The following is a 288,358-nucleotide window of genomic DNA, read 5'->3' as shown; positions in this document are numbered from 1 at the left end:
TGTCTTGTCCGTTGCTCCAGACACAACATCCGATTCGAATTTCATTTGAGCAACCCCTTGGTTTCCCGCCGCTCCGTTCACTGGATGACAGTTTGGCTGCCATTTATGACGGGTACTTGAGGGACGAACGCATTTAATATGATATGCATGGTTGGTGCGGTGGAAACCAAGCGTAGCCTGACTTTGTGGAGAGAAACCTCTACGAAGGCTATACAAAGACTGGGCCTCCTACAAAATAGACAAGGACACTTACGGGTTTTGCTTGTTCTTTTTTTCCGTAATGCCCTCCCGGTACAAAGGTAAAGCCCCGTAATCAAATACAAATCCAAAATCCGTCTAACCGACATTGAGGCGTTATCTATGCCGTTATGCACAGCATTGAACAAATGGGTGCCCCGGCCGCCTTGACGGTCACCAGACGTATGCAACATACCGCCGGCATGGTAGAGCCCCGTCTGTCTCGCAGCGCTCGCTCGGTAATCGCGCTGTGCTGCTTCACGAGCGTCGACCGCCTCCTGGCGCTCTTCTCGGCTATGTCGATGTGATCTGAATTGCTCGCCACGACGCTGCTTCCGTCTGTGAGGACCGAGTACTTCGAGTCAGCCGCGTCATGGACGTTTTTGTGAGATGCTGGCGCCGCACGGGAGGCTTCGGGTGCTGAATTTACGGGAATAACAAGCACTGCGACCGGTCCTTGTCCCATGATCTCTCCCGACAAACCGCCGGAGAGCTCCGCGTCGCTGAGAATCTGAGGCAGAGCTGCGGCACTTGACTTGCGACGATCTGCAGCAAACTGGCGGAAAGTGCGTGGAGCATTCGGGTCGGCGTTGTCACTGCTCACGGGAGACTGCGCTGTTTGTCCTTCGGGTGCAACGTGAACCTCCTGAGAACCACCGACGTCCGGTGACAGGCCCGGGCTTCCTACGGCTGATGGCGACAACGGCTGTTCTTGTGGACTAGAAATGCCTTGCCCCTTGCGCTTGTCGCCGCCATCTTTGCGTCTGGCACGCGCCGCCTTGGCAGGCCTCTGGGCGGCGGTGGCCGCCGTTCCAGTGTGTTCGACTGCGTGCGTCTCTGTCAGTGGTCTTCCAGTGGCGGAAGAGGGTTCTTTGGCCGAAAGGGCTACCGAATGCTTCTTCTGGGTGGCCTTTTTTGTTTTAGGTGCGTCCTTTCCCGTCGTCGCAGTGGGCGCTTCACAGTCGCGTTCCTTGGGCAGCTCCTTCGCCGCCTTCTCTTTTTTTCGTGAACTCTTCTGGTGCGCTGTTGCATCGGCATCCTTCTTGATGGCGTCCATCGTAAGTGTTTCTTCAATTCTAGCTGGCCTGGAGCAGCGATGTCCTGACCGAACGTAATCGCGTAACGGCGCGTGTTCTTCTTCGGCTTCTTCGTTGCTTGCGCATCCGTTCTTTCTTCCTCTTCTTCCGAAATGGATGCGGGATGCCTCTCCTGCAGAACTGACACACACCCAGAATGCGCAAGCATTTTATTATGCACCTTTCTCAACTCTGCTGAGGCGTGATTGTGTTTGATTATGGGCGGGTCGTCGGCGGCTTTGAAGCGTACATCCATTGAGATTAAAAAGTCGGCTTGGTTATTTCAAGCCAGCTTCACCAAGTCAAGTTTAAGAGGGATTCAAATGATTAAGCTTTGCCTTGTGAGGATGTGCCGCGGTATCGTTAATGGCTCCCATCTTCGTCTCATCTTAGGTATGTTCGCTCATAACTACTTTGCTACTCACTTAATCTCTAATCCTTTAATTTGTGCCCTTATTATTTCACACAAACTCATTACCACATAGTCCTAAGCTACCACACCCATCCGTCCGTCCGTCCGTGTCTTGAGAAAAAAGTGTCAATGCAGAAGTTCTAGAACTTTAGCGTTTACGTAAAGCGATATCTTTAATAGCCGAAAACGGCTCCTGGAGCAGTAAAATAAACTTTCTCATGACATGCGGCGTCACGATAGAGCCTCGAGACGCGTCCGAGATGACAAAATCCGCTTTTCTGGGCCTGCTCTCTCGATGAAGCATGGTTGTACGCACTTGGCGAATGATTTAAAACAACAGCTGGTCACGTGACATTAATCTTGAAGGGACGTCGTAAGTCGTAGCATGATAGAAACAACGTAGCTACCGCTTTCCGAGATCTACAGCCTTTATATTGACACTTTTTCTCTCAGTGCAATAATTTAGAATAGCTAATTAGTCCTTACTAATTAATTAACTTTGGAGAACAAAAAAAAAAAAAAACTAGACACATTTCGGTCACAACGCCGATGTCAACTTCGCGACGCCATATTCTGGAGCCCTCTAAAGCTATTTCCTTAATATTCCGACAAAAATGCTACCCGCCGCTGTGGCTTAGTGGCCATATATGGCGTTAGGCTACTGAGCGCAAGGAAGCGGCATCTATTTCTGGCCGCATTTCAATCGATGCTGAAAAAAAAAAAAAAAAAAGGAGGAGGAGGAAGATGAGGAGGAAAGGCAGGGAGGTTAACCGGTAAAGGAACTGGCTTGCTACCCTGCACTGGGGGAGAGGGGCAGAGCTGCATGCTGAAGGCAGTAATGCCTCTATGGGTGTACGCGCTTGCCTGACCACGGAAGGTTGATTCCTACCTCGTCCTCCGACCTCAAATGAGCGACCCGAATAGGCGGCTCCTTCCAACTTTGGAATAGCGTGTGATCCCGTTACCTCACTAATACACATCGAAGAATCAGTGCGATAGGCCACATTGCATATCAATTCTACCACCGGTCGGAGCCATTCCCGTGACTTTTCGCTCAGGAATCAAGCACTTGAATTGGAAAACAAGGCACTGCAGGAAAAGTGCCCATGTCTGGGAAACAAAAATAGGGACCTTGAAGGCCGCATCACACAAGCGGAACAGTATTCCAGGAATAAAAACCTTGAGATTCGTGGAGTCATTGTAGAAGGAAACGAAAACGTCGTTGACATTGTCAAACAGATCGGCAGTGCCTTGAAAGAACCGATCGTCGAGCATGACATTGAGGTGTGTCACAGGGTGCCTACACGCGACGATAGTGTAAAACACATTGTTGTGCAGTTCAAGTCTAGAGTAAAGCGAGACGCTGTTTTGATGAAGGGAAGGAAAGCAAGACTTCTTAACAGTGACATAAATGTAGACAAATCTGATCCCATTTATGTTAATGAACATCTTCGCCCGTTCCTGAAAAAACTTCTGGGCGCAGCTATTGGTAGGGAGCACAGGCAAGGCTGGAAGTCTGTTTGGACGTTGAATGGCAAAATTTTCGCAAGAAAGTCAGATGATGCGCCAGTCATCAGGATTGAGCATGAAACGGATTTAGATAAGATTCTGTAGCTTGCAGCGTCGATCATCTTGGTGCTCTGAGAATGGAATACTTTGAAATTTTGTCGCCGGCTGATCTTAAATTGGCCTCCAGATCCGACACGTCTGTTTTACACTTCAACGCTCGTTCCGTGCGCAACAAGCGTGACGAGATCGATGAACTATTGCGTGGATTCTCCTTCAAATTTAGAGTCCTAATTATATCTGAAACTTGGCGTAATCACGCATCAGACCCCTCCAATTGAAGGTTACCAACACTTATTTCTGAATCGCCCCTGCAGACGAGGTGATGGCTTGGTAATTTGCATTGCGAACAAATGGCAGAATTTTCCACAATAACGGCTAATTTTGAAGTGCTCACGATAAAAACCAGTAAGGAAATCATTAGTGCTGTGTACCGACCTCCAAATGGCAATGTCGAAGACTTTTTCACGTTTTTTGAGAGCCTATTGGATTATGTTTCTCAAAACAGTTTTGTTTTCACCTGTGGTGGTGATGTTAATATTGACATCATGGACGAAAATAACAATTTTGATTTTGATGCTAGGCTGCTTTTAGCTGGTTACAAAAATCTTATTACCACTTCAACACGTGTTACTCCTTTCACCTCATTAACGCTCGATCTTCTTATCACTAATCTAAATGCAGATATCCTCAGTGCGGGTACTATTTCATCCGACATAAGCGATGACTTTTCCAGGCCCTAGCAAAAAGCAACTTGTCCCAGGAGTTTACTTACCAGCCTATTTCCGAAAGTGCGTTAGAATCTTTCAAACATGAAATTACTGCGCATGACTGGAAATCTATATTGGAACTCAGTGATGCTAACTCAGCCTACCATTTCTTGAAGATTTTCTTCTTATCTACAATAAACATTTCCCTTTTAAGAAAGCAAGACGATCGCGGAAAACTAGGAAACCTTGGGTGACCTCAGAACATGTCAAGCGTATCAAAGAAAAGAACAGCCTTTATCACGCTTTTCTTCGTTCGCGATGCGAGGAAAAACTCAAGGAATTTAAGACTGTGCGGAATAAACTAAATGCAACACTAAAACAGGCAAAACGTTTGTACGACAAAAATCTCTTCGCTGAAACTATAGCTAATAACCCACCTGCCGTATGGAATATTGTCAATGAAATTCTTGGCCGAAGAAGGAAGACCGCATCGCCACAAACAGTAATTAATGATGGCGTAGAGCTGTCTGGTGTGCAACTTGCGGATCACTTCAACCGGCACTTTGCTAACATTGTCTCAGCAAGTAATTTAGGCCCCCCAAGCATGAACACCCTGAGCTACAGTATCTCACAAAGTTTGTTTCTTGAACCGACTGACACCGAGGAGGTCTACCACACTTTCTTTAACATGAAAAATTCTAAAGCGCTAGATCATAATAATATACAACTAAGACCAGTCAAATTTGTAATAGAATGCATTGCGCCTGTTTTAGCCCACATTTTTAACTTGGCTCTTTAAATGGGAATTTTTTCAAATGCGATGAAAAAGGCTAGAATTACTGTGGTGCACAAAGGGGGTGATGTAAATGTCGTGAATAATTATCGGCCAATATCTATCCTCTCGATTTTTTCAAAAGGACTGGAAAAGGTTATTTTTCATAGATTTAATAGATTCTTTGAGAAAAATAATGTAATAACTGACTGCCAGTATGGGTTTAGGAAGTGACGATCGACGGAAATATCCCTGCTTTCGCTAAAAGAACAGATAGTTCAAAATATAGATGCTGGTCTTTTTACTCTAGGTCTGTTCATCGATTTCAGCAAAGCATTTGACTCCGTTAATCATAGTATTTTTACAGGTAAGCTATCACAATACGGAATAAGGGGACAGCCCCTCAATTTATTTGCGTCATATCTGAAAGACAGAGTCCAATGCGTCCGTATAAATAATATTGAGTCATCTTTATTGCCTCTACATTGCGGAGTACCGCAGGGTAGTATCCTCGGCCCGCTATTATTCAACTTATACATAAATGATATAGTACACATTACCAAGTAAGCTAACTGGTTTATATATGCTGATGATAGTAGCCTCCTCTTTGCCGGTAAAGATCCAAATGACTTGGTTATTCAGTGCAACGAAACTCTTAATAAACTTGCATGGTGGTCCCAGTCAAACCGCATTGTAATTAATCCTACAAAGACGAAATGTTTACTGTTTAGACCCCGCAATAAAACATTCACACTTCAAAATTCAATCAGTTTTATGAATGATCGCATCACAATAATAGATGAGCACAAGGTTTTGGGCATTACACTAAACTGTCATCTACGCTGGGATCACCACATTAACAATATGTGCAAAAAGCTCTCAGTGGTAGCAGGCACTCTGTCCTGCTGCAGAAATATACTTCCAGAACAAGTTAAACTGCAGTTATATCATGCTCTATTTGCAACTCACTTAAACTATTGTACTCTTGTTTGGAGCACAACAACAAAACGGAATATTAATAAAATCAACGTGCTTCAGAAAAAAGTATTGCGCTATGTTGCGAACGTTGGCATAGACACAACTACAAAAGACCTATTTCCGAAGTATGACATTATCCGAATCACACACAGTTATGAATTTAAATTGTTAAACCAACTGTACTTCTCTTATAATGTATACTGTTTCTCTTTATAGGAGTGAGGCAAGGCTGCATACTGTCGCCCTGCCTATTTAACCTATATGCAGAGTGCATCATGAGGAAGGCCGGTCTAGACGAGTGTTCAGCTGGAGTGAAGATTGCTAGAAAACGTATCAACAACCTTAGATATGCGGATGATACCACTTTAATGGCAGAAAGTGAAGTGGAACTCAAGAGACTTCTGATGCGCATACAAGAAGAGAGTGAGAAGTTTGGGCTTAAACTGAACATTAAAAAGACAAAGAGCATGGCGTCTTGCCCTATTAAGTCCTGGAGCATCAATGGACAAGAAGTGGAAGCTGTGACAGATTTTCTCTTCTTGGGCTCCAAGATTACCTCAGAAGGAGACTGCAGCCATGAAATTAGGAGACGCCTGCTTCTGGGAAAGAGAGCAATGGTTAGCCTTGACCGCCCAGTAAAGAGCAGAGACATTAGTCTGCCAACCAAGATCCGTATTACTCGTGCTATGGTCTTTCCAGTTGTGATGTATGGATGCGAGAGTTGGACTGTGAAAAAGGCTGACAGCCAAAGAATTGACGCGTTTGAATTGTGGTGTTGGCGAAGACTCTTGAGAGTTCCTTGAACTGCCAGAAGATCAAATCAGTCAATATTGTCGACCGTAAACCCTGACTGCTCATTGGAGGGTCAAATTCTAAAGTTAAAGCTCAGCTACTTTGGTCATCTGATGAGGAGAGAGGAGTCGCTGGAGAAAGATTTGATGTTGGGAAAGGTTGAGGGTCGCCGAAGAAGGGGTAGGCAGCGAACGCGATGGTTAGATGGCATCCTCGAGGCACTGCAGATGAAGTTATGTGATGTTAGGAAGATAGTGAGAGACCGGAAAGCGTGGCGTGACATGGTTCATAGGGTCACGAAGAGTCGGACACGACTGAACGACTGAACTGAACTGAACTTCTCTTATGCAGAATCTGTCAATTTTATTAAGCATTGTTGCATCATTACAACCCCGAATAACGGAATGTATGCATGAGAAACCTTCCTCGCTGGTTAGTTCCCAATTTCCGCACTCAATACGAACTTCAGTCATAAAAACATAATTTACCATCCCTTCTCAACAAATACCCTAAACAGGCGTTTTCATCTAAGAAAGAACTAAAAATATTCTTTTGAAATCTATGCTAAAATAATACGCGTCACTTTCACCTTCTCCAACTGTCTGTTTCTGTTTATGTGCCTTGTCTAGGTAAGACGATGTAGTTGTTAGTTTTGGTTTGTGATGTGCTTCTGCATTACAACAGTTTCTATTTCATATGCATCTGCGTTTGGCACTAACTAGGCTTGTACATATTTTTGCGGTTTTGAGAGTGGATTGCTTTTATTATTGTTTATGTAAACTGAAAACTGTGTCGACTTCTGTCTTGTACTTTGGCCCCTGGGCCGTCGTCAAGTTGCTGAGTGCAACTTTTAGCCCAGGGGCCATTCAGAGTTGCTTTGTAACTGCTCTAAAATAAATGAATTGAATTGAATTGAAAATGCCGACAACGCCGGATTTTACGCCGAACGGAGCAGTTAACATTATCGTGTTAAACGAAGTCGCTTTCTTTCACGAAGAAGTAAGAGCCATTGACGACGAAATAAACAGCGCATGATTTCCGCAGTGCAGCTTCGTCAACCTGTTTGTTCGGTCGTTTCAGTGTCCTCGTTTTAACGTTAATGCGGCTGCATTGCTGGAACCACCCGGAATCACCCATGTTCCTCTCTGGCGTTAGAACTTCAAGCAATTTGAAATGCTATCGCTTCTCTTTCGTTCATTCCCACATTCGATGTATACGAGAGTAAATAAAGCGTTACCGAAACTTTTCGTAATACATTTGTTTACCCAAATGTACACGTGTACAACAGGTACATCACGTGCTTTCCCAAGTATAGCCTCTTCCTTTTTCAATACATTTTCACTGGTTGGGTTTCGGCTGGTCTTGAAGTCAATTTTTTCCCGCCAGCACCCATACAAACGGCTGAATACTGCCATCTACGCAGCTGGTATGCGCGTGTTCGAGCGCATCTAATTTGATATCGATCACGACATTTTTCAGCTAGCTGTTACCGAGTAAACATGTCCGCTGCGCTCGCAGTTTGCACTAAGGAGGAACAGCGAGCAGTGATCTGATTTCCGCGTTCGGGTGGCGGGGCTGAATCTATTATATATTTTTATGATGGGGGAACACCCCATAAAGTCTACATTTTGTTTACTCCGACTTACATAATTTTAACCACTCAAGAATGTTTTGTAAAGTCCTCGTTTTTCTACAAACCTAGACCGAAGGACAGCGATGTTGAGTATCTTCACAACCAGCTACGGTCGGACTCAAGCGGCGGCGGCGCGAACCAGCCGAAAACGTTCTGGAAGGAACGCTGCCAAGAGCAATGACTTCGAGATGGCGTATCATACCGGGATCTTCATATTTCATGCGCTTGCAAAGCAGAATTACTCTTGCATGTACATTATCTTCCATAATGACAACGTTTCAGTGAATTCCTGCTAAACAGTTGGTCTTTTTCTGAACCAAACTTCTTAGTTTTGTTTAGGATATAATGATTCTTAACAAGCGAGATACGTGACCGGAGCTTTCCTCAAGAAATAATGGGAAGCTGTTGGCGAAGCAATTTCATGTGTGTATTACAAGCGCATTGATTATGCACGTAGATGCGTAGTATAGCCATGCGGCTCTATTGGTGCATATATATTGCGTGTGTGTGTAAAGTGCTTACGAAGTTTGTGTAGAAATCCGTACTACCCGTGCGACTCAAACGTGACGCGGCATATGGGAACCATTCCTCTGGGACGAAAAAATGTGACGTCATTAAGGCGCGCAATATTTGGCGCGAATTTTAATGAGTATAGCTTTTTTGTGCACATGTGTTTAGAACTCGAAATGACTAACTCTCCACCGCTCCCTAGATCCCTCGGAGCGCTGACTTTCAGCCACAGTGCTTTCCCGCAGATGACAGCTTTTGCCATCTCACTTGAGCTGCCTTGTCCCTATAACCAGTGTGAACACGGCTGGTAACATAAGCGAATACAGCCAGCCCAGTTCAGCTATGACCGGTACTAGCTGCAGTAATGAGACCAGACACCGGCGCATGCATAATAAATAAAGTAGGTATAAGAGTGCGGGCTAGTTGATGTTCCATTATGTATTTATAGATCGTTTACAGAGAGTAGTTCCACTCCTCCCTAACAGGTGGCACCACTAGGACGGCAGTCATTGCTGGCCTTCGGAACCGACGCGCAGTGCGGACTGCTGCGCTGTGCATCTTGTGTAAATGCCGGCAGACTTTTAAACACCGCGCTGCTTTGATGCAGGTGTCATCTGTATTGTAGAAGTATTCTGCGAGTAAGTAGAGCTAATGGCCCGGTTATTTATTGGCGGAAGAACAGACTATGTTTTCTACATAAGGTGCACATAATGGCATAGGCCACCGTTTTTCTCGGAAGTGTATCACGATGTTTCTTTCTGGGACAAGAAAGCGCCTGTGAGTTGGAGAAAAAGGCTATACCTCACATACCAGCTAATTTTAGCACCGGCAGTAGCCATGGGAATGCGAGAATGACCCTGACTTTTTCTGAGGAGTTGTATATTGCGTATTTGCACTGCTGCCGCGTTATCTTCGCAGGGTTTTAAGAAGTAGCTTGACATGGCTATTAATGTCTACGCATTTATAAGAATTGATTGTGCAGAGAGGGAAAATCAGTATTGGCATGTCAGTGAATTTGATTACTGTTCCCAAGAATGCGGGATCGAATTCTAACTGGCCTCGGCGGCTGCTTTTCGGTGGAGGCGAAAAGTCAGGCGCCCGCGTGTTGTGCGATGTCAGTGCATGATAAAGAACCCCACGGGGTGGGAAAACTGTCAGTGAATCTGCTTACGTTAATTAGGTACTGTTTCCAAGGATGCGGGATCGAACCCCGGCCTCGGCCGCTGCTTTTCGATGGAGGCGAAAAGCCAGGCGCCCGTTTGCTGTGCGATGTCAGCGCACGTTAAAAGACCCTAGGGGGTGGGATTTTCCGGAGTCCTCGACTCATAACCCGAGTCGCTTTGGGACGTTAAATCCTGTAGGAAGAAGGAAAAGAAAATGCACGGGCCTGCTACAGGCTCTGAGCTGAGCCACCTCCGCTGCCTCGTGCGGACAGAAGAGAGAAAGTAGAGAAGAAATAAAAAGAAGAGGGAGAGAAAGACGCGCGCCGCAACAGCCGTCGTCCACCACCTAAGCGGTGGCGGGTGCAATGACGGCCTACACCAGATAAACAATTTCGGTGTCAGGCTAGCCCCCGCGGCAAGGGGCGTTGACCTACCAGTCCCAGTGTCGTAGGGCCAGGAACAGTCACCCTTCACCACCTCTCCCCTCCCCAGAAAAATATGAAAACATAGCCTTGACCTGGTTATGCGTAGGTGTCTACCATTCCATGGTATCCACACAAAATAATAGGGCGCCTTCCTCTCCCTTGAAACCTAACTTAAATGGTGTTGTACGATATGCAGTGCACGTCTTTAAGATCCCAGAGAAATATCGAGCGATATTTGTCGGGTATATTGTACATCAAACTGATAGTAATATTTGTTAGTTTGCTATTGGAAAGTTTTATATGTTCCTTTTTCCTACTGTCGCCGACCACGCATCTTGTAGAAGCCTCTTCATTTGCATTCACGTTTCGAACAAAATGTTTGCTGCATATTCTTGAGTGGATTGAAGGCTGCTATTCTGTTCCGTCATCACTGAAGCGAAAGAATAAAACACGAATAAGGGGCGCCGCCCCATATTCGTGTTTTATGAGCCCCGGGAAACTTGAAACGAGGATATTACGGATTATTGTTCGTAGTCAGAAATCTCTACAACATGTAAGAAGCAAGCAGCCTTTTATAATTATTATACGAACAACAAACGTATACCCTGAAATTAATTGCGGAAAAATAAAGCTTACTTCTGACGGCGAACGAGTTGTTTCCAACGTAGCTAGGCGTCGTTCCTGCTCCCATTGTCGAGTTGGGAAGCTATAAAACTTGGTCCTTGGTGAAAACCAACGACACAACAATTTCTCGAACTCTTCACAGGGTCCACTTCTGTCCGAAACAATCTCGCCGGCGTACCGCAGCAGCGTAGTCATCACACAGCCGCTGTGACGAGTTCACGGCGCCTTCTCACTCTGGACGCTCGCGCTGCCGCTCGTGGCGCGCGCGTCGCTCCGGAGTTACATGCGCAACTGCCAGCCGTCTTGCGCACCGCAGGTAATTTTTTTGCAATTACTTGATTAGCTAATTGTTTTAATTTATATAAGTTACTAAATATTGACTTTATACAATAAATGTGAATTGGAAAGTTGGAGAGCGCTTTCAGAAACCCCCATTCTATTAATTGCGATAAATAAAGCGTCACGTGTATCTTTTTTCCTAGGCTCAAAAGAAAGCCCACGAAATGCAAATGTAATCACGTGACTAGTGCGTTCGAGCGCCACGGTTGTAGTGCTCTCAGTCGTAGTTCGAATTAACGAAATCAACGGCGGCTCTTCGGCGCTGTTAGAGCGGCAGGCCAATATGCCTGCTATGGTTTCTTCGCCCGCGTCAGCCAGCCGGTGCACGTGACGGTGCAAGCAGCAGCGAGCGCGGCGAGCTCGCTGCAGCCATCGCCAACATGTCAGCCTTTGCACTACAACGACGGCGGGTCCATTGCCATCACGTGCCAAGGTGGTCATTCGCCTCGCTGGGTCGGAAAGGTGCTCGCTTGGGTGACCACCAGGAAATTTTACCTATTGATGGCGACAGCCGAACCGGAGTGCTCGCGACATTACAAGCATTAAGTCCCGTGGGAAACTGCCCTTGCCAGGGCGGACTTCTCGGAATCCCGGACTGTCTCAACTTGCTGCTGTATTTTCACCGCCAGCTCAAGATCGCCATCGCCACCAAGGAAGTTCAGCAGTTTTTCTATAACCTCTTTGGTTCAGCCTCGTCACATGAAGGTGTGCGAGAAGGCTCAGTACCACCGTCGGCAATGCATGGGCGGCACCTCGGATGCTCGCGTCTCCCTGATTGGACTGCCGACATGAACTATATTTCTCCAGCTCCCTAACTAATAATTAATTATTTATTTTAATAAATAATTAATGTGTAATCACAATGGATTATTAATACTAATAATAATAATAAATAATAATAATAATAATAATAATAATAATAATAATAATAATAATAATAATAATAATAATAATTATTATTATTATTATTATTATTATTATTATTATTATTATTATTATTATTATTATTATTATTATTATTATTATTATTATTATTATTATTATTATTATTATTATTATTATTATTATTATTATTATTATTATTATTATATATCATCGAGGCTGCCGCTCGCCGGACCCGCTTGGTTTCTGTGTTTCGGCCGCGTGAACCTCGGTTGGGATACCAGTCATAATGCCATCGCAGGCATATCGGCCTGCCGCTATAATGGGGCCGAAGAGACAACACTAGCTGATTTCGTTAACTCAGACGACGACTGAGAGCATCACAATTGTGAGGCGCGAATGCGCTTGTCAGGTGATTTTATTTGTATTTCGCGGACTTTCTTTTGACCCTGGAAAAATAGATACACGTGACGCTTTCTTTATCGCAAATGAAATGGGGGTTTCTGAAGGTGCTATCCAAATTTCCATTTCACAATTATAGTCTATTTCAATATTTAGCAGAATAGAAAAATTAACAACAAATCAATTATTTCCGGAACAAACAATTGTCTGTGGTGCACAAGACGGTTAGCAGCTGTATGCAACTGGTTTCCCTGCCTATCTGAAGTATTGAATTTTTTAAGCCTTGGCACAGGTTAGCTGGAACAATATAATTGATTTACATGGAAGGAAATGCGCAGTATCTGTCACATTTGTTCTGTGCACACCTGAACCACGCCGTAAGGGAAGGGAGGCGTGAACGAGGAAACAAAGAAGTGCCGTAGTGGAAGGCAACGGAGTAATTTCAACCCCCTGGGGATCTTTACCGTAAACTGACATCGCACAGCACATGGACGCCCTTCCGTTTCGTCTCCATCGAAACTCAGCCATCGGAGGTCGGGTTCGAACCAGGGTTCTCCAGAACAATATTTCGAAATATTGGAAACCATAATTTCTGTAACTCGTTTGAACAACACCTAGCGTTTGTATGCTGGCACTGTACGAGGGCTTATCATAGCGGGGAACTCGCCTTGTTAGATCTCGTTACTGCCCTGGTGATCTCGTTTCGGCACCCGGATGACAGCAAATTGCGTGGTGCCTGTATGATGGCTGTCGATTTTGGCCCGAGGTCACCTCAAGGTGGCCAAAAACGACAGCTAAATCTATTTTTTCTCGTGACTAAAATAAAACAAATTAGCTGTGGTTTAGCTTGTGGTTAAACCTGGAGTTACGCGAGAGCAATCTGCATGACTACGCTTAGGTTCGCCTTGAAAGCAATACGCTGCTTGAAAGTAACGGCATGACTTTTGCACATACTAGTTTACTCTATGATTTCAGCTTTATTTATGCCATAGGTAGCACTTTGGACCACTATAGTTGGGTGCGATGAGGAGAAAACGTCTGTTGCGCGGTAGTCTTAGGCCCTCCACTACGGCTCCTCTTTCTTTCTATTTTCACTTCCACCTTTCACAATTTCCTCACGACTCAGTTAAGGTATCCGCGGATACGGCGCCTTTTCTTTCTTGCAAACCAATTTGAAACGCCGCTGATGCCTGCTGCACTGAGTCTGCTTCTATATGCTGTGTGGTGCGGCTTTCGAGGAAGCGCCAAATGAATGGCGGCGCACGAACGCCTGGATCGAACGCCCGGCGGGGTCAACTTCGTATATGCGTGAAGCGCCTAGTGACGCAATGAACGGTTGTGACGTCATTTCCGGTTTTATTGCGAAAGCTATACTCTGGGTTTCGAGCCTTCAGCGTAGCGCGGCCGATGGCCACGTCTTACCCACGTGACACTAGAGTGAAGCTGGGCTACCAACTCAAGCGGTCGGCATGACCTGCCAACTTTGGTCTCTCGTTTCACATGGGACGGTTATGTCAGAATCAGCCTGCTAGGACCCTGGGATTCACGTTACCCCTATAGGCCACTAAGGCACGTTCATGCGGCTTTCTCTGCCCGTTCTTTTTCCTTTCTTCTCTATTTTCTCTTCTGTCCGCACGAGGCAGCGGAGGTGGCTCAGCTACAGAGCCAGTAGCAGGCCCGTGCATTTTAACGCGGTAGCGTTAAGGACCTCGTGTCGCAGAAAAGCCGGTGTCGTCGGCGGCGTTGGCCGTGAGCGATAAATCCCGGCATGCACTTTTCTCGTTCTCTCTCCCCTTCCAACATGCAGCGTGCGTCACTCGAACAGTGGTGTGCCCCGCCGGGGTGGTGCAGTGGTAAGACGCCCGACTACTGTGCCGGAGCACCCGGGTTCGAACCCGACCTCGGCGGCTGCGTTTCGATGGAGGCGAAACGAAGAGGCGTCCGTGTGCTGTGCGATGTCAGCGCACGTTAAAGATCCCCAGGTGGTCGAAATTACTCCGTAGCCCTTCACTGCGGCTCCTCTTTCTTTCCACTTTCATTCCCACCTTCCTCCCTTCCCTTACGGCTCGGTTGCGGTGTCCACAGAAAAAAGTGAGACAGTTACTGCGCCTTTCCCTTCCTATAAATAAATAAATCAGAACAGTGGTGTTTAGGCGACGCGGCTCCTCTTTCCGCTCACAGCGCGATTGCTAGGTGCAGCGTCTGATGCCGGACGCCTCTGACGTGATCGCTGCGCCGTAGCGCTTCTGCTGGGAAAGCGTCCCCTGCGATGTGTGCCGAGCTGCTTCAAGAGCATACCGAGCGAATGAGTGGGCTGTGCAAACGAGGTGCAATAACGCTATCGCGTTCCACTCTTGAAGGCGAAGCTTAAGCATCCTCCAAATTTTTCTTTTCCCTCTTCCTACAGCCACAGCAACAACAACAACCTAGTCCGCCCTGCCGGGGTGGTGCAGTGGTAAGACGCCCGACTACTGTGCCGGAGTACCCGGGTTCGAACCCGACCTCGGTGTCTGCGTTTCGATGGAGGCGAAACGAAGAGGCGTCGTGTGCTGTGCGATGTCAGCGCACGTTAAAGATCCCCAGGTGGTCGAAATTACTCCGTAGCCCTCCACTACGGCTCCTCTTTCTCTCTTTCCACTTTCACTCCCATCTTCCTCCCTTCCCTTACGGCGCGGTTGCGGTGTCTACATAAAAACAAGTGAGACAGTTACCGCGCCTTTCCCTTCTTATAAAAAAAATAAATCAACAACCTAGTCCGCAGTTCTCCATGGAGAGCGATGGTAATGAAAGTCAGGCCGCTGCTAAGCGGTGTAAGGGCTGAGAAAATCTGAACTCGTCGGACGCCGAGGTTGTCGCTTAGCAGTCGGTCGTCGGACGTAAAAAAAAAAAAAAAAAAAAAAAAAAAAAAAAAAAAAAAAAAACAAGCTGAAGAAGGTTAAGCCTGCGGCGAAGACACCGGAGCAGAGGAACGCCTAGACAGGAGACGGGAAGCGGAGCCGCGTGCCCTCGCCTCGCAACAGAACAACGCCGTGCAAGCGGCGACGATGAGATGCAGAGCAAAATACTAATAATAATATTAATGATAAATTTGTTCACAGCAAAGGGAAGGCGCAGTATCTGTCACGCTCTATGGACACCTGACCCGCGTTGTAATGGAAGGAAGGAAGGTGGAAGAGAAAGTGGAAAGAGAGAAAAAAAAGAGCCATAGTGGAGGGCTTCGGAGTAATTTAAACTGCCTGGGGATCTTTAACTGATTGGTTGATTTATAGGAAGGGAAAGGCGCTGTAACTGTCTCACTTGTTTTCTGTGGACACTTCAACTGCGCCGTAAGGGAAGGGAGGAAGGTGCGAGTGAAAGTGGAAAGAGAGAAAGAGGAGCCGTAGTGGAGGGCTACAGAGTAATTTCGACCACCTGGGATCTTTAACGTGGGCTGACATCGCACAGCACACGGACGCCTCTTTGTTTCGCCTCCATCGAAACGCAGCCGCCGAGGTTGGGTTCGAACCAGGGTACTCCGGCACAGTAGTCGGGCGTCTTACCACTTAACCAAACCGGCGGGGCAGGGGATCTTTAACGTGCACTGTCATCGCATAGGATTCGGATAGGAGAAGGGTGGTTGCTCCTGGCCCTGCGGGGCTGGGACCTACAGGTCATCGCCACTTAATTGCGGCGGGTGGCTAGCCTGCCAACGGATTTTTTATCTGTTGTAGGCTGTCATTACACACGCCACCGCTTTGGTGGTGACGACGGCTGTTGCAGCGCGCGTCTTAATCTCCCTCTTCTTTTTCTTTCTTCTCTATTTTCCATTCTGTATGTCTGTTGTTGTGGCTGGCGAAACGCAGGGGCGTCGGTATGCTGTGCGATGTCAGCGCACGTTAAGGATCCCCAGGTAGTCGAAATTAAAAAATTCTTTTGAAACGTCTGTGAAAGATTGGTAATGGTTTCTTGTCTAATATGTAAATACGTAGCCTAATATTGTGTGTAATTTGTCACTCATGATGCTAAATGCCCTAAAAATGTAGCTTTATTATACTCGGCATATCGATCATTTTAATGAAATAAAGGAAAGCAATCTATATGTATTTCCGTCTCTGATATTTAACTAACACAGATCCCCGTGTAGGAGGTGCGTACTCGGTTTTTAACCTTTATTTGTATGTTTAGTGCTGCCTGATGTCTTCCTTTTATTCGGTTTCCAATGATAATCTATATTATAAACTGTGTTTGTAGATTGTTTTTCAGCTGTTAAATCATATTCCTGTCTCTGCGTTCTACTGGTGTCTGATTTTTATGTTTGATTGTAGTCTGTATATATTTACAGTCCTTACGCCCTTACGCTGCTCCGAACTGGAGCCTCTAGAGTATTTTGAATAAATTAATCAACAAATAAATAAATAAAAAAGGAATAAAACCGTGGTACTCATTTTGCCACACCCTATACTAGCCGGGGGCAAACAAAACTCACTACAAACTCACTTGCCATTGAGTAAACAGAATTCGTCTGTATTTCTTGTGGTGATTTGTTTCAGGCATATTTAAAACAAAAATAATAATCGGAGAACGACACCCTGTAGGGGTCGTATGCCAAGTAGAGTAGATGCTTATCAAATCGCAACGACTGTTTACATTTAGTCATACGTAATTTATGTTCGCTCTGCGCCATAATTACATGTACAGTGAATTTTTTTTTTTAAGGCTATCTTACTGATTATCGTCACGCAGGTGTATTCATGGAACCCGCTTGCGTGAATTACCTAGGATAAGAAAAAAACATCAACGTTTTCAGTGTTACCAACCTGTTACACCCCTGAAGTTGCTAATTTAGATGTCAGTGAAACGTCTTCAAGAGGTTTAGCACATCTTTTACTTTGATATTTTATTTCCCTTTTCAAATATCTGGTAAGAAAAACTTGATAATAAGTCCTCCTGATTAACAATCAATAGAGCATGCGTACACATATTACTTTCATTGCTCCCTGCCGGGCTGGTGCAGTTGTTAGGGCGCTTGACTACTGAGGCTAAAGATGCGGGACCCCGGCCGAGGTGGGCGCTTTTCCATGGAGGCGAAAAGGAAGGCGCCCGTGTGCTGTGCGATGACGGTGCATGTTAAAGAACAACAGGCGGTTGAAATTTCCGGAACCCTCCACTACGGTGTATCTTATAGACTGAGTCGCTTTGGGACATTAAACCTGTATAATTTGTTTTGTTTGCTGTTATTATTCTATTGCGTGAATTCTGCATTGTAAACATCATTTGCCTTCACAACCTACAATGTCATGTACCCATGTTCTTTCCTCCCCTCCTTTTTTCTTTCTTTTTGCCAAGTCCCACTCCCCTCTATAATGCCCACCGGGCAAGAGGGTAACTAAAATAAATAAATAAAATAAATAAATAAACCGATCAATCATCCTTTCATTGCCTGGGATATAAAAAAAATGCAGCACACAAAAATGAACATTTTCTTCAAAAAATAAATTAGAGGTGAAATTTTTACTGTTCATTTTCACACCTTAATTGCGTTTTATTTTTATTTTTTTCCTTTTTGATAGGCATTCGTGAACTGTTAAAAACCTTACGCAGCAACTTCGCTCACTTCTCAATTCTTTCCAAATGCACTCTTCTACAGATGCTGACCACTAAGTAAACGTTATGCGAGCGCGAAAAGAACATGAAGAAAAAATGCAAGTGCGAGGTATTTAAAAAGAAATTTGAAAGTACATAGCAAACGTAGTAAATCGTGAAAAAAGATAATATCAAGCGTTTTCATCTGAAACAAAAAGCCAGCATTTTTTCTTTTCCCTCTTCCTACAGCCACAACAACAACAATAACAGCACTGACGTTTCGCCTCCATCGTAACGCAGCCGCCAGCGGTTAGGATGACGAATGACGTCAAGGATGTGACGTCACGCAGCCGGAAGTAGAGCCGAAAAAAAAAGGGCATAGGAAGGGATTGGCGCGCAATTTGAAAGTACCAAAGACTAAAAGGGGCAAACAAGAAGTGAATTAAGCTACTAGAAGCAACCAGAAGCAACCAACAGCAGCATCCGTGCTTTCGCATTACTTCAATGTAGATTCTGCAGTGCTCTTTAATTTTTTCATGAGGAGACAGGCACAGCGGAGCTGCCAGCTGTGGCGGTTGCCAGGCAACGACCAAGGCGACCACTACGAAAGTGCGATCACGGCGAAGAGGCGAAGAGGCTGGCGTAGTGTAGCTCTCGCTACAAAACGTGACGCTCAAAAGCCGCATTCAAAGCGCGACTGGCCGATGAATGCTGCTGATCGCAGCCGCAGTATAGCGTGAAGTCAACCGAACCGAAACTATGCCACTGAGCTGCACTTAAGAAGTGGGGTAGTAAAATCGCCATGTCTGCCATAACACGCACGAGTGGCTATGCACCACTATTCCAATAAATTCAGATTCGGGAGGGATCGGTGATCCCTGGCTGCGCCGCTCGTACCTCCATCCAAGAAGAGGGCTTTGTCAGGCTGGTTGGTTCATGTTGAATGGAAGGAAAGAACAGCTCAACCGGACGGGACGTGTAGGAAGGCGAGACAGACACATGAGCTGGTGTCTGTCTCGCCTTCCTACACGTCCCGTCCGTTTGAGCTGTTCCTTGCTTCCACTCATCGTACCTCCATGCGGCCCTCTTCCACCTGACCCCGTCCGAATTAACCGGAGCGAGCCTGCTCAAGTCCGGAATAACGGGCGTCCGACGCCAGATGAACCGCGCTCCTAGTCCTAATTAATAATGGTCGAATAAAGGTTTCGCAAAACTTATGTATACGATTAAATAGTCGTCGCGATGGTTGCGAAGCGACCGCGGGATCGCATGCGTTCGTGCTTTGTTCGTTCCGTAATGCCCCCAAGACGTGTTCAGCAGGTTCGCCTCTCTCAGTCGCGGTACAGTGATCGAAAGTGATGGCACCACTGACACCCGTTCACATTCTTCACCGTTCATCGCCACTCACTGATTTCCCCGAGGTCCGACGTTATGCCGTACCGCTCTTCACCACGTCTCACCCTCTAGTGCGCCGCACTGGCTTTCGATGCCACTGAAGGTACTGTTTTCTTGCCTAATTAGCATTATACATCCCGATTCCATGAAATATGAACCAGTTAACTGACGCGACATTTATAAAATGCTACGACTAGTGTACGTTGTTTGGAATCTGCGATGATTGATCGCGGGTTAAGACACACAAAATATACCGTAATTTCCGAATATCAACATTGAACGAACATATACAATAAAGTAAGGTATACGAATGGAATAGCAATCTCTATCGCAAACCATTTCGAATGTTCTGACACCCCTGGAAACCGCGAAATGCCAGAGGGAAAAAAAAATGTGTAGGGCTTGCCGGGCCCTTTCGGAACAATCTGGCGTTATTTCGTTCAATTTAATGCTTTTTTACAGCATGGTACAGAAAATTGTAGTTGTGTAAAAATGGCGCAATTGGCCCAGCTGTCCTACCCTTTGCGAGTGGCCTGTATGCTACTCTCAACATTTGATGTCACTGAATCACCCTGATCTCACTTTTATTACCTCGCTATATGGCTTCACATTTAGTGGTAACGAGCTCCCCTTGCTTAAGTGCCTCAACTGATTCTCAGATTTTTATCACGATGAATTAGTCGCGGGGGCATTACAACGGAGTGGCAGTAACCGGGAGCAGCTTCAAGTAGACGCACTGCTTGCTCCCACCGCGCAAATGCGTACATTTGTCACAGGGACTAGCGTGGCGGCGTGTTGCGAGGTAATTCTTTCCAGAGATACGTTTATTATTCTTTCTTTCTGTGACTCGCGCCCCTGTAAATTGCCGTAACCACCTGGAGTCACGGTGCACGCAGCCCGCCTGTTGAGTCATGCATTGCAGTCGGCGGCACAGCGCGCGCGAACAACTGGCGCACTTTCACGGCCTCGAGAACCTTGCTCTCTTCGTGACCTCCTCCTCCTCCTTTCATCGCGCAACACGATCCACGGATGCGTCAGCCTAGAGCACCGTGGCCTAGAGAGAAGCGATGCTGCACCTCACCGCGGTGACGCCATCGCGCGCTGGAATGCGCCATCCAACTACACCACGTGTCTGTCCCGATTAACGCGCAGTAATTACTAAAGTAGGAGTGGTCATCAGGTGGTCTCGAAGGGTCTGAGACCTCACCAGTATTGAGGAGGGATTTGAGTCCCCTCGGGCTAGAATGTAGGGGCTGCGTGCATTCGAAGCAGACAACCATTTTATTGTCTTCGTGTAAGCGGTGGCCGGAATATTTCACCACTACGATTTTCCAGCAAAAATCTTTAACGTTCTTTTCTCAAAACACGAAGTAGTGAAAAATAAAAATTCGGCAGCAAAGAATGAAAGAAAAACAGGAAACCTGTTACTATACGTTATCTCAGTCCAGCGAGGCTACACAGCAACAATGGGAAACAATGCAAAGTCTTCATCCGGCTACTTCAGAGCGAAGAAAGCGCTCTTCCAAACCCAAAACAGCTTAAAGCTGTTCATAATTGTTTTATTTACTGCTTCCCGAAGAAAAATATCGCTGTTTCTAATTCCACAAAACAGCCCTTTCGTGAATACTATTACACATACGTTAGAAGTGTCCACGCTTTGTTTCAATGTGAGATTTTTTTTCATCAGATACCTGCAAGCAAACAGACAGAATGTCTGTTTCAGGTGCGTGTGTGCGTCAGAAAGTGAGCAAAAAATAAATAAACACCTTTAAAAGTTATGTCTCTCATTCGTATAAAACCGTGTAAAACAGGCCAGCTGCTCTTTCTCTATCTCTTTACTGGCTTCTCCACTTGTACTTTTTTTTTACTAGAGATCCCCCTTAGATGGAACCAGTCTAATAAGCGTGGCGCATTCAGTAACGCGCTAAAGGCTTCCCGCTTGTAAAAACGTGAACGTAGAGCTGTAAGCAGAGACATATAGGTAAAGCTGCCAGGCGACTGCCACGGAGGATTGCAAATGCTGGTGTAGCTGAACTATAATTGCAGCGAGAGCTCTTTAACTTAGGTTTTACCGGATGTCGAGGAGGTTAGGCTGGAGCAATATGAATCGAGGGCTCAGTATATGCACAAATGCTTTGGCTTACCAGCTAAGCTTTAAGCCCGGTTATGTAAGCGAAAGTGTTGTTATGATCGGTTGTGCTGTGTTGGTTAGCCAGGTTAGACTCACATAAATAACCTATAGTTAAAAAGTCGATTAAGCATGGTAAAACACGGTTTTCTACCTGCGAACCACATGGACACCCCAGCCGGTTCTCCACGACATGAAGTTGTCGAAGGCAACGGAGTAATTTCGACCACCTGAGGATCTGTTCTGTTCTTCCTCTTTACTACCTTATAACAGCTCTGTTTTCAGTAAGAGTGGCTTTTTTGTAATCAGGAACTGGCACTCTAGCGGTGCAAATCCACTTCATTTTTCTCTTTAGTGCCCCTTTAAACCACACCATGCATATATGCTGACGACTTATAAAGTTATAATTATGGATAAAAGGGGATGGAAAAATTGAAGGCTCTCTGTAGAACGCAATTGGCATTATCGAAGAGTGTCTGAAACCCAAATGATTTCAATGTTTGGCCGAAACTTCCGAAGTCATGTTCCTCATGTCCCCTGGAAAATGACGGATTCACCAACAGCACTTGGCAGACATCCACGTGTACGTCAACGGCAGAGATCCCAGCAGTCGACAGTATCCGCGTCCTCGAGCTAAGAATTCAGGCGAAACGGAAGAACCATGAAACGTTTTGTTAGGTTGAAAACAAACGCTAATCAGACGTAACTTATCATACGAATAGCAAACAGGCATGCTAGGATGAAGAAGGCAAACCTCTTGAAACTTGTGCAAGCATTCTTAACCAGTAAGGTAGTGATGGGGTACCTTACTTCAATCTCACCGGAGTGGAACAGAACAAACTTGAAATTATTATCAGGAAAAGTGTCAAGGCCACGCTCGGAAGACTCTCGCGGAATTGACTGAGGCTGCCGTTACCGCTCAGCATCAGTCTACTCGGATCTAGGACAGGGGAAAATTTTTAGAGGTTGAGCAACGAGCCCAAGCAGGAGCAGGTGCGCTCAAAAGATATACCGCGTCAAATCAGGGACAAAATTAAAACCCCTCCGCTGCCCCGAAACATACATCCTGCTTTTCACGAAGAGAGACATAAAGACACGGCAGAGGCATTATATGCGAAGTATACAGGTCGACAGGACGTCCCATATATGGACGCTGCAGTACATGAGAGCAAAACGGCACACACAGCCGTGGCGGTTAGGGAAGACGAAATACCGGTGACATTCTCCATGGCGTCGAGATGGTAGAAGCTAAGGAAGTGGCCATAGCTTTGGCTTTCAGCCAAGGTGAGGTCAGGGTGAGATCAACGACTCAAAAAACGCTGTAAGAAATTACGAATCGGGGAGGGTGACGGAGATTGTGATCCGTATATTAAAAGGGAAAGAAGTCAAGTAATGCAGAAAGTTGGACGAGTTGGTGATTCATGATTAAACTTTGCATCAGCGTATACGTAGAAAACGAAAGCACAGAAGAGATACACGGGAGAATCGCTGATGCCGCCAGCGATCGTTCCGTGTATTTCTTGTGTGTTTTCGTTCTTACGCTGATGCCAAGTTTAATCAAAGGAAGAAGGGGCCAGAGAACTGGTTCTGCTCGTTTGGGCACCAGCTTAATTACCAGGGACTTGGAGGAAATGAGGAGGCTCATTTGGTCGCCCGAGGTCTCACTTCCCGGTCGACCCCCAATTAAGATACCGAAACTATAAACAGCAGAAAGGACATACGCGCATACAAGGAAATCACACTACGTATACTACAAACTAAATCGACAAATTTATCCGCCACCGGACAGAACGCTAAAAAAAAAAAAAAAAAAAGGAGATAGGCCTAATGTGGAGAAAATTGCAGACGGGTGGTGGTGGTGAAAACATTTACGGGGTTTTCTTCAGGTCAATGTGTAAATTTTGCGACGAGTCAGCAACATTGGTCCAAGCGATGTGGACATGTCAGTACAACAGCTCGCGCACTCTAGAATTCTGAAAGGTTTTGCTCTGCAGCCCAGACCCTAACGTCCAGGTGGACGTCATCGGTCGAGCCTTTGCTGCTGCCCCAAAGGATTCCGGCCGACAGCTAGGGGCAACGGGGGAGATGGACTTCTCACCTCTCTCTAGCAGAATGAGAGGCAGTGTTGAAGGCTTTATGGCGTTTACCCTTACTTATTTCTATACTCAAGGTCCGAAGGCATTATGACAGGAGGGGCATAAAAAACATACGCACATTTCTTGAAGGCGTCAGCAATGGCTATGGTGTCAATGGAGGCATCGAGGTGGTTCTACTCATTGTAGGTGCGAGTAATGAAGGACTTTAGACGAGCATATATCGATGCGGCATGACGGAACCCCTACCGTTAACTGAAGGTGAATCGCCATAAGCCAGTGGCGATGCAGCAGGAAGTATTGCGCGGCAATTCCACTTCCTGACGACAACTTCAAACGCACACATTCCCGAACCTCTACCACAAACGCCTTTTCTTTCCCCCGCGGTACCCTTCGATCTGCCAATCATGCGCCAGCACCAAACCATATACCACTCCATATGGGCGTGTCCAAAGCCGCAAGGCTTCCCGCCCATTCCCCACCCCACCGTCTCCTATTGGGAAGCTGCTCTGTCTAGCTCACACCTGCAAGATCAGCAACGGCTGATCGAGCGGGCGCGCGGGATAGCAGCGGCTGCCGGCATCCTGGACTGAGCAGGCCGCCTGAAGAGGACACGACCACCTAATCACCAGATGCCTAGTCATTAGGTTTAAATGTTTTTTCCTCCTCCTCCCCGGGGACGTTGTGCTTGAGGCACTGAGCGCGTGCAGTGCGAGACAATTATTCAAAACAACTTCCAAGATTTGTTGGCTACAGTTGATCTCCGGCAAGCGCTTGAGTCCAAGGTGATCCCATCGCCTGTCATAACAGTATGGCCAGAAAGATACCCAGGAAGAGGGCATCCCCCGAGAGTTTTCAAGAAAACATTCCTAGGCTGGCTATCGTGCGCCGCAGTTTCAGAAAAGCTTTTCACGTTCTAAATAAAGGCTCACTGAAATTCGTGAAATAAGAAAGGGAAAATGTGCGTGGCTATATTCTGATAACGTCACGCAGATTCTTCGGTACCAGCGTTTCTACATATCGCCGCCGCCACCACCGCCACTTTCCGTACCTAATGGGGCATATAAGGCTTTTTTTTACTGAGGTGCAGTGCTAGCATATTCGAGGCCATCCTTGCGCCTTAAGCGAACAGACGCAGTCAAGCCCGCCAGTGTCATTCGGTCACGGTTTAAACAGATTAGGTGCCGCGCAGGTTCAACAAATGGCTCACGCTGCACCAACTATAACCAGGCGAAACCAGCACGGCTTGTAAAATAATCCCACCCCGTCTTTTCAGAGCTTTAGGGCTTTAGCATACCAAAGACATACTATATATATATGGTAGTATATTCTAGGCACTATGGACGACGCCTGCCGCGCACGTGCAGTAGCAGGGGAGGACAATGTGTGGTCTCTGGTAGGCTAAACATCTCTAATGTGAAGGAATGGTTGCACGAAAGATATGCGAGGGAGCTTAGCAGGCTCGACTAAAACGACTAATGTTTGACTGAAAGGTTGTGAAATCACATTGCATGAACGTGACGCAGAAAGCTAAACCAGTTTGTGATAAGACTTCACTGACGACCATGTCTGCTTAGATTGATTTCAGTTCAGAAAGTCTATGTGAAGAGAAGACTTTAGTACACTCAAAGTGAAGTCCAGTATCTGCTGCATAATTTAACCTCGTTTGCTCTGCAGGACCGCCCCAGCGCTTCGAGACTCGCGTGCTCACGTCTGAACGTTGCGGAGTGGCCGTGGCCGGGGCATGCTGTCGAGGTTGACGGTGCGAGTATTAGTAGACACAAATTCCTGTTCTTGCTTTCACTTGCTGCCGGTAATGTGATGAAACGAGTGAAGTGTGATCTTACCCATCGGATCTATGCAAACCTAGCCCTTGCCGACGACTTAATTCAAGCACGTGCAAAGCCCGCGATCCGGACCGGAGAAACTTTTATTCGCCGCAGGGATGAAATATTCCGCTTATCTAGGTGGGAAGCTTCATTGGTCAGGTAACTTTGGACCCGAGCCATCTCCGTAATCTGGTTTAAAAGACTACGCTGATCATCCATCCAGGCTAGAGCTTGAAAGCTGTACCTACCACTGCTGTTCGGTTAGGTATCCGATGGTTATGGTATACCATGTGGTCCCTTGCATCCCCATGGAATATGTCGTAGGGTGTTTGGCTCGTTACAGAATGTACATTCATATCTGCAGGTGGTGCGAGATACTGTGTAGCAAGGTGCCGTGGACGTAACTGTTAGTTAGTACCTTTCAGGGGGTGACGGCCCCTTCTCTTGTTTTATTTTGGCTGGTCTGGGGAATATTTTTTTCTGTCAGGTCCTTAATGCAGGAGGATGTCGGTATACTTCTTGGGTACATCCTGCATTCTCCAAAATCCCTCTAACATTGATGTCCGGTTAACAGATCCATGGGCAGAAGCGTTGGCGGCCTCATTACCTTCCAGGTGGGTGTGTCCTGGAGTCCATATGATGTAGGCATCTGGGATTTGGCTTGCTGTGGTTGCGATGAAAGATACTGGAACTTCTTCCATTTTGGTAATTTTAGCACGCTGACTGTGAATCAGTGAGGATGATGGCATGTTCTTTACATGTTGAGAAGGCTAAGGCGACTGCAGCCTTTTCTGCAGCGTCAGTGTCACTTGTTGGAAGAGTTGCAAGGTATTTTCTGTAAATGTGGAATTCATGATGCTAATAGAGTGGCCTTGTCTTGCTGGGTATCTTGCCGCATCGGGGTATCCGGTTTCTGGATTTGTTCTGTGTGCTTTGCTAAGGGCCTGAGCTGATGCCCGACGCTGGTTTTTGAGGTATGTAGGATGCATATTTTGCTGGATGGGGCATACATCCGGAGTGCATTGCTCGGTGTATTTTGGTTCTACGCCTTCTCTGTATCCAGGTTTCTTGAGGGTTGCATGTCCTGCATGCTTCTGTAAGTTTTAAAAGTTCCATTTGGTTGACTTTGTGGGCCCCAGTAAGCTCCTCCCACGTGCTGTGAAGGCCGAGGTGGACGAGGCATTGCGTAGAGGCGCATTCAGGTATACCAATGGCGATTTTGATAGCTTTGCAGGCGAGAGTGATGACCTCTCAATTTCTACTTTCTTCATATCCAAATATTTTCTTCCGTACGTTAGAAGACTTATGATGAGAGTCTGGTTGATGCGGACAGTATGTTTTCCTTTATACCGTGTCTTCCAACCACGCGGCGTACCAGGTGCAACAGTAGCCTGAAGTTTCGGGAGTGTTGCAGACCCTGAGCCATCTTTCGGGATGTTTAGAGCAAGAATGCGGACGGAGCCCACTTGAAACATAGGCACAGTATTGAGGGATAGGATAGGGATCGGGCTTTTCTGCCAGGCCTGAACTGCAGCGAAGCGGCCGATGTATATAAAAAATGCAAAGTTCAATTTATGTGCCTAGCTTGTTAATCACTCAGCATGCAATTTAAACCTACAAATCTCTCGGTCAGATAATCTAATTGTTTTCTCCTGTCTTCGAAGGCAACACTACACCTATTGGACAATTATCCCATCACAGAAGCCAAAGTTCTAGAATAGCAACCTCAGTATTTATTGGCACAAAGGCCACCAGAACTTTATTTGGACCTTTAAAAGCCACAGACTTAACCCAGCACCCACAGACACACCGTGGTCATCCATTCTTTTTATTTGCAGAATGGACTGGTGACAGTCATGACCTAAAGGCACAACAGGCTAATTTTTTTTCTCTTGCTCTGTTCTTCTTCACTCTCTCCTTAAGTGCACGGAAGCTAACTGACTTTAGCCCAGTCCTTCCATTTTTATGTCTCGCTCTCTCTTTACCTGCTAGAAAATCAAGATAATTTTTAATATAACTCTGTTAGCATGGACATTCTTTTTTATCCACTGCCCAGATAAAACCTGCAAATAAACTACTTTTTTGAAACAGTAACATAAGCTTTTAATTCCGCTAGTCAGCCCCGTACAGTTCACGGCACACCTGTGAAATGTGGATGTCCTTGATTGGTGGTATGGCACCGTTGATGGGAGGCTTCTTGTATTCATATATGGCATGCTTGTCGCAGATGGTAGCTGGTGAGTCCAACGAAGCTGTGGAAAAGGCAATGATGGCAGGATAAAGGCAGAAGCCGAACATGAGAATGGCAATGACACCCACAAAAGGAACAGCGATGGCCCACACCTTGTCGGGAAAGTAAGTGATGCCCATTGCCCTCAGCCAAGAGCTTGGGATGTACGCCCACAGCACGTAAAGAGCAAGTCCCAAGTGGCATGACACATACAGAACGTAGCCATAGATTGCTCGGCTGGCAAGGGGCGCCGGTGTCTTGATGGCCATGGTAGTGATGCTTGGGCAGAACTAAACAAAGCCGTTGCACAGGCCTCACGAAGCGGGCCCAAAGCGCTGGACCGTGTTGATGGCAAGTATCAGGAGGTCAAAAAAGGAGTTCACTCCAACTCTCAAATGCTTTGCCTCCTTAGCAGTGAAGCTCCTGCAAAACAAATGAAATAGCCAAGTAAGTTTTCAGCTACTAGAAAGTATTCAAATGAAACAAAGGCCTTTGTAACAGGCAGCCAGCTGAGGAATTTCTCATGCCAGCAGCAGTGTCAAAACACTTAGCTTAGTAAGTAGATAAGGCAGCTTTGAGAAACACAGGCAGTGTTTTGTGACTGTCAGCAAACATACAGCTCAAGGTGCAGACACACATCCTCAGCCAAAGCCACACATGGCTGACATCTGCACGACTGGGCCACACCGAGCTCACCATGGTAAAGAACACTATGAACAAGGCATGCAACCCTTGCCGTGTAAAATTCTATTTAATGTTCACACGGCCAAAGCAACAGTGGATGGCAACTTTGAGGGAAACAGTCAAATAAGTGGAGGTAGCAAGTAACACAGGTGTCGTGGACTGCCTCATTTGTCTGTGTGGTATCACAGGCAGTATTCAGGGCCTCTATACTCAATGACCTTGATTAGCTACTTGAGATGTCCAGTACTTTACACCACACAGTATTCACCAAAGGAGTAAGACATACAAGCTGCAATGGCAAAGTTGCATACTGCAGCTCGACGACTAAAATGACATAGGTCAGCCTTCAAATTTACACTATTTCATTCACATGTCATAACTAAAAATATGCTTGGCATTAACCCTGCCATTAAAGAGAAGTGCCAAGAGGATCTATAATGAAGAATATAAATGGCAGAGCATTATTTAAGGGCTGCTGCTTTTTTTACTCCTTTCTTCGACATAGTAAGCCTTAAACGGCCGGTTCAAATCAGCTGCCAGTAATGTGCTTTAAATAATCAGAGTGAATTCCCTTGTTCATTGGACAGTTGACAGCTTCAGAAGTTTTTCAGTTACCAGAATCAATCAAATAGATGCAAACACATCTTAAAAGAGGCCCAGCATGTGGCTTTCTATTTTTTGCGTGCACGATATCTTCAACGAGATTGTCGACACCAAAATATTAGTATTACAACCTTCTACAGATAAACTCGTTTTGAGCTTATGGTATCAAAGCGCAGTAGCAATTCTGGCGGCAGAAATGAGGTGGCAGCCAGATTAGGTGGTGTCTTTCTGATTCGTTTGGTGTCCAATTTGATTTAGTTCCTTTATGGCTGGGAAATGGATTCGAAATGTGTCCCTTCTAAGTACTGTAATAATTTCGAATTGAACAAAAGCTGATAAGTAACAGTGACAGTAATCAAATACTAATAAGAATAACATTACAGTCTAAGTCTCCATCTTACTTCAAATTATCGTTGAAGTTGCCAAAATGCGAGCAGAAAAGACAACAGTAGGTAACATTGCCGCAGGGGAGGTCATAATGCTTGGCATTGCTGACAAGCAGTTTGCTGTTCAAAATGAATTGCTGGGTTAGCATTTGATGTTTTTTGTTTGTATGATGCTTTCCTAACCTGTAAAACCGGTTTCAGGAACAATTTCCACTTGATTCGAAGTTGTTTCAGTTGAAACCAACCAGTAATTATACCTTAAAGTACATTGGCCAACTGGCAGATTGTGTCACTTTATCAAGCTGCTAAGAAGCTTGATAAAGCTAAGAAAAGAAAAATGTTTTAAAGGAGAAGTGTTTCACATAAATCGACAGCCGCAAAATTATACATGGCCCTTACAAGTAGCGCTTCTGGCTTCTCCTGAGGCTGTATTTTATCAATACAAAAATCGCTTGATAATGCTGAAACCTTTCACACTTGCATTTTACAATAAATATGAGGTAATAAAAGCAGATTAAAAATCCTACACATGACATGCTTCAAATGCCTCGTTTGATTGTCTCCAGACGCTTTGCACTTACACTGTGAGCACTCTTCCCTCCAAAGCAAGTTTTTTAGAGCAGCCGGATCTCTTTGGGTCAGCGTCAATGCGCAGCGAGTTGTACACTACTTCTGCGTCTCTTTCAGATGGAAACGGCACCGAAACACGCCTGATAAATTTATGATAAGGAATACAGGCACTTGCAAAGTACTGATGTGCTTAAAGAATACATAGAACTCTTCGCGTCGCGCACAACATTACTAGAACAAAATTAATGCAAATAGCGGCAGGAGAGCTGCACGTTGGATTGAGTGAAATATGCGGACAAAGGATACGCAGAGAGCTCAGAGTCGGAAGCGCTTTCAGGATGCATCGAAGAGGTCATCTTCGCATCATAATTTCATGTGAGAGAGCTGTCTCATCTACAAGAGAAATCTGTCGGCAAACATTCAGCTCGCGCCCGCACTCAACAGAGAAAGAAGAGCGCCATGTTTCTACCAACCAGGATGAATAATACCATAACACCTTCAAGGGTTCTGTAGGGCATGTAGAAGAAGATGATGATGATAGCCTGGTAGTCAGCGCTACCTTGCTACGCGCAACGTTACTAGATGCTTGCTACGCGAGTGCGGCTCTGAAGCAACGGCTTTGAGTTGTTTTTGTTTACCTCATCTAGCCAGTCAGCTCTCTAGCTGCGAACCAGCCCGCTCTGCTCCTTTGCAACATCCAGCCATCCAGCAGATTTCTTTGATTGCTTCGTGTGCGAGTTTCCGTTCTGTTGAATGGAAGCACACGGTGTCTGAGAAGCTTCGTTGTCATCTGGTCACTGTGTTTCGTGTTTTTCGGACGCGTTGAAATGGGGATACTCTTTGCCAAGTTATGGAGCTTGTTCACAAACGAAGGTGAGTGGTCTTGGCTGGCGACAATGACTCAAAACTTGGCCCCGTGGTATCGCTCATGTTTTTCCCCCTTGGGGGGAGCTCCTGCGTAGAGTCGAACAAAGTTGGTTGCTCTGCTTAGCGCCTCGTATGCTGTGCTGGTAGACCTCAATTCCGGACCATTGCTCAAGTCAACGACTCGCTTTGCTATTGCTGCTCTTCTTGACTATCTCCGGATACGTCTTCGCTCATTGCTGCCGCGTTTTATTAATCGCGTAGCTTCTTGCCCTCTCAAGGCTAACCCTTGCATAGCCCCGAAGAAAACCAGCAAAGCGTGACAGGGGTGCACATTCGTGAGTAGCTGTGATGCCGTCCCAGCTGTCTCGCGACAAAGAAAGTGGAGCCTGTGAAAGCGCCAGCCTCTTGGACCGGTGAGACGATTTCCGCCTGACCCAGTTTCCCCCGAGGGCAAGACTAGCTCGCTAGCCGCTGAAGTTGCTGACCAGTCGTGTATACAACTGCTGCGGCGATGGAGCATCTTTTCGGAAGTCGTTATCTCGTGTGCGCGCCTGTGCGCATCGTGACGCAAACGGCGATCTGCCCTCGGGCGTGTTCTGCCTCTGACGTCTACGGAACTCGTGGTGATCGCTCATACCCCCGCTAAGGGCAGGAAAACGCGTCAGGAGCGGATCTCCTGCCGAAGATCCGTTCACCAGCGCGATCAGGGTGACTTGAGGAACGGGCGAGCCCTTCGGCTGCTCTGGTTATGATTCCCACTAATCTCACCGTCAGCGCGATAACCTTCGGTTTTCTGGCGTCAGCGCTGGACGCCGTGCGCGACACAAAGGCCTGTCGACGTCATGCCGCTGGAACGGTGCACCTGTTGCAGAGACAATTGGTGTAGTGTTCGGTCGTTCCCTCGAACTATCCGAAAGGTCAACGAAACGGCCGTGACCAGTGTATTGTACGGGTCGATGAAATTGAGGCGCGTCAATGGAGTGATACGTTATCGGGCCTATTTTTTTTTTCGGTATAGCTTAATTGTTTCGTCTGCTAGAACCGTTCAGTGTAGTCCATATTTTTTCTCTGTATGTTTGCGTAGACCTCGTTGTTTAAAAAAAAAAAAAAAGAAATCGTATCACTGCAGTCTACTAAAGTATACGTTATGCAACTGCGCTGGTACTCGCCTTCGGCCGTTTTTCTCTGCTCTGGAATGCGCATCGGTTCCTTCGCACGATTGACCATTACTAGAGCAGTGGTGCTACATCGCCACAGCTGCTTGGAGAGGATTTCAGTGCTGATCTCCTTAGAACTGGTTTTGGTATAGCGAGACCTTGAAGGTCCAGGGCGTCTGTAGTCAGCTGGCTTGCTGGCCGATCGCGCGAAACACAGGTTACGCTTTTGTCATTGCTTTTCTCCGGTCTAGCTTCTCAGTGACCTTGTGTGGGTTCCTGTTGCATACCAGTCCTTTGGTCAGCTCTTTGATATTCCACTGCGTCGTTGAAATTGCGCATGCTTCAGAGCTTTGCTTTATTGCAGCACAGAAAATCGCAGGACAAAAAGAAAGGTTGGGTGTGGTAGGGCTGTGGGAAAGTGTATAGGGAAATATAAGCGAATCATCTCTGGAATTAAGTTTAGGAAAAGAACGTAATAATTTTTTTAGTGTGCAAAATCTGCTAGTTAGCACTTGCTAAAACATTTTGTCGTTACTTTCAATCTTTTTGAAAATCATCGGCTAGCTGCAGTTACTCAAGTTGGTTTAAAGGTCAGTGAATCGTGCAAGATTATTACGTTTTATTTTGGAATAAATATAATAGTCTGAAAGAATAATTTGAAAGTTTTCTTATATAATCCTAAATGATAGTGTGTGTTGGTCACGGGTTCACATGAGACCACGGTCTGGAAGAATTGCTTGACCTGAATATCAGACTTTGCTCCTAGCAAAGTAACTGCAGTGAGTACATTTGTACACACATCAGTGCCCATTTAATGTTTTGTTACATTCATTAATAGCTAATTTGCAAACTAGCTATCAACGGATTTGCAAAAGGAAGCCTCAAAACACGGTTGCAAATCATTATTCGAACACTAGTTTTTGCCTCAGACCTGAAGCTTGAGTACTGATACGTGTGCACACAAATTAGAACTGTTCAGTGCTAGCCAGCAGTCGGAAATAGTTACCTAACACCCAGCAGTTTCTTGGCTCCATTATTTGTGCTACACCAGTCGTGTCTATGCTGAATTGCACGACTGTGCCTGAAACAAGAAAAGAAGGACATTATAGCCCTTTTCTTTCAAATGCTCCTTTAAGCAAATTCCTAATGGTCAGAACTGAACATGTGAAGCAATACCAACAGTGATATTAATCTTACAAAATTAATATAAGTGATAATATTAATGATAATATTAATGATATTAATTCTTTCTCATTGGTTGCATAAATGCTGAGGAAACAGTGACTCATACAATAGTCATAGCTTGTCACTGTCAAAAAGAGAGCATACATAAGCATATGTAGTTATGTGTGATTTGCTCCATGTAAAATCTTTTTCAACAAGTTGTACTATACTTGGCTTGTCTTCGTTGTCTTACTACACCCATCACTTTTTGTTGGCAAGTTCAACATTTGTCAAAGTGCATTGTTTGATATTTCTGCTTTGCTTAGCAAATTGCAGTTTGTTTTTTTTTGCTGAGTTCTACATTATCGAGAGCTGCTGTTTTAAAATGGGATTCCCTGCTGTGTTAAAAAAAAAGAATTTTAGAAAGCAAAAGAGCTCACTTCTCCAAAGAAAAAAATGTATGGCTTTCTTGCACTCATTGAGCAAGTATGGGTTTCATCTCTATATCACAGTTTCTATCAGTCGAGTAGAAGTTGTGGCTGCCACAGGGCAGTCAGGGTGCGGATCATGTCCATCTGTGATAAGTCTCTCTGGAGCATTCCCTCTGTTTTTTGTTTCAGTGCCTCAGCAGTGGCAGGCATGAAGGGCAAGAGAGATAATTGGGGGTGATTTTTCTCATACATGGTGTCTGAGCGTATCTTAAAGCTTGTGCTCAGATGCCAGTAGACTGTCGGACAATAGTGTGGGAATGTCCCAATCTTTAATTCTACAAGTGCGTGGTAGCCCTGCAAAATGAAGTGCAGGTCTTACTCTTCTCTCTTTATGCAAGCTTCTGCAGTTAGGCTGTGTGTGTGCACAGCATTTTAAGTTTATGGAGTCGTGTTACATGTGCCCAGATAGCAATGTAACCTGAGAAGAGCTCTGCTGGCCTGCTTGAGATTTTATTTTTAATATTTTGGGTGGTTATCTGCTGGATGGCTCATGCGGCTTGATTTGTGCGGAAGGCTAGCTGTGATTTGGGCAGTCTGTTACAGTGACCTCTCTGCTGACGTTTGAGGAATGTCTGTGTCTAGGTTTTCTTTTGATAGGCAGCATCGTTAGCTTTTTAAGTAAGTGGAGAAGGCAAATTTTTTTAGATTTTTTCTTGTTTCTTTGGAATGGTGTGCAGTGCATTAGTATACACATATCATGTATAATTTGCCTACTACAGCTTAAGAGTCAGAAAAATTTAACTTTTTTTTTCTTCATCATTTTGATTTTCACAGCCTAAAAGTTTGAAAGACGAGGCCACATGTGGCATCAAAAAACTATGGCATTATTTCTGCTTGTTAATGTGTTGTCGTTCCTGCTGTCGAGAAGGCTTGTGTAGGAGCCACCATTCAGCTATGAAAAGCAAAACAATGTGAAAGAAAAAAAATTTTCAGCTAGAGATTATTTTGATCTGTTGGTTCAGTCAATAAGTCTGTTTAAATTTCCTATAATCCTGCTGATCATTCCAACCACTCACAGATAATGTTTGGCTTCTCTACACCTCTTTTTAACTGCTTTTGTGCATCTGGGTACACCAAGGGTACAGCTAACGTTCTCTTCTACTCACTGCTGTTGTGCGGGACCACCAGAATCAGCACGGGCCCTTCTATTGTGTGTGTGTGGGTTGTTTGTATATTCACTGCTGAATCTTAACGCACTTGACTCATTGCGCTTCAGAATTTTATTTCCATAGCAGTTATGTTACATAGTGCAGAAATGACAGGAAAATTGACGAGGACCACGGAAGAGAATTGTATCGCAAGCACTGGCTTTCAGCAAATTTGCTCAAGTAATGGCATGGCTCTCATGTCTTACCCTGCAGCAACCAGTAACTATGTCGCATGCTTGTATCTGTACCTATGGGTTCACAAATATCATGTCACCTCGTCACAGGGATGAAGGGACCTAAAAATTAGACCCGGTTTTAGTAAGAGCGAAGAGTGGAAAAAGAACTAAGGTTGTTGTTTGACCATAGGCACGTAACTTCCCTACTCATGCAAGCAAGTTGGTCACTGCATAGAAGTGCATGTGGCATTTTCTTCCACATACAAGGTACTCAAACTTCACAAGAGTTAAAAGCTTCACAAGTTTCGAGAAATGCGAGGACACAGACAGGAGTAAATTTACGGGGAGGGCAGCGGGGGCAGTCTTCCCCTCACTGAGCAAAAAGTTTTCATCTGAGAGCAACGCCCACTTTTGTATTTTCTATGTGTGCTCTAACTAAATATACACGTCGTCAGCCACATAGATTTCCTTGACCTTATCTTGTTCTGTGTTATAGTAGTCAGAGAAACAAGTAGTTCAAGTGGGAACATTTTCTCTAAGATTGACTTATAAATCTGCCTTAATGCACAGGGAAGCATTGGAAACATTGCAGTCGAGTTTTGCATTATTTCTGCACTAAGAGTGGACAACAGTTTCCTGTTGCCGTTTCGGTTTCACGTTGCAACCTATCGCTTTGAGTGCACTTGCCAGTACTTATTGTAAAGTCTTGCAATGGCTGATTTGAATTCTCATGTTTTCTGTCTTGTCTTTCAGAGCACAAGGTTGTCATCGTGGGTCTGAACAATGCTGGCAAAACAACAATACTTTACCAATTGTAAGTGAATACTTCCTGGCAGTGCTGGCTTTCATTGTCTGTCTGCTGACAGGGATGCACTAAAAGTAGGGAGAACTAAATCTTTCAAGTATATTTCCAGGACTGGGGAACCATCGCATAGATTTTTCATTCTTCTCGCATTCGCATTCTTTTTTAGCTACTGCAGCATAGACTTATGTGACCTTTTTCTTTTTTTTTATGTCAATGTGATCCTACCTACGCTTTTGCTACATAGTTTGTAGTTTTCTTGTTACATTATGGGTCTCTGGCACGCATTGTCACTGGTGCTGCTCTTAGCCTAGTGCAGCAACTGCTTCGAGCTTTGGAGAAAAAGGCTTGGGTCGCATTACTGTGGAGTGGAGTCTGAGGATGCAGTTTTAAGCACCGTTTACTTGCCCTCAACATCTTTCTTTTTCTTTTTTTTAGTTTGTCCATTAGTATTCTTCCTGTTTATCGAGTGTAGTTTAAGCATTTGTCCTTTTGCTTCATGCCCAAAGAGCAAACTAGCGTTAGCATTCATTATGATCTGACTGATACAGTGGGGATTTGTTGAAATGGCATTCCGCTACTGATTCCATAGCCACCGGAATGCTGCTGAGCTGGCATCATTTATGTCCGAGTAAAACTCAGGATGGTTGAGGTTGGTCCCCCTCTTTGGCATTCTCTTTGTTTTTATCAGTGTAATGCATTGCATTTCCTTCCTTCCTCATTCCCCATCTCAGGTTTCATTTCTCCCCTTTGTAATTCTATCCCCTCATGCCATCTTTGTGACTTCTCTTGAGCAGAATGAATTGGAAGCACCAGGATGCCTAGAATCTTTTATTTGCATGCTATATATATAATGTAGTCTTGTGTGAAATATCTATTCACAATTTTTAGTGGCACCCTTCATGAAATCAAGGCTTTGTTAAGTGCATCGACAGAAATTTCAGGTGCATATCTAACTCTGAAATGGCACATTGAAACTTGCAAGGAGCTTAAATCTTTTGTGAGTCTATGCTTGGTCCCATGTGCACTGTACCTTATGGCACATGGGAAATTATGTTGAAGCTATATGGAAATTATCACTTCACATTTAGTGTGTGTTTAGGCAATGCAACCATAAGGATTTTCGCTTTCTTTTTTGCCAGTCTGTGCACCCAGTAAAAAGGTTTATTTGTGTAACTTCGTCTTTAAATGTTTTCCTTTCCTTCTGTGTTTGCGCCGCATTGAAGTATTAAAGGTGCCCTGAAATGATAGTCGTGTTAATATTCTAATCCAAGAAATGCACTGAGGTGGTTTTTGTAAGTATTTGAGTCAAATTTAAAAGCTCTGCGAGGAGCCTATAAAGACAAATAATTTTTAAAAAGTGCTCCTGGAAACCATGGAAACCACTTGCAACCGATACCCTCCTTCTCTGCTTTCCTTCTTAAGCTCCCTTCATGCTCTCCTCCTTTGTGTGTATTACTCACTTTGCCCCTTAGATTGAAGCTGATGCTCAAGCTAGGAATGGGCACTTAAAAGCTGCACTATATAATGTGCTCTACTTTGAGTATGGCAAGATCCAAAACTTAGCTGTGCTTGGGATAACTGTGTGTTGGGATACAGGGCTTTGACTTTGACAGCTGTAACTCTTCTCATGACCTTTATCTAGTGCATTAGAACTGTTCTAGTCTACTCACCATGCATTTTGCTCGTGGCAAATGTATTGCTAGCCACATTTAGTATGGTGCACAATTGTTGATGGTACAACTCGAGTCAACAGCTGCTTAGTATACACAAAGGCTGAGATAAACTCAAGAGGGGGCCAGTCTAGAGCAGAACAGCATTTGTTTTTGTGTGTTTTTTTCATTGGTAGGCTGCAAGGGCTTTGATTGATTGTCCTCTCCTCTCCTCTCGTGTGCGCAGCCTGATGAACGAGGTCGTACACACATCGCCTACTATAGGCAGCAATGTGGAGGAAGTGGTGTGGAAAAATGTCCACTTTATCATGTGGGACCTGGGCGGCCAAGAGTCTCTACGTGCCACCTGGAACACATACTACAGTAACGCTGAGGTATGCCGCCTATTGGCTTGGGGACAATGCCTTCACACCTCCTTTTTCTGCACCTGCGTGATGTCTAATGCATCAAGAATGCTGCAGCAGTTGTGAACTGAAATGCTCAGAAAGTAAATGGAACCTTAGAAGCTTGGATATGTCATAAAATTACACGTGCTTGGTCAAATGAATTCTTCACCAACCACGACTGACTGATCGCCTTCACGAGCAACACTATTTCAATTGGAAATGCTATCAAAATCTCTAAGAAACGCAGTAAGTGTTCACAAGACACAAAAATGTGAAGCATTGTTCGCTTATCAATTTAAAACTGCAAGCCAATCCCGAACTCGTGAGTCATTGAGGCTCTTTCCAAATGATGAGGCCACTGTATCTTGATAAAACACTGTCATGAATGAAAGGATTTTAGGCGCACAACCTGGGTAAATGCAGATTTGGCCAAGTGGCTTTAGTTTCACTCTTCTTCTCTGATGTTACAAGGAGCTCGGAGGGACATATGCCATAAAGATTACTCAATATCACCTGTGTTTCGTTAGGGTGAAAAAACTAGAAAATTTTAGGGACTTCATTTTGCCCTTTTCAAAGCTGCATGCAGTGTAAAATGCCTTTAAAAGCTTCTTGTTTAGAGCATGGAAATTGTGAGACTTATACCATTTATGGTATTTGGTCTCCTTTCATTGTCTAAATACACTCCATATGCGAAGCGGCGTGCGGTCAATTTGTTACTGGCACTGTGGTGTGATGAGTAGCATATGACAGATTCCTCGTGCCCCGTGCCCTGAATTTTGACCGTATTACGTGCACACACCCGTATGGTGCCTCATGTGAACCTTGGAGAACAAATGTGCTGCTTTTAAATAGTGAGACAGTGGGTGTCCTGCCATGTGTGGCGTGTGTCATTCATATTGTTGTAATATTGCCTTTGGTAGGCCCCATGCAAATCAGATTTTTCATGTACAGGTGCGACCATAATATTACGGAGCACGCTCCTGGTGCTTAAAATTTTTTCACTCTCTTCGTAGAGCAGATATCATGGTTACTTTGGTCCATACGTGAGTGCATCAGCAGCATGTACTAACATATAAGGTAGTCCTTGATGTTTGCTAGGCTATGCATGACAATTGTTTTTATGCCCGAGGCGTGCTCCGTATTATTATAGCCGGGACTGTACAGGCATTTCCTTGTAGTAGTAGTCATAATTTCAATTTCATTTAATGATGATGAAGGATATTGCATACAAAATGGTCTTTATAAACAAGCAGCTTGACTCAAATCTACTGCCTTCTTTACAGGACTAGCTGCAAGAGGGTAATAATTACAACACAACACAAAACAAATAATTACAGTTGGTGCTGCTAAAAAACTTCTTTCTTTTACTCGTTTTTAACTAGCAAAGTGAAGCGCATGAAGCGCAAGAAGGATTTGTTTCTTTTCTTGAGACCTATGGATTTATTTTTCTTTTTTTTCTGTTTCTTAAATGGAAATATTTTGGTCAGTTTCTCCTAAATTTATTGTCGTATTTGATATCTTCCTTTTCCTATATATTTCCTTATAACTTGAGATTGAACTTATAAGTTGCAGTCATATTTGACTGTATTGGATAGAGCTTCAGCACATGTTATCTCACCCATTTGATCTAGGCCTTGCACCTTTGACTTTTATTTTAACCTCTGAGGAAGATGTCTTGATGCAATGAACCACTTAATGCAAAATAGGCAACAGTCAATAGAGTTGCTGAGCATGTTTAATTGGTCTTTGAGGTCAATGGTCCCGCCATCTTCCATGAAGAAGACAAAGTGCAGAGACATATATACGTTGGGTCACATCATGGCACTGAAGTGGGGCCAGCCTGCGGCATAATAATATTATGTTAAGGTCACAGCTGGCATGTTTCCAAGTGGCACGTTTATCATTGCCTGTAGGGTGGTAGAGTTCTACAATAGCTTTACCAAATTTCTCACATGTGGCACCATGTTGTATAATTGATGCTGTACCAGTTGCAGTCGATTCCTGTGATTCGTATGGGCTTGAGTTTTTCAGTGATGTAACTTGTGACTTTGTCCTGGTTTGGTACATGTAGAGACAAATTCTCACTAGTGTGCACTTGACTGCACAAGTTTTTTTATATTGTCCCCACCAATGGTGATGCACCTCCGCTGCTGACGCAGTAGTTTTTGCATCCTGTTGGTGACCAAGGGCAACTATTCTGCTTCTCACCCTTTTCGATGTAGACCACTCACCATTAAACTCCTCCTTCATCGAATGATGGGGAAACATCTGAACAGTACATATCTGGCTGATGAATTGCAAGTGCACTGAGTAGGCTTTCTCAACAGCCGTCCTAAATTTCTATCGGTGCACATGCATTGTTCCTGACGGGCACTATATTGAAAAGCGATGCGCTGCTGTGAAAGAGGGCTGGCTGCCCAGCCTTTCTTATGAATGTAACATCTTTCAGTTCTATCGTTTTTTAATGATATTGTCATGAAACTTTTTGAGAGCCCCTCCTGGGGTTTTGAGTTGCATAGGAATCTGATGGAAACATGGCATGATGCTAGCTACGCGTGTTTGTGATATGCGTAAACATGGAACTGGTTCGCCGGAGTAACATGCTGACATTTGGTTTTATTGCAGCAGTGTTTCCTCAGTGGGTGTGTCCCAACGGCTGTTGCTTAGTATGTCTAACAAGTAATGCATGGTGTCATATTGCACACACTCTGCGTAATTGTTGCCTTCATCTGCCCATTAGGCACTGCAGGCTTGGCTCTTTTTTTTTACCTTCGGAATAAGAGTTTAGGGCCTCACCAGGCATGTCTGTACCACATTAATAGACGGCTGTGGGATATTATAGACATTCATCTCTATGTATTTCGACTTTCGACTCTCTGTATCGCACCCTCCGTTGTCATTAGGAACCTGAACTCATGGCTCACGAAGAGGCTGCTAAAAGCTGAGCACACTTATGGTGACAGAAATGTGACTTGCACTAACTCTTGTGCCATTCTAGGCATTGTCTGGTTATTATTAACATTTCATTCCCTTCTCTGGCCCTACAACCATGCTTTGAGTCTGGAAGTAATGGGGCAGGGAAATGTAGAGTACTTAATCTGGCTCTTTATCCAGTACTTAGGGGAGTCCCGAAAAGGGGAATAGGTTTGTAATAAGGGAATAAAGCTGTACAGCTTTGCTTTGTACATGTACGGCTGCTGTTGAGTGGTGGATGCTATGAGTAACTGCTCCCTAATTAAGCTGGCTGTGAGCCTCATGAGAAGGAAGTAGTACATTAACATGCTGAGGCTGGTCTGCTGTCCTAACTTCCCCTTGTAACTAAGCCATGAGCAGAAGGATGCCTGGTTGGCCTCGCAGCAAATTGCAGACGCCCTCGCGAACCCATCTTGTTCCACCTAGGCCCGTTAGCTCTTGGCAGCTGGGCTCATAGCATGCATGCAGTCTGATTTACAGCAGGCTGGTGTGCGTGCCCCTCCTCCTCCTCGCTCGCTCGCTCTCTTTCCCTCTGCAAGGCCTCTCTGCAGCTGCCTGTGACATGCTTGGCCTCCCTTTCCTTTTCGTTAATGAGCTTCGCTTGAAAGCATGTGTGCTGAGGATAACTTAGCCTGGAGTGTCGCAACAAATGGTTGCAAAAAAAAAAAAAAGTGAAGTGAAGAGGGAAATGGTCTTGTTTGTTTTACTGGTGCATAACAATAGGTCTGCAGTTCCCTGAAGTCTGGGACCCTTAGCTGCTGTGTTCCCCATAGCTCGATGGAGCTGCTTTTTGGCATGGAATTCTCTCTCTCTTGTTGCATATGTTTGACACTATCTGTCATCAGAAATACTTTGCCTTGTTGCTCCTTTTGGACATAATGTGTGATGTACACAGAATGGGCTTACCAACTGGCAGCCATCCCTTGTATAAAGCACCCTTCAAGGTCGCACTAATCTATAAATCTTGCTGGGCAGAAAGCGTACTGTTTGTGTCCTGTGCTTTCAAAAAAGAAAGAATGGTTACAAGTGGTCATCCGTCGCAAATTCATTGGTCTGTATTGCTGATGGCATAGTACTATAATGGCTGCGTTTGGGCAAGTTGGTTAGACATGTTGGTCCTGAAAAGCACATAAAAACACGGATAACAGCAGTGTCCATCTTTTACTGCTTTCCGTGTGTTTTTATGCGCTTTTCAGGACCAACAGGCATAGTACTGCTGAAACATAACTAATGACGATATGTTTCGCCACTTGCTAACATTGTGAAGATGCAGTAATCTTGTCTGTTGGCTGTAGAAGATGGTGTGGAACACATTGCTCTTTATTTGCATCAAATTTAATCTGTAACTTTAGCCTCTGGCCATTGTTCCCCTCTTCAGTCATTGTTGGCACCTCTGCAGGCTAAAGTGTTGCTTTGTATTCTGTACCATGTTTGATTATTAAGAAAACTCCTTATAAATGTGTCGAATATTTATGACTGCATTGTTTAGGGTAACAAACTTAGGGTAACAAACTGGATTCCAAGGGAAGGAAAGCGTAGCAGGGGGCGGCAGAAAGTTAGGTGGGCGGATGAGGTTAAGAAGTTCTCAGGGGTCAAGTGGATGCAGCTAGCACAGAACCGGGTTAAGTGGAGAAATATGGGAGAGGCCTTCGCCCTGCAGTGGCTATAGTCAGGCTGATGATGATGATGTTTGTGCAACTTAGAGCATTGTACTATAGATATGCTGTCTGTTTTCCTTTCCTTGTGAAGAGGCCTGCTAAAAGCAGAACTGTGAATATCAATCATTTCTTGTGACTTTAAAAGCACCGTTATGGTATTTGCTATGAGGGGTAACCAATTGTAGAGATTTTGAATTTTATATGGACTATGAAGGCACAGTTAGTATCATGCAGTGTACCTGCAATACAGATTTAAATTCTAAACAAAAAACTGCAACACTGACCTGTGGATTCTTGAGAGAACATTCTTTTCTCTCTAGTTTGCTTCCCAACCATCCTGATCTTCTTGAAATGTTTTCATATGCAAATTGAGTTGGCTGTTCTTGTGGATGTGACCCTTGAATTAGGCAGCAGTTGGAACTGATGCTCTTGCAACTTTTCCATCTCTCCTGCAGTTTCTCATAGTGGTGGTGGACAGCATGGACCGGGAGCGGCTACCACTGACAAAGGAAGAGCTTTGGAAGATGCTCTCACACGAGGTAACCATCATATGCATTGGTGATGCATTCCTTGTAATAGAGATATGCAGCCTGTCTATAGGTCTCCTCACATAGAGCGAATTACGGATACATCTTATCAGCCATCAACTTTCTTTGCCTGTGTGGAGCATTTCTCTGTTGGCTTTTTCTGTTAATGAGGTTTCATTGACCCGATATCATAGGTTTCATTGGGTCAAGGAATTATGTTGATTATTAAGTGCATAGAGCACTTACTGAGGTTTGTTTTCTTAATGGAGAAAAAGCTGATACCGGTTGAAATACAAAATGGTTTTACACTGGAGGTGTGTGAATATCCAATTTTTGGTTGCGAAGCCAAGATGAACGATAAAAATTGGTTGCAAATCAAACAAGGCAGTTTCGGTTTAAAATATTTCCAATCATTTTACATATCAGTACTGCTAATCCAAACTAGAGATAAATTCTTTTCCGTAAAACACAGCTTCGAAAAGAAACCAACGTTTTGAATTTTGCTTGGAACCATGATTAGCATAATATGCTAATTATGGTTCCAATTAATGCTTGGTAGGCCTGCCAAGCATTAATTGTTTTTAACGATAACTTTTATTTTGTTGGCTAATACATTTTTTACAGTTGTTTCAATAACAACTGCATTCAGTGAAAAAATGTCTAGTAATCATGGTTTGACTTAATGTGCTTGCAGAAAGCTTCCTGAATGCTGTTGTGAAGCATTGTGATGTTGCCATGAGGTATCAGTGAATACTGGTCTCCTGGAAAGTGACTTCAGCATTGTCTCTCATATCTGATGGACAAGACAGAAAGCATTGCTGGCGAAATGCATCAAGATGGCTCAGGGACAGATACAAGAGCAGCAACTTAAGCTGCTCTTGTAACAAAACTATGTCATTATATTCCCCAGCATGAGGGCTATATTGTATGCGGCGTAATTGTGCTGGCTGTCCCCGAGGCTGATGCAGTTTTTTCCGATTCTTTGGCATGAGATAGTTTCTGCATTCCAATTGGCAAAAATGGAAAACGATCGGAGTGGGCACTGCAAAGCAATTGCGACAGCTGATTTGGTCCACAACTCTGCCATCAAGTTGGCTGCTTCCTTGCGCGTCTCTCACTGTACTGAGGTTGGGAATGTGTTGTGAATTGCATCACTCCTTGCCACAGTGATCAAGGGTGCAGAAAAAAAATGTCCATTTAACCAAAAGCTTGACTTATCGAATGCTTCCAAGAAGCATTTGCATCGCAATAATATTTACCTGATGAACACTTTACGCTCCGCAGCTCTCGCTGTACTGACCTAAGAAGAGAGATTCATTGCTAGTCGGGTTGGGAATGTGTTGTCAACTGCATCGTAGCTTGCCGCAGTGACATGCCGCACATTGGCTGCACTTAGTTTTCAGACCCACCACCGCACTGGTCGTGCCATGACGGCTGTGGATGGCCGTCAGCACACTGATTTTGTGCTCGGCTTAAGATTAAAGTTCACGGTCTTTTGCTGCCTGCTGGCAGTCAATAATACTACGATGCAAAGGCAAGTTGGCTCATGTTGCAAATGCAAGTGCAAGATACTGCCATTCGGAAAGCTTGTGGTGTTTTGCCACAAGTTTAAATAAAAAGAATGTCCATTATTTCAATATGCTAAGGAGTTTCAGATATTTTGAACAGCGAAAGGGCAATGCAAATCGAATCGAACAACAAGTGCTACTTGCAAACTATTTATGTTTGCACTTCCCTGTTTCATGTACCAACTTTGGCATGGAAGCCTTGTTCTTTTGTTTCGGTGTTCTTAAAGTGTAATATGTTCTGTATCTCATTACACATGTAACTCGTAATGTGTCAGTATGACCTTTTAAATTTGTTCAGACTTTTGCACCTTCTGCTGTATTCATGACTTAAAGGAAAAGTTTTGCTAATGTTGATATGTGGGCTGGCTAGCGTGCTCAAGTTGTTGCGTTTATATTACTAGGAAGAGAAAAAAAGGTGCGTTTATATTACTAGGAAGAGAAAAAAAGGTTGTACAAATGCCAGCAGCGAATTCATAACCGCATCAATCAGTAAGCGAGACAAAGAAAGACTCTAGTGGGGAAAGCTGGAAAATAGCAATGCATACCAGAATGAAAAGGTCGAAAAAGAAGAAAAATGACAACCTGCTGCAGCTGAATCTATGTGCTGGATCGCAGAAATGCTTTATTTGAACTGTTTGATGTGAGAGCTAAATGTCAAGTAAAGGGCAGCTTAGAGAGCAAAGGGGTGTGTTTACAAGTGAGGTTCAAGGTGTTGTTTGAAGCAGTTCATGAAAAATGTGCAGCTGTCACTGCCTATTTCATCATTAGAGATTTCTGAAACTTTTCAGATAGGAAATGTCTATCTCTTGACCTCCTGCGGGATTTTTTGTAGGGGGGGCAGTTGCTGCCTGGCAGATACATTCATCCTGTCATGTTGATTTACAAAATCCCACATTGCTTCACTCTTGTAGACAGCGTGTCTGCCATATCAATTAGGGGCGTGTAAATATTGAAATTATCAAATATGAGTCAAAAAATAATATGGGAAAAATATAGAATATCTGATCATAGAAAAGAAAACACAGCATAATTGTTCTCATTTATTTTGGAACCTGCATGGTATTTGCTGATAAAATGAAACTAATATTGCACAAAAATATCCTACTGAATCCAGTATAAATTTTACACAGGATTTCGTATACTGGCTTTACATACTCCTGTATGTAAAGCCAGTATAAAGTATGTAAAGTACGTAAAGCCAGGTCCTGCAAGAAACCAGGTGGAGCTGTCGTATTGCTGTCAGTGGATCTGTCGTATCGCTGCTCAATACTGTATATTGTCATTAATTCATCCTTCAAGGGATAAGAAAAAAAATGTCCATTTTAACCGAAGGTTTGACTTGCCGAAAGGGCCTGAAAAAACTGCCAAGAACCGTTTGCATCGCAGTATTTTTTATCTGGTGAACACCTGCACGACAGTTGTCTGCATTTGAGATGAACCCAAAGCGAGAACAACCAACTTTTTTTTTCCTGATTTCATCAAGTGCTTCACTTTGCATGCACTGTCGGGAAGCCCCTCTTCACAAAATGGAAGGTCCCTCTGCACAAAACAGCCCCATCACGTTTCGAGGATGCTTCACTGCATAGTCACGTGGTGAAGCATTGCGGTGAATCGCGCAGTGCGGTGAAGCTGCAGTGAATTCGAAAATTTTCGGTGTATTCGGTAATTGTCGGATATTCAAGGAATATCAAATAGTATCAGTTTTTCTAATCTGAATCGAATAACAAACATATTCGACTCATATTCAACATTTCAAGTATTTGCACAGTCCTAATCTGCATTTATCATGTCTGCCTTGTTCTTTTCTTGCCATGCACGCTGCACAGTTCACCGTGTTTTTGTTTGATGTACTGGAGGGTTTGCTTTAATTTCAAGCTATAACACTGCACAAATTTTTTTGCACCTTCGCAAATAATAGTCATTATAATCTTTATTTGCACTTAGAAAAAAAAAAAAAAAGATGAAAGAGAAGAGTGTAAACCAAAGTGCGAGGCTCAACCGCAAGCTGAAAACCCATGTGCAGTGTGCCGGTCAGCCAGTTGCTTATGCGGAAAGGGAAGGATGTGTTGTTGCTGGCTACCACTGCTGGGATTTAGGCCAACAAACTTGAGTTATGCTTTCTTACAAATTGGAAGCACTTGCTTGCCCTCTCTGCTCTCTCCTCATTCTGTTATGTGCTGCTGAAATTTGAAATTAGTAAGTCTTTGAGAGTTTGTTTGGTCCATCGCTTTTGCAAGCATGAGCTCTTTTAACTTTTAAATGTGGGATACAAGCTTCAGGTCTTGCCATTCCTGTGTGTGCAGGATCTCACCAAGGCGGCAGTGCTCATTTTTGCCAACAAGCAGGACATCAAGGGTTGCATGACACCACGGGAGATCTCTGAGCAGTTGAACCTCACCTCCATCAAGAAGAACCGATGGCAGATCCAGGCCTGCTGTGCGCTCACAGGCGAAGGGTCAGTTGAGCTGCATTGGAATAATGTGTTTTGGCATACTGTATGTGTGCAGCAAGTAGAAATCGCATCACAAGTGACTCGTGTACAGCTGCATAAAATGTGCAGCAGCACATGCGCACAGTGAGGTTATTAAATACTAGCTCACTGTGACCTATGTTGACAGGACAACCCTTTCTTAAGGCACGCTACTAAAGGATTTCTGGCATAGTTCACCCTGTTGTGTAATCTAAAGAATTACGCAGTGTGTGTTGGCTATGTTGCTTTTTATATTCTTCTTTCATGCGAGTGGTACTCAGTTGAAAAAGACAGGGTGCTGTAGTTCCCTACTTAAAGGGTGTTTTGTTGTAGAAAGAGATTGAAATCACTTTATATGGGGTCATAGCTGCTGGTGGAATATCTTGGCTTAGTGCTCAGTGCATCGGTAACCTTCGAGTGGCACTCTCTACTAAGGAGCTGTTTTATCTCCGTAGCACATGGCAAGCATCGGTGGGGATTTTGCTTGTGTGTTTGTGTGTATGATACAGGTTGCCCTGGCAAAAAAAAGGTTTGCTGTAAATTATTCTTGCGCTTTGAAGAAACAGTGACAAGATGCCTTTATTTTTTTTTATGTTTTACCATCAAATTAATACTGGAAAACTGGATTGCCAGGCTCCTTCTGCACTGTACTGGCTTGTGCTCTTCTCTAGTGAACACTTTGATCTTGGTTTCCCTGAAATGGGGAGAGGAGGTGCTAGAGGTAGCAGCACAGAATTTTTCTGACTGGCTAGAAGCAGAAAGAAATAAGAGAAAATCGTGGGCCTGGTTACACTTTTGGACACCCCAAATGGCTGAGATGGAGTTGCACGGCCACTCATTTCCTGCACATGCAAAGCTGAGTGGCTGGTTGCATTTTCGTTGCTTTCTGTTCCAGATCCATACTCAATTGATACGATTTTCGAAAAAATTTCATTTCTGTGAACCATTGCTTCAACATTTCGTACGCGTTATGTCTACAGAAAAGGTACGAAATAAGAGATAGGTGATCTCTAGAGGTGTTTGGTTAGAGTCGCACTTTACGTTCACTCTTTGAACTATTCGACCCTCCTATACATTGAGAAAATTTCTTCAATTTCTTGTTACTGAAGCCAAAAGCATTGCGGCATTTCCAAAAAGCAGTGTGTTGCACTTGTCGCAAAGGTCAATTTGTTCTTTCCATAGAATTGATTTCCGGCACATACTTTCCATACATTTGATTTCCGCTAGTCGCAATCGCCTGTCGCGCTGTGTGCATTGTGAGTGGCGAGCTGTGACCGCGCGGCCGTATTAAACCTTCTCAGACAAAAAGATTTGCGCAACTACCTTTGCCATTCTTCTGCGTACTTTTATTTTGATGATACGAGTTTTCGGATTAGTATATGAATTATCGGAACCCCGTGAGATTTGTATCACCGAGGTTCTACTGTAGTTGTTAGGTGACACACGGCTTCATGCTGATTTTTCAGTGGGTTTTTCGATGTCACGAAATCCCATGACATGACAGGAGCTTCCAGCTCAGTCTTCTACTTTTGTTGAAAAGCTGCTATGGAAATCGAGCTTTTAAGGTTCCTTGGCTGATGAAAAATACATGCTACTGTTAGGCCATGCAGGCATGTCTGTATGGCTTGGTCAAAGCAGAGCCTTATAGACATCTACATTCGGTGGTCTTTCAAATATTTGGGTAGTTTAAAGCTGTATGCTAATGAATGTGTGCGAGATAAGGACATAAATTAAAGGATTAGGGACTAAAAGAGTAGCAAAGCAGATAATGCATATGTGAACGAAGGTCCACAAGAGGAGCCGCAGACAGGAGACATTAATGATACTGCATCATACCCTTAAAGGCGGAGTTGGGGGGAGGGTTAATCCTTCATTTCTGGTAACCATTTCTTCAATGAAAGGCAACTTATTAGAAAGTAGAAGAAAAAAGAATGACAAGCCGCCTGTGGAATTTGAGCCCATAACCGCCACATATCACATGCGATCATCTACTTTCTAGGATACTTATGATGCCCTTAACCTAGCCTTGAGAGAGTTGACCAGTGGCCCCCCCTCTGGTTTGTTAATTCAGACTTCAATATTAGGCTTTGTTTTTTTTTTTTGTGTGTGTGCAAAGCAAATGCAAATTATAAAAATTTGTTACAAGTAGAATATATCTGAATAATTTTGAAAATTGGTGCAGATAGCTGAAAATAAAAGTAAGCACTTTTCCACAAAATGCAGCTATGAAAAGAAATAAATATTGCTAAATTTTTGGCCATCATCGGCATAATTTGTTGTACCTGTAAAGTCTTCCAGGCATTAAATAAGAAGATACGAAATTATGTAGTAATAACTTGTTTACAATTATTAGATTACAACTGGCGTCGAAGATGAAAGGTTTAACATCACAGTTTGTGGCTTATGGCTCACATAGAAAACGGAGTTTACTGAATGCTATTGTGTACACATTATAAGGTGGATACATTCCTACTGGAGGAGTGATGTCAGCATTCTATTGGCAGTGTGGCAAGGCACTGATAAAACGCAGTAAGACGGCACATGGCGGTCAGCAACTTCTGCAGCAATGCTAGCTGGACCATTCCTTCCTTGTTCCCTTGCAACACCCGAAGACAAAGTGTCTGTTGTGAAATGCCGCCCGAGACGCAGCGTTCACAATGTGTAGCCCATTTATCCCTCGCATATAGATTTCTCTGAACTGCAAGCTTGAAATGAGCTTCAGCCACACAGAAGGCACTAAAATGAAACTGTGTCTCAGCATGTGCGCGCATCACTGTATGTAGTGTGGTTTCACGGGTTGGATTTGAGCCCGATGCTTCTGACCCTTTTATTTTTTTCTTGGCCACTGTTGTTTGAGGTGCATAGTCTTTAGGTTCTGGCCAAAATTGATGACAGTCTAGACAGCCTTTCCTTTTTTATTGTGAAAGAGCATTTATTATTAATTTGAACTAGCTGTACCAGTATCTACTTATTAAAAACAGTTGTATTTTGCTTCACAGCAAAAAATTTGATATTTTTGCACCCCTAGTCATTTCACCAACTGCACATGGGACTAGGCCAGGAACTAAGAATTAGTTAGCAGTGCGTTTTGTTGGGAAGCAGGTCTAGAAAATCCTCTCTCGATATGGGACCGTTCTGTAATATGTGACCGTTGAGCTGTTCTTGCAATTTGTGAGCATGATGTCAGTTTTTTCATTGCCATTTCTGCTGCTGTATTTTCATTGCTGCAGGTTGTACCAGGGTTTGGAGTGGGTGTACTCACAGCTGAAAAACAAGAAGTGATAGCAGCTGTTCCCATAGAAATCCAAGGACAGACCATGCGCTGTGATACGACCGAACACGAGGGCAGCTGCGCGCAACGTCTGCTGCTTCATCCGTTGCCAGCTGTCTGAGAGAGACGGCCAGTCACGAGGTGGCAGCACAGTCTCCGATTGCAACGGGCCACCTCTTCTAGAGAGGTTACTACTGCCAGCGTGTATTGCCGTCGCCGCAACGGCAAGCATTCTCAGAGACAGCCCGAGGACAGTTGAGGGCCAACGACAAGTGAACTGGCTTGGTGACGCAAGCTGCAACCTTGTCTTGGCTCTCATGAACTCCGCGCGACGTTGCGGTGGTGCTTTGGTGCGTGTCTGCACGAAAAGTGCGGGTTTCGTGCGGGTGTCTTGGCAGTAGATGATGTTGCGTGCACACACAACTTATTGCCACATTTTAAGCGACACATGTACATATCGAGAGACACTTCTCGCTTGTTTTTACCGCGTAAACTGTTAATGCTGCAAGCAAGACTCTTGCGCCGTGTTCCAGATTTCTCAGTGTTTTATTTTGATGTGGCACACATGGTGGCGTGCTGTTTTGTAGACGTGCATGCCAGTTTACGCCATCTTTTTTCTGCTGTCTTCTCCCCATCTTGTTGCTTTTTTTTTTTTTCTTCTTCTTCTTTATCGCCGTAGTCTGCTCTCGACTATTGTTCAGATGCTTCTTTCTTTGCTACATTTTAAATTGGTAGCACCAGCATTCTCTACTGACATTAGTGCTGTCTAGATTGGCGCATCAAGCATCATTCTTAACCATTGCTGTGTGCGGTCTTCATGTACATAGTCGTTTTTAATAATCACACTTCATCAAGCTTTACTTCCTTTTCCTTGTTTATTCTGTGCCACATTGCCCATTATTGTTTTCATTATTGTTTTTCAAGGAAGCATCTATGGTATTTAGGATTTCAAGAGTAATTACTGCTAATCATAATAAAACTTAATGCTGACAGCCAAATCTCCTTGATCTCACAAGTTTTATTTCACTGTCATCATTGATGTGCACTTAGTGAGGAGGCAAAAAATTTGATCCTATTCTTCTCAATTCTCCGACGACAATTTGAAAATTGAGGATGTGAGAATATTAGAAAATTTCTAATATCAAATTGAATGCTTACCTATTCGATGCACTAAAGAAATCAAATGGGTTATATTCAGATTGCTCGAAATGGATTGAACATAACTAAGTTTTTAATAACTCTGATGGATTTTGATTTGGGCACACCAAACCTTTCTTTAATGGCTGTTGCAGAAACAGTTCACTCCGACATAGCACAGCATGCTGCTGAAACTGGTCAGTGCATTCAGCGTTGTACTACCACCCACCCAGACTATTCATATGATAGTGTTCATGATGCTCAAAATTATGGCCTCAGAGTCTGGATGACCTGATAGCTTTCAGCCAGGTTCATTGAACACTGCCTTCATTCCCAATGCCGTAAGGCCATGGCTCGCAACCCTCCTCCCTCTCAATCTGAGTTGTGATTCAATTTGCTAGCTATGATTGTCAACGCAGCAAAAAGTAATTTCCCAACACACGGGATATGAATATCTCATTTGCGCATCTTACTGGAGCGTGTTTCCTTCAACTTACGCCACCAATGACTACCTTCTTTATTTAACTGTTTTCTGTGAAAAAACATACTGTTCCATACAAAATTTCTTGCTGAGAGGGGTGTATCCACTGCCCCTTGAATCCAGCCACAGTCCATTGAAGCAAAGCTACCAGAAGTGTATTGAATGTATAGTTGAGCTTCACTGACATATCTTTTTCTAAATTAGGCTGAAAGGCAGATTACCTGGAAAAACGTATATAAAGTTGCCTAGCCGTGGTGGTGCAGTGGTTAGGGCACTTGACTGGTGTGCCCAAGAATGCGGGATTGAAAAGCGGCCTCCGTAAGATTGAATCTGCTACGGTGGCCGCTTTTCAATGGGGGCGAAATGCAAGGCACCCGTGTGCTGTGTGGTGTCAGCGCACATTAAAGAACCCCAAGTTGTCACATTAAAGAACCCCAAGCTGTCTAAATTTTTAGAACCCTCACTAAGGCATTTCTCGTAGCCAGAGTTGCTATGGGACGTTAAACCTGATAAACCTAAACCATGTATAAAACCACAATGGCTACAAAATTAAATGGAAAAAAAGAATGGGAGTTCACAGGCAATTACTGACACTCACTTCCAAAAAGGGCAACTCTGTCTTGGCGCAAGAGCTTGCACCTCGTCTTGATCACTGAAGATATGTTGCAGTAATGATTTGGTGAAATTATGAATGTAATCGCTAGGAAATCGTAATCTCCAGTAACATATTAACCAGAAAGGGGAAAAAATTGTAACTGTGGTACAATTTCATTGCTTGTTGTCTTGAGGAAATGAGCCAGATGTTTTCATTAAAGTTACCGTGAGACAATATTCAGCAAGACTGGAAGAAAGTGCACAGAAGCTCAGCATTCTATCAGCCATCACCGCACCGAAAAATTGTTGAGCTAACTTCACTGACGGAAAATATTGGCAAAATAAAATGATGCTGCCCCTCTCACCTCAAAACACCTCGGCAAACAAGAAAAAAGGATGTAGGTCACGATTGTGTCCTGACCCGCCAAATTACATCCCTTTGAGCTCACCCATGAGAAGGCTCATAGATTACCCGCTCTATATCAGTGGAGTAAAGGCAGGCTGAAAGTGCATGGTGATATGTTGTCCTGAATGCTTACAAGGATCAATTTAATACTCGCAAAAGCTATCTGTATGTTATACATGTTCTATTAGAATATGACCATCAGTCTACCTTTTCAGGACTTGAACAGGAAACACATTGTGCGTGGTTCGACTGTCACATACATCATTGCTGTAGTACCTTGATAATTCGACTTCATTTACCTCAAAATTCCGAATAATTTGTTTCTATGGTCTCGTAAATTGATTTTTAAAATTTACTGAATAGTAAGAGCCCGCAGCTTCCACCAGTGCAGTGAATTTAATGTCTATGCAGTGACAGGCTAGTTTGCCAGAAACTCCGAAGACCCGAGTTTGACTGGTACCACGGCGTAGTGCAGTGCATTAATCCAATTTGTCAATGCTTTACGCACCATTGCGCAGACAGCAGCCAGTGGCAGCACTCTGAATTTCTGCATGTCACGATGATGGGACTTAGCCAGCAAATGCAACTCTCTCAGAATGTGCCACCACCAACACAGATCATTGCTTTGATGATGACGGAATAGTGGTCATGCCTTTTGGCGGGTAGGCACCTGTGCAATGTGTGATGGTGTCCAACCAGATTTTGTCACAACATGTACTGCACTGAAATCGCGGACACAACATATATACCCAGTGTCACACACAGACGAACTGTGCACGGACTTTTTTCATCGGTCCTTTTTGGCTGACAGCTGCCCTGTGCATATATGTGCTGCCTTGACTGCTACCCTCGCGTTCGAGAACGTGGCAACCACGAGCTTAAACACGCTTCCTCTGCCGGGAAAGTCAAGTGCTAAACTTCAGCCATAGCAGTTTTACTGAACGCAGCATGTATGGTAGTAAATGTGCACTGCTGTAGTCAGTTGAACGTTTCGGGCTTTAGTTTTCATACTGAATCGATTTTGGATAAGCCAAAAAACTGCATAATTCAAATATTTTTTGGATCTGCAAATTTACTTAATTCTGTTCTGTAATGATCACCGTTGACAAAGGAAAGCAATGCTCTACTGTTGGCAACAGAAATCATTGAAAAGCTCTGCAAGTCAACAATTGTGAAGCCAGAAAAAGAAACAGCACAAAGGAACACAATAACTGTTACGAGTAACATGGACTGTCCTTGGACTGTCCATCTAGCACAATTAGTTTCGTTTTCAAGATTATCTTAGGTGCAGATATGGCTTCTGCAAAGATATTGCAAAATATTTAAGCCACTGGAGTATATGCGAGGCTCACAGCAAAACAGCATATATCACTATACTTTGTTGGCCAGCAACTATTCATTGCTGCCAATATGGGTGCACCTGGAGAAAAAAGAAAGGAAAGACTATTTATTCCCTCTGTCTTGTTTATAATTCTGGGGATGGGCCAAGTCCATGTTTGAGTTGGGTCGTCGTTTTGAACGTGGGTCAGTTCAATTTTTGAACTGTGCAGAGTCAATTTTGGGGGTTAGCCAAGTACATCAGTCAAATTGTTTCTCACCTCTAATGCACATTTAGAAGGCAATGTGTGTTTGGATCCACTTTGCACATATGGGAGTTGAAGACAACATGCAATGCATAGCGTGAGAAGTGGCAGTAAAACACTGGTGACTGGTCGCAACGATGTCTACAATAACAGAGAAAAAAAAAAAGCGATAGCTACAAGGTTGTATACACACTTCCCGTGAGAAATTCCTGGGTTCAAATCCGTTCTGCTCCAAAGGTTTTCCTTCCGAGCTCCGCAGGTCGATACACAGGGGATGGTGCTTCAGCTAGACCTCAAAGCAGTGCTTTTGCACTAAAAAAAAGCTGCCCTCTTCCATTTGTCATATTAAAATGTCTCCTTGTATCAAATGATAATGCAGCCTGTGTAGTTCTGCCTCTAAGCACAGTGTTGTAGACTCTATGATAATCAGTTGTCTATGGAAGCTTTGGCTCAAGTTCAAGCTGACCAAAAAAAAAAAAAAATTGCACCGTAGCATGGCTGCTAAGTGAAAGCACACTAGATCCATTGACGCGACTGTACACTTGCAATCTAATTCATTTAATAAGCACACAATTACACTATGATGCAGGATGTTTGTGGAAGTGTTTATTCGTTTCTAAAGATATTTCACCACAATGGGTCATAAGGCAACATGACTAACAAGGATGTATTGTGCAAAAAGATTCTTAGTGAATGCTATTGGTAGGTTTGCATAGGCTTAATGTGTAACTGTCATAAAGTTTCACAATTAAAAAGCACTGCACTTTTCCTCTAATCCAGATACTTAAATGCCATTCAACATCAACTCAAGCATCAATGAAAAACAGATCTAAAACTATATTCAACATTCACCAAGTTTTCATGTCACATGCAGTGCAGTTCAAGACTGGGGAAACGACACATTCACACTATGCTAATGCACAAATGTGTGAGCTAGTGTGACCAGCTAGCGTAAGTAACATTTCAGTTATGTTTCCTTCTTTTATACAGGAGGCGAGTGACTGTGATCGTGGAATTTTACATGGGAGCCTTGCGAGGTTTTTTTTTCTTGGTAACTGCACATGCATAGCACTGGTTGAAGGAAGTCTGTCCTTGGTTGGATAAGGCTTGACTAGACTAGCTTCACTAGCAGACACCCCGCCAGGTCCGACACCAATCTGGCAAGACAATGGGAACTCTGGTGTGAAGTCGCAGAACAATGTCGGCGAGAGCTGTGCTCAACACAGCAGCATGGCTGTGACAAAGGTGATAAGCAGCACCACTAAGGCATGCGCAGATTCATAGACTAGCTTTGGGCTAAATACAGTTAAGACAAAGAGATGATACCGTTGAATCATCATCAGCATGAGGTACCAAGCTGTCACAGCAAACTTTGCCAACAAGAATATACAGCACGCAAGCAGCCTGGTCCTGCTGAGGCCCTCTCTAAGGTCAAGAGCCTGAGGCTCTGTGATCCGCTTCCAGAACATAAGTAGCCAGAAGACAAAACTGCTGTAAGTATGAGTGGCCATCAGGAGGCCAACGAGCAATGGGTTATAGCTGCTCACTCCTACGTAGCCAGCTGAGACACTGATTGTGGACAGCTTGTTGGAGTTACCTTGATGGAAATAGCAGCACATGCCAAACCAGAAATATAGCAGTGCCCTGTATGTTACAGTGAGTGGAAGCTCACCAAGCAATGAATGTACGGTCTTCTCCAGAAGAATGACTAACGTAAACATAGGGACATTCTCTGGCACGTGCAAGAGTAGGCATAACAGAACCCAAGATTGAATAACGGCCGTCAGAAGGTCACAAACACTGCTCGATCGGTACTGCTGGAAGACTCCCAGAGCTACCAAGAGTGGCAGGTACCAGTAGAAGTTCTCAACGCCTTCAGCGTCGCCATAGTATACGAGCTTCATTTTGTACAGGCACAGGTCCAGCAGCGCGAGGTAGAGGAGAAACGAAGAGAACTGCTTCTTTTGTTGTGAAGATGTTACGATCACTGCCACAATGCCTGTGAGAATGAGAAATGCCAGGACGTGGCGATGGCTGTCCTCTCCCAGCCAGTCTGCAATGTCCGGAAGGTGTGCCCACTTGTCACCAGTGCTGTTCCATGAGCGAAGAACCCTGAGAAGAGCCATGATGCAAAATCCCTTCTTGAAAGTGAGCAAAGGGCTGTGCACACTGAGACGAGAATAGTAGAAGCACAGGATCAAGACAACACTTGTGGTCATGAAGTACCATGTAAGGTGCTCTTCCTCAATAAGGCTGGAAGACACAAAGCTGATGCCATGAAAAATTGTGCAGCCAAGAATGAATAGCTGTGGAAACTCCGGAATCTCTAGGCGGCTGAAAGGCCGAAAGAAGAAGGAACTTGCCAGGGCTGCGACCGAGGCAGACAGTACCGACAGGATGCCTGACCAGGTACCATTTCCACAACTCTGGCTAGACGGGAAGAAGGCACACAATGTGGAGTACTCAAAGAAGGCTAGCATTGCACTTATGGCAAAGGCGGTCTGGTGGAACCGGGGAATACGATGGCTATAACCTTGGACAATGGACAACATCAACAGGAACAGTGTCAGTGCTCCTTTGAGTGCAACTGATACCCCAGTGCCCACAAGAGTCATATCAACAGTGGTACTGGTACTCAAAAGAGCGCTTTGAATGTCAGACATGATGTTCAAAAACAGTGATTGTCTCGCAGCAGCTTCGTGCTCTAAGTTTCTCTCCTTATTTGTAACCAGATCTAAAAATGTGCACAAGGCTTCGTTAGCCTGCACAGAAACCTTGTTCTCACTTCCAAACTCTGCCTGGTAGACTGAAAGTAGTTGCTGCAGGTTGTATTGTAGAAGAAACAGCCGTTCCAGAATGGTGTAATTAGCTGCAGCAAGGACATCTGGCAGTGCAATTCCAAAACTGCCTTTCGGAATAGGAAGACCCATTAGAAGGCTCAGTGTAGGAGCAATGTCCACCTGAGACACTGTTCCTGGTGCCGGCATATGTGCACTGCCGAAGGACCACCCACGTGTAGGAATCAAGATTAGCGGAGTCATCACCTCTAGCTCTGAGCTTCCACCATGGTTACCCAAACTAGTCATGCCATGGTCTCCCGTGACCACAATTAGATGGTTCTCATCCTCCCTCTTACTCAGAGATCCATGTATCACAGACAAAACGTCATCCATCTCAGCCAGTTTGCGGTCGACGAGTGACGACGATGGGCCGTGCGAGTGGCCGATGTGATCTAGCCCCAAATAATGCAGAATAAGCACATCCCAGTCACGAGCGTCCATCTCGACGGGTACGTGTCGTGTCACGTTTAGGTCCACTTCGGTGTAATCCGACACGAAGAACGATGTGGTGCCGTCATGGCGCTCGAAGTGGCCCGGCAGGATCCGCAGCCAAGTATCGTCGCCGTAGAAGACGACACGGCGGCCTGCAGCGCGTGCCTGGTAGACCCAGTTGTCTTCACTGATGGCGGCTGCGTTCAGGTTGAGCATGACGTCGCCGAAGCCTGGCACTGTGCCCGTCAACAGCGTCTTGATGCGCGGCAGTGTCACCGTGGGCGAGAAGCCCCGACAGCGGTACAGTGCTGCCGCATTCCTCTGCAGCAATGAATACACGAATGGCAGCGATTCGGGACGCGATGAGACGAAGTCAAGCCGCAGGGCGTCGATAAGAACAAACACCAGCTTGCGCTTCGACTTAGGAACGAATGATGTTGCTGCCTCAGGCGGCGACTTGTCAACGTCTGGTTTCCCGCATAAGTCATATGGATACTTCACTTGCTCGCTGGAGGAGTGTCCCGTGGGCATCTTGATAACTGCGAAGAAGCCGTACCAGAATAAGGATAGCCCGATCACGTAGGCGATTGCGACGAACCAGAGGACGCACCACTGTTTTGCGTACATTGCACCTTCTTTCTGACACCACCACCTTCGATGAACTGTTCTCGAAGCGCTTGAAAATGCGGCTCCGCCCAATCCCTTTCAAGCAAGACCATATAGTAGTTGCGATCTTTCACCCCGCCACCTCCGTTCTGCTGCACAGGCTCGTACGGGCACTCTCAACGTGGGCGTGCTTGTATGCGCCTTGTCGACTGGCACTCTAGCAGTCACTTTTTACCAAAATCCTCGTTCATACCGAAAGCAAACAAACGTAATGGGCACTTCGCTTTGCGCACACGAGTTCGTGCAGTCACGTCGTTGGCCATACGCCACCAGTGAATTCACCTGAATGTCATAATCCGTGTGTTCCGTGCAATCGCATTGCTTTCCCGACACGAATCAATCGCTATGGTATCTACATAGCGCGTACAACTTGCGGCAACTCACTTTGGTCCCGTGCCCCTAGGTTTCAGCGATTTCAACCACAACAGTTCAGCGACGACTTGTTCAAACACGGCAGAACCTGACGACATTTAATAAGGCCGCCCCTCGTTCTCTTCAATGAAAATTTCGATGATGGCGTTATACGGCACTTGGAGCTAAAAGACATTTTTGCTAAAATCCTTCGAGCTTCGCGAGCCCTATGCCTACACGAAACGAAACAGCGAGACACCGGGCGCGGTGGTGAATGGAAACGGCCATAGAGCAGTAGTTTCACCGTTTCACATAGCAAGCGCCACTCTCCATCACGAAATTTTGGTTGCAAGCCTTGTTTTTTTTTATGTTAATGACGCTAAAGATATTACTGTACATTGATCATCCTGTGGTATTTGCAAGCGACCGTTGAATAAATTATAGGCATCTTTTCTTTTTCCACTTGTTTCGGTTTCGGCTTTCACAGCCGAGCGATAGTTGTGTCGTCAATGGGGTTAGTGTTGCAGATAGCCCACATGAGGGATAAAAAAACAGCGGTATAATATCTCATTTGTCGTTATTATTCACTACAACGTTAAAGTAAGCCTTCTGCAAGAGTTGTACTAGCCTCGCATGAAGAACCAGCGATTATAAAGCAGTTTATATGCCTCTGCTGCCATAGCTGTCGCATTAGCCAAAGCGTTGAAACCAATACAGTTGAGAGACGAAATTCAATATAAAATAATTGTTTAACAGTCATAAGCGGACACCTTGAGGCGACACATCGTGCATTCTTCATAAAAATCATTTGGAGGATATCATCCTAGCGCGTGGACTAATTGACGTCGGCAGTGTGCCTGCCAACGTTCTTTTCTTATCTAAGAACGTTGGGTTGGTGCCTGCGGACATTCGACCGACATATATATTGTTACATTAGGTGGTGCATGCACTGATATGTGCATAAGGAAGGAAGAAGAAGAATCTCGTGAGTTTCGGAGAAGACGACGTTCGAGCTGGGTCTTAATTTGAGCAGCCAGATTTTATTATCGCTCGGTACCACCATGCTTGGGTACAGCTACAACTAGGTCTGTTTTTAACGCCATTCAAAGCTTCTTAATAGAATCAAAACGTATGCCTTGCTAATATGCTTTGAATTTTAAAATCTGTACATACAAATCTCAGTATTTTACTACTGCGTGCGTTAGTAATTGCACTTTTTATTTTGGTTTTTCATATTTAAATTTCCTTCTCTATTCCCTAGCAATCATTTTTTTTTTTTGCGATGTAATTATACATCTCAGAATCTAATATCTCTGCACCCCAATTCTTGGCCGATCTCCCTGTGTGGGTATGTGCACATTAGAGAACAACAACAACGCCTGTTTCTTGAAAGCCTTGTCTTCCGTGCCCGCTCTCTGGAACCCCAAGCTGAACTACCCCGTAACACCTTGGTGGAGGCGCTTTCGATCCCACAGCTCCTCGTATTTCCGCGCCAGAAACCTGTACTTGCGCAGTGGATGCCATCTCCCCGAGCTCACCCCACCGACTGCAACAGCAAGGGCATCCCAACGCATCGACCGCTACGGAAACTCCAGCTGCCCCCATGGTCTTAACCAAAATCAGCCATCCGCCTATTTTTAATGGCGAAGACAAGAAGGATGTTGAAGATTGGCTCGATGAATACGAAAGGTGCAGCAAGAATAACCGCGGTGGGATGCTAGCATATATAATCCTTGCAAACATCATCTTCTATCTAGCGGGAACGGTGAAGACCTAGTTTACCAATTACGTGAACAGGAGATGCATACTTGGTTCATCTGCAAACAAAAACTTCAGGACTTGTTCGGCAAGCCGATTTGGCGAGCTCTAGCAGCCAAAAAAGACCATTGCTACTCGATCGCGCTCAATCGTCAACTGAATCTTACCTCGCCTACATACAGGTCGTCCTCGCCCTGTGTCGAAATGTGGACACCTCCATGACCGAAGCTGATAAGATGGGCCATATACTAAAGAGCCTTGACTCCTGTCACACTTACATCACCTTCTGCAGAGGCAACGTACAATAGCTATCATACAGGCTGTTGTCCGCCAAGAATTCGCGAATGTGGGCCTCGTTTCCAATCCTACCACGCTACCCCCTGCACCATGCCAATACCAGTGGCTGCTGCTGGTACCACTAAGCCGCCCTATACACCTCGCTACTCTGCCCGCAATCCTGCGGAGGGGCGCATATCTGACGACAGGCCTATTTGCTTCGTCTTCTGTCGGGCTGGCCATACGTCCCGCTATTGCCGCAGCCGCCCGCTCCCCCCTCTCGCCCCTATTACAGCCCTGTCCGCCATGACTATTATGGCGCGTTTCTGTCACCCCAGCACAGCCTCGAGAACGTTGTGCAAGCCTGTTGTCCTAGCCGTTCGCCATCGCCACAAGCCCACCGTTCCCGATTACCTACTCCTCGCCGCAGCTTGTCCCCAATTACGTACCAAGGCCCCTGCTCGGGAAACTATAGGCAACGCGCAGCTCCCAGACGTGACGCTGCGTTAGCAACCCGGACAGCCAACTGTGTTTAGACCATCGCACCACGCCGCAATCTGATCAATGTCAGTCCCTGTGCCCGCTCTCATTGACACTGTAGCCCATATTTCAATCCTTAATTCGTCGTTCCGCCAGCGCCTCATAAAAGTTCTTACGCCCGCTAACACCTCTACAGTTCGTGTTGCTGATGGAAACACTGCTACCATCATCGGAATGTGCACTGTGCGCGTTAGCATTGCCGGCGTCCCTGTGCTCTTCGCCGTCCTCACTACTTGTCCTCAAGAAGTCATTTTAGGCCTAGACTTTTGAACAGTCCATTCCGCCCTTATTGACTGTTCCTCCGCACTTCTGCGTCTAGCCCTGCCCCGTTGTGTTCACGACACTATAGTGCTGACCATTCCCAGCCTCGCCTCCGCTCCAGTACATTTACTCGCCTACCTCCCGAGGCTTGCCCATATGTCACCTTTTCCCTCCCTTCCTGACGGCGACTACGTTGTCAACCCCATCACCGACGTCACTGTACAGCGCAACATCGTCCTACCTCATAACATATTGTACACGTCGAGAATAACCTCACCTACATTCCCGTACTCAACTTCAGTGTGTCTTAAGTTCGCCCGGAGGGCATTTTTCTTGTTGAGCTGACACCTTTGTCCGATTTACTATTTCTGCAGTACTGTCCGACCGTCACGCTGAAGTACCTGCACAACCTGTCTCGTCACATAGTCCGGAGGACCGCATCTCAGCCATGTTTGCCTCTTACCTCCGTCCCGAATATGCCAGTGCCCTTGCCGGCCTCTTGCGGTCATACAGCGACTTTTTCTTTTTTTTCGGTCGTGGATCCTTGGGCCAAACGTCCGCCGTCACACATTGCATCGATACTGGAGATGCCCGCCCTGTTCACCGACGGCCTTTACAGAATTGCTCTTTCCGCATGCCAGATCATTCAGGAAGAAGTGGAGAAAATGTTGGTCAGCAACATTATTGAGCCGTCGAGCAGCCCCTATCTCCGGTGGTACTCGTCAAAAAGAAAGACAACAGCTGGAGGTTTTGTGTGGATTATCGACACCTACACAAGATAGCAAAGAAAGACGTACGTGTACCCTCTTCCTAGGATCGATGGCGCCCTCGACTGACTGCATGGTGCCAACTACTTCTCGATCGATCTCCGTTCTAGATATTGGCAGATCTGTCTTGACGAAAGAGATCGTGAAAAGACGGCTTTTGTCACCCCGGATGGCCTTTACCAATTCAAGGTGATGCCTTTCGGCTTATGTAATGTCCCTGCGACCTTCGCGCGCGTGATGGATTCCTTACTCAGTTCAGTTCAGTCGTTCAGTCGTGTTCGACTCTTCGTGACCCTATGGACCATATCACGCCACGCTTTCCGGTCTCTCACTATCTTCCTAACATCACATAACTTCATCTGCAGCGCCTCGAGGATGCCATCTAACCATCGCGTTCGCTGCCTTCCCCTCCTCCAGTAACCCTCAACCTTTCCCAACATCAAATCTTTCTCCAACAACTCTTTTCTTTTCATCAGATGACCAAAGTAGCTGAGCTTTAACTTTAGAATTTGACCCTCCAATGAGCGGTCAGGGTTTATGGGTTTATGGACTCCTTGCTACGCGGGTTCAAATGGGCATGTCTGTGCTACCTCGATGACGTCATCGTATTTTGATCTACCTTTGAGGGCCACCTCCATCCTGTTTCGGCTATTCTTGGCGTCTTCCGATGAGCTGGCCTTCAGTTGAACTCCAAGAAGTATAGCTTTGGCCGCCGGGAACTAAAGGTCCTAGGGCATTTGGTCAACATCCATGGCATCCAGCCGGACTTCTACAAAATTCGCGCTGTAAGTGGTTTTCCTATACCGAAATCTAGCAGCGACGTGCGCTTCCTCGGACTTTGCTCATATTTCCGGCGATTTGTACCAAACTCCGCGGAAATCGCCCGTCCACTCACGCAGCTTCTGAAAAAAGAGGTCTCCTTTTCCTGGGGCCACGAACAATCGGCCGCCTTCGTCGCTCTTATTACCCACCTCGCCGGTCAGTCCGCCAGTGTTGGCTCACTTCAATCCGTCAGCGCACAGAAGTACGCACCGACGCAAGTGGTCATGGAATTAGTGCCGTTCTCGCACAACGTAAGCTCTGTTCCCCTCTCGTCATCGCCTATGCCAGCCGTCTCCTCTCTGCGGCCGAACAGAATTATTCCCTCACTGAACGTGAGTGCTTATAGCCCTAGTCTGAGCCATTACGAAGTTCCGCCCTTACTTGTATGGGCGGGCATTCACAGTAGTCACTGACCACCACGCATTGTGTTGGCTTTCTACACTCAAAAACCCTACTGGCCACCTTGGACGTTGGGCCTTGCGCCTTCAGCAGTACAATTTTACAGTAGTTTATAAGATAGCCAGTTGCATCTAGACGTCGATTGTCTGTCCCGTCATCCAGTCGACCCGCCACGCCAACCTGAATGTGACAATGACGCCAGGACTCTCAGCTTCGCGAAATTATCAATCGCCTCAGCGCCGATCGCCATGACTGCCTTCCCTTCGTTTGTTTGTGCTCCGCTATGGCACATTATACCGGCACAATATGCGACCTGATGGCCCCGACCTTCTACTAGTAGTCCCTCAGTACCTTGCACAGCCGTCCTTGAACAGCTTCACTACGTTTCCACAGCGGGTCATTTAGGCGCCTCTCGCACATACGACAGTGTGCGCCGTCGGTTCTTTTGGCCAGGCCTCTACCGCGAAGTCCGCCGCTACGTGGCTGCTTGTGACCGCTGTCAACGCCGGAAAAAGTCATCAGTTTTACCAGCTGGACTTTTGCAGCCGATCGACATCCCCATAGACCCATTTTCTCGAAAGGGTCTGGATCCTCTAGGGCCTTTCCCACTGTCCGCATCGGGGAGCAAATGGATTGCGGTGGCCACTGATTACACCACACGCTACGCGGTCACACGAGCAATACCAAACAGCGGTCCAACTGATGTCGCTTTTTTCCTCCTCAACGACGTTACACTCGTCCATAGAGCTCCCCGCCAACTGCTCACCGACCGTGGCCGTTGCTTTCTTGCGCGTATAGTCGACGAGATCCTACGGTTGTGCAACGTTCGTCATTCTTTCACGACTGCCTCCCATCCACAGACGAACGGGCTTACCGAACGCCTTAACGGACACTGACTGACATGCTGTCTATGTACGTTTCTGATGACCACCGCGACTGGGACATAACGCTGCCATTTGTGAAATCTGCATACAATTCGTCGTGTCACAACACCACCGGCTACTCCCCCTTCTATCTTCTATACGGCTGTGAACCTCTGCTTCCTTTTGACAGCCTGCTCCCTTCTGTCGCCACTGCCAACTCATATGCTCGTGACGCCATAGCCCGAGCCGACGCTGCCCGCGTTGTTGCTCGCAACCGACTCGCAGCCTCCCAACACTCCCTGAAACGTCGCTATGATTCCTGTCATCGCAACACCAAGTATTCTTGCAGCTCTCTCGTGCTGATTTGAACCCCCAGCTCGCCGCGTTGGCCTCCCGGAAAACCTTTTGCCCCGTTATACAGGACCCTTCCGTATTTTACAAGTGACTCCAGTGACATACGAAATTGCGCCCTTGCATATCCCGCACGTCATACCTCTACACAACGCACCGAGACGGTTCATGTTGCACGCCTCAAGCCGTACTACGCGGACCCTGGTTTGTACGCTAGCACGCACCGGGACGGTGCTTTTCAGCCGGCGGGGTAGTGGTACTGATATGAGCATAAGGAAGCAAGAAGAATCTCGTGAGTTTTGGAGAAGACGGCGTTCGAGCAGTGTCGACTTGCCTGCAGAAAACGCCCGTTTCTTGAAAGCCTTGTCTTCCGTGTCCGCTCTCTGGAATCCCAAGCTGGACTACCCCGTAAGAATATATAGGGACAACTTTTTTTTTTTTTTTATCAGTTCAGGGCGCTTGAGGACAGCGAAGCCGAGCTTCATATCGTCACAATTAAAGGTGCACAAACTCACCTTCTACCGTGTCGACTGATAAATAGAACCATATAAATTTGACAGACGTGTCGACGATACTGGCGCGGAGGACCTGCTGCCTGGAATATACTGGAAGTATATCATAATCATCATCAGCCGGACCACTGCAGGGCGAAGGCTACCCGTATCCCTCCAATTAACCCGGTCCTGTGCTAGCTGCACCCAACGTTGCTGCCAACGTTACTACTTCATCCACTTCCTGATCAGCCCACATAAAGGGCCCCTGAAATGTTACTTGCGGTAATATTCTAATGCAAGAAAACTATAGGTAGGTGGTCTGTCGTGCGCGCTGTGTGCTGCTCCAGCACCGGCAGAACGAACGGTCAGTTTTGTGTGTGTGTGTGTGTGTGTGTGTGTGTGTGTGTGTGTGTATGTGTGTGTGTGCGTGTGTGTGTGTGTGCGCGCGCGTGTGTGTGTGTGTGTGTGTGTGTGTGTGTGTGTGTGTGTGTGTGTGTGTGCGTGCGTGCGTGCGTGCGTGCGCGTGCGCCGTGCATCCTGCCAACCGTTGACGAACTAAACACATTCCCGAGACCAGAGCAGCGAAACGGCGGTGGGGACCGGAGAACCGGCGCCGGGAGGACGGCAAGGAGGAGAAATTTATGGGCTCCCGCAAGCTTCCTCCATGCCCGCAAGGCGCACTGCCCGTGTCATCAGAGCTGGCCGCTGCCCGCGGCTGGGAGCGGGTGCCTGCACGGTCACCGGCTTCTGGGAAGTGTTCGAATCTCCAAGGAGTTGGGAGCTTGGGACACGAAGACAGCCGTGGACCTGGCGAGGAGGAGTCTCTGAGGGAGAGAGGGGTCGGAGCGAGCACGGTGGACGCAGGGACGAGAGAAGACGACAGAGGAGAGACTGAACTGGAGTGTCGTGCGGAGAGGCCGCGCTCCGAGTGATACGCACCAAATGCGCGTAGTTTGTAAATAAATTCATAATAATCAGGAAATGCCAAGTTGGTCGCGCTTCGTCGGAGAATGCCAGAGGGGCGGAGCAATGGGACCTGCCTGACTTGTCCTTGTAGGTAACCCTATAGGTAACCCTAGTTGAATTGCGAAAGCAATGACTGAGGCAATTCTTTTGCCTACTACATTATTTGAACGACACTCAACAACCAACCCGTATAGGCAATAGCGTTAGTGAAGACACGAGCCCTGACCTCACGTTTACGAGGACCGTTTGGAGGGCTGAATGGCTCAATGCAGGTATACCATTGGGCATCGACCATTATGTGGTCTCATTTACCTTTCACACGGCGCAGCACAAACCCAAAACACCTCCGGCAAGAATAACCGACTGCGATAGATTCCGTAAAATGAGGGAAGCGCGGACAGGCGGTACAATTTCCGATTTGGATGCCCGGATAAGCTAGACGCACAGTGGGCCACCGGAGAGGTGGACACCACCGAAGAACACCCCGCGGTAGACAAACTGCTCATGCACGTGTGGGAGGCGCACGCGTCCCTTTAGGGCAGATGGAACTCGGCCAAGCACAATAGGAAGCTCAGACTCCGCATTTCCAAATTGGAAAGGGAGATTGAAGATCACGCCAATGAACTCATCAGGCAACAGTGGGGGCAGATATGCGACGGACTAAATGGGCAACTGGAAAATAAGAAATCGTGGCTTCTGTTGCGGCACCTTCTAGACCCGACAAAGACAAAGTCCGCGGATCGGACGCGCTTGAACCAAATAGTACATCAGTACGATGAGACTGGCGAAGAAATGCTGGGGGACTTGAAGGGTAAATACCTCAACACGACACTAGATGGGAAGGCATCTTCTCGTTGGGGGTGGAGAATGAAACACTAGACGCGGATATCGCCACGGAGGTGATAGTTGCGATGGAGAAGCTCCGGACGACCTCGGCGGTGGGGTCGGACGGAATAACTAAAACATCGATCCTTAGAAATATCTGGATGACGATTCGGTACAGGCTTTAACAGACTATGAACAAGGGCTGGAAGTGGGGGGGGGGGGGGGGGACATTTCCGCCTGCATGGAAACATGCAAGGGTCACTTTTATACCGAAACTCGGCAAAAAGCTAAACATCGAAAACCTTCGACCTATTTCCTTTACGTCGTGCCGGGGTAAGCTCATGGAGCACGTGTTTCTTTGCAGAACTACGTAGAAACCCATCGCCTCATGCCCCACACAATGATCGGATTTAGGCCGCATCTGTCCACGTAGGACGTGATGCTTCAACTCTCTAGAGGTGGCGCCACCGTCACTCCGATAGCGTGGATTGTGGATCAGCAGCCGGCGGCGCTCGCAGAAACACACGCGGCGTATGCTTGCTTCCTGGTTTACGGTGGGTTTGTTGGCGATGAAAGTGTGCCTTATGCAATGCATTAGCGATTTACTGTTTAGAGTGTTCCAATATTGCAGAAACAAAAATCCGTGGATTTCGCCAATGCAGCAAAAAAAAAAAAAAAAGAAAAAAAAATGCGTGGGCTTGAGGAAAACAAGGCACGGAACAACTCGTGTTTTATATTTACTGGAATCGCTTTGCACGCTTTGCACGCTTTGCATGCTTTTTGCGTTGTACGGTGCTCACAGGCCTGACACTGGGGCCTGAACATGACATATCGCCTTTTCAACAGCGTGCGCGTGTCTTATACGAATAAGACAGGCAAATTTAGGGCCAGTTAAGCCCACGAAGATACAAAGTTCGTGCTCTGACCTACAGTACTTTAGAATGAATTGAGACAGCCTGGTTCATTATATCGTACTTGACACGAAGATTAAGCAGTTTAACTGTAGAACTGGCAGCGTACTGCCCGGCGGGTTGCCATAGACTGAGTGGACATCAACTCTGGCTAGGTAACCAGGCACAAGTATTCCCCAAATATGAGATCACGCCGACACTGTATAGGAAACCTCGCCGCAGAGGAAAGCTGACTGCTCCCGTGTAGAGCGATGAGTGGGTTGAGTTTGCCTATAGCTCACAACAAGGCGGATGCTTCTTGCGGCAAAAAATTTGCTAGTGTTGGACTGTGAAATGACTCTAAATGATTTCCAGAAATTGAGGGAAGTACAAGGGATTTCTGATGTGTGTGATGTTGATAATTGGCAAATTAGTAGTGTAATTATTTTATTTCAATGAATATGAATTTCACGATGTGAGAGAACTTTTACAACTAGATAAAATTTATGACTATTAGCAATTAATTTTTATTAACGTTAAAGTGCAAGCTACAAGTCAGTAGCTGCGAAGACATCGTAAAAACTGCGCTTGGTCGCTTTCATGTTCTGGAAAGGAATTTTGAAGGCTGAAGATTTCTTTATCATTGTACTATTGTTGAGCAGTGACTCAACCTTATGCGAAGCAAAATATTAGGGCTACTTCCAAAACAGGTGCCAGATATAAAACTATCCTGAAAGAAATGGAATTCATCGTATTATGCTACTATAAATATGTATTTATTCCCCAACTAAAAACCGATGGTTAAATCCGTATGTAGGTGTTTGACTCCCCTTGTCAGAAACAATGAGTTTGCTTGAAAGACAGCACAGACGAAAAGGGATTTTAATGATATACCAGTGTACAGTCATGAAAAATATGAGATGTAACAAACATTATTCACGAAATCTCTAATATTCTCAATATTTATTTATTAAATATGATACCAATGGATAATATGCGCTAGCGAAAAATTTGTTAAAAACCGGCAATAAAATTGGGCTCGTCACACATGATTATGGAGTAATCAATAAATGAATGCTCAAATTTTTTTTCATTATATATTGCTCATGACTATACATAGATCAATGTCAATATTTAGTGTAACAGGTACTGGGAAGGATTTGGCTCAAACGTTCGAGCGTTTCTCTGAAGTGAAATGTGCTCACTACCACTGTTACAGATGCGCAGAAGCCCTCAACAGAAAAGAAAAGAAAATAAATGCATATATGGGTTTAACGCGCCTTGCGACATCGGCTATACGACGGATGAAGTAGGGGCGGGCTTCTGTTTCGTTGACCACATGGGATTGTTAACGTGCCGTCAAATCTCGCAGCCGAGGAGCACCTTTCAAAGCGGCCGGGATCGAACTTCCCGTTCTCGAAATCAGCGGTGGAGCGCCCTACAACTAAGAAATCACGACAAAAGTTTAACAGAAAAAAAAAAAGAAAAAAAGAAAGAAAGAAGGTACTCGGATAACTCTATCGTGGATACAGAAGGCACAGAGTGGCTTGTTCAAACTGGGTTTTGCTATGAAGCAGTCTGCGGTCGCATGTTTCAGTAGCTACGGCCGGTATTCCAAACAGAAACGGGAATATACGATCTTAGAGCTTTTGACACGGCGCCTAACGACGGCACCTCTTCGTTTGAGACACTGCTTGTCAAAGAATCTCAAGCGCCGAAGACCGCGACTGATGATGTCCTTTCCAGCATGATGACATACTCGATATGGATGTCTATTTTTTTAAGGGAGCGTGGGATGATAGCCTATTCATATTTCTTTTTTTGCAAGAGGCAGATACGTAAGCAAAAGCGCACAGGAGCGGCTAAACAAGCAAAAATCACTCTTGTACACGCCGCACGCACGCGCGTAAATCACTGCGGGTTGGCACGCGACGCGAACACGCATCCACACTGAGCAGGGTTCGCCTCTATGTCGCTAGGTGGCGACAACGGTCACGGTACGCGGGCCATCCTGGGGTTGGATTTGAAGAAAGCGTTCAATAACGAACCTCTCGGAACTAAACGTAGGGCGACACATCTACGAGTATATAATAGATTTTTGAAGCTAAACGCTTCGCTACGAGGGTCAGAGTCGAGCTTCGCATATGTCGTATGCCGTATCACGGCCGGTCTTGAGAGCGCACTCTTCCTCGAAATCGGCCGTGGCCGTATGCTGCGGCCGAGTGACGTCACAGCCAAGGCCAGCTGCGCAGCCCCCTCGCCATGCTCCGCTGGCGTTGCAGATGCCCATACGAATTTGGAGGTCATCGTAACTATCATAACCATGACTTACTAGTGAAGGGGTGCTTAACTAACACTAATCAGATATTAACTAGTACTCAGAAAGTGCAAGTCATAGTTAACTATTACTAACCAATAGTAAAATCGACGCCGGCATCGCAGATGCCCATAGGAACCCAGGAACTGCGGAGGGTGACGCTGCGGATGGTGCACGACCTACTCATAGGTTGCGCACCCTGCTAGGATGCCGCTATCCTACCCTCTTCTCTGTAGCGAGCGCAGCGGCGGAACTACGTAGGGTGCCTCGACGGCGGCGCTGGTATCGAGGCGCCCCTAGGGTTCCTGTATATATAGAGCATATACAGGAACGCAAGGCACCCCTCGATACCAGCGCCGCCGTGCTACATCGAGGCAACTTGGCACACTGCCCATGGCCGGTCCTGCCATAGAGTTTCTTACTCTTACCTAGAGGGAAAGCTGTGCTGCCGTCTATGGGAGTTTACATGGAGTTTCCAGACGGCCAGTTCAGCTAGGGTCCCTAGAAATATTGCTAGTCTGTCGTCCGCCGGCCGCGGCGGGGGCTGCCGCTGAATGATCGCCGCGGTGGCGCTGCGGTGAACCGGAGTGCGCCACTGCTGACGGAGCAGACGACGCGTGCGCCCGTGCGCTTCGAAATGCATTCGCTGCATGCTCATTGTCAGGTGCCTTGTACATGCGATGCCGCTCTTTAGTCTTTGATTTCAGTTTAGTCGTAATATTGAATTCGCAGCCGAGTTGTTGGCATAACTACGGATGCGACTTTTTTTTTTTTTTTCGTGAGCGAAGTTTTGCGCGCATGCCCCTGAGCCGACGTAGAAACGAAGCTGCTTTTTATACCCTATTATCCTGCTGAAGCTACCGCCGTGCCGTATTGTAATGAAGACTTCTGAGGATTTTGTGCAAACAATTGCGCTTGCATGGAGAACTATACTAGACGCACATTCTAGGCTCCAAGGACCATGCATGTGTGCGAGCAACAGAGCGCTGTCGCCGGCGTTTTCATTCACGCTATAGTTTCATCTTAACTTCTTCGGACCTTTAGCTAAGTTATAACACGACTGTAGAACTAGAAACTTTCGGATGCATGCACAATTAAAGCACGCAAGATGGGAACCCGAGCCCTTCAAATCGCACCGCGCTTCAGGCAAACTGCTAATAGGCATTCTTTGGTACTTAGGAAGCCTAGTAGCCACTCATCAGAGTATGCCATCACTTTTGTTGACTTCCGTTTTGCAACCTCTAAAACATATTTTAACAGCCAGCTGTTAGTTGAGAGGAAGGGCACTAACACTTATTTCAAACTCTGTCCTTGAAGGTGTTCATTTTCATTTCACCGAGAGCTTTTACCAGCTTTGCCACCTTGTCCTTCGTACGACAAACTGCTCGAGACATAGAAGTCTGTTTCTTAATTTTTTTCTTCTTCTTGACAGGGTGTTCTGAGTTAACTTTCGCAAGTATTTGCAGGCTATATGCATGTTGCATCAGAAACATAGGTACAATTCGTCGCAAATTAAGCAACGCCCATTGTAGGTGGGAAAGGTCTTGAGGCTTCAATCCGCTGCCAGGACACAAGCTGAGTTTCGCAATGTCCCGAATAAGATTAATTACCTCTTCTGTCGACTATCTCCTTGACTTTGTTTCCTCGAATGCACACAGCAGCATTAATATGGCAGCTTCACCACTGCGATGGAACAGAACTCGCCGATGGCAATTGCCTCCGGAGATTCGTCCTCGCTTGAGTGGCACTATGCGAATGTTCATTGTTCAACATCAGAAAGATCGACATTTGTCCCCAGTGGCGGTGGCATGCAGCTTTCTGCATTCCTGGAGCAGGCTCACGTCACACGATCCACCACCGCTGTATTCTTCAACTGGCTCCACTGATGTTTCAGGATCAGTGCACTTTTTTCTTTCTCTGCAGGTCTCCCTGCTGACTGTTTTTGCTCGTACAAGTTGCGCTCCTTTCTCTTGAGAGGCAGGGGTTTCAACAAGTATTTTGGAGTGTCAGGAAACAGCGTTGAGATGGCATCCTTCGTGAGTTGCGTAACATATCCCGTGGAATCTCAATTACCTTTACCTGTCTTAAAACTTCGCTCAATAAAGCAGGGTTTGAAGTGCCGCTCACAAACGTCGACACTAGCTTATTCGTGTTACAGTAATGTGAGGGCAACCCCGATCCGGATCATCCGATATTTATATATACCGATATTTATATCAACGTCCAGGATTTCCTGTCTGCAACTGACAAAATAATGAGGAAGATATTCACCACTTGTGGGTTTGCCCGCCACTAAAGCCGACAATATCGGCACCTGACGGCAGTGGGCTTTTCACCGAGCAACCCATCTTCGTACATTGCTCGCACGCAAGGGCCTTATCATCGTTCTCTCTTGAATTTTATTAGAACACAGCCAGTCTATTTTCTTTCATTTATTACGCCTTTTAATTTTCGTTTTGCATATCAGCTGAGACAATATACAATGTTATTGCCTTTGCAGCCGCGCTTGATGTTGCGCTCCCACTCTTGCCTCTTCCCTGCGTCTTTCGGTGTCCTGAAGAGAGAACATTTCACCTTGCACGATCGCTAACCTGTCTTGCACCCGGGCAAGAAACACGTGCTATCACGCTTACCCCGTTTTCTGGACATGACGCGATCACATATCCATAAAAAAGGCACACTTGCACACATGCTAGCTAATTTGCGCGCATTCCGGCTCACGAGCGAAAAAAAGTGCACGTGGTGCACGAGCCTTGTCACGGCACCAACGGATCAGCGCGGCGCAGATTCGCAGTACGGCACAACCGCCACAGCACCACGTACACAACGCGACCACGCTCCGAATGCGTACAGCGCCCCCTGCGCTTTCATCCGGGAAGCGGCCAACCGGTTCCATAGGGAACCCCGCTCGGACGGCAGACTAGCAAATACTTCTAGGGACTCTAGTTCAGCCACCATGGGCGCTCAAAGCATCATGGGCTGGAGAGCTACCGAGTGCAGAACTACAACTTTTGGCCAAAACTAATGCAAAGATAAACGTTGTTCTACCGTAAATAATGTCCTAAGATTGAATAGTGTGACTATAAATTGCAAAAAGAGAGAGAAACAGCATGTCAGTGTGAGATTTATCCAATATAAGCGATGGCTCTTGCTCCTATTGGCTTAGTTTTGAGCAGCACAAATACCAATATTTCGCACTTAATAGGCAAACTTTGAAATAAAAAAATGTTATGAAAATATTTATCGTTGTGCAATCACTTAAGAAAGTTTTTAGTGGCATTTCGGGAAACAAAAACCATTTATTGGCGACGTCTGCTTTTGCGCCTTCGCTACTATGGCTTTCGCGGTCTATGTACGCACCTTCAGATGATGATGATGACGAAAAAGAAACATTGCAGTAACGCCACTCCACGTACTCAAGAAAAACTGACTGTCCCGCAACAAGTAGCACACCGGCCCATGATTCTTAGCGCGCCCATGGTGGCTGAAGTGCAGCGCCCTCAGCTTTCCCTCTAGGTAGTGTAAGGAACTCTATGGGTCCTGCATACTAGCAGATGATCGCGCCGGTGCGGAAAGAAGGGCAGTTCCCGCACTGCGAATGCGCGTGCCGCTGCGGAAAGCTGACCGAGGCTAGCAGGAAAGTCACCTAGAAGTCAAAAAAACACACTAACATGTAGAGCCTGTAATAAAATTTTTGCAATCCGAAAAAAAAAAAAAAACTATCTCGCGGCATCGCATGTGCAAGGCATGAAAGTGGAGTGTACTTAGAACTCTGATGCGTTTATAACGGCATGCTGGTTGTGTTCGATGCAACGCTCGATGCAACGCTGACAAACCGTATCCCGTAGGAGCACTCGAGCAGACGACGCTCTGACGCGCAGGCACGTGACACGACGTCACTTTCTTTAAATTGTTTTTTGCTTGTTTCTATTATTTTTTTATACCAAAAAAGGATGGCGGTGCGCACGCGCGCGCTGTTCGCTTCGCCGACGCTGGCGTTGGGACGGTGGTTAGCCAGACAAACGCGTATCCTTCTACCATGGCTTAGTGGTAGTGCCTGTGGCTTAAAGGGTGCTGCGGCCGCAGTTTTGAGGCTTTATAAACGCAGTGGCCCAAGCCGTGCCATTTGGATGCTGGATACTTTGATGCTTGCAGTTCGAAACAAGTGTTTTGGCCGTCATCTCGAAGTCTGGTGTTTGACTCTGACAGCAAGCGATTCTGTGAAGCCACGAATGCTGAAATTTTGCTGCCTAAGCATGCTGGATGCCGACTGTGCTGGATGTGCAAGTGCGTCGATTCCAAGAAATCTGCGCAGCGCCGTTGGATGCTCGCCTTGGAGCCACTAGTCGGTGAAAGTGCCGCCTTGGTTAGTAGCACTGCAATGTTTGGATAAGCACCGCTGGAATATGGGGGGTAAAAAGGGGGGAAAAAAGAGAGAAAAAAAAAACGTGGTTACGTGGTGTATTTGTGAAACATTTGCTGTGATGCATCGCTGCTCGAGGGGGTCTTCGCTAAGGATGCTAAAGCTACTGGCCTACCCAAGGGCGTATGTAGACTACTACCGATGCTAACCCAGACAACCATATCAGATCCAGGAGATGTCCATAAAATGCACCCCTCAAAATATTTAATATTCAGAGGATCTCCACAAATACCCACAATTGGTCCAGTGGATATTCCAGAGATGTCCCTATTGCCTCACAGTGGACGTCCACATGGACATTCATTATGATGTCTAGAGGACATTGCCAAATCAGTCTCTGGACATTGCATGGACATTGCCAAGATGTACAAGCATGCACTTTCAACGGAGCTAGGGATAGCTGTTGAGCAAAACACATAGCGTGAATTATAGTTTTATTCCCAAAAGGACTGCAAGCTTTAAAACACCTTCCCCTCTTCATGGGTTTCAGTTTGCGTCCGTGCTTGTGCCGCCTGGAAAATATGAAAGATGAAGTGAACAATAAAGTGGGGCATTAAGAAATTTTCAGGTAACAGAAAATAGTCACAAAAAAAGGTCGCATGCACAAAACAAACTTGTCTGAAGGCTGGCAACAGAACTTACAGCTATATAACAGTGAAAAAAAAATGGATGTAAAGCCTTTACGTGCGAAGAAAATGAGCCTATTAACATGCCCATAGTTAAATGAATGTAAAAATTTCACAACCTGTTGTCTCTGTAACAAGGATAGTTAACAATTTGTGTTCACTTCTTTTTCAGTTAAGGTTGGAAGTTGTTTTAGAGTGTAAGCTGCACTATTTAGGCTGCAACTTCAGATTTCACCTCGCTGGGACTGAATAACTTCAACCTAATTAAGCATAGGTGTTCACTAAAAACTGAGACCATACTGTGCCTTCCTTTCCCCAAAAACCAACTAAAAAAAACTTTAAAAATTGCGGAATGAAAAGGTGGTGTTAAGGCACTCTCGCACCTACTGTTAATGAGAAGCTTGAGCACCCCCCTAATTCAAACCGTGTACAGCCTTGGTAAACCATGCAAAATCATGCTTGAGCTTTCGCTCGTTTAAATTTGTTCAAGCCATGCTTAAACAGGCACCTAACTGGTATGTAAACACACAGTTTTGTACAAAATAGCGGCTAAATTTTCATACCTTGTTTTGCAAGCCTTTCCTCTTGCTGTTTAACGGCATGGAGCATGTTGGAGCCATTTCTTTATAACTGCTTGCACATCAGCCACTGTTGCAACATACCACATGTTTGACCTTGCGGCCACTGAAACAAATACAGCAGTACAGTAGCTGTGGTTCATTATTAAAATACCAAAAAGAAGGGAAAATTGTTGCCAGCTGCTGCAATTGCTATTTAATAACTTAAGCACCTGAGTACTGAGCTGCAGCCAGTGGAAATAAAGGAACAGGGACAGGAAAACAAGGACAATTAGTAGAGCGTAATGACAGCAAGAAAGGAAAAGAGAGTTTCATACACTTCATAATATCCAGAAAAATATACAGCGTGAACAAGCTAGCACCGCACGCATGGCAAGACAACAATCTTATTCTCGTCAGTGAGCTAATAAAAGCCAGTCTAGCTTTTCTAAAAAAAATACTAACAAAAAAAATGGCAAAGCAGTAACCCATTTTGCGATGAAGGCATGCAAAAAGTGATGTTCGCAGCAAGTGCTGTTGACCTGGGCGTATTTAGGAGGCTTCTGCAGTCGCGCGGCAAATCTGCAAAGCAGCTATGCTTTGACAGCTTTTTAAGCAGGGAGGTCGCGGCCTTCTGCGTAATGTTCTCTTCTAGTATCCACTCCCGCAAAATGCACTTTATGTCAATATCAGCAATGTCACTCGCACATTTGCTAGGCGTTGGACGCGCGCTAAATGGCTCGCCGCTTAAAGAAAAAGCTAGAGGTTCCGATGACGCAGGTGATCCTTGCGCGGCGGGAATAAACTCCGGGTCAAATATGGTAGAGGGGCTCCGGGCTGTCATTGCGGGCTAGCTCTCCAACTACCATTTCTGGTTTATGCACTTCTGCACACTCGTCGGGTTCACCAAGAGCAGAAAACGTGGCACGAGTATTTCTCGCAGCTGCGCGTGCTGCCCATGTCTTCGCGCTTGCTTTAGGCATAGCAGAAAAAGTCGTGCTCTTAGGTGATGCTGAAACGTACGTACCTTTGAAGAAACGTACTTCACGAACAAGGCAATGCACAGGGCGATTAACAACTTGAAATGACTGCTGCTGTCAACTTCGTCAGCGAAGATGTGGCCATGTGACGCGCGTGCGACGATATGCGGCTGCCAGCAACTCGGAGAGCGGTTGAGGCGATGTGAGCTTGTGTCAGCCATGCAACATATGCATGCCAGGCACAATGACACTTCCGGCTTCCGGGGATCGCTTCCGGTTGTACAGGAATGTACTGGCAGAGTGCATAACTATTACACCAAGCGCGAGCTGCAATACTCGGAAGCGCCAAGATTAGCAGACGTTCCCAAAATACGACGACGCCACTCGCGACCGCTGAGTGTATTGCAATAGGCATGTAATATGGCATGAGTCATCTGAGGACAAACGTCCGCGTTGCACTTAAATTGACCGCGTCTTCTTACTCGCAGGGACAACACGTGCATTATGTTATTGTGGCTGCGCAGCGGAGGCAGGGAAGGGAACGAGACGAACGCCGCGGACGCCATGAAAGAAAAAAAAAAGGCGTGCTACTCCGCGCTAATTTTGTGGTAGAGTTGCCGAAGATATCATGAAAGTGACAGTGCGTCGCCCAATAAACGCATTATTCATGTTCATAACAAATGTATCATACAACAAGTCTGTAGGCAAGGCATTTAATATTTTTCGCTCGCCACAAAGAATGCACTATTTCTTGATCGCGAATGTAGGCAGGCAGCGAGTCTCTAAAACGTCCTCCTCAACCTCTCCGGCACGAGCAACGAGCTGCCCACGTTTTTGTCATGCATTACGGCATGAGTCATCTGCGGACCGCGCTTTCCCGGTCGCAGGGGGGGGGGGGGGGGGGGGGGGCTGTGCAATGGAGGCGGCAGGGAAGGGACAACAGGGTCTTGAAGATGAAATTGAGGGGCTTTACTTCAAGACTCTGCCTGCCTTTCCACTTACCTCTATCCGGTCGCACAATTAGCTACCCCCACGTTTTCTCTGGTAGCGCCCGGAGACAATGAACCACATCAAATCGGTCAAATTTCCAGGAAGCTCGACTCACGGGCACGTGCTCACGCACAGTACGCTACGCAAACACGATCCAACACCACGGCGCGAAAAATAAACTGCATTAAAATGCAATTAAATTACTGGATATTTCGATTATTTAATTTCTTACGGCAATTTAAATTTCGCACCTTGTGACATCTTTGCAATAGCATATATTCATGTAGTCGACAATTTGAATATGTTAGTCAAATCTACATGGTATTTACCAACGGAATTCGGTAGCTAAAGAAAAAAAAAAGTTTAGTAGGCTGGCGCGGTAACATTCACGTTTGGCTAGTGCGCGCTGCCTGAAATTGCGGCGAACAGCTAGAAACACAATCTAGATGTGTCAGCAAAACAGATGTTTCATTAGTCCGATTCAAAATTTAAAGTAAAAATCTGCTGAACTATGCATGTCCACTGAAAGTCACATTATAACATCGAAGTTGTGTACACTGTGTGATATCTTCACGACCACGCAAAGGTAAGGTCATGAGGATATCCACTAAAAGATGATCTTTTAATAATGGACGCATGGACATCTCATGGGTGTACAAAAATGACGTTTGATATTGAGACCTTTTGTGAAGATCCTATGGATATTGCTGGTTGTGTGGGAAATTACATCTCAAAATCCGTCTCTCATTTTATGCTACCTTGTGAGCAGCTGTTTGCACTCAGGATTTTTTTTTTTTTTCAGTTTTTTTTTCTGGCATTTAAATACGGAAATGTTTCTATATAGCAACATGCTGGGACAGCGAAGCCAGTTTTCTGAAAATAGCAGTAATGATCCTTGAAATGAAAACATGCTCTCGTTTTGTGAACGCACGCATGATTACGGCGCCCTGTTCATAGCGGCAACCGCCCTTTTCTGAAGCTCATAATCTGGCGACGGCAAACTATTGATTCTGAAAGTAGTGGGATATTAGGTGAACTCTATTACCAAGTACTCATGCTTCTGTGGCTAAAAACAGCGCTGACACAAGACGAAGCAGAGGGAACACGATGCTATTTCGTCTACTTCGTCTCGTGTTAGCGCTGTTTTTAGCCACAGATCATACACCAACCAGCCAGAATTTCCACCCTCTTAAAGTACTCACGCTTGTTTGAGAGCACTGCGTTGAATAGGCATTTGTTGAGCACAGTGTAGCTAACTTAACTGCACCTGTTAAGCAGAGGCAGTGGCATAGCATGCTGTGTAATTTGTTTTTTGGAACTCTTTATGTATGTAATTGCTATTCTGCTCAAGTGTCATATGGCAAGAAGAAACAAGAGTGTTTATTTTTGAAGTCGTGGGCACCTCATAACATGCTTACGCAGGATGGTGCAGTTCAATATTGAGTCAAATAAATAGGTGCTGGCTTTCACAACTGTTTATTCCTTGTATACATCTCAAAGTGACCTTGGCTAACTTGAATTCCAAACTATCTTACAGCCGCTTCAAAACCTTCTGAATTAGGTGACATGTTGTACTTGCACCATTATGCCTACCAATCTTTTTGAAGAAGGAAGCATTGCTACAAAATTAAAGGATTAAGCTCACAAATTACAGCAACACTTGAAGAGGGGAGAACCAGAGTATTTTGACATCACTCCCTTAAGGTTTGCACACTGGTCAGCTAGCAATCCAACATTTCAAGAAACGCTTGTTAATGTCAACATCATATGCCACAAGTGTGTTCATAGTAAATTAGGTACTACATGGCTACCCCGATGAAAGTCGTCTAGGAAATAATATGAAACAACCAGTTTTAGGCATTTAAATTTGAGAAACCTGAGTTCGAATCCAGCCATAGTGACCATGTTTTGATAGAGAAAAATGTAAGGCACCCATTTACTGTGTGATGTCAGTGCATGTTAAAAGGAAAGATCATTGGTCAAAAATGAGCCCGACACCTACACTACAGAATCCTGCAGAGCCTAAGTCAATTTGGGACACTTTACTAAACAAAACTGAAATGCACTGCTTCTAAATTTAGGCGAAACAATGCCTTTGCTGTTTAGTAAATGTACGGCAAGCAATACATTGTAAACCACTTATGCAGAAGCAGTTTGTTTTACTGGCAAATGCCTTCAACTTTTTGGCAGGAAAAAGTGGCAGATATGACTTCAGTTCTACAAATGACACTGGGCAGCCATGCAGCCATCAAAGAACCTACTTTGAATTGCAAATAGCCACATTTGTGTTTGTAAGGAGGCCAAAAGCACAGTGAATAAGCAAGATAGCGATGAAAATAATTCAATGAAAAGAAAGGTGGAGAGTTCGGCCAGCAGCAATATGACCCTAGCGTGCTGCTCCACACTAGAGAAGGGGGAAAGGGGAAATAAAAGGAGAATGAGGATACAAATGGTTGATGACAATGTTGTAGTGCAGTGAATTGGTTCTAGTTATAGAGAAGACCACGCATACAGTGGATTGCACTCGTATCGCATAGTCGACGTATAACACATGAAGTGCATGTTCTCCACATGAACCAGTTGTCATTGCACAAATACACCGCGCAGCTACACACTTTCACTCTCATAATCTGGTCCAAATGCATACACAGGCTTGCCACATACTGATTCTGAAAAAGCATGAACTACACTGAAACATGATTGATTGCACTGTAAGCAGCTGTATAGGCATGCGAAGCACAGCACTAACAATTTGTGGTGTGTCACATATGGAATGGTGTGACTGTTAAATTGACAGGGTACCATGCCATAAACTAATGCCTAAAAGCTGAGATGATGGCTTTGGTTGGAAATAATCCAAGCCCTTGGCGATGCAAGTACACAAACGTAATCCAAATGCATTGTTCTTGAATGGCTGCTTTCCAAATTGTTGATATTTAAATTAAAGTAGTGTGGTGTTGCTAGCATGTTTTTCTGAAAAAATCTTTCTGTGCAGCTAACTTCATTGCAACATCTGATTGAAGCTGTACACCTGCAGCAGTACCAGACAGCAAGAGAAAAGTGTCCACGCAGATTGCAGAACTTTTGTAGACATGGAAAATAGTAAAGTATGATTCATACTTATGACACCTTTGCCCTTGTCTTCGTTTTGATAGTGCGGCCCTAGGCAGCTGCTGCACCAAGATTTTCATAGATCAACAGGCCCACCAGAACCAATGCACCCAACCGACCTTCTGCAGGGAGACCCAGCCGCTACCGATTCCAGAGGCTAGGGGGAATGTGTTAATAAACCAGTACTACTGGAACTAGTAGGATCCCAGCAAGAAACCAGTAGGACATTTTTATCTTCGATAAACAATTATCTTCTTTGGCATTTTTCAGCAATTGCTCTGATTGCTCTTATTATAAAGTGACGTACTCTTACTACACAGCTCACAACCCCTAAAAAGATGTTGGCTACATAACTACACAATATCATTTAATATATCAAGAGATGTGTGGGCATATGTGGGTATTCGGTACATGTCCACTTTCTACTCTCTTCAACGGCATTATTATGTATACTATAATGATATATTATTAACATTTGCGGCAGATATTCACTGGATGTTCACTGAGTATAAGTTCTTTGGCTAAGTTGTTTTTTTGTAAACTGATTTTACGAACGTTTACAATTGAAAGTTATCAGATTGACGGCATGTGACTAGCACTTTGTGCCATCATTTCTGCAATTATTCATTTAGCTTCGAGGTGATGACTTCCTTCAAAAGTCTCTTCTCTCGCGCTTCTCAGCTAACTGCATAGGTCTGCATGGAAACTATCGCCTAATATATTGCGCTCGTGTACTTTCGACTCTAGTATAAGCGAAAAGTGTAGCTCCGCTTTTTATTAAATTGACATAAATTCAACCCACATATAGCCCTAGCCGAGTATAAATTATTTGACAATGATTGAAATATACTGTTAAGAGCAACACGGGCTGATCGGCAATGTACGTACCTTTCTCCATCCTTTTGAACCTTTTGCACGATCCAAGACGTGTTGGTATCGACTCTGTAGGTTTCCAGCCATTCGTTGACGGCTGCCTCGTTTGCCAAGTTCGCGCGATACACTGATTCGTGCCCTTTTGACGCGAGCTCATCTTTTACGAGCTCGAGCGGCAATGGAAGCTCGTCCATCATCTCTAGTTATCCGTAATTGACACACAAGTTCGCCAAGCACAAAAGCACCCTGGTTAGCGCACCGTGCCACGGATGAGCCAAGTGCACGTGCGTACAACCCAGAAGCACCGGACGAACTGCGCGGAGCTATGCGGATGGGGAGAAGTGGAAACTTCTGGGTGTAGCCGAGCCGAGCGACGATTCCAGAACATATCAGAACAAGAACAGCCGCGCAAGTGACCACTGGACTGAAATTTACGTGACACGTGACCTGTAATCGACCGACGTTTACAGAACACTAGAGCAAAAAGCCCGCGCAGTGGTCACTGGACCGAAATTAAGGTAATCGCGTGACCGAACTTTTAGCCGACGGCAATTTGCGTGACTTTTACGTGAACTTCAGCTGACAGCCGTGCGGACGAGCCCTGCGCGAAAACGACATCGAAACATGCGTACCTTTGACAAACACCAGTGGGAAAAAACGTAAATGCGAGCCCTGCGCGAACGAAACTGAAACCATGAGGAGTCTCGTCATAAGGCGCGCCCGAACTTTTAGCCGACGGAAATTCGCTTTATTTTTACGTGAACTTCAGCTACAGCCGTGCAAAAATACAGGCGCTGCGCGAAAACGACACCGAAACATGAGTACCTTTGACAAACACCAGCGGAAAAAAAAAAAATGTAAATGCGAGCCCTACGTGAAACGAAACGGAAACCATTAGTAGTCTCGTCACAAGGCGCTAGGGGAAAACAGCGTCTGCTACTCGCGGAAGTGACGTTGTGTCACGTGCTTCCGAGTCAGAGCATCGTCTGCTCGAGTGCTCCTACGGGATATGGATTGTCAATACGCACCCCCGGTCGCAGCCAAAGTTTTCGCTCCCCATTCGGTTTAGCGGCATAGAACCCTTCTATTTTTCCAAACTTGTGATTCATATTGGATCTTACCCCTCATATTGTGGTAGGCTGCATGTAATGTTGCATATTGTGTGGCCTTTTATGCACGGTGTCCAAGCTAACTTTAGCCAAGGATTAAAAATAAAACGTTTGAGGTAGGCCAGGGAAACCATGCAGCTGCATGGGTTTGTCAGCCGTCTTGAGCACCACAGGCAATTTGTTGTTTCGCAATTCATTAATTAGTAACTAAGATATTTTAAATACTCAATATTAACTTTAAAAAATAAATATGTTTTGCAGAGTTGGAGAGCACATTCAGAAAACCCCATTTCATTTATTTCCGATAAAGAAACCCTCACGAGTATCTTTTTACAGAGCGGCAATAAAAGCCCGCAAAATACAAATACAATCACGTGACTAGCGCATTCGCGGGCCCCGATTGTGCTGCTCCCAGTATTGGTATTGGTTTGGCCTTGACTCAACGTCTCAGTTCCTGCGGTGGGCTAATATGTTGAAGATGGTTGCATCGATCGCAGCGACCTCGCTGCAACTTGCACCATCTCTTGCACCTATATGACTGACGCGGGGGAAAAAACCATTACATACATCGGCCTGCCGCTGCAACAGGGCCGTGGAGTCACGCCGCAGCTGATTTCGTTCACCCAAACTATATGGATGAGAGCAGCACAATCGTGGCGCACGAATGCGCCAGTCACGCGATATTTTTTTTTTGCATTTGGCGGGCTTTCTTTGGAGCTCGGAAAAAAGATAAGCGTGTGGCTTTCATAGGAAATAAACGAAATGGGAGTTTCTGAATGTGCTGTGCAACTTTGCAAACCATACATTTAATTTCTAAAGTCAATATTTAGTAATTTAGAAAAACTATCTTAATTACTATTTAGTTAATTGCGAAACTAATAAAATAGCGTGTGGTACGCAAGATGGCTGGCAGATCTATGCAACTGGTTCCTTGGCCTGCCTCAAATGTTTTATTTTTTACCCCTTGGCCAAAGTTTGCTCGACAACTACAAATTAGCCAATTTGCATATTTCAGCTAATGAAATTATGAGCTTACATTTGCTGTTTATATGCTCTGAAAACTACAACGAACAATCATTTGAATAACCTAACACATGTTGGGGAAGCGCAACTGAAATTTTAGAGAATATTTGTGTATCGTAGCGCATTAAGCATGGTCCTAAAGAGGAAGAAAACGGAACATCCCACGAAGATCCTTTTTTGGAGGTTAGAACATATCCCAGAATGGAGCTTGCAGAGACATCCTGTGGATCGTCCTGTAGGATGTGGGAGGTGGACTTAAAGGAGACGCGGAGACGTCCCTGAGAGTTGCGTTAGGTGCAAAGCTATATTCCACTGCCATAACTGCCTTCTGAAAAATGGCTTTTCTTTTTTGTTTTACCCATTAATAACTCCAGAGCCTTTTAACCAAGAACGTTCGCTCCAGCATCTTTTTTCAACTGACCGCGGACGCCGCACGCCGCCACTTAAGCGATCATGGGCGCCGCCACTATCCGTAAACACCCGAATTTTGAAGTCAGAATTGCCTTTTTTTATACATGGGCGCTATAAGCCTCGCAACTAATTTAAATACTAAAGCCCGCGACCTACTATTGCTGCTGCTACTACTGCCCACGCAATGGCCCACACTGCTTAAGCAACTAGAGTGACTAAAGTGACCAAAACGCCAAAACTGCTCAACATGCCTCTTTCCCTCTCCATACTCCTCCAAGATATCCACACATAGAGCTTCAAGGAGTACCTCCACGACACGCTAAGCCACAAATCCCATCCACGGACAGGCTAAATAATTGATCTGATATTAAAAAAGTTTTTCTGTGCTAGGCGGCCGTTGCAGCCATGTAGGCTGGGTTGGGCCTTGCCGCTCTGTCAACAGCTTGCAAAGAGTGTCGCGACGCGGCGCCACCGCCGCACAATGTGGAGGTGCTGCTTGTCCTGTGTCTTGCCCTCCTCTCTGAGCTTCTAGCGCAGCGAAGTGCGGAAGGAAAGAGGCGAATCAAAAAGAAAGTGCGGTACTTTGTTTCTTTTTTCCTTTAACTGGCCGGCTTTTCTTTCACTCCTTCGACTACTCTCGCCTCCAGTGGTGCTAGGGTAAACATGGCGGATCCGAGCGATCGGGTTACTGCAGTTTGTAGATTTGTTGACCTTTAGGTTTGGTGGCCCACGGGAACCGCGGATCCTCGCCGTACTCGCTATGAAGGACCAACTTGGGATTACGCACATCAGCCATGCAACCCTTCGAGCACCTTGTACCAAAGGTAAGCCTCGCCATCGACGAACGAAACGGGAACAGCGCTCCTCCGTTGGGCTGGCTGACACATCGTGCGGAGGACAGGCGCGATCAATAGGAGACCGTCAATTTCGGTTTGTGCCTCGGCGATGATACGTGACAACATGCTTACTACCCGAGGTTTCTCCGGCAACAGCCGCCAGCCTGTCTCATTCTGCTAAAAAAAAAATAAAAATAAAATAAAGAACGCAGGGAGGTGAGGCGATCCGGGTCGTGCCCGTACGCGACGCGGTGCGTCGCAGCAGCCGCCGTCCAAGCGGGTCAACGTGATCGAATGAAACGGCCGCGGGCAAGCAGGTCCGTCGTGCAATTGCGTGGTGTTCAACGAGTGGTGTTTCAGTTTCGTTCGTCTACACCCGAGCTGCTCGATTATAATTGGGTCGGGGTGATCTGGCGTGTCCGAGGTGCCGGCGGCAGTGCAGAAGACCGTTCACGATCGGACGAAATGTCTCGCTCACGGAACACTCCCTGAACGCGGCGCGAATATGGGTACGCGACACGGCGGTCGCGTCGCCGTGCCTAAAAATTGTGCGCGCGCCGTTTAGTTATTTATTATTCACTCGAATCTCTCGGGGCTGGGCGTCGTTCCCCGCTCGACCGAGCGCTTTTGTCGGGACTTCATCCGCGGAGGGGAACCACGGGAACCCAAGGCATTTTCTCGCGTCGCCGTACCCGCGTGGGTACAACAGCGCACCGCGGACTGGTCCGAGACGACGTTTGAAGAGCAGAAACACGAAGAAAAAAAAAAAGATTTCGAAAGTAGATCAATACGCTCGTGCGAGCGCGCTGCTGTGCTGTCCCCCGCCGCCCCCCACCTAACAGCGAGAGCTTTACCGTAGGGCTCATTTCTTCGCTCGCGTTCTGCCTTGCTGGACGTCTTGTCATGATGGGGACACCGGCTTGCTGCAATGCTGGCAGGGGCACACAGGTTAACGGTGTTTTCGTTTTTGTTTTTTGTTTTTCTTTCGACGGCTCGCTTTTGTGCCTTCGCGTTGGGCCGGCTGCTTGGAAAGAATGCGTCGGTATCGTTTCGGACTGAAACGACCGGCCGCCGAACGACGGCGCATTTGTGAAAGGCAGGCGAAGCGAGGCCGCGTGGTCTGGTCTCGCGATGCGGCGCAAGTCTAAAATAAGTGGGGACGGAGGCAGACGACTTAGAAAGAAAGAAAAAAAAAAAAATGTGCGACGCGTTTTGTTTTTACACTTACCTGCCCCTGTTGGCGCGCTTGCTTTGCGTGTTCTTAGCGTGTTCCTTTCCTGCGGTTTTTTTTTTTTCTTTTTTTTTTTTTTTTTTTCAGCGAGCGTAACCTGATAACCGCGTGGTTTGCGCGCCAGAGAATTCTTGCCACGGCCCGTTCGTCTCTTCTTGCTGTTCCTATTCGACGCGCGCGCGTCCCGCTCGCAGGTCGTATTGTTGCTGTTACTGGCACCCCGAATAAGTCGACAGGAACGAAAACAGCGACAGCGGTTGTAAAATATAGCAGCAGCAGTCAGGGACCTTTTCCGTCCGCCTGCTCGACAGAATGCGTCGCGCCGCGCTCGAAGCGCAGCGGCTGGTTTAGGAATGCGCTCAGGAAGTCGAGCGAAGTGTCGGTTGTTGTACGCCTTCGTCCCGTTGTAGCTTTGGCCGGGCCCGCCCGAATGTAATCGCGCGATTTTGATTCTGCTGTACATACTCTCCAGTTGTCGGGTTCCCTGCTCTGTGGGTCTTCGGAAACACGACGACTGCTGGGGCTGTCAGTTTCGAAAGGCGGCGCGATGGTCCTTTGGAAGACGTCCGCCTGGAAGCGTAATCCATTACAGGCGACATTCCGCAGGCGGTAGTGTGCCATCGTCCCTGCTTCGCTGAACTGCCTTTGGCGACCGTCCACTTTTGTTGCATTCGTCTTAGCGCCGCTTTCTTTCGGCCTTTAGTATTTGCGCATCACTAAACTGAGTCCCTAAAGTGAACACGGACGGAAATTTTCTGGCGCGTTGTTACAGTTGCGATCTTTGTTGTCTTTATAGTGCACTAACGTTGATTGCAAGTGGGAAAAACTATTCATTCGTCGTTTCTTACTCAATACGCGGATGACTAGCATGCTGTTTTCGTGCGAAGTATACCGGCGAAAGGTCGGCTTCCGATTATAGCGCCTTGAACCAAGCCTATAGAGTAATTCTTGTGGTCTACCAGCGCGTGATCGCAAAGGTCCGTTAACTCATGTCCTTTGACAGGTTATCAGAGCTCAGGAAAGGCTATTTACTTATCTGTCAAACCGACAGAATAAGGCAATGGCTGAACAGAGCTTCTGTGTTCTAGAAAGTTGGCAAGAACATAGCCATCTTCTGTAAAGTGACTGATTAGTGTGTGACTACCCTTCACTTGGTACATTGTTCTTATACTGTCCCTTGTCAAGATGGCGCTTGAAAGGCTCGTGTTGGTTGAACCTTATACTACTGCGGGATCAACAGAATGGGTTTGAAGCATGCCGAAGCCTTCCCTCGAGATAACAATTCTCATACGTACGGCACACTTGATTGCTCCGAGCAAAAGTCGCAACTGAAGGCGAATCCAGCAACGTTTCTGATGCCGTCAAAGACTGGAACCACATACTACGCTCTCGTCGCAACGCAATGACAACACTGCACAACCTTGCACCCCCCCCCCCCCCCCCCCCCCCCCCCCCCTGTTTATTTTTTTATTATTTTTTTTTTCCTATAACGTTGCGAAAGCGAGTCGTCAGCGTTAAATAATACTTATCTTTACGAGCGGGAAATGTTAGTAAAGAGCTGGAGAGCGCACTTTAAACGCATTTCGGCAAGCCTGAGGGGTTTGCTTTGGGCTCCAGAGACTGCTCTCACGGCCAGCGAGCCCATAATGGGGCGCAAACTCGAGAGCAGCACCATTACGTGGCCGTAAAGGGCGACCTTTCTCGCACCTCCCGTTTTCGACGCGCGGTCGTAATGACCGTTCGCATTTTCTGCGCAGTTGCTTGCAAAAGCCAGAAAATGGCAGTGCGCTGGGGCTTGAAATCTAGCCCGCAGACGCAGTGTTCTACTTAGATTGTCCGATAGTTGCCATAACGCTGTGGGGACTACGTTCGAAGTTTTATTTTCGTGTCATAGTGGTAGAGTCAAGGGAACAGTGGATGTTTTGCGAAATTATTTCTGAAATGCACTTTTCTTTCTTAAGTTTCTTTCTTTCTTTTTACGAAGGTCTATGGGGTGTTAAAGCAGCATCTTGCGGTTTCAGGTTAGAATAAACTGGTGCGCGGAGAATTTAATTGGTTTGTGGGGTTTAACGTCCCAAAGCGACTCAGGCTATGAGAGGCGCCGTAGTGGAGGACTCCGGAAATTTCGACCATCTGGGGTTCTTTAACGTGCACTGACATCGCACGGCACACAGGCGCCTTGCTTTTCGCCTCCATCGAAACGCAGCCGCCGAGTCCGGGATTCGATCCCGCTTCCTTGGGCATAGTAATCGAGCGCCCTAACCACTGCGCCACCCCGGCGGGGCGGAGAATTTAATTCTTATTTATTTAAAGTGTACTGCTGTAATTGACCAGGCAGGTGGGCAATGTGAAACAAAATCACTCACAAGCAAGCAGCTGTTGATATTTTGTTGGGGAACATCACTCTGGCAGATAATCACTTTTCGGCTTCCTGAAATCGAAATGTTGTGGCCATGATTGGTGAAGATCAATCTAGAACTAAATATAGAATGGACAGACTGGTTTTCCCTCAGTCGTTCTCAATTAATCAATTACCTCTTTCGAGGTAAGGATAAAAATGTAGGTGATTCGCTTCACTCGTCACTTCGCAGGTCTGAATTACCTACAGAGGTTAACTATGCGTCGCAGAGTCCTGGCGAGAGTTTCGGTAATGTGTACACTTATCGCGATCAAATTCGTGCCGCGCGGCCGTCGAAATCGTGCACGGGCGCGAGCGAGTCCTCTTTCTAAGAACGTTCTTGTCCTTGGCGGTAGTATCGGAAAAAGAAAAAAAAAAAAAAAAGTCATCTGTAAACATGGGATACTATCGTATGCCGATGTGGAAGCCAAATATGATATTTCACGAGTTCCCGCGGTTTCGAAAACGCACGACTATTATGGTCATAGTATTGTGAGTTTCTTGCGTGAGTTTCTTGCTTCGAGTTTCGTTTGCCTTCTTCTTCGAGTGTAACGGTTTCATGCTGCGACAGAAACGAAACAGCTCGTACGCAATACCATCACACACTGGCCAAATATTGTTTGATTTATTTTCTCCGGGATACCTAAACGACGCGTCCTAGACGTCGAAAAAAAATTACAGAAAATTTTCTGATGTTACGACAGAATTTCTGTGCGGTTTTTGACGAGAAACCTGTTGTGACAATAGAACATTCTGTATTAACAACAAAAAATTTCTGTAGTTACAACAGAAAAGTACTACAGAACTACAGACAAAAGAAATATACTACAGAAAAACTACAGAACTACAGAAAAGTACTACAGTACTAAAGAAAAATCTGATGGTTACGACAGAACTACAGGATATTTTGTCGTATTTTTGACACAGTTCTGTAGTTTTTTTCGACAAATTTATATATAGGCGCTCCCAAGCCGTTCTTCGCTCATTTACTTCCTCCGCTCTGAGCCCCGAAGCTGTAATTTCCGCCAAAAGGAAATCCTATCAGAAAACTGAGGCACCTAGCAGCAGTGCGAATTCGGAATCGGGCAGCTAGACGCGTGCTTTTCTGGGCAGAAGTTCCAGAGCGGAATGGTCGACTTCCTGTCTAGATCAACTTTATTGGTTCAAGTTTCCGTTCGAATACGATTTTCTTAGTACCATTTTACGTGTTCCGAATACTTCGTCGCGGTGGCTTTCTCTCTCTCTCTCTCTCTCTCTTTTATTTATTTTTAACTCGAATACTTGCCATGTGACATAGAATGAGGCTATCTTTTAACTTAATGTAAGTCATGCAGTCTATTGTCTTCAAGAAACCGGAGCAAGCTCCTGCTCTTAAGTCCATTAGCCACAAGTGTAGGTCTTCCTACTTTGTAGCTGACAGTTCAACTTCTTGTAGTCATCTTATTCTTGACGGCTACATTCCTGGGCATGTCCATAAAAGGTGGCGAAGATCCACCTCGGCGGCTGGCCTTTGGCACTTGGGGCATGGGCTCGACACTGCATCTTCAGAGTAAGGGCCGCCTCACTAATCCTTTTAAGCGACACCTCCTCCATTCTCGTTAGGTTATGATGGAGGGGTTAAGTGCACGAGAGAATAAGAGCACGTGCACTTTTCCTCACAACAGATGCCAAGATTGGGAAAGCGGAGCGAGGATCAAATGGGAGGCTTGCGGGTGAGGCACTCGTGTTAGGGGCTTGGTGTGTGTCTGTTTTTTTTTTTTTTTTTTTTTTTTTTTTATGATCAGTGTTGTTAGCGTCTTCTTGTATCCAATGTATCTGAACGCGTTTTGTTATTTTCTTATTTAGAGCATCTATCTCATGGGTAACGCTTAGGCTTTTTGTAACTCCCTTGAGCTGTTTAATAGCCGCTAGAGAGTCGGTGTAAATGTGAGCTTCGCTTATAGATGGTATGACATTTATAGCCTCCATCGCATCGCGGATAGCATACATATCAATTACAAGCAAGTCCGGGTGGTTCGCTATGAATAACTGCGTGTGTGGGGCTGGTATTTGCCGTTCTTCCACCGCTTTGAATCACTGATGCGTCTGTATATATAAGCTATACATATTCCGGGACTTATGTCAACTATACTGGTCGTGTTGTCGGCTGTGCTGTACGATGGATCTTAGTAGTCTTGTTAGTCGTCATTCTTGTGTGGGCCCAGGGAGGGGGGTCTATTATTTATGTTGTCTTTTGGGTTGAACACTGACGGAAATTATTCAGCAAAAAGAAGAAACAAGAAATTTAAAAAGAAAGTATGTTGAGCCTGTTACATCTGTATACAGTGAGGTGACAGCACAGACAAAAATAATAGGCTCAGTGGTTATGGCGCTCAACGGCATGGTCCCAAACGCGGGTTCCACCCGAGCCGCGGTTGCCGTCTTTCGATACAGAGGCGCGAAAAGACAGGCGCCCGTGTTTTGTTCGATACCATTGCACGTTAAAGAATTTCAGGGAGTATAAATTTCTGGAGCCCTTCACTACGGCGATCCTCTTGGCTTGAATCACGTGCTAGCCTACGTACTAGCCTAGATATATACCGGACCACGTGGGTGCGCGCTGGGATGCTGTTACATTAGGGATCTTCGATGCCAATGTCATCGTCGAGGCATCCTTCTGTGTGATTGTAGTTCTCCATTCCCTCTTCGAGTCTACGTGACGAACCTCTATCTAGCTGCCCTTCAGACTGTGTGCCGGCAATGGATGTGAGTTCCGGCAGAACACTGTACTTCTGTGACGGACCGTGCTTGGCTGAGGTTGAGTGGTGTATCTTGGAGCGGCCGCCACGAATATGCATGGAGCATGCCACCCGGGGTCGCGGGAAGAAGATAGTCGTGAGAGCGGGACAGAAAGAGGCGATTTCTTTCCCTTTGAGGGTGTTTAGAATTCAAGCCCCACATTATCACTCTCTTCACTTGCTGTAGCTGTTTACGATATGGCCACACCACTGCTGCGACCCATAAAAGTTGTGACGTTTTGTATGCTTGCGAATGGAATGTCTAGAATTTCCGTGACGTTGTTTGCTTGGCCTATTCTGAAATAATTTTTTATAAGTTAAAACATTCCACCTATATCTAGCGGATGAAAGTTGGTACATGGGTTTTTATGGCGCATAGCGACTGTGCCTATTACGGCGCGCGCGCACACACACACACACACACACACACACACACACACACACACACACACACACACACACACACACACACACACACACACACACACACACACACACACACACACACACACACACACACACACACACACACACACACTCACTCACTCTCTCACACACACACACACACACACACACACACACACACACACACACACACACACACACACACACACACACACACACACACACACACACACACACACACACACACACACACACACACACACACGCACACACACACACACACACAAACTGTCGCACTCGTCTACTTTGCACTTATTTATTCTCTTCGTTTGTGCGAGGGGGCTCATGTGTTTTTTTGTATTATTTTTTTAATTGTTTATCCGACCGCCGAGTTGCGGTATGTTGGCAGAGCGCCGCGGAGCAATTATTCGTATTTTTCCTCTCCTCTTTATTTTTGCTCACGGCGCCTCGAGTCACGTGGCACGCACGTTGACTAGACGTGAGCGGTCGCATTTAGTTACGCAAGTGAGGTCTGTTGTGTGGCACAATACAATAGAGTAAGAAAACAACAAGCGAGGCGGGAGCATAACGTATGCTTGCGCCATTCCTCGTTCTCCCTGCGAGCCAAAAAATGTCAAGCAGTTCGCAGTTGCGTTGTCTTGGATCTGTCCCGCGGGTTAGCGCTGTGCGTCTCTGTAGAAAAAAAAAAAAAAAGAAAAGTCCCGCCCAAATTTAGAGGTTATGGGCTGTTTGACCGATCAAAAAGTCTGGTGAGCGGAATGGCGTGATGGCTTTTCGTAGCTAACTGTTTTTAGGGGATGTTGGCCTCAGCAGCGTCAGAAAAAAAAAAAAAAAAAAGAAAAGAGAGAGAGAGAATGCGCGCGCGAAACGAGTGTCGTTGTACGAAGGGCAAGCCACTCAACTATAAACAGCGAGCGTACAAAAGCAGCGCTTAAGACACGTGCGAGCGCAGCAGTGGCTGCGTGCGTTTGCTCGTTAACGAGGGCATCGAACTAAAGCGAAACCACCTCTTTGTTGTCACCGAGCCCAAAGGTAACGAGCATTATTATCACCCGCCCAGCGCGTTTCGTCCCTTTGCTCTTTACCTTCGTTTGCAAAGCGCGCGTGTAGCTTCAATTACCGGCTGCTCAGTGTTTACACGTTTCAAAAAGGACATATCATTTCGGTCGGATTTCTTTTGTTTTCTTTCCTTTCTTTTTTGCGTACTTTTTACAGCGAGGTTCCGTACAGATCTTGCTTCTTTTCTTTTCATATTTCATTTCTTGTGGAATTGAGCTAATTCTGAAATTGCCCGAGTCGTGTCATTAGTCGTGACTGACGTTTTGGCTTCTGCAACTCTCAGAAGAAACGGTGCAAGCGATGACTGTCCCGGTCCGGTTTATTTTAACCGGTTCTGTCCCTTTTAAACCAGCCAGTTACAATCGAAACCGGTTGGAGCAAGGTTGTCGCGCGGCACTGCGATATACATGCTCGCCCCCCAAGGGAAACATGGTAGTACGTGAGGACACGGTTCTGCGCCTGTAGAAGGTTCCTCTTCGCACGTGAGGTGATGATTTCGTAGGTACCTCACGCGCTTATTGATAAAGCACCACCCGTAGAAGGATGCATACGCTTCGCGCGAACGCTCCGCAGTGCATTTCTTTATACTGAGTCGGGTCTTGGTCCGTGTACGTATATAAACGATCACTGCTCAATCTCCCCCCGCGCGCATACAAAAATAAACGTGCACTGCCATAATCGGCGTGTAACTAGTTTGTAGCAGCGATGTCGTTCTCAAGTTGATGTGCTACTGCACAGTACCGACCGAGACGCGGTGCTAATTGATTTCCTTATCGCGCTTTGCTTCTGCGCGAAGCCCGCGAGTGATAAAAGGAAAGCGGGTCGCACGCATGCGCACGAACGGCGTTTTGCCCGACGCTTCGGGCGCAGAGTGGTCGCGCGTGCGGAAGTCGGTCGGAAAGTAGTCGCTGCTTGAATGGTTTGTGGGGATATGTTGGTCGCTTTGGTACTGCTAGTTGCGACTAAAATCACTTGAAACTTTAGTTGCGACCCGTCATGAAAGCTTGCGCGCTCTTCTGGCGAGGTGAGAGAACGTCGTTTTCTTTTGTTCCTTGTCTTGTTTTTCATTTAAATTTGAACTGCGCATTTAAAAAAAAAAAGTAATTTAAGTATACCCCGCCCACGGAAGTTGCCGGAATGCGGTACAAACCGCGAAGAAGCTCAGTTTCGTAGCATTCTATAAAAGCACGCGCCATGCGCGCCTTAGTATACTCCCAGATAACGAGGAAAATTGGCTTTTTTTCATCGCTCAGTGTACCGAAAACGTTGGCCGGTGCCTTTGTCGAAGCGACTTCTTTGTAATCGCTCTATAATTTCCCTTTTACCAGTGGGGATCATATAATGCAATTGGGCGATCCTATACGCAAGAAATGCACAAGGACCTGCGCTTTTAGTGTCAGCTAATATTTAGCCAGTCTGAGGAAATAAGCTCGCTGCCGTCTCGACTCCCGAAGGAAAACGGAATCTCTTGTTCCGCGGCTTGCGAGATGAGACAAGACACGGGGCTGTGACAAGACACGGGGACAAGACACGGCGGAACACCCATGGGCCTCGAATGATTGCCCCACTCCAGATAGTGTTCGTGCGTCCCGAAATCTTAGTCGTATCTTGTCAAGCGTCCCCTACACGAGCGCCATCGCTTTATCTGGGGCCCAAAGCTGCTTCTCGTGATCAGTAACGTATGGCGTACCCCCGTCGGCTTTCCTCGCTTCCTTCTCGGCGAATCGATGACAACTTAGTGCCAGGAGCCAGCTGTGTATTGACTGAATGTGTTTGACCACCTGGTGGACAGTCGTCAGAAGAGCCATGTACAGGCGCCCAAATCTTTAACTGGCGTGCGCGAGCGGCGACTTTTCTGTGCGTCAGCGCCATATGACGGAGCGAAGTTGGAAACAGGATGAGGCTAAGCGCATGCTCACAAAGCACGCTCAGCTGGACGCGTCGTCTGCCAGGCTGTTTCGTCCAGCTGAGCGTGCTTTGTGAGCATGCGCTTAGCCTCATCCTGTTTCCAACTTCGCTCCGTCATAGGCGCTGACGCACAGAAAAGTCGCCGCTCGCGCACGCCAGTTGAAGATTTGGGCGCCTGTACATATATATATATATATATATATATATATATATATATATATATATATATATATATATATATATATATATATATATATATATATATATATATATATATATATATATATATATATATAGTTACTTTTTACGTGTTGAAGCTTTGAGGCGCCTCGTAAAGGTGGGTGCCGGGTTGATTTCGGAAGCCCGGGATTCTTTAGCGGACAGCTTAGAAGAAAAGATGCGAAAGTTTGTGGCATTTTTAAAGTTAAGAAGTGCTTGGGACTGGGCTAGTTGGAACGTCTTCTCATTTTTGTCATTTATGGCATTTTTGTCGGAAACTGAAAAGGCACCGACTTGCACAAGGGGTGTATTACGCAGAAGAGGTGACCGACAGAAGTTTAATGTCACAGAGTGCACCCGAAAGACAGCGCGATTCAACCGATTGCGGTAAATGCCATGGTTACACGGACCGGACAAAGTTTGCCAGGAGCAGGTGGTTGCTGCTATGGTGGTTCAGCGTCACTGGTATATTCAGAAAGGCTTATACTGCTAGTGCGGACTAATCGGGCTGGCGAAATATCAGCGCGGAGGCTTTTAATCGCCGTTTTTGCTCCGTCGGAATGCTACTCGGCGGCAAAACCCGAAGGAACCAAAAGCATAACGTGACCCGTAGCCCTCTCGGCACCCGGCTGGTGTTGTGTAAGATAGACTACACTTAGCGGGAACACTGGAACGCGTGCTTCTGTTTGCCGAGCAGTTGGCGCGCTGATGCTGTATGTCCGAGGTGCCCGCAGCTTGTGCCGGGAGAGCCGCGGAACTACGCGCTCCAGTGTTCCCGTCAAGTACGTACGATCCCCACTGTACAGGTAGGAATTCCTTGGTACCTCATACCGGTCCTACTAAGTACGAATCCTCTGTACATGAAGAAACACTTCAGCACCACATATCGGCGCTTACCTTATCTTTCTGATTGGCTGGACATGTGAGTGGCGGCAATGAAAGGAATAAAATGCCTCCGACGACCTGCGGACGTCGCGGCGACGTCTGTTCGTGGCGTTCGGCTGCATCAACGCGCGCTCTTCCTGTCGACATTGTGCGTTAGCTGGCTTCCTCTCTGACCCTCGGCCTCATGCAGTCCGGAAAGTGCGCGACGCAGACCACCTTGCCGCGCTGGCAACTCCACCGTCTCCTTTTCCTCGTGCCTGCGTGCTGTTATATATACATGCACAAGTGCCAAGACACGTACTAGCGGTCCGCTCGCCGCGGTTTACGAAGTGCACGGCTCGCGGAACAAGCAGGGGGGTTCCCCTCGTCAACTTTGCGGCCTGCATGCCCGGCGCCTCGCGTGGTTGTCCGCGGAACGGCCGAGCTTGGCTGCAACCGCTCCAGACATAATAATAGCGTGTCGCCGCCGGGACCTGCTTTTGTGCGATGATGCTTTCTTCTCGCCGCTCGAATGTTGTGCTGTTGTGCGCCGCGCACGCGTTTTTTGCTGCTCTGGTGGGCCACTCGCCGACGGACCCCATTGTTTTCGCTTTTCTGTCGCGTGTGCCGTCCCCTGGGTATGGTTGCCACCACCCTTTTCTCCCTTTTTATTTATTTATTTATTTTTTATTATTTTTTTTTTTTTGCGCCGTAAGTTGCGCGCATTCGGTACGTTACCGTATCCACCACTTCCTCGCTGGCTCATTATCCCGTCTCCCCCTCATTCTCGCTCCTTTCCGCCGCGTCTCCTCCTCCTCCTCCCTAGGTTTCTTTTCAACCTCTTTCCTCCTCTCACAGCCACCCCTTTATTTCCTCCCCCCATTTCTTTCTTCGCAAAGACGCCGATGTGCCCCATTGTGGCGGTGACTAAGCGTTCTCGTTCCGCTCGTGACCGTGCGCGCGTGTGTACTCAGCTTCTTGCGCTAAATCGACGCGCCGTGTCGTCGTCCTGGGGTCGTAGCTCCGCCCCCTCGTTTGCCGACTTTCCTTGGTGCGTGTATTGGTAGCAGTGGTTAACGTTTAACGGTCCCCGCACAACATTCGAGCGCTGTCGGAAACAGTTGCGTTTTACGTTAAGGTCCCCATTCTGCAGGAACTCCAGCGTGGTCGGCGTTGTGAGCGAGTAATCACGGTCGTTCCTCTGGCTGTGGGCGGATGACCTGGCCGGCCGCTGATTGGTCGGCCGGTTGTGTGACGTAACGAGATCACGTGACATGGCCGCATCGAACCCGGGACTTGCATTCCGAGTCGGGCATTCTACTATAAGTCACCAAGCACGTCCGTACGCCTAGGGTAAAGATGAGCATTGGGTGGCTAACGACTGCATCCACCTAATGAGTACATGTAAAGTAATACAAGCACAAATTAAAGGATTATTGATTAAGCCAGTAATAAAGTTGGTGTATGCCAACGAGGACCCGCAAGGAAAGCTGGCAAGCGGGTGTCATTGTCGCGTCATATCCTAGAGAGAATGTAAGCTCCTCCTTTTTTTTTTCCTTTTTTTTTTTCTTTTTTTTGCAACCCATACTTAGCGGGAGGGCCCCGGGTTAATTTCGACCGCCTCAAGTTCATTGGTACTTATCGAAGTCTCGGTACAAGTACATTTTTTTTTTTTTGTCTTTGCATTTTGTCCGCATTTAGGAAATACGGCTGCGGCCGCTGCCTAGTATCGAACCACTCAGCTAGATCACGTGAGCACATCGCTTTGCAGCTGCAATTGTAGGTAGAATTCATAGCCATTTAGGTCGTCATTACAGTTCAGGCGCAGCCTTTTAGTTTCCCTCCAGTGTTATGGTTTCATGAGTGTATTCTTATTACCGGTCCCCGAGCCGCTGTTTTAGGCATTCTGGTGATTATACCGAACTGTCGAAAATGATTTTGCTGTAGGCTAAGGAAGAAGCCGATGAGAACCAATTGCAAAGAAGGGAACTATCCTAAAGTTGACTTAGAAGTACTGCCCTTTAATAATAGTAATTGCCTCACAAGAAAGGAATGGCGCAGTATCTGTCACACTTGTTCTATGGACACCTGAACCGTGCCGTATGGGAAGGAAGGGAGGCGGGAGTAAAAGTGGAAAGATAAAAAGAGGTGCCGTAGTAGAATAATTTATCCCCCCCCTCCCCCTTCTTTTAAAAATGCTCCTATTTTCTGAGACGAGAATGTGTCTCATCTTTACCTCTGATCATCTTGGTTGTGTCATGGCCCATGGGCACCGAAGCTACCACACTGCACTTCTTAAGAGACCCTGCCTGCCGTCCCGCCGTGTGCTATCTCCGCGATAAAAAAAGTTATTGACGGCAGTTGCAGCAAAAAAAAAAAAAAAAAAACACAAACCTGGCGCGGTTCAATCCAGCTTCATCTAGTTAATGAGTGCAACTGCTCCTGGTAAGCGTTACGAGCTGGGGCCAGTCGTGTTTCTCGCTGTTCGGGAGTCTCAGTAGCAAACTTGGCACGACTAGCGAGGTAGGCCTCGTACATGGATTACATCATCAGGGTTATCCTATCAGCCTGACGCCTGTCAGAGTGTAGACATCGACGACCCAGGCACCGTATCATCCATGACTAGATTGAGGAAATGATTCACACAAAATCATCCAGCGCATGTACGTCCCTCGCGTTTGTCTCCAGCGTCTCTCGTGGGCCAGAACATTGAGACTTGGCAAGTGAATGGTTCTATCTATACCACCGATCCAAATGGAGGAAATTAGCGCTCTGTGGCCCCTGCATAATGGGCGTGCGCACCGGAATTGGGACGTTTTCCCAACTCAACTTACCAGCCTTGCGTTCAGTAATTGCAGCGCCGTTACGAGAAAGTCTAAAGAAAAGTGCAACAAACATAAAATGTTTGGAGTACCTATAGTTACCGTTCTCCAGTACGAACGTAGTGGAGCAAGATTGTTGTTGTGGCTGTAGGAAGAAGGAACAGAAAATGCACGGGCCTACTACTGGCTCTGTAGCTGAGCCACCTCTGCTGCCTCGTGCAGACAGAAGAAAATATAGATAAGAAAGAAAAGCAAGAGGGAAAGAAAGACGCGCGCCGCAACAACAGCCGTCGTCCACCACCGAAGCAGTGGCGGGTGCAATGACGGCCTACAAGAGATAAAAATTCGGTGGCAGGCCAGCCCCCGCCGCAAGCGGCGGTGACCTACCTTTCCCAGCACCATCGGGAGAGTACACTGGAGCAAGAATGACTTCGACTTTCTTTTTATGCACTGCTCATAGAGTGGACCGAGGGCATCAGGTGCTTTGACACTTGTAGCGCCACTGGCTGGAAACTGAAACGCCCTATGGTAACTCTCGCAAGTGTAATTTATCTTGCGCCTACATATTAAGGAACGTCTTAACAAAACGTGAATACTTTGCGACGCCTTTTCTCAGTGCGATCTCGGTTCTCAGTGCAATCACTGTGGTATTTTTTTATTTATTTTTTTAAATTTTTTTTTTCATGGCATCTGAGGCCTCAATTGTGGGGGCCCCTCAGTACTGCTAATGACTGTGATGACAACAATGATGTTTCATGATTCTGTCATGTTATCAGTTATCGCTTGGCAGAGTCCCTGCAGCTTTACCCATTAATTCTCTAACCACCCTCCTCGATCGTTCATTCATATTATGCGGTCCTCTCATTCACTAGGTGCAAAACAACTGGTGTCCCGTGCGCGCTCGCTACGAGAGAGAGAGAGAATGATGCCGTCGTAGGCAGCAGCGGAAGCGGATTAAGCGGGCCATACATCATCACACGTGCTTGTACTCGCCTGCCGCCCTTTGTCTGCAGCAGGCTCACTCGTGTCGCAATGTTTTCCACCAGTGCTGTGCGCAGAATGTTGAGCAAACGTGCGCGCGTCGCGTTCGCCCACATCTGTGAGCTGCGCCATGCGGTGTTTTTATACACGCACTGGGCGCAGGCGTGTGCTAGCCAGCGAGCTTGCGAGTAATCTGTGCCGTGTGTGTTCATATATATATATATATATATATATATATATATATATATATATATATATATATATATATATATATATATATATATATATATGGGTGTGTTCAGATAAGAGCGGTAATCAGGGTGTCATGACCATATTTTGTTTCCAATGAAAATTTTATGTGGTGTGCAAATATCGCGACACAAAGGAGTGAACCTTAGTTTCGCAAGATAAGGCTTTTTCTCGTGGAAAAAAAAAACAATCCGATTGTTGTTGTGTCTGTAGGAAGAAGGAAAAGAAAATGCATGGGCCTGCTACTGGCTCTGTAGCCGAGCCACCTCCGCTGCTTCGTGCAGACAGAAGAGAAAATAGAGAAGAAAAGGAAGAGGGAAAGAAAGATGCGCGCCGCAACAACAGCCGTCGTCCACCACCGAAGCGGTGGCGGGTGCAATGACGGCCTAGAACAGATAAAAATTCAGTGGCAGGCTAGCCCCCGCCGCAACCGGCGGTGACATACCTGCCCCAGCCTCATCGGGGGAGTACCAGGACAACTATATTTCACTAGAGGTGGAAAACGCCGTTTTTGCCTTTTTTTTTCTCTTCCACTTCCAATAATAATAATTGGTTCACAGGAAGGGAAAGGCGCAGTATCTGTCACACTTGTAGCCGTGGACACCTGAACCGCACCGTAAGGGAAGGGAGGAAGGTGGGAGTGAAAGTGAAAGGAGATGAAGGGGAGCCATAGTGGAGGGCTACGGCGTAATTTCGACCACCTGGGGGAGAGGAAGGAGGTGGTGAAGGGTGGCAGTTCCTGGCCCTACGGGGCTGGGACGGTAGGTCAACGCCGCTTGCGGCGGGGGCTAGCCAGCCACTGATTTTTATCTGTTGTAGGCCGTTATTGCACCCGCCACCTCTTCGGTGGTGGTGGACGACGGCTGTTGTTGCGGCGCGTGTCTTTCTCTCCCTCTTCTTTTCTTTCTTGTCTATTTTCTCTTCTGTCCGCACGAGGCAGTGGAGGTGGCTCAGCTACGGAGCCAGTAGCAGGCCCGTGCATTTTCTTTTCTTCCTTCCTACAGCCACAACAACAACAACAACAACGACCACCTGGGGATCTTTAACGTGCGCTGACATCGCACAGCACACGGACGCCTCTTTGTTTCGCCTCCATCGAAACGCAGCCGCCGTGGTCGATGGAGGCGAAACGAAGTGGCGTCCGTGTGCTGTGCGTCATCATTAACTCTTTTTCGGTTTATTATTCAGATCATTTTCTTAATTTCAGGCAAAATGGGGAGCTCTAGACCGCTGGGCGTGTTCTCCGCAACGCATCAAATTTGCCTCAAATTCGAAAACAGCCAAAAAAGGTTAACTTCGATTCCAATTAAAAAAAAAGCAAAAAACATCATCATAGATACGAAAATCCCTCTCAAGAAGCCTCCGTACCTGAGAAATATTACGGACTGAAAACGTGTTGTATTATATTGTTTAGAATTATAAAAATAAGTATAAAACTAAGTGCTAGTTTTGAAATTTGTCAATATTCAGCCCTATATTTTGGCATGACCGTGTTGCCACTGAAACTTTTTCTCTGTAGTTCTCTATTGCTGAAAAATAATTGGAATTTCTAGACGTTTGTTCGTTCTCCATATTATTTTGTAACCGGTCGAAATTCAACAGTATAAAGAAAAAAACGGACTGATTTGACTCGGATGTGAAAAACTACAGCATTATCGAAGTCTCCAAAAAACAATTCTACGTAATTTATAAACATAAGTAATAAGATGCATTGCATTATGTAAATTAAAAATATAAAAATAAATATAGAACTGAACACACGTTTTCATTCTATAGAAGTGCTTACGGCTTTCCCTAAGGAGTAGACATCAAAAGTTCGATTGAGTATTTCCTGAATTTTGTTGCATTTTAACTTATGCAAATATTAAAAGCCTTCTCAATGCTTATAAAGTCGTTTTCTGCTTGTTGGTAGCGTTGATGATTGCTTAAAGTGGAATAAATTTGCTATTTCTGGCAATTTCATGGGAGGAGGCAAGTGGCTTTTAAACTTTTCCTCTATCCTGTATTTTTCTTTCTTTTTTTGTGAGGTTCTGTGCTGTTCAGTCCAGTTCTTAACTGTATTATTTCAGTTCTCCTAATAATAATAAATTGGTTCACAGGAAGGGAAAGGCGCAGTAACTGTCACACTTGCTATGTGGACACCCGAACCGCGCCGTAAGGGAAGGGAGGAAGGTGGGAATGAAAGTGGAAAGAGAGAAAGAGGAGCCGTAGTGGAGGGCTACGGAGTAATTTCGACCACCTGGGGATCTTTAACGTGCGCTGACATCGCACAGCACACGGACGCCACTTCGTTTCGCCTCCATCGAAACGCAGCCGCCGCGGTCGGGTTCGAACCCGGGAACTCCGGCACAGTAGTCGGGCGTCTTACCACTGCACCACCCCGGCGGGGCTTTCAGTTCTCCTTTGTAACAAAAATTGACAGTACTATATTCTTGAAGACCATTTTATTGCGAAAGCAATACTACTTTCACTTTTCAGTCCTCCGCGTAGCGAGGCGGTAGCTACCCTTAGCGTGACTTCCCGCTCTCTCCGTGAGGGAGCGCTACAGCCGGAGTGACGTCATCCCATCTGCCGCAAAAACAGGGGGCCCCAACTCGCGCCGTCGGCTCGCGAGGCGGTAGCTACCAGCCGCGGCCTAACTCCCGCTCCCTCCGTGAGGGAGCGCTACAGCCGGAGTGACGTCATCCCTGAGACTGTTGTGAGACCGTTTAGAACGACGTTTGGGGCGCCGGTTCGGGTACGCCCTTACACACCGAGAGTTAAGCCCAACGTTGATCTACGGCCGGGCGGAGCTGCATTTGTGCCACATGCTACTAAAGCTAAGAAGAATTATGGGGCTGCAGCCGCAGCTACCGCGGGGGGTGCAACGTTGGATACTATAGGAGGTGGCCTAGCGGCAGGTGGAACCAACGCAGTCTCCAGGGATGCTTTCATTTCTGCTGGCGTAAAGAATGCCGTTGCAGCCGGTGTCGGAGCGGCAGTTGTACATTCTGCCTTAATCTCACCCACAACCAAGTATATCGTTGCAGCCACACTCTAAGAAAAAAAGGTGTGATCTTACCCCTTTAGGGGGGTAAGTCCACTGACGCACTGGGGAGCCCCTTTGGGTGCAAAGTTACACCCTCGACGGGGGCTTAAGTGTGTCTGGTGTAAAGTTTACGCTACAACGAGGCTAACGTTATGCCATATGGTGAAGTGCAAGTATATGCTACTGGGGAGTAACGTTACCCTTTCTCAGAAGGACTAAAGGTTAGGCCATGAAAGTGCAAAAATATCCTCTAAAATCGGGTGCATGTTTGCTCCCAGCTGGAATAAGCTTATGCTTAATCATAAGGCGTAAACTTACCCTCACAGGGTCTGCATTTATGCCAGCGTAATGAGCTTACTACAGCACCCCGTAAGTGCATATTTGCACCCTATGAATGGGCGTAACTTTGCACTTTTACGTTCATATTTATGCTTTGTTTGCAAGGGTAATATTACCACCCAGAGGAATAAAATAAATTCATATTATAGTGTTTTTTACACCCATTTAAGATAATGTTCTTTTCCTTCGAAGGGTATGTTTGCGCCCTTCTAAATATAGTCTAGGCGCACACTGGTACGCTAGTAATTTGAAAACAACCACACTTCGACTGATTGTGCACTCAGTCACAAGACATCGCCGCTATCGAAGCGATACGAGACATACTTTTTCTTTATTTGCAACGCAAGCGACTCCGTTTGGCATATGTGTGGTAATGCTGCCTCCGCTGCAACATTAGACAGCCTTAACATACGCCCTATACAGAAGAAAAACGTTTGGTGAAAATATGTATGATGTCTTCGTCAGCCGATCACGGACGCCCTCGCTTCCGCAATGTTGGTTTCTTCGTGCTAGAGCGACATATTTGTGACGGGCCATGTAGCCATTCAGGGTGCAGTTTGCACACCGATATTAGTACATGAGAACGGAAGGCAGGGTTTACTTTTTATTGCGTTTGAAAATGGCAGGATAACCGAGCAGTCTTTTGTCATCGTCGTGGTTGAATCCATACTCCGAAGGAACCTGTGTGAGAGAAAAACGAGAGAAAAATGAGATGTGGAGGGAATAGACACATTCCCAATGTATACACATGCAAGCGATGGAAACACCTCGGCGACTAAACTGCGGCGGCGCGGCAAAAAAAAAAAAAAAAAAATGGAAGCGTGTTGGAACTAGTTGGAACCGCATCGCGGCTGCAGGTACAGCAAGCGCTTTCTCTTGCATGGAGAACATTTTTCCAGCACCGCACCCTTCTTGTGGCCGCCAAGCGAGGAACATCTGACGGGACGGGTTACCGAGGATCGCTCCTATTTTTTCTGCACAAATTCTTTCGCAGTAGTGGTGCCGGCCTGTTTTCCAAGCAGTATATATAAGTGCTGGGCTACTTTCAGCTAGCATGTGTAGTGGTATGCTTTAGGCATCTGTGGACACGCCCTGATATACCTTCCCCCTGCACTTGACCTGCTTCCTACATGACAGCCCTGCATTCAACTACTGCTCAGAAAATAAGCCCACCCAACTATTGTGAAAAAATGTTTGCTGGAAATATGCGAGGGAACCTCAGTAAGCTAGCCGTCCCGTCAAGGGTACTTCACCTGGCGGTCACAAGAGGGGTGCGCAGCTGAGAAAAGGTCCATTATTGTGCAGCAGGCCAGGGCGTCGATAACTGAGGGGACGTTCGTGAAAAATCACGCTCAGAAAACTCCTCCATTTTCGCAGGCATGGTCATCAAAAATGGTAGATGAGGGGGCTTTGTGCAATTGCATGAAGCTACTGCAAAAATGTCCATTATGAGACATGAAATTAAGCTGCGCGAACTGGCCTGAAGTTCAAAGCTGTGTGCATGATTCTGTTAAGCGGTTTTACTGTAGGAGAAATGATATGACACAGTAATCAACAACGCAAGCTCTCAACGCCAGATAACTCTAAGGACATGTCCCAAAACTAGACCAAACTTAGGTAAGCCAAGAGTGCAAGGAACAACAAGGAAACACACAGAAGAATGGACGGACACAGGCGCTCAATAACAACTGAAATTTTATTTCGGAGCACAACACATATAAACATGCACAAAGGTGTGAAGCCAAGGTGATGCTGTGCGATCACCGAAAACAGTCTATAGTAATCGCCCTGGCTACACCTCTTTATGCATGTTTATATATGTTTTGCTCGGTAAAAAAATTTCAGTTGTTGTTCGTCTCACAAGTCACCTGCAGCACTGCAAAAGGCAGAGGAGTCCTTGCAATTGTGCTCCGAAGTGCCTCTCGCCCCTGCACACTATAATAGAGAATTGTGCTTTTATACTGTTGCCCCCGCCAATTTGGTGGCAAGAGCCGCGTAGGAGCACAATTGCCTATTGAAGTGCGCGTGATCCTGATTACACTGGGGTGCCTCTGCCTTTCGCAGTGCTGCAAGCATCTTGTGAGACGAAGTATAGTCAGCGGCAGTGCCCATCCATTCTGTGTGTTTCCGTGTTGTTCCTTGCGCTGTTCCTTAAGAATGCAGTACCCACTAGCCCGGCATCTCGCACTTGCAAACTTGGGTAACCACGAATATTGATTACGTAAGTGCCATAAGAAGTCACTTGTTACGAGTTTAGTTAACCACCAAATTAGCTTGATTAAACTGTATCCTGATGTAAACAACTGCAATTTGAAACCACCTCAATATCACAAAAAGCAGTTTTAAAACTTCTGGTTCACCTTTGCTGAAACACATGCTATACGTATGGGTGGTCACTCAAATGCAGTCACGCCTGCTGATCATAGAGATTGGGACCACTCGAACCTCGGACTTAACACCGTGCTCACTATTACGACGCATGCTGATTAAACGAGTACCGGCTTAAACCCACAATAAGGGCAGCAAAAAGTTTGAAAAATGGAACTTACAAGCACCATGCGCCGGTTTACGTTGACCGCTGCCGCCGCACCTGCTGCTGTCGGCCATTATTGACATGAGTAATGGAGTCCGAAGCTGGTACATGGCGCCACCGCAGCAGCAGCAACCTTTCAAGTCCATAGTTGTTCTCAACGCTGGCCCAGCGAATCTGCTAACGTGATCTCTCCTCCGCTGCTGCTTTTGGGCAGCCCAAGACTGTTGCAGCACTAGAAGATGCGTACCTCTTGCTTTATCCAAGCTCCACGTCGTCGCTGATTGCAGAGTCGTCGTGAGATGTGCCCTTAACAGAATTCTGCCGCGTCAGTTAATTTAAGAGTACGTCTTTACAGGGGGTAGTTCTCTGCAGTGACAACGAAGGACTTTGCTCGCACATATCTATTTGTATGTTGAGTATGATACAAATATTTACAACTCAAGGGCAGTGCAGCCCATAGGCATAAGACTGAGACCGCTCGATGCTTCCGCGTCCGAACAGGACATCGCTTCTGCTGGAATGACTCGTGACCCCACGGAGCCTTGAGAAGAGTATGTGTTCAGAGTCACCATGTGCTCGCCGTCGAAAAGAGGCACGCATTTTGGGCTCCCTGGGACCTGTCATATTGTTCACAATGAAGTATTGTGTACCCCACCTAGGCACTGTGGAAGCTACAGCCAAACTGATTTCCGAAAGTCCGGCGAAAAATGACTTCATGCTGTGAAGAAAAGAGTTCCGGGGAGCAGCAGGTTCTTCTGATTGTTCCTTACCCCACCGCCATCATTGGCGCTTGAGATTCAGTGTCCAAAATTCTGAAGGGGCAAGCTTATCAGGACAAAAGAGCGTGCGTCACCTTTGCGCTGTGTCATACGGCGAGCGAAGGAATCAATGCCCAGTTTCCTGAATTCTCGGAACTAGAAAGGATAAGTGGCCACGTGCAAGTATCACAGGTTGTACGTGGCTCCGCAGCCAGCTAGCTGGTCTTTTGTAAGTTTTCCACTCAACTTATGCTCGAAGGCATCGTGTCGCACAATGCTGCTGCAAACACGTGTGTGCTGCATTGAAAAACGCGAAGTGCATGGTGTACGGCGTGGCGGAAAACATGCATGCGTCGTGTTTCATCACAAAAGCGCCGGAGAAGTGGCGATTGGAACCACCCGACAGCCTGGTGCAGCAAGTACGAAACACGCCGAAGCACTGCGAAAAAAAAGGAGCCCTGGTAAACTAAGAACAATAGAGCTAGCTTTTGGGGCAGTTTGTACACCTTAAAATTAAAAGAACCTGCTGAAATCGGAACGAATGAAAAAATTATGAATGATGACATGCAAAAATAACGTCTCCTGCAATATTAATACAGAGCAATACGACACGGTGTACGCATTATGTTTTCTTCACTTTCCAAACTGATTAGCCTATATTTAAAAATTAAAAAAAAAGGAATGAAGAAGAGAGCATGTGTGCAGAACAGTAACATCAAGCAAATGAAAACCTTGGTCGAGGCCCGTGGAAAAGTGCATTTATAGGACAGACAGGCAGGTAGGTCGTTTGCAGAAACATAAAAACTCTCTAAAAGAGGGGACCCAGGAATATACAGGGCGTTGCACAATTACCAGCGCGCTGTAGAATGCTCCTCCAAACTAAACCGCAAAATCCTCGCAGCTAAAATTTCGCACAGAAATGGAATTTTGCCGTTGGTATTTTTAATAATAAAGTTGTTTGGCGTACTTGCCTGATTTGATCAGAAGTCGAATGTTCCCATAATATGCGGCGGCTGCGACGCAAGACAAGCCACTGCCTCAGCGATAGCACCGGCATTGCCGCCGCATACAATGGGAACATCCGACTTCTGATCTAATCAGGCAAGAACCATACCATCGACAAAATGCCATTTCTGCCCGAAATTTTGAGCTATATATATATATATATATATATATATATATATATATATATATATATATATATAATGGACCATATTACGCCACGCTTTCCGGTCTCCCACTATCTTCCTAACATCACATAACTTCATCTGCAGCGTCTCGAGGATGCCATCCAACCATCGCGTTCGCTGCCTACCCCTTCTCCGGTGACCCTCAAACTTTCCCAACATCAAATCTTTCTCCAGCGACTCCTCTCTTCTCATCAGATGACCAAAGTAGCTGAGCTTTAACTTTAGGATTTGACCCTCCAATGAGCAGTCAGGGTTTATGGTCGACAATATCGACTGATTTGATCTTCTGGCCGTCCAAGGAACTCTCAAGAGTCTCCGCCAGCACCACAATTCAAACGCGTCAGTTCTTCGGCGGTCAGCCTTCTCCACAGTCCAACTCTCGCATCCATACATCACAACTGGAAAGACCATAGCACGAGTTATACGGATCTTGGTTGGCAGTGTAATGTCTCTGCTCTTTACTAGGCGGTCAAGCCTAGCCATGACGCTCTTGCCCAGAAGCAGGCATCTCCCAATTTCATGGCTGCAGTCTCTTTCCGGGGTAATCTTGGAGCCCAAGAAGAGCAAATCTGTCACAGCTTCCTCTTCTTGTCCCTTGATGCTCCAGGACTTGATAGGGGCAGACGCCATGATCTTTGTCTTTTTAATGTTCAGTTTAAGAATATATATATATATATATATATATATATATATATATATATATATATATATATATATTATAGATACGTGTGTGTGTGTCCATTTGTAAACTAAGAATGTCCGACTGACATACTTTCCGCGGTACAGTAAATGAGGGTGAAGAAATCCTTATTTTCAGTGTAGCTGGTCGCATTCAACAAAAAACTAGTAGAAAGAATCTTTTGATGAAATTTGTCCTCGAGTGTCACAGCTTTCAGCTGTCCACCAGCCTGCCTCTAGTTAACGCTATAAAATTAAATAATTGCAAGCCAGCATGACACCAAAGCTGTAGACGCGATAGCGCATTTAACACGGCGTTTTCATTCCGCGAATTCTTGCCGTTAAGAGACGCAGAGTTTGGCAATGTGATTAACGCCTTTAGTTTGCTTTGTTTGGAGGAACGGAAGGTGCTCTATCTGCCTCACTTCTCGGTGAACGGCGAACTTTAAAATGAAAGGCATAAAAACGGAGGTAGAGCCGCCCAAATCTTTTAACTGGCATGCGCATGACGACCTCCTTTTCTATGCTCCTGCGCCTTAATAAGGACAATACTTGCCAGATGATCAAGATTACGCAAAAGCTTGTAGAGCCATTTCTTATACTTGACTTTTCGCAGGTTAGCTGCTCTGTAACACTCAGAATTACAGAAAATACTGCCGTCACGAACGTCAGTTAAGATTTCGGTAGCTGTACATAGGTCGTTGGTTCCAATCTCTGTCGCAAACTAACCTTCAATATGACTAGCAGATGGATGCTAAATGTGACGCGAAAAGGGTATGACACCACCCTGAAAGCTGTATAAGGAATCGATTTTATCAAGATTTTAATATAAAACAGAGCATATATTTTTCCACGAGTTGCGAGTTTCGGCGACGACCATGGCAATTGCGATGCCTTTTCGGCCGAACGAGCTGTATGCGCTTCAGGTAAAATCAAATATGTGCATAATTTTGTTGCTGAACACAACCAGCACCTCTTTCTCTCTTTTCTTTTAATCCACCTTCCTTCGAAGCTTCTCAAGCTTCCCCTTACGGTGTGGTTCAGGATTCTACCAAGAAGTGTGACAGATACTGTGCCTTTTCTTTCCTTCAAGCAGCTTAGGAAATACGTTTGCAGAACGGCCCGTGACAGTTCGCTATGCATTCAGAGTGGCTCCACTATAAGCCTGAAACAGGCTGTGCACTGTCAGAGCATTACTCCCACAAGCAAAACAAAAGTATCTGCTGTTTCATTACAATTTAGAAGCAGTTTTGCAGTCATTACGTCACCCCATAGAAACCAGGACACACCTGCAGCTTGCAGTTCCAGTAAACATGGAGAGGGACCCAAACGCTGGGAGAGAAAAACGGTGGCGAAGGTGGCACAAAAGGCGTCCCCTCTGTGAAAGCGACGGTGCAGGAACGAGACATGATGGGACAGAATGCTGCACGAGCGCCCCATCGTGACATGTGCCCAAGCTATGCACACCGCTGTCTAAGGGGCACGAACACACACACAAACACACAAACGCTGGTAGAGAGGGTAAGTAGGGTTGCAGTAGGGTGCAAGTTTTCTAAGAGGGGGTAAGTGAATAGGGACCTGCTTCCAGCAGGTGCAAAGTTACCCCCAAGGCCTTCTAAAGGGGGTAAAGGACCATGCTATGCCCTTTTTACCCCTTTCGCACACCCTTTTTTCTTAGAGTGCACGGCACTCCTTGCCTCGCTACTAGTTATACATAGAATAACCAGGTAGCACCCCGCAATAAACAATAGTTGAACCATATGCCGTGGCCAGAGTGAATCACTGCATAACCATTTCGCAATTACCAGGCTTAACCAAGCTAAGCCACTGCCAATTTTTTTTTATGTGCACATAATTACAATCATAAGTAAAATACTTTGCATCATGATAGTTAAGGTGCATATTTATATTTTATTATAGTAGCAACACGAATGAGCCGAGTTCACGAGCATTCTTGTCGACAGCGCCATCTAGCCTTGGAAGAAGGCGAGCCAACACAGAGCGCTGAAAATGGTTGAAAATTGACTTTTTTGTAGCGCGTTGCTTCTGGAGCAATGTTTGCTATTTTTTACTAAATTAACTGCAACAACAAAACAAGTTTTTAATAATTCCCATAAACATAAATGTTGCATATATTTAATGGGTAAAAAAGAATGGATGAACATATTTTAGTACGCTAGGCAGCAGGTCTCCAAACTTGGTAACTTTTTGAAATGGCAAAAACGAAGTTTTTCACCTGTAGTGATGTACGAATTTTTTTTTTCCTAGAAAACTACGCCGCATCTTGCAAAACTAAAGCCCATTACTTTGTGTCGAGACATTTGCGCCCACCACGTAATACATTAATTGAAAAAAAAAAAATGGTCATGGTACCTCGATTACCGTTCTTATCTGAACCCCCCCACACACATACACACACACAACGTGTTGCAAAAGCTTGTCCGGAAATCGGGCCACTGGCCATCTCCTGTAGTCAGATCTTTCATGAATAGAATAGACTCCTGTAAACTGTGCTGTCTCTGGAGCCGTAATTCGGCGTGTGCTGGTCGTATCGTTGTTCGCCATATCGAGTCCTTTTGCTGTCTTTGCGTTATTACTGATGGATTCAGGACATACCCGCCGGAACTTCAAAGTGCTGTGCAGAATACGGACAAGGACATGCAACTATGGGCCGTCCAGCAGGCCCGGGGTGCGCTCGAAAAGCACAAGCCTCACAACCCACCACGAACGGGCCAAATGAGGTAGTGCAGAGTAGGGCTTAACCCCGGGTAGACGCTTGGCCAGCGTCACGACGCTTTAACCCGTCGTTTGCCGGCTCCCTAATAAAGTTATACATACATAAATACATAAATACGTACGTACGTACGTACGTACATACATACATACATACATACATACATACATACATACATACATACATACATACATACATACATACATACATACATACATGCATGCATGCATGCATGCATACATACATACATACATACATACATACATACATACATACATACATACATACATACATACATACATACATACATACATACATACATACATACATACATACATACATACATACATACATACAAACAAACAAAAGCTGTCTTGTGTCATGTCTCGTGGGTGTTTACTTTATGGTTTGCCATTATTCTGTAGGACGGGAAACACGCCAACAGAACTGCGTTGGCTTGACATTTTCCTGTCGGCCCGGGTCTTACGCGTTCTGTACCTATGTCGAGTTTATTCCTTTGCTGTAGCAGGCACGCCTCTAGCGGAAGCCGTTGACCAGTTGGGAGTTATAACAGGATATGAAAAGAGTTCCCACCTTTTCTCCACAAGTACGCTTTTCAAAACAACTTGCGCCTTCCCTGACATCGAATAGCGAAAAAACGCGCTGAAGTGGGTTCGATGCCGCGACGCGCTTTTTCTGGGAGGTCAATAAATCAATTGAGGTGAATCACGTTTGTTTGGTGCACGTGGCAACCGCAGGGCCGCCTTGTTTGGTGCCCGTTTCCACCTCATATTGTCAACTGAAGATCACAGCACATTCGCCAGTAAAACAAAGTTGTCTATATATATATATATATATATATATATATATATATATATATATATATATATATATATATATATATATATATATATAGCACGTGCGCCGCGGCAACTGCGCGCCGCGCCCGCCGTACTAGCCTGACGTGCTAGAACTTTCAGTGGGCATGAAGGAAGATGACCACACTGGGCGTAATGATATATATATATATATATATATATATATATATATATATATATATATATATATATATATATATATATATATATATATATATATATATATATATATATATATATATATATATATATATATATATATATATATATATTTGCAGTAACACTGCTTTAGAACATTTATATCTCTCCCCTTACGCCCAGTGTGGTCATCTTCCTTCATACACACTGATTAAGCCAATCAGCGTGCGCGCTCGCGCATGTCACTGGCGTGGGTCAGATAAACGTTACTAGATCACCTGGTTACAGCGAGACTTCTCTCTTATAATTTCTCTTATAACCCGTTCGTTCACTTTCTGCTCACGTTTGCGACCAACGGCCACGGGCGTGCACGAACAGTTCCGCAATGCGAAACAAGCGTTGTCCAATCGTACAATCCACACTCCGACTCCTCGCAGATTCTCGTATAATGGCGGCTGTATATGCTGCACCGCGCCTTGCTGCGGAACCAATACGCATTTGTACCGGCTTGCTATATACATGATATGTTCGGGAAGAGGCGTGTACGGCATGCGGCCCGCGCGTACAAACAGCGCCCTCTGTGTCGTAAATTGGGCGAGGTTTCGAATCCCAATGATGGGCATTCGTGCGCAGCGACCGTTAGGCCTGTGCGCACTCTCCTATATATACGCTTTCACCTCCATATCCATATCCGCGTCAAGTTTTCATCGAACTCCTTTCTTTTTTTTTTTTTTTTTTTTATACATGATTTAGTTTACTCCGAGGGCCGCTAGAGTATAACGGTTCCTCGTTTGGCGACGAAGAAGGGCGCGCAGTGTATCGGCGTGGGTAAGGCAGAGGCGCGCTTTCTTGGAAGGCGTCGTCCTTGAATCGGTTCACACTTGGCCTCTATTCCACAGCGAACTGCATGGTGTCGTCGCCTCCTTCGTCGGTCTCGTAAAAGGGATAAGGAAATCGGACGGGGCTTGCCGGAAGGAAAATAAAAAGTAAAGCGAACTCGATAAACCTTGCCCCGCCGTTCCTTCCCCTCGTATATCTATATGGGGCTGCGAGGCCGATAGCCGCATTTCCTGCTTCTTCTCTAGCACGTGCGCCGCGGCAACTGCGCGCCGCGCCCGACGTACTACGTGACGAACTTTATCTCTATGCGCGTGAACAGGCGCAGGTGTTGGGACTAAATAATGCATTAGAACCTCGTTAATTCGAACTCGCTTAATTCGCACTTCCGGATTGTACGAGCTGACACATTGATGCAGTCATCGTCGGGCAGTTGTTAAGCGGAGCACTGTGGTATACTTCAGTTTGTACTTTGCGTAATAACAGGATCAGATTTTACGCTGCCGTGTTATACTGATAGTTAATTGAGTTTCGACTGTCAGTTCCTGTTATTCGTTGCTCTCCGTTTTTGTTCACTGCTGTGCAAGGAGTATTCAAATGCAACGTTGAGGTAGAAAGGGTAGGGCGGGAGGATAGCTGGGACTATATAGCGCCAGGTCAACTCACCGGGCTATAGTTACAGCAAGCGATTCAGGATCTGGACGCACTGCACCTGTAAACTGATGTGAATGAAAGCCAAGAGGAAGCATTTTGTGCAAGAGAAGGACGATTTAAATTTGCGACACACTGGAAACGGTTAAGGCGTACGCATATATGAATGGGCCATATATATGATCATGGCAAGTCCAGAGCACGGGTGACTCAGCAGGCGGTTATGAACAGATTGGAATGCATTTGGCTCCTCTTCCTCAAATATTATCTCTCACATATATCTTCGAATAAAGAGGGAGGGGGTATCCTTCTGCGACCTGGACTACAAATTGTGCATATCACAGATTTATTCCAGGATATATATAAAATATGATGGTTCAGTCGTGCTCTACAACGTGACCGAAATATCTGTTGCTGCTCTTAGAACTCATTGCAGTGTGCTTCAAGTATGTGCGCATATGTCAGTTTCTTGCACAGCTACGACATTGCGAGTGACGAAGCGCTTGTCTCTGTTCTTGCCTTTCGCGTTATTTTGCGCCTCACGAATATCCGGGCTGTAGCGCAAAGTTCGCGCAGAGTTCGCGGCGTCGTACGCGCGGATTTCGCTGTATACGCGCTCCTAAGCTCCTCCGTTTCTCCCTATACCGTGTGTAAGCGCACAGACGCAGTTCCGTTCTCACGTGATTAATCCCATACCTTGCGAATCGTTTAATTTTCCGCTCGCGTGCAAGAACAATCGTTCGCCCGTATATACCGCGCTCGCGGCGGTGACTATCGTATGGGAGCGCATAAGGACGGACCTCTCGCACGACCGGAGTTGCGCTGGGCCGTGCAAGCGGCGGCGGCGGAGCGGGCAAGTACGCGCTCTCGCGATTTGGCTCGGCCGTGCTTGTGCATATTACTGCGGGATATAATGGCGGCTCGATTGCTCGGCCCCTGTTTCCGCTGGCAAATTGCCATTCGTGCACGTCGCTATACACATGCGCTGGCAGCACGTTAGCGGAATGAGGGGGAAGTGCGAAGAAGAAAATGATGGCGAGGCGCGTTCTTAGGCAAACAGCTGAGGCTGACTACCGGCGAACTGGAGGCACACGAGTGTAGGTACACATAGTACTTGTACATAAGGTGCGGCTCGCCTGGCTTCCGGCGCCAGTGTGTGAGGTGGTAGAAAACGCGAAGTTTGTCTAGCTGTAGCTGTCCCTCGCGGTTGCCGTTGATTGCGGAAGCGTCGTTTTGCGTGCGCGACTGTATATATGTGGTGCGTGTAGCACGTAGGGGATGTTTTCACAGCTTCGCGTAGGTGTTGTGTCGACTGGTTCCGCAGCTGCCACGTTTATACAGCTGTGGTGACATGCGAGTTGCTTCACGCAACGCGATGTGTGAGTGCCCCCGAGATCGGTTAACTTTGACACCGTATACCCCCGCAGTGTCGGAGCTTGGTCAAACGACGCTATATGTGGTCCCGTCGAGTTTAACATCCGCTTCCGCTGCTTCGGGCAGTCGGTGAATACTTCGAGTAATCGGTTCCTCTATCGAGAGATAAAGTGCGGGATTGGGATTAGGCTTTACGAGATGCATATATACATCTCGTTTGGTCGAAAAGGCGTCGCCGTAAGCTAGAAGTGAGAGAAACGTGTCATCAAAATGACCACGTGATTTTTTATCAAAGTTCTGATATAAACATCACGTCTGCAAACACAACATCACGTCTGCAAATGGGCAGACAAAAATCTTGGCGGCACAGATTTCTAGTTGCAACAGTCCTCGTAAATGGATTCGTACATTGAAACGTAACTGGACCCCGATGTTGCATATGATTCGCCGGATTTCAAACAAATACGGTGGAGCCCGGCAAAAATCGTGCCAAACACTGTCTAGAGCGGTTGCTGTAGGCAGGATTCTGTACGGGGCACCTGTCTATGAGTTTTCTAATCGCGACGTTAAAGACATCGAAAAGCTACACAGGGCCACTCTTCGCACCATTACTGGGCTTCCTAAGCACACGAGAAATGAAGAGCTGCTTAAAATGGTCAGCATACCACCCATACAAGACATTATAAGAGAAGAAAAGATAAGAATGCGATCCCGACTGGAAAACACGACCCAAGGGCAGCAGCTCATGGCATGGGACAACCGAATCAACATTGCTCCGAGGCCCCTGGGGACAGACACTTCACCCCCGTGGGAGGCGTCGGTAATCGCAGTAAGACCACAATGATCTATTAGTAGGCGGAATGGGGTAGCTAGGCAACTTTTAGCACAGAGAACTGCCCTCACAAGACCACTCAATGCAATAGACACCGACGCTGCAATTAGAAATGAAAGGGTGAGTGTGGCATGGGTGTGTGTGCCAGCGCCCGAGCACAAAGGACAACACACGTGCCACCTACCTGGAGGAACAATTTTACACTCCGAGTTGCTTGCCATATGGGGAGCCATAAATACCATTACGACCGCTGCAGCCAGAAAAGATAATTTCAATGGTTATCGAATTTTATCCGACGCATATGCAGCGATTGCAGTGCTGACGGCACCAACTACATACGACGCAGTGGCCAACGACATCAGAAAGAGGCTGAAGGGAATGCGGGAAGTTGGAATAGAAATTCAAATTATATGGACACCGGGACATACTGGCACGGACGGGGGAAACGCAGCCGCGCAAGCGGCCGCCGCGCAAGCGGGTGGGCTTGCTGAAACGTACAATGCCCCACACCCCAACTCCATGCCTACACCGACAGACTTAAATCCTTACCAAACAATGCTCACTAAAGGCTCTTCTGGCAGATCGATGATGCACTATGTACGCACAAAAATAAAACACGACAGTAAGCTTAGATTACATGAAGCGACACCAACGCCGGTGTTTGAGGACACGAAAGGGCTCACTCGACCACAAGAAATATTTCTCAACAAAGTAATAACAAACGCTGCTTACACACCGCACATACTTGACAAGTGGTTTCTCCGAAGACACGAAACACTCAAACACAACTGCACGCACTGTCAGGAACAGTGTACAGCAGACCTAGAACATCTTATATGGCAATGTCCATCGCTTTCACGAGGAAGAAACAAAATTACGCATATTCCACACGACGACATGCCCACATTAGCAGGTCAGGTTACATCAAGCACCGAAATACAACACTCCATTGCTACACATGGCAGTGAGAGCGGCCTGCTTCGAGTAGTGTGAGAGAGGTCGACTTAGAGCTCGAAGATCGGCCGCATGGCAAGCAACAAGCAACAGCTTGAAGAACCGTTAAGACGAAGAAGTTACACTCCCATCCCTCCTAACTCCCCAAGAACCCAAACAGCGGCCGAGAGCCATCCCTTCCTTTCAATAAAGGCTTCATTCATTCATTCATTTGTGCAGCGTTGAGGGTGGTGTCATACTAGCATATGCTTCCCTTTTAGCGTCCATCTGCTAGTCTAGTTTGCTACAGGGTTTTGAACCGACTACAAATGTATACCTCCAATTGTATGCAGTTTAAATTGTAATTGCAGGGGTCCACCGAGAAGTAAAACGGATACTGTTTTTTTTTTTTTTTTCCCACTACACGGCTAAGCATTTTAAAGACGTTTAACACTTTTCCGAGCAGTGCTTTCCCTTATCTTAATCGGGTTAAAGGGAGTTAAACCCCGGCTGTAATTTTACGCGACAGCACACAGTTCGTACCGCCGAAATAATAATAATAATAATAATAATAATAATAATAATAATAATAATAATAATAATAATAATAATAATAATAATAATAATAATAATAATAATTGATTCACGGGAAGGGAAATGCGCCGTATCTGTCACACTTGTTTCTGTGGACACCTTAACCGCGCCGTACGGGAAGGGAGGAGGTGGGAGTGAAAGTGGAAAGGGAGGAAGAGGAGCCGTAGTGGAGGGCTGCGGAGTAATTACGACCACCTGGGGATCTTTAACGTGCGCTGACATCGCACAGCACACGGACGCCTCTTCGTTTCGCCTCCATCGAAACGCAGCCGCCGCGGTCGGGATCGAACCCGGGTACTGCTACACAGTAGGCGGGCGTCTTACCACTGCACCACCGCGGCGGGCCCGCCGAAAGGGCGGCGTTGCAGTGATGCGGCATCGCGGCATCTAGGGTTGGGTTGTTGGGTTGTGGGGTTTAACGTCCCAAAGCGACTCAGGCTATGAGAAACGCCGTAGTGGAGGACTCCGGAAATTTCGACCACCTGGGGTTCTTTAACGTGCACTGACATCGCACAGCACACGGGCGCCTTGCTTTTCGCCTCCATCGAAAAGCGGCCGCGCAGGCCGGGATTCGATCCCGCGTCTTGCCAAAAGGTGTGGGAGAAACACTCGTGCCTAAACGTCATCCCAATGATTTGAGAGCGATAGATCTGCGCACATTCGGCTGGTGTCACGCAATCGCGAGACGGAGAATTTATAAGCTAACTTTTGTGCGGGGCGCATCAAACGCTCATTATCTCCAAAACGACGTGGCAAGAACAGGTTACACACACACACACACACACACACACACACACACACACACACACACACACACACACACACACACACACACACACACACACACACACACACACACACACACACACACACACACACACACACACACACACGCACGCGCGCGCGCGCGCACGCACGCACGCACGCACGCGCACGCACGCACGCACGCACGCACGCACGCACGCACGCACGCACGCACGCACGCACGCACACACACACACACACACACACACACACACACACACACACACACACACACACACACACACACACACACACACACACACACACACACACACACACACACACACACACACACACACACACACACACACACACACACACACACACACACACACACACACACACAGTACATTGCTAATGTCCTACACGGCACTTCTGCCTCTGTGCAAGAGCTTCCTGCCCCGTATGCATGTACATTGCAAAAACATTAAATCGAAACATCGCACACCCCAAATACCTTGGAACAAGGACGTCGTTAGCGTGGGTAGCGCTTCATACAGTGATGCTAACAAAATATGGGGTCAGCGCTCGCGTTTTGGCGCCTGCCTTCTAAACGTGCTTATCGACCTTATGTGCGGATTAACAAGTGTTAAGATACATTTAAGATCACCAGTTGTCCGAAAACAGTCCTGCGGAATAAGCACTAGATACCGTTTCATTGGTTTCTTAGGGTACCCCCCCCCCTCCTTATTTTTTTTTTTTTTTTATGAAAACCTAACCTCCCTAAAGCGTGGTTCCGAGCCGAATTGTAAACATCGAGTGAAATCCCCCCCTTCTGCTTCCCTGAGCGCTTCGAGCGCCCGTAAACCGAAGAATTAACCGCTAATCCATTCTTTCCTTACGCGTGCTCGCACAATTCCAGAAAGAAGGAAATGGAGACACAGGAGTGTAAACAAACAGTTGATGAGAAGTGAGGCGTGTATATATATCCTCTTCGCACTTTATTTGTTGTCGCTATCTTTACCACATCGATCCGCGCCCCCATGAGCCGAAGTCTTTCTCGCCTCGAGTATCTATATACACATACCTTTCTCCAAAGTTGGCTTCGCAACGCCCCACTTTTTTTTTTCTCGCACCGGTTTGTTTGAACTAGAGACGGCACGAAAGTTGTACCTCCGCACGCGTGCTCTATTATAGCAGCCTCCAGCACCACCGCCGTCGTGTTCGGAGTGGTCTCTGGAGATGCACAGACGGAGTTGGGCAAGAAGACGAAGTCATACAGCGTGCTAGTTTGTTGCACACTGGAAAGCCGCTGCAGCTTCTCGGCGTGTGTGTGTGTGTGTAGTACTTATATTGCAGTGCGTAGCTTTGTGTTTTCCCATGGCCCCGCGGGAAGGTGCCGGAAAACAAACATTCGCCCCGTTCTTCATTTTTGGCACCTCTCCTCTCTCTCTTCCTTCTCCTTTCCTCGGGTGGGCCTCCTCGAATCGGCTCGGGATCGCCCGGTTTCCGCGCGTTGCGGTGTATTATAGGAAGTCGATGGTTGCGTGTCAAGGTCGCCGTGGCGCCTTTTGCGGTTTCGGGCGTGTCTAAAGAAGGCGCTGGCCGCCCGGTAAAATAAGAAGGCCGGTTTGCGGAAGGCAGGCAGTGCTTTCACTAGCTCTGGCTCTTTCTTTGTTTCACGCAGTTCCCCCCCTCTTCGGACGGAAAATTTTGGAGTGTTCGGCCTCAGGTTCGCCCATGTTTCCGGGCGATGTTGACCTGAACGAGCCAATGGGAGCTGAAAGCACTTCACGTTAAAGAAGAAAACTCGCATAGATTTCGGTCCGAGCCAAAAGCGGTGTTGGCAAAGTCATGTCCTTGGGTCATGACGTTGTTACGAATATGCCTCTCTAGACGATCAGCTATCTGTTCGCCCCCCCCCCCCCTCCTTCCTTTCTTTTCTTTTCTTTTTTTTTTGTGTGGCCAGTGTAGGAGAAACCGACTGATTTGCATGCCTTTTGCGCCGAGCTCGGCTTCCCTATGTCGTTTCACGTAACAGACGCTGATCTGTAGTCGCCGGCGTCACGGTGCGTGCTCGTGAACTTGTGCTTGCCACCACGAGCTTGGACGACACTTGTGCGCCCCAAACACGGAAAGGTTCCGCTTCGCGAGAGTGCACAGATAAGAGACGGCCGCCTCTGATCTCGGTGGGCGGTCGGGGCGCGGGACATCTCGAGACCTAGCCTCTAGCTGTGTAGCGGGTTCGGCTATTTTCTCTTCATCGTAGATGGCTGGACGGCGGCTGGCCGAAAAGAGCGGCGGACGGCCTTTGTTGCTCGCCGGCCTCGCCCGCTTGTTGACGGCGGAGATTCCCACCGAAAGGGGATACTGTCTGCACAGTGCGAGATTTTCCGAATGCCTGCCTCGACGGGAACGCGCGCCGATCGCAGTGTTTCCCTGCTGGAGGACGCCCTGACGTGGCTCGAATCTGGCTCGTATATCATCCCCTCGCGCGTGCTGCATTCCTCGCAGATAAACGATCCGCCGCCGAGTCCGCCCGTGGAAGGGCCTGCGACGTTCGTGTCGCCAAGCGGCAGACATGTCGCGAGAAACTGAGTGCGAACAAGAGGTGTCGCTCTTTGATATATATCCGGGAGTATCTGGTTTATATAACTGGCTCGCGTTGTTCTCGAGGAGGCTGGGACCATGCGAGGCACTCTTCTGGCCGGTTCTCTCCTAATTGCTGGTCATCCATTAAGGTTTTCCATTACACCGTAGGTGTTCAGCTGGCAGCGTATAACTTACAGGGTGAGGACAAGTCACAGATGATCAGTGCGATGATTCATGATAATGCGCCCACACTCCCGCCTCCCATTGCTGCTGATGGATTCAGACTGTGCGAGCGGGTTGCGTCATCCGTCAAAATCACCGCGTGACAAGTGCGCAGTGCCGTTTGGCAGTCCCCTTCCGGATTCAAGTCCAGACTCCCATTGACGACCGCGGCTGTGGCCCTCTCACCCGCCGCATCCCACATTCTTTCATTTTCCTCCTCTCTCACTGGCTTCTGCTAACTGCCCAACTGAAAAATCGAACCCGGTCCTACGTTTGCCAAACGTCGGCATACAGCATGGCCGGCCTCGGCCCAAGCTCTCAACAAAGTCGAGTCGAGCTCGTGTTTGTTATTGGCCGCATACCGGTGGGTGTAGTAGGCATTATGTTGGCTCTATATATGCACCCGACTCCGAAAAGCAGCTTGGCCGACCTATTGGCCCCAGTATTGTTACCAAAGTTGGACCAAGCTCGGAGGCCAGCCTTGCAGACAATGTCCACCGTAGAAATGCAAAACGTTGCCTCAGTAGTAAATGTCAGTCCCTGACGTTGCCAACCAAAAACGCAGGTTCTTCGTGAAAAAAAAAAAATAATAATAATGGTGACCTTCAGTATGTTGTTCAAAGCTGAAGCAAATACAGTGACTTTTTAATACAACTTATATTGCAAGGAGCAGATGTCTGGCAGCGAGCCTAATTATCACAATCATTTCCATGGCGACAAAGGCCAACATCAATCGTGCCAAAGAAACACCGCGCAACAAGACACCACCGCGCTTCGCACGTGCACACCTAACAGCAACTTTCAGCGGGCTTATATATCCCCCAAATCAGGCGATCATTGCAGAGCCAATGACCCTCGCGTGTCAAGAGTTGTTTCATTTTAAGTTCGCGCCGGCAAGAATGGAAAATAAAAGAGGGCATGGTCACGTTGCTGGTAATTTTTGTGTGAAAACTTCGCTCTGTCGTCGTTGTGCAAGCGCATTCGCAAAGAACATGCATTCTACCTTGGCCGTTATCGTGGGAAACCAACCACGGCCCTACTTTGGGCCATGTTTGACTGCCGAGCATTGGGTGCTAATTGTGTACCATTTGTCGATATGTGGCTGAAAGTCGGGGCCAACTAATAACCAGTATATTTGGCAGCCAATCAGGTCCCACTTTGGGCCCGCATTGGCTGGCCGGGAATGCCGGCTGCCCACGAACAACGCCCATTCGTTTAGACGGTCAACCACCGGCCAATTTTAGTTTGGTGAGGCTTCACACGCCGATGCCGGGTACATTTCTGCGATAGCGGGCGTTCTAACGCTAACACATTAAGAAGACCGGCTCAGCTAAGCTCAGCGAGAGCAGACGCCCAAACGGGCCTGTGAGATTCACAGCCGAGATAGTCGCCATTTAGAAGTCCAACCGAGCAGTCTCCTGTGAAGCGCGGCCCTGCAACAAGTAGGGTGAGGCGGTGATGCGGCAGGCGCGTAGTGCTCCGATTATTCATCTGCGGCGCTAAGATCGGTTTCACGCACTCCACAAAAACACGATTTTGCAGAGGGCTGAAGAGCGCTGCCATCTGGAGCAAAGAGTTGATGACTGCCTACCTTAACAGCCCAGTCAAACCGGTTTCTCGAGGGCCTCGTGAAAAGTCCATTGCTCGATGCATCTTACTCCGCGTTCCGATAGTCCCATGGAGTGTCTTGTACTGCCTAGATGGAAAGATAGCAGCGCTGCACTTCATCCACCAAGGAGAGGCGCTGGAGCGCGGGGAAGATTACAGGGCCATTTTTTTTTAAACCTACACCAGCTACACCAGTGTAGGAAATCTCCTATACGTGCAATGGTTTTTAGCTACACTGGTGTAGCTGGTGTAGGTTAAAAAAAGAATTGCCCCTACGTTTCGCATTTGGATTTACCATCGTTGGACATAAAACGTGGACTCAGCCGTAACGATGCCACTCTTACGAGGCAAACGTCCAAGAAATGCGGTGCGAGTTTCTATACCCATACTGCGTTAAATTTACATAGGCGGTGAAAAACGCACTACTCAAATAATTTAATGTGCGTCAAACGACAACGCCGTGGTGCAGCTGCCGATTGTGAAGCACAGCCCCGCCGGGGTGGCGCAGTGGTTACGGCGCTCGACTACTGTTCCCAAGGGCGCGGGATCGAATCCCGGTCTCGGCGGCCGCTTTTCGATGGAGGCGAAAAGCAAGGCGCCTGTGTGCTGTGCGATGTCAGTGCACGTTAAAGAACCCCAGGTGGTCGAAATTTCCGGAGTCCTCCACTACGGCGTCTCTCATAGCCGGAGTCGCTTTGGGACGTTAAACCCCACAAACCAACCAACCGATTCATGTTTTTGGCTCAACACTATAGAGGTAGCCAAGCACAATGTGGAAGCCCTCATCCCGGCATTCCCGCGGCGGATAATCGCGTTATATAGATAGGTAGATATATAGATAATTATTAGCATCTCCTTTTTAGCGGGGTGGTGAGAAGTGTCACCTAGCCCGTAATACGTTAAGTTCTCAGTATAATTCAGGTTAATTGATTATATCCTCTGCACAGTTCAACACTACTCCTTTGACCTTTTCCACCAATCCTCAAGTCTCCTCTTACTTGATTCCACTGTTTCGGATGTCCCGAAATCCCAGTGCTTCTCGAATTCCTGCGTCGGCGCGTGCTCTGCTGGTTGAAATGCTTTACATTCTCTATCAATATGTACAATCGTTTCCCCGCTTTTCATGCATGCAACAGCAATGCCATTTATGCTGTCAAATCTTTGCAGCAACATTTCGTTCTCAAGCACTCATCCCTAGCCTCGAAAATTAAACCACTGCCCTTGGAATTGCAAATATATATATATATATATATATATATATATATATATATATATATATATATATATATATATATATATATATATATATATATATATATGTATTTTTGAATTTTAGTCTTAACCGCTCTATAAAGCACGCCGTCGGTTTGTTCAGCATTCTCTTTTGCCATTGGGAATTTCTGAGGATTTTGCTTTTTGTTTCAGGGTGATTTCTGTATCGTTTTCTTCCCCATGACATTTGTATTTATTTGCAAGCCATCTATTTCTTCTCCATGTCGTGTCAATACTGCACCGATGCAGGTACTTGAAAATATTTGCCGCCCAGCTCTTCTCATTCATTTGCCTCAACCGTTCTTCATAGCGCAGCTTACTTTTCGCCTCCCGCGCGTCGAACGTCGGCCATCCCGTATCACCTTGAACTGACTCATTAGTAGTGGCTCCATATACCCCCAAAGCAAGTCTGCGCACAGTCCTCTGCTTGTTTCAAGCGCCGAAGTTGTGGCAGATCCCAAGCACAGCTGGTGCCACTGCGTCTCCAGATTCCTCGAATAACTTCGTGTACGCCCCTGCACTCTCTCTCTCTCTCTCTCTCTCTCTCTAGAATGCTGAGGAACTTTATGGGTCGGCCCTTGGCGGCGCGGTGTTTCATGGGGTGCGCGAAGGTTTGTCCCAGGGGATCCTTCATATTGCGATAGTTGTATAAGTTGCCGCGTCCGTTATCGGCGCCGTCGCATGCTCGGCTGTGAGCCAGTCCACGAGTGTTGGTCGAACCCGGCCGAGGCGGCCGCGTTTCGATGGTGGCGCAACGCAAAAAGGCGCCTGCCTGTGTGCCATGTGATGTTATTGCACGTTGAAGGCCCACAGGTTATCGAAGTTATAGCGGTGCCCTGTAGCGCGGCACCTTTTTCTTTGCCATTTGTACCTTTATTCTTTCCTTCACTGCGTGTGTAGGGACGTGCGAGACAGTTATTGTTACGTTCATCATCCCCGGTAGTAACTTTCACTTTGTCACGAGGCAGTGCTTGAAACGCCCTCGAAGGAGCGTAGCGGGATGTGCGTCATCTGTCAGCTGGTATATCAACGGCCGGCCGGGGCCGGAGAAGCATTCCCGAGGCGGTAGAATTGTTGCGTTCACTACAGGTGGTTTAGCCATTCTTAACACTGCCTGGGTGGACCCTTCGTTCGTCTTGGGAAAATACTATTTTCTGCTAAAGGTTCGATTATTTCCCGTGTGCGCACGAACAAAGTCGTCGTAAATTCTGTTTCCATTCTAGCAAACTCGAAGAACAGCAGTATCAAAATGGAGTTATTTGCAGCCGCGCCAAGGATGCGGGATCGAATCCCGGCCTCGGCGGCCGCTTTTCGATGAAGGCGAAAAGCAAGACCCCCGTGTGCTGTGCGATGTCAGTGCATGTTAAAGAACCCCAGGTGGTCGAAATTTCCGGAGCACGGCGTCTCTCGTAGCCTGAGTCGTTTTGGGATGTTAAAAATCCCACAAACCAAACCTTTACCGTCGCTTGCAACGGGCTAGTGGGCGGTTATCTGGGCCGATCCGGTTTGGAACTGCCGTTGGGCGCAGCCACCACGGATAAAAGTGACCAATTTGCGCCCGTGTCTTGATTTCGTGTCCACGCTGTTCTTCGGCATACGGAAGAGATGGGCTGCTGGTTGGTATTTTTGTTTCCCGCTTCTTTCCCCTGCGTTATGCGGCACCTATTTTCACGGGTGCTCAGTCGAATAGCCTCGAGCGAGAAATATGCCGAGAGATTCGAAAGCGTTCCCTGCTGTGTGACTCCCCTGCCGCTGTCTCGCGTGCTTCCGGCAGGCGCGCGTCATGGAGTTGGCACACGTTCGTCGACGGTCGGAATATAGAGGCCGCCATCGCCCACGTCTTTCGGGTGTTTCTGCGACGTCACGTTGCTGCAGGGAGAATTAGTCGTTTATTCTGCTTGCATGGTGAACTCAGCTTTCGCGCGCCGCGTGATGATGAATGCGGGTGTCTTTATAGATGTTCGTACGAACACCCGAATGCGTGGCTATGTCTGGCAAGCTTCACACCAGCATGCCTTCTGCCGTTTTCAAGGCAGCTATTTATTTATTTCGCACAATGAACAAACATGTTCCCTCGCCGTTCACGACCGGTCACAGCTGACGTACGTTATAACCAATTCTTCACATGAGACATGTCGTTAGAGGCTGGGTGTATATTGATTACTATGTCTGGAGCGTACAGGGTGTGTCTTCTAGAGCGAAAGCATGATGTTTAGTGCGCGGGAATACGCGGTGCATTAAACGCCCCACGGCTGCTTAAACGCCATGCATGCCTCGACTGCTTTTATCGTTCTACGGTCTGACGTCCGGTGCCGCCGAGACTGATCACTTTTGAGCCGGCGGCTATTCAACGCAGGAAGCGTGCGCTGAGAACAGAACGAACGACGGGCTATAATAACCAAAAAAAAAAAAAAAAAAAAAAAAAAAAGGGGGAAAGTAAACGCAGCCAATAAGAGCAGAAAAGGGGGCGTCGGCGTGGCACAGCCCAGTAGTAGTAGAGAGGTTAGCCGGCCCGCTCGCTTCGCAGACACGCGCCTCCATCGTCGTGCCGCCTCACCCTCGGGACAAAGGTCAAGGACGCCGGGGACTCCTTGTGGCTGCGGCAGCCTTCCGATCTAATTGACCCCGAGGGCCGCGCGAGCGCGCCTTCGAATAATCCGTTGCGCACTCAGTTATTCGTTTATCTTCACGTTTTTTTGTTTCTCGCAGGCCGATGAAATCGCCGAGCGCGGGTGCGCGCCTCCTCCATCGCTTTATTACTCCACTGCAGTCATCGGCACGAGGAATAGGCAACATGGCGGCCAATTGTCCGCGACGCAGACGACGGAATATGTGGCGCTCGTAGGCGTTGTTAAATAAAAAAAAAAAAAAAAAAAAAAAAAAAAAAAAAAAAGAGGAGACGTGCGATGCGTCGGTCTTGAATGATGTTTATACCGACTGGCTCATTGCGGATATGACAGGCGGATTTTTGAAGTTATTTTTTCGTATTGGCGCCTGGCGTTGACCGTAAAGGATTGACCGTAATAGCGCGTGGCGTTGGTTGCTATTCAGAGCAGGATATTACGAGAGAGGAAGACAGAACGGTTTTACGTATTGAGAGTGCGGTACAGTTTCTTTCATTGCCTGTCGCCAGAATCAGTGCGCTGCTCGCTTCGTCGAGTTACTAATTCCCTGAATATGAGCGGGCACGGCTGCGAGTCGTGGACGGTCGAGGGTCGATCGCACAGCTGTCATGGGCGCGCGCCTCACAGGGGAGGTAAACAACAGAGATCGTCAGTCGAAGGCCCCGGAAAGTATGGCCCGTTTCGATTCATTTTCGTGTGCACTCATGTGAATACATATTACAAGCGGTTTTACAGCGTTTCGACGAGGCGTGAAGCGATCATCATGGGCGCTGCACGCCCCCTCCCCCTCCGCTCAAAGTTTGTGCGGCAAAATTTGTGAAGGTCAACGTTTGCTGAGACCCACAAAACGATGTGGCGTTAGAACGTTTGCACTATGGAACGTTTACATTGAAGGCGTATACTGGGGCTGCTTGGGGTTTTGCACATCTCATCAGCAGAATCGTACGGCACAGACGCCCCCCCCCTCCCCTAATAGCCAAGTAGCACTGAAACGTTATAATAACGTTATTTATATGTTTGAGTCACGTTAATTTAATGTTCGTAATGTCATTTTCATCTAACATTACTGAAACGTTGTGTACGCACGTAATTATAATGTTATTTATCATTATACATACGTTTACATAACAATTTAACAACTGAAAAAATATTAAAGCCACTATTATATATATGCATCCATGCATGTCATGAGAGAGGAGGGGAGTGGGAAGTCCACGTGGAAATTCGTTTCTAGTGAGGGTGAAATTTATGCTGTTCACGCCTGGTGTTCTCGCGAACCTAATCTTAATGAACTCTACTACTGCTGTCTGGGCTCCTCCTCCCTCTGTAAGCCTTTTAGGTTTTTGAGGGCTCTGTTCCTTCTAGAACACTGTAGCTCTGTGTTCGCCGAATACGCAGAAAAACGAGTTGATGTCCGATAGATGGCCGGGATGCGAGCTGTAAGAAATGCTGGAACAGCATTCGCACGCGTACACTCGACCAGGGACGCGTGGGCCGACGCATAAATTTGACTGGGTAACGAAGTAGACGTAGCTGTGTACACTGCTTCACTGGCTGCTTCGGACGCGCGTTCGGAGTTGCAGAGAACGAGTTTGTTCAGGCCTCGATGGCGATAAGCCATCAGGGCCTCGTGATCTGGCCGGCACGAATCAACACCCCCTGGACATCACAAATGCGGTTTGCGGAGGTAATGACGAGACAGGAGCCTGGAGATGGAAGGGGGGGGGGGGGGGGGGGGGGGGCTGAGAAGGAGAATAATAAAAAAAGCTTTCTATGGCAGCAGCCTCAGAGGACAGCTGAGGCGACCCCTCACGGCGTTTTCTGCAGCTTTCCAGCACCGATAGATGCTTGAAAGTCCATTCGCCAACTTTGTCTTTTTAGTATACTGTGGTTCGAGGACATAGAAGTCGACGTTTTATAAAATGGCAATGCATATCCTAACTGGGTCCGAGCAACGTCCAATCTGGGACGGAATATCTTACGACCCATATGGTCCGCTTTCCGCTCCACCGAGTAAGTAAAGAAACGATGAGAGTATAGTGGTATTTCACTGACGGCCACGAGGACCCCGCCGAAACGAGGCCGTATCCCGCGACCTCCCACTTATCCTACCATACATTGCGTTTATTATTTATTTTGTACGCGCGAAATTTAAAGTTCTCGCCCAGAACGTTTAGCCCGGAGGTGCACCGGACGTTTCTTGTGCTGAGAAATAAAGTGGCCAAAAGAAAAAAAATGCAGCATTTATATGTTATACTGCCACTCCATGCCATGCATCGTGGAGAGCGACGGTTTGTTTCGAATATGCAAACGTCACCGTCACCACCTCTTAAGACCATCCCTGGAAGGTAGGGCGAAGGGTTGCCAAGGGTTTGAGGGTGTATATGTATTGGCATTGCTGTTATACCGATTACTTCCGCCAGAGAGCATATATTGTCTTCGTTTAGAAATGCAGCGTCCCGGGACCCAAAACGGCGATGACTTCGATATCTGGAAGCAGTACTGAACGGTCTTATATGTTTTAAGACGTAAAACTTTCCGCATGGGTATTTTGTGGTGACTAAATGATTGCTCCCCAAAATTGGGGGGGGGGGGGGGGGGGGGGGGGGGTGTCCTCGTGTGGTGGAGGAAGAAGAAACATTTATCACTAGGCACTCGTGTGCAACCTCCTGCAGGTATGTGCCATCAGCCTAGAGGACAACTTGCGGAAACTCGTCGTCAGAAGCTTCCTGACCATCCTCAGCGTGTGAACGCGACGCGAAAATTCTGGTGAGAAACGAAACGACGGTCGGGCGGGCAGTAGTCGCGAGTCTGCCAGACCGAGGTGAGGGACGGCGGCAAGAGAATGACCCCGATTCGCGACAGGAGTGTGTCGCGATGTCGCATGCGTAACCGGAGAAGCCAGGCGCGCGAGCCACTCACTCCGAGGAAAGAGACTGTAGGGCCGCGCCGCAAGCAGCGAGGCATGCTTGCCCGGCCAAAAATGCTGCTACTTGTGCTGCTGCTGCCGCCGCCGCCGCTGCGATGGGTCGTCTTGAGAGAGACGAACAAGATCGCGGAGACGTAAAAAGGGGGCGAGACTGGAACACGAGCGGAGCGCCATCGGCAGCACGTATCTGCCGCCGGTGTTGGAAGGTGGTGGTGGCGGTGGTTTATTTTTAAGCCTGACCCAGTCGCCGCGGGAGATCGGCAGCGTGTGCGCGCATGGATGATGACGGCCGGCCGGCGACGGTGCCGCAGAGGGAGAGAGGGCCAGGTACATGCGGTGTGGTGCTGCAACCAGCGCAACTGCGGCCGGGAGTCCAGACTGCGCGTAGTTCCATTTTATTGCAAAGCATACTGCCGGCAGCTAATGGGCCAGTAGTTAGCGGGCTATACTGATGGTGGTTTTTCGTTTACATTCCCTTAGTTACAATAGTCGCCATATATAGATAGTTACAAGTCGAACGAAGTGGTACGTAACTGGACAAGCTGACAATTGTATGGAACAACGGACCTTCTTCCGGTAGCGCACCCCTCTTGCGGCCGCCAGGCGAAGTACGATGGGACGGGACGGGTTACCCAGAATTTGTGCAGTAATTCGTTCCTAGTACCGGGGTGGGCTCTTTTTTCATACAGAACTTGAGTGCAGGGCTGGTGTTGCACCTAGTATGTGCAGAGATGCTTGAGTCATCTGTGAACATACCTTGATGCACTAACCCCCCTTCCCCCACCCCCTGTTAAACCATGACAATGACAGTAGGAAGCTGGCGAACCTAACCCTTTCTTCCCTGGTGAGGCAAGCTGGGGAAGGTGGCGACAATATAAAGTGTTCTTCCGAAGGCCTAGAAGATGCTAGCACTGCACGCAATTATTGTGCAGCAGTTCGTCGCGTCGTTGAAGCGAGAGGTATCGTCGTGCAATAAGTTCTCCCTATTTCCACGTGGCATCCCAGTGAAAATGGCTGCCGAGGAGGCTTTGCACATGCGCAGTAGCGCAACTGGAAAAAGTTCCATTTCCGGTTGGCTCCAGATGGAACCAATAGGAAAGTGTTCAGTGTACGTAACAGCTTGACTAATTGAGATTTCCACCTGGTAACCACCTAATTGTATCTGTTACTGGGAAATGTACTGCAAGTTCCTAGCATGTTTAATGGGACTGACCACATGTCATGACAATTTATTGACAACATTGATTTGATGGCTCTCCTGTGACAGCATTGGTTTGATGGCCTTGCAGGAGAGTATTTGTTATTTTTTTGTGTATTCATAGGCAGGCATATAAAGCGGCCCTTGGGTTGCCTCACAATGCGTCTACCGAAAGGCTGCTGGGATTAGGGGTGCACAACACCCTAGAAGAACTACGGGAGGCGCACTTGGTGATGCAGCTTGGTAGGCTTTCAAAAACAAAAGCAGGAAGGGACATATTGGAAAGGATCGGCATTGGAGTTGATGCTCCAGCTGGTGACACTAAAATTCAGATTAGGCGGGAAATGCACAAGGGCTTGTACATAAAACCTTTGCCCAAGAACATGCATCCAATACATCACGAGGACCGCAGGAAGGCAAGAGCCAAAGCTTTACATGTTAAGTACGGGAAGTACAACGGGGCAGTCTATGTAGATGTCGCCGAGTATAGGGACAAGGACGCATTTGCAATTGCGGTGGTGGACGGGCGGGGACGCTTGATCGCCTCCGGATCAGTCAAAACCCGCTCCCCAGAAACTGCAGAGGAAGCGGCGATAGCACTAGCTATTACTAGTAGTAATGCTGACTTGATCTTCAGCGATTCCAAAACAGCCATCCGAAATTTGGCGAGGGGCAGAATATCTGTCACAGCGGCGCGATTGCTGAATCGGGCCACGGGGCGAGGGACTACGGAGGCGGAAATTGTCTGGGTACCAGCACACTCTGGGAATCCTGGGAACGAGACGGCTCACATGAATGCTCGAGGTTTCGTCAGCCGAGTAGGTGAGCCGGACGTTCCGGGAAGGTCCACGAGAGATTCCTTTCATGACATTACTAACCATTTCAAACTTGAGCGGAGGATTTACCCACCCCCGGACAAGCAATTGGTGAAGGCGCAGGAATGCGTCTGGCGACGATTGCAGACTAGATGTTTCTTCAACCCATACGTGTTGAGCAAAATCTACCCGGACATTCAGCCGGAGTGCAAATGGTGTCAGGAATTGGCAACCTATGACCACATATTATGGAGCTGCAGCCCAGCACCGCCACCGGCGGATATTATGCGTGATCCTTCCCTCGAGCAGTGGGAGGCCGTGTTGGCCAGCTCAGACCCGGTCGTCCAGACCAGGGCCGTGGAGTGGGCCACCCAGGTCGCCGTCAGCCATGGGTTGATGGCCATCTAACGCGGAATCGTCCACACATGCTCTCTGACGAAAATAAAGTTTTTCCATCCATCCATCCATTGTGTATTCATATACGGCTGTAGTAGTTGGGGAATGTGCAAGCATTATAAAATCTTCAGAATAAAAGAATACTGAATGAGGAAAGAAACTCCTTTCAGTCACTGATAATGACACAGTGCATACATTTCCCAGCTGAAAACATCCATTTTCATTACTAGGCAGTTTTCACAAGAGCTACTCATTAGGGTATAAGCACAGCTTGTACTCAAGTTCTGTCATCCAGTGATCATTTCACTTTGAAAGCAGTCAAACACTACTGTTACCCTTTCGGAAGTCATCCGTCCAAGCAAAAAGCTGCCACCCTTCACCACCAGCCACCTTGTGAAACCTACTACTGTCAACCTGTCCTCCACCCCACCTGGCCCCAATCACGGTCCCAACTCCACTCTCCAGAAAGGATATGCACAATCTACCCACCATTCCATCTTCCTTTAGTGCCTTTAGCCCATGCTACAGCGGAATGAAAAAGTATTGGCAAAATGGAATTTAGAGACACAGTGGAAAAGCTAGGGTTCCTTTCAGAATTGCATTGCACTCCAGCCACCTTTGATTCACCTCCGCTCGCCTATGCTCTCCAGAAAAATTCCATTGCATATGTGATGCCTTGGCTTAGAATAAACAAATTTACCATGAAATCATCTATGTAATCTACAAGTGGAAAGCCAGTTGCTTATGGCGAATTGTGGCACCAGATGTCTGACCATTCTTCAACATATTTGTTTTTTTTTTTTTTTTTGGTGCGCTACAGGAAAATAGGCAGACACTGCTTGAACCCATAGCCAGCGGCTAGTAAAGGGTCCAATGGAAAAAGTTCATAGGTTGCAGGCACCCAATCGTCAAAGTTAGAGACATCAGAAGTAGTAACTTTACAATAAACATAACAAAGTTAGTTATCGCTTATACATTCGTAAAACTACCAATGAAGAGAAGAAAATATAAACTAAAACCTCACAAATGAAACAAAAGCGCGTAGAACTTATACAAGAAATAAAGCAAAGAAAGATGAATGCATAATGTCACCACACTATAACAATACATAATGTCACATGTCGCGGAGAAATAACGCATCAGATACAATACAGGTATACGTAGAGGTTACATGGGTAATACCAGGCGAACAATGTAAGGTTACAGTAGGCAAACTACAAGCTTGGAAGTACTATTAGGTTGAAGTAATATCTGTTGCAGACCACACTTTATGCCTTTCCTTTTATGTAGTTATTTGACTGGTAGTTTGACATTATGTTAATTTGTGTAAGAACCTTTTCAGTATTTAATGTAATATTTTTGCCCCTATATATGCCTTGTGTTTTCTTTTTTCTTTTCTTTTTTTGTATGTAGGTAGGTTGTATAGGTATTCTCATTGTTCTGTATTGTGGGCCGAGTTTACACTCGCCATATTTAGCCCTATGCCGTGGTGATGGCCTCCTTGACAGCCCTGATTTAAAAAGAGCTTTTTAAGTGGAAGAAAAATAGTGATCCCTACAATTGACCATACATCTTGCATGGCTGCAGGAGTACGTACATGGAGCGCCTACTGCCATGAACAATAGGTTGCCCATGTCACTTGCATTACGACTCTAAGGTCGTGCCTGTCCAACACTCTTGGCTCGCACTCAAAGGTCTGACACACAAACTGCTTGTCGGTAGCACTGACAGGTAATATGAATGGCTGTGGGATGCTCCAAGGAGGAGGGTCTCGGGCTGTTGGAAAGAAGCCTGACTCCATGCTGAGCACGCAGTCAGTAGGAGATCTCCTTAGGGAGCCCTCTGCTGTTGTGCTTCACAGCCTGGCCTTGTTTGCTACAGCTACACAACTTGCATTGGCCTTGGCAGCATGAGTAATCCCATGGGCTTTGTCACGTGTGATTTGAATCTACGACTCTCGTGTCTGCTTTGTGTTGAGATGGTGAGCACTGGTGTTTTTAAATAGGCAACTGTGCATTATCCACCTTGACTGGCGTGTGATAATATTGGAGCTACTCTTAGATTATGCTTCTGGCATATAATGTCACGCTACTGGGCATTTTTTACAGAACCATTCATTTAGATTGTTGTGCTCAGAGAGAAGTCTGCAAGGGCTTGTTGGTTCTATTTTCTTTTTTATTGGTGAGATGTTGCTTATTTTGGCTAGGTGGCACAGTATTTATGACATGGATCAATACGAGGTTGAGGTTGTATAATCAGGTCAACTATCTCGATGTTAGCTGATTATTAATAGCAGGTGAAAAATGTATAAAATGCATCTAATTAAACATCAGATGATGCTTCTATCATATGCTGGTCCTAGGACTCATTGAGCTCTTTGTATAAACTGTCGTATGTATTCTTTGCATGTGTGGCAGAACCTGTTACGTGATAACACCAATAATTTTTGCTTGTCATGACAATAATGAAAATGCACATTTAAAATAAAAGCCTTCTAGCCTTCTTACTTGATTTGGCAGTGTGTGCCAAATAAAGTAAGGAAGGAAATTTTTCTGTTAATTGGAGGGAAGCTTTTCAAAAATATATACATGAACCTTATGATAAGATGAGTAGTTTTTCGTCTGTCTTTGTTTCTTGCTTTTTAGTTGCAGGGTGACATTATTAGACAATTAGTCAAGTGTCATCTTTGGGTTACAATCTGGCTGTAATGACAATATTGCCTGGCTAGGCAACTGGCTGTCGGTGGCAGTGATAAATGAAGAGTGGTAATATGAAAGTGCTAGTAAAGAAATTGTACAAGCAGACACGTTTTTTACACCATCATTTAGGTCTGAAATAACATTTGGGAAAGATATAAATAGGATAATTTCTTTGTTAACACTGACTTCAAAAGTAAATCGCTAACCTTCAGTATTTGTATTTTTGTCTCGGTAGCTGATAGCAGAGAAGCTTGTAGAATGAAACCTTGCTTCTTCCCAAGAAGGACTCTCACCATTCTGTTTCGTGCCAGACCTTGGAGCTTGAGTAAAACTAGTATGGCTCTCATATCAGTAATGTTTATTCGGCCTCCAGCACCCTTATCTTACAGCTATCTCTTTCATATCTTCCACCATAAGCATGGGTTGTGATGACTCTTGTCTTGGGCTGCTCTGCAAACCATAACGTGTTTTTGTAGTGTCCTCTGTTTACCATTCCTATGGCTGCCTAGCTCGTAAGTGCCTCTGCATCACTCTGTGGTTTATCTTGGAGTTGTTAAACGCACAACGCTTGTTTCTTTGTTGTATTGCTGGTTCAGGCTTGGATTTACATCCTTACAGCAGTTTCCCAAGCAGTTTGCAGCACTGTGGAAGGGGAGGGCAGCCTAAGTCAGTCAGGATGGCGTGTACTATGAGACTATGTTTCCATGTGCCTGTCAGCCATGGTGCAAGAATGTAGTGGGACCCACCACCACCAGAGCCCTTACCTGGTGGCCTAGGTCTCCCTCACCTTTCATAGTAAAGGTAAATTTATGTGCAGCCTCATACGTTATAGGCATAAATATTAGCATCTATTCCTTATGTTCTATCTCTACACGGAAGACAGAAGAAAAAACTTGTTTTTACAATTGACCATTCACAAATGGCAGAACTCTGCATCTCTGTTAAAATTGTTGAGAGCGAAACGGTAGGAGCTCGCATAGCTCACGCAAAGAATTTCTGACAGTTTTGAAATCGTTAAAGCACTTCTTAGGGCGCTGCCTCTTAATTTTTGGGCAATTTCCTAGGCTATATTCTGAGCCCTGCCTTACATTGGAGCGTGTGCCTCTTCTGTGTCAGTAGCTGCGAGAGCATTCTGGTGGCCTGCTTCTTGTAAGACCATTTGCTTGGAGCATGCTCTCTTGTCTCCTTCCCCTTGGTTTGCCCTCCCACTTCATGGCCTGGCGCACCACCCATTTATTTATTTTTGTCCAGTGTTGTGCAGGGTCATTACAACTCCATTGCTCTCAACAATGGCTCTCTTTGCACAGCTCAGCTGGGGGAAAGGGGGAGAAGGAAATGATCCTTGTCGCTCATGCGTGTGCGTGTGTCCATTGTCATTTGCCTCAAGAGTGAGAAGAAGAGGGGAGAGAGAGGACGTGCACCTTTCCCTGCCTGTCATTCAGGGTGTTTGCAGTTGCCAAATGCAGTTTGGAAAATTCCTGAGTGAGTCAGGGTTGCAAAAGCGGCAGCAGGGGGTGACCGGCATGCTTGTCCTGTCCCTTGCTGTGGGCCGTATAGTTCACTTGGTGATTTGCTTGTTTTACACTTATTCCAAAGCCCTCATTCCGAGAGCCTGTAGGCATAGCTCTTTCTTCAACCTCTACACAGATGTTATGTTTTTGAAAAGTTCTCTTTTTGTATGGCTGTTGACATCCGGTGCAACCACATTTACGCTTGACAGATCTGTATGAAAGTAAGATTTTCAGCAGGTCTGATAGGCATAAATGTTACTAGTAGGTACCTTGCTAATATTTGCCTTATTACTTTAAAATAGTTTGAAATACTTTTTTAAGGTAAAAAATATGACATTAGTCAAGCACTCTGTAATAGCTTGTTAAGCTTACAGCATGCAGAACGTCGGTGTAAAAACAAAGGAAAATTTGTCACTGCTTTCATGTTCAGCAACCTTGGTCAATTTATTGTACTTTGATCATGCAAATAGCATGCATGTGTCCTTTTAATTTTGTCACCATTTAGTTAGTTTTTTCTGTTATGTCCGCTTTATTATGTCTTGTTTTATTTTTTTTTATTTCTGGAGAAATTTCTGGCGGTAGAGGCCACTGCATCTGTCTGCCTGTTATGGAAAGCATTCCTTATTTATTAGGTGTAAGTAGCAGAGGTTTCACAAGGAACAGCCTGTACTTCTTAGTGATAGTACAGGAAAAATTGGACTTCATTTTAGTCCACTCATCTTTTTTTTAGCTAATCTGATGTGGAGTTTTTTTTTTTTTCTCTACAAAAAAGAAATTCGGTGTGATCTAACTCAGAAAAAGAAAGTAGCTTTTAATGAAATTTGAGTTGTCATTAGCTAATTCAGTGCGCGATCAGAAGTTGACTTTTGGCACACACAAAAAAAAAAAGCACAAAGGAGTGGATAGCATTTATATTTTGTATGCTGTTTGTGCATCTGTTACTGGGCATGTTCAGCGAACTAGCGAAGCAGTATCTCTGCAGCCACTGAATTTTGACAAGTGCCAGCCAGTTGTTTTAAATACTGCAGGCAGACTTCAGGATAACTTGTTGTTTGGCTGTTGTGTTGATATCCATGGTCTCATTAACATAGCTTCTCTTTCTTGTCTCTGCTTCACGTCTTGTTCAGTGAGGTATCAGGAAGAACAGTTTTATCCTTCTAAAAAGGCATACTTGTCTCAGGAATTCCTAGTTTTATCAGGTGTGGTACCGAGAGTATTGGTGTAGTTTCCTGGTTGTTTAGTGTAAGAGAATGTCCAACCTGCATATTGTGGCACAAAATTTGTGTTCTAAATGTTTCTGAAACATATTTCCAGCTTCTTGTGCAAAAGGTGCAGTAAGCTTTTTCTAGATGATACACTGCAAAGGATAACCAAGGTGACAGAACACAGTTGAGTTAATCCGGTGTTTGGGGTATTTATGCACTGCATGTATGAGGCAGTTTCGCATACTGGTGTTTCAACACATAGAAAAGGCACTTAAAAGTTTGTATAACTGAAAGGTCGCTTACTTTGGTAGTTTTTAATTCAGCAATTTTTTGTCCTTCTTATGCTGTCGTTTTCTTTTGCATATCCAGGAACCACAAATGGATGAATTTTCAATGCTGAGAGCATTTACTAGCATTTTTCATGGTGTGTAAACATTGCAGGGCTTCATTTAAATTGTGATTGTGATCGTCATGCTACATTTTTATCTGAGAATTTGCAAATAAGTTCGGTCAGCAAAGTTTTGTATCTGATTTGGTTTTAATTTGCTAGAAACAAATGCGTGGCCTTGTCAGGAAGAGGCCGATTCATGTCTATTTTGTTTTCCTTTTGTGCAGGATGGGGAGGTCTGCATAGCATCTTCTAGTCTTAAGGCCATTGGTGGACAGCATGGTGTCCAAGGGTGGAGAAGGTGACATCTCTTCCTGGACAAACCAAGTGAGCCCCTGTCTGAAATAGTTACTTATGGCAGTTGTTTTCAAGAAAGGGGCATGTGGCATCAACTGCTGTGTTCAGCAGTTGTTGAAAGTGTTCGTGTTATATTGCATTTGGCATCGTGATGCAAGAATGTGAAAAATGTTTGCCTGGTGTGCTAACATAATTTGTAAAGAAAACTGCTCAATTCAGAGCAGATTTGCTATTATTATGAGGGCATACAGGTAGTGTCATATAGTGATGATGTTCTGGTCCAGATATCTTTTTTGTGTGTGTTACCACGAAAAAGAAAAATCACTATTTGATCTTGGTTTTGTTTAATGGTAAAAGACAAGGCAGAAACGGCTGTGGCTGAAACATGCCTGGGTTGCGAAGAGTAATGGTCAGAGTTTCGTTTAATAATGCGATGTTAAAAATTGTTAACTCCATAGCCTTTTATGAAAATGCAGTATCTACAAACCAGCTAATGATTGGTAGAAAAATTTAGTTTCATCACTATATGTGAAAGTCTGGAAACAGTTTTGACCTTCGCTTAGAGGTTTATTGCATTTATCACTTATTTATGTCAAATCGTTACCTTGGCACATAGGACTGCCCTGGCATGCTTTTAGTATATATGGCTGCTTTCTCTGTGGACCTGTGGTTGGAGAGAGGCTGTTGTTGAAGTGGGTGTGAGTGGTGGTCATCTCTGTTCCTCCCACGTGTGTTGTACACGCGTGTTCAGGATCAAGCTGCAGGCAAGAAGGAACCTAAAGACGACAAAGCATGGCATGGGCTGAGGACGGTGGTGCTGCAGCGGTCAAGCCTCAACGAGGACCTGGGCTTCACGTTGCGGCACTTTGTGGTGTACCCTCCCGACACCATCAAGGCGAGTCCCATCTCTGTGCCCACTTTAAGCAGCCCTTAAAGCCTGTGTCCTCAGTAGTGCGGCTTTCATCTTTGCTGATTCGTGGTGCTTGTTCATAGCAGTATGTTGTTGCAAGGATGCTGGCAGAGTGGTGACTTTTGTAACGGCCGTACATGCAGGAGACCCACACATTACCACAACCTTGAAATGTAGCTGGTATGCCTCGGTTATGAAGAATTTGTTTCAGCTTGAGATATGATAAAAAAGATCGATCAATCGATCGACCAATCAATCAATCGATCAATCAATCAATCAAGCAGTGTTTTATTATCATTATGCATATAAGCAATTTACAAAACAGTGCTTGGACCCATAGCCAGGGGTTACTTTTGGGTCCAAAACATAAGAGCGCATAGATACAGGTAATCTTCTCAAAGAAACGGGCCTGCATATTACAATGTATACAGATAAAAAATAAACAACAAAAATATTATCAGCAGGTTCAGGTAGTGGTACATAATTTGTAAAAGTCTTATGTTATACAGAAGGCAGTAAGCAGTCTCACGTGATAATGGCAGTGCAAAAAGGTACAGGCATGAGCTGCATATCTTGGATTCAAAATAAAATGCATTTACATAAGAGAGGAAGTTTCAGCATTTAAGACAGGATAGTGAGTCTTCAACTTTTTAAGAAAGTTTTGTTCAAGTCTTAAATCAACTGAAATATTGTTCCAAACTTTGGCACCAACACACTTTATAAGCCTTTCACTATAAACATTTTTTGTAAGGTGTATATTGAAGTTGCCAAATGCGAAATTTCTCGTGGGCTGTAAAGAGCTGTAGAATAAGGACATGGGAAATGGCAGCTCCATTATGGCTATATGGCATTTTTTTTTTGTAAATTGTTTTTATTTTTTTATTCTGGGAATGCCAGCCTTATTATACTACTGCAGTGGTCAAGTAAGGATTTGGAGATTTTACTTTTCTGTTTATATAGATAGCAAGGTGCTTGCGTGACTGAAGGACTGTGGGAAATTCAGCTCATATTGTGCTGATTTTGGGGGTCGAATGTAGTGGTTGCAGAGCAGTCTCTTGTTTAGTAACAGCTTCTGTGACACTTGACTTCCCTATCTTACAGGCTGCCCGGTTAGCAGGAAAACACCCAACAGTTGTAGGTGAGTTCTTTCGATCTCCACTTCATAGCATACCTTTGTAGCACCTTACTTGCAATAACACCTGGCAGGCATCTAACAGGTAGTGGGGATGGGTCTGCACTGCATCTATGAAAGGTTGACAAGAGCTCTGTTGTGGTGCTCTGAGCTAGGACTGGCTAAGTTGCCATCATGCACTTTGTGCCGGTCCCACAGAGATATGGCACATTATTTGTTGGAATGCCATAGTCTGGCTTTAAGGCGCAAGATTTAAAGTTTTGGTGGATTACTCTGTACCGAAGCAGAGTGTCCAACAACGTGGAAAACCTTGATTGTCAGGGAAGTTTTGTGTAACTTGAACAATTGGAGCATTATCAGGGATACTATCGAAAAGTTGACGAAGTAAAGGAAACGAATTGACAGAAATAAATCAGCAGTCTGATGTGAATTATTGATGTCATTATGAGGGCCCAATGCACAGTTTATCCACATTGGCATGGCTTCTTTTCGCATCTAACATGTATAAGGCATGGGGTCCAGGCTGTTAGTTTCTTCTTGTCATCCATGAAGTGAGCACTGCATACGCTAGTTGATTTTTACCGATTGCCAAACTTGCCAGTAAGTTAAGCTGGTGCAGACCAAAAACATTATTACATTCAGAAGTATTTTTCATGATACTATAAGCCATAACCAGTAATGCGCGGAATTTGCGCATCTTCAGTGTTTGTTGCACATGCCGCCCTGGTGGGGCATTAAAATCTATCTGAGAAACCTTGCTTTCAGGCCGCGTCGTTCTCCTGGACCGTACAGAAATAGGTAGAGGCTAGTAGACCCGCGGTTGAAGCTGTGATGATGGGTCACAAAAAGCTACTACTTTTTGTGGAGAGAACCTTGTACGCGGCATTGCTGCTCTTGAAAGGGGTGCCAGAGTGAACGAGTTGAAATTTGTTTCAGTATCCTTAATTTCTTTAATATGCACTGTTATCTCTGTTTAAATGCGCGCATTCTGAGACTGTACTAGTGTGTTGCTGTGCCCCCAAGCTGCCTACCTAATGGGCTTGGTGTAGTCTGCAAGGAATACCTTTCGTCTTGCCCTTTCCTTAGAGGTGTGCACATGGTACTTTTTCAAACTTTCAAACTGAATCAAATACGAATATTGTAGCTTTCTGTTGCATTGAATGCAAATAGTGATGCTATGAACCAAATCGAATATGAATAAAATATTTGTGCTAATATATTCCTTAGATGTGTAACTATTCGTACAAAATGAGCACTTCTGCGAGACGTTGAAATGCTAGCAGTGGCGCTGCTTTGCCACCCAGTTGCTTATGGAGTTGAAGCTACAGTTTGAAGCTATAATTAGACGTAACACTAATCTGGCGCAAGGGGTCACACCTTGAAGTCAGTATATCAGCTCTGTGACCATGACCTTTTGTTACTGGCGATGAAAGGAATTAAACTGGAGCCACAGTTCAAGACATAAGACCGACGACAACTACGTAAGGGCCATGGACTCTGAGATTTGCCACCAAAGCAAAGTTTGCAGAACTTACCGTAGCCCTTCTCCATCATACAGTCTCAGAGGCTGTGAATGAATACTGTGCTGTACTTGGGTGCCACTATATGAATGGACCGCTGCGTGGCACTAAACTGTTCATCACGCATGTTGCTTGGGGCACGCTGGTACTACATGACCAATGGGTTCCCTGCTTTTGGAACAACCGCTGAAGAAGAATGTGCCAGACATTATTTGAATGTAATTCCAAATACTTTAAAAATAGCCCAGATCTTGAGAACACTTTCGATTGCTTCCGAATAATTTTAAGCATGGACTTTTTGATTCGTTTGAATAATCTAAAGGGAGATATTAAATTGGTAATTCTAAATTTTCGAATGTTTTCACAGCGCTATTTTTTCTGCATGGTTCTGAGCTGTTCAAATTTTCTGAGGTTTTTATTTATGTTACTGATTGCTTGCTACTTGTGGTATTTAGTCATGTTGAGTTGCTGGGATGTTTTTTTCCTTGCGGAAAATGAGTGACGAACGTAATTACCTGTAGTGCCAGTGTTAACGGTTGAGAGAGGAAGGCGTGTGCATGATAGATCGGAAGTGCAGATTTGTCCTTCGGGGCCCTTACAGACCCGAGCTGGGACCAGCACAAGCAGGAGGCCATGGACACCATCTTTGTGCGTGAGGTTCAAGCCGGAAGTGCGGCTGACCGGGCAGGCCTTGTTACGGGCGACCGCATCGTCTCCATCAATGGGCAGCCTGTCACGGGCCGCTCATATGCACAAGTCATCGATCTCATCAAGAGGGGGTTAGTGTGCTTGACGACGCTGTATGCACGATTCTTTGACATGTGGCTCTCTGTGAGCTCACTTCTCCGTTGGTTTGTTCGAACTCAGGGAAATGCCTCTCGCATGTTGGTACCTCAATATAAGGAGCTACTTTTTCTTTCGTTGCAGCTTTCATTTGGATATGCCGTGTTTGAACACGAGCTTATAGCTAAGCCTGCCTGCCTTTTCACACCTGCCTCATGCTAGGCAACAAGCGTATGAGCATAGTCTGGTCCAGGTGCTTGAAGCATTACTTACTGTATGGTATCAAGCTCAACTGTGAAATTTTCCATGCACTCCACATATAATTCAATACGCCCAAAACTCAGTGGCTTGTGCCTCTAGTGGCTCTCGGGTGAACTGCTCAGGACTGTGCAAGCATGGATAAGAGAAATATTGCTGGAAACTGCTAGTAGTTGATTAATAGGTTGCTCCACCATATTCCAAAAGCTAGCCGTAGGTCATGCACGCATTTCGATACATGTTATTTATTGTAACTGGTATGATTACAGAGCAGCAAGTATTCCTACAGTTTGTTTCGTAAATAGAGTGCAGCGCCTCCAAAACTTCCATTCCTCTTCACATGGTCTACATCCGTAATAGTAAGAGTAGTTTGTCTTATGTCCTAAGTACAGGCGAGCAGGGAACTGTGGCTGGCAACGTCTTGCATTTGATTTTACCTCTTATTACGCTTTGATATCCTGGCCCTCACGGAGACATCGGGAATGAAGTAGGGATATGTAGTATAGTGGTATGCTAGCATGCCTATTTTCTCTGACTCCATCGCGCGCAAAAGGTTCACCTTGAGTGATAATTGTAGCTGGAGCACTCATTAACTGAATGTTTGAATTCCTTGTTACAATTGCATTGCAAGCATATCCTCCCGTTTTCGACAAAACCTCATGGAGTCTTTTAGAAGTGCGAGTGATACACAGCGGAGTGACATGCTTCTGTGTTTGCACCGCTTGTGTACCATTGCATGCAAAGTGTGGAACGAATTGTAGCCTGTCAGTAATCCTGTAGTTTTAAATTTTTGTTCTTTCACTTGTAGCTTTGGGTTTTACTCCGCACTGAATTGTTAAGTCAATATAACAACATGCATTTTCGTTACATTCATTTACACCTTTTTGTTGCTTTACTTTGGTAAGTGTGAGGTCTTGCTGAGGTCTACAACACTGTGTTTAGATCAATTTGTTGTGTGCTTCGTCATTATTGTTATGGTGGCCTGCAAGACTTAGCAGTGTGGTTCTGTGCACAATACTTATGCACCCTTTGAATTTTCTTTTTCTTTTGTTTGTTTGTTTTTTTGCAGGGGTCTGTCTGTACAGCTTTTGGTTGTGCCCAAAGAGGAGGATATCCTGCAGCTCGTAAGTGCTTGGAGAGAACCATGCTTGTATCACTATAGTTGCATTGTTTTTAGAAGGATATGATAAGTGGCAGAAGGAAGGTCGCCCAGGGGGCAGAAAGTTATGCATGTTTGTTGGCACTCTTGGTAGATGGCATCACTAAAACAAACGGCTGGGGAGGGGGGCTTGTTGTGTTGGCGTTATTGTTCTCTTGCCCCTGCAACTAAACCACGTCAGAACAAGTCTGAGCACAGTACGACAGAAGAGTACTAGTCACTGCACCCTCGCCTCTTCAGATACTTCCGGTGCGAATATCTCCGAGTGATGCAGATCTGTTTTATAGTTTGTGGGATCAAGCGAAGTGCCCAGTGAGGGATACGTCAATCGCGATTTCGAGAATTAGCAGTAAAGCAGCAGTTTCACAGTTGTTGCATATGCATGAAGGAAAGGATTTTATGGCATAAAATGAATTTCACATGTTGTGGCTTTCGAAATGCAGCATAATTCTATAACTGAACTTCGGACAAAACTTGCGAGTACTCGTTTCAACAGTTGCAAAATTAAGCAAGAGAGGTCTGTGTTATTCTTAAAAAACTGCAGCACGAAACTGTGGGGAAGTACCACAAGTCACTACCCAGGGGAAGAAAAAAAATCAAATTGTCTTTACAGCGCAGTGCGATAGCACGAGAGATCCCTCATTGTTGTGTTGCTAAGTGTGCTTTTGATTTACAAGAGGTGATGCTGCTTTATTACAATGGTACGTTACAGTAACTTGTCTTTTGTCCCTATACCAGACAACCAGTGCGGTAGTGAGTGGCGCTACTTCGTACCAATGTGGTACAGTGGTGTCACCTGGTACCGGTATAGTACCAGGCGGTACCAGCTGGGAACTCCCTTATTACAAATCATACTCCACCTTTGGTGCAGAGGCAGAAGTGCTGCTCCATTTTCTCCATTCGGCTACAAACTGCTTACCATGGGCCATCCTGCTACAAAACACAATATTGCACCAGAACTGCCCCAGATCGGTTGGCTCAATGTTTTACCTTCAAATTTAGTGAAACATGGGTCTTTACCACTCAGTGGGCTATTGTATTGCCTAAAAAAATCCTACGCAATTCAGTTCATTAAGTGAATTGTAAGAAGGGCAACAGCTGATGGCTGTTCTGAGTTGCATGTATATCTTATGAGGGCCGCCATAGTTTAAACGATGGCAGTGCACCAGTGGCAAGAGGTATAATGCATCTTGCGCTGTACCTAATACCAATAAATTTTTTGTGAACTGCTTAAGCGTAGAGCATAATAGTAAATATTTTTGAACAAGTGAATTATAAAATGGTCCACAAGTGATTGGAACAAATTTAATTGCTGAAAAATGCTCTGTGCACATGACATAGCACCTCCTCCCAGCCTTCTGAAATGCCAGTGAAGATAGAAGAGAGAGCAGTGATTGAAGCAGGCACTGCAAATTACCATAAGCAAAGTTGTCTGGCTACAAACAACTACATGAGTTGTTATAATGATTCTTATGTGAAAACAAGCAGGTACTTCAAATCAAGTCCTCTCAGAGCCGTTCTTCCCTTAAAGCACTACTCATTAGTGCCCAGGAAACTTGGCAGCAGAGTTGTAGGATCAAAGGACATGCTAGTGGGAATGGGCTGCTCCAAACTGGCAGTGGTACTTGAGTGCATCAGAGAGATAGACTCCATGTTTGAAATCACCAAGTCAAAATAGGCACAGGCAATTTCGGTCAAACTTAGTGTTCAGTCACGAAATGCACATTCCAGCATTCCATTTTTTGCTGATCTGTTCCTAATTATTTCTCAGGTCAGGTGAAACATTTTAAACGCCTGTACATGTTTTGGCCATTTGCCTTGGCCTCTTCTTGTCAGAGATACTTACATAGCGGAGCGTTGAACTAATGTTGAAAAAAAAAAAATCTGTTTTTCTCTTTGAGTGCTTTGACATAGAAGTAGCATCAGATTTCCTCAGGCTGCAGGGCTTTAGAAAAGGGGTTTTTCTTTGTTTCAAAAACTAATATGCCATCGTCTTGTTCACAGCTTCGAACTCCTCTTTGAAAAAACTTCCCAACTGCAGTAATTATAAAAATAATTAATGGTTTTAAACTAATTAGCTGGATCATTAAAGGGGTTTTGCATTTTGTTATGTCTGCTATGGCAGAGAGTTTGTACCTGCAAACATTTTTTTCCCATTTTAAACTCACTATTTTTGGGAATTTCAGTGTTTGCTGAAACACCAGGTATACTTTTTTGTGTGTATTCAGCAAATTCAATGACAAGGCACGTTTCTTTGTTCTTGGTTGCTATGCAACTCGGACATGTTTGGACTGCCTCAATGTAGATCGCAAATAAATACATAGGTATTAACACAGTAGTTGCTTTTTCAAATGCCTTTCAGAAATATATTATTCACCGGTGTTCCTTGAGATAGCTCTTCACCAAGTTCACTTGCCTTTCACGTTTCGAGCTGAACAGACATAAAGGTTCTACAACAGAAAAGCTATATGCCGTCATGCATCAAAGCATGGAACAGTTCCTTCCCATTTGAAAGCGATAAAAACATGGCCATGTAAGCCTTACACAAAGAAATTTCAAGAACTGGCGTCACGACTGCTGTGAACAGCATGATCCTGGGCCCCCACTACTGTCATGCTATCTGTCTTTAGGCAACTTAACTGTGCACCATGGCCATGGCATGCCGTTCCATCACCTGTCCTGTTCTTCCACTGTGCTTGTAGCTCAGCCTTGCTGTAGCCATTAGTTTCAGCACTGTCTCCTGCTAGTGATTGCTGACAATAACTGTCTTAATAAGTTCTGATCAACGTTCAGGGGCCTTCATAGTGGCTAGCCTGGCGTGAAACCAGTAATTTCTGATTACTTATAAGTAAGGGTGTGTGGATATTAGAAATTTCGAATACGAATCAAATATGTTTGTTATCCTATTCGTATTTTTAATTTAATTGGTTCACAGGAAGGGAAAGGCACAGTATCTGTCACACTTGTTTCTGTGGACACCTGAACCATGGGGAAGGGAAGAGATGAGGGTGGGAGTGAAAGCGGAAAGAGAGAAAGAAGAGCCGTCAAGTAATTTCGACCACCTGGGAATCCTTAATGTGCACTGGAAGCTGATATTCGAAATTTTCGAGAATTCGAAAATTACTGAATATACCAAACATGTTCAGATCCACCATAGTTTCACTGCACTGTGCGCTTCACTGCAATGCTTGACCACGTAGGCTTGCAGTGCCAAGAAGACCCTCCTCACAGAGCGACCCCGTCACGTTTTCTAATGCTCCACTGCAATCCTCAGCATCCTCAAAACGCGACGAAGCCGTTTTGTGAAGAGGGCCTTCCCGACAATGTCGCAAAGCAAAGCAATTCGCGAAGCGAAATAAATGTTGCTCTTATTTTGGTTTGATCTGAAATGCACTCAACCATCGTGGCAGTGTTTAGCAGATAAAATTACTGTGATGCAGATGTTTTTCGGCAGTTCTTTCAGGCCCATTCAATGGACTCTGGTCATTTGAAGGCTGAATTAACGAGAGTTCACTGTATTCAGCTGTGGTGTGACAGCTCCACCTTGTTTTATGCAGGTCCATCCTATACAGAACGTCAGTTTATAGAATTCTGTAGAAAATTGTACTGAATTTTTCAGTAGAGTGTATACTTCTGTACAATTCTAGTTTAATTTTATTTGCAAATACATTGTGTGAATTGTGAAGTAAACAATACGGACAATGTTTGCTCATTTGTAATTTTCAACTTCAGTTTTTTACTGATCGGATATTTGATATTCGAAGCCATTTTTTTTCTTATATTAGTAATTCGATTCGTATTTGAAAATTTTAATATTTGCACACCCCTATTTATAAATAGACTCCCTTCGAGGCGCACTTGAAGGGACCAGGAAATTTGTCTTGCATAAGAGTTTTAACAGAATTGCCCTTAAAAAAAAAAAATGATATGCACGCATGCTAGATGTGTGCATACATGTTGCATGAAAACAGTCGATAAAATAGCCATTCAGGGTGAGTACTATAACTGCAAATAAATCATATGTTGCGCTATGAACAAAGTGAGCTGAAGGCCTAGTGCATAAAACCAGCTCGTCCTACTTGAAGATGGCATTGGTCTAGTTTTTCTTTTTTCATGGCGTCATCTATCTCACTGTATCCTACAGTGGCTGTCGTTTTACGTATATTTAAAATTTTTGCTTTCCACGCTGCTGTTGGTGTTACAAAGGCCCCCAGCAGGATAGCCCAGTGGTGCTCTTTCATATTTCGCTGCGTCATCTGCAGCATAGCTGTTACCTGCTACGCGTGTAGGCACACGACATGCTTTTCCATATGCTGTTGGTAATATGCATAGCGCCACTATCTAGTCACATCTGTACTGCGGTAACACATGTTGAGATGCTGTGTTGGGGGAAAACGCATCTTGGATTTTCATGCCTTAGTCCAACAAGCAGGCACACTTTGCATATAGTATGCGTCTTTTATAAGTGTGTGGAATGCAGCACGCGGCACATGACGTATGCGTTGTGCCAAGATCTCCGCGATGGCACGGGCAGGGGCCATCTTATTGGAGTGCCCTCTCTTGTGCAGCAGCTTGTTGCAATCTTTTTTACTTTCCTTGGCAGTGCCGCACAGATTTCCCCTGAGTGCTGTTGCACGGGGTGGCCGTGGCTCGCTGTCTCAGTGAAATTATGTATGAACCAAAGGACGTGCGAAACAGTTAATCTTGAGCAGTTTTCATTTTTTTACACGAATTCTATGGGAAGCCACCTGTTGCTCGTCAATCATCATATTCAAGAATTCATCTTAATCAAGCTCAGCCTACTTATTATCGCTTTCACAAAATATTATGCACTTGCAATTGAAACTTCATTTTTTGCATTTTGTATATCACAGAGGCCTTTATTCCTGGAGTTGGTCAGTCCTTTTAAGTTGGCTTATTCTTTTCTTTTTCAGTATTTTGCAAGTGCAGCCTACCAGCCGGTGCGGCGGCCACCATGGCAGGCTTCCCAGGCACGTCCCGTAACCGATGGTTCCTCTCTTTTACTGTCCCAGCGATCACGAGGGATTGCATCCTCCGAGCCGACCTCCCCAATTCATTGCGCTCCATCGACACACTTCAGGCCCGTCAATCCTGCTCGCCGCCGTTTCTTTGGCCTCGATCCATCTCCACCACCCGCCATGACTGCTTCTGCGTCTGCGGCATCTCCACCGCAGGGTACAGCACTGGGTGGCGCCGCCATTGAACATTGCGATCGAAGCGACCAGAGCGACCTGCTCACCTCGCAACCCATGTCTCTCAGTTACCCGTCCTACAGATTAGCCGAAGTCGGCGTGCCGCGGCCTCCCACCTCGTCCAAGATGCCTCCAAGTACAAGTGTTCCCATGCACCTGGGAACTCAATTCCTCAAGCCCGAAGACCCTTGGCCTGCGCCGGGTCAGGCAGACAGCGGCATTGGAAGCGTTGAAGACACCGACCCAAAGCAGACAACAGTGATGACGACGACCACGACGACAACGACAACAACACAATCAGACATAAGCATTGATGACCAGTCCTCCCTGAACCTTGTGGCTCAGCGGTTACATCTCTTCGAATCAGGAGGCCTGCTTGCTCGCTCGCTCGAGAGGATGAAGCTGTATCGGAGCGAGCTAGCACGGCTGACTTCTGGCTGCCCGGTGCCTATTGTGTCGGTGCGGGCAGCCAAGTTTGAGGAGATGGACGGCTCAGGCTCAGACGGCCGTCGGGGGGACACCACATCGGAGACATCGTCACTGTCGGCAGCACCGCCTGTCTCTTTTGACCGGCTGCTGCCCCTTTCATCACCCACATCACGGATTCCTTCATTTGATCGGTCACCCGATAGTCCTATTTGTGAAGAGAAGGAATTCTCCTCATTGCCTGACCCAAGCACACTAGCCAGGAGCAATGAGGGGAGCTCACCGATTCTCGACAACGGCACTGTCTGCTGCCACAGTAAGTCTTTTTGCTGGTTTTCTGCATCAGCCATCATGTGTGGGCTCAGCAAGATGTGATTTGCACACAATAGCAGCATTTCAGCCTGAGTAGCAATCCGATCGGTGTTAAGAATCGTGCTACATTTGGGGCAGTAGGACTTTGGTCTCTGCAAAACGTGTGGAGCATCAAGGCACTCGAACCTGTTGCCACTCACCAGTATTATTTTTAAGGCTTGTCCACTTGGCACGGTAGTTGAAACATGTGCCAGAATGGTTTATGAAAGGTTCTGCACTTGTGCAAATGTGCCAGATATAATAGTTTTGTCTTACTGAAAGCTAATGAATGCCGAGCTGTGTGAGCCACCCACACAGGGACAAGTTGAAGACTGCCACGATAAACTGTTGCATCCACAGGCATGTTGCATGTGTGTAGAAGGGACAGAATGCAGGTGTTGTTCGAGCTAGACTCTTGAGTTTCGGTAACAAGTCGTGTGCATGCGGCATGGCGTTTCTGAGATGGCATGCCAGGCTTAGGGCCCGCAGCTCCACAAAAAGTTTACCTTATAGCAGGAATCGCATAAATATGGTGACTGTGTTTGTAACACAATCACCAGTTCGGACTTTGGCCATTGTTTATGTGGGGATTTTGTTGCTATAAACAAGAGGCCTTTATTTATTTTTTCAAGGGAAGTGAAGTGCATGGATGTGCGTCTTTTTTTTGTGTGTGTGTGAAATTTGTGTGCATGCATTTTCATTGACCAATGGTGCAAATTGTTGGTGGCAAGGACCATCCTTTTTTGTAAAATTCTGTGCATTGGCAAAAACATTGAAAATTAGATTGCTTGTGGCCAGTTTGTATTTTAACAAAAAAAATGGGCCCTTCAATGGAACATAGTGGTTTAATAATGATTGATTGTGACTGTGTGGCTGGCCTGTGCAGACTGATTTTGCAGTTGATATTCAGGCTTGGTGTGATGAGCTCTTTATATTTTTGCTTTTGCTATGGATTTTGGGTTCTGTCCCTGTAGTCACAGCGAGTCCTTGTGCAGTAATATTTTAAATCTGCTCATGCATTGGCAAGCCTTCCAACAAGAGTTGCCACATTGACGGAGGAGAGAGAGAAAAGAGAAAGGAAAGGGAAGCAAGGGAAGATGTACACTTGGCATGGCACCACTGGAGTGCGTGATGTAAGCTTCTGACTTCGTGTTGACTCTCTCATACTAAAAGAGAGAGAGAGAGGGGGAGAAATGTTACAGATGGACACTAGTCTCCTGATGTTCACATAACCTATGCTGATTAAGTAAGGTTGCAAAAAGTGTGGGAAAAAAATAATTGACTGTAGTACCTATGATTTTTCTGTTCATGTATCTCTCGAAAATTGTTTTGAAACCTCGGACATGCTTTAAAATCGCCAATACGTGCCTAGCAAATATTAGTGAAGCTGGGTCCACTTAACAAAGTTATTTTTGTATTCACCGATGCTCGTTGCAGTGTCTGGTCCTGTATTACCTATGTGCTGAGCTTTTCATCAGTGTGTATGCTCCTTGTTTGCCCGCTGAAACTGTCATATTTTACTGCGCTCTTTGCAATGTGCTTAATGCCAAGCCGCCTCCCTTTCCCCTCGTTTTTCTCTCCTGCCCCTTTTCTCTCCTAACCCTGTTTTTGCAGCCGATGATTTTGTCTCACCCGACGTTGCCTCATCTGTTGTATATAGGAGAAAAAATGGTTCTCAAGGTAACGCCTTCATAACCCGTGCACTCACACTGCATGTGTTCACTGCACTTTTCTCGTGGTTTAAAATACAGTGCGGTGCATTACCCTCGGTACTTAAAGAGAGCTGTAAGATGTGCAAGATTTTCATCAGATACCTTGTTGTTGACATGTGGCATGCTGATTTTTCATCAGTGACGCACCCTGGGGTGATGTGTACCTGAGTGCAGTGCATGGGGTTTATTTGCATGTTTTAAGGTGCATTGCTATAAGAGAGAGAATGTGTCTTTTTAAAACAAGAGCCTTAACAACTGCTGCCTCTCATCAGCAGAAACAAGCAATTTTATGGCCTCTTTGTACGGCTACACAACTTCAGAGGATCTGTGGTTCTATTAGCACCTGCTTTTGCACCCTCCACCACCACTTATTGCGATTACAGGACTGCCGTAACTGTTTCCAGTGCTGTGGCAAACCATTGCACACAGCAGGAAACTCCACCTCACAGGTGCTTGTGTAGGCATGTTCTTTCAGGGTCCTGACTGTTGGTTAAGGGCTCCATTTAATATTTAAACATAATTATGTGTGTTGTTTACTCTATACAAAAACAAATAAAACCTAGTCAGTTATGTTTGAAAAGTCTATCAGAATGGAACAGGAACTAGTTAGAGGCAACTCTGTGTAGAATGAAAACTATACTGTACCAAACAAGCACTAAGAGGCGTTGAGCACAGTTGTATTGCACCCATTGTATTTTGTTCTATTTGCTTACTGCCACCCTCCTCCTACCCTTCCCTTTTTCTTGGTACAAAGAAGACAAGGCTCACCCGGCACGACGAACATCGTACCTCCGAGCGACCGCAAACGAACGCCTTCATCTGGAATCGGACCAGAGCGAAGATGAACAGCATTCCGTTTCCAGGTCAGACATACCTCGTGCATCTTCTACCTAGAGCCCATACCTTGAGGCTGTCTGTAAAGCAAATTAATGAGTTTGACTGAGCTTTTTTTGCAAGGTGTGGTTTCCTCTGGAGAGGGTGAGGAAATTCGTCTGCTACCTAGAAAACTGGTTGAAAACAAAAGCAAATAGGTGATGCAGATGTGATCCCTTTCTATGACTGGCTAGCTTATGCGAAACGGCAGGTACGTTCCATGGCGGCTGCCATCACCTACCACTTGCACCTGTTACCAGCATCAAACAGCCACACTCCTGACCATTCTGGTGGCACTGCTACTCAGCCAGACTTGGCCCTTACAAGTGGCGGCATGCCTTATGGACAGATGTTGAGTTCATGAATTGAGAATCGGCTTTGAGAGTGTCTTTGAAGCCGGTTTACATGGGACACCACTCAGTGGCTCATCAAATACGTCGTCAACAAATGGTTTACGTAATCGGGGAAGATTACTGGATCTTGTTGGGGTACAGAGGGTAACAGGCAAGTTGAGAGAAGGAAGAGGAAAACCACTAGCCTTTAGTGTGACTAACACTAGCCGGCTGCCATATAATTAAGTTTGTCCTAGTGGCAGCATCACTAGAGGGGTTAGTACTTATTAGAACCAAACTGTTGGAAAGGGCAGAGGAGGAGAGGCACATATATACAGAGTGGCTGCTTAAAAAAGGCAGATTCTCCGCATTATTTGTTGCCAGATACAGCCGATCCCAGATATATCGAATTATTGGTTAAACTGAACTGTCTCAGTGTCCCCTTAATAATCTAATGCAGACTTATAGTAGTGCTGTTCGCACTTATCGAACTCAGGTTAACGGAACATTCCATATATTGAACTGTGCGCCATGCCTCTGCAAGGGCGCTTCTGTGACTGGCGTTTCCGCGATAACTTGGCGCACACGAAGCGGAGTTGGCCGAGCATCCTTGAGCACTTGCTGGCAGTGCTGAGGTTGTAACACCGCATGATGCGATGAATGTCGAGTCTGCTTGAAAGGGTCCTTTGGTCTGGTTTGTTGTTTTCAACATGACTCTCCTGTCATGCGGGCAGCAGCGATTAGTGCACCAGTTGTCATGCGATGGAGCCAGCCTTGCTGACCGAAGGTTAGCAGCGGACCCTGCATAGCCTGCTTCGCTGCCGAAAACAATACAGAAATTAATTGTACCCACTTCTAATTTAGTTATTACCACATTTAGAGGGTACAAGTTACAGAATTAGATCCCTTACGTACAGCGACAGATTTTCCCAAAGCACTATCTGCTGCAGCTTTTAGAAGCAAAATTAACGTTAATGAGCTCTTGTCGGTTGTTTGCTTGCGAGTGTGCTTGTAGAGTTATTTTATGTTTCCTGTAAAGCCTTCATTGCATCTGTTTGCATGATTCAATTTTTTTGTTATCTTTTAGTGATTCTGCTAACTTTAGGTACAGATGACGTAGTGCATGTAAACATGTCTGATCGCTGGTAGTGTTGCTTTAAAATTTTCAATAATTTTTTTCGTGATTTGGCTTAGTATGGCTGAGCACTTTCGTAATTTACTGCACATGTGATAGCTGTGTCTTTTGATTGGATGGCTAGATTATCAAGCTTGCCATTTGTGATGCGGCTAAAATTGTTCCTTATTTTGTAGGCACGGCTTGCCCGAATAAACAGGTTGTCTCTTAGTTTGTACTGCCACAGCCTCCTCTTTGGTGCCAGTATTAGCGTGTGATAATGTCTGCTGTTAACCCATTGCTGATGAAAACATTCACAGCAGCTTTATTTTTTTCTCTGGAGTGTGTTCATATAAGTCCTAAATGTCTTCCGTGTGGCTTGAGCGCATGCTTATGGTTTTTCATTAGATCTTGTATTTGTCTTGTGACATTGTATGCTTTAGTATACACCAGGGTTTATTGCTTTTAGTTTTGCCTCGGGGAACCCTTGCATTTTTCAAAAGGTGCTAAGTATGTCATGTGTCTCACGAAGGGAAAAAGAAGCATGCAGATGCATCGCCCTCCAGAAAATGCCCAGATTCTTTATTATATGACTGGCTGTAGGGTGAAGCAGTCTCCTACATGCGGCATGCAAAAGATGGCCACGCCACTGGTGGTGGAGCTGATAAGTACATTCGGGAGCGGAGCCGGCTGAGTCGTTTGTTAGCCGTGGGTTGTTATGTGGTCGTCACGTCACGAATTTGTTTTCCCACCGCATTTGCATTGTTGCATAAACAGCATCCGCTGCCAATGCACGGTGATATGCAGCAATGGTTTTTCTTCCGGTAAATCTTCGAAAGCAATAAAAAATGCTCTGGAGATAGTATTTACTAGTCCAAGCTCGACAAGCACTACAACAGACAGGCATACTGTTTGAGTTCATTTTGCGTTGACAAGCCGCTTGTTATTCCTGTCTTATGTTCCAAAATGAAAGGACCTGAAACAATATTGGCATGTCTCGTGAATTTTCTGATGATTGCTGCCATTCGTGTTTAGGTACAGGAAACGAAATATATGTTGGTTAGTGTGTAAACCTGTAACAGTTCACTTATTTAGTGCAGTGCAGCATATTTTACTCACGCTTAATTTTTCAGATAATTTTATAGTTCCTGAGGGCAAAGTAAAGGTGTATGTGATGAGTGCCAGGTACTAAGGTACGAGATTTAATGAATCAAAGACTGTGCCTCAAGTCCATTGTACATGCACATACTGGCCTGTAAGCAATCCTTGTTGAGAGCCGTATCTGTAAATATTTTGGGGCTTTCACCTAAACGCATATGCTTTATCAAGCATAAATTTATCAAAGGTTGTAAGCGCTCGCTTGATTTTGCTTCAACCATTTAAGACTGTACACAGTATGAAACATGTTATCGCCATGATCCAATCCATTTTTAAACATGGAAGTGTTTAATTAACCATTGCCTTTAAGAGCAGAACACGATTGGGCTGTCCAGCATTGTTCGCATCGCGTTTGGCTTGAACCAACAAACCTTCGTGACCTATGAGCCACTTAGTGATGAAAGCACTGAGTTCGACTTCCCTTTCCACTCAAATGTGACTGTTTTCATTTCTGCTCAATTACTTTCCTTTAATTACGAAACTTCCTTGTATCGTCAAGGTGAATATTTCAACCTGCTCCTGAATTTAACTTTTCATTGGGATTTCTCGTTCATGACCAGCAACGATGGCGCCACCAGATTTTCTGTGAGCATGTGACCCTTAGCAACGTTGCGTCAGTCTTTTGAGTTTGGCTGATAAAGCCATATACCTGTAAAAGAGCGGTGCTGCGCAATGTAATGGCGGGTGGCACAGAATGTCTCATATCTTGAGGCATGTCACTAATTGAAGTAATTGATCAGCCAATGCAGTATACCCACAATAAAGCGAGGCTCAACATTGCAGCTGGTCATTTAGTGCTTGTTTGTAGGAAGCACCTGATGCGTGTACGCATTCGTTTACCAAAGGTTTTGCTTCTACACAAAGGGGTGCCTTAACTTTATGCTTCAGGCCGCCGTAAAAGAAAACGGCATGAACGTTGGCAATCCTCGCAGCGATGCATGAGCAGCGGTGACTTGTGTCCCAGAAGGGCTTTCGAAAACAACTGCTAGGTGGCTTTCAGGGGTGTACTTATAGGCAGTGCACCAGGTGGGTAGGATTAGGCACAAAATTATAATGTGGGTGAAAGAAAGGTTGGGCTTTATATAAAGTTATATATAAGCTTTTATATAAAGGCTTGTATGCATGTTTAAGTGCTCAGGAAAGCCACAAATACTCAAGGAGCCTAGTTTGAGGTCTTTGCCTGACATGTTTGTAACTTTTGACTCTTGATCCTGTAATACTTTTACACATACACTGTCTCTCCATTCACTCACCACTCGCTCATTGCTGTGTATTTCTGTGCAGCACCTCTTCGACACCAAGTGGATCTCATCGAATCCAGCGGTTAAAGGCATTCTTTGGTGACAAGGTAAGATTCTCATGTCAAAGGACATGCAATGATGCGTGTAGTGCAGCTTATCCCTCTTTTTTTGTGTGTCAGTCCTATTTGAAAGTTTCGTTTCAAGACATCCTCTGCCTGCCTTGCAATGTTCTGTGTGTCATTTCCTTTTTGTGCTGCCCTCAGTATTAATACGACCATGCATTACTATTTATAAAACTAGAAAATGCGCATAAGCAATAGGTATTACATCAGCCATCTGAGCAACGTGGAGATTTTTAATCTAGCTTCACTCTAGTATCGTCACGCAATTACTCTGGCAGCAAGAAAGTGCAACTGTACTGGTTGTTTGGATGCAAGGGAAAAGGCAGAACTAAACGAAGAAAGCTGGATTTCAATAGTTTAGTACCATGGACTCTTAAACTGGTTCACGTTCTTCCATATTAGCGCTGTGGGCTGTATGCTAATGCTTTGGCTTCGTTTTGCGCACTTCCATCATTTCTAGGCTTCAAACCCGTCGACACCCGTGGGGGACGTCAAGAATGGAGGCACTGATGAACATCTGCAATTACAACAGCAGCAGCAACAGCCTGAAGTGACAGGTGATGTGCAGGGGTGGTTGGCCTGCAAGACAGTTCTTGTTGATGGCAAGGTTGGTGCTTCTCTTCGTTTCATTCTTTCTTGCATGATGTGCCCGTTAGCTTTTCTTGCTCTTCACTCAGAGCATGCATTGTATCTTGCCCACTGCAGAGGTCAAGTGACCGCTCCTGGCGTCCTGTCTGGGTGGTCCTTAAGGGCGACAAGGTGTACATCCTTAAGGACAGAAAGGTTAGCTGCCTGACACTTGTTCTCCCTTCAAATCAAAAAGAAAAAGGTCGTAGTCACGAGATCTCTTTATTATTACCTGTTGTAAAACTTCGCATAGGACCCATATATCAGAGAAGAGTGGTCCAAGGCGGTCAGTATTCGGATGTTCGCATAGTAGCAGCTCCTGTCATCATTAAAGTAAAGAGAGTCCAAGTCGCAAGTTTTGAGATTGTTAATAAAGGCACAAGCACTTGCCAACAAAATTAGTAGCAAAATGTTTAGACCTAACTGCCGTAGAGATAATAAAGATTTAACAGAAAAGAAGAAACTTTTCTAACGGTAATGGTGACAATGGCAGATAGCTTCTATTGGTCATTTTTGCTATGTACTCATTCCTTCTTGTGACTGCCTGTATGCGCTGCATTTGTATTTGATCGTTATTAGAAAAAAATGCAGTCTGTTACTGAGCGGGAAGTTGCATACAATAATTAAATAAACCTCTGACACAATTAAATACTTCGTTAACATCCTTGGTCGAGCGAAATTGCTTCAAGGTGGCAGATCCCCAGCACGCTTTGCACACCTCGCTTTACCAGCAGATTCATTCTAGCATGTTCAAAAAGAACCTCAAGTAAGGTCTGATGTGACTTAACAATTATTATTATATGCTTAATTTATCTGGATTGAAGTGCTCGATATATTTGCTGAAAGGCTACATAAGATACATGCACTTAGCCAGCCACTTTATATCTCCATTCTGCATAGTCGTTTTTGTTGGAAGGTTTTGGGGACTCTCCCTACTCTGCCACGCTATGTTTATTTTTTCCGCAACATCGCACCCTCGCTAGTTAATTTAACAACAGAAGGTGCCTGTATTGCAGCAGTGCTAGCACCATAGATGGCTTGACTCCTGCAGGTGCTAAGGGAACAGGTCTCTCCTTTTTTGGCGTGGGGAACTCGACACATTCTGACTTCCACTGCAGCTTCACTCTCTGCTGGGGAATGTATCCTGTGGGCTCATCCTGTCTGGCCTTGGGAGTATGTCCCTTGCCCTATAATAGGCAGACACTTGCTCGTAACCTTGGTGGTGAGCGGGACGACTTCAACTCATTAGCTTGTGTTGTTGTAGCAGCTTTAAATACCCATTTCATATAGGCAAGTGTTGCTGCTTTGTTCTGCAGCATTGACAAGAAGCAAACTCTATGGGGCGGAGCATTGCGAGTCTCTATACAAGGTGAAGTGACCATTACACCCAAAATGTTTTTTGGTCCTGTTGGCCTGCAGTAATCTTAGAAGTCATATTAGACTGTACCTGGTTATGAGAAAAATGTGAAGCTTCCAATTGGAATCTTTTTCAAAAAAAAAAAAAAAAAGAAAAGAAAAAAAAAAGTGCAGTATGATGTAGTTTTGTGTGAAAAGTATCTTTCACTCTGCCGCCTGTTCCTGTGCAGACCATAGACTTTGCTGAGGGTTCTCGGCTCTCTGTGAGGACCTCGATGAGCGACGTGGCACGTGACTACACCAAGCGAAAGCATGTGTTTCGGCTTCGCATGGAGTCGGGCACTGAATACCTCTTCCAGGCTGACAACCATAGCCGCATGATGCAGTGGGTTGACGCCTTCAGGCAGATCACTGCCGAGGACTCTGAGGTTTGTCTAACTCTGCGTTTTTTTATTTGGTGCACCACTGTCTGAGCTCTCAGCATTATTGTGACATTGCAATGTGCTCCAGGTGGAGGAGCTAATGCGCAGTGACCAGACAGTGCTGGAGAAGGCGCAGGCCTTTGAGCAGAGCCGCCTGTCACCAAGCAATGCTCCACATGCCGTAGTGCGGCCAGCGCCTCGCAAGCTGGCTTTGCGTCACCGTTCACCCACATCTGGATCACCCCGGGTGAAGTCCCGCCGGGCCTCGCTTGGGGGTAAGCAGCCCTTTCCGCATTGTGCTTGTCATAGCCCATGTGTAGCTTCAGGGTGCACTATGTTCTTACACCATTCCATGCCATCATTAGCGTTTGGTGCTGTGTATTTTGTACTGAAGTTTAAAAACCTAGTTAGTGTGCATTGCAATCAAAGGCATCTTATTTTCTGATCACGAAAAATGGGTGCATGTTGCAAATGACGCGTTAGGATTCAGTAAATATGGTAATCTTCTTGCCTGGGACAGTGTAGTGGATGTCTCGCCCTTTGTTGCAGATGAACCATCCTTGAAGGCAGTGCACATGTGGCGAGGCAAGGTGGTGCACGGCTGGAAGAAGTTCCATGGCTCGCTGGCCTCGCTGCCACCAAAAGGTCACAGCATTGGGGTGCCCCTGCACGAGTGTCCACCTTCCCATGAGAACCAGGTGCAGAGCACTTTCAGCTCTTGTCGAAAGGCACAGCAAATGGGGAAGGCAGGCATACATTGCTTCCAGGTCACAATGTGTTCGCCACAGCTTCAGTCAAAGCTGCCAAAAGGCTAATTTTTCTCATCTTTTAAAATGATCTTCATTCGTGAGTCATTTGGACTTCGGTAGAGTTCGTAAACAGGAGTAGATGTATGTGTGGTAGCTGAAAGCAGTCTTGCGCACCGTGCAGTATGTGCCCTGGCTGGTTAGCCAGTGTTGCCGCCTGGTGGAGGTCAAGGGCCTGGAGACCGTGGGCGTGTACCGCATCCCTGGCAACAGTGCTGCTGTGGCCGCACTCTCGGCCATGGTCAATGGCACGGGTGGGCCGCTGGACCTGACGGACCCCCGATGGGGGGACGTGCACGTCGTCTCCAGCCTGCTGAAGGCTTTCTTCCGGCAGCTGCCTGACCCCTTGGCCGGCCTCTACCCAAGATTTATTGCGGCCGCCCGCGTGCCACAGGGCGCCCAACGTCTTGCTGCACTCCGAGCACTGGTATGCTGGGGCTGACATCCGCTGCAATGTTCTCTCATTATTTCATTTTTATCTGCCCAAATTGTGTTATGTGCTGCTTATCACAAATTTTTAAAGTGCCAGGTGAGCATGGCAAAAATAAAATATTGACACTGGGTATAGTGGCCCTGTCTGCAGCTCATTAACCCTTTATCTCAAGTGCCAAATTGTGTTTCTGTAATTGACTAACATGCTGGGCATATCGTCCCAGTGGCAGCTACTGCTTTTCTGAAAATAATAAGGCAAAGCCAGTACCTGGATTAGAAGGAATTTGTTTTGAAAGTCTGTTTAGAAACGGGTAAAAAAATATGGTATAGCTAAGCTTTCCTAGCCTAGCACATTAATCAGCAAGAGCTGAGAGACCTCTGCACGGTGCCCTGTGGTCTTGCTGGGCAGCATTATGGAAGCGACCCATGGTCAACGCTGGCGACCCAGTTCAAAGAAGGCTGTCTGGGAACCCACTGCACCAAGAAGTGGCAGTGGACGCGAACGGAACATCGCAGCTACAGCCATTTTTGGGCATGCTGTTGGCTTTAGAGGAAGGAGACCTTGTCTGTTGTCTATTCTTGTCTCAATGCTAGCCACAATATAAACTCGTGTAAATAGAATTCTGGCATTCTCCCCTTCTTGCATAGTTGTAAATGCCTCTTTCATTCCTGCTCGCATGTAACTTATGAGCTGGCATCCCCACTAGCTCGCTTTGAAATGAGAAGCAATAGACGTCCTCAGCTCAACCTTTCCCTCCCAATCGTGCAATCATTGGGGCATGCAGGGAAAAGGGGAAGGCGCAAACACCTTAGAGCGTGGATCATTGGTGGAATGGAAGTAATAAACTTGCGCCTCACAGGGCTACTACTCTCCCACCATACACTACACTACTCTCATATCAGGCGACGAAAAGAAATCCACCTACATGCGCCTTGAGTGATAGCGCACTCTAGTCTCACCCTGGAGGGACTTCGGCAATCATGCCTTCATTCACCTGACTGGTTGACCCTTTAAACCTTAAGCACAATTTTTTGGTTGCATAATTTATTGTTTGCCATTATGAATAATGCATTGCTATACACAGATTACCACGTAGTATTTGCCCACAACTGCTAGATAATCTCTAACCGAAATTTCTTCACTCGCCTGTTTTGGTTTCAGTTTCAACAGCCGAGCAATGGCTATGACATCACTTTCATATTGGTCATGTGAGGGATAAAAAATTGCGATATAATTGCTGCTTCTTCACGAATTATAATTGCAGCTCTTGAGGCAGTCTAGCTTTAGTGTTGCAAAGAATCGAAGAGATGAACGAGCAATTATATCACAATTTTTTCCTTCTCTCACGCGACCTGTATGCAACTTTAATGTTATGGCCTTCACTCGGCTGCTGAAACTGAAATAAGTGAAAATAAAAATTTTTGTTATAAAATATTTAGCGGTAATAGGCAAATATATGCCAAGGAGTTATTCACGTTCAGTAATATCTTGTGCATCAGTGACAAGGAAACGTGAAACCAAAATTTGGTGCTATAGTACTCCTTTGGAGATGCAGTGTCACGTCACACTACACTAGTGTGAACGCTAAGAGTCATGCTTGCCCATTCTGTTTCACCTTCGGTTATTTTTTTATTCTTTTTTTGGAGACTTGGCGTAACCTGAAACCTAACAGATAGAAACTGATTATACATCTTGTAGGTTTGTGACAATAAAATCCCAGCTGATGAGTTTGTCTAATGCCAGCATTAGATATGGTTGCATGTCTTTTTTCTCTCTTTCTTTTTTTGCATTTTGTGGGCGTCTCTACCATTAGGCCACAGTAACAGAGGATTTTATAGCTCTCTGTTCAGTTTCATTGTTAACAAATGACATAAAATATGCTTTTGTTTCCTTGTATGTTTAGAAAAAAAAATGCAGTAAAACTTGGTGGCATTGTCACCACTAATGACACTATTGTTCACGAAGGGAACATGGCATAGTGTGAGTTGGGGTCTGTTGTATACATCTTCATTAACTTGATTTTAGGATCCCTTTTATCTGCACCTGCAATAATAAAAGAACAGCTGGAGGAGGGTACTGCCTCGTTCAACCATTGGTGTTGTAAACTGTTGGTGTTGTTTTCGCTGGAGGTGGAAAGCAAGGCGCCCGTGTGCTGTGCGATGTCAGTGCATGTTAAAGAATCCCAGGTGGTCAAAAATTCCGGAGACCTCCACTATGGCGTCTCTCATAACCTCAGTTGCTTTGGGACGTTAAACTTCACAAACCAAACCAAACCTAAGCATGTGCCAAAAAGGAGTAGTGCTTGTGCGTCTTGCCAATGTATATGGTTTCCTCAAATGCCTAAGGTTACTGCGCTGTTCATTGCATGTGCATAAGAGCTGGAATGGTCTGAATGATGTGATAAAGTAAGCTCACTGATGAAGGTACAGGGGTAACAGAAAAAGTAGCTCAGTGTATGGCACTCATCCCTAGAAACTTTTTTTTATTTATTTCTTTTCTTCACTTTCACGGCAGGTACATGAGCTTCCCGTGCACAACTTTGAAACTCTCAAGTTCCTCATGCAACATCTCAAGAAAGTGGTTGCCCATAGTGAGACCAACAAGGTAAGACCTGAATTTTTTTCTTTTTTTTCTCTCTTTCAGCTTTGCCACCTGGGAGAGATTGCACTGGGTGAGTGGGTGAGAAGGGGTGAGTGAGTGAGGACTTTCCATGAAACGTGCTTGCTCGGAAGCACTTGCGTGCAGCCGGATTTCTACTTTGGTTTAGTACCCAACCTGTCCTTCTTGACAGAGAAAATTTTGTAGTGTTGCGCATCAGATGCTGTGTCGTGTGACCTTGGTAGTGCGTGCAGCAAGCAGCACAGTTCAGTTCTACCAAGTTTTTTTAGATCAAGCAGGACAGATAGCACACTGGTCATATTTATGCTTACTCAGAGTCTCCAGTGTTTACATGCTACTTCTTCCATATTGTCCCCTTTTCTTCTTTCCTATCGAAGGTTTCTTCGGCTGATCTTGTGGCTCCGTGGTCTTTCGGCTTGCATGATCAGAACTGGCTCTCTTTTCTTCCCCATTGCTGCAGATGGAAGCTCGCAACCTGGCCATCGTGTTTGGGCCAACACTGGTGCGAACGGCTGACAACAGCATGCTGACCATGATCACGGATATGTCACACCAGTGCCACATCACCGAGGCGCTCATCAACTATGTAAGTCAGCTTTACGTTTGCATGCACTGATCGAGTGTGGGAGTTGCTACGAAAAACACTTGAGTAATTGGGCTGTCCTGAAGAACCAGTTGGGTTGACAGAATGACTAGCTATCTCCGTGCTGCATAAGCGGTTTCTTTATGTTGCACAATCGTGTCGTCCTCTAGCTCTGTCACTGCACATGCAGGCGAAGTTGTTGTGTGTGTGCTCATGTTCAGTTAGATAGCATGCCTTGCAGTTTTTTCTGGTGTGGTGCACATAAAAGCATTGGCAGCGCTGTACTACACTCGAGAAGCAGCCATCAACTGGAGAATGTTTCTGTTTGACTGCGTTGTGTTGCAGGTGGACTATGTGTTCAGCCCATCAGATGAGGCCGCTGTCCCGGATCTACCTTTGGATGTGACCGCTCTTTCCGACACGGACTCCTCAGTACTTCTTGGAAATTTGCATAAAGTCAGCGGCCAGAGTAAGTGACATGTAACTTGTTTCCTTTTCTTTCTTTTTTACTTTTGCTCACCAGCCATCGAAACCACCAGCCTGGTCATGTCCACATGTTCACAGGGCACCGTTCGTTGATGAAAAAATCAATACTGCCAGGGAGCCACACTTGGACGTGGGAAACTACCGAACATGAGAGCATTGACGCATGATACAAAATGTGGTTCACCCAGACACTCTGGTTGGTGGCTGGAGAGGTGGAAAATGGCAGCATCGTAAAAATGACACTGATGTGAGCAAACTTTACGGGTGATTTGAATGCAAAATGGTTTCAGGAATTCCATTTGTGACTTTTTAGGAATGTGGCTAGCTTTTTGCTTGAAAAAAAAAAAGTTTATTAATGTTTAAAAAAAAAACTGTATCCATAGTTCTAAGTTTGCTATTTCCCTTTGGGGTTCCTTTAACTCTGCAAATAATGGCATCAGTACACTGAAAGTATTAAATGGCACTTATTTTCATTTCTGGTGCATATTTGGCATGGGTTTTCAAATTGAGCTAATTTTGGAGATTTAGCAGCCCATTGAACTTTGCACTCACAGCCACGACAACTATACAAGAGTTTCAAGATCAAATACAAAAGAGTAACAGATGAAAGTAGAAAATGCACTTCCTGCATAGCATTTTTTACACCTCATAGTATCTACCTGTATATTAAAAATTAATTTCTGATCAGCATTTTTTTTTTCCTCTTGTATGAGTAGACAATAGCAATAATTTTTTTTTTAATATGTCTAGAACTAAATGCTCTGGAAGAAAAAATATTTGCACATTTGAAACCAGCACGAAAAAAAACTGAACACTTCTGCAAAGTGTCATCAAATTTGGGCTGTAAATAACAAAATAACACACATGTCTTTTTGCTTAAATACATTGTTCATCATGGTACCTGCACAGTTAGATAACAGAAGCATGATTTTCAGCCGAAGGTTGATGCGATAAAACTGCACATCTGGACGCAGAAGGAACTTGCTTCTAAACCTAATACACATATGGCATATTGCTGCTGCAGTCGTCTCTGCCATGCCGCCTACAGTGCTTGAAAAGAGATAAACCTTTGGCACACTCTTTTACATCCTCTGCATCGTAGCAGGCAGCAACCCAGAGGTGTCGCCACGAGACCTGGTCTCGTCACTAGTTAGTGCGGCGAACCGCAAGCTGCGCCAGCGCAAGCTGTCCCTCACCGTGGAGAGCATTGGCCCGAGCAGCGGGGCCCTGAAACCTGGCTCACGTGTCAAGGACAAGATCCTGGCATTCGAGAGCAAGGTGGGCGATGAGCCCAGCAGCAGCAAGGCAGCCAGCAACGGCTCTCTGCCTGCTGAGAGTGTCTCCCCGCCACCTCCACCACTCTCGGCTGGCTCCAACAGCTATCCTCCATCTCCAACACGGACTCTGCTTGGATCACCACCCCAGACGCCATCCGTGTGCTCAGAGTGAGTCGCTCACTCTGCACTGGAATTGCGATGCTGGTGATGGAAGGTGCATGGTTCAGGGAGTCTACAAACTGGGAAAACTGGGAAATTCATCTAAAAACAAATTGACCTAGCACAATAACGATTCAGAAACAAGCATTTATGTCTCTTATTTCCTTACATGAGCGATAGCATAATCAGGTAGCATTCTGTAGAAAAGTAACGCTCGCACATATATATGCTGCACCAACTTCAATGATCGTCTGCAAGTTTTTTTGCATTTGTATGCATGGTGCAGCGCCCAGACTTCCACGGGCAGTTTGTGTCTCATTTTTCTTTTTTCCAAATTTATGCACAGGCAGACTTTAAGCTAAGGGTCATGTTATGGTCATAAGCTGATCCATTACACCATCTCCTGTGCATATACTCACACACAGGGACCTGTGCTCATCGTTGGCAAGTGGGAGTGCCTCGCCACGCACCTATGGACAGCTGAGCGCGCTAGCGCAGCAGAAAGTGCGCCACTTGGAGGAAGAAACTCGAGCCCAGCTTCGAGCGTCATCCCGACGCTGCTGGCCGCCACCTGCATGCCCCGGGGGACCTGCTCAGCGTGAGCAGATCGAGCGCGACTGGCAGCGAGCCAAGCAGGAGCTCGAGCGCGAAGACCTGCTAGACTTTTTGGCCGACGAACCCACGGCCTACCTCAGACTACTTGGGGGCAGCAACGGAAGTCAGCAGCAGTCATCACCAATGGCCTTCAGCCCACTTTCCAGTTCTACGAGGGGCTTCTTTCGGCCACCACAGGTGTCTCAAGCATCGCTGACACCAGCACCACCCGGAAACACAGGTCGGTCACGTTTGTCTGGGCAGTGGAATGACCTCTTTTCTTTCCATTCTAATACAGTCTGGCCAGTGTCCTAGGCAGTGTGGTGGTGCATTCTCAATTGGGTCTTCAAAAGCCACATAATCTAAATGTAAAGCCAGCGTCGGTTGTTGCCCTTTGAGTTTGCTCTTTTGAGTTTGAAAAACCAGATCACTTCAGCTTCTTTTGTCTCTATGCCACAGATTGATTTTCTAGAAATCGTTAATCCAAAGTGCAGCATTGCTGGCTTGTATCCCTGTTGTGTGAAGAACATAGATGCCCATTGAGCTGGTGACAGCTAGCTGAATGAGGATAGGTTAGTGCTGCATAGTTTATCGCTCAGTATCCTTAAAGCTTGAATCATATAACCTAGCTGTCATTGTGCCCGTGTGCATTGCGTGTTTTGTTGCCCATATGTTTAAATTTGGTTTTCACTCAGTTTTCATGAGTGTATGAACTGCATCTCCATTGCTGCTAGATCCACATTCACAGCTTCAGCACACTGACCATGAAACAGGATAAAACTCTCTATTCCCTAATCGGCATAGTAATGTCCACATCTTGGGTTTAAAAACCCACTGTTCTTTACATTTTTTTTTAATTACCTCGCTGTCAACGTTTATTCACAAGCATTTCTTTATTAGAACATCACAGCTTGATATTCTGAACTTGATTTGTTTGGGTCATGGGCGAAAGTAGAATTTTTGCACCATGGTAACGCGTCCACTTCAGTTATTGTTTGTGGGCTCATTAGAATGTTGGACAAAAGGTGTCTGCTACTGAACATTTATAAAGGACCCAAGTGGTAAGGCTTTACCCTGTTCTCACCGCAGTGTCTCGTAATGAATGTTGCTCTGGGACGTTAAACGTGACACATACTTATGGCGATTTCCACTGGTCGATCGGAGCTGCGCACCCGACCCGACCTAAAGAGCTACAGAGCGAATCAGCCTTGGTTGACCAGCGTAACATGTAGAGCTCACGGCGGGAACAATGCTGAGCCGGTTTCAGAAGTTGTATCCGCATCTCAGTGGCAAGAAGTTTGCGGTTGATAAATAGGCAGGAATGCGGCCCTCAACAACTTGTTTTCGCACTATTTTAATGCTGCAGACGTTTTTTTATGGACGCACTTCAACATATTCGCACAAAACAAATAGTGAGGCCCAGTGTCCTCTGCCAATGTCGCTGAAACCGCCAAAAGAATCCAGCAGCTTCCGGAAGTGACCGCATCAACGACTTGGACATCCGACGAAATCCGACTCCGGTCGGCGGATTGAGCTAGAGCTTCACGAGCTGCTCCAAACGACCAGTGGAATACGCGCAACCTATCTTGGTTGACCAGTGAAATTCGAAATCGTCATCCTGGAGCAACAAAACATGCTCCGGAGCGACCAATGGAAATCTCCATTAGACCAAACTTGAGATGCCGACAAAAAAAAGGGAAAAAAAGATTGAGACTTTATTTGAACCTTGCTATAGTGAACTGCAAAAGAATTGCAAAATAGCTCAGTATAGCCAAAATTTTTCATAAAACATTGCAAAAAGATGCATGCCGAAACACTGAAATTTATTGGGAGAAAGAGTGGCACTCGTACGGGAAAGTACAACGTGACCATTTTTGTGTGTGTGTGTGTGTGTGTGTGTGTGTGTGCGCGAGCGTGCGTGCGCGCGCGCTTAGAGGCTGTAAAAACAGCGGCATGCATTAGTCAGGTTGGCTTTGCCACAAATTACTATCAGCACACGGCAGTGATAGTCCAAATGCTGGCAAGGGTGTCTTCTTCACTTCATCGCAGTGTCGCATGCAAAAAAGAGTACACTAGTACAGAAGTAACCACCATTTTCATCACTCCATTGACACCTGACCTGAGATAGACCTTGGTTTGTTGTGTTGGGTATATAATATAAACATTACATGTATTCCGTCAGAAATATTTTGGAAGAGTTTGATATTGCCAATCATTTGTAACAACCGTGTTCGTCATGTTGAGGTTCAGCTGTGCCTAATGTGTTGTTCAGGTGATCCATTCCACCTGCTGTGACATGAGTACAGGAAGAAAGAGAATATGGTAGCTTTGTTGACTGCATATATCTCTAGCAGTGTCGAACAGGAGTCCTGGTATTTATCTTAATGCTGCACCTGAATTCGGCTTATAGAACTTGAAGCAGTATGGTAGTGGCTTTACCTTTCTTTTTTTCTTTTTTTTTTTCTTCTAGCTTATTCACAGGCTTTCAGCGTGAATCTAGTTGTTAACGTTCTTCCAGTCTCTTTGTTCTTTCTAGAAATGTTTATTTAGTGGATGCTAGAAAGTTAGTGTGGCATGCCTTTCTGACCTGTATACATGGCTGAAACGTGAGCAGAAAATGAGCCCAAGACCACGTGACCGGATTTATTTGTCACCAGTAGTGAAGCAGGGCTGAAAAGGGCACTGTCACTGCACTGCTGGGACTTCCAAATTGAATGGGCACTACTACAATTTTCTCAGCTCATGGTTGCACATTTAGAGAGCTGAAGATTGCCCGAAAATTTGTCTTACAAATTATTTTAAGGCAGCAGAGTAGGTTCCAAGTGAAGGCAGGCGTAGCAGGGACTCTGCATAGAGCCTGGTAGAAAGATGTGAGATTTGTGAAAATAAACTGTCCGCAGCTAGAATGGGACAGAGTTAATTGGATGAGTATGGGATATCCTGCACTGTACTTGGCTAGGTTGATGATAACAACAGTGGTGGTAAATAAAGTGACATGGTGCACTGACTGGGCTGCTGTCGTGCCATGTGGAAAGACCTGGCATGGCCCATTCGTGTGGTGCTAACACCCTGACCGGGGTGGTGGTGTGGCCTGTCTCTCTCCCCTCAGAGCCGTTTCGCACGCCACAGCGGCCATCTTTGCCGCCGTGGTCACGCGGCATCTACAGCTTGCCCTTTACGGGGGCTGCAGCGTCCTTTCTCTCAAGGCGCCACGCCAAGTGGCCTTTTGTGCCCAGTTGGTAGACAGCGGTGCGTATCGGCATGTGCACAGTTTGGTTGGTGCCATGATGGAGAATGCCAAGGTGGTGTGTGCGTGTGGCTTGCTAACTGCTTGTATCGCTAGCTCATGTTTCCATGTAGTGCTTACTATATGTTTAATATTGGAGCTTCCCAAGGAATAATTCCTGAACTAGCATCAGCGCTCAGTATCTGTTGCATTAATTGTCAACTAGTTGTCTTAATACTATCTACAATTGTTATTGCATCAAAATATGAACAGTGTTAAGGATAAACAACTGGCTATATCAGTCCCAAGATAATAGTAGTATAAATTGCAACTCTAATTGAGTCTTGAATCAATTGGTTCAATATATATAGAATATTGATTAGTGCAATATGTTAGGTATTAAAAAAAAAAAAAAAGCTTACTTAAACTGGCATGAAAAAAGTACAGCAAGAGCATATTCTTCTGTAAATTACATCTTAGAACTTGCAACTTACACGACATTAAAGCCTACAACAAGCCCCCCTTGGCACAAACAGTGGACTTTGAATTTGAGAGCTGCAGTTCATTCAACTGTGGTGTTTCAGATTAGGAATGGCAGTAACACAAAACGGGGTTCACTTGTGACGTCAACTTACACGACATTAAAGCCTACAACAAGCCCCCCTTGGCACAAACAATGGACTTTGAATTTGAGAGCTGCAGTTCATTCAACTGTGGTGTTTCAGATTAGGAATGGCAGTAACACAAAACGGGGTTCACTTGTGACGTCAACTTTCTTGCTTCCGAGAGGTCTGGGTACTCTCTTGGACATGAACTGTGACTCGTGCTGCAAGCTTCTTGGACCTAGTTGGTGCCTATGTGCTGTCCTTTGATTAGGTAAATCGGAAATATGTAATTTGTTCTTCCAATTGAGCTGATCGGGATAGCCTAGTGTATGGTTGAGTGAGAGCAAAAGCATCAGCAGCTTTAAAGTCTCAACGTGAGGTCTTCGAGTTTAGTGCTTGACTCTCACCCAGTGTCATGCTCTCAAGAGGCCTAATATATATATATATATATATATACACATACACACACATGAAAAAAAAAAAAAGTTTCTGTCTATGCGTCCGTGCCTATTGAGGGCTGCGGGAAGACCAGTTCTTTGTGACCAAACCCATTTTGTGGCACTTGGTATAAACAGAGCACTTTCATTTATTGTGTTCTTTACAATTTGTTTTTTGTTTTTTTAAAGAAAATTTTTATAGGTACTCTGAGGGCAAGTGTGTGCATCTATATTGTTCTGAATCAAAATTGGCTCTCTGGAGCTTTTCGGGTATGTTGCTTGTGCAAAGAAGCCTGTCTACGCTGCCATTTACTTTCAAAACTGGCCGGCAATCTCCACCTGTAGTTGTAATTCTTTTCTAGCTAACAAAAGCTCTGTTTTAATTATTGGTCTCTAACATTGTCATTGGAACAGTGTCCCTATAAGTTACCTTTGCCTTTGGGTTCATACACCAGAGACATATTCAAAATGCTATAGTCTAATAAATTGATATATGTGTATTGATATATGTGATATATGCGTGTAGTCAGTGTGATATAGCTAACAGCACGTTCTAAATGTGACCACCCTTAATGCGCCAACAAACTCGCATTATTATTGTGGTACGTCAGTTCTAGCCTTGCATTGCACCCCTCTTAGTTGCTGAATGTATGAAAGGTCTCGTCATCTCAGAGCATGCATTTTATTAAGAAGCAGGACAGATTTTCTGCTCTTGTTCGTGTTTCAAAGTTTATGTCTGGCATCATTTACAACACCCCGGTGGAAACACACTTAAAAAAGAAAGTTGCAGTCACACATGGAAGTAATTGTATGGCAACTTACTTAAACTGTCGTCAGCGTACCCTTCTGCACACACTTCTGTGATATGCACCCTGGAAACACTACAAGGTATAGGGGGTATTCATTGACGCGCTGTGCGTGGTGCATTGTGGGTAATTGAGGCACAGTGGGCCATTTTTGTGTCCACGGAACGAACAGGGCGAACGTATGTATCAAGTGCTGTCGTGCGGTTCTACAAGCAGTGACACCCACAGCTATATGTTGTTTATTGAGCTATCGTAGACTGTAATAGACGCGTGCACAGTGTAAACAACGGAAGCTGAAGAGCTGCGCGAAAGACCTCGGCATTTTAAGGTTCCGGAAGTACACACGAACAACTCCACCCGAACGAGACACTTCCCCGAGATGCGACGCCAGGTATGGCTGGCACAGCACAACCGCACAATTATCATGGAATATGAGAAATGTATGTCAAAATGGGCTGGACTGGAATCTTCTGAATGTGCCCTAGCAGCCAGCTCTTGTCACTATATCTGTGCACGACTGTTCTTCACGCACTCGGAAGACACATTCTCGGTAAAAGAGCAGCGCGGCAATGTATCGCTTGCAGTCATGTGCATGCATTCAGCGCGCCGCCAACACCTCCTCGTCGTGTTTTGTTGAAATAAAATCATTCAAAGAGGACTCGCTAAACTTGTGTTGCCGTACTTGCCTCATTCGATCAGAAGTTGGATGTTTGCATCGTCTGTGTCGGCTGCTAATCAAAGCAGACCGCATGCAGATTCGGCGAAGGAACGTAGGCGGGCAGAGTTGTTTTGCAGAAGGTTTGAAGAACTTCATAAACAAATTTATCTCTAATAACAAATCAAGTTTAGCTTGGCCAAAACTGCGCTATATTTCAAGACTTTTGTTGCAAAAGGTTATTTCGAGCCCGTAAGGCAACGAGGTGGCGCTACCGGTGTCATCGCTGTGGCGTGTGGCAGCGGTTTCTTATGCTTCCTTGCTGCCACAGACGATGCAAAGATTCGACTTCTTCTGATCGATTGAGGCAAGTACACCAAAAAAGTTTAGTATAAAAGATACTGACTACTAAACGCCATTTCTATGCAGAATATCAGCTACAAAAACTCATCGGTTTAGTTGGTATAAACGTTGGACGGCACGCACATTGCACAAAGAGCGAGTTCGTCTGCTTCAACCGCGGCTCTTAACCCAGCCGATTGCAACTTAGTTGCGTTCTTCGAGTGGTCAGTAGGCTTGCGATTGGTTTCTTGCGATGAAGCTCGTGTGTAGAACAAGGAATTCACGAATATGTCGCACATATTTATGCGGGCACAGGCCGACGCTTACTGTGCAGTTGCGCATATCGACTGCACACGGGTTGGTACCAAAGTTTTGTTTCGTACAGGTCTCTGTCCGCATCGCGCCCACTTTGCTGATAAATCGAACTGTCACTCATGATACCGATTGAGTTTTCATAACAGCGGTGCTGGCATGAGGCAGAGTGACAGTCCAAACGGACGCTCACGAAAAGCTAACCTAACCGCCGCCCCGTACTAGTACTAGTCAAAACAGGACGCAAGTATGGCGTCGGCTGCATACTGACGTCAGCTGTGACGTCATGTGAATACCTCCTATATCTAGTTTTAAATTCTGTTCTCAAGAACAACAGTTGTGACCACGAAAAGGCCAAGCAGCTGTTTCAGTTGTGTGTTACTCAAGTGCTGAAAAGGTGTGCATGCATGTGTTTTTGTCTTTCTACAAGTAGCCTCCCTGCCGACATGCTTTACATTGCACGATGTGTGCTGCGATGGCGTTGAGAAAGTTTCTTTGCACCTGTTCATTTACTAATATTAGTTCAACATAATGAGAGAATTCTTAGCATATAGTCTGTGCAGATAAAACACTATTACTTGCATAGTTGCTCTTGTTTTAAGCTCCCAAGCAGGAACATTTGGTACAGCTCTTGCAGACACGCATCATCTTCTGCTATCGAGAAGAGCCATAAAATTTCTGTGTGTACTTCATATCTCTAATTTTTCAAAATATAACGTGAATTGTTTTAAAAACTCGGAACTAGCTCACACTGCACATCTCCATGTTTGTGAGATTGCAGCAATATTCTTTCTGTTAAACACGTTTATACCCACTCAGTTATTGCCTTACCGTTTGAAGCTTTTTTCCACAATGTAAACTCGGCTACAGTGCCCTTTACGGGAAGTTCTACCATCTCGGAGAAGAAAGAAGTGACCACATCAGACAGCACTTTGCGGATATGTCTAGAGCTTTTTGATGTTTGTTTTTATTTCCCATTCTGGAAAAGTGACTCTTTTATTCTGGGCACAAAGAACGTCCCTCCCGTTTTATCAAGCACTCATCACTAAAAGATATTCATAACAAGGCCCTAAACCCTTACCCAAAATAATTCCGAAAAACGTACCAAAATTGCCATTTTTTTTTTTTTTTCAGATGTAGTCATAGATATTTCATATAATTCTGATTCTGAAAATATACTACTTTATTGGTTAACAAAAATTTTATAAAGAGAAAGTTGGTCTTGAGGGCAACTTTCCCCTAGTGCATGCCAGCCATAGTAATGGGCTAGAACATACTGAAATACACCGAATTTATTTGATTCAACGCACTTTACATGCTGCAATGTGCTTAAATGTTGCTTCATTCTGACACAAAGTTCTATCATTAGCAATCTTAACTTTGTGTGATATATCTCAAAGCAGGGTATTACACAAGGTCGAGAGTGATTGTTTGCAGGCTTAAAACAAGCGCTAAAAGCACGAGTGGTGTTTTTTTCTTCTTCATTTGTTTTTTATTGACGACTATCATTCTGCTGTGTAAGTTTTGAAAATTTCAATCAACGCAATTTCTGACCATAATTCGTCTTTGCTGGACAACCCGGGCTGGACTCAATGGACTCAATGTGTCTTGACTCAATGTACTCTTGACAACTACAGTTCAAAGTTGGTGGTTAAAGGGTTAAAGCACACAGTGTGGTAATGGTACGGTGGGACTTCGAGCTTATCTTCGTACAGTCAAACTCTGATATACCGAACCCGAAGGGCATTGCGAAATAGCACGCTATATCAGTAATTCAGTACACAAAACTTGCCATCAGATGAGCTCCTCTGTGAAGAAGCATGAGTGCAGTGTACTCATGCTTGCAGCGTGCTTGCGGCGTGCTTATTGCAGCAATATGTTGCGCGCCAGCATGATGGCAGTCCACTGCTCGCTGCGGGTGCAGGAACCTATGAGGCGCACTCAACGCGGCGAGCACCAGTTGCGCTTGGCATCAAAAAGAAAAGCGCGCTACGCTAACTTCTATATGCCACTCCGTGGGCGTCACCGTGCACTCCAAATATTTGATAGAGACAGATCGAAGCACCAGAGTTCATGTTGCTCACACCTTACATCTCGTGCCACGTGGCACAAGTGCCGTCGGACTTGGTGTTCTCATCAAAGCTGCCTCATACAGTGCTCTGGGCAAAGCCACCTCTGATCATAAGAGGTCTAATTCGGTTACTGGCACATTACAAACACAATATAATAACTCTGGTAAAACGGTGCAGTTTACACCTCAAACACTGAAACAGGCCACACGAGCGAAGCCACATAATAGCCACCACACGCAGGGGTGTAAAACTTCCTATACCTCCCAGCGGCCACGAATTACAAACGTTAGCGCCAAACTCTCTTCGTAGCGGGAGGGGGCGCGTAAAAAATGGACTTGACGGGGGAGGCCATATAGCGGAGCGGTCCAAAAAAACTGCGCTGAAGGGGGTGTCGGTAGGTTGCTTCAAGTAGCGCGAGTCGCGCTCGTGTGCACTTGCTCCCAGGAGAACACTCTGCCCACAGATTTTCTACCGCACTTTACTATTCCTGCTGTGGCGCGATCAGCTCACGGCAGGAACAGTATGATGGAAAGAAAAACCACAGGCACAGCATTCTCAAGGGCGCAGGTGCTCGCGAGCAAGCGTACCTGACTGCGGCAAGAAATGGCACAGAGAACAGATATCATTTCCTTTTTTTTTTTTATTAACTGCACATGAAACAGACATTGTTAATATAAACAGCGCAAACAGGAAGACACAGGACAAGATAAAAAGAAGCCACAGAACAAGCGCTTGTCCTGTGGCTTCCTTTTATCTTGTCCTGTGTCTTCCTGTTCGCGCTGTTTATATTAACAATGGATGTTTACCAACTCGCCCAACAAAGTATCTTGGTAAACATGAAACAAAATGAAAAAGTGTGACAGAGTATCACACCCGCACGCACGCACGTGCACACACACATGCACGCACGCACACACACACACTTTACATGGCCAAAAGTTTACAGTAGTTTCCTTCGCTAACATTGTAATCTTGCATGTTTGCTTTATCAATACAAAAGAACCCAGTTTGTTGGCACTGCTTGTGTCAGCATGTGCACGGTTGATGTGAAATTACATAAATGATACACATATTCATTCCACGCATTCCATACCAACAAAGCAATGCAGAAATATGGAGTAAATGCATGCATTCTAGTATACCTGGTGGTTGGTATTTGATGCAAGTAATCACATATCACTGTGCTATACATAACCAAAATACATGATTAAAAATTTACACTGCCCTTCCTGGAAGAACCATTGCCTTCGAAACTCACTTACGCCTCTCCACTGCACATGAAGGTAACAAGTTGAACACCAACCACAGCGGCTGTCTCGGACTGTAATGGCCAGCACAATCAGCAGAAGAGATGGGTCCATAGAACTGGAGCTGCACGCAGATAAGTCTCTCGTCTCACGAAGGAGCAGAGAGCCAGCAGGAATGAAATGCACAGTGTACAAAAGCCGCAAAGAACAATCGCGACTTTGGCCGATAAGCTAACGCGCAGAGAATTCACAGTGCTAGGCTACACAGGCAACCGATGCAGACTTTGGTTCAAATTCGAAACGAACAGAGTCGTAATGGTTGCAGCGGTTCCCACGAGGGCGCAGCCACTCAGTGGAGTCGGCAGCGGCGTCAGTGCGAGGGGAAAATTTAAGTGCTAGGGAGGTTTCTTCCTCCCATGTTTTGCGCTTTCGATTTCACCCCCGTGTGTAAGAAGGTTCGGCGAATTAGACAGGACGGAAGTGCCGCTGAGTTTCCGCGGCCTGCCACACGCATGCACCAAGACAAATGGAAAAGAAGGCAGGTAGTTTGAAACACTGAGAGGGGCCACGGGGGCCCCACAGTCTTAACTGATAGTCATTTGTGCGGCTTTCTGGAAATGGAAGGGGTTTCTCAAAGCCTTTTTGAGGCACTTTTGTTTCCTAACTTACTTTTTTTTAAATATAGTACATGATGCAGACTTGTTCATCACACTTATTTTTATTTATTTTTTTGCGCATTCATTAAATTGACCCTAGCATTGCAATTGTAACGGCATTACATTCGGGTAAATATGGCAGTTGCAGTTGGTCTTGATCATCCAAACACAAAGGGAACTAAAGGTTTTTGAAAAAAATTACTTCCTCTCTCATAGTCAAGAGTAGATGTATGCATGAAATGGTTATGGGCATAACATGTTGTCGGCAAGGGTGAGCAATCTTCTGCTGTGGCGTAAAATTTGCAAAATGATCGCTTCCTGCCTCTCCTTTTATCAGGCTCCATTCCTCGGTTTAAGCAGCTCTGCTGTGACGGTGATGGCAATTAAATGCAGAATGATGCAGAAGCCTATGCTACACTGCCACAAAGAGACAAAATTATAGAAGCAGCGCTTTCGAGTGCTCCTCAAGCATGTGTACAACCATCGGCTAAAGAGGGAAGCGCTATGAGATGGCGCCGCAGCGCAGTTATGGATTTGATTCCAAATGCCTGAACGTGCTTCAAACGGCTGCCACCTGTATTGTCGACATCGGGTGGTGTTCTACATGTGGGTGTGTGACACCATGCCGCCATCCTTGGGGAGGGAGCGGAAGCCATAGAGAGCGGTGAACTTGCCTCATTAAATCACGTTCTTTGACTGGACGTCCACGTCTTGGTGCCCGGATGTTTGCTCTCAGTGTTGGTTCGTCATCACATCAAGCTCACCGACAATGGGAGCTAAAAGGATTTCATGCTTTAATATGAAGAGTTTGATTTGACGAGAGCCTTCTTAAAAAAGTACGCTTGATTTTAATAGGCTCAAGAATTCAGTTAGAATTAACTGGCACTTTAAATGGAGTGAACTCGAAATAACAAGGATTCATCATATCAGCAGTCTTGTTAAGGCAGCCGTTTTTGAACAGTTAAATAGTGTTTTACATTGACTAGCAATGGTTGTGCTTATTGGTCTCAAACCTTATATGCAGTTCATATTCTCTTTTTTTTTTTCTTAATGGAAAGTCACATGTGTCTCCATGTCTTAGTCTGAGGGGTCGAATATTGTGTTTGAAGGTTAGAAGGGAGGCATTACTGCTAGCTTGAGGCCTTTGGTTCAATTTTCGATCGATTTGAGTATATCTCACGAGTGATCCTGGCTTCATGGCACAGGTGCTGCTCTCGGCCTCCTAGTGCATTAGCTACAGAAGCAGCTATGTGTGAAATGCATATGTTCCACTGCTTCTTCGGTGTTTCCTGCATGAGATCTAATTTTTTAGCAGAAAGCTGCATGGCCTAACTGTCCACTCAACAGTTTGCACCTGTTTGGATTCCTGATGCAGCTTTAATGATGGCACTGACAGTCTGTGTTTTGTGAATAATTCTTTAATGCACTGCTTTAAAATTGCCAACTAAGCCTGGTTTTAGTCTGAACAGGGCTTATTGCAGTGTGTGCATTTTTGAACAGAACACAAGTTTCATTCTCGGCGGTGTTTACTGTGGAAAAAATAAATAAATAAAGAACTGCCAGTTTTGCTTATTCTTGTGTATCAATTGGCATTTTTTGCTGCACATAAGTCAACCTTTTTTAACAAAAAAAACTGCCAAGTCAGGGATTTAGCCTATACATGGAGGCAACCTATTTTTGAGGTCTAAAGATAGTTTCGACCGAGCCACGAGTAGTATGCGCCTCATGCTGGTATTGTTTCTAGCCCTATGTGTGCAAATCGTTGTTTAAAATAATAAATTCGTAATTTGTATGCGGATCTATTCAGTTTGCAAAAATTTTAATTGCCTTCCCTCGGTCACAGTAGCGGTCATTTCTCCAGACAAGAAGATAGCATGACAGCAGACTTCCAACTGCTTCCGCAGTGCAGTAGCGGAAGCTGCATAGGAAAGGTCCTTAGAAGTGTGCATGGCACAAGAAACTGAAGCTCAAAACCATTGGCAGTTCAGTTTGTCGCTAGTCAGTTTGGCCATACTCAAGTACGGTAGGTAGAAAAGGGGAAAGAAAGGATCGCCATTAATTTTTGAACATTTATTGCTTTGGTTGCTATGCACAGAAATGCCATTTTGTGGGAATCTAAACAATGAAGTGCAGCAGCAGCTGGGATGGGAGAGGCCAAGCACAGTTATTAAATGTATATGTCGGCTATGCTTGATTTTTTTTCTTTTGGCAGCAGTGGTTGTGAGCTGAGGGTTAACCTCTATTTACAATAGATGGCAGCAATGCGCTTGCAGTAAACTACAGTGAAAGCTCGTTAATTCAAACCTCAATGTTTCGAATTTTCGGATAATTCAAACTGCTCTACTTGGTCCGGCTAAACTTCTTAGAGGTCTGCGTACAGAAAAGCTCACTAATTCGAACCGAGCCTGCTTCACTACGGATGATTCGAACTGTGTGCCGCCGCCTCTGGGCAGCCTGGCTCTTAGTACGTGGCCAATGAAACGCTCCCGCGATAGGGCGGCATAGTTACAATGGTGTGCGCATCCAAAATGGAGACAGAGGATAAAACCAGGTAAAACCATGAAAGAGTGGGTAAAGCTTAAATGGCGCCACAACCAGCGCAGCGACCCACGGTGACCGAGGGTAAAGGAGTGGCAATCGTGGCATCCAGCTTGGTCGTGGCGGCGGCTGCTTGCTGTCCTTTCTGTGCGGCCTCTGAGACTTGCAACTAAAAGCTCTAATTTGACCCCCATTAATTCAGAAATACGGATAATCATTTCTGTCGGCGCTTTCCCAGCCTATATTCATGCTATGGGCATGGGATGGGTGCTACGGGTCTCGCTCCCATTAGACCAACCCGCACCCGTTAGACAACCGCATCCGGATATGATGGCGCGCCACTACGATTTACTGGCGTAATGAACCCACATTTTTATTTATTTGATTTTTTTATACAGCAAAGGTCCAGCAAAGGCCCATCCAAGCTACTGTCTAAGGAAATTTTCGTGTCATTGTGGTAAGCAAAAAAACACCAGGCCTTGGAGGTGGTGGGGACCGTTTGGTTCAAAACTGTAGTCTAATCGCTGGCCACACGAGGTTCGGATCGGTGTTAAACTGTTTTTTGGGTTAATGCACACAAAATTGTTCGCCCCGCCGGGGTAGTGCAGTGGTAAGACACCCGACTACTGTGCCGGAGTGCCCGGGTTCGAACTTGACCTCGGCGGCTGCGTTTCAATGGAGGCGAAACGAAGAGGCGTCCGTGTACTGTGCGATGTCAGCGCACGTTAAAGATCCCCAAGTGGTCGAAATTACTCCGTAGCCCTTCACTACGGCTCCTCTTTCTCTCTTTCCACTTTCTCTCCCACCTTCCTCCCTTCCCTTACGGCGCAGTTGAGGTGTCCACAGAAAACAAGTGAGACAGTTACCGCGCCTTTCCCTTCCTATAAATCAATCAATCAATCAATCAATAAATCACACAAAATTGCTTGTCAAGTCGAGCTTTATCATGCGTGAGGGAGTCGTGCCGACAACTTCTGGTCATTGAAACCCTAACGGGAGCATAACTTGCGGTTCGAGAAAAGGAAAGGAGCATCTATCTGTCACACTTCTTAGTGGACACCAGAGCTGTGCAGTAAGGAAAGGAGGGAGATGGGAGTCGAAGAAAGAGGGGCTGTACTGGAGGGCTTTGGAATTTCCGTCAAAACAGCGCGGACTTCGATATAGTCACGGGGACGTGCAAACAGCGCAGACGTCAGAATAGCAAAAATAAATAAAAAACCAAATGCAGTTAGAACCACCGGGTTTGTGTTTAATTATATTAGGAATATGTAATTAAGACTTTATATTTTGGATTGTATACCTTTACAGTCCAAGGAAATTTTTATGCCGTTGTCGTAAGCAAAAAAGGCCAGTCTTTCGAAAGGGGTTGCCATCTTTCGAAGCCCTCGTGGGTAGTGCAAACCGCATAATGTACGATAACGGCGCCTACAAACAATACGAATCACGTTCCTTCTCCCCACGTGTATTTCCCTGTAGATTACGGTTGCGTAAGCTACTCCGAGTGGAAAAGTACCCAACAGCACAGAAATCACGTAGTGAGGTCATCACGCTTTCATATACAACAGAGACTGGTCTAGCAACTCTTTCTGTTCATTCCAGGCTACCATGGGTAGACTACAGAAAGTAAATACATCAGAATTTGTAGAGCCACATGTGTGAATTTTCAAGTGACATCGCAATGGGTAATTGGGTGTCGTTTAACAGCTTCACTGTCCAACCAGCTGCAAAGCGTGGATTGGAGACGCATTTTTTTTTTTCTTTTTAATGAAAAATTTGTCAGTTTGAAGGAAAGGTTCATTATGCAAAAAAACTTGACAGATTATTATTTTTTTGTTTTTGTTTTTTGCGAGAGTCCTGCATCCTTTTATCCATTGTCATCAACAAAAGAAATACGCTAACAGCCACGATCATGATACCGGCTTTTAGCATCGTTCACTTCAAAAGGCGCTTGCGACTATCACGTGTTCCAATGATTTTGTGGCAGTGGATGGGGCCTGCCCCTATCGCGGCATGGTAAAGCGAACATGGAAAACCAGGTTTGCGCAACCGAGCAAGCCGAGCATGTCACCACCGGCACTTTTGTCAAGGCCACTGGCACACTGACAATTTGACCCCCTCTCCCTTTACAGTCACCACTAGAGCTAACATCAATAAACCTACCTTGGTGTTATCACTGCACAGAATCTTGGTGCAATGCCAAGAAATGCGTGTGAACTACGACAACGAAGGCACTAAACAGGGACGCGCCAATGACTTGCGCTTTTTTTTTTAACCCTCAGCGGCAAATGTGAGATGGGTTCATTACGCAAGTTTTTTGAAGGCCATTCAATAATTCGAGTTGTTTTCCCAGTCCCGTGAAGTTGGAATTAACCAGCTTTTACTGTACTTCTTTCTCTAAGATGTGACCGCATGAAATTATTGAAACAACACTGTGGAGTGTCTTAATGCATTGAAAGGTTAGTTAGCTTGCTGCCTGGGAGCATAGAAAGTTTACTGAATTGCATTTTTCTGGAAGCTTTTTCCAGCTTGCACCTTCACTGCAAACACGGAAGATTGTCACAAACAGCTCTCTCTCTTTCTGCTCTCCCCCTTCCCCTCCTTTTTTTTTTTTTCTGCAGAACTGCACGAAAAGGACTTTCATATGCCCGTTGCCATTGATGATGTTCAGACGCCTGGTAGCTGCGCAGAGACATTCCAGCAACAGTACACCAGCCCCTCTCAGCAAATGGAGTCTCCGTCCAGCCAGGCTTCTTCACAGCCGCCCGCAAACCTCTTTGACTCTCTGCACGAGAAAGAAAACATCCCACAGACCACGACATTGGCAGCGGCATCATGTGGCAATGCGGTGACTTACCGTTGCAAGAAGCAGTGCTTGAATGGTGCTGCAGCAACACGTTATGCCATCTATCGTGTGGATGATGAAGCTGCAGGCGCAGGAGGACGGCCGCAGCAGCGGCACTCTGAGAATGGTGTGGTTGCTGCATTGGTCAGCCGCCTGGTGGAGGGCGAAACGGCACCCGTAACAGTGGGCGGCACGCGTCGGCGGCCCTTGTCCTCCATGGGACTCCAGCGGCGACACACCATTGGGAGTTCACGCGATGTGAAATTTCATCCGTTTCCGTCAGTACGCAAGGTTCCTAGTGGGCAGCGGACAGATGACGGGGTTGAGTGGAAGCGGGCTGCAAGCTTGCGGGTGGCCTCACCTGTCTGAGGTGGAGGTTGTGGTGACGCTGGGTGGACACGTTGGGGAGAGGGACGTGCCAGGCTTCCTTTGTCAGGAGATGGGCCATCAGCATTGCAGAGATCACCAGGGCTTCTGGTACACCAAGCAGGCTCCACGGTGCGGTTCGTGCCTCAGTAATCGAGCATATGAGTGAAGGAGCACAAAGATCACAACCATGCAGACAAAAGAGTCGCATCTTAATATCACAGCATTTCCCATTTTAATGTCAACTACTACAGATGCAAACATAAATGTGTGCAAAGAAATAACATTTGCTTGATAGTAAAACACTGATGATTAGCGGTCTATCGGAGTAGCAAAGCGAATATAAGAGAAGCACATGTAATCAAGGGTGACTGAGAATCAAGTGACAAGATGAGCTAAGCTTATTTGCTGGAAATACATTTCATAGGAAAGGAAAGGCACAGTATCTGTCACACTTGTTCTGTGGGCACCTGAACTGCAGCACAGAGGAAGGGAGAAGGGTGGGAGTGAAAGTGGAAAGAGAGAAAGAGGAGCGTGGGGGGGTGGAGGGCTAAGGAGTAATTTTGACCACCTGGGGATCTTTAACGTGCACTGCACAGCACACGGATGCCTCTTCGTTTCACATCCATCGAAATGGAGCCGCCGCCGGTCGGGATTGAACCCGGGAACTCTGGCTATGGGTGACTCAAAGCATAAATAACAAGGGATCATTGCGAGAGGCCTTCTTTGGCTCGCAGTGGATTCAGCTCTGCTGCTGCTTCTGCTGATGATTATTACTATTATGATGAAAAGATGTTATGGTAAGAGAGGTAACTACAGAGGTTTGCTATTAAATGAAACAGTGCATCTTGTCAGGCTATTCATGAAGAATGAGAAAACTGTGGCCTATGGATAAAGTTGTATCCAATACTTTGTCCACCGCTCATTGTTTTCCAATCGGCAAGGTACAGGGCTAGTACAAAGCAAAGCAGGCAGCCCTCTCTCTCTGTCTGTTCTCTGCCTGATTAGCAGAAATGCTTCTACTGTGTGTAGTGTAAACCATCTGAAAGGTAATGTGAGTTTAGGAGGCATTTAGTAAGGAGCAAGTGCTGATTATGAAGTGAATGTTTGAGCTACGACAAAAATGTTTACACGGAAGCTTTAACCTGCATATGGACTCTGAAGTGCTGAATATAGTATAGTAAGGTTAAAGATCAACGACACTAATATTCAGCGACACACAGTGGGACCCAGAAATTAAGCAGCTCCTGATAAATTCCTGAAATTAAGAGGCGATCTCCAGATGTTCTATCCAATGCTCGATTTCAGGGCACAAATCGCTTGCTGCTGCCTTCTGAAACCAAAGCCCAGCCTGTACTGTTCTGGCCCTAACAAGCGTAGAAACACGAGTTACACAATCTGTGGAGTACATGTCGGGTTGCCTAATGGACATTTTGTGTTCAGTGTACACAGATAATGTTGCAAGCATCCGAGCTTGGGTGCTTGTAGCCCAGTGAGATCTCCCTTGTTTATTGTCCATATCGTCTCTCTCTCTGGTTTCACGCACAGCATTTTCTTTCACCTCTGTTCTTTGTCTCAAAGCATCTGCTTTGGAAGGTGTGTTCATATCTGCTCTAAAGTTCCTCACACTGTTGGGAATGAGGTGTTTGTCTAAAAAGGTGACTTTTTTTTTTTTTTTTTGAGTTATGTGGTATTTTCTGGTAAATTATCGTCTTCTCCTATGGCACATAATGCTGCTGTCCATGGCACGCACTTTGTTCAAGGCCTCACAAGCCATATGCGGCGCAACGGTGCCTTTTATTTACACGTTCTGCATTTTTATAAATTGTGGAAGCTTTTTTTTAGTTGCACGCTTCATCAGCCTTGAGTTTTCTGACTGCAAAAATCTGTCCCTTTGTTTCCAGCAGCGGACTTCTCCAGGGGATCAACTCGTAGCTGGCTTTCAGTTGAAACTTATGACGTAATTTAAGTTGCCAAACAAAATGGCTATGCCTGTAATAGAATTGGCATTTTCTCGCTGTGTATATAGCCAAGAGAAAAAAAAACAAGGATGCCATGTCCAAACTGTTTGTCTGGCATTGCGTTTGCCTGGCAGCATCAGTTGACAGAAACCACTAGCGTCAGTCATTGGGGAGCCGTTTCCGGCCAGCTGGTTTTGTGTGCCTTTGCCTTCCCCCTTATTAGTTTTTCTGTCGTGTATAGATCTGCCCCTCTGCATTAGCATCCTTGACACAATGATCTCATTTGTCAGTCTCTGCTTGTGTCCCAAGCTGAAGCTATTTCCAATAGTCTTTCAAGCACTCTCAGTGAATGTCTGCTTCCGTCCTCATTGTCGTTCTGCTTTTAGATGGCATTAGCCGGAGAAGTTTTTGCTACACTTACTTGTCTGGCAAAAGAAAACTGCACCATTTAAAGCAGGCTGCAAGGTATAACAATTCTAACAAAACTGTTGTACCTTTACTGCAAATTGTGATGCTGTTGTGAACTAATGGTTACAATGCAGAAAAAAACCTCCACAGCCGGTCACTTTCATAACACTGAAATTTGTTGCATATCAGAGAGGTCATAAATGTTGTGATCAAGGAATTGATACTAACAATTCAGTCCATTAGCTAAATTAAAAAGCATAAGAATTGACCTCGGGCATAGCTATAAACGTCTAAAGATGACTTTTCTGAGCTTGCTTAGACGACGCAACTTGTTTATTGGTCTTTTTGAAGGACCTAGCACATACATTTTGGGCTTCAGCTTTTCCTCAGCTTTTCAGATCTGCGTTTAAAATAAACTACATTTAATTAAGTCAAAATCAAACGAGTACATGCAGACACCTAGCGATTCAGTAAGCAATTTACTTGAGAGAATTCAACATGATCACATGATGGATGTGCCAGGGATACAAACCTGCCTACATTCTTTCTTTACAATTATTTTTTGTTGTTAATCCTCGCTTTTGAGTGGACAAGCTGTTATGGAAACTACATGTTAGGTGCTGGTCAGTACTGCAGAGGGTGAATTCATTGCATGCAAGCAGTAAAAGCCGTGAAACTTCAACTCAGCCACGTTTTTCACATAACATTGCTTATAGCTCCTTCTCAAAGTCCCAGCTCTGACAAAACTTGTGCAGGATTTGGTCCAAACCAGCCGCTGTTTGTTTTTTGTTTTTGTTTTTTTTCCTTTGTCCTATCCGACATGCGGCGATGCCTTGTGTATGGCAACACTGTGTCATGCGTGCAAGAGTTGGGTTGACAGCCAAAGCAAGAGGCCACTAAGTATCTGGCTGCTACTCCGCTTAGCCACTGTGCACCTCTCGCCAACACCTGCCATAGCCACATAGGCTTAACTGAGATGGACTTGGAGTAGTCGCTATCTGCTGCGCACCCTGCCTGCTGCCATCGCCGCTGCCAGTGCAGCACCTGTTGTTGTCTACTCCGACAAACTGCTGCTGTGGTGTGCATCTCGGATCCTTTGCGCCTCGCTGCAAGGGCTGCAAGTGTACAGTGTGTGGAGACGCATATATGGGCACGCCGTCTCGAAGATGTATAGCCGTGGTGGTTGCGTGCGGACCGGCAATGTTCTGGTTGGACCTGGAAAGTTGCTTCTGGGCTGATTGTGTGCCGCATTCGTGTCCATTTTGAATGCTGAGGATTCTCTGTCAGTTATCTCTTCTCTGCTCTTGTGCGTATATGCATGTAGGAAATGTGCGAAAATTCAAAGGGCTATCTTCACATCAAGGTGCGAGCAGAACTCGGTATTGGCTCCCTTCCCCCATTCCACCGCATATCCTACACGAGGAAATGGTGGCTTCTGCTTCTAGTGCAATGGTAGGGGACGTGAGGCTTTGTCCGTACTTTCTGTCTGTTTTCTTTTTGCTGTTGCTGCTTTGCAATGCAAAGTTGTCATCATTTACAATGTTGGCTTTGCCCTTGGCATCTAGATGAGGGCACTGGTGATGAACTGTTGGCTCCTTATTCTTTGCTTCCTGTGTTTAAGTGCGATGTGTCCTGGAAATGAAAGATAGAGCGTTAGAGAGTAATATATATTGTAGCTTGGCTATTCCAAAGAGGGGACTATGTGTATGGTGCGTGGGTAAGGGGCTGTGAGTTCTTGGAGGAAAATATTTTGTGTTTTCTTACATGCGAGCTTAGGCAGTTGCTCACTGCACGCATTGAGGGCTGGCAGTTGTGCCTGCCAGTGACATGATAAAGGAGAATGTGCTTCTAGGTCGCTTCGTTTGTGCATGTCACAGAGACTGCACTGAGCCGACAGGAGCTTGCATGCATCATAGATTTTTGTTTTTAGCATCTTAACTCTTTCCCTACTATGCATATTGAACATCATTGGACTGCTTACTATTACTTCACACAACAATTTCGGAGCCTTTTGTGTTGGTTATTGATAGGCTGCACCATTTTACAAGTAATGAAATGATTTAGTGTATTCCTTTTTTTTAATCTTGCAGCGCCATTTTTCGAACGCGTTCCGAAGGTGTGGTAGCATCCAAGTCTAAAACAGAATGTCCAGCTTGAATATGTTCCAAATTTCACGGCCTCGCTTAGTCTGTGGTTCTTTTTATCGACACCCCAAAGAGCAGCAAGTATGAGCACGTTGCTTTTACTGTCAGAATTCGGTTATGAGAGTGATGATGATGGAAACCAGGCTCGAACATCGGCGTCTGTGCACTGGTTAGTTTCGTTTTCATTGTTGGCTTCGTTTTGAGTGTCTAGATTTTTTTTGCACCAAGAATACTATTCAACTTAGAAATTCCTTTTTTTTTTCTCAGATATTGGCTAGTAAGAGGCCGAACACTTTGTATATTGCAAAAAGAAAACATTTTTTGCTTTTCAGGCACAAGTGCATATTTACAAGCTTTGTTCAATTTCTTCGTAAAATTTTGTTTTTGGCAATTTAAAGTTTTCCGTTGTCACATATATTCTGGTGTTCAAACTTACGTGCCTAAAAGCACATTTATTTAGCTTTCATTTCATATGTTGTGTAATATATTAAATCTATTAGCTTTCGCACAAAAAGATAAAAAAATCTCAAAATCTACAGAAGATTGTTATTGTCACGGTAGGGAAAGAGTTAACTGGTTTGTGAGAATTCTACTTTTGTTGGCTTTGTCATCTTTTTTTCTCTCTCTCCGTTTAGCGTGCACTCATGAGTCGCTGCAAGCTGAGGCATTACTTAGTAAATGTTTCTGCTGTTTCGGCGCCGCACTAATGTGATTTGCTCAGATTGATTGCTTTTTGCTGAGGGTGTAAGAAAAGACAAAAATGCAACGCTCACTAAAATTGCGATACAGTCAACCTGGCATTGCAGAGAAAAGGACTAGTGTTTTTTTTACAACCCGTGTCTAAGTTGCGTCTGTGTCTGCTGCGTATTTGGCATTTATAATTTGGAATTGTGCATGAGGCAGTTGAAGCTAAAAAAGATTGATTCTGGGGGCTATGAGCCGTACTGCCTCTGGAAAGATATGGTTTTGGCCACCATTTGTGTTGGTGGTTTTTTTTGCCATAACCTACAGCTGGCAACATTTCAAGATTTTTTATTTTATTTTTATTTTTTATACTCTTCTTCTTTTTTTCTTTTTTTGTGAGGCGGGACAGCTTGTCTAAAGCTCTACTTGAAGCTTGTTTAAGACTTGCTTTTGTTGTTGCCCACTAATTTTCTGGGGGAGGTACCAAGCAGGTGTTTGGCATGGTTCTGCTGTGGCCGTAATTGTGCATGTAGGGAAAGTAGGCATTCAAAGTATTTTCTCCCTTGTGTTTAACATGCACTCTCACAGTGTGTCTCTGAAAGGTGGAATGCAGAGTGTCGAGAACATTGCTTTCTCACTTTGTACAGAGCGTGTAACATTCCAGTTCCCTTACTGCAGGCTCGCCGTGGGTTAAATGTTTTTTTTTTTTTGCTCGCATGGGCAGCTGCGTGTGTCTCCCAAAGCTTGTCATGTACAACAGAGGTCATTGCCTGATCTTCTCCACTGCTGTTTGCACTTCTCCTAATGCAAAGGACATCATTATGCTCTTCTTCAAAGTACACGGAACAGGAACTACTCATTATCTTGTGATGGACAGTGCTTCTTCAGTTTGTTTAAGTTTTTAGAGTTTAAAAGTGGGGAGAGAATAAAAAATAATGGGTAACGCGGTTGTTGATGCTTAGTGTATTTATTCCTTACATTTGTCTGACATGTGCTGTCATTAGGTTTAATAGGATGTGTGCCTGTATGTATATGTGTGTGTGCATGGTACATGCCTGTTAAAAAGCGTGTTTTTTTTTCTCCACTTGCTGAATCTAGTTTTACTGCTGTGTAACATGAGAAATCTCAGTTTAGTGATACAGGCCTGCCTATGACTGTGTTCTGCATTTTTTATTACTTTTATGCATTTGACAGAGCTTGTGCTGTGCATGGTACGTGAAACTGCCTGCTTATTTTACTCCAGTACTTCCTGTCTCTATATTTTTTTTTAGCTGGTGGCAGCGTTGCTGCTGTGCCAGTCAAATGGAACTTGGTGTGATAGCTTTGTTCTCCTCATGTGCGGCTAGTTTACTTTATGCTTCTAATGCAGTACCATTGTCAAACCCATATCTATCTCGGAAGCCAGAAGCACGGAGTGTGGTTCTTTTAGGTCTCATTTTGCAGTGTCGCACAGTAGGCCACGACTCTTTCTTAAGCAAGTTCATTTTGTTTTTCCTCGCTATGTAATATACAATGCACCTATTTTGTAACTTTGACATAATTCTGTTTTAAATGAAATTCAGGCCGCTATTTTATTGTTTCTTACTATGCCCTGGTCCCAATTAGTGGGCATTTCAGTGCTTTTAAAGTTCTGTGGCATTGTAGATAGACAAAGATTTGAAACAGAAGGCTGAAGTCATTATTGCATACTATTTGAGAATCTCAATTTGGATACAGTATTTTCGTTGTCCAAAATACCAGTCATACAAACTTTCATCACAGTGAATGCAGAATTTGTTTTGATCCAAAGCAAAGTATATATCTGAAGTAAATTGTGCATGTGTTTTTAATATTCAAGGAATTTTCATGCTTGTGCAGCTCTTCTGCACAGGCTTTTAGCATGGTGTAGTACATTGATTGCAGGGTATACTTCAGCGAACGTTTCACTGCTTTTTATCATGTTTGATGACGTAGCTTGTACACTGTGATGAGATGCTGATGTGCAAAGTGCAAAAGTCAAGTTTTTTATTTGTCGTAGCATAGCCCCATATAGGTTGATCCTTCCTTTATTTTTCGCATACCTTCTCCAAATTTGATTGAAATGGTGGCTTGCAATGTTTGGGTGGTGCTGTAATGTTTTTCACATTTTGTTTTTCTTCGGTGAACTGTGCTATTCATCCGCATCATCATGTATGGCATGAAAAATGGCTGAATGCTTGCGCCATTGAGTGTCCAGTGCTTTCAGACAGTGTTCCAAAACAATTTAGAAGGATGCAGAGTACAAGGTAGACAGGTATATTTTGAAACACAGATGCAGTTGTACACCTGTTTCGTCTCAAAATGATCTGATTCATATGTATGGCGAAGAGCATAGTAGTGTGGTACACTGCTCCACAATGCTGTGCATTTTATGAAGGGGTTTTTTGTGACTTGAACTGAACGGAGGAGCACTGGAGCATACAAGTCAGTGGGACTTCCCAGTGAAGGCGCGTTGCGCCGGGCAGAAGTTTTGAAGTATAAATAGCTTCCATGCTTAACATCCTTGCTCACTGACTGACACAGAATTCATGCATGTATGTGTGCACGTTGCTGCCACGCTCACCTCAAGCAGATTGCATTGCTTGCTGGCCGCACTACAAAATGAGCGGGCCTCACTAAACGCTGCCCCTTGCTCCTCTCAACATATGGCACAGCAAGCATCAGCCTGTCACCGTTCAAAACTGATTAACTTAAGACGACCCGAGTTCTGCTTTAGAATCGTGTTGGCTCCCTGCATGAGCCACATAAATTTTGCATCTTGTAGATTTATGTATTTTATGTACAGATATGTAAATTCATTGAACTGAAAAATAAATTATTGACAGTGATCTGTTGGGTAGTGTCAAATAAAAGGTTGCTTACGAAGCACGTCCTTTGAAATTGGTCATTTGCTCAACAACACCAACAGTTGGGCGAGTTGGTTCACGTTCGTTGTGAAGAATAGCGCTAAGAGAGCACAAAGACAGATGGGAATGGTGTGTACAGCACTAACTGGCAACTAAGGTTTATTGTGAAAACATGTATTTTGTACAGAAAAGTAAACACAAAGCATGGCATCACTAGAAAGTCGAGTCGCGCGGTACAAAGTTAAATCACAAGCAGCGTGTGTCACTCTCTGCGGGAGAAAAAAAAAATGATCCACACATTATCGGTAAGAAGGCAAGGCAAAGCGCTTTTGAAAAGGACAGACGGTTGTACACTATGCATCTATGCATCAAATTTCAACAATTAAGCCCAGGCGATTTAACTGCGAGAAGTTTTTGTACAGACATTGGTTAGGCATAGAATTAGTCCTTGTGCGTGTGCCTCACTTTTCCTTACTTATAGTGCTTGCAGCCATTAAGGCAGTGTTGTAGCAGTAGAACCGGGCGGCGTATGAGTGCAAAATGTAAGGTGGTACCAAAACTTGAGATTGGTTATCTGTCGCGATTAATTGGGACATGTCCCTCTTTTGTGGGTGTGGTCTTGCTGTCCCGCCAGCACGCTCATGGGACGGCATTTTGTCCCACCTTCGCTACACTGGCTACATTCGCTCTGCCTAGCTACACCCAGCCAGCCGAAATCATGGAAGAAACAAGTCATAGCCAGGTGGCTCACCGTGAAGCTGCGTCTGCAAGTCGCATTTTTTTCTTAATCTACTTCAACAGAAATTGTGCAAGCTAGTGAGCCGACGTTAAAGCCAGGACCGAAGCTCGTTTTCCATGCATTTGTCCATACTATTTAAGCCTAAAATTTTGTTGGTTCCCTGGCTTTAATGCTGCTATTTCACATCAACAGGAATGTCTAGATGGAAGTGCAAGTTCAGTGGAGAACTAGATAAAGAGTACTTATTCCTGAAGAAAACAAAGTTGAAGTACAATGGCTGCTGCAAAATTGTGGAGCAGAGTTCTTTTCCCACGGTGGACATTCTGACATTTTAAAACACATAGGCCCCTAGAAGCACAAGTGGGATATGTCAGCTGCTGCGTCTCCTAACAAAGTTTTTCAGGGAAATATGTGCTGGTGGCAAGGAGTTAAAACTCATTGCCTCCTAAGCTTGCTTGGATATCACATGATCGCCCACAACCAAACCTTTCAGTTGATGAACTGCACCTTAAAACTTATTCAAAAGCTTTTCAACGTCTGGCTTTTAAGCAACTTTTTTGTTGAAAGAAAAATGCCCCTCTTTGATTACGTCATTTCCTTTAAATCCATGTGGACAGACCTGGCTCTAGTTTCTACACAGCCAAGCTGCCATGTTTCAAGCGACTTTGTTGCAGATTGAAATTGACTCTAGGACTGCCACTGAAGTTCACAAAGTCCTGAACCAGCTGCAGTCTAAAGTCCAGGACAGGCTTTATCATGTATGAGCGCCAGAACAGCATCACTTGAGGAACTAGAAGTTACAAGAGGACAGGTAGCAGAAGTTGTGAGAAAATTCTACCAGACCTCCACATTTTACCTTGAGCGATGGTGCAACCAATTTCATGAGATCAGCAGTCTTGTGAGCCTCCCTCGAATCAGTGCCAGTCGCTTTGAGACTATGTGAAACTCACAACTCTAGATTTCAGTCATATCCGTTTTAATGAAAATACTTTATCTGACAAAGCCTCTAATATTTTGTTACGTCATGACCGAAAAACGAATGAAAGAGCTAGAAGAAACCTGTCAAGGAACGATGGATGGATGTGCTTCAACTCTGAGACAAATGATTTACTTTATGACGGCATAAGGGCAATTATTGAGTATTCCAGGTGCTTGCCAGGAACAAATAGACAAGTGGACAAAGAGTTTTCTTTGATGAACAAGCTGTGCTCTGAAGAGAAGACACAACTTCAAATGATGACAGAATTAAAGGAATCCTGGTGCTCAAAGTGAATGTTCACATGACATGTTAACAGTAAAATGCACATATCTGGAAATATCAAGGGCTGCTGAAGAAGATTCATTCAAGCCAGACCAATTAGATGTTATGTGCCAGTTAAGCAAAAGCTGGAGGGAAAAAAAACGCTGTATGGTGTATATAGGATAATAAAACCAGCATATCTAAACTATGTGCCATGCAATGTGGACGTCCCATTCCTCTGATGTCCCACTTTCAGGTCTGAGGAATATGGCCACTTTAAGACTGGTCTTCCTTCCTACAAGAGATTGGTAAAGAATGAATGTGCACCCTGAGGACCAAACGACCAAACAGCAACGGGCACCAAATTAAAAAACAAACAAAATTTCAAATATAAAATGTGAATATAACATTATTTTGCGAGTAGATTACAGTGAATAGCATTGAATTCGGGTAATGTATGTTGCATTATGGTAGATCATGTAGGAAAGTGGGTTGAAATGGATGTCAGTAGATTAGTGGGCTAATTGAAGAGACATATGCTTTTGCCTCCACAGCAAGTCTTAATGTGCCCTCCGTATCTTTTGTTCACTGCAGTTGCAAACATCACTGTTTCGAGTCAAGTTCCCATTTGACAGCTTCTTGCATGTTTTATTTATTCAGAAGGAGGAGGCCTAAGGTGGAGACATCATTGAACTCTGCCTCTCTATAGAAACTCTATAGAAACACTAGGCAGCGGAGGTGGCTCAGCTAGAGCAGCAGGCCCGTGCATATTCTTTTCCTTCTTCCTACAGCCACAACAACAACAACAGAATTGACCAACTATGGAGAAAGGGAGCCCGCGGGCGCTTCTCGGCGCGTAGCTATAAGCTATCCTAAGCGTAGCCATGCATGCAGCTGTTGCTGCCAATTTTTTGTGATGTACGTGTTGCGATCGGTCCCTGCAGGTTGTTGTTGACCTCCTGAAAAATGGCACGTATACTCACAATGGGGGATTGGCCAAGGTGTGGTGTTGTCCACAAAACCTTGCCTTGGATGAGCAATCCTTTTGTTGCGAAAGCAACACTACGCTAGTCGTCGAGCCATTTCGCGTGGCACAGCACCCAGAGCACCATGTCGATCGCCGCAAGGCACGCGCAGAAGCTCTTCACAAAAACTATGGCTTCCAGCCAGAGACCGTTTACGTAGACGCTGCCTCATACCCCTCCCGCCCAGCGTTCGCCCTCAGCGCTGTTTCCAACTCTTTGCAACTGGTCGCGGCCGGTACAACATTTGCCTCCACTTCCAAGCGGAGGAGGCGGCGGTTGCCCTCGCCATAGCTACCACCCGAGCCACAACCATTTTATCGATTCTAAATCCGCCGTACGGAACTTCGCCCGCGGTCGGATCTCTACCCCAGCCTTCCGGTTTCTCGCCTCCCTCTCCCCACCCGAACACCCTATTCAACTAATATGGGTACCCGCTCACACGGGTCACCCAGGCAACGAAGCAGCTCACTCTTTTGCTCGAGGATACGTCAGCCGAGCAGGGACTGCCACTGCCTGGGGAGATGCTCGGGTATCCTATCACGAAATCTCTCTCCATTACCGTGATCAACGAACCATCTACCCTCCTCCTCATTAAGCTACAACAGGTGACGTGGCGCCAGCTTCACGTACATTCCCATCCCCCGCTTTCTTATCTTTGATCCATCCAGGACTGCTCTCGCCGCAGTGCACCCTGTGTGGGGCACCTAAAGCTGATTTTGAGCATACTATGATCAAATGCTCGGAATTCCACCCTCCAGCCACTTGGCAACTCTCCGACCTCGAGCAGCCTGCTGCGGTGTCCACAGCTCTGACCCGGCCGTTCAAAAGCGCGGCTGACAGACTGGGCTTTGGGTGTCGCTGTGAAGCACCAGCTTCCGGCCACAACACGCAGCCAAGAGCCGACCCGTCATTAGAATGTAATCCCTTAAGGCTCCCAAATATAAAGTTTTCACCACCACCACCAAGGTGCACATGCGCGAGGAGCCGCGTGACGTCAGAGGAGCAGCTGGAGGCACTATAGCTGGTGTGTCCGAGCTGCCTTCACGGCTGATCTTCGCTCGCTAAAAAATTGGACAAATTTCCGCCGGGATCGGTCGCCTACACCGATGCAGCGATTGGAAAAGAAGGCGACGTAACGAGTCGGTCGCCCTATTAGTCACCGGGATCGCCATTGGAATCGAAAGAAACCGAGATCTACCGCCGGTAGGCGCAACCCAAGCAACCACCGACATCCATCGGACGGCCAATGGCCATCCGTTTCGGATGTTCCGGATGGCCGATGGACGTCCGCGAACAGCCAGTGGACGTCCGTCGGCCGTCCGATGGGCGTCCAAATGGACATGTTTGTCTGGCCAATGGACGTCCATTTCGGACGTCCGTTCCCGGATCTTTCTCGCATATATGCTGCATGCATGCTCTTTTCGCTCCCACGAGGCAATAAAATAGAAAAGCTGCTTAAAGTACAACAGGCATATTTTATTGTAAAGTGTCTAATTCCTCAATATGACGTAAAACTTGAAGCGCACATCCATCTTCCGTGATGAAGTGGAAGCGACCAGCTTTCTGCAAAAAGAGAAAAAAAGACAGGTTAGTAAACAGTCTGTCTCTCATGCACAGTATAATCCTTGACTCGAGGTTTTCTGGAGGATAATAACAAGAGTATTTCTCATATTGTACCTGCCCTACAGCACTTGTTACAAGCAGTCTCAAATATCAGCGAGGTTCTGCCCTCCTTTCCCTTAGTTCACGCCAGTTATATCGCACCCGCTCTTTCAAATATCACATAGTTTCATCTGCAATGCTTCAAGGATAAAGCTAAATACGCTAAACAGTTCATAAGGCAGTATCATACAGGCCATACCTAAATTAAAATAAGCTGATAACGCGCTTCAATAATTTCAAGCACAGAAAAGGCCACTCGCTATCTGATATGATTTTTTTTTTGTAGTGGTGCACAACTTTCAAGCTCGCGAGCTTGGGCGATTATCGCTTATTGCATTGTACAGGAGCAGTTATGCATTTTATCACTGTAATGCACTGCAGCGCAGACTGTGCCCTCGCAACCTGCAACTTGCATTGAAAAATGCAGAACATGCCACTTGCGAAGGCAAGCATATTAAAAAAAAAATCTTTGAAGACCGACTGTTTACCCAGCACCTTGGTTGACGAAAACAAGGAGGTTGGTTATAAGCCTCGCAAGACCTCCAGCAATTTCCTAGTTTGCGTAGAGGAGAGGGAGAGCCAACTCAATCGACATACACGGACGCCACCGCGCCGATTACTCCTGGTTTTCGGTGTAACTAGCTCCTTAATGCTATCGCGTTGAAATGTGTCAGTAGGTTCACTGCGCTGTTACATATTCATACAATTTTCGCTGCGCAGATTTTCACGAAGCTCGATCGCAGTACTCACTTTCAAACGCGGTCGCTTTCGCCGGAGTCGTCCGTCCTGATGTGTTGTCGTCGTGAGCCACTGTTGCTCCAAGGGGGTAATCCTTTCACACTAGGAACTGGCACAACTGCGCAATCGTTGTCCTTGCAGCGCACAAAGATGGGTGAAGGCATTCGAGCATAGTTGCGTGCACCCGCACAGAACGAAAAAAAAAACTGCTGCCGCGAGCCGCTGCGGCGCGGCTAGGGCTAGCGCGGCGGCAGGACGACAGCCGGCAATGGCGGCACAGAAACACGTGGTACGAAACTACGGCAGAAACATTCATGCGCAGAATTGAATTGGCCCTAATAAGTTAACACTATAATTTTACTGAATATTGTTAATTTCTTTAAATAGGAACCCTTTCTTGTAAGGATAATCAAGCGAAACCTACCATCTCCCCTCCTCCCCTCCAACACACACACACACTGCGATGGAATACGCAACCTTCAACCAAACAGCACGGCCGCCGGCCGGCGGGGACTGGCGGGGATTTCAAACAGCAAAAAAAAAAAAAACTTTTTGTAAAGACCCACAGTGCAAGGTAATCCGGCGCTTTCGTTCGTCAAGACGTAGTCGTGGACCATCGTGGATGGCGAAGCCGCGCATGTGGTACATGTAGTACATACGTTCAGGCTCAACTAGAGTAACAATTGAAGATCACGACCGTCGCTACCAACGGATACAACGAATTGCGGCATGAAAGCTGAGAAATTAATGACAATCGCCCCATACTGTGTATGTGCCAGAGTTTTTTAGGCCAACCAGCTAATCATTTGGTATATAATACAATTCGCTATCTCAGGAGCCGAATGGAAGTTGCAAACCTAATTGGATTTCCTATTGGAATTTTGAGTACCATTTGGAAAATCCGAATGGAATTTTACACGCAATTAAAACTATTTGGAATGCCCAATTGGTATTTGCAGAACCATTTGGTTAATCCAACTGGACTAATCCATTGGAGAGGTGGTGTCCAATATTGGGTCCAGATGTGACCTTTGCAGGTCTCAATTGGCCCCATTTTTTTTTTGACTAGGCAGGACACATCTCGAGCATTGAAGACAAGTGTGAATGTTGAAAGAGAATTTTGTCAGCGAGGAAATATATGTCCTGGAAACATACTCGTCCGTACGTACATCGGACGTACACCTCGTCTCTCATGCGGATATACAAAAACGGACGTAGTCCGTACGTACATCGGACATACACCTCGTCTCTCATGCGGATATACAAAAACGGATGTAGTCTGTACCTCCGACGGACGTACGAATACGGATGTCCGAAACCGGAGGTTGTACGTATGTCCGACGGACGTACAATTTCGGCAAAGGACGTTCGGCTCTAGCTCGGACGTACAACGGACGTCGGTGGTTGCTTGGGAATAGCTATTGCCATTGCACGACCAGGCGTGAAACACGTCATCAGCGATAGCAAAGCGGCAGTTAGGAATTTTTGCAAGGGTAGAGTCAGCAATCGTGCTCCAAAAATTCTGAACGAGTCGTCTCTCGCCGAAAGCGTGTCCATAATCTGGACCCCAGCACACGCCGGTCTCGCCGGCAACAAGGCTGCCCACATGCTCGCCCGCTCCTTGCTACCTCGGGGTGCTGCGGACGCCTCCACAACATCATCTAAAAGCAAAGAATGTATTGATACGTTTAGGGATGTAACCGACAACCTGAAGGAAGACCGATACATCCGCCACCGGATAGATCCCTGAGTAAAAAGGAATCATACGACTGGAGAAGACTCCAAGCTCGAAATTTCTTTTCGCCCCTTCGGAGGAGTTGGACGGGTGCCAGAGGGCAAAAGAGGGACGGTGCAGAAACCGAAATTTGTAAATTTTGCGGCCACGTGGCAACATTAGATCCCATCGGCTGAAGACTTCTCCTAGGCGGGGCCGGATGCCTCACCGGACGCCTGCGGGCCTGCGTGCGGACCCGGAGGTGGCTGCCGCGCCATATTCGGCGGAAATAAATGTTCTTCCTCCTCCTCCTCGCCGCGGGGTCGCCGGTTGTTGTTGTAGGTAGGTATATATGTAGGGGTCTTTGGGTTATTCTCGGGGGGGGGGGGGGGGGGGGGATACCGGACACGGCCGGTTATGCCGGCCTTAATTCGCGGCGGCACTCTTGGTGTCCGGTGTTGTCGAAATTACTCCGTAGCCCTCCACTATGGCTCCTCTTTCTCTCTTTCCACTTTCATTCCCACCTTCCTCCCTTCCCTTACAGCGCGGTTGCGGTGTCCACAAAAAACAAGCGAGACAGTTACCGCGCCTTTCCCTTGCTATAAATAAAATAAAAAATAAATAAATCAGTTTTAAATCTCGCCTGTTATGAACTTTATTTTTCCACCAATGTAGAAAGCCCCCTACTCTCCGCCCCCAGCACGCAGGCCTATGGGACAGAGGCCGGTGCCGGAGAAGTGACGTCATCACCACAGTCGATGGTAGCGGCGCACCAGTCGTCTCCGCCACCATCCGAAGCAGAAATTTCATAGACACGGCTGAGGAGGTCGCAATAGCGCTCGCTTGCGTCGGAACGAAGGCTAGATTGATATTTAGCGACAGTAAAACTGCTCTCTGGAATATCGGAAAAGGCAGGGTCTCGCGAGAAGCCGCCCGAATTCTAAAAGCTGCAGCTAAAATCGATCGCAAAATCACCCTAATTTGGGTCCCAGCACTCACGTACCGTCCCCGGCAACGAAGCGGCCCATGATTTAGCCCGAGATCGATCTCTACTTCCGGGCAAACGCGGAGCCGCGCGACTGCCAGGCGATGGACGAACGTTTGCAAACCTATAAAGAAATAATCGAAAATTATAGATTAGGAAGACGTCTAATGCCGCCGCCGGATCCTGAGGCCATCGCGGCGATCACAAGCCGGAAATTTCCCGAACTCTGTCTGGTTGTTTCACACCCAGATAGAAAAAACGATAAATGTAAAGCCTGCGAAGCGAGGGGGACCCTCGACCATATACTTTGGGAATGCCCTAAGTCTGCAAGTAGAGAAGCCTGGGTAACCCTGCTGCGAAGCGAAGTCCCCGCTGACCAGCAGAAAGCCGTGCGCCTGGCGGCTGAGGCCACGAATAATCAATGTATATTCGCCAGTCCTTAGTCGCGGAGGTTCCAGCCCCCGTTCCTCAGGCCTGCGTGCCAGGAGCGGGGAGTAAACGGGCGTAGGGGGCCTCCTAAATTGGTGGAAATTAAAGTTTTAATCAATCAATCAATCGATCAATCAGCGCCAGCTTTCTCTATATGTCACTATGTCGTTGCAATGGTTGTGCGAAGATGGTGTGTGTGGTGTATAAGCGCGCTGCCAGGATCGACCAACTATGGAGGAGAGCCCGGCCGCTGCTCAGCGCGTAGCCTAATTGCTATCCCAAGCGCAGCCACGCGGCTGTTGCTTTCACTAAGGTCCCTAGAAATATTGCAAGTATTCTAGGGACTCTACTTTCACTGCCAATTTTAGAGTCTCTTTGCCGCCTTTCCTGCGTTTCACGTCGCCGTCGGTTCGTAACATGCATGCTCTGCCCCTCTCTCGGCTAGCCCCTCCTTCCTCTGGCACTAACCAGTACTAATAGCTAACTATAGTCACTATAACGCTATATCACGTCATCGGCCGTGACGTCATGACAGAACATGCGACGTCATTATGATGTCACATCCGGCCATGCCTAACAACCGAAAGTGATAATGACGTCACATTCGGTCATGGCGTCATGAGTGGTGACGTCACCAGGAAAATTCACGCAAGCTGACCTGGCTCACCATAACATACAATAACCTCGTCGGGCGTTCGATCCAGCTAGGCGTCCGTACGGTGCCTTTCATTTGGCGCTTCCTCGAACGTATGTCGCCCCACAGAGCATTTAGAAATAGCCGCAGTACACAGCAGGCATCAGCGGCGTTTAAAATTGGTTGACAGCAAAAAATAGGCGCAGTATCTGTCACAATTCTGCGCGGACACCTTAATCGAGCTGTAAAGAAAAGGTGAAAGATGGTAGTGAAATAAGAGAGGAAGAATGTGCCGTAGTGGAAGACTTCGGACGACCATAAAAGCTTCCTTCATGACAATCAAGAACTGTTAGTGGAGTGCTTGTTGAAGGAATATATGTGTGAAAAATTAATAAACGTCTCATTGTTGTCCTGCTCGAAATCTTTGCCTCAATCTATTGAAAAGGTGAAACAGCTAGCTGATGATCAGCTGCGCTTAAATTTCGCATTAGGAAGTAACGTAATCGTCGGCAAATGTTTTTACTTTTAATTTCGCCCCGCCGCGGTGGTGCAGTGGTAATGTGGTAAGACGCCCGACTCTGTGCCGGAGTACCCGAGTTCGATTCCGACCGCCAGCTGCGTTTCGATGGAGGCGAACGAAACGAAGTGGCCTCCGTGGGCTGTGCGATTATGGTGCCTAGAATATGACAGCGCACGGGTCGAAATCACTCCGCAGCCCTCCACTACGGCTCCTCTTTCTCTCTCTATCCACTTTCACACCCACCTATATCCTCCCTTTCCTTACAGCGCGGTTTAGGTGTCCACAGAAAGAAATGTGACAGATACTACGCCTTTCTTTTTTGTGAATCAATTATAATAATAATAATAATAATAATAATAATAATAATTATTATTATTATTATTATTATTATTATTATTATTATTATTATTATTATTATTATTATTATTATTATTATTATTATTATTCAAGAACACCGCAACAAGTCGCGAACCAAGTACACGTGAATGTGCAAATATAAACAAATTTGAAAAATGTGCGATAGCTGTTAGGATCAAAATTTGCTACAAATGCAAGAAATTTGAAGGTTTTTCTGAAAGCTTGATGACCTGCTCTGAGCAAAGACCATGGCAAAGACCACTGAAACCCTAGTGGAGATCAGTGGCAAAGACCGCACCGCAGAGCGTAGGAGGGAGCGTAGTCCGAACAGCGTCTGGCAACTGCTACACATAAACACGCTGCATTTGGTGGTTTGGTTGGTGTCGTGGTGTACCGAGTTCTGCCGTCCGGCTTTTCGAGCATGTTTACGCTGCTCGAGCGTTCTTTCGACTCGAAGCAGTCTACAAAGAGCAAATTGAACTTTCTAGAAGTCTCGCAAGTTAACTCGGACTACTTTGGCCAGGTGAGTCTCTCCAATCAAACGACCAGTGCGGCTGACTAGCCTCTACGTTCATGCGGGATATTTGTTCTATGGGAAAGTATATTATACTTTTCACTGGTCCTTAGGCTAGAGCTATTCTTGCCTGTCAGAAGTCCTCCTAATTCCTAGAGCGCTCCAGGCGAGCCATCGAAAAGCAATCGGGACATCTGTCATTCAACAGCTTTGAAAGTAGCGGCGGGGTTATCATGGTGAATAAAATACACAAATAAAAAAGCTTTTCAAGCGTGCTGTTCAGCTTGCACAAACCATTGAGCCTCATGAGCGCCTATTCCGATTTTTATAAAATTCGCTTCGCGTGCTGCTCTTCTTAAATTGTGACGGGGTCGCTTCCGTGTGGATTAGCTGGCTATGCACGTGTATTAGGCACTCTACCCAATTGTCTGGGAAGCCGCAAAAATTAATTCCTGAAGAAAGAGAACTGCCCAGTGTCAGCGTGCCTCGCTTGGTGTGCTCATAAGGGTATTGAAGCGAAATTCTTTGCCTGTGCAACTGCTTTCCAATGCCGTTCTCTGGAAACCTGTGCATGCGGGCTTCACGCGAAGCGAACAGCGCCACGTTTGACTTGCTAGCCTTCAGCGTACTCTTGACTGACTGCCGTTGCTTTCTTTCTTCTTTTTTTTTTTTTCAGGCCGACGTCACTCCTAAAATTGTCGCAACTAAAGTTAAATCTCTGCTGCAGTCACACAAGACCAGGTAAAATTCTGCCCCGCTGCGATTCATTTCATGGCCAAAATTAATGTATTCACGGATGAAGTCATGCTTGCTTTAGAGGTGCCCTTGCTTTAGAGGCGCCTACCGGCTGGCTAATTAGATTTCCAGTAGAATACATGGTGTGTATGGTGCCAAGAGTATCTTCGGGTGCATGAAGCTGGATGGGATCGTATACCGAATTGTTCCTCGAAGTTATAGATGTAAATAATGTTACAGAAAGCACATGCTCGTGCTTAAAGAATATATTTCAAAATTCTACTGTTTATGAAATTCTGCGAAGTGAGGGTAAATTAGGGGCCGTGGAGAAACTGCCCTGGTGCAGTCATGGACATAGTTGTAAGAAAGGAAAGTGTTGCTGAATACACGTGTATGAACACTTATGGACACCCGAAACGAAAATACACCCTTGCATGCCTACGATTGTAGATGCGTCATTTTGTTTAATGTGCATGTGTAATAAAGGGTATGACAGGTGCCAGCGAAGACAAGTTGGCAACAAGTGATGGGCAATAGAAAGTGATTGCTGTTTTAGACTTCAGAATCAGATAATTGTGACCACTGATGTCTGTAACAGGCCATGTTCACTCTGTTACTGTTGCCCGTATAAAAGGATTGCTTACCTTATCTAAAGAATCTGAACGCTCTAAAGTACTGTGGAGTATGTAACATTCTTTTACGAAAGACTGCAGTGTGCGTTAGTTTCAGTCAGGGTAGATAGTTGAAGGCCACATGTTCAGAGGTAAAGGTTGAACTGACGGGCTTTAATCTATGGTAATGAAATGCAGTGGTTGTTGGCATATGTATAACTTATACAACTTCTGTCCTCAAAGATATGTGGACTCTATGTTGACCTGTTTGTAGAAATTGCATCCACAGCATCAGTCGGGTCTGCTTGAAAAGTACTTTTTCTGAATACAAAACTTTTCTTAGTACTAGAACTGCAAAAGCTTGTAACTAAGTTCACATTTAATATCTGCATGAAGAAGGTACAGTTTGTCAGTACTTGTTTCAGAATAACAGGGTGTGCCCCAACATAGTGGCACAGCAGTTAAAGCGCTTGACAACTGAGTCGGGATAACAAGGTTCAATCTCTGCTGTGCCAACTGCATTTGGAGGCAAAACGTAAGGCAGCTGTGTACCGTGTGATGTTGGCTCACATTAAAGAACCCCAGGTGGTCAAAATTATCCCAAGGCCTCTACCATGGTGACACTCTTACAGCCTGAGCCACTTTCTGGCATCAAACTCTATAAACCAGATAAGTTGATGTCATTGCATACTCTGTCCTCAGGATAGGGTGATATGCAGAGGCCTCCTCATTTTCAGCCGAACTCTATTTTCATCCATTTTTACACCTGACACGTTTTACTCAAAGCAGGTTACACCCAATTTCCCTCATAAAGCAGTCTCTGAAATGTATTTTTCTGCTTCAAACAGGTGAATACATTGGTAGTGACTGTGCCAGGCTATTTCCACATTTTCAACAAGGATAAGTCGGCTTTAACCACACTGTTTGCCGAGCACCGAAGTGCCACTTGAGGCGTTGCCCGCACGGGTTTGACTCGTCACATGATCATTCTCTTTAACTGTGTGGTGCGAGCAGCAATTTCTTTGTTTTATATACTACTTTGCCATAAGGAAGTCTCTCATAAAAAGAGAGAAAGAGAAAGGGAATTGTTAGCAGATAATAGCTGGCTAATGAGCTCCCCATAAAAAGAAAAGTGGGAATGGCCTGGCTCTCACCTTAGGCTGATTCACATGAGGGACTGTTGGTCTGCGGGCCGTGCATTATGTGTTCACACGTCGTTGCTATATGAGGCACGCTTTTTGCCCATGGACCGATCAAACGAGAGATGTCAAATGTTTTTTCTCCATAGGGGTTTAGCAGGGGGTCGCGCAGCCATGCGCGCTCCAGCCCACTGTTCTCAATGTTTCGGCGGGAATGGACTCCCTCACCGTAGACGTGCAGCTTGCAACTTTCACTGCCATGGGATAATAGAAGGAAACAGGCTTTTGCACACGTGCTTTGTGGTTTGTTCATTGTGTAGGATAGAGGTGCAGGGGAATGAATGGGGAATTTGGACATGATTGGGTTGGTAGGCCTGAGGTGTGTGTGGACAAAAGCTAGTCTCCCTCTCTTTCTTGCTTCCCAGTCTTGCTGATTGCTTTTTTGTGGTCAGTGCGTGGTGTGCTTTTTTGGTCCGGACTATAGACCGGTTTGTAGTGATGTGTCAACATGTGACGTGCGGCCTGCGGGCCAATGGTCCCTCGTGTGACTCCGCCTTTAGTGACGTGTGGTTGAACTACTGGGCTGCAAATTGCAAATTTTGCCACAATCAGGATGTGCCACTTGTGGTAATATCTCTTTACTTGTCCGTGCACCATGTTGAGACAAATTGTGGTCTAATCTATTGATAGAATGCAAGTGCCCCGGCGTGTAAATTTGCTTTGTTAAATGCAACAATGGCTCAGAAGGATTCAAACTGCTGTCGACACATAATAATTTTAGGCTATTTCATGCTTACCTTGCTGGTACTCGTATTGCATATGAACATTGGGTAGAACAGCAGCGCTAAAGCGGCCCCGTGATTCTTCCAAACTCGTTATCGAAGTGCATTCACGGCAGTTTCCTTCTTTTTTTTTTTTTTTCGTTCATCCATATGACTGCTAAGGCAAAGGTTTACTGCCTCTTAAATATAAGAGGTGGGCCTTTCAGGCACGAAATATCCCTTTCAGGCACGAGAAAAATCTTTGCAATACAAAAAATATATCAAGGTCATTTTCGGTTCTCCACGCTTCAAATGACTTGTCCTAAGGAAGCTGAAAAAAAAAAATATATATTTTTTCATTGCCTTTTGCAGTGTCCCTATTTGGGGACAGTGCGCCTCAATACAGAAAAAGCATGCATGCTACTAGGAGTAAGTGTGATAGTGTCCTTAGCAAGATATCCGGCACAAAACATTGTTAACAGATAATTGCTTGATTTCTTAATTAAACCAATCACTTCAGAGTCTACTTATTGTGAAAAAGGTAAAAAAAGCAGTTGCTCTTTGCTGGTATACACAAATAGATGTGTTGTCAGCTGAAAATAATTTCAGTTGTCTGTGCATCCTTCACGCAGTGCTGCGAGTTCGGTGTGTTGACATGCTCCGGCCAGTGGTTGTAGCAGTCGTACCTAATAGTAGCTGTCAGTAGCAAATGCTGTCGAGCCTTCGTTGCAACAGGCTTTGGGTACTAGCTACTTGTCCGACTGCGCTATTTTTGAGGTGTTCTGCTTTGCACGATTGGGCTGTTTGCTACTTCAGATTGGAAGGCAGTCGTGTCCAAAATACCTTTTTGTGCAATCTTCTCAGTACTTGCGTCTCACAGGTGTTCTATCCAGCTGCTGCACAGCGCGAAAGATAAAGTGAGAAATTACCCTCACCGGCCACTTTCTCGTTCTTGACCTCGGAGGGTACAGTGACATAAGGAAGTCGAGTTTGGCGAGTTTGGCGTGTTTTGAAACATCCTAAACGGCGCTTTTATTGCCTTTTTGCACAGCAGGTGCACAAAGTAAGAAAGTGACGCCGAACACTCGGCAGAGGCGGCTTTGAGGTGCCCTATCTCCGGAAAAGGACGCTAGCATTTGGAACTACATGCAAGACTGAATACGCATCAAGGATGATAGCCATTATTTCACTGTCACGGGCTCTTCTTCCGATAAATAAATACTAATACGTTGGTCAGCGCAGATTCTTAACAGTCCGAAAATGATGAAAACAGGAAGCAATTACGGTTGACTTCATAGAACGTAGTCGTGTCCATTTTTGCCATGCTTTCCAGTCAGGATTTCTTTGCATAAGTTGTTGCAGTTGCAAAAAATGTGGCTCAGGCTGCGTGTCTTGAAACATGCAGGCCGTGCAAAGTTCACGTCCTCATACAGGGACACTGCGCCCAAAGGGGATATAGAATATGATTAACATCGGCCACCTGGGGTCTATAAATGTGAAGAGAAACTTCAAGGGCGTTTCCGCATTTCACCTGTCAGCTGAAAATAATTTCAGTTGTCTGTTAAAGCGAATTAATGAACTCTATAATTTTGGCCCACGAAATTTTCTATCTAACATTCTCTAGTCCGGTACAGTATGGAACTGCATATTGTTATAAACATTACCGGCAAGTCTTTTGCCTTTCATACTGCCACGTTTTGTGGCACTAAAAGTACAGTGGGTGCATACTGGTTGCGAGATCGCGAGAAATTAACTGATTCACTGTCATGGCATGTCGCACAAGGCGTGATCTATGCAGATGCTTTTTCGAAGCGTAGTCTCATCCGTATAGAAACAGAGGACCCAGAGCACCATTAGCAGCTTCCATCCAGACTTTTAAGCCCGAGGATAGCTTAGAGACCAGGTAGCTTGACTGCTGAGCCAGAGAACATGGGCAGCTGCGCTGCCACGAAACAACGCAAAAGGTGCCTGTGTGCAGTGAGGACTCCCATGTGGCCTAATTCTGATCCCTTCATTGTGGCATTCATTAATGTCCACAGCAAATCTTTTTGTCCAACTGCAGCCCAAATAGCCGTTTTGTGGAAAAAAGTAGCCTTTTTATTACAATAGCTATATTGGTAGTATATTTTTATAGTATAGTATAATAGTATATTTATATTTTTAATACAGTAGCCATATTTATTACAAGCACTGCCCGTCATAAATACGGTCATACGGGCGATAGTGACTGGAGCAGGCCACTTGCTTTGCACACGTGTCTGCAGACTGTCATCTTCTTGGAGACTTTCTTTAACTTGTCTGTGTAGTCAGACATTTCGGACACAGAAGAAAAATACTAGTCACAGCATTCGGCAACAGCAGCGGAGCTTCTTCTTGGGTATATTTGAGAGTACATTGTCATTTCATTGGTGTAGAACGATTTTGATGCCATATGCTTTCAAAAGTGCTTCACGCAGACGTGGTCGCTCGATTGCAATATACTATCTGCTCTGGGTATTGGCAGGCACCACTGTTCTAGGTGAGCAGGGTCCAACGGAGCTTTAAAAAGGGACACTTGATCCAGGCAACTCGGGTAGCCTGATCTGCAGTTGGGTGCGAAGCACCTCTTGCCCGTAATAACGTCTGGTCGGCTTCTGGTTACGGCTGGACTTCTGCGGTGTGCAACAACAACAGCTATCACAGCCACTAAATACATAGGCAGTGGCGACTGTCGCGGCGTCGGCCCGCACCACTATATGAACTTGCACAATGATCACCGTGACTGGTCGCACACTACGGCACGGGAAGATAGTTGTAGCAGACTTTGTTCATACACGGTGCCTGCCGCAGCGTGGAAACTCAGAACCTAACCTACACACCTTTTGGTGCTTTCTGGGTGCGCAAAACATTGACAAACACCACCTAAAATGGTGCCAAAAGCCAGCCATGCCGCTTAGCCACACGTGCCCCTTCGCAAGCCAATAGACACTGACGGGGCGCACCCGCACTGCTGCTTTCGGTGCATGTACTAGAAGGCGAACACAATCTAGGCTCACTCTCCACCTTGGCGGGCGGTCAGTGTCATCACCTAAATATTCTTACACTGTGGGGAGGCCGCAAATGCATGTGTTCTTGGAGAACGGTTGTATGTTGCACAGCCTGGCATATTCCTGGCCAGCTCATTGATAGCAGTAAAGTGGGAGTGTATAGCAGCCCTACATGTCAAGTGCTTCAAATTTAATTATGATCACAACTGCCCTTTGCGAGTGCCCTGCTTTTTCAAGCGAAAGATATGCGCTGCGTTCGGCTCTGGACCATCTTGACAGCCGTCCTTTCACAGAGGAGAAAATCCTCGGCCCATGGCCACAGAAGGCGTCTAACGGCAAAGCCTTCAAAGCACTTATGTGTTTTATGAGAGACACAAACTAGATTGAGAAACTGTGACTGTGCTCCTCGCCGCCTTACCTTTCCTATCAGTCTCTTCTATCTTTCTCCTTTAAACTTCTCATTCCCCTTCCCCAGTGCAGGGTAGCAAACCGGAAGCTTTCCTGGTTAACCTCTCTGCCTTCTCTCTCTTTCTCTCTCTCTCTCTCTCTCACAACTGCCCATGTGGCAGTGGTGGTGCACACAAAACTTACTGGAGCAAAATGGCTTATGATGAAACAAACGAACCAATGGTCATTTCTCTCTGAAGTTTCTCTAAGCCACTTTTTGACAGGCTGTTTGAGACACTATTGTTGCTTGCGTCATAGGGCCCTCGGTGGTCCCTCATTTTTGCTTGTATTTCCTCCTTGTGACATCATTGTCATCATCTTCAGCCACGATGCATTGCTGCTGCTGGACTGCTACCTCAGCACCTTCCCAGCCAGTGTTGTGGAGGCAGAGGCCCTCACTTGGACACGTGCCATCATCCACCTGCTTGCAGTAAGGCCACTGTTGTAAAATCTCAGCCAGTGCTTTCTGGAAGTCTCGCCCATGCCAAGCAGCTTGCCTTATCTGTTTTCTTTGTTTGTTTGTTTTTTTGTTTTTGTTTTATTTTCATGCATGCTAGCAAGAACCTTGTGCTTCTTTTAATGTATTGCACATGGCTAGTTATTTAATAAAGTTATTCTAGGGAGCACTTTGGACCACTAAGGTGCAATGAGGCGAAAGCCTTTGTTCGAAACGCCGCTGATTCCTGCTTCGTTTTAGACTGATGACACAGCATTGCTGTTTGCATTTGGTTCGACTAAGTTATCCGTGATTATACTTCGAGACTCGTCATATTTATCTGTTGTCGGTGGCGGAGAAGCATGACAGATACTGCGCCTTTTCCTTCCTTTAAACCAATTTGAAACACTGCTGATTCCTGCTTTACTGCATCTACATCTGTATGCTGTGTGGTGCAGCATTTGAGGAAGTGCTAAATGAAAGGCACTGCACGGACACCTGGATCGGACACCCGGTGGGGTTAGCTTCATATATGCGTGAATCGCCTGGAGAAATCATCGGTCATGACTGGACGTGATGTCATGACCAGATGTGACGTCATTGACGTCAGTTCCAGTTACTAGACATGACTGGATGTGACGTCATCATGTCATGATGACGTCACATCCGGCCCTGATGTCAAGTCCAGTCGTAGCCGGTGATGTCACAAACTCGCAATATGGCCAGCTGATTGGCTCATAGTATATTTTGGCAGCAAAGTATGAGGGTTTTTTTTTTTTTTTTTTTTTTTTCCAGGTGGTTGGTCAGTGTGCACTGTATGATTATACGGTCCGTTGCTGACTTCTGAGCTAGAAAGGTAATGCCTTTGGTAGGTAAAATATGTAATGAATTTCTCGCACAAGTCACGTGGCACTACGTGGCTGCAAAGCTACCAGAGTTGCAAAACTCTCTAAAGCTTTTTGTCAGTTTTAAACTGAGCACGGCTAAGAGTGGCAGTGATTCTGTTTTTCGATGACCAGCGAGCACACTCGTTGTAATTGTTGCCGCCTTGCCGTTTAGTTCTGCGCGTGCAGGTCAGCCCAATAGAGAGTTTATTTTGGGAGCCTTTTGGTGCATTATTGGTTGTTAGATTGCCGTCATCACGGCATGGCAGCAGTATGTATATGTGCATGCCTATGTGCAGGGAAAGCGACCTCGAGGATCCCGGCGGGCGGGCTGGCGGCTGCTGTGTCGCCTGCTTCCGCTCTTGCCTGAACAGCTGAGCCGGGATGCAGCAGGACTCATGCCTGTGCTGCTGGAGCGGCTTCTGGCACAACTGTCGTCGCCGGTAGAGCGGGAGGTGAGTGCGGAGACCTGCACATGGTTGTTGGGTGCTTGTGGTTGTATGGCTACAGGGGCCATTGGGGTAGTTAGTTCATTGTGGCAAGAACTGTATAACTGATGCTTCATCATTTGCTTCTTGCTTCTCTCCAAGTGTGGCTTCAGTGTGTAGGTGTATGCCTTTTTCATCAAAACTGTCGAGCAACGTGTTTACACTGCGCAGTGTGCAATATGTACACTGGGGTTAGTGGCGGGGTTGTAGGGGTTTGTTTCAAATGGGAATTCTTTCTTCCTTCGTTATTGTTTGTACCTGAACGTGTCCTGTTCAAGTCACTGAGCAGATGAATTTCCAAAGGAACTGTGTCATGTCTCGCTTATGGGCCATCATGCGATGGTTTGTTCGGCTGTGCTAGAACCTGGAATATTATAGGAGGGCTGTTGTGGGAGGGGGGGGGGGGCTCGATTGTAGCTGTGCAGGAGGGCAATCGGCTGCGCTTATCACTCAGGACAAGGCAGGGCTACAGCACCTGTACAAGCATTGAACTTTGCGAAACCGGCCCGATGTGTTTTGAGCAGTTATTACTATTAAAAATTTTTCGTCATCACTCTGCTCATTGGAAGTAGTATGGTAGACAATTAGGTTGTTGTGCCAGTAATCAAATTTTGGGTCATGGGGTAGTACCATTGCAAGATTTTCTAGCTTTCCTTTCTGCCGCGGATTGGTATAACTTTGCAAGATACTGTTCAGTTCTCTGTAAAAACCCATGTGCTAATTCTAAAGTGTCATGAACAGTTGTGCACAAGCAGATTGAATGTTGCAGGTTGTAAATGGAGTTGTACACCAGACAGTTTTTCTTTTGCCATTCAGTGTTTGATTTGAAGGGGTTAAACACAAGGTAACATAAGTGACGACTATTTTATAGTTTTGATTTGAGCCATAACTGTGGGATTTATTTTTTCGTCCTCCAAGAAGCATTGTATCTTGTATGAATCCATGTCTTGTTACATATAGCTTGCATTCAGGACAGTAAATGCAGAAGTGCTTTTCTATTTGCCATGATCATCGAATGAGCAAAAGGGAAACCTGCGAGTCGCGTGTCTCATTGCTCACCCTTGCACTCTTTTGCAGCTTGACGAAGGTGCCCTGAGGTGTTTGCTGGTGTGCATGAAGGACTATGGCAAGCTGATGGGCGCCTTCCAGGTGGGAACAGGTTTCATTATTCTTCCAAAAAGTTGGTGGCCGTGGCGTTGGCTGCCTGCTCTTTGTTTCACATGACCTCCAAGACTTGTCAATTCGGGAGAAGCGGCACAATCCCAGAAAACGCCATTTAATGGCGCATTCGGTTGGGGAGACGAGAGCAGGGGCGTAGAGCATTGTAGAGCAGTACAGGAGAGCGCCGAGCGAGGGTGTAACTGTCCTCCCACGGGAACGCTGTCTGCGTGTCGAGAGCAGCGCGCCACGACCATGTGACCGCACTGACCGCACTTCTCTCCCCAGCATTCTCAGCAGTGACAGCAGTTGCAACCCGAGGAGAGGCCAACGCTCCGTGAAGAACCGCTTATTTTGTATGCCTTTGTTTTCACAGCGCGGCGATCTGCCTCCTTTGGCCCTTTCGACGCCAGCAGGCACTCTCAAACATGCATACAGCACCTGAGCAATGCTTTTTGCTCACCGAGTGCCGACGCTATGCAGCCGCCATTTTGAGCGTCGCCGACTCAAGAGAAAAAACAAAAACAAAACAGATGGCGCGGATATGCCACTTTATGTCATGTGACTTTCTCTACACTCGCTTTAGACAAGGGAATAACTGGGAGTGCACTCGGGTGCTCTTAGCGGAGGAAAAGCCCTCCTCCTGTACCATTGGATGCCAGTGATTCTACTCCTGCTCTCCCATTGGAGGGCGCCCGCTTGTTTGAGAGCACATTCGAAGTGCTCTCGAGTGCACCTGCTCTCCCATTTGAATTTGCCATAAGGCTCTGTTGTCTGACTGGTACTGTGGACACTTTTTATTGTCGTCACAATGTTGAAAATTAGCCCAGGGGAGTTCTGTAGCTGCAAGCACTGCACAAAATGTAAGTGCACTAACAGGGAGTGTACATCAGTACATCACTCAATAATTGATTGACAAACTATGTTTCGAACAATATTTGGAAGTTGCCAGGCTGGTGGGCAGATGTTGATACAGGCAGGCTGTTCCTTTTCTTCTCAAGTTTTAGACTGCACAGATGTTGCCTGCCTAGTACATAAAGTCCTTCGGGAGAAATGCGTGTAATGCGCCAGCACACACGTGCCAACTTGTTTTTTAGCTTTCATAACCTTTCACCTATGCACAACACACTGCTGCCTTTCCTTGGCACGAAGTCGGCTTGAAGCCTGATCGCTTCTTAGCTTGCCGCGGCAAAGTTAGTGCCAAAATGTTCAAACACACTGGACATTTATTTATTGATGACGTTTCAGCGGAGAAGACTTTCCAGCATAAAAATTGTAAAACTTCTGTACTTTCATACACAAAACGACAAAGGGACTTTAAGCCATTCCATGTTGGGAAGAACATGGCGCACGAAAGCAGTTCCCAAACTGGAAGTGGGTGTCGGGTGGCATCGCAAACAGTTTTACACAATATTGTTAGCATACACAACTATTCTAATGGCCTTCCTGTGACCTGAAAAATGGTGGGGGGAATGTTGGAAAAAATATGCACGTGATTACTTATCGAAATTTACGATGCAAGAATTCTTTGTTCAGTGTTAAGGGTGGTGTCTTTTCACTTCCCGTTTATCATCCATCTTCTAGTCAGGACTGCAATTCTAGTTTGCGATAGTTATTCTAAACTCCGACATAGTAGCTCCAGTTTCATACCGTTCATTGTAAATCTAGATGTCCACTGAGAAGTGAAACGGATACTGGCCCTCCCTTTCATCGAAAACCAAGCCAACTAAAACATTTAACCTCAAATTTTACATTAACCTTAACTTTGCCAACATCAAATTCACGGAATGAAAAGGCAATGTTAACTGCTCTCAAAGCGAAGCTTAAATGTTCTGCAATTTTTTTACTAGTTAGAAAATTTTATCTAGGAACTGTGAGTTACTAAGCTGTAATAAAGTCATTTTTTTATTATTTTCACGTATGTTGGCAATAACAAACTTTGCATTGCTGTGAAATTATTTGAACAGAATAGGTATTTGCTTTTTATAGGCTTAAAGGCGGATGACAGGGTTGGTCATTGTATTGCGGTTTGTTCACAGGTCTGTGATTCTACACGCATAGTTGTAGTGCCTAGCAAGCGGCGCAATTGCAAAAAAACGCTGTAGAAATCGGAATCGAGAAGCTCCTTCCACCGAGAGCGACCGCCATATTGAGATGCTCGTATGACGTCATAGAGGATACGCGTCGGATCGTCGTCTGCAATGAAGGCTGCAATATCAAAGGACACGTCTCATTCTTTCTTTTCTTTTTGGACGATTGAAACAGTGGTCGTCCCTCATGCAGAAATGCTTGATGAAGATGTTACCGCACGAAAGCGATATAGAGTAAGGCCTGGCTTTTTTTTTCCAGCTTAAGGCATGGTCACAGTCAGTGGGCTGCACGCAATTAAAGGGACACTAAAGACATCCAAAGATGGTATGAAAATCTAATAAACTACATATGGTGACACTGTTACCGCATATCCGGCAGCAAAAAATCGAATAATTGCTGAGATATTACGACAAGAAGTTGAGGTTTTTTCTTGTTCCCGCCGGTCGAATTCAAACTGTGCCCTCCGACTACGTAGTCGGAGTTGAGTGACTCACACTATGACGTAAGCGGAGACTCCGTGATAGCTAGCGAGCCGGCGCGGCCCGCGGCGTCGCATCCCTCAAGGGCCAACATGGCAACAGTGTACTCGTAATGACGGCCACAGCCGAAATAAATAAAACGATGGAGAGTAATTTACCGAGCGATGGGCCCATAAAGGAAGAAAAAAAAACAACATAGAGCGCTTGTAATGTACAATACTTTACATGTTTCTCAAGCTTTTGCGCTCCTTCTTGCACTGTGTATAAACAAACCGAGCCCTCGGTCATCGCAACGCTTCCCGACATGTTTACATACAAATAAGATTTAGTTACCAGCAAAATAGTGTCCTCCGTGCTGCGCTCGTCAGTTTTAAAGCTTCGTCGCACTTTTTTCCTTCAACGTTTGTGCTACAGCTCCGTGTTCAGTGAAAATTACGTCCACAGTAGCAGAACATGACTGAAGTGCTGGCGCCACTACATTTGCCAGCGCTGTGAAATTCCACATGTTAAAATGGATCCAGTGCACAATATAGTGCGCATAGACATCCAGAACATTAGTTGCAAGACGTGAGAGCAGGCAGCATGCGCCGTGGGTCAAGAAGTTGTAATTTTTAGACCAGCAGCAGAAACACTTTATTGTAAATGGGGCCATGACATAAAAACCAAAAATATTTCCAAGGTTCCTGTGGCGCGGCGTAGTCGAGCGGTTAGCGCCGAACGTTACGGAACAAGCAGTAACGAGTTCGAATCTTACCGCTACTGGCGTTTTTTTTTTTTTTCTACAAATTGATTTTTTTTTTTTTTACCTTTTGTAATGTATTTCTGGTGCTTCGTTATTTTAGTTTTTACTTTTTACCCGAGGCCGTTTTTTTTCGCCGGGCGACGAGCGCAATATATCGACGCTCTCCTTGGTATGAGCGGCAAGTATGCCCCTTTTGTTTACGACGCCTGCAGATAGCACGTTGAAGGTCTTGTTGACGCAGTATGTTGGTCAGATGTGCCATGATTTAGTGAACAATTGAATGATAATGCGTTTTTCCTTCGGTACTTAGCATATGTATGCTTTTAGTGGCGTACGTAGCTGCAGTCGAGCGGTCAGGTCGCAGTCAAAGCGGCGACGGTGGCGATGTGCTGGCGCAGAAGTGTGAACGAAAGAGCGTGTCGGCGGCAGCGGATTTCGCTCGCTTGTGCCTCCGAATGCTCAAATGGGAACCATCAAGGTGCAACTGCTGCTCTCAACTCGTAATTCAGGCGCTGCAGGTCAAAACAAACTATCCGAGTGCGCACGAAATGCCTGAGCCGATAATCAAAACTGAAGTGGGTGCCTGTGGCGCCTCCAAGTATATTTTTGTATTTGCCTTGCAATGTTTACGTTCTCTTTTCACCGTCGTTTACATATGATAAAAGCGTGTTATTATATTCGAGACAAAACCTACGACCGCATTCAAACGGGCAACGTAATTCGCATTTGTTGCCTCCGTGATCCCTAGCGCGTCACGTGATTTGTAGTTGCGCGTTTCGGCTGTGGCGGCGATACCTGTATTTCTGTTCTTCCTCTTTACTACCTTATAACAGCTCTTTTTTCAGTAAGAGTGGATTTTTTGTAATCAGGAATTGGCATTCTATCAATGCAAGCCTACTTCAGTTTTCTCTTTAGTGTCCCTTTAAGTTCCTTAGCTGCTTATCGACGCACCGATCTGTCGCATTACACCGGCAATGACGCCAGCATGACCAACAGTCGCCTATCGCTGTAGTGTGGGGTTTTCCGCCCGGGACGCCGACAGATTTGATTAGCGGACAGTCGCCCGATCTGGTTTGGTCGGATCGCATTCAGAGGCCGAGCCAGAACTTGACACCTGATGGGCTACGCCCATCTGTAGCTTAACTGCGTTATAAAAAGGAAAATAAGCGACTACACTTTATATGTTCCCCTTTTTCTCATCAGCAATGACCTTGACCAGAGATGTTAGTCGGCGCCAAACTACCGGCCCGTTCTGTGATGAATAGGCCTAGCACGAGTACGCGGGGTTTGAGTCTAGAGTTTCAGCGATTACAGAGCTCGCATTCACAAGCTTTTAGCAGTTGAATATGGCTGCTGAGTGTAGTTCTAGCAGTAGCGACCCCAAATCGACGACTGTTTACATCACAAAGCGCCTGCACATTTAGCGGGAAACGTCAATGTGACAGTCTGGCGAGCACAGCCGGCAGCTGTCGGCGCTGTTTGTGGGTAAACAAACACGCTGGAGGCGCACTCGCAATCCCAAAATCTGCTCATTCCTGTGATAGTTTAGGGCTCACACACGAAATACTAAATGGTGTATGTTTACTCTGTTTACGTTGAAGCACTCGCGAGACGTCATTTGGCTCGGGAGTCTGTCGCAGCCGCACGCGCGGCGGCAAGACGCGGAGACGGCAACAGATGGGCGGCTTTTGTTTGGTGCGGGCAGTGAAGCGCATTCGAATCACGATGGATATTGCGATGGCAGAACTGAAGCGGAGGTGGTGGCGCATGCTTTCGTGCGCTTTACCAGTCATGAATAATTAAGTTTGACTAACAGCAAGTCAAGGGGTACCGCTTCGTCTAACAGTTTTGTCTGCTTCTTTAACGTCGCAAGGTATGCTCTCGCGTGAATGTATGCTTGTTTGAAATTTCCTCTTAGTTTTGGACCCCGGCGGAAGGAAATGTTGGACATGCGCCTTTTATATGCGGGAGCATTTTGCTGACAAGCTAACTCTCATAACGTAAGAATAATATGCTTCTGGTTGTATGTTTAAATAATACAGCATAAGACCATCTATTTCGGCCTCCTCGAAAATCTCGAGACGAAGCCCAAAACAAGTCCGAGGATCACTAAGGTCACATTATAGTGAAGGCTTGTCAAAGAAAAAAGAATATGTGAATAAACTATTTTTGCTGAAGGAAAATAATTCTCTCAGTGACTACCGTCCACGGCGTGCATGAAAGAGTACAGCCGACACTGCGAATAGCAGACGACATGGTGTAATAAGATCTCGTTGTGACTTCAACGGCTAATGGTTGCCAGACCAGGAAGCTACTTTGGATATTATTAATAAAAATTCATTTTAAAACTATATACTAAACCGAATTAGTTCAAATTTCGAGGATTTATAATTTAACGTGTGTGGAGTGAAACGCAATAATCAGTTTATGCTCAAATATTAGCTGTCATGACCCCTTTAAAACGCATAATTCACTAGTATTCGCACATGCCTAGAAAAAAAAAAATTATCTACATATAGTGCAAGTGAGGAAAACTGACCGAAAGTGTGTTCTACCTGCATTTCATGCCTTTAGGAATATTTTTATTGTCTTTGGGGGAGTCATTTTTTAGGGATATCTTTCCATGAAAGATTGTTTTCGATACAGTCGACCATATTCAGTGTCTCATATTTCTTGGAACATGCCACTGGCGAATTCCTCGGCAATGCTTGCCCAAGAATCAGTGATGCATCTGCGGAGTGCTGTAACTGCATTTAAACATCTATGTGGCGAACCTACATGTTTGTTCGTGGGGTTTAATGTCCCAAAGCGACTAAGTGCTCCGTAAATTTCGACCACCTGGAGTTCTTTAACGTGCACTGGCATCGCACAGCACACGGGCGCATTTCTTTCCGTCTCCATTGAAAAGCAGCCGCTGCGGCCAGGATTTGATCCTGCATCCTTGGGCGCAGCAGTCGAGCGCCATAACCACTGATAACCACGTTCCTTGATAATATGAAGTTTTTCATTCATTCAACGCCGCCCGTATTGAGGCACGTGCATTTGAAAACTCCATATAGCAAATATGTTGTGGTGGATGACCTTAATATGATGAACTCACGGTGCTTATATGTTGTGGTGGTTGACCTTAATATAATGAACTCACGGCGCTTGCTATCTCTTAGTGCTGAATTACTAAAAAGAAAAAAGAATCAAGTTTTATGACTATAAACCACAAACTGACATTAGATCCACTTCTTAATCCGGTTTCCATTCTGCATTGCCAATTTGAGCGTTCACATGAAAACCGCTTCTAATGAAAACTTGGAGGAGATGAAAACTCACGGACATTTTACAATTTAATTTAAACCAAGTTTAACTGTACAGGCTTTTCCTGCCTCGTGCAGCCCACATATCAGTGCTCTACATGGTACTGATGCTTTGAGCAGCTTCTTTTACTTTCCTTCTAAAAATGGCCAAGTACAATGAAACCCACTTATAACAATACTGGTTTTAACAATATAATAGAAATAATAGTGGGCAGCCGCTGCACCGTCAGGTTTGCCATGGGTTCTATGATAACATGTACTGCTTATTATAATGGTGTCACATTATATTATTGGTTATAACAATAAAATATTATAACGTAGAGACCACCGTCAGGTTTGCCATGGGTTCTATGATAACATGTACTGCTTATTATAATGGTGTCACATTATATTATTGGTTATAACAATAAAATATTATAACGTAGAGACCACAAAAGCGCACACGTACGTGGAGTCGTCGACAACGCCGATGCAGCGACAATAAAGAGAAGAAAGAAATCAGGACAGAACGCGTTGAGCCAATGCGTTGGTCGGGTGCGCCAAAGAAGCTTGCATGCCACGAAGACGCGGGAGAGGACGGAGCGTTTCACTATGCGGAGGAGGAGAGAAGGCGTAAGGCACTGCTAGGCACAGCCGTTCTGAGGGAGCGCTCCCTCTTCGAGCTTTGAGCGCTCCCTCTCGAGGCCACCCGTGGCCTGTTGAAAAAAAAATATCGCGTCCACTCTGCCTCTGCATGGTGGAGCAGTCTATTCTGAGGATGTGCTGACCGTGGTGTGCTGTACTGTCTTCCCCTATTTGCTTTGTCCAGGCCTCCTTTGCTGTTGCACGCTTTGTGGCAGGCGTGCAGCAGCATTCGTGCACGTTTTTCCAGCGTGGTTCTCCTGGTGTGCCATCATCGTTGCTACGATCTTGCTGGCCCTTTATGTTTTGCGAACAGCAGTGGAGGATCCTCCTTCAGGAAGCGCAACATAAGCGATGCAGAGGAGGAAGCGAACGGCAATACCACTAGGAGTTAACCAGAACGTTGTACCTGAGCACAAGAATGGCGTAAAAGTGTGCAACTTAATGTGCATGTACGGCCTGGCGCAACCAACAATATCGACAATTATCCGCCAAAATTGAGAATGAAATCAATGACAGTGCTGCCCATGTAACAGACGACAGGCGGAAAAGGGTTTGGCACGGGGTTTACAAAGACGTAGAACAGGCGCTCTACCAGTGGTCCTGGAACGCCCATGCAGCAAACCTGTCGATTAGTGGCCTGATTTTAGTAGAGAACACGGGGCACTTCTCATACCTCCTGCGCAACACCAATTTCCAGCCTGGTGATATTTGGATTCAGTGGTTCGATGAGAGACGTAAAATCATCTACAAGGCAGTCGTGGGTGAGGCAGGGCTGCTCGATGTCGACGTTACGCAGAAGTGGCTTGAGGAAACACTTCCCTGCATCCGAAAAGCACATGCAGACCGGGACTTGTACAATGGGGATGAGACTGGGCTTTTTTTTTTCATATGCTACTGTCAAAGACGCACGCTGTCAAAAACGATCCCTGTAAGGGCGGCAAGCAAAGTAAATTGCGCGTGACCGTTTTTTTGTGTGCCATCATGGACGGCAGCAACAAGTGCCCCCCCTTTGTCATAGGGAAATCCAAGAATCTCTGCTGTTTTTGTAGGGCTGCTAGGATCCCAGTTTGCTACCATCAAAACGGGAAAGCATGGATGATGCGCAGACGTTTCCACAAGTGGCTAGTCGAGTTTGATGAGCAGATGCAGCACGAAGGCAGGAAGTGTGGTATTGGTGACAATTGCAGTGCACACCAAACAGCTCAGAAGCTATTGCATGTGGAAGTTTTTGTCCTCTCACCTAACATCACTGCAGGCTTGCAGCCTATGGATGCAGGTGGGATTGCTTGCATCAAGGCACTGTATCGCTGACGTGTTTTGAGCAGGTTCGCGCTGAACCTTGACATTTCTGTCCGATAACGCCGACCCGTGCCAGACTTGAAGATCTCGCTCCTGATGGCAGTGCAGTTCATTTTTGGAGCATGGGCAGAAGTACCACTATCATGAACTTCTTCAGGAAGGCGGGCTTCGCTGAGGATGCCAGCTACGGTGAAGACTGCAAAGCTGCTGTTGACACAGGGATAACCGAACTTTGGTCCACAGTGAGCGGTAGTGATGGCAACGCATCGGGACTTCAGGAATTTTTACATGCTGACGATACAGTCGTGACAGATGAAGAGCTGACAGACGAGGCTATCTTCGCAGCAGTCACTGGCGCGGATGACGGTGACAGTAGTGATGGCGACTATGAACCGGAACCTGTGCAGGTTACATCTCGCCAGGAGGCTTTGAGAATGATCAAATATCTGCGGGAACCTTTTGCCAAAAACCTTCCACTGCACTATGTTCAGCTGTTGGATGCCCTGCAAAAAATGTCTGTCAGATTGCCATGAAACAGACAACTCTTACGGATTACGGGTTTCTTCCTGCTACGAAATAAAATGTGTAAGCTAACGTGTCCTCATTAAAAGTGTAGATTGTAAAGTTTTCTTTTTTTTTTTTCGGCCTAACCCGGTTATAACAATTATATTTTCATGGCGCTTGAATATTGTTATAAGTGGGTTTGACTGTACCTCTTTTAACGCTCTGGTATCGTGTGAGGAGCAGTCATCCTTCTTCAGATAGTGTGGGCATCGCAACATCTCAGTAAAACTTTTGTTTCTTGTTTTCATTTTTCTTGCTTCCTTTTTTTTCTTCTGCTCTTTTTCCTGTAGTCATGGAACATTTTCTTCTTCCTCTTTCATACTAGAATTAAACCACCAATTGTCAGTGTGTGCTACACCGGTGTGGATGTCCTTCTTTTTCTATGTTTTCTATTGTGCATGTGATCAGCTGTGCAGCGCCAGCAGTTCAGAGAATCACAACGTCAGCATGGTGAAATAGCTTTAAAATTGAAGCAGCTAACTGACGCCACCACTATATAGTGCTGCCTCTTACTGAAAGCCTGCTGGTATTCAGCGCTGAATAGACATGCAGATTTTGGATGCAAGTTGTTTGGACCTGCATATATACTACAAAGCATAAATTTGACGCACCAGTTTCTTATGGTCTATGCCGGTGTGCCACAGTGCACACCATTTATTAGTGCCCCGCACCACTTTTTACTTTTCACGATTTCTGCACAAATAGGCAATGTATACTGGCTTTACTACTGGTTCTGGAGCTTATAGTAAAGATTTGGTCTGTTTTCCGGGAGAGCAGTGCCCAGGTAGACAGAGAACATGCAGTGTAAGCTCCTCTGTAGAGAAGTGTCTAATCAAAACTTCACTAAACAAGAAGGAGAATTGGTGTTAGGCGGGGGGCTGTGGCTTTGTTCTCAAATAGTTTGCTGGAAGAGCAGCACAATCACATTTCCCTCTTCTTTGCAGGATGCCTTGGAAAAGACCCTGCTACGACTCCTGGTCACTTGGAACTCGCAGCCAGTCCAGGTGGGAGAAGTTTTCAAATAACTGGCATGGAGTTCGAACAAATTGCACTGCAATATTTTCAACGCTTTTTTTTTTTTAGAGGGCGACCCACTCTGACACTGTACAGCATGCTGAAGTGTTCAGCCAGACTAGTGAACCCTGCCTTTTTGGCATATCGAAGGCCATGTTTCAAACTCCAGACTGTCTCTCCACTTCAGGACTGGTGTTATTTTGCTGTTGTCGTCAGTAGGCAAAAGGCAATTTTTATATACATGTGATATGGCAGTCATAGAACTAATAATAGTTAAGCAGAGCTGTCTACAGGCAAATACTTTGCTAGCACCGAGATTGATAGGCCTGGGACCGCAAGTCTTTTTGCCATGTATGCCCTATGTCGTCGTCAGCCTGAACACTCGGTCACCAGTCTTCTAGGTGTCGCCTGTATTTCTACCTGCCTACCTACCTACCTACCTACTCCCCCCTCCCCTTCCCCCTTTCCCCTACAGCAAGCAGAGAAGAGGTATAGTTCAAATAGCGAGGCTTGAGGTGGGGGACATGAACTTATTTGTGTTTTTAAGGCGAAAGCCTTCACACAGTCATGGACAAAGTGTGTCCCGCTTTTGTGGTGGCTGTCGCTTGGCATTCCTTGGCTGGCCTTGAAGTGTGGGATCGCAGATGGCAGGAACGCTAGACAAAATGAGACTTCTGGAGAAAAGGCACAGTATCTGTCACACTTTCTCCGACAAGTGTTCCTTTGGATGGTATGCCAATGCTCCTGTGGCTTGGCATTCCTTGGCGGGCCTTCAAGTGTGGGATTGCAGATGGCAGGAACGCTAGACAAGATGAGGCTTCTGGAGGAAAGGCGCTGTATCTGTCACACTTTCTCCAACAAGTGTTCGTTTGGATGGTAGGCCAGCACTCCTGTGGCCTGGCGTTCCTTGGCGCACCTTCAAGTGTGGGATTGCAGATGGCAGGAACGCTAGACAAGATGAGACTTCTGGAGGAAAGGCACAGTATCTGTCACACTTTCTCGGACTTGGCGTGGGTTCAAGTGTGGGACTGCAGATGGCAGGGGAACGCTAGACAAGATGAGACTTCTGGAGGAAAGGCGCAGTATCTGTCGCACTTTCTGTGACAAGTGTGCGTTTGGATGATACGCCTTTGCTCCTGTCGCGTGGCGTTCCTTGGGGCGAGTTAAAGTGTGAGATTGCAAATGGCAGGAACGCTAGACTAGATGAGACTTCTCAGGCTTTCACCTTTCACTACTATAGTCGCTAAAGTCCCTCGTAATTTTTTGCATCTAGTAAGGAAGACAGGTGACAAGTCTTTTGACAGTTACAGCCTTAATTTCATTATAAGTGCTGCTGTCAGTGCTCGGCTCTTTTGTATGAATGTTCATTTTGTAGGAGTGTTCGTAAAATCTTCGCATAACCGCACATATATGGTTCATGTTCAGCCTAGTTTTCTTCTTAATGCGAAAGCATTACTTCGCTGTGTTCACAGATTTCTGTCCGCAGAACGTGTCGACAAAATCGTGTCCGCAGCAGGTGTAATTTAGAAGTGGTAGAGGTTAATGAGTGGTGTCAATCGATAGAGGGTGACGTAATGTTATCCAAAAAAATAATTAGGCCAATAAGTTAATTCAGTAGTTAATTAGAGGCAGAAAACGCAAAATCGTGTCCGCAGCAGTTGTAGTTGAGAAGTGGTAGAGGTTAATGAGGGGTGTCAATCTATAGAGAGTGACGTAAATAATGTTGTGCCTGAAAAAATAACTAGGCCAGTAGGTTAGTTAAGTAATTATTTAGAGGCAAAAAATATAAAAGTAAAGGCGAAAATGGTCTCATTAGCCAATGTCTTGGCACCACATTTGAATGTATCAAATATAAAATAGTTAATTAAATCAGTCAAGGTGACGTCAAAGATGTGACGTCACGCAACCTGAAGTTGAGCCAAAAAAGGGCATAGGAAGGGATTGGCATGCAATTTGCAAGTACCCAAGGCTAAAATGGGTAAACAAGAAGTGAATTAAGCAACTAGAAGCAGCCAGAAGCAACCAACAACACCATACGTGCTTTCACATTACTCCGATGCAGATTTTGCTGTGCTCTTAAAATTTATTTTTATTCGCTGCTTGCACAGAACTCTGCTGCTTACATGCTCCTATAATATGCTCATCAAATCGTCAAAACAGTTTTTGGAAAGTGGACCTCTGAGCCTATGCGATGCTGTCGTTTACTTCTAGCTGGTGATCCTTTCTATATTGTTGAGAACATGAAATTGAATCAAGCGGTAGAGGAACAGAAGGGATGTCCAGTTGTAAATTCTATTTTCTCAGCACAGAATATCTGCCGGCGTCTGCTTAAATCGCTTGTGCCGCCGTTATGGGCAATGCAGGAACTGGTGTGTGAATGTGTGGCTCTGCTGCCTGTCTGCCGGCGGACCAGTGGCTCTGGAGGCAGCAAGGGTGGCACCCTTTCAGAAGCCTGGACCCGCCAGCTGGGCTGCCTGTTGGCTACCGTGCATGCGGCTCTGGACAGCCTCTTCCAGGACTTAAACGTGGGTGAGTGGTGGTGGTGGGGGTGACATGGACCACTTCAGCTTGGCCTGTAGAATGGAACGAAGGTGCCCTTTATAATGTCTTTCTTTTTTTTAACCTGGGCATGCAATGATTGAGCTTGCTATTGAACATTACATTGTTTCGCTGTGCATGTCAGAAGAGCAGTGCTGTGCTTTGCTTGCATGGCAGGCCAGGTTGAGAGGAGAATGTAATGGTGCCAGAGTGACGCTCGATGTTGGCTGAGTGTGAAATAATTGAGGCGTGTCCTTGTAAGGTCATGAGCCTCTGCATATTCTTGGGCCTTCTGTAGGTACCCCCGTAGCAGGGTGTTTTTTGGCTCTTGCCATTGAGGGCTACTGAATTTATTTTTTACAATCTTTGAGGTTTAGAATGTTACTCTGGGACTAACCAGATCGTGGAGCATTGACAAACATCAGCAATTTGTCAAGTTGGATAGATGACAAAACTCAAAGCACAGGGGACGAGGAATGTCTGATACTACCCATGAAGTCGGCATGTAGCAGAGGTTTGAGTTTTAGTCCAGCGCAAACTGCCATTTAGGTGGTACCTTTCCAAGACAATCTTCCTTGGGGGCGCATTTCATGATGTTGACACCATCGTCTGTCACTGCCTCTAACACACCCATACGAAGCGATGGGACTTGGTGATAGTGTGGTGCATTTTCTCTTCTTTTAGTTGTCTCACTCTTTAGGGGAAGTAGTTACGGTAGTGCACCCTGTTTTTGTAACTAAAGAACCAGGCAGGGCAGCAGCAGCGATGAAAATCATCCTGGCGATGCATTGCATATTGAAGGACCCAGTGCGGAGGTGCAGACTTCCGGTGCTGAGACTTACAAGATGCGATCGTTGTGTCAGCAGGAGCTTTGCGACCTACCACGTCGCCGCCATTTCCAGCGAAGCCAACTTTCGTGAAGCAGTTCATGACGGTGGAGGAGCTTACTTCTGCTAATGCTCTAAAAATGAACTGCACTGCAATCAAGAGCGAGGTCTTCAAGTCTGGTTTCGGTCGGCGTTCTTGAACAGAAATGTAGGGGTTCAGCACGAGCCTGCTCTAAACATGTCGGCGATATGGTGCCTTGAAGCAAGCAATCACGCTTGCATCCATAGGCTGCAAGCCTGCAGTGGTGTTAGGTGGGAGGAAAAAAACGCGTATGCAAGAGCTTCTGAGCAGTTTGGTGCGCAGTGCGATTGTCGAGCACCAATGCCACCTTCCTGCATTCGCGCTGCGTCCGCTGATCAAACGCGACTAGCCACTCTCGGAAAAGTTAGCTCGTCATTCAGGCTTTCCCGTTTTGATAGTAGCGAACCGGGATCCTCACAGCGCCACGAAAACAGCGGGGATTCTTGGATTTCCCTGTGTCAAAAGAAGGGCACTTGTCGCTGCCGTCCATTCTGGCACACAAGAAAACCGTCACATGCAATTTGCTTTGCTTGCCACCCTTACAGGTATTGCCTTTCTTCTAGAGGTATTGCTGTTCGCTTCCACTTCTACTTCGGTTGTGTAGCGCTTCCTGAAGGAGGATTCTCCATTGCTGTTCACAGAAAATCCAGGGCCAGACCATGCAGGTGCAGATCATGGCAACGATGATGGCACACACACTAGGAGAACCACATTAAAACGATATGTGCTTTAACGCTGCTGCACGCCTTCCACAAAACGTGCAGCTGCGAAGCGGGGGGCCTGGACAAAGCAAACAGTGGAGGATAGTGCAGCGCACCCTCAGAATGGACCGCTCCACCATGCAGAGGCAGAGAGGACGCGAGTTTTCTATGCCACGGGCAGTCTCGAGGGGAAGTGCTCAAGCGTGAGGAAGCTCTCAGTCTTCTCCCACGTCTCTTCAGCATGCAAACTTCCTTGGCACACCCAACCAACACATTGGCTCGACGCTCTCTGTCCCGATGTTCTCTTCTTTTTTTTTTTGTTTTTTGTCTGTTGCATCGGCGTTGTCGGCGTCTCTGCGTACGCGCGTGTTTTGTGGTCACCGCATTTCTGCGTTTTTGTTGACTTCTGGTGACCATATTTACTGTTATAACCGATAATGTAATATGACATCATTCTAATAAGTGGTTTATTTTACCATAGGACATATGCCAAATCTGGCAGTGCAGCGGCTGCCCATTGTAATATCCAATATATTGTTGAAACCGGTATTGTTATAGGTGGGTTTGACTGTACTTGGTTTCAGCTACTGTCCCCATTTTGGACGTGCGCAACCTCTAACTATTCCTCCCTATCGCATTTCTTTGGGCATGTGCTGTGCATTAGGCCGCCCAGGTGTGGCGGTGCATAGTTCGAATTATTCATAGTGGAACTGACTTGCAGTCAAATTAACGGTGTTTTCTACACACAAACCTTTATGGAGCTTGGTTGGACCAGTTAGTATGATTCGAATTATCGAGATTCGAATTAACAGGCTTTCACTGTATGTAGTCAGAACTGCCTTTTTTTTTTTTTCCATTATTGCTAAGCAGCTGTAATTAAACTATTCCAATGATTTTGATGTATAGCTCAAACAAAACCTTGGGTAAGGCGAAAGGAGCATCGCCAGCATCCTTGCTGAAGCCATGCTAGAAAAACAAACTTTGCTCGCGAAACAGCATGGATTGGAAGTTAGTACCCAGAAAGCTTTCTGCTGTTGCGTAGTCTTGCAAGCTGCTCTAGGGAAATGACCAAAAGTGGCTCTGTGGTCCTCAGCTGAGTCAGCTTGTCGTGCAGCGTGTCACTGTGAATTACCGCTGCATGTGATTAGGGCTGTACTGCAATTTCAGATTGTTCTCAAGAAGCTATCGTGACAAATCTTTTTCCATCGTTGTTGGTTTGATTAGTGGTCAGTTCTTCGTTAGCTGCCCTGTGAATGCATAGTCAAGCTCTGCTATAACAGATGCCTCCACAGCACTGTATTTTAGATTGCCCATCGGCTAACTGTACGCAGTAAACCTTTTTTAACTTTAAATAGCACATCCATAAATATCGCCGAAGTCAGGCTTGTTTTGTCACACAGCAAGCACAAAACCTGGGTCTGCGTGTTTGTCACTGCTTATCTTGAAAGGTTCTCCTAACAAAATTTGCATATACTATTTAATTGTGCCCAGTAAAAAATAAAATCATTGTCCATTGTTTTGCATAGCCCTGCTGTATCATCCTGCAAACTCTGCCTGTGTTGCCCTTATGTCATCCTATGAGCCGTGCTGTGCATCAACTGACGATTCCGTGCTGGTACAGTTGAATCCCGCCACAACGAATACCGCCACAACGAAATTTCCGCGACAACGAATAATTTTTTATTCCCCGCGAGTATCCTATAAGAATTAATGGCCTAAATTTCTCTGCACAACGAACCATTTTTGCAGAGCGTTTCCGCTTCAACGAAATTTTCGCGTTCAAAATCGAAACCGAAACTAGTTTTATTGGCGAGAAGTCCAAGTCAAATCCAAAGCCACATTAAGCATGAAATCACGTGATTGCAGTTCCGCCATTTTGGCTTTGTGTCGTGGTCGCGTTGTTCACTCGCTGCCTTTCTCTTCGACGACGAGTTTTCATCCGCAGGACACGATGGCAACGCAAGTGAAAAAACGCAAAACTCTTTCCCTTGGGCAAAAAGCTCAAATAATCGCCCAAGCAGAAAGCGGAAGGAAGAAAGCGGCAATTGCTGAAGACTTCGGAATTCCTGCAAGTTCGCTGTCAACGATTCTAGGCAATAAGGACAGCGTGAGAATGGCACTTGCTTCAGGCACATCCTCGAAGCACAAAAAGGTGACGCGGCCCCTCCATGAAGAGTTGGACAAAGCAGTGCATGCGTGGTTTGTGGAAGCACGAGCCAGCAACGTCTCCCTGTCCGGAAGCATCGTCCAGCAGAAAGCCTTGAACTATGCATGCCTACTTGGCATTGATGATTTTAAAGCCAGCATTGGCTGGCTAAACCGTTTCAAGGCCCGCCATAACATCGTTGGAAAAGTGTTGTGCGGCGAGTCAATGTCAGCAGACGTGGACGGAGCAGCTGCTTGGAAGGCGAGTAACATGGCCGGAATTTTAAGCAACTTCGCGCCTGCAGACATTTACAACGCCGACGAGACCGGGCTATTCTACGAGATGTTGCCGGCTAGGACGCTCGACTTCAAGGGGCAGCGCTGTCACGGCGGCAAACACAGCAAAAAACGCATCACAGTGCTGCTTTGCACAAACATGGATGGCTCGGACAAGCGTCCGCCGTTAGTCATAGGCAAAAATGCCAAGCCGCGCTGTTTTAAGGGAACTCGTAGCCTACCTGTGCAGTACAAGGCGAACAACAAGTCATGGATGACCCGCGCTATTTTCACCGAGTGGATGATGGCATTCGACCGCGACATGAAGCGGCAGGGCCGTAAAGTTTGCTTGCTTTTGGACAATTGTTCAGCGCATCACTCCGACGAAGTCAAGCTCACTAACACGGAGCTGAGGTTTTTCCCTCCCAATTGCACGTCTGTCTTACAGCCTCTCGATCAGGGCGTGATTCTTAGCCTGAAGCGCGCTTACCGCGGGAGGTTAATTCAGCGGCTGCTTTTTAACACTGAAACCGGCCGAGACACGAAGGTGGACTTGTACTACGTGGCACTGCAGATTATGTCTGCTGCCTGGAGCACACTGGGGCGCTCAGTAATTGTGAACTGTTTCAGGCACGCCGGATTTGCCGAAGGTCGACCCGTACACTCTGCTGGCCTAACACCAGGCGTTACAGACGACGACGAAGAGGCGTCACCGGCTCCGGGGATCGCGGCCGCCTGGAAAACGCTGGGAGAAATAGGAACCGTGCCGCCTAATCTCGAGCTCGACGAATACATCGGCGCTGACGCTTGTGTTGTTGTTCACGAAGATGTGAGTGATGAGCAGATCATAAAAGCTGCCCGGAATGATAAGGACTCTTCCGATGAAGAAGACGACGACGTACAGGAAGCGCCGGCTGCGGCAACCGCCGTACAGGTGATGGACGCTTTTGATGTCATCAGGAATTTCGTTGCTGTCCGAGACGACGATGTTGCAATGGGTTTGCTGACCGAGTGCGAAAATCGCGTGACGGCGTTGCTCGCCGTGAAGCGTAAGCAAACCAAGCTTACAGATTTTTGGCATTAAACGCCTTTGCTGCTGCTTGGGCAATTCCTCCTGCGTTTCACGTCAAATTTTTGCGATAACGAAGTTCCGCGAGAACGAATTTTTTTTCGTGCACCGTGAATTTCGTTATAGCGGGATTCAACTGTATGACACTCTCTGGACTTGCGTTCTGTATCTCTTTCATTCCCCTGTCATTGCATATGCATGCAGACAGAGGCCGACCCCGTTCTGACAAGGCAGTTCCCCTGGAGGTTCCTAGCTCACCCGAGGAGAGCCACCAGGCCAGCCTCCTCTGCTGGCGTCGTACCATGAGTCTCATGAGGACCGTCAACCTTATGCTGCAGGGGTTAGTTGCATGGTCACATACACACTTTGTGTCGTTACATCTGAACAATTGTTTTGTGGTTTTCACTGTGCTAAGCTAGAGGCGCCACTAAAAGGCTGCATGAAATGTGTGTGAATCAAGAATATGGACTAATTGAAGCTTTCTACTTGGTTTTTTCCATGGCCTATTGAAATCTATGTATGAAGAAATTTATTAATTTCAGTACAAATCACTCACCAGCACTCATGAGGCTGCACTGCCTCTTCATGGAGATATCGAGAGGGTAAACGCAGCACACGAGGCCAGAAGGCGATGAGGTGACTGTGGCTATTTCTCTGTGGTCATCTAGTGCTGATGTCTAAATGCGGTACCTCCAGGACTTCTTTGAGGCTTTTGTAGATGCTGCGTTACTCTTGTTGAGGGATGGATAATGCCATCTGTGCCAAGATACAGCGAATCATGCCCATTGCAGCGTCACTAACACTCAATATGAATGTGTACAGTCGCTGACCAGTTTTGCAAACTCAGTAGGACCCAGAAAGGGTCCGCTTGACCAATCCGTAAAATCGTAAACTCTAGAAATCACTTTGCTCTGACAGACTGGCTTTAGAAATTGTCGACTTCGTCTTTTCCCGCCTTTAGTTTGCTGACAATAGTGTTGGCATTTGAACCAGAGTCGTGCTTTTATCGTGCCTGCATGCTCGTGCTACCTGATGAGACTTATGACGTGGTCACAAGTCATGCTGTGAATGCGAAACGATAACAGAGGCTTTTGTGTGCAGCCGATGGTCGCAATGACCAGCTGTTGGAATTCATAGGAGAAAGCGAGCAGAAGTGAATGAAGCTGGCTGCATCTCTGCATCCATGTGTCTCCCCTCTTGTCCCGCACCATGGGCAATATTGTCAATGCGGTGGCTGACAGCACCGCTGTTCATGTTACCAGCACGATTGCACATCCTGGCTACTCTAGCTTGTGTACTCTTGTTTGTAGGCCATCTTGATTAGCGTGCCATTAACTCGAGTGGCAACAGTGAGGTACAGACCTACGCGAGCTGTTCAACCTGATTATCTTTGTTTAAATCCAAGGTGGTACATGTCACGGTGGCAATGGGTTGGTTGGTTGTGACAGTGATATAAACTTGTGTCTTTGCTTGGTCGGAAAACCATAAAGTCTGAAATTGTTGATATGTTGTTAATATATACACATTCCTATGAGGTTCTTGACGATTACCATGTGAAGTCTGAAATATCGCACAAGTCCAAATACTTTGAGTCTGAAAAATTGGTCACTGACTAGTAGCTTTTGCAATATTTTGCTGCGTGACCTGTCTTGAGTAAAAATATCTCAAGCAAAGAATGAAGCCTTGCATAAAGTTTTCACTGCATATCAGCTGCAAGCATGCGGCCTTAAAGTTTCTTGTAACATGCAGAATGACTTAGGCAATGGCACGAAGGATTTGTTTTGTTTGTACACGCTCAAAGCCACCTGGCACAGGTTTTATCATTCTGCTTGTCGTGCAAGATGCACTGAGATACCGTATTTACTCGCATAATGATCGCACTTTTTTTTTTTAAATACTGACGCAAATTTCGGGGTGCGATCATTACGCGGGGTAAATTTTCTACAAAAAATTTTTGAGCACCGAAAACGCAAACAAGTTGCAGGTCAGATGTCTTAGAACATATATCTCGATTATAACCAAAAATAAAAGCTGAGTAAGGCTTACCTTCGCAATAAACACGCACATTAAGCATCACATGGAGTGCACGATGCCCATTTATTTTTTTTCGTCAGTACTTTAATCAAAGTCTGAATCCTCGCCATCCTCGCTTTCACTGCTGCACGACTCATCGGAAACGGCAGTGTCGTCGCTGGGAGCATCTTCACAATCCCACAGGAAGTCATCTTCCGTTCCATCCAAAGCGTTAGATATGCCTGTCTTCTTAAAACTCTTAGCCACTACCTCGTCGGGGATACTGCTCCACGCTTCTGTGATCCACGAGCACAGCATCTCCACGGATGGCCTTCTAATCTTTCCGCTCGGCATCAAATCATGCTGGCCCATCGCCATCCACTCAGCATAAAGTCGTCGAACGTTGTCCTTGAACGGTTTGTTCAAAGACACGTCGAGAGGCTGCAGCAGCGAAGTCAGGCCGCCAGGAATGACTGCAATGTCCGTGCGCAGCTCTTTCAGCTTGGCACGCACGCTGTCCACAAGGTGACCCCTAAAACTGTTCAAAACCAGAAGCGAGGGAAGCAGAAATGCTCCTGGTCTTCTTCCCCAAACAGTCTTGATCCAGTCGACCATCAGGTCTGCAGTCATCTACACTTTCATCTGTGCACGTAATGGATGCCACGGGGAAAGTTTCCCTTCGGAATAGTCTTCCGTTTGAAGATCACGTATGGTGGCAGCTTCCGCCCGTCGGCCGTCGCAGCAAGCATGACTGTGCATCGCTGTTTTTCTGCGCCAGACGTCTTCACGAGGACGCTCCGAGCACCCTTCTCGTCCACAGTTGTATTCCGGGGCATGTCGAACGTCAGTGGAGTTTGATCGGCGTTTCCAATTTGCGACATGAGGTAACCGCATTTTTCGCGAAGCCTAGTGACGAAGTGATGGAAGTCTATCACTTTGCTTTCATACGCGGCTGGCAGCCGCTGGCACAACGACGTCCGTCGCATAAAGCGAGTCGTCCAACCGGAGCTAGCGCGGAAATCCTTTGCGGCGATTCCCAGCTTCCTGGCAGTTGTGCGCGCCTGCGTCTGTATCATTTCTAATGACACTGCACAACCATCCTTGCGCAGGTCTCTCACGTATTCTAGGACCGCCTCCTCAACACGAGGGAACTTGCCCGTTTTGGGTCCACGGAAAGCCCGCCATGTCTTGTTCGTAGCCATCAGCTTCTCGCGCTGCTTCTTCCAATAGCGTATCCTCATTTCGTCCACGCCGAAATGCCTACCAGCAGCGCGATTGCCGTGCTCCAGTGCATAGTCGACAGCCTTGAGCTTGAACGAGACGGTGTAACTGGCATACCGCCCCATGGTGAAATGGCGTAAACTCGCACAAAAACACAAAGCACGCTACGACGCTGCCAAATTGCAAAATGGCGAACGCCGCAAAGCATGGAATCATGGGAACTCCAACGTTACTAGACTAGGTTGGGAACTCGTCGGAATGCATTCGCTGCGGGATGACTGCAGATCAACCACCAGGCGGCTCCATGTTCGGGGTGCGATCATTACGCGGGGAATTTAAAAAATGGAATTTTGACCTCAAAATTCAGGGGTGCGATCATTACGCGAGTGCGATCATTATGCGGGTAAATACGGTATATCTCAAAGGATTATAGCCACTCGTGTCTGTTTCCGCATTGTTCCAGGTTGTTCTAGTCACCTTTCCAGCTCTCTGTCTAGATGTTCCTTTGCTGTTAAATTGGGTATTGACAAGTGCGACGGGCATTTTTAGTTCGACGTCCAGCGAGCACCTTCTGCTGCTATTGCCATCGCCAAGTTGCTTAGTTACTTGGGGGTGCAAGTCCGTGAATTTAAGTATTCTTTTCAGTGCCACGCCAGCCTCTTTTTGGTTTTCGACAACATTGTCACTACAGCGCAGTCCACTTATAATGATACCAGATATATATATATATCACCTATAACGATCAAATTCTTTGAATTTATCAGTTTTCTCATTGTTCCTATGTAAAAGCAAACCATATATAACGATCGATTATCGGCGGTATGTCGGATACAACGATAGCTTTATCGTCACTCAATAGACGTTCACCACAAAAATTTGCCTGAATGTTTGTAAAAAATAAAGTTCTAAGAAGAGAATGACTTGAAAACTCGACATATATAGTGAAAACGGATGAGTGCTATCATCATCGTAATCGCTGCCTGTCGTGGCGTAAAGGGCGTGGCCAGGTGCGGCTGTATCGCCATCGCCGATTGTGCGTCCTTGGAAGATGCCGCCGACCACAACGACAGCGCAATAGCTCTCGAGATCGAACGGCAGATTCATCGGGATTTCTGTCATGGTTTGAGGGTTGGAAGCCTCACGGAAAAGCGTAGGCATTCGCACTGTACGATTTTAACAATCATCACGGCTGGGGATGTCCTGCAGTTTATAAAATCGCTAACCAGTTTTGTGCACACACAAAAAAAATGACTACCACCAGTGTACTTGCTACTGGAAGCGATGCTCACATCGATTGTCAAGCTTCAGCTGCTCAAGTGAGCCAAATTTCCTCCTTTCTTTAAGTATGCTTAAGTTATTTTATGGCTATTGAAGTATCCTGTAATAAATCGTTTAGCGCTGTTTACAATGATTAGCGTTATTCAACCAGATTTAGTCATTGCTGGTAAGAAGGCAAGCCTACATGGGAAAATATGTGGATGTGCGTTTTTTGTTTGTTTGTTTTCCTTTTTTTTTCCTGCTGGTCCAGATGAAACAATAATCTGTTATAACGATCAGATTTTTCGTTTTTTTTCAATATCGTTATAAGTGGACTGCACTGTACCAGGTGACAATACGGTACTAAATACATGCTATTAGCCTTCAGTAATTTTAGCGTTGGTTTTAGTGGTTAGTGACTTGCGGGCTAGAAGGCTGGAAAATAGAACATTCAACCGTGCTGCAGTGTTGCAAAGCCTCCAGAGATTATGCAACCATTCTGGTCCATGTGCTTTCACGTCCAGTGCCACCCCATGGCAGGTATCGCGAATAAGGCCACGCACCTGCATATGCCAATGTTTTCCTTCCCGCATCGCCCTGTTTGATCAAAGAATTGAGGAGAATAGCAACTCACATTCGACTCTGCAATTGTGGAAGAACATCATCTTCCTGTTGGTGTAAACCAGTAGGCAGCTTCCAGCTCTGCCGCGAAACGACAGTGCACGAGCTGCTGGTTAGTATTCACCACGCTCTCGTCTTGTGCGCATTATAAGTGTTTTCGGTTTCAATGTTTCCGTGGTCAGTCATTCGCAGTATTATGTGCCGAGAGTCCCTTGCTACAAGATATCTTTTCTTGGAAACTCATCTGGGACACCTCTAAACACATACATTTTCCCGCATTTCATGACAGCGCAACCCGGGGAATGCTTGTTATGCACACGCGATTCGGCTGTAGGGCATGGCCAGCATAGCTGGGAGGCCCGTCAAAAACCCGTGCAAAATACTAAGTGCTGCATTTGCCATTCGTACATCGTGCGAGGCGCGATTGACCTGCTTCCGGACAAGTGTGCATCGCGAGCACCTTGGTCGCAGGGGACGTGACATCAGCATGGGGAAAGCAAAACCGTCGGAACAGTCAACCGATGCTATCGCTAGATGGTGCCTCTTCTCACTGGTAGTGCTGGATAATAGAGCCAGACCGTAATTGTGAATTTAGGTTGAAATTTGTTCGGATCCGCATATAATACAAGGTGGAAATCTGGAATGATAAAATCGAGAAATTCGAGAAAAGAACCTCGTAATATGTGCTGGTTTTTATGGTATTTTGCTTTGTTTAAAACAATCTGCTTTGAGTGTAAATGAAAGGCCTGTGAATAACATTGTGAGTTTCTCGTGTTATTCATCAGAACCAGCGTGCCCCCAGCAGTGGCAGTTCCAGTCGAAGACGTGCTCGATCTGGTGCAGAGGGTTCTCGATGCCCACCTTCCAGTCAAGGTCAGTGGTGCTTATGGCATCCCTCATAGAGAATGTTTTTTGTAGGACGTTGTACCCTGTGTAAACCAAACGAAATTCCGCTGTGATAACTCAAGCTTACAGGCCATTACCACTCATTCGGAGCATGCAGGCATTGGCTAGCGCATTCAGCCATTTGTTTGCCTTCTGGTCGTGAAGACCATACTTGTGGCACACGTTGCATATGGTGATTCTAAAGTACATTCTATACTTTCAGTCTTTACTTTGCCTCCTCCTCATGCATTGATAGGCTTCTTGCGCGCATTTGTCTTCCTGCAGTCCTCCTTCCAGGATTTTGCCTTATTGTGATGTGTTGCCGTTCAATGATAGTGCAGGGTAATGGTCAAATGCTGGGGATCACGGAAGGGTTAGTTTGCATGTTTAGTCTCAAGAAGGCCAGGCTACTATATGTTGTTTAGTTGACGTAGTTGTGCATTATTGTGAGTTTTCTGGGAGGGGTTTGTAGGTGCGGTGCAGCTAATGCTGTTTCTAAGTGCTTTTGTCAATAGCAGGCCTTGTAGAGATGAAATGCAACCGTTTCTCATTTGCAGACCTCTGGAGCCACAGCACAGGCCAACATCGTCGCAGCTATTTTACCGTCTATCCAGCACGAAGCTGTGCAGCTCCTCTGCCAAATCATACGCAGGTGAGCAGCCCCCACCCCCCTCAGAGTTGAGTAGTTGTCGTAGTAGTTACCGGTGTAACCGGTCACCAGCCATCCCTGGTATGTTATAGCAGAGTGAAGCACCGCGCTGGCAAGTGGCAGAGTGGAAAAATAAGAACCCCACTCTACATATAGGAGAGAATGAAAAGCAGTGGGTTTGCTTAATGGCAAGAAAGTGCTACAGGAAGATCGCTTCCATGGCAAGAATCCAGAGGGTGGATACCATTGAAGGTGGAGATTATGATGATGACCAAAGAATGTGCAACCTGAGTGTGGTGCTACAATGTAGAGTCGAAGGGTTACTACCTTGAAAGCAGGTTATGGCGAGAATGCAGAAATGTGCAGCAGGTGGGCAAGAATAGAAGTTGGAGGAGAGGGGTAAAGCTAGAGAATGAAGGGGGCTGCAGTGGAAGCGTAAGGTGAGAGGTTGGGAGGAGGAGGGTACAGAGTGCAGATAAGTCTAATAGAAGTAGACTCCCCGCACAGGGGAAGGGGTACAGAATGTAAGATGGAGTCCAAAGACAGACTCTGCCCGCACCACTAATGTATCGCGGGTAGAGAAAGTTCCGCAATTGGAGATATAAATGAACAGGTCCATCCGGACAAAAGTTTTTGATTGGAAGTTATTAAATAAAAGGAAGGGAGCTACTAAAGCGACCCACAGCCGAGGAAGCGGGCCCGGGAAGACCTCACGTATCTCCCCTGTAAAGTAGCTGAAGGGATGGGTTGTAGGGTAAAGTGAAGTAGGAATAAGGATAGGGTTATGGGAAATTGGAGGGGAATGTGGGCAGCGTAGGATTTTGACTGGGAGAGAGAGGGGTCATGCTCAGTTTGCACTGGCTGACGCGTAATATGTAGCAGTGACACATGATCATGAGACACCTTGCAGCCAGCGAAGCTGCCGGGTATTTTTGCTGCCTCTGGTTACAGACGTTCTGCAGTCTGCGGTCTATACCACGATAGTAGTGGCCTACTTCAATGCAGACGCAGACTACTGAAGCACAAAAATGCCCCGTTCCTTTCCCTCACACTGCTCTGATGATGTGATAAAATCATGTAGCTCATGGTATAGAGCTTGTCTTTCAGAACCAGGCGTTGGTCTGGAAGTTATCTGCCACTGCAGCCAAACCCACTTATAATAATAACAGTTAATATCAGTTAGAACAATGTACGCCTCATGCACCATAGGGGCACCACTGAAAGCAGCCTAGCGGTCGTTTTCAAAAGTCCTTCCGGATACGAGTTGTCGCTGCTTATGTGTCGCTGTGAGAATTGCCGAAGTTCGTGGCGGCGATTTTTGTTTTGGTTTTTTCAGCTCCTGCCGATGTTTTCTACGGCTGCCTGAAGGATAAAATTAAGGTACCCCTTTGTGTAAGCGACAAAACATTGATGATGCTACAGCCATCTAAGAGAAACTATTGCGTACACATGCGGGATGCCTCCTACAAACAAGTGCTAATGACCAGCTGCAATGTTGAGCCCCGCTTTATTGTAGGTATGCTGCATCGACTGATCAGTTACTTTAACAGATATTCGCTGTTTTCTTTTTCATTTACTCTGCCATTGCTTTGCAAGTCCTTTTCATATGGGGTCATGGTGATGAGCTTTGACTCAATATTTGAGACATTCTGCTCCACGAGCTGTTGCATCGTGCCAGCTCTGCTTTTGTATAGGTGTATTGCTTTATTGGCCAAATTTAGAAGACCTTGATGCGATGTCGCTAAGGGTCCCATGTCGCAGAAAATTCAGCGTCATTATTATTGTTGTTGGCCATGAACGAAGATTTCAGATGGAAAATTCAGGAGCAGTTTGAAATGTTCAGATTAACGCTAAATTTTTCAACAAAACTTCGTAACGAAAGGAAGATAATTGAGTGGAAATGAAAACTGGGTCAACTTTGAGTTTACTTTCAACTCCGCCACCAGGGGTGTAATCCTTTGCATGGCACATATACCTAATTTAATGAGGGATTACCACCGCATCATCAGCTTTACGATGTTTCAATGCTAAAGGATTTCTTGCCTCATGAGTGGTATTTACAGGATGTGTCCTCGCAAGAAAGAAAATAAGAAAAGTGAGTCGTTTTCACACCGGGACTGGAACCACCACCCTGCGGTGCCCTAGCTGAGTGCATTAACCACTACTCTGTGCCAACCACCAAGATTGAATCCATAATTCTCCTACTCCGGCGTAAGGATGCTGGGAGGCATTTAGGGGAAGGGCAACTGTGGTGCTGGCAGTATTAAGGAAATGTCAGCAGTGGCCTCATGCTCGCAGCGCACTCACCAACCATGTGTACGTCACTGCGTGGGCTCAGAGTTAATAAAAATGAAAGAAAATTTGAAATTTGTGATAATTTTTAATTGGTTCACAGGAAAGGAAAGGCACATTATCTGTCACACTTGTTTCTATGGACACCTGAACCCCACCTTAAGGGAAGGGAGGAGGGTGGGAGTGAAAGTGGAAAGAGAGAAAGAGGAGCCGTAGTGGAGGGCTGCGGAGTAATTTTGACCACCTGGGGATCTTTAACGGATGCCCATCAAAACGCAGCCGTCGCGGTCGGGATTGAACCCGGGCACTCCGACAGTAGTCTGGTGTCTTACCACTGCGCCACCACGGCGGGGATAATAGTAAATATAATAAGCAAGACAAGAAAGAAGACAAAAATAGAAATAAAGAACCACTGGTAAAAGTAAAATATGAGCTCATAACGGAACTAGACATGGAACTTGGGACGCTTTCGCATTTCCCCATGTCAGGAGACTTGCGTGCACCTCTGTAATCTTGGTAAATTAAACCACATTGACATTGCTGTCATAGTGTATTATCAGTTATGTGGTCAGTGAAAGCCGAGCTGAAAAGAAACAAATGCATAAATGCTACAACCTTACCAGCCAAATTAGTACTCTTACAATATGAAGGCGCATGCGTGCGGAGCTTGTGGAGCTGACCATTGGATCACGCTAGTGCAGCGAAAGCCTCGTGACTAGGCCATGTACTTAGATACCTGGTGTGCCGTGCACGTTGGTATTGCTTGCTGCTGCGGCACAGGGGAGGAGGAAATGATACTTTCCAGCTTTCCCGTGCATGAAGGCCGAGGTAGGAAGCCTTTTTTGATGGAGCACTGTAGTCTATTAATAATGTTTCCGGGGGTGCACTGCTCGTAGAAAACGTGCCTGGGTACTGCCTCTGATGCATTGCTATATAGGCACGTGTGTGCAATACATACAGTCAGGGGGGCACCTGCGCTTTGCAAGCATGTTTTTGTTTTCTGTTCTGCCATCTCTATTTCCTTGTTCGTGCAAACCCATTAGAGCCCCTAAAAATTGATTCTGAAAAGCAGGCTTCATTCCATATGTCGTTGACGTGCATCTGTGCGAAGCATCCATTGATGCAGTGATGCTAGCGGTGTCTCAAGACTTGAAACATTCTCTAGTGTTGATGCAGTCATAAGAAATGAAGATATTATTGATGAGCCATTCATCTCGGCTCTCACCGGCATGGATGACGATGGCAAACAGGAAGCTATGCAAAAGAGGCCTTATTAAGAACAGAGTCGTTTTGGAGCTTCATTTTTGTTTTTGTGACATTCCCAACTCTGGTGTGTGCAGCAGTTAGTATACAGTCAGTCCTGGATATATCGGATTATTGTTATATCGAACTTTCAGAATGTTCTCTTCAATACCCTATGCAAACGTAAGCAGGGGTCGTGTACCGAAGTATGCGCCTTGCCCCTGCAAGGGGCGCTTCTCCTAATGGCGCGTCTACTGTAACTTTTCACACCTGGAGCCAAGGCTGCTGGCAGTTTTAAAACTGCATTGTAAAACCGGGTCTGGAAGAGTTAGGTTGTTGTGTGGCTGTTGATATCACATTCCCTGCTATCTTTTACAGCTGCAGGCTGCTGCTGGTACCTCATGCACCTACGATAGGGAGCCTGATTGAAGAAACGGTTCTTCATACTACTCAAGACCTCTCTAACGACACCAGGTTAGTAGCTGGCTAAGCAGAACTTGGTTTCAATGAAAATGTCTGTTGAAAATGTCTGTTAGCGATTTTCAGCAGCCAAAGCAGATGCCCCAACTGAGGCATGTATGTTGGGCCTTGCTGAACAAAGTGCGAAATTTGAACTACAGTCAAACCTCGTTATAACGAAGTAGTACGGGGCCCAAAAATTTGCTCGTTATATCTGATGTTCGTTTTAAAAGTGCGTGCCCAAATTCCTGTAAATAAGTCTGCTAATAAAACGAAACAAATGCGTACTAATATGGACAACACGAAGGTGCGAATACAGACAATTATTTAATTAAAAGCTTGGTATAAACATGTCTTACCTTTTGTTCCATGTTGGAGAGCAAAAATGAATATTCAAGAAGGGATGTTGCCTCCACGCACAATTTGTGCGACGGAGCCAACAAACCCTGGGAGTGCAGCGTGCGCACAGGGGTCGGTCGCAGTCGCAGAGGCACGGCATGGGCTCACACCATAACGAGGCAATGGTGATGACATGCCAGTCATATGCCTTTCAGCCGTTGCGTGGCCAGGCTCAAGCATCGGCCATGGCCATACATGACCTATGAGATCACCGCGCACTAGTTATTGTCGTCGCTGCTAGATGACGTGCCACGCGATTGCGTGGGCGATTTAAACACACATCTGTGGTGGGTGATTCGATATTGTCGCCGCTGCTAGATGACGTGCCACGCGATTGCGTGGGCGATTTAAACACACATCTGTGGTGGGTGATTCGATCGATAGAAAAATTGCGTTTCCTCGTGTTTTTTTTTTTTCAGCTCCTTTTCGCATTTTTGCCGTTTTAATGAAAAACTGCTTCTTTATAACCAACCTAGTGTCAAATTTTTAATTTTTAGTTTCATTATACAGGAAGAACTTCCATAGAAATACAGCATAGACCAACCAGATTTTGATTATAGTTCGTTTTATCCGATAATTCGTTACAGTAGAACCCTGTCATGCGTTTTTCACCGGTCCGAGAAAAAAACTGTAACAGCTGGGAAAACGCAACAGTGAGGAAGGCTCCGAAAAAAAACGAGAACGGTGCAGCTTTCACTTCAAACAATTTATTTCCGCAAAGTGACGTTAGGACTTTAAAAAAATCAAGAATAGTGGACTGCAGTTTCTTTCGCTCGCTAGAAAACACCAGGCGCTTCTCAATAGCCTGGAAAGCCACATTGCTGTCCACGTCGCTTTGAGGTGCGACATATCTACGGGGGAGGTCCAGAGCCACGGCCGCTTTTCCAAAGCTCGGATCTGACAAATCCTCGAAATCGTGTGGCTCGAGCTCGTCATCACAATCTGCAGCTTCACTCGCAACCGAGCTCGCAACAATATCACGGATACTGTGGCACTCTGATGTAGCGACGGCAGCATCCATTGCGACATAGTCGTCGTATTGAGTCCCGTGGCACCCAGCGCATCCATCGCCTCAGTGAGCTCTTGATCGCAAGAGGCTGCTTCCGACTCCCCAGCGTCTGTGCCAGGAAATTCCCCTTCGCCGTCCTTGCGAAAGCCACACTCCGCGAAGCAGTGCTGTGCAGTTGATGCGGCCACTGCAGCCCACGCTGAAGCGACATAGTGCATAGCGTCAAGCACCGAAATGGTCGTAGGCTGCTGTCCACAATCAATACGCACAAAACAGCGCTTCACAACACACTTCCGGTAGGAATGCTTCAGGTTCTTTATGATGCTGGCATTCAGCGGCTGCAGATGGCTTGTAGTGTTCGGTGGGAAGGACACAAGCTTGACGTTCCGAAGAAACTGCGGTCTCTTAGTTGGGCAGCACAATTGTCTAGAAAAGGGAGAACACTCCTGCAGCCTTGAGTGCGTCCAGCTTTTCCTGGAGGGAAAGCGCCTTCTGCTTGTGCGACGTCATCGAAGAACGTCAGATCACGATCGTCGGATACAAAGGACAAGGGTTAGTTCGACTGGTTCACGACCGGCTTTGTCGTGGACTGGTTCGACGGATGGATGGATGGATGAAGCTGAACCCTTTGAATCGGGTGGTGGCGGTGTACGCCACCTAGCTGACATTCGCGTGGCAGATGATCATCTAGTGGCGGCCTCTCCAACTCGCGTGCGGCTTCTTGAAGTTAGTTCCATAGCCAAGCCTAGCCAAGACTTCAAAATTCAAAATGGTGGACGGCGCACATTGCCTCGGGCGGGTTCGCGGTGACCAGTTGTGACGTATCATGCGGGAACGTTTTCACAGCTACAACCTAACACCGATGATCCCAATACATTGGATCCTACGGGAGCAATGCCGGGACCGGTTGAAAGCGACGTAACAGCCGGGAAAACGCAGCAGTGAGGAACTTAAGGGGGGACATGGGTCTTGAGCAAAATTTTCTTAATATTTGTCCTGTCAGTATGAAATTTGCAGGGTTTATGTAAATTCTTGTGCTGGTTTCAAATATGTTGTTAGTTTTCTTCTACATAAATTTGCTGAGTAGTTACAGCAACTTTGCTGTTCCAGACTTGCGGGAAGCTTGTAAAAATATCTACTGAAGGGAAATTGCTAAAATGCACATGGATCTGTTCCTGAATGTCTAAGGAACACAATAAAACAAGTTTTGTGCTCCTGCCTTACTACAAGCCAAAGTTATGGAAGTTTTAAGTTTCAGCTTCACAAGTGCAACCACCCCCTTTCTACATCTTCTTATGTTTAAAAATTTTTCATGCAGTTGAGACCTTGTATAATAGCTTTATTGTGTTCCTTTAACACTCACGAGCCAGTAAAAAAAAAATCATTACAATCTAACGAGTAGGAGAGCCACAATGCCACCCGCAAAATAGAAGGGTAGGCAAAATTTTCATTTTGAGAAAAATGGAAAAAACGAATTGCAATGTCAAACACTAATTTAATCAAACAAAAACTGTAGAAATGCAGGCCACTGTGGCCTAGAAGGCTCCTGGACAGTAATCTGCATTGGGTTTGCCCTTCTGCTTTCGTTTTGCAGCAGTCTGAAAAGCTGCAGAGGAAGCACGCTTCCTCTCTGCTTTCAGACATTCACTGGTGCAATGCACACGTTTACAATTTAAAATGGCTAGAAACCTCCAGGAATGTAGTCTCTTTGCTTTCCAACGTCCAAGTGTCGCCTCTTTCATTTTGATTTGCAGTTGCAGCACATTCAGTTGTCACTTCTTCGTGTGTTTTTTTTTTTTTTTTTTTTTTTTTTTTTTTTTTTTTTACTACGTCGTTTTGCTACGTCCTCGCATCAAGACCGCGGTGAGGAACGTTTATTGCGGAAAAGAAATGTAATTTGGAGCTGTTTGCTGCTTCCCAGTGCTCTGCATTGCACTGGAAGCAAGTGAATTCCCTAAGGACTATGAACGAGGTCCGATCGGCGCAAACGCGCGGCGAGCTCTACGAAGACGACGTGTCCCGCAGTTTACGCATTGGAGAATAAGTTTGACGGCGATTCCTTATCCCCGTTCACTTTTTTAAATGCCAATATCGCCGTCGTATGTTTTACGCTCCGCCAATCTCGGCAAACTGTTTAGATCTGACGATCGTGAACTCCGCATCGCCAAGCGGACTGTCCGCCGCGCTGCCGTCATCGTTACGAACACAATCCGTCTACCGCTTCGTTGCTGAAGTTGGCACGAGTTCAAGATTTTCCTGTTTTGAGCTTATCTTTCTGCTCATCTGCGGCCTGCGTTATCACTGTCGCGGCGGGTGCAACTGCTGGCAGTAGCAGTCCCCCGTGCTGGGGAACACGCTAGGCCTACTTCAGGCTCGTCACACGATCGTTCGACGCGCGATTTCCGTCGGCCGGAGCGCGCACAGCCGGGGCAGGACATAACTTGAGATGATTATTCAACTATTTTTTTCACTTTTTTCACAAATTCTTGCCATGAACGCACCTCGCAGTTCGGAACCAAGCGCGGCCGGCGTCACGCCTCCACCGTCTCCCCGCGGCTCGGGCGCGCCGAGCAGACGCCGTCAGCCAGCTCCACCAATGCGGGGACGCCTTATCGTCACGTGCACCCCGAAAGCCAATGGGATTGCAAATGACACGTTTTCTTTTTTGCTATTTTTTATGCGACCAATGGGCGAATGTAAACAGCGGAGGCGGCAGTTTGAAGACGAAAGGCGGCTCTTTCGAATGAGACCAAGATGGCTACGGTGCCGCGCACAAAATGGGAGCTACGCCTCGCGGAAAATGGTTGTTTCGGGGGTCGTTTTCGGGCCAAATTTGGGCGACATCGATTATATAAATTGGCATTGTGACTAAAATACCGACCCTAGAGATGAAAAACTTAGCAGATAGGTAGATAAAGAGCTACTGATTTCGCAAATCACATTTTCTAAAAAGTGATTTTTTCGCGATTTTTTGGTCCGCAAGACCCGTGTCCCCCCTTAACAACGGGGTTATACTGTATATCCGTGTTCGTTATAGCGAGGTTCGACTGTGTTCAATATTCGTGTTTTTTCCGTGATTCGATTGTTCAGCATTCAACTTTCCTCATATGTTTAGCGGGGTGTAAGATATTTCATGGGATTTATTTCACATATTTGATCGGGATACAAAGGGCAGCATTTTGTTACTCAAAACTGACATATGCCTGTGGGAAGCACCTAAAGGACTGAAAGTACAAAAAATAATTAAGAAATAATACCCTTTCAAGATATTCCTCACTTGTTACACAAGGCCTAAGGTTCTTAGAAGTGTTTATTATGCATTTTTGCTTGAGTCATCAAGGGTAGCTTTTGCTGCTCAAAATCGAAAGATATGCTGTTTGGCTTTTTTTTTTGCAGCGTGTGGGTTACATTTGCCCAGAAATATTTTTTGCTGTTCCCTCTTTCATGGACTATTGCCGTTTTTTTTAAAATTGCCTGTGTGTTTTTGAGCTGTTTCTTTGATAAAAATAAAATTCAGATTTCTAATTTTGGAAGTTTTTTTGTGGTGTGCTATATTTTCTGTTTTTTGAGCAAATTAGAAATAAAGTGTGTTATGACGGCAATCATTTAGTCTTCCATTGTGATCATTAAAATAATTGAATTGAATATACTTCTGCAAAATAATTTTGTTCACTGCATTCTCTGCCAGTTATATCGCAGCCAGAAAGCTATCATTGTATCTGATATGCCGCTGATAATTGATTTTTATACATGGCTTATTTTTACATAGGGGCAATGGAAAAACATAAATCTCAAGAATTTGGTCATCATAAGCGATATAGCGTTATGTCTGGTATCCTTATAAATGGATTACACTTCATTCGCGCACTGTTATGAAAAGGCAGTTAGAATGTTCTAGTTGTAGCACAAGAGATGTCAAGGTGTGGGGTCTAACGAAAAAAAACAATTACTCAGCCTTTATTTTTTTCTATACCCTCATTTTGCTTGCTCCCTGGAATATCTCTTCAAAGAAAGAATGATGGCGTGAAACCTTGACGGAGAGTTCTTTGCTGATTATAGAAAGTGCAATACAGTAAAACCTCGAGTATTCGAGATTCCTGATAATTTAAACTTAATGCTTGAGGTTTTGAGCCTGATGCTTTTTTTTCTTTTTTCTTGTCGTAGTAGCCTAAGGTCTTGGCACAATTCAGTGATGTGCCGGACAGTGATGAATCCTAATATTTTTGGTGTATTCGGAAATTTTCGAAAATTCGGAAATTTCAAATATCAATTTTTCGCGTATGAATAGAAATCGAATAACAAACTTGTTCGATTTGTATTGGAAATTATAAATATTTAGCACCCCTAATCGTTATCCAACTGAAATGCATATCTTTCGAAGGTAACATATTACTCTTATCCTAGCTTGACGTCGGGGCTTATACTTCTCTCCATAACACTAACTATGGTGCCTGCTTGCATCACTGTATTAAATTTCGGCATTGCATTTTATTGGGAGCTGGTTATAATATTGAAGCTGGCCCTCCTGTCTTTCAGGCGGTTGCGGCAGGCCTGCTATGCTGCATTGTCCCTGTGGCTGCAGACAGCCCGCTCACGGCTGGGCCTCAGCTCGCTTGTGGAGAAGCTCATGCCACATCTGCTCCATGACATTGAGCCTGTTAGGGTTGCCACTGTGCAGGTATGAATTGCTCTCAGGCCAGCACTCTATTCTGCGGATTTCCGCTGCACGCCTAATTTTATCCCTCGTTTCATTTGAGGGTGCGGCATGAAATACCTACGTGTATTGTGCAGTATGCTTTGCCGGGGGTTCTGAAACTGGGTTCCATGGAACCCTTGAGCACGTTGGAATGCCTTCTTGCTTTCCTCAAACACTTAAATGCATGCTTTGTCTTTTTTGTTTTTACTTTTATTTTTTCCTACTGTAAATAGAACATGAGCTTCCATGAACCTTCATCTTGTCGAATTTAACTTGTTAGGGGCTTCTGCAAGCTTTCACAAACAAGGAGTGCAGCCTTTGAAAGTTTGTGGGGAGGCACCACAGATGCCTGGCTCCTTATGATTAATTATATTTGATATTCATGCGAAAATATGTCGGAATTTCTCTGCGATCAGTTTCCCACAGGGCAAATGTGGCGACTCTGCATTTAGTACAGTCGCCTATTTTTCGGATGGCAGATTTTCTGGACCTGTCTGATTATTCGGACTCTGCCATGGCACCGAATTTCGGAAGTTTGACATTTTTCTCATTCGATTTTCCAGACTTTTTCTCTTGATCGCAGGCCAAAAACTATGAAAAACTGCCGCAACATTACTGACATTTTGTTTTTCCAAAACATCAAACCCACGCTGCATGCATTCTTGATAGCGGGCACCGCTAGCCACGCATTCCTGCGAGTTGCAAGTTGCTGCTGCAAGCCGCGAAATGCCTTTCAGGCCTCATTCTCGCAGCCTGCTTTTCTCTCCTCGTTCAACATCTGATGAAGGTGGAACGGCGACAGAGCTCAGCCCTACGCAGAACGAACCAGGCAGCGCGGCCGGGCTTCTATAACGCGACCATATGTCGCTGCTTATGTGTAGTGGTGTGGGTCGCCATGGCACGAGTCTGCATGCAGTTCGTATGCGCGAAAATGGAGGAATTGCGAATTTGTCTAGTGCACTGAAATGCGCCCGCTGCCAGCTGACATCAAACGCCGGTCCTACATCATTCCGAAATAAAACGGAGTGCCCCACTATAAACACGACCATTCCAGTGGCGGTGGTGGCGCGCTCTTTAGAAAGCGCTCGCCGCTGCCATTCTGATCCGGCCGTTGACGACCTAGCTCCACGTTACAACTTGAAGTTGCGTTAGAAATCCAGACGGTTGCTGGAACTCATTAGACAGCGTTACTTCGTTTTTTTTAACCAACGTGCTCAGAACAGACAACTTCCACTCCTTCTGCAGAGATAGCTGCCACGGCCGCCACCGCCACTTTTTTTATTAATAAAAGTAGAACCCCGCTATAGTAAACTCTGATATAGTAAAAACTCAGATATAGTAAAGTGAAACTGAAGTCCCAGTTCATCTTTCATAGACAACTGTACATTTTTCCCCCTTTATAGTAAAGACGTCTTGGTAAAAATCGGTTATAGCAAAGTGCGCCTGGCCGCGGCGACGACTTCACAATATGACGTCGCTGTCCACGCACTGCCTAGAATCGTGAGGCAAAGGTATTTTGTTTCTGAAAACAGAAAAATGACTGTTTGTTTAAGTGGCTTTACCACTAGGCTTAGCAGCACCTGGAGAAGCCTACTTTACAGAAGCTTTGGAGCCGTGAGGGAAAGCACGCAGTGTGTCGGGGAAAAAAAGTAAAGCTGGCTATAAACATGGAAAGGAGGCAGCGTAGGCTGTTCAGAAAGTAAAGGAGAGTAAAAGTGCAGCAAGAACTAGGGAAGGGGAAGGAACAGGTGGAGGCAAAAAGTGGAGGTGCAGCGAGTGTAGTCTTACAGCACTTGACTGCCGTATACATTTATCATTTACTGCCTTTTAAAAGACAGAGACAGTAAAAAGTGGCACCATGTTCATGCAAGGCTTTGGTTTTCACATGAAATCGAACTTGGTTGCATTCATAGCCATGTTGTCATCATGCTTAAGAGGTACTTCCACAAGATGTAAACAATTTTTATAACAACAAAATTGCACGAAGAGATTATAAAAGTGAGATGGAAGGTATTTCAGAATTTTTTTTAATTAAGCAACAAGACGTGTTCAGTAAGTGCCTGTTTAACTATCAGACAGCATCTTCAGGACCATATCATCACCAGCATCTGATATAGTAAAGACCCTGATATAGCCAATATTTTTGCTGGTCCCAGTGTCTTTACTATAAAAGGGTTCTACTGTATTATTATTATGTTTTTTTTTTTTTGTCGCGAGGGGAAAAAAAAAAAGAAAGGCATTGATGTAGTCACATGGGAGCAGTGATTTTCCGATGGCCGGCGTCTCTTTGAACAATGTACTATACCAATTGTTGTGTGGTTTTCCCGCAGAAAGTGCTTGACCAGTTGTTCAACCGGCTCGGTGAATGAAGTGATGTTTGTAGTTTCACTTTTTTTCTTTTGGACTGCCTGGTTCTTCGAAGGCTTTTTTGACCCCTTGAGAGTTCGAAAAGTTGATTGGTGACAATGCTTTTAAGGTTGGTTGACCTTTAGTTCATTGTTTTCTTTTCACTTTCAGCTGGCCTCCAGGAATGGCAGCTCAACTCCTCACAAAGATCGAAATAAAGTGGAAGACAACTTTAACCTGGAGTTCTCTGCTCAGTTGTGTGAACAAGCCCTTAAAGGTAACCCACAGAGCTCTCTTTTATTTCTCCAGCATTGACAGCATTGGGCTCCACTAAACAAAACCCTTTGTGGGCATTGCATTGACCATGGTACACTCATTTTATTAACACTGCATGGCTGCTGTGGGTGTGCTGCGAAGATGAGCCATTTGATGATACAGGAACAATGCTGCTTTCTCTTTTTGTGGAGAATACTGGCGAAGGTAATCTCTGACGGGGCAGCGGAGGGTGAAGGCGGAATGTAGAGTGGAAGTTGTTGATTACCTGCCACTGAATAATGGTAATGTCATGCTCAAGGAGTGACCAGTTCACTTCTGGAAGGCTAGACTAACATCCTATGTTCTAGATGTACTTGTCTGTTCAGTGCATCTTAAAAAAGTTCTTAGGAAAATGGCTTGCTACATGGAATTCAGTGTAGCAGCGTTGCAGGCAGGCGTGCTAACCTTTCATCGTTGTCATAGTGGAGCCAGCGTGCAGACGATCATCCGTGCCGTACCGACCGCAGCTGGCTCTGAGAACAAACTTATTTTATTGCTTTTATCACTCCCACCAACAGGACCACACAAGTTAGCGATCCTCAAAAGGGATTTGTGTTCGGCATTCGGCTTATTATTTAATGAAATAACGAATTTTAGCGCGATCTTTTGACGCTGCCGCAAGGTATCCGCCGTATCATGGGCGCGGGGCTTGCAGGAGGCACGGTGTGCATGTCGTCCAGAGTTACGGCGATGGAGGAAGTGAAATGGGTTGCATATTTGAGAGTCTGTCATTGGTACGAAGTCTCTCTGGCACACACGAAACGTTCATAGGCAATTTAAGTCGGGGTCTACTGGAAAGTGGTAAAGGAAAAACATATCAAGCCACACTGGGACTGTCGTTGCATGCTTCCCGCATATGAATGCTCTCGGCAGTCAGCTTTCAATTTCTTCGATTATTTGTGCAACCCACAATCATTGCCGTCCTGATGACGTTACTGCCAAAAACGGCACTAATGAATGGATTTAAGTCTTTAACGGCAAAATACTGAGGACCAAGGCCACTCCGCCATCAATAAAGCATGCGAATGCACAGCTCACTCGTGACTGGCAACATTGGGCTGGGTTGGCGCAATGAAGGTGGTTAGAGAGTATTTTCTTTCTCTCTGCCTTGCTTTCATTAAAACGGTCTATACACTGATATCGTTCCCAATTTCATAAATCACTAATTAACATCTAGCAATGGGTCTAGATGTGAAAATGTCAAAGCATTGAGAGTTCTGCCGTGCCGCCTGGTGGATTGCCCAACACTACGTTGTGGATTTCACCTACATTTGCCTAGATAGCATGCACATATGGCATATCATATCTATGTTAAATTAAGGGGCAGCACAGATAAATTTCATGATGATGACGTTCACGGCACAGTGCATAAGTGAGTTGCAGTTGGAACTGATGAAGGCGACAAGGTTTGCTGCACAATGCGATAGTGTGTTGCAGTTTTACATGAGCTGTGATTGGCTGTCGTGATAGCATAGCGTTCTCGTGCCTGGTCCCAAGAAGCTGATCTGTCTGTTCTGCTGTTCTGGCATCAATTCAAAACCCAGTCATGGAAATGTTTTTTTTTTTTCTTTTTTTTTTCTATTGACAGTTTGTGCGGACGCGCACTGTCCACAATTCCTGTGCAGTACTTGGCTGTGCATGACCTTACATACAGAGAATGCCCACAACACATAAAGGTGGACAACTGTGTCAGGAGTGTGGCAGAGCAACTTTTTTTTTTTTTTTCCGCCTTTATTTTTTTTATTTGTGCTAAACAACTGTACACGAACAGTTTGTTGGACCCATAGCCTTTACGGCTAGTAATGGGTCCAAATGAAAAACAAGTACAATGTTACTGCAGACCTTGTACAGAAAAACATCAAAATTAACACACACAACCAATTTATTCCGACAGTTCCATGAAAATTAGATATTGTTTTAAAGATGCCGAAAAGTTATTTTTTTCCTTAACTTCATTTGGGACTTCATTCCTCAGATGGGCTCCACTATATTCTAGGAGTCTCCGGCCGTACATATTATAACAAGGTGGTAAATTAAATAGGTTGTTAGTTGCAGCTCTTGTTTGTTTCATTGGTAATCTAAATGAACTAAGGGGCAGGGGGTTGTTAGATTTTATTACAGTGTTTACTATTTCAGCTATCTTCAGTTTATATGCCATTGATAGCGGTAAGATGCGAAGCTGCTGTAAAAGTGGCCTACTGGGGTATGTACTATTTGAATAAGTTATCATACGAATAGCTCGTTTTTGAAGGCGAGAAACAGGATCTAGGTATGTTTTATATGTACCACCCCATGTTTCCAGACAATAGGACAACTGACTGTGCACAAAGGCGAAATACAGGATGCGTAAAATTGGAAGACCAAAGCAGTCCCTGGCCCTTAGTAAAACATGACAAACATAAGCTAATTTGGAGCAAATGTTATTAATTTGTTCTTTCCAGTGCATATCTGAGGTGAACAGGACACCAAGATACTTATATTGGGGTACCCTCAGCAGATTCATGTTGTCGATAGTTGGAGATATAGGTTCGTAGTTCATGTTCTTTCTGCGCGAGTGAAATACGGTGTACTTTATTTTCTCAGTATTAAGGGTTAGCCGATTACTTTTAAACCACTGCGAAACTTGATTAAGCTCTTCATTAATGATGCATTTAACTTCTTCACCCCCATCCCCCACCCCTCCCCAGGATTGGAGAATGCGCTAGTTTTTAATTTATATACAATGCTTCAGGGGTGTGGAGAGTAGAGCTGATATAGCCCTCCTCCTCTGCTACTGTGGTGCTTTTCATGCAGGAGTGGCTCTGTCTTCATGCCTTGCTGGAATTCGCTTATAAGCATATGGATCTTGGCCTGCTTAAAATGGCGTGTAGCGTTTTGATTCAGTAGAAGGATGCCTGCACTGGGTAATTTTGTGTGCTGGAACATTTTTTTGCCTCTCCTTTTCTGCAGCTTTGCAGAGCCTGGTCTACGCATATGGGGCTGCAATGAAGCCGGAAGCAGTTCAGGTGAGGTTGGCATACTCTTCCTTAGTGCCATAAAAATGTTGGCCTGATAATGAGCTGTATTTTATCACTTTAGTCGAGATTTCAATATGTAGTTATGGGAATGCTCCGCCATTTGCGCCATTTTAATAAAGCTGCTACATGCTTGGTCCCGAAACATCGGGTTCTAATAAATAGTTTGGTTGGTGATAAGTGTTTCTCAGACTTTTGTTTCAAGTACCCAACCAGGCGGAGTTCGCCGAAGATGTTTTCGTTCAAGTCATTGCTGTTCCATACAGGGGCTTATTTTGCAAAATAGCGCCAAAGCGAGCTGCCATTAGCATGATGTGGAATCATAGCACATTTTAGCACGTGTGGATGTTATACAGTCGAACCCAGATATATCGAGCTCGAAGGGGATCGCGAAATAGTTCGATATATCGATAATTCGATATACAGAAATCGGCTTGTGACGGCACTTACGATGCGAAAAAACGATACCGTATTTGTCGCGTAATCAACCCACTCGCATAATGAACCCACCCTCCACTTTTGCACCGAAAATTTAAAAAAAAAAAATGCGTTAAGGCCAGCTCGCTTGAGCGATTTCAGCAACAGAGCGAAAAATTTCAAACTTATTGGAACTGCGTCCCTCTCGCCGCTCGAGCCGCCGCGGCAGCTCAAAACAAGGTTTCTGTGTCGCCGCGGCAGAAATCGCGAGTGTTTTCGCTTGCATGTCGATCACGCGCGTCACTCCGTTTCGGTCGTCTCATCCACAGCTCATTTCTTGGCAGCGTGCCAAGATGCTGCGCAGCGATAACGTCAACGTCGGTCTAGAACGTCGGGGCGCGTTTATCTTTTGATAGCTCCTTTGGTGGCGGGGAGCGAACTTAGCAGAGTGCCCGTGATGGCTTGATTGCACAAGCCTGGTTCGATTTATCACGCCGCGCTTGAGGCGGGCGTCATGATCGCAGCAACTGACTGCATGCTTTCGTTGATTCATACATGCAAGGATAAACGACTCCCGCAAAAAAAAAAAAAAAAAAAAAAAAAAAAAAAACTGCCACTTCTTAACGTTCGAACAGCACAACGATAAGATAGGATGACTCGCAAAAAAAAAAGAGAGAGAGCTGCCGCTTTTTAACGTCCGCAGGCGCCATAGCCACATGAGCCACCGTGCGGAGAGGGTTCGCAACACACGCTGGAGAAAGCGTCCGACGCCTGTCTGAAAACGGCTGAGCTGGCTTGGCGCATGCGTAGCGCGTGCTGAAGGAGAGAGATAGCTCGGCAAAAGGATGGGCACACCCACGCACATGGCTTGCAAACGTCATGTGTTGGCGCGCGGGAGACGATAACTGCAGATGCGCGCCTTTGGGGAATGGGCGCGGCGCTGCCCAAACCAGCCGTCGCCGAACTGTCCCCTCTCATTCCTTCCGCGCGTGGCTTGAAAACGTCACGCGGCAAACGGCCAAGGGTGATGCGATCGTCTTTGGGGAAGGCACGCTTTCCAGCGCGTGGTGCGGAGTTCGATATATCACAGGTCGTTATATTGTGATATATTGTGATATTGTGATATATCACAGATATATCACAATTTCACAGGTCGTTCGATATATCGAACGACCTGTGAAATTGAGTTCGATATATGACGCGGCTTTCCTATACTTTTACATGGGATTTTCAAGGGGATATTCCGCGAGTTCGATATAACCAAAATTCGATATATCCGGGTTCGATATAACCGGGTTCGACTGTATATGAAGTTATAAGCCATGCTCATAGTGTCATCCTTGACTGCCATAAATTCCAAGTTGTGTCTAGTCTTTTCCTAAGCTTGGTTAGTGTGCATAGCGTAGTGCTTACCCGGTGTCTGCATTTACTATTTATTTAACACTGACAGACACGAACGGTTTGTGCAACGATCAGAGTCTACTTAAAGGTGTCATTCTTTTGCAGTGCACAGGGATGGTTAAAACATTGTGCACAAAAAGCAACATAGGCACATTTAGCCCTTTTACTGGGTAATGTATCACGCAATTTTCATGAGGTACCACGTGCTGCAAACTTGCTTGCAAGCAGACAGGTGCGGGTGAGCATTGTCCAAGTTGCAGCATGCTTTTGTCTTAATTGTAGCCATCACCTGACAGTGGCAGAGAAAGGATACCATAAAGCAAGAGGAAACAACTGCAAGCACATCTAGTCGAGTCCACAACACCTAGTTCGCACGCTAGTGATTGTTTTTTTACCCTAGTTGCTGAGCCTTGACGGGAGTCACCCAAGAGAAACCTTTTTTCCCAAATATTGCAGTGAGGTGTCAGGTATTAGCTTGAACAAGCTTAGTGCTAGCTCACAATTCACTGCATGACAGGTGCCTCCAGACGCAGTGGGCACACATTTGCTCGGCCAAGACGATGCCATTTCTTCTCCAAACTGTTGTCCCAAATTAAGATCATGCCAGCAGTTACGAGTGTCTCTGCCACCTGCCTGCCTTGAGTGGAATTTTTATTTAGAACGTCAGCTCTTTAGCCAGAGCTTAACACCGAGGCTCCTTGTTATCTCAGGATTGTCGTTTACATGAAATATTGCCACTTGTTAAAGTCGTAGGCCACATGAGCAGTGGGATGTTCTCATTGATTGATTGGTTGATGGATGGAAATGTAGTGTACTAATCAATTCAGCTACAATACATGTTCTCAAATTATTTCTTGTAAACCCTCCTTTGCATATTCCGCTAATGCTGAAATGACTGCCACATTACGTGAATGCCTTTTCAGTTCTTTCTTTTTCTTTTTTCTTCTGTCAAACTGCAGGAGGTCCAGCGCACTGTGGTGGCACTCCTGCTTCGTCTCCAGCCTGGTGCCCTCCTACCTCAGCCCTACCGCAGCCCAAAGTGCCGCCGTGCCCTGTATGCCTTGCTGCTTTCCTTGGCCACCAGCAGTGGTGGCCCACCACCCTTGCACTGCTGTGCACGGCTTTTCAGCATGGGCCTCAGGGATACGTGCTGCGAGGTGTGCTTCTCCTCATGTAGAGTTTGTTGTGTGTAACCTGTTACCCAATCTGGGCCCTATGTTTTATTTGGAAGTTCATGGAGGAGGTTTCCTATCATTCTCTTCTATCTTTCTCCTTTAAACTCCTCATTCCCCTTCCCCAGTGCAGGGTAGCAAACCGGAAGCTTTCCTGGTTAACCTCTCTGCCTTCTCTCTCTTTCTCTCTCTCTCTCTCATGGAGGGAGGCGGCATTTTTGTTTGAATATACAGTACATCTTGTGCTTGTGCATGCAGGTGCTTTAAGGTAGTGGGCATTAGCTGCATTGCCCTGAGCACACACACTTAGCTCTACACTACACACTTGTAGAAAAGTGCAAAGACAAAAGGAAGAAAGGAATTCAATTTGAGTTTATTGGGAACTGCTGGATATTTTCTACACATATTTAACCCTTAAGAAAAATTCTGGCATGTTGTTACTTGTTTCTCGTGCTGAGTGAAGAGACGATTGACTGCCTGTGCTGTAGACCTTTATACTAGATATGCTAAGGCTTTTCAGACATTTCAGACAGTGTGTAATAGAGCCATTTTATAGGTACTACTTCCAGTAGAGTTTTGGCAAGTTTGTTGCGGTTTGTGTTATATAAAGGGGAAATTACGGAAGCCTATCGTATGGCAGTCAGTGGAGCTAAGTGTGTGTGCCAATCAACACTTGCCTTGACAGAAAAAATTTGTGTGTTTTACACAGTAAATGAGTCATTCATGTCTGCAAACTCTCCTGCATTTCACTTCCAGTTGCATGAACAAAATCTTATTTCACTTGAAAGTTGTTCTTCACTTAGTAGTTCATTGCATCCAGTATAGGCAAACCATAATCAATTGCACATATTTAAAAAAAAAGTCTGCTCACAACCAAAGTTCTCACAGCCACTAAAGCTGTACGTTTTGTTACTTGTATGTCTGGGACAGTATGGCAGGACCTTTGGAAGCAGTCTAGTCTTTCAGAAATGGTCCACTATGAGTTGTTACGCAACCTATGCTTCTACCTCTCGCAGCATGGGACACTGGAGGGGACAAAAACAGAAATGGAATAATAGAAACAGCTGGCGCATGATGACACTAGTTTGACACCCCAAAACATGAGTTGAAGGTCCACTGCTCTTAGAATTCCTTCAGTAAGCCTGCTGCGGAAAATTTCCAGAGTGAGCGAAGTCTTGCATAGCAAAGTTCCCCCTGCAGCAGACAAGTGTAACCCCAGGACACATGCATCGGTGTTGCCCTCTCCCTCGATGTATCCTTAACTTTAACATTTCTGGGTACGGTCATTGCATTTGCACTGGGGAGTTATGCTGTTTGTTACCATGTTGTTTATTACCATGTTTTTCTTGACGTTTTCATCCCTGCTGCTGACCTATGTACTTGTTCCTTTTCTAACAAGTTATCAGCGTCGGTAACTGTCCTGTCTTGTCCTTGCACTGGTGTGCCATATCCTTTGCGCTGTCTTGCATCCGGAACGATAAGGGTTTGTATTCCACCAATGCAAATGCAGGTGGTAGAGATCTGCACACAGGCCCTGTCGTGCTTGTCGTTGCACCCACGGGGTGCTGCACCAACTGGCACACGGGCACCCCTGCGTTACTACCGGGCCAGTTGGGCCCTGGCAGATGCCACCTGCCAGACTGTGCCCCCACCGTTGGCCAGCGTGGGCTGCCAAGCCCAGCTGCAGTCGCCCCCTGCTGCGCGCCCAGTCGTGGCAACGCCACAGCTCCCACTCAAGCGCAAGGCAGCCGCCATGCACCACTTCAGAGTGAAGCGCATCACTACCCTCCAGTATGTGCACTGCTGCTTTCTCAATCACTAGCAGTAGGCCATAATTGATGCATCTTGGCTGAGCTTTTTTTTACACAGCACCAATTTGCTCTCCACTGCCTGCTGTTAACATATTTGCCTGCAGCCATTTTCAGAACCATTTACAGGTTTAACTAGCAGCTTTCAGTGGGGCATTAATGGCTTTGAAAAAACCTCTGAGTAGTGGCAGATCCTGTGGGAAGGTTGCTTTGAAACTAGGGGTGTGGGAATATTATTTCGTTTGAATGCGAATATGAGAAAAAAAAAAATGCTTTCGGATATCTGATCAATGAAAAAAAAATAATGAAACTTAAAAAATAATCATTGCTCACCTTGTTTATTTCACAATTCACATGGTGTTTGCAAGTAAAATTAAACTAGACTTTCACAGAACTGTGTACCTTGCTGAAAAATTCAGTATGCGTTTTATGCAGGATTTTGTACGCTACTTTTTTGTACAGTATGGTCCACTGTTAAAGGGAACATGAGGCCGCGTTGCTGCCGCGCTTTACAAAGCACTCTCTCGAGAGCTAGCGACTGACGATCATACAAAGCGCTTGTGCAGTAAGCACGGCGGACTGCTCTTCCCGCCCATGCACTTCATGTCGTCCATTCTTGTAGGTGGACGGCGGCAGCGCTTTGTAAAGTGTTTAGGCCACGCGATCTCATGTTCCCTTTAACAGTGGACCGTACTGTACTGGAAGGACTTGCATGAAACGGGTTTTACAACCATGTTGGGCTTTTTCCGAGAAGCTTGCAGGCACGGTGAATGCTGGCAAAAGTTAAACTCCGAAGAAGAAGGCACAAAGGTACACTACGTTCAACTGTATACACTCAACATCTGCACTGCTTGTGCAGTGCCATATTTTTATTCTCCATGATCTATCCTCACAGTGGCGCCACATATGAAAACAGAACTGAAACTGAACACACAAACAAAAGTGCAGCATCGAGTAAGACACACATGAAAATGAAACTGCAACAGGGATTGCAATAAGCTCTTGTTAATTCAGCCTTCAAGAGACCAGAAAGAAAGAAATGTCCGAGTTAGACCGAAAGCTCGAGTTGTCGGGTGGTCATGAAAGAACTCTCAGAAGCCATTTGCATCAGACTAGTTTTATCTGGTGAGGACCCGTCCAATGATTGTCTGCGCATGAGGTGAAATTGGAATGAAAACGATGTTTTTACCCGGTTTTGTCAAGTGTTGTGCAAACCATAGGGAAGGCTCTCTTAGAAGGGAAGGCCCCTCTTGACAAAATAGGCCCATCGCATTTCGAGGACGCTTCATTGCACAGTACACGTGGTCAAGTATTGTGGTGAAGTTTCCGGGAATTAAAAAATTTTTAGTGTATTTGGCAATTTTTGAATATTCGGAAATTTTGAATGTCAGTTTTTCAAATATGAATACGAATTAAATAACTAGCATATTCAATTTGTATTTGAAATTTCGAATATTTGCACACCCCTATTTCAAACGCATGAGTTGCAATGTGAAGTCGGGATACTGGGACTTCTCAGGGAGTTTGAACAATCTGGAAGAACTGGGGGAAAATTCAGAATTGTGTTTATATCAGGGAAGATTTGTTTAATTTTACTTCAGGGAAACGAAAGTCGTGATACTGCTGTTGCGCGTAACAAAGAAAATGCGCTTTGCATGCCACGTATGATACACGTCTTCACCTCAGCGACTGCCAGCCTCCTGCATTGTGCTGTCTAGTGGTCCGTCTCATCAAAGTGGCAGGAAAAATTTGCAGCATGTAGACTTTCAAAGCGAGTCTAAAGTAAGCGCTTGCCCGGTGCCATTGCCAATGGCACCATGTAATTCGGAGAACGCATTTCCTACAGTTTGCACGTGAGCTGCTCAACGATTGTCAGCCTCCCCTAGCTTTCTTGCATTATCCAGTAGACAGCTCTGGCAAGGTGGCAGAAAACGTTGCGGCACTTCCCATTGTGACTCCATGAACTCTTCCTTCCTGCATTATGCCTTGATGGAAGTGTCCGTTTCAGCCAGCTTCCATGTCCGGTCAAATTGTCCTTGAATGTCCGTGGGTCACTGAAATCAGTGGTAGAACAGCTGCGCCATTTGAGTCCCAAACAGTAATCTGAAAATCATAAACATTCCTGCTTCTTGGAACTCGCTGTAAAAAAAAATTATGGAATTGCTACTCACTTGCTTGATATGCATGATGGCCAGGTGCGCGTGTTAGTGGTAGGCCTTGCATAAAAGAAATTTGTTGACAGTCGTTAGCCATGGCTGCTTCGCGCTTCTAGGTTGGAAGATGAGAGTGCAGCACCCCATGGTGTATAATTGCTTTGTGCCACTGTGCAGCTGACTGTTGGCCGTGAATGCAGTAAACACATGCTAGTGAAGAATGTAAATAGGCACAAGTGCTTCTGCCCTTTTCTGTTTCAACGCTGCACTGGGCACACGAAAAAGACTTGTCACTGATCGGGCATAGCTGTGGCTAGTGAGCTGCGACCGCATTCACGCTGCACAGTTGTCATCTTTTAGTGTTCCTTGAGGCCAATGCAGATAAGAAAAAGTGGGTCTCAAATTAATGCCGCAGAGCCAGATTGCGCTGGTATATCACATAGAGCACAGCCTGTGCATGCTTTTACGGTCTGCGTGAAAAATGACATGCACGCGGGGTGTAATTTATAGGTACACACGGGAGTGGAGCTGGGCACATCATCTGCTAGCCATGTGTTTCTAAGCAGTCGTCGCGTCATCAATTGTTTTCCCTATGGCATCTTCATTGTTGAATAAACAGCATCTTATGCCAATCCACTGTGACACAAATTGCGGGGCATCTCTAGGAATAGTTTTTTTGCAGGTGAATGTTTGAACACATAAAAAAAAAAAAAAAAAGAATGAGAAGAGAGAGAGAGAAACGGTGCTGTAGATTGTATTTACTCATCCCAGCTCGACAAGCAACGCGACAGAGTGCACTCTTCAAGCTTGTTTTGCATTAAGAAGTATGTTGTTGTTCCGGTCTTGCATTTCGATATGAAAGTACAGCTGAACCCCGTTATAAGAGACAGGGATGTAACAGACAATCGGGTATAAGAGACATCATTCACCCAGATGGTTGGCCGCCCTATGACTTTCATTAATTGGACCTCTTTATTAACAGACATTGGATGTAAGAGACAATCGGCTATAAAGAAAAAGAAAAAAAGATAAGAAGAAGAAAAATTTTGGTACTCAGTCTTGCTTGTAACAGGCATTTTAAAATTAGATGTGGCACCATCCATCGCCAGGCTCAGTATAGCAGCTACAGCGAAATCAAAGAAGAGAGACACCCCTGCGCTGTCATTATTAATAACTTCAGCAAGCAAAGCAGGTCAGTCAGCTATGAAATGACAGAAAAGAAGTCTCTGCAGTGGAAATGCAACGTAGAGAAGCACAAGTGCGACTGCATATGCGAGGATATTAGGAAGCACGCTTCGGGGTCTCCAATTAGTGGAGCTTCCTATCACGAATTACCGCAGGTGTTGTGTTCACTAGTCTGAAGAATATATAGCGAAAATTGTCTATTACATTGCATTTCAGTATGAGCGACAAATCTATCTTGTAAATATAAAAAAAGGGCTCAGCAAGTGCCACTGACGTAAAAAAGTCATTGTGCCTAGAAAGCGAGACATAGCCAATCCAAGACCAAAACAAATGACATAAAAACAGAAGGGATTCTACTCCGGCAAAGACAAAAAAACTTGAATTCTTGTAGTGTCAACAGACACATAACTTTGTTGCGAAACGCTAGTTGCGGTGCTACATCACATCACGATCGCACTTTCGCTGCAAACTTAGTTTGCTAGCATATACAGCTTTGGCATATGGGCTATGAAGCTGTTGGCCTGATTTTCAAGCTGGGATAGTCTGTGTTGAACAGCACCAATGCAGCCATGAAGCAGACAAGGTTTACAACTATTTCAGCAGTAAATAAATGGACGAAAGTTGTGAGGTGTGGTGTTGTGGACCACCAAGCAAATTCATTGTGTAAATGAAAGCTATAATAACGCTTTTGTGACATAACGTACCCTTCCTTTTTGAGTATTTTAGCTGCAGGATGCCTTCACCGAAATAAGGTCTGGTTAGAAAATGTAAACATGGTATCTGCTTATAAGGGACCCCTCATATAAGAGACAAAAACTGCTCCCCAGTGTATGTCCCTTATAAAGGGGTTCAACTATTTAAAGCAATATCAGCGCGACATTGTGAATTTTCCGACGTTTGCTCCCATTCACATTTAGGCACAGGCAAAGCAAGGTGTTAGTTACTGCGTAGTCCTGTAATACTTCACTTGTTTATTGCAGTGCTGCATATTTTTGTGCCTCTCAGTTTTTCAAGTCGTTTCATAGGCCTTGAGTGCAAGGTAAAGGCGGAGGTACAAGATGTAATGAATGAAACAAAGTGCTCCAGGCACATGGTACTGTCTTTGTCAAAAGTTTATAGCCCAGGGGTTTTTTTTCTGAGCCACATCGTGTGGCTCGTAATGGATTCCCATAATTCCAGAGCTGCGCAGAGTAAGAGGATTTTCTTGTACCACCCTCTCCAATAGAAAGGACATTCAGGAACGCTAAAGAAGAACCACTACACGGCTTAGAAGCAGACCTCTTGGGCTCTAAACTTTTGGCAAAGACTGTACATGCATTTAATGGCCTCTACGTGGTGCTTATTGGTTATCATCATCATCAACCTGACTATACCTGCTGCAAGGTGAAGGCCTCTCCCATATCCCTCCAATTAGCCCGGTCCTGTTCTAGCTGCATCCACTTGACCCCTGCAGACTTCTTGACCTCATCTGCCCACCTAAGTTTCTGCCGCCCCCTGCTGCGCTTTCCTTCCTTTGGAATCCAGTTTGTTACCCTAAGCGACCATCGGTTATTCACTCTTTGCACTGCATATCCTGCCCATACCCATTTCTTCTTGATTTCTCTAGAATGTCAGTAACTTGAGTTATTTCTCTGACCCACTCTTCACATTTCCCATCTCTTAATGTTACCCCTACCATTTTTTGTTCCATAGCCCTCTGTGTTGTCCTCAACTTTAGTAGAACCCTTTTTGTTAGCCTCTGCGTTTCAGCCCCATAGCTGAGTACAGGTAAAATGCAACTATTATATACTTTACTCTTGAGCGATACCGGTAAGCTGCTAGTCATAATCTGCAAGTGCTTGCCAAATGCGCTCCATCCCAATAATATTCTCCTTGTTATTTCACTTTCATGGTCCGGATCTGCGGGTACTACCTGTCCTAAGTAGACATATTCGCCTACTACTTCAGTGCTTCGCTACCTAACATAAACTACTGTTTCTTTCCGAGGCTCTTGAACATTACCTTAGTCTTCTGCATATTGATTTTCAAGTCTACCTTTCTACTTTTCCTGTCTAGGTCATCAGTCATTGTTTGCAGTTCATCCCCTGAGTTACTTAGCAAGGCAATGTCATCAGCAAATCACAGATTACTGAAGTATTCGCCATCTATCCTTACCCCTAACTGCTCCCATTCCAAGTCTCTGAATACTTCCTCTAAGCAAGCTGTGAATAGTACTGGGGAGATTGTGTCTCCTTGCCTAACACCTTTCTTTATGGGAATTTTGTTACTTCCTTTATGCAGAACTATGGTTGCTGTGCAGCCACTATATATATCTTCCAGCACTTTCAAGTACGGCTCGTCTACACCCCGATTTCACAATGCCTGCATGACCGCCGAGGTTTCTACTGAGTCAAATGCTTTTTCGTAATCAATGAATGCTATGTATAAGGGCTGGTTATATTCCGAGCATTTTTCTATCTCCTGGTTGATAGTATATGATCAATTTAGAGTACCCTTTCCGAAAACTTGCTTGATCTTTTGCTTGGTTGCAGTCTAAAGTTGTCCTGATTCTGTTAGCGATTACGTTGGTAAGTACCTTATACGTAACAGATAGTAAGCTGTTTGGTCTGTTTTGATAGTAACTGTTTGGCGCCCCCTTTCTTAGCAATTAAAATAATGTTTTGAGTTCTTTCATGGTTCCGGTACCGTCGATGACACCAGACACTGCGTATACAGGGTGGCCAGTTTTTATAGCACGATATCCCCCCCCGTCCTTCAGCAAATTTATAGTTACCTGATCCTCTACAGCTGTTTTCCCCCTTTTCATAGTTTCTAATGCTTTCCTAACTTCGTTCATTGTCACTGGCGGTACGTCTGACTGCTTTTCCCTACCGCCAATCTGATTATTGTCCTCACTTCTTTGACTACTGTAGAGATCAGTATATAACTCCTCGGCTACTTAGACTATCTTGTCGATATTCGTGATGACGTTGCCCGCCTTGTCCCTTAGCGTATACGTCTGATTTTTGTCTGTGCCTAATTTCTTCTTCATTGCCTTAAGGCTTCCCCCGTTCTTTACAGCATGCTTAATTTTCTCTATGTTTTACTTCCTTATATCGGTCACTTTGCGCTTATTGATTAGCTTTGATATCTCTACCAATTTTATCTGGTATGTTGGATTGGAAGCTTTCATACTTTGGCGTTTAATTAAATCTTTCGTCTCCTTAGACAGCTTACGGGTGTCCTCTCTAACTATGCTACTGCCTATTTCTACAGCGCACTCAGTAATGATATCTCTGAAATTATTGTTCATTGCTTGTGGGCTAATGTCGTCATCCTCGGTTAGAGCAGAATATCTATTCTGTAGCGAGATCCTGAACTCTTTTGCCCTCCCCCTCACCGCTAATTCATTGATGGACTTTTCTTCCTAATCTGTTTCATTCCCTCTTCAGATTTAGTCTAATTCGAGACCTTACCATCCTGTGGTCACTCCATTAAACTTTCCCGATTACCTCTACATCCTGCATAATGGTGGGGTTAGAACACAGCATGAAGTCAATTTCATTTTTAGTCTCCCCGTTAGGACTTTTCCATGTCCACTTTCGGTTCTTCCGTTTGCTGAAGAAGGTGTTCATAATTCGTAAGTTATTGCGCTCTGCAAACTCAGCTTAGAACCAATGCCATAGTCACCCACTACCTGGTCTCCTGCCTGCTTTTTTCTTACCTTGGTATTGAAGTCTGCCATTAGTACAGTATACTGCGTCTTTCCTTTCCGCATTGCCAATTCTGCATCTTCGTAGAAGCTTTCAACTGCCTGGTCATCATGGCTACATAGGTCCGTAGGCCTGTACAACCTTCAGTTTATACAGCTTATTAAGCTTAATTACGAGGTCTGCCAGCCTCTCATTAATGCTATAGAATTAATCTACATCCAGCTATATATTTATTGACAAGGAAACCTACTCCTAGTTCTCGCCTCTTTGGTAAACCTGGATAACACAGTACGTGCCTGTCTTTCAGTACAATATATGCCTTATTCGGCCTCCTAACGTCAGCCCTATGACATATTTCATACCCTCTAGTTCCTCTAACAGCACTGCTAAACTGGCTTCACTAGTTTATTGATAGTCGTATCTAAAAATATTTTTGGGATTGCACCGAAATGCGTAAGCTTTACAAAGCGTAGAATTTATCAAAGGTTGTAAGCAGTTGCTTTATCACGTTTCACCCATTATCACTGTACACACTGTGAAATGTGTTATTATCACAATCCAATCCATCATCATGACTAATTCGATGAGGGATGCTTTTAATGAAACATGGGGGCGCTTAATTGTCGTCATGTCCTGTTCGCATCGTGCATTCAGTATGTCTGTCTTTATTCAGCTTGAACCAGGAAGCCTTCGTGGCATATGAACAGTGTGTCTGTGTCGCAACCTGACTGGGTTCGACTTCCACCCCCACTCAAAATTAACTCAATTTTAATTTCCACTCATTTACTTTCCTTTGGTAACAAAACTTCCTTGAGAAATTTAATGTCAATCTGAACATTTCGACCTTTTTGTGAATTTTAATGTGGCACCACCACCAGATTTTCAGCGACAAGGGACGCTTAGCGACGTAGTGTTAAATTCTTTCTAATTTGCCCGCTGAAACAATATATAAGAGAGTGGTGCTGGCACTTTGTATTGGCGGGCAGCACAGAATGTCTCATTGGATCGAGGCGCATCAGTATGCGCACATGTGAAATGACCTTCCACCTTGCAAAGCAAAGGCAGCCTAAATGAAAAAGAAAACAAAAACACAACAAATTCCTCTGTTAACGTAATTGGTCACCACATACGGCATACCCATATGCTGCTGGGCTCAACATTGCAGCTGGCCGTTTAATGCTTGTTTGTAGAAGGCACGTGTTGCGTGTATGCATTAGTTTCTCCCAGATGGCTGCAACGTCGTCAGTGTTCTTGCTTGTACAGAAAAGGGTACCTTAATTTCATGCGCTACCATAGAAGAAATCGGCAGGAGCTGAAGTAACAAAAACAAAAATTGCTACCGCGAACATCACCAATTCTTGCAGCAATGGACAAGCAGCAGCGCAACTCGTATCCTAAAATAACTTTTGAAAATGACCGCTAGGTGGCTTTCAGTGGCGCCACTGTAGGCGGTGCACGGGGCCTATAGGTTCGTTTTGGCGCATTGGGTTCTGTGCGCTCTTGTCACTGCACGGATAGGATTTCACCAGCAATAAAATTCACAGCATGTGAATAAGCACGTGAAGCATCATTTTAAAATTTCCGGAGGTTCCTGAAACTTTAAGGATGTCTGGCACTTTTGTGAATGCTCACTTCAGACACCTTTGAACATGATTGTCACCCTTGGGAACGAATTATAACAATACAAAAATTTTAAGGCAAACTTAGCGCAGGGCTGAGCATGGCAGAACTAATACGCAAGTACGAAACATGCTGCATTCCACCGAGTAGACAGCGTCTGGATGGAATTCCTTTGCCAGCGCTGCTCTCTTACTGTTGCGAAGGAATGCTTGAGGAATGGTGCTGCTCATAATTATGCCCGAGCTGCTGCTTTTCGTTCACAAGCTCTCGTGATTTGCCAACGATGCAGCACTTGCATTTTGTGCAGTTTTTTTTCGTGTTTGTTTACTTTTCACACTGCAGGTTTTAAGATTGCTGTGAAGATGAAAATTGTATTATTAGGATTAATGACCATATTGTTTTACTGCAATCAGTGGAAGTCAGAACTTTCTATCTTCAGTAGCCGAAATTTCGCTGCAACTCCCTGCAACATTTTACTGCAACAGCACGCAGTTTTCATGCTACAAAACTTGCTACAAGAGGTGTGTCGTAATTTCCTCCATTGCTAAATTCCTGCACATCTACCACGGGGACTAGCTTTGGCATGCTCTCTCAGCATGTGAACGATGGAGCTGTTCTTTTCAAAAAAATTTTCAAGGAAGTTCAGTGACTAGAGCTGACACAAACGCATCTTTCATTCGTGGCACAGAGCAAACACTACCAGTGCTGCACATTGGATGTGGGGAATCACATGACTCATTCCTTCTCACTTGTCGCCAAACCACAGGACCTCAACTGCTTCTCAGATTCTCGCCCTTTTGTTTCCCAGACTCTTTTCCCTCAGCTCTCCTTTGTCTCTTGATAACATAATTCAGCCTTGTGAAGGAAAGTGTGCAGTAGCCAAAGAAAGCTGTTCATCTCAAAAATTGCTTTTCTTTCTCTTATCCCTTCCTATGCTTGGCTTGCCTTGGCTTGGTGCTGATCCATTTGAGTGCTAAGACAAGCCAAGCCAAGAAAGAAAGAACAAAGGTGTAAGTTACATTTACATATTGTCTCAGGGTGGAACTCCTTTACTGGTTTTTGCTGTAAACGGTACCAAGGCACTCATTAAAGGCATATGGATATGAGTGCAACATCATGGTCTTCAAGGCTTCAATCTTGTAAGCCTGAAGCTCAGGGGTCATCTTGACACTGCCAACTGTTCAGCACCTAAATCATTCAGAGATGTGACAACGAAAAAAATATTCTTGTTGACGATCGGACAACGGGAAGCAAACATGGCACGGGGCACTTATGTAGCCTTTGCTTCCTGTTGACCCTGCTTTTTTAGAGCACTGTTTTATGTTGTTTTTTTCTTCCTTCTTTTTTCATGCTCATAGACCTTAACCTTGTCTGTTCTAACTATTATTGTTTGCACACACGTGGTGAGGCATTAGATGCGAAGTCAGATGACTCCGACTAGCGTGCTGTCCTATCAGTTGCCTTCTGTCGCGTTCCGTCATCTTTTTCCATGCTAATTGCAGTGTTACAGTCAGTTACCCAAACGCACCAACTAACCCAACTTTCTTCTTTGATCATGCTTTGCTTAAAGTTCACCAAGTTTTCCTGTGGCTTCCGGTGGCTTGCATGAATGTTTTCAAGATCAACAGCATTTTACAGCTGGAATTCCTGTCTGCTTTACACAGGCCGGCGTACCGAGCCGGAAATCAGGAGGCCGAACTCCTGTCAGATGAGGATGGACATGAGTACATGGACTTCCACGAAGAGTATGATGACGACGATTTGGAAAAGCTGCAGGCTACGGAGGCTGTGCAAGTGCGCCGTCCACCTGTTAATGGCCAGGGCCGCCAGACCTTCCACGAGCGCCACCTTGGACTCGGTCCCGGTACAGGACGTCACATTGGGACCGCGGGGTCCGCAAAGCATGTTCCTATGGCTGAGGACTCATCCGAGGACGAGGAGTGCTCCGAAGAAGAGTATGATGAGGACGAAGAGGAAGGCGAATATGTTGATTCTAGCGGGGAAGCCTGCATTGAGCCCATCGAACTGGAGAGTGATGATGTCGATGGACCAGCGCTGCCCACAGAGAGCGATGGGGTACCTGAGGAGGCCATTGTTGACACATCACACGAAGGAGACCAAGAGGAAGTGGGCACCGATTCGGATGCTGCACTCTCCAATGCGGCCATCACTGCCACTGAGCCTTCAGTGACTATAATAACTAAGATTTCCGACGCCAACGTCATTGTTGAAGATGGCTGTGCCGAGGAGGAAGAGGAAGTTGTAAAGGAAGAGGAAGCTGTGAAGGAAGATGAAGCTCTGAAGGAAGAAGAAGTTGTAAAGGAAGAGGAAGTTGTAAAGGAAGAGGAAGTTGTAAAGGAAGAGGAAGCTGTAAAGGAAGAGGAAGCTGAAAAGGAAGGGGAAGCTGAAAAGAAAGAGAAGCAAGAAGAAGCGGAAGAAAAGCAAGAAGGAAAAGAAGAAAAGCAGCAGGTGCCACTGCCATCGGCAGAAGACGCACGCACTGACTTGCAGGTGGAGCCCTCTGCTGAGGCTGGGGATGCAGGCGCATCAAATTCTATAGAGGAGGTGGAGGGGGAGGAGGAGGACGAGGTGGTTGCAAAGGTTGTCGAGAACCACGCGGATGAAAAAAAATGCAAAGACCAACCAGCATGCGAGGAGGTGAAGGTTCCTCCAACTGTCGAGCTCCCAGCCGACTCAACAGGGACAGAATCCACTCCAGTGGACTCTTCCAGTAAGGTGAGTCAGTCGTTCAAGTGGCCAGTATTCACAATGCACCCAAGGGAACCTTGAATAAAGGTTTGAGTTTATATCTAGTGAATGGGAAGTTCAAGGTGGCAAAACTGTTTTGGGTACTTGAGAATCTTCTTCATTTGGTCTCGGAAAATGTATCATTCAAAATTCTAGTCATCCAAATGAAAAAACCTATATGCAGAAGCACAGGAAATGCATTCACTCAGATCTGTTTAGAGCTGATGAGAATTATTTAAAAGTTATTTACCTCACGGCTGATAGTGGCGCATGACTGGTGTTCATGTGTAGGCACTCTGTGAGTACTGCTTAGTGGTGCAGTCACAGCTTGCACGTTCATATCATCCTCAGTGACGTGGAAGTGTGTTCACAGCGCTCGGAATTCTGCTAATTATAAAGGCTGCACTCCAGCCAAACAGCAAAAGTAATCTTGTATTTTGCACCTACTTGAATGCTTATGAAAACCTGGGAAAGTTTTATCATTGGAAAACTTTGCTGGCAGGTGCCTAAATATGAAGTACCGCACGCAGTCCATTGAGCTTGCCTATCAGTGCATTCTTTATGGATCTGTGCTCTTATAAGATGCAAGAATAAATTCCTTCAACCAAACAAAATTGCTGTGCAGTGTTTTTGTCTTTGGATAATTGCATCAGTTAACTGCTTTTAATCTCATGACATTTTGCTCTAGCATTTTGTTTGTTCTTTAAAAAGAAGGGAAAAATACATTTGCCTGCCAAGCAGGTCCCCCCTGGACTGCACCTTCTAAAAGCTACAAGGAAATGGAAGCAACCACGCTGCCAAATCAGTGCTAGCAACTAATCGTGCTTATTTGTGATATATTGGGATAGTGAGCAAAGCTTGAAAATAGTGCTAAGGAAATGAAATATTCGGTGTGTGAATTTAGTTATACGTTTTTATGACTATGTTGTTTTTCTTATTTCCCTTTTTATTTTCGAACAAATATGAACAGTCTTGTTGCTGAAGGCATTGTTTTGTGTGTAGAGAACTAACACATTAGTCGACATCCTTGAAATTATGATGTCAGGACCTTAAAGACATTCGAAACACTTGCATTCTCTTTTTTTTTTTTCTTTTGAGAAATGAAAGTAAATTATAGGGACCTCCGTAAAATAAGCTTTTGTACTTTTGCATATTATGCTGCCAGAAATACTTAAGCTGAGTTAGGCTATGTCTTGCTAAAGAATGGAATGCACAGTGAATTAGTTCTCTATAGTTCCTTGCAGAAGGTCTGGCATTGTTGTGTAGGTTCTTAAGGCAGCTACTGTGCAACACTAGTGGATCAGTCAAGCAAATTACAGTGGATTCTTGCTACAGTTCTCATGGGCACGGATATAAAAACGCATTATCCGAAGATGTATTACTCAACACAAGGCTTCAATGGTCACGAATGAAACTTATTGGCACAGAACTTACTGTTATTACATCACTTTGAAATGTGCTGTCACTTTGTTCTCTAATTTTGTTTGTCAATGGCAGTAGCAAGCTTTTCTGGAACTAATACAAATGACAAAGCCAAGTTGAGCAATCAAGGTGCAGAGAGCCTGTATAACGTCTGCTCTGCCAACTCCAGAAGAGCTTTACCCTCACAGAAGCTCTGGTCAAAATATGAACACGTCATAATGTTATCAACACTCAGCACCTTGACGCGCTGCGAACTGTAAGGATTCGCTGTAGTATAAGAACTGGTTGTTTAGGATGTTCGAAATTCTCTAAATATGTCTGCACAGTTCAAGTTCACTGGAAAAGGTATTGTAAGTGGAACCACATTCTAAAATTTCCACTTACATTTTGGATCCCTGATGTGTAATGTGCGAGTGCCGCGTAATGCTGATGAGTCGCAGTGTAGAGTTGATTGTGAGGCATGCTTTCTTGTGTCTTGTGCAGGAGGAGCAGGAGCCCAATGTGGCAGAAATGCTGCGGGACTTTGTGGACTGCGGCCCAGACGAGTGAAGGCTCATCTGCATCACCAGATCTCAACCAAATGGGCCCACCTTAAAGCACTCTCTCATTTATCCTCCCCATCAATGTTCTCAGTTGACCAAAACCTCGTCACGTGTTCATAAATAGCACGAACACGTGCTTATGCGCTGTCACAGCACTGCAGCGTTTCATCTAAGTGGTAGATGGCATTGGGATGCAGCTGTACATCCTATCTTTTTCTTTGCTTCTTATTGAATTAATTTTTCTGTGTCTTTGTATCCGTGACTGCGTGTGAATGAAGAAGTGAGTGCCACGAAGTGGTCATTCGTGCACAAGCTCGGCAGTTGTGATCGCGCCAAACGTTTCAGGTGTGAAAATATTTCAGCAGTTTTGTTGGGCTCGAGGGAATACATTTTTCCTACAAATAATAAAGTCAATTTTTCATTCAAGCAGTGATATTTCTCACCCCACTGTTGTGGCAAATTTGCCTAGCTGTGTCAAACCAGAAAAGCAGCTCTATGCGGATAAAAATTACGGAAATTGTGCCACACTTCTCCAGGCTCACTGCTTTCGAATTACACTGCTCCATGGGCAAGCTTGGGGGGGAGACGTAATCTCGGTTGTCGTCGCCGTTTCAAAATGTTGATGCCCGTTGAAAACAGCTTATAACTAATGTCAGCTCTCATGACAACTTGGGTTGCACTGTATAGTTTTTACACCGCATGCGCTAGTCACCATCAGTCCAACGGCTTCATGCTGCTGCCCCGTTCTCACTATATTAAAAAAAAACTAGTAGTGCACACATTGGGATGGAAGCCGAGCGACATCCTCTGGCTTGCGTGTTTTCAGAACCTGTGGTTCTAACTGGTTTGGTGATTATGCCTAGTGTGAGTAAACTGATTGAAGATTGCGTTTAATTGTGAATCAACAGTAATGTGGTGATATAATTCGCACGAGAAAACATGGCTCTTCCTTTGTATTGCTTTTGCCAGAACGTAGTCTTCGCTGAGTGCTGAAGAGTGACATTTGTGGGAAGAGCGTACGCCAACCTGTAATCAGTGTTCCAAACTCCAGTCAAATTTCTAGAGCGAATAAGTATAGCAGTCATTGCTGTAAAGTCCATTCGTAAAAATTTTGAGCAGCACGGCTGAAGCTGAAAATGGTTGCTAGGTGCAATGTACCCATCCACATGTGTGTAACAGAATGAGGCTGCTGCTGTTTGTTTAGTATTGTAGGGTTCATCGTACCAATGTGCCATTGGCAATGAGGGTTGTTTAGTTTAGTTTTGTAGGGTTCATCGTACCAATGCGACATTGGCAATTTCGGTTATCTCGACTTCTTTAGCATGCAAGTGCCCTCTAACCGCTGAGCCACCACGGCGGGTCTGCAGTGTTTGCACTTCACCGTCAGTTTCATCTATGCAACACGGTGAACCTGGCGCCTCATCATAAGGTTTTAAAATTCAAGATTGGGGAGGGTTCGAGCAGGCTTGTGCACACTCCAGGCAGAATTGCTACAACCAGCACGAGGTCCTAATCAAGGCTGCCCAGCTCATAAGGGCCGTGGCGGTGGCGAAGTTTATTGATTGCTTGTGTGTGAAGGGAGCACAAGTCTGTATCAAATGTGACAGAACTGGTCCTTACTGAGGCGAAAGCCTTTAATGGCTCATGCTCACGGCCATGATCGTTTTTGTCCGTCTGTAACATTTTCGTTAAGTGAGAACTAATATATATAGAAAGAGAATGTTGCATCAGATAGAGGAGGAAAAAATGAACCTAGAAGGCACGTTTGATGACTGTAGAATGATTAGTTAATTATAGTCAAAATTATGTCGAAATAGTGCGAACGTCGATGTATGTCTAATCACACACAACTGTGACATCGCAACTGGCCATGATGTTACCAGGCGATTCAGGCATAGGCAAAGCTGACCCGGCCGGGCGTCTGATCCAGGCGTCCGTGTGGCGCCTTTCATTTGGCACTTCCTCGAACGCCACACCACGCTTTCATTTCATTTTATCACTTTAAAGACCTACGAGGGGTATTACATAAGGGGTGGATACATATATTTTGGTAAGCAAGTGTTAACACAAAGAAAGATGACTGGTAACATTATTGGAAAAGTTGGATGAGCACGTGATGGCTGCGATTTTGTGAGGTAGGTTGTTCCAGTCTGCTGCAGTATGGGAAAAAAATGACGTGACAAAAGTGGTAGTACAGGCATGTGGTCAGGAAACTTGAAAAGGATGTCGAATGCAATGAGATATGCAGACTGGAGGGGCGATGTAGGGTGCGCGGCCTAGTGAACTATGGAAAAATTTATGAAGCAAGCAAAGGCTGGCAATGCGACGACGAAGAGATAAGGGCAATAAGCCGGATTCAGCTTTCAACGCTGACACACTGATAGAATATAATGAATGGGTGAATCTGGCTGCTCTGTTTTGTACTGATTAGAGTGCATTTATAAGGTGAGCTTGGTGCAGGTTCCAAATGGGTGAGGCATATTCTAATTGTAGTCTGACAAGAGATTTATATGCTAATAGCTTGGCAGAGATGAAGTCTTAAAAGTCCAAGTGGCTTATTAACAGACGAAACGATGTTCGTAACATGTGTGCTCCAGGATAAATTGCTGCACAAGGTAATGCTTAAATATTTGTATGATAGAACCGGCTGTACAGGAACATTACGTATGAGAAAATGAAGCGAGTTGCGGTGACGGGTGAAGGACAAGATTTTACATTTATGAGGGTTAAGTTCCATTAACCAATAGGCACACCATTCCTGAATGCAGTTAAGGTTGTCTTGAAGAGATGTTTGGTCAAAAGCATTAATAACTTGGTTATAAATTACATAATCATTGGTAAATCGTCAATATAAATTAAAAACAAAAGCAGACCGAGGACAGACCCTTGTGGGGCACCTGACGTTACTGGAATAGTATTGGAATTATGGTTGTTAACGGTGACTTACTGTGAGCGGTTAGTAAAGAATTCTATCCATGCACCGCATACAGACTCAGCATAGCTGGCACCAACAAAATTGGTTTACAGGAAACAAAAAGCACAGTATGTCAATTTTCTGCGGACACCTTAACCGAGAAGGAGAAAGGTGGGAGTGAAAAGATGCCGTGGTGGGGGGGCATCTTTTTTGCGAGAGGCTTTCGCCTCTATCAAATCACCTCTATCGAAGAATTTTTCCAAGTTTACGTCGTCATTGACAGTGTCGCTATCTCCCTGATCTAGTCTTCTGATTCGTGGAAACATTGGAACTGTAAGTGGTGGCAATCAAATTGACATCCAGTTCCGGTGTTTCCACCAATTAGATGGAGGGAGATAGCGACACTTTTGATAATCTAACTCTGAACATGGATCCTGGCCTACATGAACTCAAGTTTAGGCAGTTTAATAAAACCTAAGCTTTGCAGATTGAAGCAGAGCACCTCATTTCAGCACATGAGCTACTTGTGTGTTCTTCAAGTAAATGTCTTGACATTTCTGGAAGGTGTCTTTTTTAATTTTAATGCGTAAAATTTAAAACTGAAGATCTGGCAAGAGCAACTGGCGTGCCAACCAAAAAAATTAGTAAACTCCATTCAACATGCAATTAAGGAGCATTTTGGCAGCACAAATGACGTGACGACACAAGACAGGCGCTGTGTTGTCACGTTGTTTCTGGGCTGTTTTCGTCCCGATTCTTCTATGCAATTAAAGACCCATATTGTTAGTAAGAAAAGCTGTGTGAAATTACAGCAAAATACTGTTGCTACTCTTGCATATTATGCGCCGTGCAGTTAATGGGACAGAACTCTACTTAAGCCTGCCGTGGTAGTGCAATGATTAGGGCGCTTGACTATACTTGCAGGATCGAATCCCGGCCGTGGCGGCCGCTTTTTGATGGAGGCAAAAAGCAAGGCGCCCGTGTGCTGTACGATGTCAATGCACGTTAAAGAATCCCAGGCGATCGAAATTTCCGGAGCTCTCCACTGTGGCTTCCCTCACAGCCTTGAGTCGCTTGGGACGTTAAACAACTCCACTTAAAGGACTATAGACACCAAATTTTGGTTTCATTTTTCTTCTTGTTAATGATGCGTAAGTCATTCCTGTATATCGATCCACACGCAGTTTTCGCCTACGACTGCTAAATAATTTGCAATTGAATTTTCTCACCAGTTTCGGTTTCGACAGCCGAGAGATGGCTGTGACGTCACAATCACGCCTTGATGCGCGGCATGAGAAAACGGCGATATAATCGCTCATTCTTCACTTGTAGTAATTCCCGTTCTTGAGACAGGATGGCTTTATCACTGTAGTGAATTCAAATGACACAGTAATGATATCGCTGTTTGTTTTCATCCCTCGTGTGACACGACTGTGACGTCACAGCCATCGCGTAGAAATTAAGGTCGACGGCAAAACCGTACCAAGAGTCCAGCAAATCAGAATCCTCGGACTTTTTATTCGAGAGGACGGGTATAACGACGGAACGATAAAAAAACTCACTACCTACGCGACGCAAGTAACAGGGATATTTAGGAGGATTGCATTCAACGGCAGAGGCCTCAAAGAGAGAAGCCTCTTGAGACTGATGCAGGCGTACATAATAAGTCGAATATGCTATGCCACACCGTTCCTCAACATCAGGACCAATGAAAAAGATAAGATAGACGCACTCATCAGGCGTTGCGTCAAGAGGGCGCTGGGTCTACCCATCTCCTCTTCTACGGAACGCCTGATAGAAATGGGAGTGCATAATAGCTGGACGGAACTTGTTGAAGCGGTGAGAATTGCCCAACATGAAAGATTAAGTAGGTCGAGCACGGGTCGAACCATCTTAGAATGGGTGGGTCGAAAAATAGATAGGGGCACAGTCGACAAGGTTGCCCTACCACCACAATGTCGCGAGAACATCATTGTCCGTCCTCTCCCCCGCAACATGCATCCAGAATACCACAAGGAGAGACGGGAGAAGAGAGCAGAAGCACTGGTTAAAAGTGCAAAAGAATTCAGAGTAAAAGAAGTTGCCTACGTAGACGCTGCAAGCGGCCGATCAGGGGCGGCAGTCGCCGCGGTAGTCGATGGTAGCGGCGCACCAGTCGTCTCCGCCACCATCCGAAGCAGAAACATAGACACGGCTGAAGAGGTCGCAATAGCGCTCGCTTGCGTCGGAACGAAGGCTAGATTGATCTTCAGCGACAGTAAAACTGCTCTCTGGAATATCGGAAAAGGCAGGGTCTCGCAAGAAGCCGCCCAAATTCTAAAAGATGCAACTAAAATCGATCGCAAAATCACCCTAATTTGGGTCCCAGCACATACGTCCGCCCCTGGCAACGAGGCGGCCCATGATTTAGCCCGAGATCTCTACTTTAATTCGGGCAAACGCGGAGCCGCCCGACTGCCAGGCGATGGATGAACGTTTGCAAACCTATAAAGAAATAATCGAAAATTATACATTAGGAAGACGTCTGATGCCGCCACCGGATCCTAGCTTAAATAATAAAGAGGCCATAGTCTGGCGGCGATTACAAGCCGGAAATTTCCCGAACCCTGTCTGGTTGTTTCACACCCAGATAGAAAAAAACGATAAATGCAAAGCCTGCGAAGCGAGGGGGGCCCTCGACCATATACTTTGGGAATGCCCTAAGTCTCCGGGCGCTAGGGACAACATTAAAAGTAGAGAAGCCTGGGAAACCCTGCTGCGAAGCGACGTCCCCGCTGACCAGCAGAAAGCCGTCCGCCTGGCGGCTGAGGCCGCGAATAACCTCCCCCGCGGTCTAACCCGTGCAGAGGAGGTGGCGCTTCGGAGGATTCGAGTTGGGGTGGCCCTAACACCAGCAGTGATCCGAAAGTGGCCACAATTTCGGTATTTATATCCACACCCTGGGTGCCCCATCTGCAAGTCAAGAAATATAGAAGCTGACATCCATCACCTACTGTGGGATTGTCCAGCGTTGAAGCCAACGCGGATCCGGCACCTGGTGGCAGCTGGCCTCTCCCCCCATAATCCGCAGTCATATGCTGTTTGGACACTGGGACCGCATCATCGTTCACTCCTCGATTTCATTGCATCAGCCAACCTTTTTTCATTTATTTGACCACACCCTTCATCCATCATAACATTCCTTTTATGCCCTGAGGCAATAAACTTCGCAAAAAAAAAAAAAAAAATGTATATTCGCCAGTCCTTAGTCGCGGAGGTTCCAGCCCCCGTTCCTCAGGCCTGCGTGCCAGGAGCGGGGAGTAGGGGGCCTCCTAAATTGGTGGAAATTAAAGTTTTAATCAATCAATCAATCAATTGGCTGTTGAAACCGAAACAGGTAAGAAAACAAATTAGATTATAAATTATTCAGCAGTCGTCGGCGAATGTGACGTGGTGACCCGTACAGTGATGTCCTAAGCATCATTACAAATGATAAAACACGAACCCAAAAATTAGGTGTACGTAGTATCTAAATGGCCGCTGACCGAGGCGTTAGAATAGGTATCAGAAATAGTGTATGCAAAATAATATGGCGATTCGCATGCCGGAAAGCAGCCTCGCCATACCTCCGCTTCCTCTATGCTGGCCCATCGAACCTTGCATATGTCGTACAAGCAGAGATGGCACCTATGGTCTGTCACTGACGGCTGAAGCGCCTTGCGTCGTCTGCTTGGGTGACGCGCGCTTTTCGTTTTTGCACACGCATAAAACTACTAGCCCACAAAAGGCTTTCTTGCCCTTTTACGCTTCAGAGTGTTTTGCTGTGACGCGCACAAATTCGCCTGCCACGGCCGCTCAATGTTTGAAACACTGCAGTGATCGAGCGGCCCCGCGTCCGCGCCATTGAGCACGGACATCCCGATGAGGGGGCGAACAAACAGGTCTCCTCTAAATAGCATACTCTTTCTTCTAGCTTCCTCCTACTCCCTGCTCCCTTTTCACTATGCCTGATGGCGAACTTCTCGAAAAAAAAAAAAAAAAAATGAGGGGGCGAACGAGCATGCTGCCAAAGTCTTTCTTGACTTTCGAACCTACATCTCGCTCGGGCAGCAGAAAGCAAGAAAAAGATACAATACGAAATCACGTGCGTAATTTTTCTGGCACGTTTCAACGATGTGCCATGACGTATATATACGTACTACCCTGGTAATTCTGGGGTGCGCCCAAGGATGCAGGGTTCAATCCCGGCCGCGGCGGGGCCTTTTTGCTGGAAGTGAAAAGCTAGGCGCCCGTGTATTGTGCGATATCAGTGCACGTTAAAGAGCCCCAGGTGGTCGAAATTTCCAGAGCTCTCCACTACACAGAGTCTCTCATAACCCGAGTTTCTTTGGGACATTAAACCCTTAAACCAATTAACCAAACCAATTCTGAGGTACGGCGACGGTTTTTAGGAACAACGGTCCCACCATGCTCTCGCGTAAAATACCTGCCAAGGCGGGGCCATGACGTCGGTGTCCAATGTACTCCATCAGACTGCACGCCTCGCTAAAAACTGTGGAGGGTGAATTTTGCTCCCAGATTAATCGACCATGGCTGGAGAAAGAAAGTCTTATTGGTCCGAAAAAGGGGAAGGGAAGGTAGGGAGCATGGCGCTGTAGATTGATATTGCTGTAACTCCGCTATTATTCTTACGAAAAAATGCTAGCGGCCGCTCGCTCGGAAGGCGATGCCTCGAACGACCAGGTAAGAACATTTTCGAACTTGGGTGGTCATGTAGCCCTTTTTCCAGCGCAAAAACCGTGTCCTCTCTAAAATAAATGATTCCAAACAGTTTTGTTCAAAACGCTGTAGCATTATTTACCAATATTTTTTCATGGCTGTGGCTAAAGGTACGTCCGACGGACCCGATCAGTGGTCTTAAAGGTACGTCCGACGGACCCGGTGCGTTTTTCTTCGGGATCCGTCGGACGGATCCGGGAAATATTTTTCAGAGGTACGGCGGACGGACCCGATCGGTAGGGTTCTTCCGACGGACCCAACGCATTTTTCTCCGATATGGGCCTTGGGATCCGTCGGGAAAGCCGGACGGATCCGAGTCCGAGATCCCCAGATGTGGTTGTAGCAACAACATGGTAGCCATATGTAGCCAAATCGAAGTTGGTATGAGGTGTACGCATGGTGTACATACGTACGAGGTGCAAGAAGTATGTATACATACTGCATGCGTGAAATGTGAAATTACAAAGAATAGTACAGTGGCAAGAATAGTGCCTAGAATGGGTGATATACTACGTGATGGCATGATGATAGGTTTACGTGAGTTGGACCGCGGCAGGGTGGCAAGCACGACCAGAGCGCGAGCGCATGTAATCGCGGTGTTGACGGCCAGCCCGCGGCCCGCACGCCCGCTCATTTGGTCCTCGTTATGTGGATTAACGTCTACGACGGTCGTTATGTAATTATGTAGTTTTGATTCTTCAAAGTTTCCTCACTTCCATATGTGATGAGATGCGTCACGTAACGCATCGCTTTTTGCTCGCATTGAGGTTTGGTGCTGCAAGTTCTACGTAGTACAAGCGGCGCTGAAAAAGCTGGGCACCGCCGGCGTGTGTCTAGCCCAAGCATCGCGTCATTCGTGTTTGTTGTACAACTGGAGGTGTGGTTTGTGCTTACCGTGAGATGCTGTGATTACGGATTACGTCCTACTAGAGTGCTGTGTGAGACTACGAAGAGTGCTGTGTGAGACTACGAAGAGTGCTGTGATGAGTGCGCCGATGCCCGGACGGACATCAGTGTGTCCGTTTATGATCGGCGATGTTGCACGTGCATGTCAGTGTTTATTAGGTGCAGTAGTAATTTATTTACACGCGCTGTGCAACAATCAGACGAAAATAAGTCATCGACAATTTGTTAGCCTGTATTACAGAGCTCAAAACTCGGAAAATGGGAATGCACATGATGCAGTTTTCGCATGTTGGAGTGGACCGAAAAATAAGTGCCCAGCCCACACCGCCGGGATGCGCATTCCTACAGGTGAAATGGTTCAGGTTTCTGTAAAATAGCTGCCTGGCACAGCACCTTTCGAAATTTTCAGGCTTTGTACTATTGTTGAAGGCCACTTTATCATTAATAAAGGAACGAATATGCTTTATGTGTTAATGACTAGTGTTTTTTCAACATATTATGTTCATTTTTTTTCGCTTTTCCTTAATTTTCTTTGTTTTTCATGCTAGAAAAACACAAATAGCACACTTTTAAACTTGTCAGTCCAAAGCTGAACATGAATATCTGCCATGCATGTGACAGCTTTAATGCTAGAAAGGTTGACATGTATAGCATGTATGTACACGCTGCGACATCTTAGTGGCACGTTCGGCTACTTGCCCCAAGGTCGTGATGTTTAATACCAGTGATGGCAGTCGCACTTTGGTGCAGGTGAAATGCAAATGCTTCTGTTTTCTGCAAGATGTCAATGCAAAGTACAAAGCCTGGGCAGTCAAATTAGTCTGGAGCTCTCCACTACGGTATTCTTCATAGCTACATATGTCACTTTAGGATGTGAAACCCTACATGCCACAGGTAGGCTGCATTGTTTTTTAGATTTTGTAACCTCTCATCTATGTTTTGCAACATTTGGCTAATTTTAGTTCCCAAACAGTTGCTAAAGATGAAACCGAAGCAGTTCATGGCATGGTTTGCTGCTTAGATTAATTTTCTAATTGCAGTTCTTTGAAACTTGCATCAATGCTGGACAGTTCAAATAGCAAGCAGTTGAATTACAGAAATGATGTGGATCATGCATTTCAGTTCTGACAAGTGGAAAGTAATGGTCCCCTCCTTGCATGCATAGGTGCCTTTAGACAAATACATACTCGGGTGTGTGATTGTGACGCATATCAAGGGTCAACAGAAAGCCATGTGGAGCCAGTGTGATATTCTTCATGAAGGCTAAAGTAAAATTGTACAACAGCTGCTGTACCATGCAGAAAAAAATTGATCATTTAGTGTATGATTAACTGACCATGAATAGCATCTTACTCAGAGTATGATGTGATATATATCTGGTTTAGCATCCCAAAATAACTACGGCTATGAGGAACACAATAGTTGAGGGCTCCGGTATAATTTCGACCACCTGGGGTTCTTTTACATGCACTGACACCGCACGGTGCATGACAGCCTATTGTTTCGCCTCTATTGAAATGCCTCTGCTGTGGCTGGAACCAAATCTGCATCTTTGGGTTCAGCAGCCAAGCACTCTAACTACTGAGCCAGCACAACGGGGCCAAGTATCAAAATGCATGCCATTACATTTCCTTCTAGCCTGTGGTTTTCTTCACAGAACTAATGTATACAAGAAAAAGTAAATATAGTTTTATTGCACATTATATTCACATTTCAGCAAACATTCTCTAGGAAAAAATTTCTCATAATGTTTGCATGGGAACCATGAACATCTTACAAAAACAAAACAATACACTTACTCCACTCCAATTGTTAATGGGCAAGGTTGCATCTATGCTACTACACTGCACTTATCACAAAACCACAAGCCCCATCTGCTTTGGCCAATCACTTGATGAAACTAACGGAGACAGATGTCGCACACCACAGACTGGTCGTCTCGCAACATATCTCTGCATATGTTACATTTCAATTTCATGCCTTTCCACTTAGCTTCAACTGTTGCCAGCATTACTAGTTACCCATCTTTTCTGAAATTCCTTTTTTATGCTGTTGGGATCAGCATCCTTGTTAACGATGGTCTCTGGAATTTTCGATGCTATCATTTTCACATCTTCCTCATCTGGAAGAACGAAGGAAATGACAAGCGTTGAGCAGAAAAAAAATTAGGGAGACTCCTAATCTCCACCTTTAAGGGTATGGTGTGCCAGCATTAATGGTTCTTGTCTGCAGATCCCACTGTGGATTCCCGTTAATTTACATGCCCTTTGCTACAAACATAATTACTAATTCCTTAATTCATGTGTCTGTTATCTCAGATATACTCATTAGCATACGGTCGTAGGCTGCCCTGTTAGGTGATAGACAACCTGGCATAGGCCTCTGTAAGCCTCAACCTTTCTTAATTGGAGCTGAAACGTCGCAGAACATATTTCAAATATAACTTTGTAAGCTTGACTTAACAGCTCCTGCCATGTCGTGTGGCCTCGTGACATTTGGCTCATGGCACTTTTGGCTTGTGCACAGGGGTCATCTGTTAAATACTGGTTAACATGCATGACAAATACATTTTCACACAAACTGGTGACAAATGGTCAAGTGGTGCACTGCAGATTCTGAAATGTATACCTAATATGCATGCAAGGATCGCACCATCACATAACATGATCAAGAGTTCTATCAGTACCTGTAGTTACATAGCATTTCAATGCCCATTAAAGGACCACCTCAGACAATGGTTGTTACCACAAGACCTGTTCTAACAGCGTACTGACACCATTCCACTGAGCGATGGACATGTATATGCACACCCTAGATAGCTCATGATTGTGGATCTCATTTATTTCTACGACTTCCAAGGAGTTCCTGTCGTCAGAAACGCTACACTTTATGAAATCGGGACAGTTGTCTTGAAAGGTGATGAAAAGAAATAACTAGGTTACCTTGATGCAATGCTAAATTACAGAGGGTGAATATGCTGCATGAAGATACCAAGAAGCTTGTACAAAGAAAAGTGAGAGTGAAATGGCAGGATTTTTGAAACAATGAAATAAACTACAAACTATACTTGTCAAACCTGTCATTAAGGAATGGAAATCATGCAGTAAGCAAAAACACAACATGGAGGCCATTTTAGGTCATCTTCACAAAACACATATCCACACCTCACACACAGCTTCATACTTATGAAAGAGGACAAACCAATATGCAAGGAGTGTGGAGATGAACTAACAATGAACCATATCTTACACTTGCGCCAGAGTCGAGAAAATAAGAGGAAACATTTTGTACACTTTTGCAACAGATCCCTTTCCATCCCAGCATGATCCTAGGAGAGACGTGCAAATTTCCTGCATTTTTGGTTTCCTAAAATGTTCCTGAACAAGCTACATCCTAAAGAACATTTTAGTCATTACACACAAAATAAATACATTAAACCTTGTTCTTGGTGCATGGCAGCATTAGTCGCTTATGCACCATAAAAATCAATACAATGCTGTAAGGTATACCTTGGTTAGCTATGTAATATGAGACAAGCTTTCGGTCTGGTGTGGTCCTTATTCACGTGACAGCGCTGTCATGCGGGTCGATGTCCCAGCGATCGGAAAGTGACCTATTCCAATAATTCTACAAACTGAAGGCGATTCTACAGATTTCTAAAGACTGGAGTGCTCAACTGTCTTATCAACGTCCGCCTGCTTTGACAGCCTGGAGTGAAACTGTTGAAGAGAATACATTTTTTAACATTTAACGCGTTTCTGAAGGCGTTGCTTTAAATTACGGGGCCCACAAAAAGCAGCTGAATGTCAAACGCCGCCTAGGTAGGCTTTCTAGCTAGACAGCGGTGTAACGTGGAAAATCGCTCCGCCGGTCCATCGCTGGCGCCGCTGACTTGACAGGCGAACTGTTCAAACTTATAGCTACAGACCACACCTGAAACACTGAATTGCGCATGATCAAGGCAGAATTTCTCTAACACTGAGCACTGGTAGCTATCGATTTCGCGCCCAATATTGTGAAAATCTGTCCTCTCTTCGATCATTGATACGTCCACGGTTGAACATTTATGCGCCTCGGGGTAGGCCAGCCGTTGGAACATGGATGCGTGGTTGTAGCAACGATCACTTGCATGGCACACTTTGCAAAATTCCAAGAGTCAGCTTCTGCAACGAAATGTGCAGCTCACATTTTCTACCGCATACCTAAGTCCAGCGATGCATGCATATCGATCCCGATCGTTTCAAAGCTGCGCGGCCGTTCAGTCGGGTCACGCTAACCTCGAGCATGCGGAGGTTTAAACTACATGTACGCAAAATTCAACGACAAGAAAAAGATGCAGGCTAAGCACAAAGAACATTGCTGTTCACATGGAAATCGGATCATTCGTGCTTCCGTCTTTCCGGTTGTGCACTCTTGCGGTGCGGTGCAGTAGGTCTTCGCCTCGACGAGTCGATGTGCAGCTCGCCGCAGTAGCAGCGCAGGCCTCTAGTAGATTCGGCATGTCTTCTGCCACGACTCTGAGGTAGAATTTAAACGAAGAATTTAGCTAGAAACATCCTGTTTCCTCGGTCTGCATGTGAGGAACAAGCATAATGCCATTTCACATACATACTTTGGACTGCTGAATGTTCTGCACGGCGAGGTGCGTGTGTGTTGTGCCAGCGCTAGATCTTCGGAGGTCGATGCACGACCTAAGACAGCGTAAATTCTAGGAATAGCTCGCTCGCATTACGGGCAGATCGAGGTGATAGTTTAGAGCGAAGCGAAAGCTGCTCGTGAATGTGCGTATCTCGATGCCAGCTGGTGGAGCTGGTGCAGTACGTAGCATCGCCTGCAGCTATGTGCGTGACAGCGATGCTTGCCGTACACAACCCTAAGTGAAGACCGTATTCTATGTTAGAACGGATGCACTCTTCGTAGCACCTCATCGAGAGTCCGGCTAGGTGATATCATAGAGCATAAGATCATTCACGCGTAGCAAGCGGAATATGGCCGCGTTCGACGTGCATATAGCCATGAGCCTGTATATCGACGTCCGCCGTATCTTTACGAGAATCGAATGGATACGTCGGACGTACCTTTAGACACTTCGTTTTTTCATTCGTGTATGCGGCTCATTTCGATGCTAGAAACTGATCGGCGATGGCGATCTCGTGTCAGCAAAAGTGCTATACCAAAAACTTACTCCAGTCGATCCCAGGTATGTCGAATTATTGCTTATATTAAGCTTGGAATATCCCCTTGAAAATCCCACGCAAAAGTAAAGCAGCATTGTTTGAGTTCATTCAACTCCCGGTCAGCGGACATTCGAAATTGTCTTGTGTTGTGCCCCTGCAAGGGGCGCTTCCCGTAGCAACTCCCCGACGATCACTTTTCGCGCATGGACCTGTTGGTGCAGTACCGCCTTAAAACTGCGTGACGAAGTGAACGGCGGGCCCACCTGAAAATAATGTTCAGTATATCATGTTTTTTTTTCTCTTTCTTTTTTTTTTTTTTTTTTTTTAATCACGACGCTGGTGTCATGCGAGGAAGTCTTCGGCGTTCTGTGCTCGGCCGGTTAATTGTCAGGGGGCCCGAACGTTTGAGGAGGTTCTCGCGTGGCCTGCTTCGCTGCTGAAGGCGACCGAGTTATATTAGGTACCAGTACTCGACCTCTTATGATATATGCGATGACTTTTTCCCGGAGCACTGAGACTGCATGCATGCAGCTTTGTTCGGCACTTGTGCCGTGCGGCGCGAACTCCGACGCTCCAGTCCACCTACCGTCTATCTCTGGTACGTATTTGGCATGCGCGCTCGCCCCCACGGAACGGCAGGTGAAGGTACGCCCATTGTGCAAGTGCCCTCTTTTTAGACGCTCCGCGCGCTGTGCTCGTGGATCGTCGCGCCGCGGCAGGCGATACGGACGGGCAGCACGCCGCTACAGGAAGCGCGCCGGTAGTGTATACGTGCGCCCTATTCGCACTTCTGAGAACAGGCTTAGATCTTTTGGCATGTTTCATATATCGAATTACTGATATATCGAAGTATTTCGCAATCCCATTCGAGTTCAATATACCCGGGATCAATTACAGTAATTAAACAGTTTTGGTATAGAAGGTGTCAATTTCTATGCACACTCAATTGAACTTTAAGCCTGTCATTGCACGGACACACACACAGTCGAGTTTTAGTGCACCGTAGTTACCACTTAAAAATAAATTCGGAACAGTGTAATACCACATAGAAACAGCCAAAAGCATGCAGTCAGTAATGCTAAGGGCTTTGCATTTTACTGAGAGTTAACAATACAAAACATGAGCATTTAAAAACAAAAACACTGAGCGTAATGAAATGATATTTTCCAGAGATGTGGCCACATGGAGCACTACACCAATAATGGCTGCGTTTTGCCGCAAGAAGGCAGTGTATAACGGCCTGGGGGGCGAGTTGGCGCATGATGGAATTGAACGGCGGCGCAACACGGAAACGGACACAGACAAGAAGGAGACACCCCCCCCCCACCCCCCCCCCTCCTTGTCTGTGTCCCCTTCGGAGACACCCCCCCCCCCCTTCTTGTCTGTGTCCCCTTCTTGTCTGTGTCCGTTTCCGTGTTGCGCCGCCGTTCAATTCCATCGAAGGCAGTGTAGTTCGTTTTATGCAACTTCCATAATTGAAATGAATCATTTCTTATATATCCCCTTCAGGCATTGCATCCACATATGTGGACAAGATCCAAGTTTCACTATATCTTTGCACGGAGTGCGAATTTCCGCCTTTGAATTTGGCACCCATAATACCCATAACTAGAGCACTATACCATAACATTTGGACCCGCCTTGTCTAAAGCCCCTGGATGGATGGATGGGATGGATGGATGGAAAAATAGGAGTATGTAGCGCCATCTCTTGTCGCTGCAGCGAAATATGTTTGTAAACTGCAAGTAAGGATCGACGCCGCAGAGTTTTACGGCGGGACGAATCAGTAGCTCTTATTTTTGCATGGCTCTTTCTAAACTGGTGCCTAGTAATACTATTTATTGTAATGAATGTGTCAATAAGGAAATGTAGACATTTCATGCCAGATTTCATTATCTTAGACGTAGAAAAAGTGCTTCCGCAGACTTTCAGAGCTTCGCGTCCACAAATGTGGACACGGCGTCTTAATGGCGAAATTGAAGTGTCCCTGGTGCTTCATTATTTCATGCAAGAGCAGTACGTAATATGCTGATTTGCGTGCAGGTGTCCTAATCTTGAAGGTATTCTCAGAGGAAAACATTTATTCATACTTAATAATAGAAAATGCAGAAATTGTGGTAAAGTTTTCATTTAAGTAGCAGCTTGGGAGGTGCCATGTCCACCATATGAGGACGCGAATAAAATATATTTTTGCATAATCTTTTATATTTGAATTCTGCCTGGCATACTGATCATGCATGGTGCAAAAAAAATTCAGAAAATATAATTGGCACCTGAAGAGGATATACTTTAGTGCTCAATGTATACTATAAGAGGCAAAACCTCATACAGCTACAAATGAAAGCTATACAGCTTTCTCAGAAACAAAGAAAAACTTGTTCTGGTCCCCCCAAAATTCGACCAACCCTTTAAAGGTGCTTTCTGCAAAAATATAAAATTGTTGTGGGCATAACCCGGTAATTTTATAAAATAAAAGATATTTTGGAGCACAAGTTTGGCTGGCACTGTTTTGGCTCCTCCAAACCTGTAGCACTTCTTGCAGTGCTGTCTTAATACATCGTATTTATATTGTGAAAGAAGGCCAGGTCCAGACAGCAAGGTCGTGAAGGCAAGGCAAGGCATGCCGTGTCAGCGTTTAATCTGATGGAGAAAACCCAAGCGCGCGCCAGAGCCGGCGCCGCGGGACGACGATGATATATATGTACAAGAGGAAGAAGAACATCATGGTATGTACAAATGAAAGAAGATCCGTGGAGAGCTCACACAATCTGCCCGGGGGGCGGAAGCGGCCAGCCTCGGCTTGAAGCGAGATACATGAACAACTTCAGTTCCACGGTGGCGTCGGTCAGCTGGGGGATCAACAGGTGTGACTTGGTAGTTTACTGGGGAAGTTTGGTTGATTACCTTGTAGGGACCAAGATAGCGGTGCTGAAATTTATCACTAAGGCCAGGGGTGCGCAGTGGTGTATAGAGCAGTACTTCGTCACCAGGACGAAAAGAGACGACGCGATGCTTCGAATCGTAGCGACTCTTGCGGTCTTGCTGGCACGCTTCTGTGTTGAGGCGGGCAAGATGACGGCATCTGGCCACACGGGATAAGAACTGGGCTAATAATGATGAGGAGTAGTCGGGCGTAGAGAAGAAGGAAGTGTCGAGGATTGTAGTGGGAGGACGGCCGAAAACGAGGAAAAATGGGGAGTAACCGGTAGTCCGCTGTACTGCAGTATTATAGGCGAATGTGACGAATGGTAGAACAGTATCCCAATTTCGATGATCCGGTGTGATGTACATGGATAGCATATCCGATAGGGTACGGTGAAATCAGTGTTGCCAATTTAGCTACTTTGTAGCTAGATTTAGCTACTTTTGGACTCAACTAGCTACTAAGAAGCTTAGTTTAGCTACGAGTAGCTGTTTTAGCTCCTTGCTTCAAATCTAGCTACAAATCTAGCTATTTTGGTGAAATCTGGCTTAAATCTGGCTAAATTTTAGAAAATTACTATTCTGACGTGAAAACTCTTCTCATAGGCGCTAAACATGATGAAACTGACGTCAGGCACACAGCGCCATCTGGTAGTTTTTAAACAAGACGCAGACCAGACAAAGATATCTTGAGAGAAAGAAGGAAACACCTGAAAAGAGAGAGGAGGATGCAATACAAGGCGCCACTTGAGGGTGTTGACTGTTGAGACTCGCCGCCTCTGCCTCCATGAAGCACAGTGCTGCCATGGAGCTTCCTCCATGTCTGCCTCAGCGGGAAAAAAGAAAAAAATGCTCAAAAGTAAAGAGGCGAGGCGATGCGGCTGATGCGCCGGCGCAGCTTCTGACTGGTGTCGCCTATAGCGCAGCGCTCCGATGAGCATCGAAGTCGCATGTGTGTACACATTCCTATTAAACTCTTAACGTTCCCTGCGCGGCGAACATACGGCGCCTGGAATCGACTGTCTGATTCGACTCTCTTTGCGGATCATGCGCGGTCGGCGCCGAGCGGATGAAAGAGACCAAGAGGCCCACCGGTCCGAGTTACGTCGAGTCGCGGACTGAAGATATCGCCTGCACAGTCATTAAACCTTTCATAACTCTCCGTTCATAGGCCTCTGTGTACGCGCAAAAAGTAGATAAAAGTCCAGTCTTTGCGTGTTTACAGAGGAGTGATGCATTCGCAGCTCGTCTTTTCTTAGCGCGCAAGCCTTAACGCGTTATGAAAACTAGGTCTGCCTGAATTATCAGAATCGAAACCTGGGCACATTTATCATTCGTTATTCGTTAGTTATCACTTGTCATGCGTAGCCGCCTGCAGGAAACCATGTCTTGAAAGCTGTGCTTAATTTTTACAATAATAGGGCTACCAATAATTGTGTTATATATCCAAAATATAAAATAAAAATTCCTGGGAAAAAATCTAGCTACTTTTAGTTCCTTGCTAGATTTTTTAGCTACTTTTAGCTACTTTCACGTTGCCATCTAGCTACTTTTGCTCACCGACATTTGGCAACACTGGGTGAAATAGACCGTTTACAGCGAGTAGTTCAACTATGGTGGCTAGAAGGGGGCAGTGTTATGGTGGCGTGACGGGCGACGTATCCGCGCCTTGTGAGAGGGAGGCGCGATCCGCGATGAAATTTCCCGGCGCCGCAAGGGGCGCTGCAGCGCTCTGGTGTGCATGGGGAACCAGCCGCTGCCGCGCGATTGAGCGCAGCAGCGCGGGCACCATAGCGCGGGTGCGGGCGAGGTCTGGGACGCGTGGACCGCGAACGATTCGAAGCTGGTAGTCGCACATGTACCACAGTGATCCTTTTGAGATGCGAAGTGAGTGATTCTGTGCTGATCCTGTGTTATGCAGTAGATAACGCTGTGCGCATTCGTGGCGCAAAAGCGCGAACATGTTTTGTACCTGGGCGCAGAAGCGGGTACAAAGCGCGCAAAGCCGAAACCCCCTTTTCAGACCACCTAAATATGTAGCTTAACGCGAACTGGGATTGTGAAATATCAAACGTGCTGACAGGAGCTGACGACTTATTGTGTCTCGTTTGCGAACGCATGGCATACAGGACAACTTTTTCGGTGTAGAATACCCGAGACAAATCTTCACCAAGGACCTGCGAAGTTGCTCGTAACTATCATCTGCCCTAGTTTCTATAACCTTGCCCATCCACAGAAACAGAAGAATATTACGCTATGCCTTTTCTGATCAACAGCTGAAAATAATATTTTAATACGCTGGACATGTTTATATTTCAGGACATATGCTGGGAGCATTAATGTGATGCTGGCTCTGTAATTCAGCTGTGCCTCAGTTCAGGCCACAATAATGTGGGTGAAACAAGGGATAGCCAGCTTATCTTTTACATGGCAGGATATGTGTGACACAGAAGTTTAGCAGCACAATTTCTTGCCATAATTGTGATTCTGGCCTCAAAGTCACCCGAGCAGCAGCTGAATGCAATTAGGATCGCTGTGCACGCAACAATTTGGTAGGTGAGGCTTATTTTACAGATGAGGGACAAAAGTTTGAGGGATGCTGGCTCGTGGAATTCTTTGTGCGTGTGTGTGTGTGGTCGGGCAATTATAAAGAAAGAAATTTGTGGAGTCACGAGGGGACATGCACACTCCATTCAGAGAAAAAAAAAAAAATATATCAGAAGACAAACTTGCGAGGCAACGAAAAAATAAATTTTTCCCACAAATCCGGCCGCCCCCAAACGTTTGTTCATGGCTGTAGCATATAGAACTATGCTGGCCGGCGTTAGTAGGGGACGCATTCACATTTTTTGTTAAAAAAAGAAAACGTTTTATGCTTTCAGTGTGCATAATTTCGCGCAGTTTCTCAACAGTCTAACAAACTCCACCAAGTGGGATGCGTGATGTTCGTCATAAAGAGGTTACTGCAAAATGTTTCCAGTTTGTGGTGCTAACTATGGAATCATTATTATTTTTTTTTTTTACTCGTTGAATAAAGGACACGGCTCTTC

At 45.7% G+C, this 288,358-nt stretch overlaps 6 protein-coding genes and 1 long non-coding RNA gene across 12 annotated transcripts; 3 read left to right on the top strand and 4 right to left on the bottom strand.

Annotated features, from left to right (window-relative positions):
- Positions 1-27,606: 27,606 nt before the first annotated feature.
- On the bottom strand, positions 27,607-28,027 carry PIG-P (phosphatidylinositol glycan anchor biosynthesis class P). Its single transcript, XM_084594851.1, has one exon. The coding sequence runs from the start codon at positions 28,025-28,027 to the stop codon at positions 27,641-27,643; it is 387 nt and encodes a 128-aa protein (XP_084450977.1). The 3' UTR covers positions 27,607-27,640.
- Tcs6 (Threonyl-carbamoyl synthesis 6) lies at positions 27,607-30,507 on the bottom strand. The gene is made up of 4 exons (XM_084594852.1): positions 30,308-30,507; positions 30,013-30,141; positions 27,872-28,181; positions 27,607-27,780 (listed from the first exon to the last, which is right to left on the bottom strand). The coding sequence occupies exons 1-3, from the start codon at positions 30,355-30,357 to the stop codon at positions 28,073-28,075; spliced, it is 288 nt and encodes a 95-aa protein (XP_084450978.1). The 5' UTR covers positions 30,358-30,507; the 3' UTR covers positions 27,607-27,780; positions 27,872-28,072.
- Positions 30,508-30,627: 120 nt separating this feature from the next.
- Arl5 (ADP-ribosylation factor-like 5) lies at positions 30,628-51,330 on the top strand. Its single transcript, XM_084594850.1, has 6 exons — positions 30,628-30,874; positions 35,758-35,818; positions 37,706-37,853; positions 42,952-43,035; positions 46,895-47,046; positions 50,292-51,330. The coding sequence occupies exons 1-6, from the start codon at positions 30,829-30,831 to the stop codon at positions 50,341-50,343; spliced, it is 543 nt and encodes a 180-aa protein (XP_084450976.1). The 5' UTR covers positions 30,628-30,828; the 3' UTR covers positions 50,344-51,330.
- Positions 51,331-55,117: 3,787 nt separating this feature from the next.
- PIG-G (phosphatidylinositol glycan anchor biosynthesis class G) lies at positions 55,118-59,129 on the bottom strand. Its single transcript, XM_084594849.1, has one exon. It carries the CDS (start codon positions 58,430-58,432, stop codon positions 55,751-55,753), a length of 2,682 nt encoding a protein of 893 aa, XP_084450975.1. The 5' UTR covers positions 58,433-59,129; the 3' UTR covers positions 55,118-55,750.
- A 25,861-nt stretch (positions 59,130-84,990) lies between these two features.
- Positions 84,991-187,897, top strand: LOC146199394 (rho GTPase-activating protein 23-like). 6 transcript variants are annotated; one of them, XM_084594844.1, is made up of 22 exons: positions 84,991-85,278; positions 138,152-138,251; positions 138,973-139,116; positions 140,233-140,269; positions 142,385-142,562; positions 143,894-143,948; positions 148,918-149,938; positions 151,588-151,653; positions 152,443-152,548; positions 156,447-156,510; positions 156,986-157,132; positions 157,231-157,308; positions 158,739-158,936; positions 159,019-159,205; positions 159,480-159,628; positions 159,861-160,163; positions 162,684-162,773; positions 163,249-163,374; positions 163,717-163,840; positions 164,960-165,302; positions 165,719-166,128; positions 181,402-187,897. In XM_084594844.1, the coding sequence occupies exons 2-22, from the start codon at positions 138,204-138,206 to the stop codon at positions 181,992-181,994; spliced, it is 4,467 nt and encodes a 1,488-aa protein (XP_084450970.1). In that variant the 5' UTR covers positions 84,991-85,278; positions 138,152-138,203; the 3' UTR covers positions 181,995-187,897. The 6 variants fall into 6 exon arrangements, with proteins under 6 accessions (XP_084450970.1, XP_084450971.1, XP_084450968.1 ...); XM_084594845.1 differs by having other exon boundaries at positions 152,440-152,548; positions 164,963-165,302; XM_084594842.1 differs by having other exon boundaries at positions 152,440-152,548.
- Positions 187,898-194,517: 6,620 nt separating this feature from the next.
- Positions 194,518-195,675, bottom strand: LOC146199393 (uncharacterized). Its single transcript, XR_014704748.1, has 2 exons — positions 195,469-195,675; positions 194,518-194,619 (listed from the first exon to the last, which is right to left on the bottom strand). It is a non-coding gene; the product is annotated as an uncharacterized LOC146199393 (long non-coding RNA).
- Positions 195,676-200,401: 4,726 nt separating this feature from the next.
- LOC146199392 (uncharacterized) lies at positions 200,402-269,057 on the top strand. The gene is made up of 18 exons (XM_084594841.1): positions 200,402-200,618; positions 201,286-201,350; positions 207,653-207,758; positions 208,948-209,103; positions 210,214-210,285; positions 220,346-220,405; positions 222,779-222,944; positions 228,258-228,393; positions 233,951-234,038; positions 234,608-234,702; positions 238,612-238,707; positions 244,637-244,778; positions 247,314-247,419; positions 250,407-250,462; positions 253,249-253,446; positions 254,972-255,252; positions 265,584-266,655; positions 268,573-269,057. Exons 1-18 carry the CDS (start codon positions 200,517-200,519, stop codon positions 268,636-268,638), a joined length of 3,063 nt encoding a protein of 1,020 aa, XP_084450967.1. The 5' UTR covers positions 200,402-200,516; the 3' UTR covers positions 268,639-269,057.
- Positions 269,058-288,358: the final 19,301 nt, after the last annotated feature.

This window comes from Amblyomma maculatum, chromosome 2 (genome assembly GCF_055883805.1).
Source record: "Amblyomma maculatum isolate TAMU_Amacu chromosome 2, ASM5588380v1, whole genome shotgun sequence".
Lineage (NCBI taxonomy): Eukaryota > Metazoa > Arthropoda > Arachnida > Ixodida > Ixodidae > Amblyomma > Amblyomma maculatum.
Note: the sequence above shows the minus strand (reverse complement) of the source record. Positions and strands in the feature narration are given on the sequence as shown.

What these genes read in the sequence shown, in the direction of transcription:
- PIG-P (XM_084594851.1), bottom strand. Translation starts at nt 28,027, where the DNA reads ATGGCCATCAAGACACCGGCGCCCCTTGCCAGCCGAGCAATCTATGGC.
- Tcs6 (XM_084594852.1), bottom strand. Translation starts at nt 30,357, where the DNA reads ATGACCTCTTCGATGCATCCTGAAAGCGCTTCCGACTCTGAGCTCTCT. An exon ending in TCCGACTCTGAGCTCTCTGC is followed by an intron (nt 30,142 to 30,307) that starts GTATCCTTTGTC and finishes TAAATTTATCAG; the next exon opens with GCGTGTTTCGGTGCCGTTTC. An exon ending in GAGGGAAGAGTGCTCACAGT is followed by an intron (nt 28,182 to 30,012) that starts GTAAGTGCAAAG and finishes TTTGTTTTGCAG; the next exon opens with GAGCTTCACTGCTAAGGAGG.
- Arl5 (XM_084594850.1), top strand. Translation starts at nt 30,829, where the DNA reads ATGGGGATACTCTTTGCCAAGTTATGGAGCTTGTTCACAAACGAAG. An exon ending in ACAACAATACTTTACCAATT is followed by an intron (nt 35,819 to 37,705) that starts GTAAGTGAATAC and finishes TCGTGTGCGCAG; the next exon opens with CCTGATGAACGAGGTCGTAC. An exon ending in TGTGCGCTCACAGGCGAAGG is followed by an intron (nt 47,047 to 50,291) that starts GTCAGTTGAGCT and finishes TCATTGCTGCAG; the next exon opens with GTTGTACCAGGGTTTGGAGT.
- PIG-G (XM_084594849.1), bottom strand. Translation starts at nt 58,432, where the DNA reads ATGTACGCAAAACAGTGGTGCGTCCTCTGGTTCGTCGCAATCGCCTAC.
- LOC146199394 (XM_084594842.1), top strand. Translation starts at nt 138,204, where the DNA reads ATGGTGTCCAAGGGTGGAGAAGGTGACATCTCTTCCTGGACAAACCAA. An exon ending in AAAACACCCAACAGTTGTAG is followed by an intron (nt 140,270 to 142,384) that starts GTGAGTTCTTTC and finishes GGGCCCTTACAG; the next exon opens with ACCCGAGCTGGGACCAGCAC. An exon ending in GAACAGCATTCCGTTTCCAG is followed by an intron (nt 152,549 to 156,446) that starts GTCAGACATACC and finishes ATTTCTGTGCAG; the next exon opens with CACCTCTTCGACACCAAGTG.
- LOC146199392 (XM_084594841.1), top strand. Translation starts at nt 200,517, where the DNA reads ATGTTTACGCTGCTCGAGCGTTCTTTCGACTCGAAGCAGTCTACAAAG. An exon ending in CTGCAGTCACACAAGACCAG is followed by an intron (nt 201,351 to 207,652) that starts GTAAAATTCTGC and finishes CATCATCTTCAG; the next exon opens with CCACGATGCATTGCTGCTGC. An exon ending in ATGCCCACCTTCCAGTCAAG is followed by an intron (nt 234,039 to 234,607) that starts GTCAGTGGTGCT and finishes TCTCATTTGCAG; the next exon opens with ACCTCTGGAGCCACAGCACA.